At 49.4% G+C, this 288,358-nt stretch overlaps 1 protein-coding gene and 1 long non-coding RNA gene across 2 annotated transcripts; one reads left to right on the top strand and one right to left on the bottom strand.

Annotated features, from left to right (window-relative positions):
* Nucleotides 1-706: 706 nt before the first annotated feature.
* On the bottom strand, nt 707-139,350 carry Klhl29 (kelch like family member 29). Its single transcript, XM_059248497.1, has 12 exons — nt 139,025-139,350; nt 66,991-67,132; nt 63,475-63,987; nt 25,590-25,728; nt 17,860-18,062; nt 16,287-16,546; nt 13,849-14,047; nt 13,520-13,702; nt 13,129-13,309; nt 5,921-6,114; nt 5,463-5,607; nt 707-2,964 (listed from the first exon to the last, which is right to left on the bottom strand). The coding sequence occupies exons 1-12, from the start codon at nt 139,307-139,309 to the stop codon at nt 2,781-2,783; spliced, it is 2,628 nt and encodes an 875-aa protein (XP_059104480.1). The 5' UTR covers nt 139,310-139,350; the 3' UTR covers nt 707-2,780.
* Nucleotides 110,562-111,262, top strand: LOC131897567 (uncharacterized). The gene is made up of 2 exons (XR_009375729.1): nt 110,562-110,792; nt 110,944-111,262. It is a non-coding gene; the product is annotated as an uncharacterized LOC131897567 (long non-coding RNA).
* Nucleotides 139,351-288,358: the final 149,008 nt, after the last annotated feature.

The raw sequence follows: 288,358 nt of genomic DNA on the forward strand, positions 1-288,358 counted from the left end.
CTTATTAGGGTTTTCCTTTCAAGGAAACACTAGATCTTGGTAAGATTTAGGGATTAAGGGGCATGGAGGCTTCATGTGGGTGACTATGCTGGAAAAATCTACCCTCTCTTTGTGAACGTCCTTCCTGACAGAGGCATTCCACATTTCCTGCTAAATAAACCCTGCCTAGGTGTCCTGGGTATAGCCAAGTGTGTTGTGTCTGTGTGGCAGACCAGAGAACCCTTCAGGCGTAAAGGAGGAAGCAGAAGACCACCTTACCTGGGTCTTAGCATGGAAATTGTATTTCTTCCTAGAGGAAGTGTCTTGTATCTCCTGCTAGGCTGATGAACTGAGAACATAAAAAAGTGACTCCCGTGCAGGAGTGAAGGAGTGTGAAGGGACCGGGGGGGGGGGGGGGAGTGGGGGGAAGCAAGCTATGGAGCTTTCGGATACATGGCTGTGATAAGAAGATCATAGGGAAGAGTCTAGCTCAAGTCTATTGCGCCTGTGAGTCCTTTCAACTTTGACCTTCTGCTGTCTTTCACGGGTTATGTGCATCGGCCTCTGTCCTCTTGCAAAGGGTCCTCCCCAGTCACCCAAACCTACGTGGACGTCTGTAAGAGGACACATACTCTCGGTAACCAAGAGGAGTAACAGGCTTGCACAGGGCTGTGGCGATACTGAGGCGAACACCATGGCACACAAAGACATTGCATCGGCTTCCGAGTCTAGATCTATAAATATATTTATTATAATATAACAACTTAACAATAAACATATACTATATACAATACCATTACAGAGAACCCTGTTTTATATCATTCACAGAAATAGCCAGTTTTGCTCCAGTGTGATAGATGAGGAGAGAAACAGAATTTCAGTGTCATCTGTGGAGTCCTGTTGACCACTAACACCTCCCTTGGAGGCAGACGCACACCAATGCTCACATTCGCCCTGCCCCAGGCAGTTAGAAATTTGTGCTCCAGTCCTTGGGTTCATACTTGCACCCTGTTTGACATAAATACTTTTTAAATGACATACAAGGTATGTAGTTTTGTGCTTATTACTTTTTTTTTAAATAATAAATAATATTAAAAACTGCATAACGAAGCTCGGTATCTTTGTCAAGTGGGAGCCACACTTGGGATGCTGGACGGAGACGCCCGTCGTGAGGACTGGGATTTTTATGTCGTCCAATACTGAATGATGGAAAGTGTGTCCTGTCTCTTTCTCTCTGCCAAACGGTTCTTATCGTGAAGTGACGGCGGCGAGCTGACTTCCCAGGTAGAAAAAATGGTGTGTATTTGGTACTAACTTCAACTAAACAGCATGGTGGCGGTGGCGGTGGCGGTGGTGGCTGCGGCGGCGCGGCCTTCTTCCTGCCCTGGAATGGAAACTGATGACCGGGTGAGGTTTGAAGGTCTAAGGACTAATGGGAAGGCCATTCTCTTTTGAGCCTCGTCGGGATCTCTTTCCTGGCTTCCCTTTTCTCGGGTTTTACTGTTAAAACAGGGCAACAAGCAGAACGGTTCTACTTGTGCCCCTCAGGCCGTGGCTGTCATGGCTCATCTTAGAAGGCTGTCCCCATCCTGAGAGCTCTTGTGGCAGGTGCCTTGAATATATAGCTATAAATATCAAAAATAGTCTCCTGTGCTTTGTAGACATTTCTTCTCCCTCCCGCCCTCCCTCCCTCAGTCCCTTTCCTGGGCCTGGGTCCTCAGCTTTACCTCATGGAGGGAGAGCTGGACTGGTGTCAGAAGCCAGAACTGTATTCTTCTAGGATAGACCCTTGCCCCCCTGACAATGCCTCTGTGAGGCATGGTCTTCCAGGGCTGTCTGGGAGTTAACTTTTTCCAAAAATAAAGTGGGGGCATGGCCCATCTCAGGAGAGATCCTCTATTCTGCACACATAGAAAAATGAGAGCGAGTGCCCCCCGTGGCTCTGGCACTACCTACAAAGAGCTTTGGGAAGTCCCTGTGTTATCCCTCTTGTGGCCTCCCCCTCTCGGTACTTAAAAATAGCCTTTTGAGTATCAAGAAAATGCCTTGGAAATCTAAATAATTCATACTGGCTAAGAGAAAGCTAGCACGTCCACCATGTCCTTTTGCAGCGAAAACATGGTTAGAAAAACCCGTGAAGGACAGGCGGCTCTTCCCAGCGATCCCTGTGGCTGCCAGCCCTGGCTGGGTACACGCAGCTGGCCCTCTCTCCTGTCTGGTGGGCCACCAACCCCCTCGTAGGCCTTGGTGCTGCACGGTCCCGTCCTTCCGTTTTTTTTTTTTTTTCTCTCCGCCACTTGAACGTGTAGATTGGTTAAAAACAAAACAAAACAAAAAGTAGGAATCAAAGTGATAAGGACACTTTGACCTTATTCCCAAAGAGCCTGGTGCCCAATATTGTCACAGGATAACTGATCGATGGTGGTTTAGGGATTGAGCTTGCTCTGCAAGAAGGAAAAAAAAAAAAAACCAGCTTCTCTCCCAGTTGAAAAATATGTGAAACTATTGCACCGGGCAGAGCGAGCGCCCCCTGCTGAGAGCAAGCGCCTTGGCTGGCCAGCGAAGCGATCCCTGGCTCCGCGTGTTCCAGGTTCCTGCTGCCCGGAGCACTGTGCCCCACTTCACCCAAAAGGCGAGGATGATTTTCTACATTCAATGTAGAGAATATTCGAAATGTTCGCGCAGTGAGTTTCTTGATTGTGTTTTGTGGGCCTCTCATTGGTGTCGAAAGATAACCATGGTGTGTGGCATGTGCCTCACCAGACTTGTCCCATAGGCTTGTCCTGGGCTCTCCGCTGATGTCAGCCGCTTTGAATGTATTTCTTTATCACGACACAGCCGTGTCTGAACACAGGACAGGGCATGTGGGGTAGGAGGGTCCATGTGTTGGTTGTGGGCTCATAGGCTTCCATGTTGCCCAGGGCTGGTCCCTCGCTGCTCACGATGCCTCCGGTTGCATAAATTTTACCATCGAGCACCACAGCGCTACGAGAGGAGAAAGTGGGGAAGAGAGTTAGGTCTTGAATTTCCATAGGGGTTCTGGAGACAGAATCCCAACACTGTCCTGGTTACGGGGGCCCTTAGACCCTCTTGCACAGGCGGTGTGGGATCTCCTCGCTCTTCTTTGCCACCTAACCTGGGCTAATAAACAAAACAACAAGGACATTTTTCTACAGGAACACTTGGGGTGTCTGAGGTACTGTTCTGAGGGGAGACAGGCTCATTTTCTTTTTTTTTTTTTTTTTTTTTTTTTTTTTTTTTTTGGTTTTTCGAGACAGGGTTTCTCTGTGTAGCTTTGCGCCTTTCCTGGGACTCACTTGGTAGTCCAGGCTGGCCTCGAACTCACAGAGATCCGCCTGGCTCTGCCTCCCGAGTGCTGGGATTAAAGGCGTGCGCCACCACCGCCCGGCCAAGGCTCATTTTCATTAGCTGCCTCCTCCCAGCTCCACTGAGAGACTATGGATGGCCGCAAAGGGGGGTCACTTCTTACACAGATGCCTGCCCATCTCTGGGTCTTTACTGACCTACGGACAGCTGCAAAGGGGGAGGGGGTCGCTTCTTACACAGATACCTGCCCATCTCTGGGCCTTTACTGAGCCTCTTCTTACTATGCATACAGAGCCTTCTGAATGTTCACACCGAGTTGGGGATGTGACTCAAAATGCCAAGAGACAGAACAATGGGTCAGATCTAACAGAGTAGCAGCCCTGTGATGGGGAGCCCTGCTCCTCTGCCCAGGGACCTAACAGTGCCACTTTCTTCCTGTTTTCTCAACACATGTGACCGGGGTCGCTACCACCTGCAACTCAAGGGCCAAGCATGCTCTGAGGGTGACCAATAGCTCTGCCTGGACCTGTTTCCTGAGTGACACTCGCTGACTGGGACCTGTTATTCCAGACAGCTCTTCCAAAAGCCCAGTATCCTGCTTTTTCTGCATTTCTTTAAAAGTACCTTATTAAGTTTATTCATTGCATTTTATGTGTTTTGCTTGCACGTATGTATGTGCACAGCATGCATGCCTGGTGTCTGCAGAGGTCATCGGCTACTCTGGAAGTGGAATTACAGGTATTTGTGAACCTCCATGTGGATGCTGGGAATCTAGCCCGGGTCCTCTGTAAGAGCAACAAGTGCTCTTATCCACTAAGCCATCTCTCCAGGCCTGCACTCACTTCTTAATGCTTTTCAGCTGCTGCTTCTAGCCATGTTTCTAGCCCCGACTTCTCCTTCATCACTCCATCAAATGGCCAATTCTTCTTGACTATTTCTTGAAAATGGACCCAGAAGTTTTCCAGGACTCGACTCACATTTGCAAGGTCTTGATCGGAACACATCTCGACTCTAGATTCCTTATCCGACACTGCGGCTTCCCGAGTGCTCCTTTCTAGTTCCTCGCTACTCTGGGCTTTCATGTCCTGTTTGTATCGCCGACCATCTCCCTGTCTCTCTCACAAAGGCCCCCTTCCACCCAACCCCTGGTACTCAGTGTTTCCTGGTACTCATCATCTCAGGTGAAACACGGGCCCCTTCCTCACTGACTCAGTAGTCCAGACGTCACTGTCAGCGACAGGAAAGTCAGACCGTGACTGCCGTTGTGGTACTGAGGGATGGATAGTTCAAAACCCAAGGAACCAGAACTCTGCCAGGAGCCTCGCAGTTCAGTTCTCTGGTCTGAACACCAGAGCCGATAGAATTTTCTAGGGCGGGGAGCGACGTATCCAAGTTGTAGCAACATGTTGAGAGTTAGAGTTATCTTCTGTGGTAGCTACGCAAACAACAGGTGCTCAATAAACGCCTCTTGTTCCCATTACTGAAAACTTAATCATTGCCTCGGCATAGTCAACAGGGAACCTTCGAAAGAACCTGCTATGGCATTGCCAAGAGTGGAGTGTTTGGCCCTGCCTCCCCGTTTTCCTGTTCCTCTTAGAATGGTAAAGGAGGCAGCCAGAAGAGCTGGTGTCTCACGGATCTGGGGTTGGGGTGCTTGGCGCCGATCTGCATTCTACCTCTTCTTCCTCCATGTGCTTGCAAGTCAGTAGCTTTTGAGTGTCTTGTGCTTTTGCCTGGGCCAGCATAGGGCTCACACATGTGAGCATCCCCCTCATGACGAGGGCCAGTTGTCCCTACCTGCCTCTGGAAGACACCCTGGGAGACAGAGAGCTGGCCTTGCTTCTCACTGAAGGGAGGGTGGCATTGATGTCTCTTCCAGTGTGAGATGAGGTCCTCTGAGGCACGGTTTGGGGGTCCTGGGCCAGTTGCTATCACAGGGTCCGATCACAGCTGCTCTGAGGGGTGCCATACTGTACTCTAGCCCTGACATCCATTTCTGTGGCAGGGGTGGGGCGAGGGAGGCCACCACTCCAGGTTTGCAATTGTTTTGGTGTGGGGAGGTGGCGAGTCCTTGGAATCCCACTTCTGGTGGGTTCACCCACGCACCCTTCCCCTGTCCCCACTCCTCCACAACCCCAGCTCAGGTACCCCCTCACCTGCAGAACTGGCGAGAGTGGTTCATGTTCGGGCCTGCCTTGATGTTGCCTTTTTCTGGGTCGTAGATGGTGGTGGCTCGGGCATAAGATCCTCCCAGGATGAACACAAAGCCGTTGAGGGTGACAGCAGGGGCATACTTGTTGTCTGTGAGGATGGCGGAACCAGGTGGTCAAGGCAGGTGATCATAGCCTCCCTCCTGTTGTTCCCAGCGGTGTTCCCAACATCAGTATGGCACTGATCGCCCTGAGGACAAGCTTGGGGACAGGAGCAGCCCGAATCTTGACTGGCTTGCCCTTTTCTAGGTTCTGGCATCCTGGCTGCACCTGGGCTTTGGGCTACCTACTACCCACCGCTAGACCTGAGTCTGCAGACTCTCTGGGCTTAGCCTGATTCTATCTGGGATGTGGGACAGCGGGGTGCCCCACTGGGCTGGACTGAGGAGATGCCAGATTCTTACCGATCATTGGGGACTCAATGAAGCTCCACGTGTTGGTCTGTGGCACATAGGACTGAAGGACGCCTGCGGCTCGGCCTGCCTCATTGACCCCACCAAACACGTAGACCTTGCCACCACACACAGTGGCCGCAGCTGAGTGCACTGCCTTGGGCAGAGGGGCTACCGTCTCCCATTGGTTAGTGATGGTGTCGTACCTTTGAAGAGGAGAAAGAGAGAGTCCTTGTGCAATGCAGGCCACAGTCCAGGGAAGCAGCACCTAGGTGGAATTCAGCATCTGCTTTCTGCCTTCAGCATCGCTGGCACAGGGAACCCAGGCCTTGCTCCAAACTGGTTCTAAAGGCCTCCTTTTGAGCTGCAGTGGGGCCTTTTTGCTGCCTGGCCAGCCTCTGTATAGATCCTGCCCTTGCTTACATAATGAACATCCCTGTGGTGATGGTGTACCCGGAATCTGCTGGGGGAGACTATTTCTGCCTTCAAGAAGCTGCCGGCCCAGTGGGGAGGACAGCCACATCAAACATGCAAAATCCAACGATCATGAAGGATGGTGTGGCGTGATGAGTGAGGGGGCCAACATGCACACGGCAGTGCCCCCCCTTTCTCTCATAGGTGAGGTTAAGCCTCTCTGGAGAGTGGCCCAGGGCTGGGTCTGGAGGGGTGAATGGGCTATTAATATCAGGCAGAGGTTGGACAGACGCAAATGGGTTCAGGAAAGCATGGTATTTTGAAAAAAAAATGGCCCCAAAGGAAGAGGCACTATTAGGAGGTGTGGCTTTGTTGGAGTAGGCGTGGCCTTGGAGGAAGTGCATCACTGTAGAGGTGGGCTTTGAGGTCTTATATATGCTCAAGCCACAGCCATTGTCTTAGACGACTTCCTGTTGCCTTCGGGTCGGGGTGTAAGAATTCTCAGCTCCTCCCCCAGCACCATGTCTGCCTGCATGCTGCCGTGCTTCTTGCCATTACGATCATGGACTAAACCTATGAACTGTACGTGAGAAACCTCACGTGAAAGGTTTTCTGTTATATGAGGTGCTGAGGTCATGGTGTCTCTTCACAGCAATAGGAAGCCTGACTCAGATAGGAAGCTAATTGAAGGTGAAGGGATAAATGTGGGCACAAGGGTATTTGAGGGACATCTGGAGTAGTTCAGAATGGCTGGAGGTAGGGTAGATTAGAAGGCCTTTGGTGTGCCAGGCTTAGGGACTTGGTGTAGGGAGCAGTGGGGAAGCCCTGCAGGTTTAAGGCGGGAAATAACACAATCAAAAGAGATGAGAGACCACTGTGGCTGCAGGGTGGGGAAGGTACTTCTGGGAGGAAGTATCACCCACAGGAAGCTTGATGAGAAGCAGGTGATGGATGGGTCGAAGGATGAGGAGTGTGAGGGACTGGGCATGGGAAGGGTGAGGAGAGGGATGTTGGCTGTGGGGATGTTGTAGCTGAGAGGGACAGGGCTACATGGAGTGCCTTGGGGGGGTGTCCCTGTATTGGAAGAACTGGGGAGGTGGCTAGAGAGGGAAGAGTCCAGTGGTAATCGGTGTCTGTGGGTACATGCCAGCGCTGTGCAGTGGACAGCTGGGCATGGATATCTGGATTGAATAGTTCGCTTTGGGGGTCACCAGCACAAGATGGACATGAGAGCTGAGGAATGTCTTGGGGAGTCCAGGTGGTCCTGAGGCTGAGGACATGCTGCAGGGGGGTCGGGAGGAGGTTGGCTGTGAGGGGTAGAGAAGCGCTCTCTTGGAGGGCAGTCAATGTCAGGTCATCAGTCAGCAACTATGCCTTGAAGACAGAGGACCTCACGTGTAGACGGGGCAGGGGGGGGGTTGGGGTTAAGGCATGAAGTCTTGAGCAGGTCATGGTGTTCTTGACGCCACTGGCACTACAGGTGAAAAGAGATGCACACAAGGCATTGTGTGTCGGAGTGACAGAGGGCAGTGCATTGGAGACAGTGGCAGCAGACGCAGACTTCTCTCTGAGGAACCTGAGCCACCAAGAGGGCAGAGATGGGGGTTCTCAGAAAGGAACATGGAATCCGGGGACGGCGGGTACGGGTGCATGTGCGTGTTAAGTAGAATGCTCACCAGTGTTTACCAGCCACCTCTCTGAGGAAAACATCCTCGAAACACCTGCTGGTTTCTGTGATGTAAGCCCTTCCACCTGCCTGACCCTATCAGCAGGATGTGGGAGTCCAGGAGAAGATCCTCTGTGCTGTGGTCACGGCTGTCTAGACTCTCTCTCCCACATGCAGCTCCAACAGTCATGTAAAACCCCAAATAGAGAGCAGGAAAATACCGTGGCTAGCCAGGAAGTGATGACTTGTGAGGAGTGGATTATCTGTGTGTTAAGATAGAATTCTAATTTTTAATAATAACTGGGTTGCACAGTTCTCCAAATGTTATCAGCCGCTTCTCCTGAGCCCATTGAAATGAACTCTGGCACAACACTGATTTTGTTTTAATGGCAGCGGGGGTGGGGGGGGGTGTTAAGTACATTTTGTGTGTGTGTGTGTAGATAGGATGAAGCCCAAGGGAATGAGCAAAAAGTTAAACGGCGCGACTCCAAATCTGTGCATTCTGCGTCCATAGATGCAGTCCGTTGTACATAGGAAACAGCTAAAAAACTGTATCTGTATCGAACACGTACAGATTTTCCATTATTTCCAAAAGCAATACAGGATAACGGCTCTTTACATAGCACTTGCATTGTGTGAGGTATTGTAAGTGGTGTGTGAAACGATGTAAAGTACCTCGAGTCTGCAGCAGGCTGTGCACAGGTATTTCTATATAGACACCATACCGTTTTATATGAGGACTAAAGCGCTCGCAAACGTGGGTCTACAGGCATCCTGAAACGAGTCCCCTGTGGGAACCAGGGGGATTTCACAGTATAAGCAAGAGAGGATGGCGCACAACTGAGTCCCAGCACTCGGATGTTGACCCCGGAGTTTAAGTCTAGCCTGGGTAACAGATCCTACTGAGAGATGGGGGAGGGAGGGAGAGAGACAGAGAGGAAGGCGAGAACACACAGCTGGGGGTCACAGGGAACCCCGAAGAGCCCTGAGCCCTCCCTTGTAGTGGGTAGCTGTTCCAGCTTTGACCTGGAAGTACTACCCCCACTGAGGCGTCCGGTAACTGTCACGCCTACAAGGCGGGGCCGAGAGAGGAGCCCTTAAGACCTGAGATCCAGATGTGCCAGCTCTTGTGGTTCCTGGATCCTGGATGCTGGAGGTAGACCGAGCAGAGTTCTCCAGAGAACACCGCTGGACTGCGCTACACCTTTCCCGGACCTTATAACCTATCCCTTTACTTGTAAGTTACCCCACAAAACAAACCTCCCTTTTAACTACGTAGAGTGGCCTTAATACTACAACCAATACTCCCTCACCCCATGGTTTGTCGCATTCTACAAGGCAAATAACAGATCCAAAGAACTGAAGGCTCCTGGGTCCTGTAAGGCTTCTGGCAGGTAGAGCAGATGCTAATTAAAAGGAGTTGTGTGCAGGGGCACAGGAGAAAGGAAAATGGAAGTCGAGGATGTCACGGCTGCAGGCGCACTGCTGGAGTTATCCGAGAGACATGAACGGTGTTTGGTGTTTTTGTTGAGAGGGGGATCTGTGAACCCCAGGCTGATCTGGTACGTCCTAAGTAAGTAGCCAAGGATGAGTGTCACCTCTGAGATCTCCCTGGTGCTGCACTTACAAATGTGGACGGCCATCCCTACTTTATGTAGTGGTGGGAATCAAACCCAGGGCTGCCCGCCACTCTAAGCAAATATTGTACCCCCAGAACATTTGAGTTCTCAATCCGGGGCCCCATTTACTCTGGCAAGCAGGAGGTGGGATGGCCAAAAGTAGTCAGGGAGCTTGTGTATGGAATCTGGGCTCTGAGGAGAGAGGAGAGCCCTAGCTTTTGAGAGGAAATGGCTGATAAGGCAGACCCTAAGAGTGCCTTGCCGCATGTCGGGCTGGCTGGAGGCTTGAGTCTCCAGTGTGTAGCAGGACCACGGTACGATGCTAGGATTTTCCTTTCCAGCCCCAGGGAGATGGGGAGGAGAAGGCAAAGAATAGGGCTGGACAGATCTGCTTCACATACAGTGCAGGATGATGAAGCAGCAAAGTGAGAGGATGGAGAGCGGTCTAGACACGTGGAGGAAAAGGAGGCAGGAACCAGCTGCTGGGATGAGCAGAACCTGAACTAAGCAGGCTGGCCAAGGGGTTGCTGTCCCTGTGGTTTGCTTTTAGAGGACAAGCTCCATCAACCTACTCACCAGCATTTGTGTTCAGTGTTCCAAGGACCTAGCTGCCCTCAATGCTCCTGCTTGACTGTAGCTGCCCCAACATTTACTGTAGACCTACCAGCGGGGTACATCTGTGGCTCCCCACTCCATATGTGTCTGCACCCAAAGCATGGGCCCGAGTTTGCTCACTGTGACAACAGAGATTTTGGTTAGCACATGGCTATGACCAGCACATGGCTCTCATGCTCCCCCTATGAGCCTCCTTTGGACAAGAGCCATCATTAGCTCAGAGCTGGGCGCTCTGGGAAGAGGGTCTTTATGTGGACCGTGTTTCTGGTTCTTGAGTGTGTGGGGAAGGGACATTCTGCCAAGTGATATCTACTTCTGGACTTGGATATGCCGAAGTCTCTATGGGGCAGCAAGGACGGATGCTATTCAGTCGTAGATGGATGATATATAGCTAATACGTAATGGAGTGTCTTTTTGGGGTAGAGTCAGAGTTCAGATACCTGTTTTTTTTTTTTTTAAGCCAATATGGCAGCAAGCCAAAGAGCTCCCACAGAAAGAGCTGGGGGATGAGAAAGATTATGTGGTTGTTAGCCCTCAGTCTTTCGGTATAATGACACATTCCGCCAAACACAAATTTCCTGAGAGTTTGTTATTCCAGGTGGCTGATTGCCAAGCCATGAGCCCTCCCGTCAGCTCAATCTGTCAGCTTCCTGCGTAAGAAGGATATGCTAATGACATGCAAATGACCTAGCCGAGTGAGGCGTTCCACTATCATTTATGCGGTAACCACAGCTCCTGCAATATATTGCTGTAAAATATTAGACCCAGTTATTTATATAATGATATAATACAGGTTTGTCTATGGCGCTGTTGTTTTAATCTATAATTATGTAATCTTGCTCTATTCCTGTAACACAGTAATGTAATATAATTATAATACACCGTATATCTCATTCATTATCAATATAATAGCAATTTGTACCATTAGTGCTTGCTGTGGAACAAAGCACCCTCATGTCTGTCCCCATTACACTGACCTTCCTGTCACCCTGACTTGTTATCACCGCTGCCGTGTGGCACAGAGACTGACTCACCCAAAGGGGTCTGCTCCTTGGGTAGCTACTGGGTGCCTCTTCCGCTACATGCTCTACCCCCTTGCATGGGTACCACCTAGGGGTCTTCTAGTCTTTATCCTAGCTTACAAGCACAGATGATGGGCTGAGGGAGCACTCAGGGTCCCTCAGCTTCTCTGTGCTCCCCAGCTGCTCTTCCATCCAGTGGGCCACCGGGGTTGGGGGTGGGGGTGGACTTAAGTCTCAGGTGCCTGGCGCCGACATTTATTTTCCAGTTATCTGGAAGGCTGAGCTCCTTAGGGAAGGGCCAGTATGGGCAGCAGCCCCCTGGGGCCTTGGAGAACTGCTTCAGGGCCCAAGAAAAGAGGATGTGAGCTTCTCTCTCTCTCCATCAGTGCGTTTGATCTTTCAACAAATCCCTGTATTTATCAACAAGTAGAACTTTGCAAAACGAGTAATCAGCATTTTAGGAGATTAAAAATAGCTGACGGAAGCAAAGCAGGATGACATCCAGTGCGGCGGACTCCTACATGGAAAAATGTCGCCTTGCTCATGTGTTTATTATTGGTTGACAAATGACTGGAAGCCGATGCTTCTAGGGGAGCGTAGGGGTCCACCTGGACGTGCAGCAGGTCATGCTGAAGACCCCCCGGTGTTAGGGCTAGTCTGAGTCCAAGCACAGTATTAATATGCTCATAATCACCTGGGGATTTCCCATTATCGTCAAATCAATATGACAATTAAATGTTGTTACCAAGCCATCTCTGGCTCCACTTGGGGGACTTAAAAGCCCACAGTGAACATTCAGAACCTGTCTCCCTCGGAAACCCATCCTTGCTGGAACGTTCATCAAGTGTCCAATTAGCCACCCAGGGGGAAGAAAAAATTCAAATTGAGGGGTATGTGTGGCTTCACCGGCAGAAGGATGTCACATTGCAAAGTCTGCTTTCTGGTGGCAGCTAACAGTGTGAGCCATGGTAGGGGAAAGAGTGAGTTATGATTTACTGATCGTAAGTGGGGCTGTTACCTGAGGCTGGGGGTCAGCTTCGTGTATCATTCTCTGGGGCACCAGTTTCTCCTGAAGCAAGACTGAAGTGGTCTTGTGCTAACTAACGGTCCTCTCAAACAGGTCCCAAGCATCTTTTTCTAGGTGATCTGCCCATTCTCTTAGGAGAGCAGTCTCCCTGGCTCAGAGCAGGAAAGGATCTTGGCATTTTCCTCTAGGGCAGTACCCCCTCCAGCCTCTGGCCCTCAGGCCTATGCCTGACTTACACCACATCCTCAACAGCCTGGCTGGGGTCGGGGTGGGGAGACAGCCTGGGACTTGTAACAAAGGGCAGGCTAACCTCGGATCTGGAGCTCACTGGCTCCTAGTTTTCCTCGGGAGAACTCTAGAGGGCTAGCCAGACTGTGCCCTTACATTGCTTAGTTGGTGGGTGGTGTCTCTTCCCTGTGCTCCTACCAATTTCCCTGGCATGTGTGGGATGCAGGAAGGGTGCATGCACCCCTTGCTTGGCAGGAACAAAGTGGTACAACCACTGGCATGGCCCATACTTGGGACATGGATTCCAGCTTCTCTTCTGATTTCTGAGATGTCTCTGGGCTGGTACTTGCAGTCTACTGTGTCCCGCTAGCTAAGCTCACTCATGTCCTTCCATGATTGGACCTTGGGCTATACCTGTTATACCTGAATGGATGTTGACAAGAATGTCCTCTCTCGTGACTCACGAGCTCACCTCTTGTGTTCCCTTCCTTTTATTACGCATGATGAGCTTGGAATGGGCCCGTCTGTAGGCCGTTGGCGTCAGGTAGGTGTTGGAGGGGGAGGCGTGATGTGATGTTAGGGTTAAGTGACTTCGAGAGATGCCAGCTCAGGGACTGTGGCTGCCTTACCTCTCCACGTGGTCCACATTGCCTGCCACTCCAAGTCCCCCGAGAGTGTAAATCTTCCCATCATAGACAAGACTGTTGTGGCGACAGCGAGGGACAGTCATTCTGGAGACCAGGTTCCAGTTATCCAACAGGGACATGTAGCACCAGACATCCGCCAGCGTCACCCCTGATTCCATACCACCTGTGGACAGTATGGGGGGGTACAAAGAGCAGGCGGGGGGCTTAAGAAGGGCTTGAGGGCAGGATGCCCAGCTCCACAGACAGAGGCAGGAGGCTTCCTCTGCAAACCAGATAGACACTCTGGGCCCTTGGCCTTCCTCAGCCCGGTGTGTGGGCAGGGGTCCCTTTGGGAAACCCATCCCAGGTCCTGCCCAGCCCTTGGGAGCCTCACCTGAGAGGTAGATGTTGTCCCCAGCACTCACTACACTGAAGAACTCTCGGTCATAGAAAGGCAGCGAGGCCAAGGGGTACCACTTGTTGTTCTGTGGATTCCAGCAGGTGACAGCCACCAGTGAGCGCTGGGTCATCCCCACCATCTGCCGGCCCCCAACCAAAACGATGACCTCGGCCACACCTGTGGGGACAACGGATGGGCATCCTTGGGACACGCCCTCACTTCGTCAGCATCTATGCCTGGCTCCTGTCTGGGGGTGGGGGACCACCTGGAGCCAGCCGATGCCATGCAATTGGGGGAGGGGATTTGGGCATGTCCCATGATACCTGCAGAGAGGCGGGGCCGGGTGCGGGGTGTCTGCATCTCCTGCCGGGCATGGGGCAGCATGTGGTAGCGTTTAGCCTCATTGACCAGGTCCCGGCATGCCTCCGATGATTTGATGAGTTCTTCGTTGTCCACCACGTTGAGCAGATAGCTGGGGTGGATGAATGGGAGGCGGACAGCCGCGAGAAGCTCTGCTGCATACTGTGGGACAGAAGGGGCCGGATTCTGCTTAGAGGAAGCCACCGCTTAGGAGCTGACTGGAGAAGGGCTTCCTACATCTGGGGTGTGTCTTCGAAGTGCAGACACTCCAGCCCGTTATACTAGATGATGGGAGGCAGGGCAGGCTGACTGGAGGCGTGGTGGTGGCCACAGCTGGCCCCAGACTAGCCTCTCCCTCCATCCCTCCAGCCTCTCGTCTCCACCCCCCATCTATGTCGTGGATCCTGACTGCACATCATACTGCCGGGCGATTGACACCCGGAGAGCGGGCGTCTTGCGTCTCGAAGAGGTGGGAGTGTGACAGGAACCAGGTGGGAGGGCCCAGAAGAACTTAAATGAGAAGATGACTGTCAGGTGACGGGGACACCTGTGTGTCCTTAGTACTTGCAGCTCCTCCATAGCGTCACCTTGTCTCATCTTGGCTTCTGGACCCTCTTATCCTTCACTCAAGCCTTTTCCTGAATTGATGGGAACTTCCCCTGCGACGGGCAAACCGCTCACCACTCCACCCACTTGGGTTTCGTCTGGAGAATGACTGGCAGGAGTAATTGGGAGCCAATAGATACCACATGTTAAGCTTGTTACTGCAGCCGCGGAGGCTGATGAGACCCTACTTCCGACCGGGGTTTAGCCAGGGCTGTGGATGTGACGGTGTCGCTGGGGAGATGATGTTGGCGGTGGGAGAGTTGCGGGCTGGGAGGTGGGGGAGGACATCGGGAGGCATGGGAGAGTGGAAAGGGATGTGACGTTTGAAGAGTGACATGGGGCTTATTCTTGGGTGCAAAGGGTCTTTTTGGAGGGATGCAGCAGTTAGCAGACAGGAAGCAGGGAGACCAGGGTCTCTGGGCAAGCCTGACTGAGCCCATACCACACTCTGGGCTGTGGATGTAGACGTGAGGTTCATAGAGAACTATGGATGGCAGTTACTGTCCTTAGCTACACAACTCCAATTCCTTTCTCTGTTTAAAAAAAAAAAAAATGCTTCCTGCCAACCTGATCAAATGCGGAACCCACTTCTCATGGACCCTAAGGACCCAGTGGTGGGTTGAGGTGGGGCAGGGAGATATCCATATCTCTCTCATCCTTGTCTCCAATCTTCCCCTCCCCTCCCCTGTCTCCTACCTCCCCTTCCTTCCCTTGCGTCAGAGTTTCTTACAGCCCAGGCTGAAGCGCTTACTATGCAGTCAAGTCTGGCCTTGAATATCCCTAGTCTTCCTGCTTCTACTTCCAAGAGCTGGAATAAGAGGCGTGTGTTACCGTACTTGGCCGTGATCTTTTTATGCCCGATGAAACGTGAGCGCCTTTTGGACCCATCACTGGATGGCTTCGGCGTGTTCTGGGGTCTGGTTTCCCTGACTCTGTCCTAGCCGGGTAGGCTCGTACTTCCACCATTGTCCCCATTTGCTGTTTTCTATGCTGGCCCTCCTGAGGGTTTCCTGCAGCTGCCCCGACTCCTTCCTACAACAGCCAGTGGCAATTCCCTTCTGTGCAGGGCCTCCCGTTGGGGCCTTCTGGGTATGAACGGGCCTATCAGCTCCCCGAGACTCAGGTGACTATCTGGGGATACTGCTGCATTTTCTTTTCTCCTGTGAATGAACACTCTGGTTTTTCTGTCTCCTCTGGGAACCCCACGTTCTCTCCTGTCGTACACTCAGTTGTTCCCCCACTTCCAGAACGGTCTCTGTTTGCTCTCCACCCACTTGACAGCCAGAGTATGTGCTCTGACCTCCAGGGGTCCCATATACCCTGCTCAGGCACCCACTTTCCTGCCAAGAACCCCGGTACCTCCCACCCACACCCTGTGTTGCCTTGGCAAACCTGGAGACTCTTGGTGGAGTGGAGGTCGTTAAGAGCGGAGGTGTAAGCCGGGTGGTCGTGGCGCACGCCTTTAATTCCAGCACTTGGGAGGCAGAGCCAGGCGGATCTTTGTGAGTTCGAGGCCAGCCTGGGCTACAGAGCGAGATCCAGGACAGGCACTAAAACTACACAGAGAAACCCTGTCTCGAAAAACAAAACAAAAAAAAAAGTGGAGGGATGTGTGTGTGTGTGTGTGTGTGTGTGTGTGTGTGTACGTGTACGTGTACACTAGACTCCCTCTCATTATTTCCGACTCCTATACAATCCTCGCTGTTGAGACATGCAGCCCTTCCCCCTTCCCCCTCCTCCACCCTTTGCAGCAGACCCCACCCCTGCAGGGACTAGGTGCAGCAGGCCTACCTACCTGCGCCCGTGCTGCTGGGTCTTTCTTGATCCACCTGATGACAGTTTCATAGACCAGCTCCTCGGCCTTGGTGTTGAGACTGTCATTGGAGACGTAGGCGATGAAGTCATCCTTCGAGATGCTGAGGATCTCCTCCTGGGCCGCCACCTCGGGGAAGATCTGCAGCGCGAAGGCCTTGGCCATGTGGTAGAGCTCGCTACACTGCATGGCCTCAGCCATGGCCAGCACACCCAGGCAGTTGCTGGCGGTCAGCTGCTTCTCTGGGGGGGGGAGCGGGGGGGGGGGGAGAGCGAATGGTCACTGATCCGGGATGGCCTGAAAGGATCACCTCTTGTTCCCATCATCATCCCTGGATCTTCCTCTGAACCCAATCCATTTCCTGGTGACCTCCCTCTAGCATCCATGGTCATCCGCCTACCTCCCGTGACTCGGAGCCTCAGATCCGTTCCCCGGGTTTCCCTCTGCCCTGACTCCTGTGGGCCCCCCAGGGCCTAGTTCTACCCCTGCAGACCATAGCAGAAAACCACAGCTGTGAGGGATGGCATCAGCTGCCTGCCTTCCTGACCGTGGAGGGGGGGGGGAGGCGGCTGGGGCCTCGGGATTTGGGCCTGGGCTGTGAGTAGCAGCCGCTTTGAAACTTAAGGTGTCTTCCATCATGACAGGCATGACTGAGGTCACAGACACCTTTTTTTAAATCTTGTAACACAGTAGCCCTCACATGTCAATCCACTGTCTCCCATGGCCCTTAGATTCCTTTAGTCTACCATCTAGAACCTGGGGTCTGGTAGCTGGCTCTTTCGGTCTAGAACTGGGCGTGTGCCCCATCCTGCCGCTATGGTGCCTGACCCCCCTGGATTAATTAGCTCCTTCAGCAGCCCTCACTGATCTGCTCCCAAACTCTAGCTTTCCTTTCTGTATACCATACCCAGGCCCTGTATTTGTGTGTGTGTGTGTGTGTGTGTGTGTGTGTGTGTGTGTGTGTGTGTGTGTGTATATATATATATATATATATATATATATATATATATAAAATATGTTATGGTGTGTGTGAGGCTGTCCTTGACCCCCCCCCCCCCTTTACTCCACAACTCCCAGCAGAGCTGAGCAGCACCAAACTGTAAAGCAAGCACGCTCTAGGCAGGAAGTCTGGAAGGTGAGCCCATCACCAATATCCACGTCTTGCAGAAAACCAGCTCTGGGATCCCAAGGGTTAGATCAGATGCACTGGCTTGTCCATGCATCTGTGTGGCCTGGGAACCGATATGTTGAAGGGGAACAGATGGCATGGTTGATTCATTCAGGGCTTAGAGGCCAGGGCATAGTGGTCAGGTTCCCTGCCTGCACAGGCTGTTTACATATCCTAATGGCCACTCGTTCTGGCAAGGCCACAGTGGCCCCTTCAGTACATGCCATTCCATCAAGCCACCCATATGCTCAGGTGAAATCTGGATATCCCAGCACACTCTGGGGGACACACAAAGTCCTCCTCACTCAGTTCTTCCTGGCTGGGAATTGTTCATGCATCTGCACCATGGTCTCCGCGTGATGTAGAGGCCCCCCCTGGCGAGCTCACCGAGAAAGGACACGCAGACTTTGCAGAAGGTATGGAACTGGAACTTGCTGGCCGCCTCGAGCAGGGTCTTGGCATTGGCGGAGTCGATGACCAGCGAGCCGGTGTAGACGAATTCCAGCAGTAACTCGAGGACATCAGCCTGCAGATTCGAGAGCACCAGTTCCAGCTTCTCCCGGCCGCCCTGGCTGCCGTCCTGCACTGACCTAAAGCACAGAGACCAGGGGTGTCCTCACCTGCCACCCCTGCGGCCACTGCCGCTTCCTCACAGGGCCAGAGCTCCCTGCACACCTCAAGTCACGCCCTTCGTCTTAGGACTCAAAGGACACAGCAATGACACACCTGAACCTAATGGCCTGACACAGGATCTGGAAGAGAAGGTCTGACCAGAGGCGCCCCAGAGAACAGAAAACCCTGCTTATCACTACTCGGCATGTCCATGCAAAAAAAGATGCAAATCAAAAAGCATGAGCCGTGGATGGGGACAAGGACCAGGACTGGCCGCAAAGGGAAACAATACGGTTCATCTACCTGCTGGACCTGGTGTCTACACCAAAGGGTACCAGCATGCCCTAGCAAGCAGGACCTCCGGCCTCAAGTGGCAGAATCTCTCTTCCCAGCTGAGGCTCAAAGGCTCCTGATTGGCTGCCATCCTAGCCAATCAGGAGGCGTCCTTTTGAGCCTGTCTCAAACACCCAGGGCCTTGGAAGGCTGCCCTGGAAGTCCCCCCCAACCCCAACCTCTCCAAAAAACAACAACAACAAAAAAAACCATATTGTTTCCTTTTAGGCATGGAAGGGAAGCCCTTCATGACATTGCTTTGAAACTGAAGACAAGACAAGATAGACGGACAGAATGGTTAGAGCTGGGAAGGGGAGAGGGTAACAACCAAGGACTTCCGCCACAGACAGCCAGCAGCCATGACCTGGGGCCTGGCCCGGGGCGGGGGGGTGCCCTCCTGCCACATGGAACACGGGGTCAGAGGTCAGAGTGGCCTGCGTGTAGAGTGTGCATCGGGCTTGTGAACTAGGGTGGGGAGCAGGGGAGGGACACAAATATTATCAGTATGTTTATATCTGGTGTCTACAGAAATACAAAACCATTGCAAAGGCTCCTAAGGCCTGGCAGCCGCTCCCTACAGCTGGACCTGGAAGGAAACAGATAAGATGAGGCAGAACACACCGATACAGGAGGCCGGGAGAAAAAATTAAAAAAAAAAACAAAACACCCAGAGCGTTAAGTCAGGAGGCAGGTTTCTCAGAGGCCATTGAGCTGACCACCCTAATTGGTCTCCTCTCATCAGACCCAGCTTCCCTCACTGAGGCTGGCCTGACCAGGGCTGTGACAGGGCAGTGAGCTCCATTGCCTACCCACTGACTTCTGTAAACGCCGGGGGCCAAGACTCTTGAGACTGGTCTCTTAGGTGCACCCGGGGCAGGCAGGAGAGGTGTACCAGTGCCTGGTAGGGCAGTAGGTTGGCCAAAGAGGCCGGAAATAGCTGCTGGGTGAGTGGACAGAGCGCTAGTAGGGAGCAAAGGGACCTGGGTACCCTGCTTTGCCACTGACAGGCAGATATCCTGAGCCTCTCAGGCACATGCTCACTCAGTGCTTAAGTGACTTCACACTCCTGCGTTTTGCTGCTGAGATGGAGTCCCAGGCTTGGATGCCTTTGTTAGGTGTAAAAATTTGTTAGCTCTCAAGCGCCCCCTAGAGACTCCATAAATTCCGATTATTCCCAGGTCTCAGGAGCTATCTGGTCAACTTTCTTGCTCCAAGTCTTTGCTGCCTATGTGTTCATCCTAACGGACTGGCCTTTCCTTGGTACTTCCTTAGGCTCTGTAGAAGTCATGCTGGGCCACAGTGTGGTAGGGCTGATGGAGTCCACAGGGGCTGCTCACCTTTCCTCAAGTTTCCTTTTACTGCTGCCACCAACAATGGCCCTCTCCGTGTGTCCGAGTCCTCAGACAGAGGCCCTCAACCCAGTGAAGAGCTGAGGTAGGTCTTCAGGGTATAGACACACATGACCCTGGCTGACCCCGTGCTGGAATTATAGCTATAAAATAGGGCCAGTCTTGCCACACTGCTGGCGACTGCCTGTGGCTCCTCAAAGCTGAACCTGGGAGAGTGTTTTGGGGATAGAGCTGCCTACACTGTGAAGTGTACCAGGAAGGAGGGGTAAGCATTGGAGAGCGTTGGTGATGACGTTAAATCGAGGGGACCTTGGCCATAGACTGCATGGCTGTGGCTGTCTCCATTGGGAAAATGATGTGCAAGAGGAGGGTGCTGGAGGATCTTGGGACTGGAAAAGCTAGTCCCTTCTACTTGGCTACACAGGTCGGTCTTAGTAGCCTAGTTTAAAGGTCTAGAGGTGGCTTGGGAGTCTGGATACCCTACCTTGGCACACAGGTGGTATTAACTGCACGGTTGATGTGTAGTTCAGAGAACTGCAAGGGCCCCAAAAGGCTGGTAATGAGTGTTTCCAATCATCAGATGAATGTAGGCATCTACCTAGCACTCCTTATGTCTCTTCACTCTGAGCAGAGGTCCCCTAGGGATGGGTAACTCCGATCATGGCTATAACACTGCATCTGTCACGGGTGTGACGAATATCCTGTCCTAAGCTGGTTCTTGAGGGGGCAGCTGGCCCCTGAGGGTCATGACAACAATGGTACAAGGATGTACAGAACCACAGAAATAGACTATAGTAACACTGCGATTCTCAATCTTGGGGGCATGGCAGAAGTGTGGTGCCCCAGCACACTCTGTCTGAGGGTTCCAGCAGGAGACTAGCACTGCATGAAGTTACTTTCTTCCAAGCGGGGCTGCCCAGGAGAGTTCAGGTTCCTAGGTACAGTTCCTAGGTACAGCAAGGCTGGGTCTATGGATGTGTCAGAGATGCCTATCTTCGACTAGTCGGATCTTGGAGAACACACTTTGAGCAGAGAACTCCTCTGGGATAAGTCGGCCCCGTCCTCATCTGCCTCTGTGGCCAGGTGTTTGCACAATGCACACTGGAATTGGGTACTGTCTGGAAGTGTAGGGCAATGGTGAACGGAAGGGCTAGGCCGGTGATTGGCACTCTGCTCCATCCTTCTGACGGGATTCCTCCCCTGCCCCATGTCATTAGCTTCAGAGCACTGGGTTTGTGTATACCCAGGCCTCACTGGGTCCTGTGGACTTTGGCAGGCCTTGGACCACTCTTTGAGAAGAGGCAAGGCAATGATGGAGCTGGTCTCCATCATGCTGCTGACCCCCTAAGAGGCGTCAATCCCTCTTCTTGTTGCCTTGTTTTCAAGGCGCACCTGTGTGTTCTAGATGAGAAAGGGGACAGGCACCTGGGGAAAGAGGTACAGGGGGTGTACCTGCACTGGTACATGAAAAGCTCCATGTCAGTTGGTGAGGTGGGCCACTGAGTCAGTATCCGCTCTAGCCTCCCACATCACGGCTGAAGAAGGAAGGAGAAGCCCAGAGCTTAGCATTAAGCTTTGTGAAAGTCAGGTTAGGAAAAAAAAATCAGTGAATCGTTTTCATCCAAATGTGAAAGAGAATAGAATTCACATATCATACATGGTCCAATAGGCTCTGTTGTGAGGTGAGGCCTTCAGCTATCACGCTCAGGTCTATGTCCTCTTTGGTATGATGAGGGACAGGTTTTCTTAGGTGCTGGGCATTTTTCCCCCCACACCTTGACTTAGAGACATGCTGGGAAGTGCCAGGGATGGTAGGAGCCATCACTGCTATCTTTTAAGAAAGAAGGTCACATCCTCCCTAATGGGGGCTCTAGCCTAGGCATTAAGTGGAAGTGACTGGCCGTGATTAATATTTCTACGGCATCTGTGCATCCTGAGAGACTCTCTGTGCCCAAAGGGTCAATGAAGGGACTTTGCCATGGGCCAAAGAAGAAAAGCCAGGGCAGATAATGCAGGCAAAGGGGTGAGATGCAGCCCCAGGCCTGGGAGTCTGACCCTAAGGGCTACTGCTGGATTCCCTCCAAGTATGTGAGCAGATAAAGGAAGGAGGAATACCCCAATAATCATCCCAAGGTTGTACCTCAATATTTTTGTCTCTGCTATTCTCTTAAAGGCAGTGCCTCAACCCTCTGTCCCCCCACCTCATTGTCCAAAGGTAGGGTCCCCAGCCCCTGCCTCTCAGTTTCCCCGCTGATCACCCTATGGACTCAGGTTGGCTAACCAAAGGTCAGGCTGAGCAGGCCTGTGGGTTCTGTTTGGCCCTTGGCTTGTTGCTGGCCTCCCATCCAAGGGCTCCTTGGCCTCCAGGCCTCATCTAAAGGGCCCAGTCCCCTTGCAAGTCTGCACACAAGTGCCTGTCTTAAAGGAGAATTCTGTCCTCCTTGGCAGGCTTTGTGGCCAGGGTCCCTAACATCACATGTACACTGCACGCACCCCACTACTTGTACACGGCGTCAGCCTTGAGACTTCCTGTTTCTCCCTCATAGACTTTGCCTAAAAACAGAAAGCACAGTTTGGTTTTCTAGGTTACAGAATGGATGGTCAGAGGGGCTTCTGCGTCCGACAATATCTGTATGTCAGTTAAGTGCCTGAGGCTTCAGGATCCTCCTCTGTGAAATGGGGATTCTAACCATACAAGCTAACATAGCTCTTCAAGCTAACGTATCTAGAAAACTTCTTGTCACCAGATGGCAATCTTGTCAAAAGAGGGAGTGGTGAAGGATGGCTTAGAGATGCTAGCTCATCAATGGAAGCCTGTGAGGAAAGAGCCTGGGTAAGGTAGGGCCCCTGGGACTGCCAGGCAGCTGAGGTCCTGGAAAAGACTGCTGTCTGGGAGGCCACACTGGGCAGACCCAGCTTTTCTGCTCAGTCTCACATTGATACCGTGTGTGTGTGTCTGTCTGTGTCTGTCTGTCTGTCTAGGCTTAATGCAAAGCTTATGACGTGGTTCCTCTCAGTCTGTTTCATGCTTCCCTTTTCTGATTCATGTGCTATCTATTGCTGAGGACTTTGGGTAAGCTTTGGCCGATGCTGAGGACTTTGGATGGAGCGGCTTTGGCCCAGGAGAGACCCTGCCTGTTTGCAGAGAGGAATGAGATCTCCTATATGTCCCTTCCATGGCTCCAGGAAAGGTGGTCACACTGAGAATGGGGATGGAGCCGTGGACACATGACCTGGGTTGGTGGTGGAAAGGAACCCTGCTTGAATTTCCAAGTCTGAGGTGTACAGCAAGGGGGCAGGGGTGGGTGTCCCCTGCTCTGACAGAGCTCAGCCGGGGCAGATCAGTATTGACCCATAAAAGCTCCGAGACACAGATTGTCCCTACTTCCTCACCTCTTAAGACGACAGCCCCTGAAAAGGAGCCCCTCGCTCACTTTATCCTGCCTGTTCCAACCACTGTATGTTAAGGCTTCAGGGTCACTGATGTGAAGGGGACTAAAACATGGTGACATTAGCTGCTCTCTGACCATGAAGAATTTGGGGGGCCATGTGGCTCACAAAGGTAACATCTTCCTGGGAAGATCTTGCCTCCCTCCTTCAAAAGCATTATTTTTGGAAGCCATCAGCATGAATGGCAACATGGACCCTGTGTGGCCGGGACAGAGAAAGGAGATTCAAAATGGCTGCAGACAGACACGGCTTCAACTTCTCTTTCGCTTCCTGAAGTTACTTCATGCCTGACTACCTCCCACTAAGGGACTTGGGTGCCCTTTAGGCTCGAAAAGCACAGCGTGCCGTGTGCTGCTCTCCTGGCCATTTTCCCCAGCTCCCCTCTGACACTAGACTGTTGACCTCCGCTCTTCCCTTAGGACCCTGACACCTCCTCCTCTCATGTCCTGGCATTCAAACTTGTAAAGAAGCCTCACCAGGCTGGTCCTGTCCATCCACTGACTGTCACCTTCAACATGATTTGTGACCAACTTCTGGTTTTACAGGTGATAAAGCCTGAGGCCTGAGAGCAAGGATGTAGCCAGACCCGAGTCATAGGATGAGTGTCAGAGTCAAGTGTGGGACCCAGGTCTCCTGACTCCCTCTTTCTCCCAGCAACTCCTTTCCCATCAGAGCTACTGATGTCATTGGGCATCTCCTCCTCACCTCATAGCAAGCCTGGGAGGTCAGTGGGAAGGCAGGGCCTGCTCACATCTGCCTCTGGGGAGGCCACCTGTTCCTGTCCTTGGTTCGTATCTGTTTTCGTCCCTGCCCTCCTTGTCTGGAAGGGCCTTCCTCCTCCTCCTCCTCCTCCTCCTCCTCCTCCTCCTCCTCCTCCTCCTCCTCCTCGTCTGTCCAAGAAGGTTCCTACCTATTGGAGTCTTCCTCCCTGTTGTGAGGGGGCGTTTGGCTTTAATGTCTCTTCAAAGGCACTTAAAGGCTTCCTTTCCCCACATGGTTCTAGTCCAGGGCTGGACCACTGCTCTACTTTTACTTCATTATTCTGTATCCCATTTGGATCAGGGCCCAAGGTCCCAGATTATTTAGCTATGTTCCTGCAGCCAGGTGCTAGCCACTGTTCCCAAAGTGCCCCTGGACTGGAGAAGTCACTGGACACCTCTTCCCCAGACGTGTCTCTCTAATCCCTCAGATACACAGAACCTAAGCACAGGGGGCAGGAGATGGAGTTGTCCAGGAAATGGAAATGTCACAAGGAGCCTGCCCCTCCCGTGTGGCACAGGGCCAGTGAGGCTGAGTGGGACCTCACACACCCGGCGGCCTGGCCCTATGCCAAAGGACACAAGGGACAGGAAAAGAGATGCCATCCTGAAACAAAACACAGTCGCTCTGGGGTTAGTTGGCAAGTCCAAACACAGCATTGGAAAGCAAGCAGAGGTCCTGTCCTCCCACTCTGAGCTCTGTCCAGGCTCAGCGTCCGCCCCGGAGAGGCTGCAAGGCAAAATGAGCAGCGGCATTAATCTGCTGATGGGTGAGAGAAACGTGAGAGTTACCCTGGGCTGGCCCCTCGGCTGCTCTCCCTCACTAAGGAGCTAGGAGGTGGCCCTGACATCTTTGCAAGGGTATGAAACAGCAAAAAAAAACAAAAAACAAAAAAAACAAAAACAATTATTCATTTTTAAAATCAACAAAATGGAAAAACAAAGATATTCAGGCACCGATCACATCGATCCAGGTAGAAATGAAAAATGGCCAGATGGGGCCAGGGTGGGCTGAGGGAAGGTGAAGGCTGAGAGACCGTGTTTAGGACACACCTGGTCTGCACTTGGTGCCCAGGGTTCGAGCATGAGGCTTGGCCTACACACTCTTCTCCCTGACTCAGGCTGGGGAGGAGCTGTTCCTGGGGTGCCTGGTGTCCGTCTGTGGGGATGGCCTGCTCAATAATAGGCTTTCCTGGTACTGGGTCCACACCATCCACAGTGGTGGTGATGGATCTGGGGACCCTGAGGGATGGAGCAGTGTGAAATGGTCCCTTCGAATGGAGTCTATAGTTCTCTTAGTCTCAGGAAGGGCTTGTGCTCTGCTAAGAACATGGGGCTTGGGGTATGTGTGTGGCCTACGGTGGGCTAGCTCCTGGTGGCCAGTGAGGCCGTGTGTGGGGGCAAGGGCAGCGGCTGCTCTGTGTGTGTGTGTGTGTATGTGCGCGCGTGTGCGCGTGCGCGTGTGTGGGCACTGGGGAGGGGGAGGAGAGATGGCTACTGGCTCTGTGACAGGGAGTCACGCTTCAGGAACCTGTAAGAGAGGGGAGAGGAGAAAAGCCACACAAAAGCGTCCTACGAAGGAACAGACCCGAGCACAGCTGGAAGGAAGGCAAACCTTTGAATCAGGTCCTTGAAATACAAGCTGCAGGAAGCTAGAACATTTTGGTGGACTTCAAACTCTCTGCCTTCTACAATAATTTTCAGGTCTGTAAACGCTTTTGCTCGTCGCTGCTGGTTCAATTCCTTCAACATTTCTGCAGAGTAGAGAAGACAGACAGGGCCAGGTTCCCATTAAGAGTTTTTTTTTTATTATTTATTTATTTATTTTTATTTTTAATTAAATTTTTTTCCCCAAGAAGTAGAGAAATAGAAATAACTTGATAGCGTTTCTTGGCAAGGCTGGCTGAACACCGACAGTCAAGAGAGATCACAAACAATGCGTGCGTGAACAAGCAGCCACTGGGAGGGGCTACATTAACCAAGGGACTAACAACTTAGAAAAGCAAAAACAAAACAAAACAAAAATACCCGAATATGATTAAAAAAAAAAAATCAAACCCAGATATTGAAAGATCAGGGAGCAGAGCAGGGAAAGATTCCCCTACTGACCATTGCAAACAGAAAATACCACAAACAGCTTAGGAAAACAAAAACAAAAACAAAAACAATCTATCCTAAAACCATGGAATAAGGTCTCCAAATGCCAGTGGTGCCGAGGTATCGAGTAAAGCGTGGCATTGTGATGGAAGACGGGCCGGACGTGGTTCAGAGGAACAAAAGCCCCACCAACCCTGCAATAACAGCATCCCTTCTGTTAGACACTCAAGCCACGGCGTGGAACAAGTTTCCTGGGAAGGGAAGCCGGAGAACAGAAGGGCCCAACGAGGGCTTGGCAAGTGCCTCCTTCCATCTCACACTTTCGGGGGCTTCTGGGGTCAAGCAAGCAAGCGTGGGGTGGGGTGGGGTGGGGTAGGATTGGGTGGGGGGGTGTTTCTCTGCATCAGCCCCATTTTCTAGGCTAGCCTTCCAGGACACCCAGCCTTGCCTGTGCCTTTGACAGTGGGAAGCTGCTTTACAGCCTCTATAGGTCTTAGGAGAAGGGGCTTGGGGGTTATTTTCTGCCCCAGTGTATACCTACCTTTGCCTGGAGTCTTGGCCACCTGGGCTGGCACAGACAGAATTCCAGGCCTGTGGGCTCCAGACCTAGGGATGTCAACATCTTCTCCCAGACCCACCCCAACAGCTAGAAGGGAGGAGGAGAGAAGAGCCCGCCAGCCAGCCTATTTAACTAAGGTGTATTTTTTTCCCCAGGCTGATGTTAGGGCCTCTGGATGACCGTCATTTCTCACTAGCCCCACCACATCTGGCTGCAGTCAGGGCCCCTCATGCTCTGCCATATATTGTGGCTGGACATCAGAAGCCTAGACCCTTGTGTCGGGGTGACTTAGGCTGTCATCAGACATGTAATGACAGGAAAGTCCCCTTACTATCACCACTCGAAGCTTTCTAGAATTACCCTCCGGTGTCCCCTACTTCACGCCTGAACACAGGGTCCGTGCCAGTTGAATGCTGAGATACCTCTTACCCCTATTTCTTATTCTGTCTTCTTCACAAGGGGGTTAGGTGTCCCTGGGTGAGTTACCCCAGCCTGCGGCCGGTCTTCTATCTTATTCTGAGCCTCTCTATCTTTCAACAGAGACCAGTGGGGTCACATGATCTAGTCCAGCTCAGGGATGAGAATAGGATTAGTGGGCCTTGGCAGTCCGGCGGGCCTTCCCTCACAAGGATACACTGGGCTTGGGCTCTGCTGAGGACTGAGGTGGTAGAACAGTCCCCTGAGCCACAGGTCAGGCTAAGCCATGGACCCCTAACCAGGCGGTAAGCTGACTTGGAACTATGGGAGCGTGCTCACAGGTGTGCATGTGGAAGTCTGGCTGGGCCCTCCACCTTCAGCGGGACAGAGGGACAAGGCTGGAGGATGTGGGCATAGGTGAGCCGGAGAGGGGCAGGAATGCCTCAGTTGGCAGGTGAGAACCGTGGCAAGGAGCTTGAGCTTAATTCTGTAGCACGCACGGGCGTGTGCTGCCAGAGATCGTGTGCAGGGAAGTGGAGAGGTTAGCCGCCGCCTCCAGTGATCTGACAGACAGCCAGGATGAGAGTGACTTAGGAAACCCAATGGGAGGCACGAAGACAACCTATATCCAGAGACCTTGAGTTTGGAGACAGAACTGAGGGGGAACCTGAACTCTGCCTTCTGGGAGATACGCAGCCTTGAGAAGGTAAAATAACGGATTCCCAACAGCCCTGCTTGTTGAAAGTTAATGATGTAGCATCTGGTTAGCACCTACTGTGCCCAGTGTCACTGAAGTAGATTCGAACTACCGTTGATGGTGGAGTCCTCCCATGATCTCACAGGAAGATGAAGAGGCCTAATGGACACTGGAGGGCAGAGAAAGCATTCAGGCCTTGGCTGCTATGGGATAGGAGGGGGGCAGAGGGAAAGGACGGGAAGAAGAGTTTGGTTTGGGGTAAGCCTGTCGAGAAAGAGGTGGTAAGGCACAGGTGGTAGTGAGAGGCCTGGGCTGGAGAGGAGCCTATGGGGCTCAGGGAGGAGGACCTGTGGGGCCAGGCAGGGTACCTGTAACTTGTGATGCTGGGATTCTTACAGGGCCTGCAGCTGAGTGAGTCTGGTGGACGATGTCATTTAGGAGTGAAGAGATGGGTGGAGGTAAAGGTAGTGGACAAGTCCAGGGGAGGATCCAAAACACTTAGAGCTTTAAAATATTTTTTTCAAAGTTTAAAAGTGTGTGTGTGTGTGTGTCCGTCCGTCCGTGTCTCCCCACATGAGTGTAGGTACCTGCAGAGACCAGAAGAGGGCATCAGATCCCCAGTAGCTGGAGTTACAGGCAGTTGTGAACCACCTAACATGGTGCTGCCCACTGAACTCTGGTCCTCTGGAAGAGCAATATGCATTCTCAACTGCCTAAACCTTCTCTCTAGCTCCTGGGTCCTCGTTCTTATTCTGGATCTGTCGTGGGGTAGTTAGATGGCCCTGGGTGAGTTACCTCTACCTGGGGGGGGGGGCTCCAATTAGTAGCTCTGTGGCTCCCTGGTCATCATACTGTGTCAGGAAGCAGATTCAGCCCTGTGTGCTTATGAAGTTAGTGAGTGCTGGGGCCAGGCCAACATTCCATTCCTGGACCTGCTGTGTTCTGATGTTTTCAAAGGTTTTCCCTACAGGGCAAGGTTCTAGCCACATCCCTAGTCCCAGCAGCAACATTGGCTGCAACAGGAATCCCAAGTCCAGGTCCAGATCTGGCAGGTGTCTGGGATTCAGGCAGCACCTCTCTCCACACACGTTTTCTGTGCTCTACAGCTCTACCTTTTCAGAAATCTGATTTAATAGGTGGGGACGATTATTCACTTCCCGAAGAATTTTTCAATTTATGAAAGTGCTCACCAGGGGATTCCTTTTCACAGCAGGCCCAGTGCATTCCAAGTATTGATCAGTTGGTATGTGCTTGCCACTGCCTGCAGAGTGCCGGCAGGGAGGGTGGGCATCACAGTCTATCCTTGTCAGAAGCACACCCTGAATCCCCAGGAGGAAGACAGGACCTGCTGGCCTTGGTGAAGACTGCTTGACTTCTTCACCCTTGTCTCACAGCCAAATAACCCTCCTGGATTTTTGAGGTGTCTCTTGGAAACAGTCCAAAAAGCTGGGCCTGGTACAGGAAGGGCTGTGGGATTTGTGTGAAACCCGGATCAAAGGCTGGGTTTTCAGGGCCCTTGGCAGCACCTTGCACCTGTAGGATTCAGGTTGGCTGAAGAGCCTTGGGTTCTCCCCCGTTAAAGACTCAGAGGTACCACATGAGTGAGGGGGGCTGATAGTCTGAGCCCACGTGGAGGGCCATAGCGTTGGCTTCCATCCCTGCTGGCTGGCATTTGGGGGCATTTCCAGGTCGTCTTGGTTTTGAGTGGGATGCCTCACCCCTATGCTTACAGAACTGGCTGCCCTGTACCTTGCTCTCCCCGCCCCATCAAGGGTTCTTTTCCCACTAAGGCTACCTGGCAGAAAGCACATGACCAGAGAGTACTTCCCAGTTTCCAGCCAGCCTCCTTCCAAGCCACCTCTATACTGCGGCTCCACACAGTGGACAGCCACAGGCCTCTGGTTAAATGACCCCTTCAAAAGTGAGCAGAGGGAGTAAAGTGTCATTGAGTCCCAGCTTCTCCAGGTTTCTTTACTTTCTAGAGAAGTCCCCCATACCACAGGCAGCACCTGGTTTCCAAATGTGGTCCTCTCTGCCCAAGTCCTCCTTCCTCATTCTTCATCTGGCTGATCGCCATTGGCTTTCCATGCCAGTTCTGATAGCGTCTGGTCCCAGACCTCCTTGCCTCCTCTTCCTATAGCTCTTGCCCTCTGCCACCTCATGCATGCTTTCCCAACATTCCAAGCAGCTATCTATCTATCTATCTATCTATCTATCTATCTATCTATCTATCTATCTATCTTTACACTATGCCTTGTAATTATTTACACATCTGCCTCTTGCATGAGACATTGTGTATGTGTATTTTTTAACCTGCAACACTCAGCTCAGGGTCTGACATGTGTGCAACCCACATAGTAAGTTGCAAAAATTCTCTGCTATCAAGACGCAGAGGTCATTTCCCACCCTTTGAATCATGGCTGGTCTTATGATTTGCTTTGGACAATAGAGTGAAGTAGAAAGGACCTTATATGGGTGTTAACAACAGCCTCAAGGGGACCCGCTTGCTTTTGCTACCTCTGGAGATCCCTGCCATCAAGGCACACAAACAGACTGGGGATAGCCTGTTGGAGGATGAGAGACGACATGGGATGGAGACGAGACATCTCAGAGTGTCATGTAGACTGGCCAGCCTCTGCCATAGCAGCCTGACCTAACCCTCAAATTGCCTAACCAGAACCACAATCTAAATAAGCAAGTTTGCTTTTTAAGCCAAGGTGTTTGAGGATTGCTGGTTACCTGGCAAGAGACACTTGATCCGGAAGGCAGGAATAAATGGACTCATGAGCTCAGAACTGGCCTGTGTCAGTTTTCCCTGTTAGTTTGGTGTGAGGTTAATTAAAAAAAAATTGTGTAGACATTCCATCGTGCCCAGCTCTTATGTATGCAGTTTAGTAGTGATGAGTATACATACACTGTTTTACAACTAATTTCTAGAAACCCTTTCCAAATTGGAACTGTATATCCACGAAACCATAACCCCCCTTAGCCGCCTTCTCCCGGTCCCAGCCTACTTTCTGTCTCTGTGACTGACTTCCCTGGAGACGTCCTATAAGTGAAAACATACACATTTACCCCACCTGGAATTGGTTTATTTCACTTGAGCGTCTTCAAGGTCTGTCCACACTGTGCCTTGTGTCAGAATTTCCCCCTAACTTCCATCCTATGGTAAGCACATACCGTTTAAAAACCCATTCATCTCTGAGGAGATGCTTTTCAGCCACTGTGACTGATCCTGCTTCTTCCATACAGTTACAGGTACCTCAAGCCACCCCAGTCTTCAGCTCCGTTATAACTGGTTGAGATGCAACAACCCCATAGACCCAGCTTCGCAGGGCATGAGAGGGACTGGGGGATGCCAAGAGGGGTCTGCCTGGAGCCGCGTGCTTGTTTAGAGGAGAATGAGACCACAGAACCAAGACGGGCGAGGATGCTGTAGCCAAACCTCTGCATATTTTTCACCAAATGACACAAGTTATTTGTCAGAGACTAATGGGCTCGTTCCAGCTGCTCTAGAAGGGCTGTCCAAGGCGGTAATAAAGAGAAAGGGGTGTCAGATATTAAAAGGCAAAGAATTCCAGTGGCTTTGCAGCAGAGAAGTCCATTTAAATCAGAGCCCCGAGAAAGGTGGTACAACCGAATAATTTTTTTTTTCCAGAGCTCAAGCAGGAACCCAGCTAGGTGATAAATGCTCCTGGTTCCATTGGTATTTATGGCACATATATGATAAAGGACCCGAAAACATTATAAACTCAGAGCAGTTGGGAAATACACCGGGAAAGCCCAGTGAAGACTGTCATGCACGTCCAGAGGGTAATTCATCTGGGAGCGCGGAAGCTGGATGTGAGCTGACACACTGGGGACAAATGAGGACTTTGCACACACAGCCCCCTCAGTGGATGCTTCGTATAGCCATGCCATCCACGAAGTACTTGGAGCCAGCTCTCCTTATGGCTGCTTTGAAGTCTTCACAAAATGAGTAGATGCTGTGGGATGTTCTGTATGGCAAATGTGTTGCTGATTAATCAATAAATAAAACACTGATTGGCCATTGGCTAGGCAGGAAGTGTAGGCGGGGCAAGGAGGAGAATAAAGCTGGGAAGTGGAAGGCTGAGTCAGAGAGACACTGCCATCCGCCACGATGACAAGCAGCATGTGAAGATGCCGGTAAGCCACAAGCCATGTGGCAAGGTATAGATTTATAGAAATGGATTAATTTAAGCTATAAGAACAGTTAGCAAGAAGCCTGCCACGGCCACACAGTTTGTAACTAATATAAGTCTCTGTGTTTACTTGGTTGGGTCTGAGTGGCTGTGGGACTGGCAGGTGAGAAAGATTTGCCCTGACCGTGGGCCTGGCAGGAAAACTCTAGCTACAAGTAGAAGCATCCCCCATCTTCCCCTGGACCGGTGTTCTTATCCCAAGGCCCAGGGATCGCCCAGGATTTGCCAATTTGTGCCTGGGGAAAACGTGATTTCATCACTGAGGCACCACAGTCCGCTACCAGAAGGGCCCTTTCCTCCTCTGCGGGAGGCCCTTACTGTTAACTCCGCTCTGTGGACTCACAGAGCCTTCCAGGGTCTGTTCTTTTATTTACAGCTTTATCATCTGTCCCCACCCTCTGTGTGTATGCCCAGCACTTCCTGCTCTTTTGACCAAGTCGTCTCTTAAAGTGCCTTAAGCCTCAGCTTTATGCAGCATCCTCTAAGGATTCTCCTCGAGTTCCCTCAGTCACATCATGCTTTGCCCTCTCCTGTGATCCCAAGAGACTTTGCTGTTACCTCGGTATCGGGTAGAGATCTTTGGTTGCCTCATTCCAGAGGACTCTCTTGTCTACCCATCTCCTCCTCAGGCTGCAATTTGAATGGCTAGTCTCTTTGACCCTGGAATACATGGGATCATGTTGTGTGCGCACGCATGTGTGCACACACCCACACCCACACACCCCTACCTTCTTTTGTGATCTGAATTCAAGTGGGCTACAGACCACACAGGGAGGTGTGGGAAGTGGTCAGAACATCCTGAAACACAATTCAACTGAACTAGTCAAAAGATCTAGCTGTGTAGAAGCAGATGGACCCATTGTAGAAGTCAAGCCCTCTCTAAGCCTAGGAGATATCAATGCTAATAACAGTGGCAAATCTACAATTTGTAGGGTGATCTGTCATTGCTGAAGCCCAGCCCCATTCAGGATTTAGATCTCTGGGAAGAGACTGAATTACTCCGTTGAGCTCCAGTTGTCTAGAAGAACCTTAAATGACCAACTAACTTGGCTAACACTGAGCAGCAGCTGTGACCGTGACACACAGTGGCTAGAGAAAAGTGGTCCTTTTAATACTCTAGGTTCTAGCCACCAGGATGGTAAGGTTTACCCAAATGTAATCCAAAATAACCAGTTGCATGAATCAACAGATCATGCCTGAGGGGATCATTTGGGAAGGAATTGGGGGAGGGAAGGGTAGAGTGTTGTAGAGTCAAACTAAAAGCTTTTCAGAGGGGTTATAATCCATCATGGTGGACTAGTATGGCAGTAGGAATGTGGGGTCAAGATGGCCGTCAGGAAGCAGACTGGAGCAGAGAGCGAGAGGGAACAGGAAGTGTGGCCAGGCTATAAAACCTTAAAGAGCACCTCCAGTGACAAACTTCCACCAGCAAATTTCTACCTCCCCAGATTTCCATAATGTTCTCAACAGCACCACGAACTGGGGGAGCACATGTTCAAACACACGAGCCAACAGAAGACATTTCTCATTCACACTACCACAAACGTCATGACCCAGATCCAGCCCAAGGAACCTGGACAGATGGTGGTTTCCACCGCAGGGTGGTGGGGTAACCTCTGGCTAAGCAAGGAAGGATACTGGGCTATCCTTGGGGCTACAATCAGAGAAGTGCCTGGCTAGGTCAACATTAGCAGTGGTTAGACCTTATCGCCTTCACTAAAGACCCTCTCTCCCTCTCGTTTTTTTTTGAGATAGCCAAGGCTACTCAGAGAAACCCTGTCCTGCACTTCACTCTGAGACCAGGCTGGCCTTGAACTCAGAGATCTGCCTACCTCTGCCTCCTGAGTGCTAGGATTAAAGGTGTGTGCCACCACCTGGCTAAAGACGCTTTTATTTGGTTCCTTTTTCTTCTGGAAGGTGGATGAGCCAAAGCAGGACATTGGGAGGCTATGGGGCCATTCCAGCATGGAGGGTGTGGACGGGGCGAGTGGCAGCCAGTGACATTTAGGGAGAAAGGAGTCCCTATAATCTTTATATGATCTAAGAATACAACATGGCAGCAAGGGAAGGTGGTGTCTTGAATGACAGGTTGTAATGACAAGGGGTGAGACTCATATGGTCCCAGGGATTAATTTGAGTGGGGACCTCACTCTTGTGTTCTCATAAATGCTCTTGTCTTTATGAAACTTTTAGACCTACAGTGTATTTATCAGAGGTTCTGTTTCTTTCCCACAATGGGGCTAGGCTTTTGGGACGTGGGGGAAAGTTCTTCACTGGGGGGAGGGGTGGACTGGAGTTACGAAGTCATGATAGTTACTTGGGGCCAAGAGAAAGAGCCAAGTTCAGAACCTTGGAGAGTTACACATACCCGGTAGCCCAGATAGAGAGCTAGCTAATGTGGTTAGGGAGCGGCCTGGAACAACCTAACACACCCAGGGCTGGAGATGAGACTGGGGGTTAGGACTTCAGAGGCTGACTGACTCCCTGAGTTCCAGGAACTGGGAGTGGTACCCATACCCACTGGTGTATTCATGAAACGTGTCTTCTGTGTGCTGGATGCTGCGGGTCCTGGGGGCCTGCCAGGGACATGTATGAATGCACATACATGCAGCCCAGGGGCAGGGCAAGGTTTACTGGGAGACACACTGATACAGCTATGCCAATGGGGACAAGAAGTGAGCAGAGAAAGGAATGCCCGGTTCTGCCTGGGGAACCCAAGAGGCACCGAAGCAGGGTGCTTGTCTAAGAAAGACTCACAGGGATTGCCCCAGGTGGGCTGGAGTGCAAGTTGAGAAGGCCCCAAGGTTTGAAAGAGCCCATGCTATCCTGTGACACACCAAGGTCACTGGTGCCTTCTATGTGCAGGTGACAGGGTGACAATGTAGCTCAGTCTTTGACAAAAGCTACAGCCTTTGCCTAGAATACATACAGCCCTGGGATGATGCATTGCTCTGAACTGACTCACTGTGGCCTGAGGTGCATTCACGGGGCCAGCTCTGGGCCAGGCCCTGGAGGAAAAGAAATCTACTTTCCATGATGAGAATGCCCAGAGTCCCCAAAGGACTGGAACTGTGGTTGATCTGGCTCTGTGGCCTCTATTCTTGCCCTAACCAATCTCCAGCCCAGCTCCTGGGCTCCAGCCAATACCTTCCCTGTGATTTTGTTAGAGATGGATTCCATGGCTGTTATCCTAGGCTCCTGAATGCACACATGCCAGTCATTACTGCTACTTATTGCAGGGTCTATGGGTGCTGGAAGAGCACAGGTATGCACATGGATGTGCACAGTCACAGGGAATGGGAGGCTTAGATTGGCCTTCAGAGGGGAACTTATTACAGGCAGAAGAGAGGGGAGGTGCTAAGCAACCTACACGCGCAAAAGCTCGGGGCCTTGCATTACTATATTCCAAGTATGGACCACTGGGGAAGGAGATGGTAAGAAATGAAGCTACTTGTACAGATTGACGTCACCAGGAAAGGTTAAATAAGCTACGGTAAGTAACCTATAAATCTTTAAATGTGTGTGTGTGTATACGCTCATGAGCGCAGGTGTCTAATGAGGCCAGGAGACTTTGTCAGATCTTCTGGCTCTGGAGGTACAGGTGGTTGTGAACTAACCAACTTTGGGTGCTGTGAGCTGAACTCGGGTCCTCTGCAAGAGCAGCAACCACGGAGCCATCTTTCCAGTCCCCAGAAACCCATAGATCTTAAGTCTAGAGATGGAATTAAGAAAAGTTACGTAGATGACCTTGGGCACAGAGAGTCGGGGGTCTGAAAGCTATCCGTCTGGAGAGATGGAGCATCTTCCAGCAAGACTAGTGAACTGTGAGGGAGAGGCCTGGACTGGACTCTGGAGGCTATAGAAGGGGACTCTCGGGGAAGCCGTCAGAGGACTTCCGGATTCTGTGTGGAGCTTGGTTTCAGGGGGTTGAGGAGACCCTGACTACTGCCTCCTCCTCCTCCTCCTCTGGCACGTATAAACTTGAAATGTCTTCTCCCAAAGCACAGTGGAGAGCTGGTGCAGCCACCACATCCTCCAGTACAGCACAGCCCTTGTGTGGACAAAGCAGGCCTTTATGTTTCCTCTGTCTGGGACATAGTGGCTGGCCAGCAACCCTGGGGAGGGGAGGCCAGTGAGAGCCCTGCTTCCCTTTCATGATCTTGCATTCCCAGAGGGGCTGGGCTCCTCAGTCCCCTCACCTGCCTGTCTCCTAGATTCCGACATGAGCTGGATGTGGGGTATTGAGAGGGGTGTGTGAAGGTCTCCAGGGGTCTGTTCCCAATGCAGACCTCAAGAGTAGGTTGGAAATTGAAGAATGACAATGACCTGGATGAGGAAGTGGTGTCCTCACATAAGGGACAAATAGTCTTAGCAGTCAGGGACCCAGCCTCGGAGTTTAAATTCGCAAGCTACGGCCCACAAAACTTCATTTTGTTAGCTACTTCTTGGGGATCTAGTTCCTCAAGCATCTGGTCTGTCGGGTTTTGGAAAGCCAGTCACCCATTCCAGTAAGAGGGCAGCTGGCTCAGGAATGAGGGGAGATGGGAGGAAAAGGGAGATCCTTCCACGGGTCTCTTCCATCTGCTTTAGTGTGTGTCCTCATTTCCAAAGCGTCCCGACAGTCACCATCCCAGCAATTAGATCAATAGTTTTAAAGGATTTGCGAGAATTAGTGGACCAGAGCTGGGAGTACAATCAGTTCAAGGACCCAAATAAAGAGGGGAATGAAACAGAAACCGCGAATGCCGGGGCCAACGGCAACTCCAGATGCTACGGAGCTGGGACTCATGGCAGCCTATCAAACTGGGGGACTCGGGGGTGGGAGGGGAGAGTGAGTGTTCACTTGTGTGGGGCCGAGGCACAAAGAACCTCTCCTGCCCACCTGTGTCCTCCACAGTCTCCTAGGAGACCGTCTATCCCGGGTTCTTCATCTGTGTCCACTTCCTGTCTGTGGGCAGGTCCGGTCTGGGAACCATATAAACCTCCCGCCCTTCCGGGGGTGATGAAAACCCCAGGGTCTTTTCTGGTCGTTCACAAAGCTAATGGTCTTTGATATCATACAAGTCATGTCCGTTGTCATTCCAGGAAAATTAGGGGACCCTAATAAGGACAAAGCTGTGCCTCCAGTGAGTGGGTCAGGCCCTGTAGAGAGTGGAGGCCAGGCATGCTAGCCAATGGGACAACACAGAGGGAGGTGAGGAGCCAGTGCCTCATAGGACTGGGGATGGATCAACTCAGAGCCCGAGAGCCAGCTCCCCACCCCACCCATCATACTGGCTACAGTCCATAGTGTTTTTAATCATGTGATGTGGTACCTGAGGCAGGAAAGAATCAGCAGGGGGGCAGTACGGGGACACCATCACTCTCTTGTCTTTGGTGTGTCTCTGATCCCGTGTCTACATCAACTCCTTCTTCTATCCAATTCTATCTTTGGGGCAAGTGCTGGTGGGTAGAAATGCTGATTTTCACCATGTATCTGAAGTCACTGGTCCCCAAAGCCATTCTGGACACAGCCACAGAGGCTGTGCTCCAGGTGGACAACTTACTGTTGGAGACCCCAGGCACAAGCAGGGAGGCCTGTTTGGGTACACAGTCTGGGCTCTAGGGCCCTCTGGATCAATTTTGCGAGCCTGGTACTGTTTCCAGTCCTGGATTTAATCCCAGCTCTTTTTGTCCAGGTCATTTCCCTGCGGGCCTCTAGCTTGGCGATCAGCTTTTCCTGGGAAATGGACTTGCCAAACTCTATGCTAAATTCACAGACCGACCTTTCACAAACTCATGGGGTATAGTCACTCAGTAGTTGCCATCCTGGGTCAGTGGGCCCAGGCTTATACACATGCCTATGAGCGTGACTCTGAGGGCCTATGCTTAGGGTGGGCTAGATGCCTAGTAGCCACACTGGACCCTGGCCATTGTGCCTCAGCTAGCTGGAGAGGTGTGCTGAGTGGGCACACAGTAGAGGGCACCACCCCTGCTCAGATCCAAAGGCTGAAAGATGAGCCAGGCTGTGTTCAGTAACAAGGTCACCCAGTGCTTATAGAGCATTGCTGTGAGCCGGGGCCTGTGTCAGGGGAGAGACGCAGAAGTGGCCCATGGCATGGGAAGTGAAGGGGAGGGAAGCAGTATTGTCAGAGGCACGGCACACGATGGGCCTGAGCAGAAGATTCACCTGGAAACTTAAAAAAAATGACTTATGTGCTGGGTGTGGCGGCACAGGCCTTTTAATCCCAGAACCTGGGAGGCAGAGGCAAGAGGATCTCATTGAGTTTGAGCCAGCCTGGTCTACAAAGCGAGTTCCAGGACAGTCAGGACTGTGACACAGAGAAACCCTGTCTTGAAAAAAACAAAACAAAAATAAAATAAAATAAAAATAAATAAAAATAAAAAGCCTAGGCTCCACCCCCAGAGTTTTTGAGTCAACAGTATATGGAAGGTGAACTCAGGCACTAGGATTTCTTTAGAATACATGTGTGTTCATGTGTGTGTGTGTGAGTGCATGTGTAAAGGCCCAAAGTTGATGTCCAGTGTCTTCCTTGCTTTCTCTCTATGGTATATATTGAGAGAGCGCCTTCCTCTGAATGTAGAGTTCAGTATTAGGCCAGCTGGACTCTTCTGAGTCCTGGGGATTTGAACTCTGATCTTCAGGCTTGCACAACAAGTGTTTTACCCCTGAGCCATCTCCCTAGCCCTGGCACATGCTGTCTAAGAGCCCCTCAGGAGAATCTAACGTACAACCAAGTCCGAGAACCTCGGGTTTCATGGCCACGAACTGCTGTTGGCTTTGCCTCTTTATTTTCACTCAAGTGTCCAGATCTGCTCTCAGAGTGCAAAGACATTTACTGAAAAAAAATAAAATTAAGGAACGACAGCTCCAAGAGCCAGCAATTCATGCAAATTAATGCAAATAAATACACACTTTCATACATATGTTTATGCAAATACTCGTGTGGTCCTGCAAATCACTCACTTGCCTGCAAGCAGCCACCTACAATTTCTTGGTGAGAACCCCAGGCAGGGTGCCTGGGTTAATGACAAGTGGTATCATGACCTCCCAGGATGACATGTCTATTAGCCAACTCATCTCAGAAGTCCTACAGAACCTTCCTGAACTGAGCTCTGTCTACCTCAGATTCTTCCCCCCAGGAACCCAGGCCCCACTGCTCACCCAAGGCCACTGGTGAGGGCAGGATCATGAACAGCTACCCAACGCACACACCAAGGCTACCAGACCTGTGGTCAGAGAAAGCAGCTATGGCAGCTGATTGGACGAGGACTGGTTGGCTTTAGCTCAGTGCCAATTTAGATGGGCTGGCATGTAGCTAGGCACTTGCCCCATTTAGACAACGTGGCCCACTCACAGTGCCTGCCTGGTCATACCCTCCAGCTCATTTGTCTCATCAGGGGACACATGTCAGAAGAGAACACCATCCAGTCAAGATCATAGACTGGTGCTCCCCTGCACATCTACTTTTCCATCAAGCTTACTGAGGTGGCATGTCCCTGAACATACCCTAGTGCTGCCTAAGTAGGGAGGGGAGATTAGCAAGTGGGGAGAGTTATAAGGTGAATCTGAGGCCACCTCTGAGTACGGTGTCTTGGCCTATCAGCCTGCTTTGCACAGCCCTGCGATGTTGACACACAATTTCTTATTTCTTCAGACGCCGCCTCTGGGAGGTAGACGGCACAAACATTTGGAAGGCCTCAGGACATGGAAAGGTAAGGTTCCCAAAGGCAAGAGTCTGGCTTGTCATACAGTAGGTGCTTAACACATTCCTGTTGACTGACAGAGTTTACTTCATCTCTCTGGGCCTTACTATCTTAACTCTCCTGTGACTACACATATTACCTGGGGAGGGCAAGACGTGGCCTCCCTCCATTCTGGCATTCATCATCAGGAAGGAGAGGACAGACAGGCCACAGTGCTCGCAGTGGGGAGAGGCCGAGCACGCTCAACTCATTCAGGCCTGGATAGGACCTCTGTAACTAATGTCTCGGTAGAAACCAGAACTTGGGGCTGGAGAGATGGCTCAGAGGTTAAGAGCACTGGCTACGCTCCCAGAGGTCCTGAGTTCAATTCCCAGCAACCACATGGAGGCTCACAACCATCTATAATGGGATCTGGTGCCCTCTTCTGGTGTGTGTGTGTACATAATCAATCAATCAATCAATCAATCAATCAATCAATCAATCTTAAAAAAAAAGAAAGAAAAAGAAACCAGAACTCAGTTCAGAATTCAAGTATGAGTCAAGCAAAGGCCTGTTCTAGCAACACTTTGGGACCCCAGTGACACCTACTCACCCAAGCCCTTGCACATCCCATAATTTTAAAGCAGAAGCAAGTTCCACTGTGTTGGCTTGGGAGACAAGCTCAGCCTTGCTGACATCACGGGTCATTCATTCTCTGTTCTTGTTGGCTCAACATTTTTCCATGGAGAAAGCAGCTTTTACATGCCGGAAATTACTTCCCAGAGAGGACCAGTTGGATCCAGCTCTACCACCAATCAGTGCCCAGGCCCTGGGAAGTACCTGTCTCTCTCCTCATCACTTTCTCAGGCTGGCTTAAATCAAGTCTTAAAGGTCAATTCTATTCATTCCTTATTTCAGGCTGACCCTTCACCTCTTCAGCTTTGCTGGGCTGCTGAGGAGATTGGCTGTCTCCAGGTACACAGCTGCTAAGTGGTAAGGGACAAAGGAGATAAGGTGTCTTCACCCCGCCCCCGCCCCCGCGAGAAGGGGAGTGTTCAAGAGACTAGAGGCTGGTTGACTGGGGGCCCCCTCCCAATGGGTCTGGGGTATGACTTAACCTCATCCTCATATTAACATATTAACCAAAGGCTTCTGAGTTGCCCCATGTCAACTTTTGTATTTAACAGCAGTCACCAAGCTGGTAACAAACTAATAAGACAGTCTCTGAGCAGTGAGGCCATTTTATTTAGGACCTCAGAACCCCTAGGCAGGTCACTGGGGGACTATTTTGAGAGTTCAGACCAGCCCAAACCTAAAAAACCTTAAGAACAGAACATGAGTAGAATTTACATCTTAGGGCCTAGAACTTAAAATTCAAAGCTCCATGCCCACTACGGAGAGCCCAGGGCTTGACACAGCCTAACCCTGGGGGCTGGAGGCCTGATTTATAAAACCTGGAGCTCAGACATCAGGCAGCACTCTGGAGAATCCTCTCAGCTCCACGGTGCTATGAAGTTCTCTTCTTTGCCTCCAGCTCTCTGACTGGCACCTGACAGTGTGCAGGGTATTAATTATGGTCAGAGCTTTTCAACATGCAATAAAAAGCCTTTTAAAACGCTCCGATGGGAGGTGATTAACTCTATTAAGTGGCATTATGGATCTTCCTATCTGTTGCTTTCATAAACATAGTTGTAGGCGGGATGTTTTATTATGGGCATAAAAATGTCCTGCATTACAATGCATAAGCACATATTGATGTTGTATTTCTTTACTGCGCTACCGCCCCAATCCCCAGCCACTCCGAAAAGAAACTACACGTCTTAATAATTTATACTCCAAGTTTTAACCAGGATTATCAATGGCAGGTTTTGAGCTTTCTCTTTTGGCAACACAATAGATCATAGTAAAAACGCACCGACAAGCGATGTGTCCGTTTGATTTTTTCCACCTGAATCAGCAGCCCAAATTCCAGACACAGCAGTTTAGGGCAAGCCGCACGCTGAAGAATTTAAGTCTAAGCATTTAATCTGTTCTTTCCATAAATTTCTGCTGCTTGTGCTTTATAATGATTCTACCAGAGGAAGTTTATTTATATCGCAGATTCCCAGCATCAGCATATTGAGAACACAACGCAATCGCTCAGTCAATAGCTTACAGCCATGTATAATATCACTCCGGAAATCAAAAGCCCATTTGAAGAAGAGAAGGCTCAGATTAAAGTCACTTTAAGACATCAATAACTTGGACTGGCTGAGGAGAAGATATAAATATCCGGCGTGTGCATATGCAAATAGGAACTCGCAGACGCGCTACCTCCGCTAGCGCGCGGGAACCTCCCGGTGGGGACTGGCCACACGTGACGGCGGCGCCGGGGGCGGGGTGGGCGGTGCCTCACCGTCACCAGGAGGGGCTACAGCACGTCTGTCCTGCCAAGTGCGCCTGCGCGACCTGCGGGTGCCAGCTTGGGCTGGGGCTTGAGGCTGGCAGAGGGCTGGGCTCCCCGTGAAAAGCCCCAATGAAGGAAAGGGGCCACCTAGAGTGACACCCCGCGTCATGCAACCGGGGCGTTCACCTGTGTCCTGCACCTAGAAGAGCCTGCCTCAGGAGGCATGTTTTCTTCCTGCATCTCCGTGTGAGCCTAGCCATTACCTTATCTCCTTTATCTCTCTGGAGTAACCTTTAAGTCTGCAGGAAAATGAAGCCCCCAGAGAAAAGAACTTGTCCAAGACCTCGCAGCTTGTGAGCCTCAGAACCAGGATCAAGCTGGGTTAAAAACTGAGCTTTTTAAACGACCGTCTTTTGCTGTTTCCTGCTGACCCTGGACACTCTCCTTATGGCAAGGCAGGTGTAGCAGCCCAGAAAAGTTTAGGGTTCACTTGGGAATAAGAAGCCTGGGGTCTGAGGCGCACAGAAGAGGCTGTCATGGGTCAGGGTCAGGTTGGGTCTAGACACTTGCAGGCATGAGAAAAAGCTGGCTGGTAGGGCCCGCTGGGGGTCTGGGGAGAAATCAATCCCCGAGAAGAGTCAAGGTAAGCCCTAAGAGGGGTCTGGAGCCAGCCAGGGTGAGCTAGATTCTACCCCTGAGTTGCGGAGGAGACATTAGGTCGTAGGTAGGAAGGGAAGGTACTATTGCTTTACTGAGCGGGGCTTGTGGAACCCGGGACAACTGATAAACGCATTGCCCAGTGGCCACAAGCACCCAAGGCCTTAGTGGCCCAGGGCTTGTCTACAGCCTCGACTACTGCAGCAAACCCCCTCAGGAGAAGGAAGAACATTTAAACTTTGTTGTGTGCCGTGGTGTGGCTCTGCACAGGGCAGGAAAAGAATGAAAACAAAAATGGCCAAGCGAGAAAGCCAGGGCAGAACATTTGAATGAAGTCACGAAAACCTACAGAAAACTCAGGATTGCAAAGCAGACTTCTTGAGCGTGACCACTGGCCCAGATGCCTTTGGCTAGTAGCTACCTCTGCTTCTGCAGGTAGCCCCGATCGCATCTCTCCAGCCATACACTCATGGGTTCATGCACTCACGTATTCAGCAAGGGTTTACTGAGCACGGCTGTGTGCCCACAGATGGGAAGTCTGCTTTCTCACTCCAGGGGATCTGGTGACCCCCAAATGAGCCCTTCTTCTCTAGGGCAGGGCAGCTCCGGAGGGCTGGGTAGCGATACAGGAGTGGGAACGGATGGTCTCTTCACACAGGCATGGCTACATCTAGACCCTGAGCTCTGGGCGGATGGTTGACAAGAACCTTGGGGCTCAGTGACTTACCAGAGCTCCCCTCTCCTCCCACCAGCCAAAGTTCCTCATAGAACTAGAGTTGGTGGGGACACCTGTCCTTTCTGCCGGGCAAGACCATGCTCTTCCGTTGAAATGACCTCCTCTTGTCCTTTCCTCCAGTGCTCTAAGCCATGTCCCAGCTGGACCATGCAGAGCCAGGCTTGGTTAGTAAGGCAGGCCACGGAGACTCTGCACTATGTGCAGGTTCTTGAGGGGCTCTCTGGGCATCTAGAACCTTCTATCAGAACTTCCCTGACTGCACTGGGATGGTAAGCGATGTTTGCCTGGCACCCCTGATTGGTCCCCATCAATAGGGGCTTCAGCTGCCACCTGCCTCAGGATACAAGTTGGGTTCACGGAGTTCTGGTGGGTCCTGTGTTGAGCACCGGGGTGTGATTCTCTGGCCTTCTCTCCACTCCTGCCTATGAGAACCAGCTCTTGCTGGCTCCACTCAGAAACCCTCCTGACTTCTCAGGCTTCTCTGAAAAGCATGGATGCATGCTTTCTAGAGCTTCCTATAGAGATTTCTGGAGGAAGCTGCAGGGGTTCTGAAATAATAGTTGGAGAACTCTGAGGATACCCTTTCTAATTCCCCGTGGAGGGTAGGCAGCTGCCACTGGACTGTGGGTGAACATCTGTGTCAATCAGCAGGGAGGTGGGAAGCGGGAGCCAGGTGGGGCTGGGCAGAGTGATCTCTCTGGTAGCTTGGGTGTGATCTCCCATGCTCCCAACTGGGGTGCTCACTGCTGAGACACCACCTCCTGGGCTCTCTCTCCAGGAGTCCCTGTTGGGAGAGAATGGGTGGCAGAGGATGCAGGCCCGCCTTAGGCTGGCATTTGGCCTGGGCATTCTGTGTGGGGTTCAAGGAGGCTTCTGGAGGAAGGACTGGCTAAAGCTGGTATAGTGGGGAATGCCATCTTGTGGAAGAGCAGTGACTGTCCCACAGAGGTCCCAAGGAGCTGAATGGTGGAGAGGGCAATCAGAAGCCTTGGGTGGCTTGCCAAGAGGACGTCTGGAGGATTTGAGTGGAGGAGGGACCTGATCAGACTCTCTAAGGAAAGACTCCTGTGTGCATCGTGAAGAGTGGCCAGGAAGCAGCAGGTGAGGCAGCCTCGCAGGGAAGAAGCCGAGACCATGGAGGAGCTGACTAGGGTGGGAGGGAGGGCGTGGTGGGTACAGGAGGCTGGTCAGTGAGCTGAGTTGAAGGCCCTGATGTACAAGAGGTAATGGGCTAGATGTCCTTCCTCATTGGGGGGTAGGAGTGGGGAGTTGGGGCTCTTCAGGGCTAGGTGGGCACTCTGGGCTTCTTCTATGAGATTACCTATTAATTTAAAGCCTACTTCTCAAGAATAAAGTCATGCCCCTTTGTGGTATCTCATGGGAGAAAGACATGGAACACCCCTCCCCCCCATAGCCATCCTGGAACCAGACACTAAGGATGTAAGGTGAAAACAGGCTAAAGTCTAGGCTCTGACATACAGGATGCCTCGTGTCCATTCCTACTCTGTCCCCGCCCAGTTGGATAAACATAGGAAGATAATGTCATGTTTCCGAGCCACAGCCTCATCTGTAGATGGGGGTCACAGTGGCCCCTATTTCATAGATACAAAGATTAAATGGGTCAATATGCATAATGAGCTCAGAAGAGCATTTTTGGAGGGAAACAGCCTCTATAGTGCCGTGGGGCTGCAACTGACAGGTCAGTCAAGTCACACACTGTACAACCGCAGGGGGGTATCATTCACCTCAGAGTCCTCACAGGTTTCTTGAGTTACTTTCCCAGTTTTCTGGTAGGTGGCAGGCAAGGGTCTTTGAGAAAAGGGTACCTTTTTACATATCACATAAAGTTGCTAAATTGGCCAGGGGCGGGGGTGTTCTAAAGTCATTCATGGTTGGGAGGGGGAGACAGACATGAAAATAGACTGTCAAGATGCTCTGGTGAGGAGGAAGGGTGGAGTCTGCACGTGTCCCCCGAGGGTTGAGCTGAGGAGAGGGCTCACTCTCCCCGTGCTGAGCCGGCTGCCTCCATATTTCCACTAGGAAACAATGTTAAACCCCCAACTCGTTGTCTCTCACGAGGGAAACCTTGCTCTTGGACACCCCACCCCCCACCCCCCACCCCCAATAGTCCCCAGTCAGAGGCTGCAGCCCGGAGAAGTCCAAGAGTCTTTGCTTAGGTTATCAGTGTGAGGTCCTTCTCTGTGCGTTCTGTCCCTTATGGAAAGGGCAGGCTCTGAATACAAAATAAACACCCAGACCTCCGTGTGCCACACTCCCAGCCTGAGCTGTGACTCCTGACCGGCCCCTAATCCACCTCATGTGCTGTGCTGGCTCTCAGGAAGCCCCCCAGCTCCCGAGGCAGCCCTCATGCTGGGGGAGGTGAGAGGACAGTGTACCTAAAGGGGACATAAAAACCCGTGCTGGGCATGTGCTGGGGGATGGAGACTTCTGTGAACATCACAGGGGACCCCAGAGTTGGACTGCTCCCTCATCAGCAGTCAGCCTGGAGGCCAGATCCTGTCACTCCAGACTCAGCTGCCTGTACTGATGAGACACCTTCCCCACGTTAGTTCGTGTTCTGGGGTTAAAGGTGTTTCTGAAAAGGGAGGGGCCTTCCTCACAATCGGCAGGGGGAGCCCTGGAAGACAAGATGGCTAGGTTTGGTTGGGAACACAGAGGCTCTCAGTGAGAGTAAGCCTGGCAGAGGCGGCTAATAGGGGAAGGGGGGTGAAGGCCAGGCAGGAAGAGTTGTGGAGAGGAGGAAGGGTGAGGGGGTAAGAGGTCAGGGAAAGAGGATGTGCTGGGTTCAGATGGTGTGGAGACTCTTGGCTTGAGGCTCGCCATCGGCTAGCTCCAGACTCCTCAGGGATTGTGTACTTCAGAGGCCTGGACCATTCCAGAGGCATCTGTCAGGCCACTGAAAGGTGAGGGGGAAAAATACATCCTTTGCTGGGTGGTGGTGGCACACGCCTTTAATCCCAGCATTAGAGAGGCAGAGGTGGGCGGATCTGAGTTCAAGGCCAGCCTGGTCTACAGAGCGAGTTCCAGGACAGCTGGGACTAGACAGAGAAACCTTATCTTGAAAACAAAACAAAATCCTCACCTGTCCGTGAGTCCCTTTCTGGAGCCCGGAAAGGTCAGGAAATGGATGCTGGGTGGCCAATTATCCTCCTCAGGTAACAGTGACCCAATGGGAGGACGCATTAGCCCCCCTGAGGGGCACCTGCCTAGGGGAGGAGACACTGTCCAGGCCTCCAAGGCTGCACCATGTTCCCGTGGAAGAAGTCTCAAACCTCCCTCCCAAGGAGGGCCGAGGGATTTTTTCTCCTCTGCTGAGCTCCGGCAAAGATATCAGCACATGGTTAATCTTCCTTTCGCTCAGAAATGTAGAGTAATTTGCCCGAATGGGGATTTCTGCATATTTATACTAATGTCTGTGTTTAAAGCTTATGAGACAGGGAATTGCTGAGAGATGTCCATTAGCAATATATACAGACTGCAATTATTCCTTTATGGTGTGTGGTTCGACTGCAGAATATTTTATTTCTATGGAAGTAGTGGGCTTTGCCTACTGTGTTTTCTGATGTGCCGGAAGAAATCAATAAGCACAGAAAAGAACTGAAAAGAGGCAAGAATAAAAGGAATGTGACCTTTTAGGATTCTGAGAGCCTTGAATACACTATGCCAGGAACTGCCTCTGTCCTCAGAATCTAAATGCGAGGAAGCGCCCAAATGGGGGAGAATCTGGACCGTTTAAGGATGTGGACAAAAACTTATGCACCTTCCCTAGGACAAGACAAAGGTGTTAAGTCACTGAGACCAGGAGGAGCCAACCGGGGTGTCCTGTCAGAGACTAACAGGGCAAGAAAACAAGGGGTGTCTATAGAGAATCCCATTTCTGGCCTCCATTTTCCTCCCTCCCTCCCCGATTTCTACCCACATCAGAAGTAGGTTTTCATCGGAAATAAAGGAAACCCCAGATCTAGGTCCACAGACCAAAGTGTCTTAGAATCCGCAGGTTACGGCAGAAAACACAGAGCTGGAGGTCCAGGGGATTGCATGGATGTCTAGAATCCATGAGCAGGAACACCCAGGGTAGGGATGGGGCCCAGGGGGCTCCTCTTCATAAAGGTTCTGGCCAGGAATCTTCTGTGAGATTCTCTCTCTCAGAAGTTCATGTTCTCCTTCCATAAGGTCCATCTGTATTACCAGCGTTACCACCCCCTGCCCCTGCCCCTGCCCTGTACCTCAATGCTTACCTAGCCTTTGCTGCATTTAATAGAGCTTTTTCATTTTTTTTTTTCTGTCTTTTGTTAGACAGGTCTGTTTATGCCATCCAGAATGGTCTGGAACTCACGATTCTCCTGCCTCCATCTCTAAAGTGCTAGGATTACTGGTATGTACTACTGTGTCTGGCTTTATAGGGCCTTTTTGTCTCTTCTGCTGGGGTGGGGGCATAGAACAGACAAACTCCAAGCAGGCCTGGCATACCTTTGGGCCACTTCTGTACCCTGGAGGTCTCCAGCATTAAGCCACTGGGAGATCACTCAGCCTGAGATGCTCCCAAGGCCCAGAACTCCATACTGGGTGGAGGGATGCAGATGGCAGGGCATCTGACTGTGTACAACAGCAAATTGCGAAGGACATTGCTTCTGTCTCCCCCTGGGCCTGCCACACCTCGCAGCCCTTCCCTTTCACCTTCCCTCACACCTCACGGCTCTCCCGATATGTCATTTGCTCCGGAGCCTCTGCGATGTTGGAACATGTGGGAATCTCCCCTGGACCCCAGGTGGCCTCCTCCTGATCAGCATCTGCCACCACACATTCCCTTGCAAGCTGGCCTTCTTCGTGTGTGGGCCCCCATTCCCTCGGCAGGAAAGCACTATTCTTTTCTGGCCCTAAAATAGTTTCTTGAAGTTGACGCTGACTTCTCACTTGCCTTCTTGTACAGCGATCTCTTCCAAGAGGCGCTGGGGTCCAGAAGCGGGACAGATGGTCCCCGTCTTTTTATAACACGGCCAGTCTTTTGAAGTGAAGAGCTATAAACACAAGTTTGTCTTCAGCAGATGTTCTGTGGGCACAACAAGTGCCACTTTTGTGCTCTTAAGCAACTGAATGGTGGTAACTGGGGAGGGGCCGGAAATGGGGCTTTGGTGCATATTCAGGGGTGCCTAAGGGGCCCACAGTGTGCTGTTTTCCCATGCAGGCTGCAGCTAAAGGCTCAAGTCTCTGTTCAGCCAGTTCTTTATACGTCTTGTACAGCCCAGGGACCCCTCATAGCGGTTCCACTGTGTGGTGGTCATTTCTGCACCCTTCGGCATCATTCAGCTAATCCCGAGACCCCGTCTGAAGGCCAAGGCCCAGATGGATTCTTCTCAAGCAATCGGTGGATCAGCTACATCCCTCCCTCCCCTTGGCTATTCATCATGGAGCCGTCCAACTGCTATGGCTGTAAAGGGCTGAATGGAAGACTCTGCTGAAGATGTGAATGGCTGGCCAGACATGGCATCTGTCGAGCCTCCCAGAAGCTGAAGGCTGTGCTACATGTCGGCAGGAAGCCAGTTCCTACAGCTCTGCGCTGGTGGCTCCTCACCCACTGGTGACAGAGACACGAGGCGTCAATAACGACTTCTAAATGGATGTGCTGCTGTTCAGGAGACTTCAAGACTTTCATTCATTTAAAAGGGCATAAGCTCAATTAATAGACCTCATTAACTTCAAAGATGTATCATCTTTGCTCAGAATTGGCTCCTTCATAGGAAGACTGGCTCCATTAACTTTATTGCATTGGCAATACTTGGAGTAAGGCGTGGGAGATGTAGCAACAGGAAAGAATTCCCAGGGCCGCCTGCCTCCCAAGCTCCAGTGGCTTCTGTGGCCAGTGCTCTGTCTGCAGCATCCTCAAATAGCCGAGTGTCCCCTATGGACTGACTCTGGGAATTTCATCCATCTATCTTATCCGTCTATCCATCCATGAACAAAGAACCCCAAGAGTCATCAATTTGTATATAGAAATATCAGTCACCTGGTGCTAGGATATATCAAATGGCCATCATGGGACTTATCTTTAGCCCTAGTGACAGTAGAACAGAGACCTACAGGTGTGATGTGGTAGAAAAGACACCGTCACTGGAGATCTACTCTCATTATGCCACCAACCCCTGTGGAGCTGCCTTATCTGAGCCTTCATTTTTCATCTAGGAATCTGCCCCCAGACGAAAGACTGCAAGGAACGCACAAATACAGAGTGGGTAAGTAATAAACATACCAAGATAGGTAAATGCACAACTACTGTCCCTGTTACACACCCTTCTGGAAGACAAGGCCATACTTTCCAGCTCAACCTACATCTTGTTTGGAATGGTCTTCCCTGACCATAGTTTGAGACAACTCCACAAGGTCAGCTTCATTTCCTTGAATAGGGATCATTACTAGAAAGACCTAGGCGGGAGATCACATGTCTACTGAACTGCTTTGTGGGACCCGTGACACTACCCAGGGAAACTTGGAGGTAATGGATATCCACATGTAGAACAGAGACCTGGACCTGGACACACAGATCAGCAGTTAAGAGCTCTTGCATTCCAGTCCAAGCATGGGGACTGGAATTCAGAGTCCAGTGTCCACAGAATGGGCAGGGTGTGGGCTTGAGCACACCCGTTAAGTCTAGCAGAGAGAAGGTAAGACAGGATGATTTCTGTGCTTGCTGGCCATCAGCCTAGCCAAATAAACTCAAGCTCCAGGTTCAACAAGAGACCCTGCCTTAAAGACAGGGTGGAGAATGATGGAGGAGCATCCTCTGGCCTCCACATCCATGTACAAGTGTATGTACCACCATGTACACACACATTACACACACATAACCATAGTCACACATTCTCTGTCTGTCTGTCTGTCTGTCTGTCTGTCTCTCTCTCTCTCTCTCTCTCTCTCTCTCTCTCTCTCTCTCACACACACACACACACACACACACACACACACACGTACACACAAAATACAAAAATACAGGAATTATTTCTCGATCAATAATGATTTCCAAAACCTGCCAACCTTCCTGTTCACATGGCTAGGGAGATGAGAAGCCTTTAGAATTACCATGAGATGAACCCTTGAATCCAGGGGTTTCTAAGGTTCTGGGGTACAGATCTGAATAGAGAGCAAGGCATCTTAGGCCCCTGAGATTGGCCCCTGGAGGCACTCTGGGTGATAATGGATGATCATGGTTGACCATTCACTTAATATTCCTGGGAAATCAAATTCACTAAGCAGTCATTTCCAAAAAAGGCATCAACTGTGAGACTTGATAGGGTGAGAGTCCCTGTTTCCCATGTCTGTCATCTTTCTGTCTTCCTTTGGAACAAGTTTCTCCCTAGTGCTGTGGGATGTCTTTCTGTATGCTGTGAATATGTGTTGCTCCCATTGGCTAATAAGTAAAGCAGCTTTGGTCCATGGCAAGGCAGCTTAGAGGCAGGCAGGAAATCAAAGCAGAGATAAAAGGAGAAGGGCGGAGTTGGGGAGATGCTAATCCACCATCCAAGGAGCAACATGTAATGGGACACAGGTAAAGCCATGGAACACATGGCAATACATAGATTACTAGTAATGGGTTGAATTAAGTTATATGAGCTAGCCAGCAAGAAGAAGCCATAGGCCATACAGTTTGTAATTAATATTAAGCCTCTGAGTGATTATTTTTTAAGCAGCTGCAGGACTGCGGGGCTGGGTAGGACTGGAGAAACTTCTGTCTACATTTGGCCTCCCAACGTGGGGCAAGAGTTTCCACCTAAAACCTGACAGAACTTAAAAAGAGATTCTAGAACTGAGCTAAGAACGGCTTCCTAGTTCGTATGTCTCATGCGGGCCATGGTACAGAGATGCCGCAGCATTTGAGCTTGAGCACAGCATGGCATATTCTAGCCGAGGTACACAGAGGCGTCTCCAAGCCTCGCAGCATGCTGCGTGGCAGATTTAGCTTTTGCTATAAGGTTTCTGGGCTGCACACTGCTTGGTGGGGGCATAAACACACTGCTTCCCAGAGTCAGGGGTGAGCATGGCTCCCAGAGCTGGTGATAAACATACCTCCGCCAGGTTGGGAAGCCAAGGTGGGTGGAGTCAGCAGCCAGGGCTGCTGCTTTCTTCCTAGCCACACAGCTTAACAGTTTAAAAAATCTCTCCAGGTCAGAAAAGGATTACAGATACACAATAGGACACATTCAGATGGAAAAAAACTTCTAAACTGTTTACAGTATGTGTAAAAATGTACGTAGGCTCAGAAGAGAGAGGAAAAGGAGTATAGACAGCTATATAAAGAAATAGTTTTTACAAATAAAGTCTTTAAAGAGACAGTAAAAGTAATATAAAAGTTAAGCCATGTGAAGATGAAAGTTACACAAAGAATCTAGATACTACGTATTATTGTCGGGGTTTTTAACTGCAGAGAGACATTTTATTGTAGGGGCTACTAAGTTAAACCAATATGTATATTTTAAAGGTATCTTGACTTCCAAATTTGTGTCTAAGGATACATTGCTTTGGAAAAGAGGTTCTGCTTTTGTTTCCACTGAAGATGAGAACCTGTGGATTATTTCCAGGCTAATATGGTTTGATCAGCCAAGACCCCCTGAAAGGTCTTCCATAACAGCCATGGCCCAGATGATCCAACCTCCAGAACAGCTTCAAGGCAATTGGCTGAGATGATCCAGCCTCACAGACTACAGGACAGATTAGCAGTGCCCCCAGTCAGCAGGAAGTAGCCTAGAACACTATGCCCACAGTCCCAAAAAATGGATTATGGATGTTTGTCATTGTTTAGGGGTTGGTTACAAATTGTTATTGGTCATAGTCAATCTCTTTCTAAAAGATAAAAGGGGGATATAATATAGAAATATATATTATAGATATGATAGGATGAAAGGGTAGATTATTGAATCTACTTTTAAAGAGCAACAACTTTTTTGAAATGTTTTACATTGCTATAGATTTTAGTTTACTGATACAAATTTTGTTATACTGGAGATATTTCTACTCTTGTTTAAGGTATGTTTATGAAACTCATTTAAAATTGTAATGTATAATTAAATACAGATTTATAATTAGTCATCTATGATAACCAAACTTATAGTCACATTAGTTAAGTTTTCTAGGTATACACAGATATATTTCAATTAGGTAGAACTACAGAATATGGCATTTAAAATGTTGTAAGAGCTTAGACTTTCCTGGGCATTGAGACATGTCTGCTCCTGGCAGTACCAATTACTTCAGAGAAGATGACAGGCATCTAAGAAACTCCATATGGAGTTTGCTTTCTTTATGGCAAAAGTTAGCCATTTGGGCAAGAAACTGTTCTTGCCTGGACTGCTTGACAATATGCTGTATAAACTGGACATGCAGGACCCACAAGAAGTTGACCACTGAACTTTGCAAGGCAAGATGGTCCTTCAGGTTTCTGCTTTACAGAAGAAACTTCCAGACGTGTTCTACAGGACATAGGGAGAAGTAACTGATGAACTCTGCCAGAATGGGTGGAACAGTTCTTAAAAATTTCCTGCTTCATTGAAAGTTATGCCAGGGACTTTAAACATGTTGGCTGAATATGGATGCCCCAGCATTACAGTTACAGAGGAACTTTGGATGACTGTCCAGGCAGCCAGATGTCTCTGTCATTTCTAGAATTTTGGAAGTCGCTTACAATTTACTTCCTGCTTACTTAGGTAATATCATATCCTTCTGGGGTCTTTGATGGAGTTGAAGACTAGATAGTTATAGTTTTCCTTAGTCATGATAAAAGGTAAATTAGTTATAAAACTTTAGACTCACAAAAATAGAATAGTGTGTTTTCTTTAATTTTGTCAAATACAAAATAGACTAGATATTGAATTCTTACTTGATAACTGTTTTGTTATATATAATTTTACTATGTTAATGTTAAAACCTTCCTTTTTGATTAGATAGAAAAGAGGAAGTGATGTGGAATATATTTCTGTATGCTGTGAATATGTGTTGCTCCCATCGGCTAATAAATAAAGCAGTTTTGGCCTATGGCAAGGCAGCTTAGAGGCAGGCAGGAAATCAAAGCTAGTTAGCAAGAAGCAAGAAGCCATAGGCCATACAGTTTGTGATTATTTTATAAGCAGCTGTGGGACTGTGGAGCCAGGTGGGACCGGAGAAACTTCTGTCTACACCCTAGTGCTATGTTCAAGGGCTATTACTGCTCTAGCCCATGTGGCACCACATAGGACGTGGCCTTGGGTGAGAGTGTGGACCTGCCTTTGAGAACACACAGCTCTTATGGGATGCATGACTCTGTCCCAGCGGCAGGTCACAGGCATAAAGACACTGGGTTTGTCTCTGTGCTTCCATTGGTAGGAGGAGAGAAGCCTTCTAGGATGGAGGATTCCCAGCAGCAGGAGAAGTGATTGCCCAGGACACCTAGGCAATGGGGGCAGTGTCCCTGGGAATTTTCTAGTGCATTGCTAGGAATAATGTGATACTTTGGAGATGCCGCTAACTTCATCCACTGCCACCCCCCCCCGGGGGGGGGGAGGGGGAATGAAACACTTCTGTTAAATTACGGCTCGGGTAATACCTTCCCCTACTATCCACTATGGTGGTCATGGGGGAGAGGGTTACAAAGGATGAATGGCTTGTTGCCCGAAGAAGATTCTTTTGGAGAAGGAGGTGGGCAGCTGTTCAGAGCGCACAGGTGGGACAGGGTTGAAGGGGGGGGAGCAGGTTTCACTGAGACACACCTAGCCCCAGTGATTTAAAGAAAAACAATTTTAGAATCTCAGTGGAAAGATTAACTTGACCCTGATTTGCAGAGGTGAAAAAATGATAAGTACATGGCAAGTGTGCTGTGGGGAGGCGCCACTCTTTCCACTTGCCAATGAGATGGATTTAAAGACTATTACAGCCAGGCATGGTGGCGCATCCCTTTAGTCTCAGCACTTGGGAGGCAGAGGTAGGAGGATCTTTATGAATTCTAGGCCAGCCTGGTCTACATAGTGAGTTCCAGGACAGCCAGGGCTACATCTTATTTAAAAATAAAACATCACCGCTCACCCCAAACAAAGACCATTACAGACTGAACTGAATACCTTTGAACTCATGTTAAAGCCCTACCCCCCCCCCCCCCAAGGGGATGGCATTTGAATATGGTCCTTTAAGGAAGTTGTAAGGGTAATCCAATAGGGGTAGTACCCCTTTAAGAAGAAGACACAACACATATACAGCTCCATCGAACAAAGACAATGTCAGGACTCAGCATCAAGGAGAGCGGCACCAGGAGAGAGCATCCCTGCTTACACTTTGACTTGGATTCCCAGCTTCTGCAGCTGTGAGGAAACATTCAGTTGATGAAGGCACCCCTTCACAGCATCTCGGGATGACAGCTGTCCCAGGAGGGCTGACTGTCAGGACACGGACCCTGCAGAAGCTGGTGAGAAACAGGGGTGCCCTGGCCTCGTCTGGAGACTGCCTCTGAGGCACGGGGCAATGACAAGTGGGGAGTCATTTGGAAAAGAGGAGCCAGTAGGCAGGTCACGGGGCTCTGCCTGGTTGTCCACCAGGCTGCTGGGAGACCAGGAGAGCAAAGAAAAGCTGCTCCGTGAGGCACTGAAACTCTTGAGCTTCTGAGGTAGGTGTAACACACACACACACACACACACACACACACACACACACACACACACACACACACACTTTTTTCTTTTAAAGAAGTTCACCAAGAAAACAGGCAATGACAGCCATTTCAATAGATGGCAACCTTTTGGCCATTTTTTTTCTTCAAGCAGTTTACACGATATTTTGTGTTCCTAAAATACTAACATGTGTATTAATTTTACCTTTTACATTTCTAGAATAGCGCGCGCGTGGCTCCTGAGTGGAATGTAATTTCAACCAAATCGCTTCTCATTGAACTGGTTTTGTGCCATGTTTTCTCCAGTTCTGCTTCACGATGTGGCATACCTGTCATCTGGCCCCTCCCCATCACGCAGGGGCAAGCAGCGGGCATCCCACATGCTCTATCTGAACATCACCCTCAGAACTGACCCCAGGCCTCTGGAGAGGAAAATTCTGGAAACAACCCGACTCTTCATGCCTTTACTGGTAACAATGGCAGAGGAAGGCTGTTTAGATAATGGTTAGGCACCAGGAACTTGGTTATTAAAGCTCTGTCGCACCAGGAGAGAGAAAGGTACACAGTGAACTTTTGGAATTTGGGTGTTTCTGATATCCCCTTTAGGGATTAACGGTGGTCGGGTGTCTCACACCTATGATATTCAAAGAGACTTTCACCTTCTAAGACCACGAAGACCTGGAGATGGATGGACATTTAGCCAAGACCACAGAACACAGGTTTTTTTTTTTTTTTTTTTTTTTTTTTTAACCTACCAAACATCATCTGCCTGAGGTAGGGAGGTGAGTGAGCTGGTAAGTAGCCTATGTATATATTCAGGCTTTGAGTGCCTGATACCCGAGAAACGATATCCTGAAAATCTCTAGACAACCCACCAGTCTCAAATCAGGATGGCTTTCTTTGTGGACCAGAAGAGTGAGTGTGTGTGTGTGTGTGTGTGTGTGTGTGTGTGTGTGTACGTGTGTGTCTACATCTCTGGTACCCTTTCACTTCCTAGCCTCGATGGTTCTTATTGCCACTACCTTTTGTGTTCCCCCTCCCCCAGTCCAGTGCAGCCTCTCCTAAGGCCAACCCCTTTCTCCTAAGGCCTGCTCCCCCATGTCTGGAACACTTCGAGTCACCCAGGGCTTCTTGCTTGATAGAAGCAGAAGTTGTGTAGGGGCACACAGCTAGCCTGCTGGCTGTGACTTTTGTTTGGCTTATGAGACAAGCCAACATACAGGCTCTGAGTTGGTGTCTCAGAACACATAGGAGTTGCTCCATAAATACCCAGTGGGGCATCAGGGAGGGAGGTGACATGACTCCAGCTTTCTCTCGGCCTCTGAGTCACAGACCTTGTGTGTAGCTAGTCATCTTGCTATTATCTGCTTCAGTTTGCTGCTCCTGAGCGATGGCTGGGCTTACTTGGGTCAGGGCAGCTGGTGTCTGCACTGTGGGTCAGTATTTTGGAAAGGCCTGGAAACGTCTCCTCCTTTTGTTCCCTCTCACTCTTAGGAACGTTTTGACGCCTCTATCGGTGCCCTGCAGGTGGGCAGGGCAGGATCTCTGACTCTGAGGATGCTAGGCATACATTAGTGGCTGAAAGTCAGTGTGTTTTCCCAGCAGCATGAGAAAGCCCAGAGTCCTCCACCTGCCTGTGCCCCATTGAGCAGGTGGGTGCGTGGCTGGGTCACCTCCTGCTATGAGGATGACATTGTCTCGGGTTGGTCCGGCTGCCTTGACTGCAAGATGCTGCTTGCCTAGTTCACTCACGGCCAAATAATCTCTTAACCAAACTGTTAAGCCCCGGACAACTCTCCAATTAAAGAAAAACAAAGCCCTGAGGATAGAGCCCTGGGAAGGGAAGGAGGGCTTCCCATGGGGCCGGGCGGGTTCTGTTCCAGTGAATGGGAAATACCTTGTTGGTGTGGACAAAACAAAACACACAGGCTGTGCCACCCCTGCTTCGGCAGGGGTGTGTGGGCAGGATGTGGGGGCCTTACTAGAGGAAGTGAGGGTACCGAGATTTGTTCCTGAGTCCAAAGCAGTGGCAACCAACCACCTTCCTTCCTTCCTTAGCTGGGCGGTGGTAGCGCACGCCTTTAATCCCAGCACTCAGGAGGCAGAGGCAGGCGGATCTTTGTGAGTTCGAGGCCAGTCTGCTCTACAGAGCGAGATCCAGGAAAGGCGCAAAACTACACAGAGAAACCTTGTCTCAAAAAGAAAAAAAACCAAAAAAAAAAAAAAAAAGATTTATAGTAGCCAGAGTGTGTAACAATGTTGTGAATCCACTATGCATCAGGCTTTGACTTCATGTTACCTAATTCTCAAAGCTGGTCTGGGCTACAGAATTGAAAAGTGAGGTAGAGCCCTGGTTACCAGCACAAGTTTGCCGGGTTCATGTGTGGAGGGATCAGGAAGTCTCCCCCAGCAGTTGATGTGGGCTCCCGACCACCTTTGTTCCTGCCAGCCACACACTCCTGATCGATCACCCTGCCTTGGCCAGTTGAGCCATAGGACTCAGATGATGCTAGCTTTCCAACCTGTAGCCATGGAGGTGTACCTAATCCTGCCTGTGTGTCCGTGGCTCCCTGATATCAAGATCAAGGTCACAGGATGTTGACACCTCCCCCCGCCCCGCCTCCCCACCAGGGTACACACGAGGACCAGCCCCACAAAGATGAACAGTTCTTGGACTCAGGGGGGAAGGTACCAGCAACAGGCTGGTTCCTTCTGGTTGTTATGGTGATGGCAGAGGATTGTGAAATGTTACAATGAGAGAAAGCAATTTTCTGCCATTCAAAGGGGGACCCCTGGGAGCCAGGCCTTCAGACATCATGATGTTAACATGCTCTCCTAAGACTCCGGAAGGCAAACCGGCCTTTGATTCATCGCATTAACCCGAACTCCTAAAAGGCCGTGGATGCTGAGAGGTGGTCCTGGTCCTGATGGTGCAAAGAGAGATCGCCCAACGCACTTTCACAGCGATTATCCTAGGCCTGTACCGAGGGCTGCGTGTAAAATGAGTCAAACCTTCACAGCAGCTCTAAGAAGCGCCTCTGCCGTTATTAAAGATGAGGAACGGGGGGGGGGGGGCAGAATTTCAGGTCCCATCATGCACTGGGGGCAGGAATTGTATGGAGGTACCCGGGTATAGGAAGAAGTCTCAATTTAGTCTCTTTTAGTGTGGGACAGGTATGGGGACTTGGGGACTGCAGAATGACTCCCTGAGAGATTTTTGCCTACCTGGATGCCTGAGATTACTGATTGCTTTTGCAAAACAAACAAACAAAAAAACCCAAACAAACAAAAAAACAAACCCAAATCTCAGACAGCCCCAGCTTTGTGCTCTCATCCTTCACCTGCTCTGCATAACTCTTGACGTGGAGGACCATTTTGGCTCTTGGGCTAGCATAGGGTTCCAATGAAGTCCTTACCCGCCCCGCCTTGGAGGCTCACAGTCTGAGGAGGGAAAAAGAATTATGCAAAGCATGGGGCATGGCCTCAGACAGACGGAACCCGAGAACTCAGGATGTAGCGGGGCCACAAGGCAGCCCGTGCACAGAGTCGCAAAGGATGAAGCGCAAGGCAAGTGGGTGTCAGACACCGAGGGACCACATCAGGGGTGACTGTGGGACACCAGAGTAACTGGGACCTTTGGAGACAATTGAATGGGGGTGTGGCAGGTCAAAGTCTGCATTATGAAAAGACCACTCTGGCCTCATTTTGGAGCCTGTGCTCAAAGGACACACTTTGGGCCAGCAAAGGACAAAGGGTGCCTCTGGGTTTGAACCCTGGATGGACTCAGGGTGACATTTCTGGGATACTGCCACAGGAAGGGCTGGCCTGCGTGAGGGCTGTTGTAGCATGGGCCGCGTGTGGGCAAACAGCTTTGGCATGCACTTCAGCTCCTTCCAGGGTATGGATGAGGTTGCAGAGAGAACAGTGTGCCCTGGACTTGTCTCGGTGTGGGGGACGAGGAAGGATGAGCTTTGCCTTAGCCTCATGTCTGGGAGAATAGTCTCCCATCCTCTGCCAGAAAGTAAACCATGCCATCTGGAAGAAAGTGGCCTGACCACAGGGCTGTGGGCCTTGTGAACACTGGATGGGCTTGCTCAGCTGCTAAACTCCCTGGACAAAGTGCTGGGCTAGACATCAGTGGTAGTGAGCAGGCAAGGGGTGAGAGATGATCACAGTTCCCATTTGGCCCTCCCCTGGACACCAGGAGGGTAGTAGTATAAACATTCCCATGTTACATATTATATATACACCTTATGTATATTTATGTTTGATTTTACGAGGCAGGCGCTCACTCTGCAGCCCAGGCTGAGCTAGATGGAATTCACAGTGTAGCTCAGTTCGGCCTCAAACTCATGGCAGTCCTCCTGCCTCGGTCACCCTGAGCGCTGGGATGACTGGCAAGAACCACTACACTCAGATACCATTTCTAAGAGAAGGTGGAGGAAGGAAGCTCAGAGAGGTCAGGAGGCTGACTCTGGCCACACAGCGATTCCACACACCTCAGCATCTCCTAAGATACCGTCTTTGCGGCTGCTAGAGTTGGAATAGCTGTGGTTCATGCAGGATGCAAGTGCAAGGATGGACAGAGTTCCAGAGGTCTACAGTTAGGGAGAGAGGAGAGAAACTAACCACGGAAGGGGTGGAACAATCCATGCATCATGTAGCTCCTTGGTCCTGGGGCAGAGAAGCCAAACTCTGCAGATGGCTCATCATGGCCCCTACATTGTGCCTATGACAGGGTCTATACCAGAACAGACATGTCCCCGCCGCCATCTCCGGAAGAAAGGAAGCAGGTGCCATTAGCTTTTTTTCTCCCCAGACACTCAAGTAGAAAACAAGACAGCCTCTGGGCCCAGGGGTCTGGGAATTTTAGAGGCTCCCAGCCATGACTAAAGCCACCAACCATCCCTGATGAAAGATGGCAGAAATACTTCACCCAGCCTGCACCTCGGCTTGACCTCCCAGGGATCTCTAGGAGCAGGGTCATTAGACCTCGGTTTCCGCATAGGCCTGAGTTTGGCTGTTCCTCTCCCAGAGGATCAGCCCGGGGGGCCTGTGCCCATCTAATGCCAAGACCAGCACACCAGGTCTTTTATAAAGATTCAGATGGAACTAATTCCGTTTTCCTCCCTTATCGCTTTGCACACATGAAATCTATTTTTAATTACCTTTCAATATATAATCTAAAAAAAAAAAATTCCACAGCTTGCTCCTACCCTCAAATTGTTCTTAGAGAAAGAAAGATTTATCTTGTAAGTTTCTTAAGAAAATCTATATGTGCTCAATGCATTTAAATAACACTCATTAAAGCAAACCACAGGCATGCTGGTTTCTCTAGCCACAGATGAGAGACAATCGCTTGACCTACAGCAAATCAAAAGGCATTTTGCACACCACCTTTCTTTTTCAATTGGTTAAGTTTTAAATTAAAGTCCCAAAGCCCTTTTTTTTGGGAAAGGCGGACTAATAGAGCCTCGGCTGAAAATTTCGTTCAGTCGATCGGAAGATAATTACAAGAAACAAAATGTGAAATTTTAAATCAGGGCACTAATGAAGTCTAAAAATACCAGTGGCCTATCCCTCTGGCTGGCAAGACCTGTTCTTCATGGAGGGGGCTCTCTCTGCATAATTACTCAGCCCCACGAGAGGCCAGGTTGTCTCATCAAACAATAGTAAAGGCAAAAATCACAGGATTGTAATGAGCTAGATTGTGCATGGTGGATCTTATTATAATGTTGGGCAAGGTTTCAAACAGACACTAGGAGAAAAAGAAAATTTTTCTTTTTCTTCTTTCCTTTTTTTTTTTAAAAGTGGAGTTCTGATTTGTGTTGATAACATCATGTGGTGCCTCCTGTTCCTGCCTGGGGCCAGCTGTCTGTCATTTAGGAGTGTGAAATCAATTGAGTTTCAGGGATGTAAAAATCCCTATGGGCAAAATTAAAAGTGACCCAAATCCAAACCCACGTGGTGCTGTCGGGATTATGACTCTCCCATGGCAAGTTGCAAAGATTTGATTTCAAAATTTGGGTTTCTTATTTTTTTTTCCCCCAAATGTAGTTGTTTGACATTAGATCTGACAGATAAATTATAGCTTCAGCAAGAAAGGCTTTTAAGATTAGAAATGAAAGGAGAACTTACTTAAAAAAATAAAAACCCACCCAGGCTCGAGTGTTGAGCATTGTACGTGTAGATTCCCTTGTCTTCCTTCACAAATACAAGGCAGATCTACCAGCCAGCAAGGGCCATAAACAGACCTGTGAATTAACGTGATCTCTGGGCAAACAGCTGGTCCGGTGGACAACAATGGAAAGTGGGGTGCTGGACAGGTCACCCACAATCACTGGCCTGAGCTGGAAGACTTCAAAGGCTCCCCAGAAGATGGAGCAGGAGATACTTTCTGAGTTTTGCTTCCTGCCTCTCACCCAGACCCAATCTACCCTATGGGGCTTGGTATAGCGAACGGCATGGGGCCACATAACCCTGTATGGCTTGGGGCCGCAGAGGTCAGGCTGCACTCTTTGGCCTTCCACAGTTGTCCCAGGAGCAGCTCTTCATGGTCTAGTAGGCTCAGCAGCCCGACCTTAGCAACCTGTGTCACCCCATCTCAAGGGTAAGGATGTTCAGGGGCAACCTTCTTCTAGCAATGTTCAGAGAGAGAGATTCCAGCTCAGTGTCCAGCCCTAGACCAGGGAATTCTAGGGTCAGCTAAGCTGGTTCCCTTCTGTACAGAACAGTTTTCTCTAGATACATGTCTGGAACCTAGAAAACCAGCAAGACCTTTCAAAGGCCTCTCCCTGTGGGGACACTAATGTTGTCTAATGCTTCTAGCTTTAGGATAGTCCTTGGACAGCTGGGACCCCACAGCCTCTTGTGTCAGAGTTGGTGGCTCATGAAGTGGGAGTGTGTGTGTGTGTGTGTGTGTGTGTGTGTGTGTGTGAGCGCTTTTGTTCTTTTGGGGCGGTCTCTTTTTTTTAAAGAGAGGGGTTGCTAAACAAAAACAGTTCAAAGAAGAAATCAATTTAGTCTCTCTCTCTCTCTCTATATATATATATAAAATAAATTTTAAACAAAGCAAGGGTTTACCAGATTTCAGATGTAATTTTCTATAATTTCTGTCACTTAAAACTAGTACTGATTTCCCACACAAAGGCAGTCAGAGCTCACACAGGTTCAGAGTGAAACCCCACAGGGAGCTAGGCACTGGCTTTGTGGTTGGGGTTGCTCAGAAAGACTGGAGAACGGTTCAGAAGGACAGTGACAAATGTCTGGAGAACAGCGGGCAGAGAGTGACTAACGGCAAGATTGCTCTGCTAAGAGGCAGGGACCCCTGAGCCGGACTTTCAGGAGATCTGAGGAAAAGCCATGGCTAGTTTGTGTCCACTATGTAGCACCACCTACTGGTCCTTTTGGAGGAGACATGGGTACTCTAGCAGGCTAGAGTGCTAGGCAGCTAGGCGGAGACCCTCTGGCCTCCTCCTGCCCCTGGCGCTGCCTAGCCGGGTGGAACCCTCATAACCATCCCTCTGCATATTGCAGGATCAGGACCTGAGCTGTCTGGCCATGTCCCTGCATCTAGGAAAGGCAAATCTAAGACAGGCGACCTCAAAGCCTCCCCTCCCAGCCCTGGCCCTGGCCCTGCTGTCCCGCTCAGTCAGATCCTGAGACTAGAACCCACCTCTAATGTCCTGTGCCCTGATGCTGAGGCTGCGGCCCAGGCTGAGAACCATGCTGTCCGTGTGCTCCCTTCCCCAACCGCAGGAACTACCTCTGAGCTCTTGGTAAGGAAACTCCCCTCCGGGGCTGGGAGCTGGGGTCTGGGGTCCCCTGAAGGCCAGCCTGGAGCTGTTCTTCCCAGGGACTCACAGAGACCCCTTCAGTCCTTCAAAACCAAAACCTTAAGTGGCTCAGGGTGGTAGGAGTGTGCCCGGGCCCTGGTCCGGCTCTTATCAATGGCTTGGTGGAGAAGGCTTGTCCTGACCGGCACAGGCAGATGGTGTTTTGAATGTCTTTATGGATGCAAAGTGGTAAAGGCCGCCATGGACTGTTCTGGTGACCCTTAGGAGGAATGGGTAGCTCTTGCTCAACCTAGCCTTGGTCTAGCCTGGGGTGAGCATGCCCTGGGCGTTGGACTTTCAGGCTCCCTCTTCCTTCTTCCCATTTTTTTTCTTTCTTGCTCTGTGAATCCTGCTCTTGCTTGTCTCAATCTCCATACTGTCTCTCTGCCTGGATTACCTCCCCCGCCCCTCCCCCCCCCCCCCAATAAGGAGTTTCTGCCACAGCTTCTGGTTAGATGAAGTCAATGAGAGAGCTACCATAAACACATTTCTGTCTTCCCTGTGTTCGAGTGACCAGGCAGGGAGGTACAGACCAGGCACACAGTGGAGTGTGTGACAGGACTTACCTTTAGGGTGCCCTGGGTCGGTGAATTCATACTTCCCCACTCCAATGGTCCGTAGCATTTGTAGCCCATGGGCCGAGTCTGTGGTGGGGGGCCCATTGGTGGCAGGGACGTTACTGGGGAGAGCAGCGGACGGCTGGGCTGGCGGAGGTGGAGGCAGCAGAGGCCCTGCCATGTGGCCGTTGCCCACAGCAGTGGGTCCCGGGCGGGCTACCTGCCCCACTCCAGGCAAAGTGGATACTGCCAGGGGCTGAGGGCTGGCATACAGGGCCTGGGCAGGCATGTTCACCACCACACTGCTCAGTGGTTGGGAGGGCGGCTGTGGGAGTGAGTAGTGGCCCGGCAACAGCGGGAGCTGGGGCCCCACATGGGGAGGCAGTGAGGGAGTCACCCCGATGACCGGGGCCTGGACGTTCACAGCCGGGCTGAAGGTGGGAGGCTGGGTCACTCCATAGGAGTGTGCAATCAGGGAAGGCTGGTTTCCGGCGGCCACCGTGGTCACCCATGGCCCTGTGCCTGTAAGGGAGATGGAAGACATGTTATTCGGCCAGTTACATATTCGCTCAACAAACATCAACTGTCCCAGGCCTTGGGCTGGGACCTGGAGTAACAACAGTGGCTAAGACATTTGTGTCCAAGCACTCAGCAGTTTAAGAATGTGATAAAGCAGCTGGGCGGTGGTGGCGCACGCCTTTAATCCCAGCACTCGGGGAGGCAGAGCCAGGCGGATCTCTGTAAGTTCGAGGCCAGCCTGGTCTACAAAGCGAGTTCCAGGACAGGCTCCAAAGCTACACAGAGAAACCCTGTCTCGAAAAACAAAAGCAAAAACAACAACAACAACAACAAAAATGTGATAAAGCAGGGGTGTACACCTTTAATCCCAGCACTCTGGAGGGAGGCAGAGGCAAGCGGATCTCCATGAGTTTGAGGTTAGTCTGGTTTACATAGGGAGTTCCAGGCCAACCAAGGCTACATAGCAAGACTTTGTCTCAAAAAAAAAAAAAAGTGTGCAGTGACAAATGACAAATGACTATGGGGGTCCAGAAAATAAAGAAAGATCTGTTTGGGAGAAATGAAACACAACAAAGCCGAGAGAAAATAATCAGAGGCCCTCAGAGAGACCTATGCTCACTTCAGCTCTCCTACCTAGGAGCCACGAGCCCTGGCAAGTTGCTTCAATTCTCTGAGCCTCATGCTTTTTTAATCTGTTAATCTGGACTGAGAACGGAAGGCGGAAAGCATCTTTGTGAGAACACAAAGTAACGCCAACGGTGTGGCAGACACGTGGCAGACGTTGCCTATGGGTGGTGGTGTATGTACGTCTTTGCTGGAGAATCGTGGTGGGTGGGCGGGAGGTATAGAGGAGGCTGGCCGTGGACAGCGTTTACAGGGGGCTCAGGTGAGCGCAGTGGGCCTTGAAGATGACAAGGTCTTTCCTAGGCACCTGGAAAGAGGTGGATGGAGTCTGGGAAATCCTGGAAAAGATCTGAGGGGACTCCAGGTCTTGTCTCACACACCCTCCCTCCACACAGCTGGCGCTGTTGGAAACCGGAGGAACCCGAGGTAATTTTAGGAGAACAAGGAAGGCCAGCCACACCTCTCAGAATGCGATAAAAGAGGAAAGGCCAGCGGTGCCCAAGTCAGGCAGAGCAAGGCCTGGGTCTACCTGGAGCTTAATGGACATGGAGGTGACCCAGACGGCTTGTGCGGAAGCTGGGAGATACGGATGACAGGGAATTCTAGTCCGGCCACCTCCGACTGAATGAGTCTTGGCTGGGGCCTCCATTATTCAGATTCAACCTTGGTTTTCAAGATTCCTCTGGGGTTCGGGTGTAGACTGAGAATGGGGAGACTGAGGCACGAGATGGGGAGCTCTGGAGGCTAGAAGGAGTAGGAGTTCCCTTTCAGACCTGAGATGAGGAGGGAGGGCAGGAGCCCAGAGGGCACAGTTACACTCAAACCAGGAGGGGGCATCGAGTGAGGACGAGGTATCGGAACGGACCAGCTCTGAGTCCTGGTTCTGGTTCCGGGATAAGTGACATGCATGCCTTTCCCGTGTTAATTTCCTCATCTGCAGCAGGCACAGTAGTACCAGCGTCTAGGACCGCTGCAAGCCTTGAGATCACACACAGAACAAGGCACACAATACTGTGCAAGAAATATTTACCATTTGTGTGACGAGAGGGGGAGACTGCAAGCCAGGAACATTGGCAATGTATTGCTGGCTAGACTCTAGAATAGGCTGCGGGGGGCGGGGGGTGGGGCACCATGTCCCAGCTGAACAGAGGAGGTGATATCAATGTGATCCAGTATGGCTGGATGTCTCAAGGCCAAGGACTGTCACCTCAAACTCAGTGCTCCCCAGGACTAGCCAGGGAAGCTGGGAACACGCATCAAAATGTCAGAGCCTGGCTGACAAGGCCACAGACAGCTCTGAAATGCTATGCCATGGGGAGGATTCTTTTTTTTTTCTTTTTAAATGAGATGACTGCCTGAAAGCGGCTGGAGACCTACAGAGAGGCCTCTAGTCACTTACAGCAAGCCCTGATCACTGTTTTTACTCCATGACTTGGAAGCTGTTAGGACGGGCTATGAAGGACACAATTCTAGAAAAACTGGGAACAGAACACAGAAAAAACAAAACATGCAAAAAAAAAAAAAAATAGCACTTGGGGCTGGGCGGCAGTGGCACACTCCTTTAATCCCAGCACTCGGGAGGCAAAGCCAGGCGGATCTCTGTGAGTTCGAGGCCAGCCTGGTCTACAGAGTGAGATCCAGGACAGGCACTAAAGCTACACAGAAAAACCCTGTCTTGAAAAAACAAAAAACACTGGAGATCACAGTGGCCCCATTCAGGAGAGAGTGGAGAGATCTGCTCTTGTGTCCCCAGACACAGCTGCTTAAACCCAATTATGAAGAGGTGGCCTTGTGGCAAACTTGAGTTTGACTGCCAGGACAGGACATGCTGTGTGTGGGCTGAACAGCTGTGCTCTGGGGTTGTAATGACCAACGTGGGGTGCTGAAGGGAGAGCGCTGGAGGGGTGCTAAATGGGTTGTTAGCACTGGGTTGTGGCTTTGCACCTTAGAGGGACAGAATAGTTGGAAAGTGAAGGGACTGGAACTTGTGAGCTTTAGGGTGGAGTGACTGATGGGTCTGCGGTGTTTATCTGGCATGGAGCTGGGGGTATCTCTAGGTAGCTGTACCAAAGCGGGGATGGGGTGGGGTGGGGAGGTGGGGAGATCCAGGAACAGTGGGAGGTCCTTTGTTCTGGTCAGAGCTGTCAGCGGGAGGACCTAGATGCTATGGAAGGAGGAAATCCTAGACCTGGGGTCAGAGCATGCTCATGTAACCATGGGCAAGGCAAAAAAAAATCTCCCTGAAAGTGTGACTTGAGAAACTTGGGGTCCCACACATCCCAAGCCTGATATCTGGGCTTCTGCAGACTCATGGATCAGGATCTTTGGAGAAGAACAGAGCACCCGGCAAGTAGGTGTCTCTGTCAGCTGATGGACACGCACCTGGATTTTCGCTCTCCCTCATCTGTTTGGAGGGCGGCTCATCGGTGTCCCAGGGTGTGGACTGATTGATGGGCGTCTGGCCCCATCGAATGCTGGTCGTGAGTCCCTGGGACTGATTGTCGGCTTTGGAGATGCCCGGAGCCTGTGAGAAGTAGGATGAGAATGGTGAGCACAGACTGTCCCAGGACCCTGTCTGGAACCTGTTCCCTCAGCAGTATCCTTGAAACCTGAGTTTCGTCTGTGGTTCATGGGCAGAGAGAGAAAGAGATAGCCTGCATCCAGTCCCACTAATGCTGGGACCTCTGCCTCCTTCCCAGCAAGGATCATGGGATATCAGGACAAAATACACCTACAGGTTTGGCCTCTGATGAGCTTCTGGCCTCTCCAACTCCAAGTCAGTGCCTTACTGGGCATCTCTACTGCTGCTGCCTATCCCAGGGGAAGTACTGCAATTGATGGGAGCATTCTCTGGTGTGGGGACACCTCAGCCCTCAGACTGTCGGTAACCCACCGTAACCCAAATGCTACCCACTTATCCAGGGTATGGGCTGAGCACCGACTGAACCCACTCAAGTCTCAGTCCACCAGGTGCCCAGGACTTTCACTTGTGGCTGCTGACTGAGAATTCCTAACGAGATGGCAAAAGGTTTGCTCCGCAGAACACCGTCATCAGCCGGCAAATGAGGGCTACAGCATATTCTCCACCCTACTCCTACACATGCTGTTGAGACCCAGTCAACCCACGGAGGAAGGGCGGGGGTTATGGAAGCCAGTAGGACAGGTCAGGTCATGGCCCCCGGGTAGGAAGAACCGATGGCCTCTCAGAGCAGTAAGGGGGCTTGCTTGCTATGTGAGCTCGCCTTCTGATTTAGCTGTTTAGATGGACAAGAAAAGGACTCTCAGAATGAAAGCACATGTCCGGTGACAGTAGCCCCCAAGGCTACAGTCCTGATAGAACGCGGGCCCCTAGGAAGCATGCTTTCTCGAAATGCATAATGAGAAGGCAAAATGTTCCTGCTGTGATATTGATGAGAAAAGCAGGCCACAAGATTACGCCCGTGGGACCTCCCGATGCAAACCGTCCTGCTGTTGAACAACATGTGTGGGAGGGGAGTGACCCAAATGTCAGCACGATGTTAGCCTTGGGTGAGAGGATTATGGGTAACTTCCTGTCGACCTTCGTTTGCGTTTATCAAAATAATATGGTTCAGGGGATCGAACTCAGGATGTTGGACGTGTTTTGCAAGTGTTCTACCACTGACCCACATCCCCAGATCTTTTTATTTTTTTTTAAAGGGTTTGTATTCCAGGCTACCTTTGAACCTGTGACCTTCCTATCTCTCACTTCAAAGTGCTAGGATTTCAGTTGTGTATCACCATACCTAAATACCAAATTTTCTACTACGGCCATTACTTACAAATAATTAAAATAAATCCTAAACATATCGTAGATGCTGGGATAAGGAAACTGGGGTGCCAAGGGGCAAGGACCTCAGTGGAGGTGGCTTTGAGAAGAGTGGGCACAGCTCTTAGGAACCCAGCTTGGCCTAGGGAAGCATGTGAGCCGAGATGAGGGACATAAGTTCTTCTCCAGGGACACTCACAGAAGCAGCACGTTCAGGTGAAAGCCGCAACGTCTATCTGTAGCATCTTCTGATAGAGCCTGGCCCAAGGATAAAGCTGGAGGCAGAGCTCCCTGGGGGACCCTGGGGCAGGGTGATTCTCCTGGGTCCTAGGCAAGGCACATAGCAGGGGGTGTGGGCCATAGGCTGGGCAGGGCTTTTGGAGTCTTTGCTGTATCACACTTTGGCACACAGAGCCTGCAGCGGGGCCTGCTGGGAGAGCAGCGGCCAGGCAGCATTGAGACCCGGGGCAGTGCAGAGGTAATTGCATTAGGGTGCACTTTGCTTCTGGCCTATGCTTCAGATGCTCCACTTCCAGGAACAGGACATGGAGAGGAGGACGAAAAGAAAAAAAAAAAAAAAAAAAGAACAAAGAAAAAGAACAATTCCTTGGACAAGTGTTCTGATCGGGGGCCCCACCCCTGCTTGTGGCATGGATGAGATTGAAGTGGGAGTGAGATACAAAAGGAGGGGGGGGTCTGGGGCATAGCCATAATGGTAGCGAGACATAGGAAACACCGTGGAGGCTTTCCTCCGGTTCTCTGAAGAGGTAACGTTCAATATATGCCCCGTCTAGAGGCAGAAGCCATCTAGTCATCTGCAGCCCTTTATTTCCAGGCTCCAGGCTCATGGTGGGGTTAGAGGCACAGAAATTGCTCCTGAAACCAGAGGCACCTGAGGGGGAAAGGAGTCTGTGCTCTGCCCTATTCAAGAGCCTTGTTTAGAGGCGTGTGTGAACGCGCCAGCAAGGCTCTTCCCTGACAATGTGGAAACCTCTTCCGCCAGGAGGGGGCGCTGCAGCCCCTCTCTGCTGCCCATGTCCCAGAGGCTTCCCAGATACGAAACAACAGCTTTGCTTAAGATCTCAAGAGTCCTCTCCCTCTCTCCCTGTCACCATTTCTGCACTGCTGGGTCCGCAGGTCCACAAGGCAACTTAACCAGGGAGGGAAGCCTTCTGGAAACAACCCTGAGCCCGCCACTTCTGCCAGAAGCTCTGATTGTTTTTTTTTTTTTGTTTGTTTGTTTTTTCCCTTGAGTTTGGGTCATCGGGTTCTATGGTATAAAACTCTGAGAATTCTAATGTTTGCCCCGAAATTAGGGGGAGTTTCTGGACTTGAAAAATTGCATATTTTTTCCCCCCGACACATTGCTCAAGCTTATGCAGTGTGTCACTCATTTATGCCTTGGTCTATTCTTTAGTGAATAACTATTGGGCTGGTGCTCTGTACTGGCCAGGGCAATGGTGATGCGGGCCATTTGGACCCAGGTGATTCCCTTTGAAGGCTCACGAAGCAGAGCATGCTGGTGTACAATGTCAACGCTGGTGTACCCCAAATAGAAGCTGGGTGCTCTCTCTGGGTGTGCACAGGCTGATTCGGAGCCACAGGGAGATTCCCCGGCTGCCAGGCCTCCTGCTTGACTCTGTCTTTCTTGCATGATCAGTACAAGCAGTTTCTTAGATTGAAGAAAACATCTCTGAAGTCCACCCTGCCCCCGCCCCCCTCCCACCACACCCCCCCCCCTTTAGGAATGATAAATAAAACCACTCACATTCTATTCTGCGCTAGCAACATCTTAAGCTGCAAGCAATTTGCAGCTCAGGAATTTTATTTTATTAAAGCAATCAAGTGAATATTCCTTTCTTGATTCTGTCAACAAACAACTTGGATGTTAGGAGTGGTGTGCCCTTTCCTGAGAGGTCCAGGGCTTCCAGGTGAGTCATAAATGGATTGACCACAAGCAACTTAAATGTAGGAGTGTGCCCTTTGTTGAGATTTCCAGGGCTTTCAGGTGCCATATATGGACTGACCAGTATAGTATGTGAGGCAGGAAGCCTGACTAAAGGGCCTTTCCTCCTGCCAAGGGCTCCAGGCCCCATATAATCACATGCAGATGGCAGATTCTGGAGGTTCCTGGGACCCTGTATGGGTCTGTGACTGTAGCTTTGAACTTCCCTCTCACGGTTTTGAATTCCTACACATCTGGAATCCTTAGGAGCAATCCAGGCTGTTCCCAGCTTGAGTGAGGGCTTGTCTTAGGGAAGGAGAGCAGGGGTGGGGTGGGGTGGGGTGGGGTGGGGTGGGGATGGGGGTAGAGAGTGGGCTGCCAGTACAAGAAAGACCAGCATCTCAGCCAATAGGGCAGAAGTGGGCTCAACAGGGTCTCTCTCACTTCTCACTTCCTCCCACTGCCATTCTCTGGGACACCTGGGAAGGCACCCAGACTGAGACCTTCTGCCTCTCCCTGGCCCTGGCTTCTGCTGCAGTAACATGGAGGTACTCATCAGGAGAGACTCACCAGCATAGCCTTCCCCTACCAGCTCTGCAGAGTGGCCCTATCTGCCCATCACTGGGCTTGAGCCGGGCGTCTCTCGGCTTCCCTTTAATGAGATGCTAATGGGATGCATCATTAACACAGCAGCTTTTTAAACCCCGGCTCTTGTAAATTTTCAAAGGTCACATTTTCACGGTGCCTGACAGCATCCTGCTCCTTTCAGAGACTGGAGAACACTAAAGACTCAGGTCCTTTATGGCTGAAGCTCCGTGAGGCACGGGGCGGCAGCACAGGCTGAAGGCGCCTGCTGACCATGGGCTGTCCACTCCCCCCACCCCACCCCCACCCCCTCCACCCCACCCCCGCGCCCCCAGCAGCTTCACAGGGCATGAGGGTTACCCTCTTCCAGCCTGGGGAGACCAGGTACACAGTGTCACATGGTCCACAGTGTTGCTCTCAGAAGACAAAGATCCTTGGCAGAGGGGTCAAGGGAGATGCTACCCAGCTGGGGAGGCAGGAGGCACCGGAGGTCCTTCTGCTTAAGTTGTTCAGGAGCCAGAGAGCCTGTGTTCTGCTGGTCAGTCCAACCAGAGAGAGAGAGAGAGAGAGAGAGGGAGAGAGAGACAGAGAGAGACAGAGACACAGAGACAGAGAGACAGAGACGGAGAGAGACAGAGAGAGAGAGCGCGAGCGAGAGAGAGAGAGAGAGAGAGAGAGCAAGAGAGAGACAGAGAGCGAGAGAGAGCGAGAGAGCGAGAGAGCGAGAGAGAGCGAGAGAGAGAGCGAGAGAGAGACAGAGAGAGACAGAGAGAGAGACAGAGATGGAGAGACAGAGAAAGAGAGAGAAGAGATCTCCCTACTCTGCACAAAAACACCACAGACATTTGCAGCAGCCGAGTGGGCAGGGAGGTCTGAATGATGATGGGGACTTAGACTCCCTGGGGGCTGTCTCAGCCTCTGTACACTCACAGGGCTCGGAGCACTGCCCCGAAAGGTCCTGTTGACCCTGTCCTGGCAGGCAAACTCCAGGAAGATAGATGCTCGGTGCCATGCCTGGCCCAGCAGGTGCTTTGCTTGGCATAGCTCTCCCCAGGATGAAAGCAGGGTTCGGGAGCCAGAGCATGGGCCAAGAGGAACAGTGACATCAAGACACTGGTTCAAGGAATGAATGAACTGGCAGGGCATGCTTCAGGAAGAGTGGACCGTGCAGGTCATGGAGCAGAGCCATAGGATGGTCTGGTTCGCCTCTCTAGGGACCACCAAATGACTCCACAGCCATGGAGACTACTGAAGGTTCCTCAGAGGCTTGGCTAACATAATCCACTAACAAGGGCCAGAAACTATTGGTCCTCCCTGAGTGTGCCTGGGTGTGGTAGAGGTGCAAGGATGCTGAGGGTGACCCTTGCTACGGACATGGATGTCCCCTGGGAAATCCCAAATACTGCACCATCCACTCTTTTCCCAAGGGCATCAAAAGAACCAGGAAATCCTCAAGAGCTGCCAGAAGAGATGGGATGGCAGTGGGTCACAGAAGTTCAGCAAGGATTGAGTAACACCAATGGATTGGGGCTAAGATCACCATCCAGGCACCCTGTATCAGCTGGTACATTTTGAGCTTTGACACAGGATGGAGCCTAGTTCATCCCCTCACATGACCCGTTTCTACAGTCATGTGGCTGAAGATGGCACCTAGGGCCCACACACCTGCTTCCAGACTGGAACCTGCAGTCCTAGACGCCTTGCCACTGGTGGAGCATACAGCTGGTGTGGCGGTACCTATCTGAGTGCCACTGAGCGTGGTACACCCCGTGCCAGCGCGCTCTCTCTCAGCTATGAGAACCTTTCCTACCGGAGCGTCTGGAGCCTTGCCACCCATGTCTCAGTCTGCTTCTGTTCTTACACGGGTCCAGAAGCTCTGCTGGGGACCCGGGTCCAGCAATGGTCAAGGTCCTTTCCTGGAGAGATGTACAAACGCTGCCGCCATGGGGCCAGCTGGCTCAGGGGTTGGTGGCGATGACTCAGACTTGGAGAGAGACTGCAGGGAGCAGAGTCACAGGATGCCTCACTTCTCCTACGCTTGTTAATGGCAGCACCCATGCCACAGATATGAAGAGAGACAATAGCCAGGCATGGTAGTTTATACTTGTGATCCTAGCAGTCAGGAGTCTAAAGTAAGAGGACCGGTGTGTGTGTGTGTGTGTGTGTGTGTGTGTGTGTGTGTGTGTGTGTGTGCACCAAGCCAGTCTGGATCACACAGTGAATTGCACGTTAGTCAGAGTTACATAGCAAGACTCGTCTGTCCTGGAGGCCAGGCACCGCTTCAGTGGATACTACCTGGTGACTGGCGTCCACAAAGACACTGCAGAATTGTCCCAACCAGCCTTCCCTGCATCCCCCACCCCCACAAATTGGTTAGATATTAGAAAATACTGTCAAGTCACTAACAGACAAAAAGAAAGGGGAAAAAAAAATGAGATACACGCTCTACTGTGTATAGTGTAAAAGCCAAGAACTCCAAAGTCACTTGTGGGTTGCTCTCGTCAAACGGGCCCTGCGTTATCATCTGCATCCCCTAGCATTTCGCAGAGGACTGGGGAGCAGCATAAACACAGAAGGGGGCTGGTACCGTGTAAATACTAAAACGGGTACACGCAGCCTCCCTTGGAGCGGCGGCCCCAGGTGGCCGGTGGGAGGAAAGTAGCCTTGGTTAAAAAGCTGAGAACCCACAGGGAGGGAAATGCCGGCCATGGCCGTGGCCCTTGCATCTCTGACCTTGACCCACAACCATGCTTTCCTTCTGCACCTTAGGCCTCCCTGCAGTACCCACCCAAGCTGGAGAAGACGTGTTTGCCGGGGCCCACTGCTGCAGCTCCTAGCTCTGGATTACTGAAGTCAGGGATGGATACTCAACTGGCTGGGGCTCTGTCGTCATCGTGGACAGAGCCATGTTTGCTGACCTCCCCGCGCGCACGTGAAGCACTCCCTCTGAAAGCCTTGCTTGGTAGCTTCCCTAACCACCAGGACAGCAATCATTTGATCTGCCTTGCCAAGAGAGTGTGGTCTGGAAGTTGGAGCCACCTAGGGAGGCAGGCAAGCACAGCTCTGAGTCCACACACGGCAGAGGTAGGCGGCAGAGACCCATGAATTGGGAGTAGCGAATGCTGTCACCTCCTTTGTCTTTTTACCTGGAGGTTTTCACTCTCATAGCTTTTCTGCGACCAGCGGGAGCTGGTGCCTGCCCATGGCAGAAGTGGGTAGGACTCAGGCCACCAGCCCTTGGGTGGGTTGCTCTGGGGAATCGATCGTACGACCTCGCTGTCAGCTCAGCCTAGATGGACGGCCTTCCTTTGCAAATGGTACACTTCCCCTTTCCTTCCAGCAGACCTCTCCTTGCAAGACTCTTCTTAGGGCTTTCCTGATGGCCAGGCCTGCCTGTGGGGAGTGGTGGAGGCCAGTGTTTAGTAAAGGGCACTCCTGCTGGGGACTGAGTGTACCTACTTCCCAGGGGTGCTCACACACAGCAGTGTACCCTGGAGAAGGCAAGGCTTATTTATAGCAACCGTGTGCTAATGGTGGAATTCATGCATGGGTGGGAGAGCTTTTGGTGTCTGGGTGGTTTTAGATTAAGCCCATGAGTACGTTCCTAGACTGGCAGGCTTTCTCATTCTAGAACATGGCGGGGACAACTGTCTAGCCGCCGCCGCCACCACCACAGACGCCATCTCCAACATGAGGCATGTGAGATACATCTGGAAGGATTGCTAGAAATGGACTCTAGTCCTGGGAGTCCCGATTCTGGAGCTCTGGAGCAGCAGGGCACCCCTGGAGTGTGCCACTTTAATAAGCCTACATCGCTGCTGATTCAGGGAGTTCTTGGGCCCACCCTGGGGAGCAAGGGCAGTCTTTACGCCTATGTCTCCAGGCCTGTACCGGAGTCTGAGGTCTAGGGGCTATAGCTGCTTGTTGGGTCCTGGCTGGGACAGATTTAGGGACCTTGCTCATGGGGTTCATGGGAGCCAGCTTCTTGGGGAGGCCACTGTCAAGGACTCCTGCTGTGGGCCTAGGTTTCCAGGGATCAGGGGATTTGTTGACCCACAAGGCTGTGGGAGGAGCTGACGGCACCTAAGGGCGTCTCAGTTCTAATTTCTGACTGCTATTGAGCTACAAACAAGAAAAGCCCAGTTAAAGTCCCACTTGGCACGGGGGGTGGAGTCTCCAGTGATCCTCCTAGACTCTCGAACCGGGGTGCCCTCTCTTGGCCCCAGGCTTCCCCTTCCGAGCCCCACCAGAATGCACTGCAGAGCCTGAAGAAATATCTAATAATACTAACCAATGATGTGTTAAATTGAGACACTTCTGGCTCGGCTGCCGGAAACCACACAATGGTTTAAAGGACCGGTGCTTACCTTTCTCTATCAATTTGCTGCTAAATTACTGCTTTCAGAGAAACTTATAGAAAAGTAATTCTTTATTTAAATTTTAATTTCCATCTTGTCATTTTAAATATATATTCAGATTCCAATCATATTACAGAATATGATGATGTCTCTGGCGGGTAAATGACCCTGCTAGAAGCCTGGGTGGGTATGGAGGATACATACAAGTGGGTGGCGGCGGGGCGAGACTTCGAGAGAAGGGAGAGACCTCAGCACAGCTGAGGCAGGACTCCAGAGGCCTCTCTTGGTTGGAACCCTGCTCTGTGACCCCCGACTTTGTGTGCAGTCCTGAGGGCCACCTGCAAACGCTTTAAGTTGGAACCACGCGCTATTTGCCATGCTTGGATCGCTGTGTGAACTGAGCCGTAAGTGAACGCCAGATGAAATGGGGCTGCGGGGCCAGTCACCACCCTAACAGCTCATATTTAACCACCTCCCACACGCCAACGGTGGGCACAGCTCATTTCCCTTCAGGAAGAATTCTGTATTCTTCCCACCATCTTATGGATGACCCTTATACGATCCAGCCAAGTTCAATAACACTTGAGGGGGAAACTTTGGGCTCTCACTGAAACCTGTCTTAATCCATTTTGGGTTGTGATAAAAAAACAAAACAAACAAACAACAACAAAAACCATCTGAGGGACATCGATATGGCTCGGTGGGTGAGGCCGTGTGCTGCCAAGTCTGATGACCTGAGTTCTATGTCGTGGATCCAAATGGTGGAAGGGGAGTTCTGAATTCTGAAAGTTGTCCCCTGACGTCCACATGCGTGCAGTAGAATGCATCCCCACCCGATGAATGAATGAATGAATAAATAAATGTAATAACTACCTGAGACTGGGTACACATTCTAAAGAAAGGAAGTGAGTGAGGGTCACTCTTCTGGAGACTCAAGGGCATGGGTGCCGGTAATCTGCAGAATTCTGGTGATGTCCCCATGGTGGGAAGGGATTACAAAGGCCGGGTATGTGCAGAAAATGTCCTAGGTTTGCACAAGAAGCTAGAGCCTAGGGGGGAGGCCACACTCACTCTTTTTTTTTTGTTGTTGTTGTTTTTTTTTTGTTTTTCAAGACAGGGTTTCTCTGTGTAGCTTTGCGCCTTTCCTGGAACTCGCTTGGTAGCCCAGGCTGGCCTCGAACTCACAGAGATCCGCCTGCCTCTGCCTCCCAAGTGCTGGGATTAAAGGCGTGCGCCACCACCGCCTGGCCACACTCACTCTTTTGATAGCAGACCACTCTGGAGGAGACTAATGTATTCACACCATCGACCTACTCCCTGTTGAGGGTGGAGTCCCTACGACCTAGTTATTTTCTACTGGGTCCCACTGTCTTAGAAGCACAGTGTTGTCTGAAGACCATCACAATGTCTTGGGACAGTCAGAATGTTCCCAGGTCACCTCTTTTGGGGTTGACACCCTTATCAGTGGACTTAACCATGTCGAGTGCACCCACACATACTACACTGTTGGGTAACACTTTGATCCCTCTCTAAGAACCTGCAGGGTGCTGGCCACAGTCTATCTTTTCTCTGCTGTGTCCATCAACGGTGCCTCCTGCTCCGACTCTGGTAATATACTGGCGCCAGGGGGCTGGACACTTTGGCTTCCTTCATTTCTCTTCCTCCCTCAAACCTCAGGCCCTTAGCCACCACCGACGTTCCCCTTAGCCTCTTCCAGTGTGATGTGGGTCTTCCCGGCGGGGGGTTGCACATCTGGACACACCTGCCTCCTTCTCCGCTGGCACCACAAAGCACATCCTCTCTCTTCATATTCCCCCATCTCCCCCCCCCACGCCCCCCCCCCCCCACTTATAGCTTTGGCTTCTCAACATTAGGCTGAAAAAAAAAAATCTGGCCCTTTTTTCTTCTGTTTCATCTTCCATGGGCCTCCTGACCTGTGGTTACCCTGTCCCCGGGGCTAGGAACACCGGGCATTCATCTCTGCTGGGTGCTCAGCATCCACACCCATCTCTTCAACAACTTGAGTGAACCCACCCTGTCTCCATGACAATCAACCCCTCACTGCCCATCCCTACAGCATTGCTGGTCCTCTCCCCCTGAGCCCTAATACCAGGTTCCCCTTTCCTTGAAATTCTCTTCCCTCCTCTGTCTTCCACACTTTCCTTCGCTTTGATTTCACCCACACCCCTTCTCTGTTTCTTCTTGTTCCTTCTGACCTCATTTCCTGGCCCCGGGTCATGCCTCGTGTCTACACTAGCCTCCAGGCCGGACCCGTCTCATCCAGGTCATGTTTGGGCCCCCTCTTCTCTGACGGTTCTTTCCCTAATAGGAAACACTCGTACGGTAGCCCTCGGCTTTGCCAGAACCCAGCTTTCTGTAGTATCTGGGAACTACATTTGCTTTTCCTTTTCCAACATCAAAGTCTAAATCCTTGGAGATGTGTATGCTCAAAGTTCAGTGAAGACAGCTTCCTTCGCGGACGTCAAGAAGCCGTGAACAGGGTTGGCTTCTGCACCCTGTTCTTGCACATGCCCTGTCCAGATCTCCCTGGGCCCCTAGCTCTAAACTCCATCCCACGATGGGTCTCGTGGACAAAAGAAACGATAAATCTGGCAGAACCCTTACAACTCCACGCTTTCAACTTTCCTCCGACAACTTTCAACCGAAAACTTCTTAGCCCTATTTCCAAGTAACTTTTCATCCATTACAAAACCCACAAATTTTTCAAAGGGGCTTTGAAATAAGATCACCTAGGAAAGAGAGAGAGAAAAAAAAAAAAAAGCCTATCACAAATGAAAGTCTTTGAAAAGAAAGAGGCCCTTTCCTGTGCTCCAGCTCCCCCTCTGATACCATTCCCTTTCATTTTACAGGAGGTGCAGGGCAGGCCTGGCCCTCAGCGGATGCCTGTGATGTGAGGGAGCCAGTGGCCCAGACCGACACACAGACGAGAGGGGGAGCAAGGGGCAGCTGCTGTGGAGCTGGGCTGGGCCTTTCATCCCCCCCCCCCATTCAATCAGCCCTCACAGCGCCCCCAACAGCTGCTCCTTGTAACCCGCCTGCCTGTCTCTCTCAGAGGCTTCCTGTCACCCTGCAGGCTTCCCATTCACCTGGGCAATGCAGCTAGCTGCTTTTCCAGCACACACTGGAGACTCTCCATTCTTATCACCAGAGTGGGCGGGCAGGGAGGCGGCTAGAGAAGCCCCGACTCTGGCCTTTGATGGGGCATTTCCCAACTGCCAACCCTGCAGGCAGTAAACGTGGGGCCTCTTCTTGCCCTCCCCAGGGTCAGCTTCTGACGGGCAGACACACACACCCAACAACACCCACTTCCGTAAAAGGAGCCTTTGTTAAACTTCAGATTTAACATCTTGGCGAATTTGGTGAAGGAAAGTCTTCCGTCCTGGATGACTGTGCCAAACCTGGTTCTGGAGAGGCACACAGGCTCCCTAACTGGACCACCTGTTAACTGGGGCTGGCCCTCCTATGCCTAGATTCCATGTGCTCAATACGAATTCTGCACCAGGCTTCTGGGCCTCCCAGCCACTCTGGGGAGATGATAGATTCTTTAGAATGGTTTGGCCATGGGCTGGCCTGGTCTGTTGCCCACCAAGGCCTCTCAGTCCCTTCCCAAAGGACATTCTAGAACTGACCAAGACCTCCACATTGGCATGGTCCATTCTAGTCACGAAGGACCCCTAAACTGAGTCCCAGTCCCTTCTCGTAGAACCTTCTAACACATCTACCCGACCTTCTGAATCATTCCCAGTTTTCTCGTTGTAGCTGCAACAGATCATTATCACTTTTTTTTTTTCATTTATAAAGGCTTCCTGGGCAGAGAGAAACATTGCTAGCTCCCAAACCCTCTGCACGAGAGTGCGTCATCAACCAAGGGCAAGACTCAACGCCAGGCGACACAATCCTGACACAGACATCTTCAGCGACCTCATTAGAGGCCGAACAAGAGAGAGGAGGACTGTGTCAGAGTCAGACGGAGGGGCACGCAGGGCAAAGACACAACACAGCACAAATATCCTTGTCAGGTGGCTCCTCCGGCCTTGAGTACCGGTGGAGGGAGTGGAAACAGTCTTTCTTAGTAGAGGGACTTCGGGACTCTCAGAACCCAAGCTCACAATCAGCCACAGCATGGGACTCCAAATTCAGTGGGGGGTCCCCCAGTGTGGACACTCTAGAAGCATGCGATGCAGGACTCAGGTTACATTTCCTAGGTGCCTGGTGTTCTCTCGTTGAGTTTCTGCCTGCCTAGTCTCTGTAATGATAGTAACAGGTGGCCAGGCACACTTAGGAGGTGAGGGACTCCCTCTGCCTCAGTCTAGCTCAGCTGCATAATGGAAGCAGCTGAAGTGATTTTTATTTATTTATTTATTTAGGAAAATTGTCTTTCAGCATTGATCCATCATCTCTATAGGCTATGGTTGTCTTGCTGGGCACATTGACTATCCATGCTCAGGAGGTATGGGGCAGAGTGTGACACTGGTAAAGCCTTAAGAGGAGATGGAAGGGGGGCCGGGCGCAGTGGTGGCGCACGCCCTTAATCCCAGCACTCGGGAGGCAGAGCCAGGTGGATCTCTGTGAATTCGAGGCCAGCCTGGTCTACAGAGCGAGATCCAGGACAGAGAAACTCTGTCTTGCAAAAAAACAAAAACAAACAACAATAACAACAACAACAAAGAGGTGATGGAAGGGTATGACACGCAATTCTGCCCTGGTATAGATGGGGGGGGGGACTTCCTTTCCTCAGGACTGACACTAAGGAGAGGTGGGGTGAGTAAATAACCATGTGTAACACTTCTTCCATTCAACACCTACACACCCACTCACTCACTCACTCACTCACTCATCCACCCACCCATCCACCTACCTACTTACTTAACCACCTATTCATCCACCAATCCACCTACTTGTACACCCATCCACTCATCCATCAATCCACCAGCCCATCTTTCTATCCACCCATCTATCCACCCATCTGTCCATCCACCCATCCATCCATCCACCAACCAACCAACCAACCATTTCATTCTTATCAAGAAACTAACCTATGCTGGAGACATAGCCTTGAGTAGTCTCTGGCGTCAGGGAGCACAACCCAATCACAACCCTAACATCTGTATCCCCTGGACCTGTGAATATAGGCTAGTTTTCAAGCTCTCAAGGCCTGAGCATTCTCTGAGGCCACTATCTGGTTGTCCTGTTCTGTTCCACACTGTCTCAGCTCAGGACACCGTAACAGTATATTACACACCTAGTATGTGACCGTGAAGCACTAACAGCAGACATTTCTTCCCCTCACAGTTCTAGAGGCTGGACTACCCGAGATCAGGGTGCCACCATGGTCTGTTTGGGTCAGATTCCTCCTCCTGGCTTACAGATACCCAACTGCCTTTATGACTGTGTACTGACATGAAGGGAGACAGGGGATTCTGGCATCTTTTTCTCATCATAGGAGACGAAGGCCATTACATACTAGGAGGGCCTTGCCCTCATGGCCTGATCTAAACCAGACTACCTCCCAAAGTTCTGCATTCTAAACACCATCACAGTGAGGGCAAAGGCGTCAACCTATGGATTTTGCGGGGAGAGAATCCAATCCACAGCACCCACCCAGCATGCACACAGTGGGTGTTCAGAACCAGGGTCTGTATCAATCTATCTGTCTGTTGTCTCTCTGGTTCCACTTTGCCCACCAGACCCTGGGGGTGTGTTTAATGGAGAGAGTTACTCTCAGACCTGACTAGCATGTCAATCAGCACCCCACCCCACCAGCCGGAGCTCTAATTTTTAGATAGCTTTCCCCCTCAGTGCCCCCCCTTCCCCAACAACATAATCTCCACGATCTCGAGTCTTTCCCGAACCCTGTTGAAAGGGTTGTTGTATTTATCTCTGTAGAATCCGCTGTCCCCCCATGCAATTTTCCATTGTCATGGTTCATTTTAATTTCCTCTAAGGCTGTTGGCCACTCTCGTGTTCAGAAATAGCTTGTTCCACTTAATAAAAGTGCTTAAATATGCAGACATGGGAAGTTTCCTTTGCTTGTGCCTAAGCGCCGCCCTGCGTGAAATGAGTTCCGCATCCATCACGCCTCCTGCGGTCGGGCCCAGCACAGGTTCTGCGGCTCCCTGGAGAGGAACTCTGAAGGAAAGGTTCAAGGGCACAAGCAGGATCCAGGAAGGTCGGGGTGAGAACTTTCCCAGCCTGGCTCAGGGCACCATGGGCCTTCTGAGTCAACCTCCACCCCCCCCCCCCCCCCCGTCACTTTCACAGTGCCCAGAAGTCCCTACAAGTCATTTTACCTCTCTGAGTTCCCGATTCCCTAGTAACTCTGAAATGTCTCCTCCAAAGCCCATGTGTTAAAAGCTTGCTTCCCCGGCTTGGCATGGGGGACCTAGTGAGAGGTTTTAGGTAGTTATGGAGAGAACAGTTTCTTTGGCGGCTTTGTTCCTGGCTGCCAGAAGGTGAGTGGGCTTGCTTCATCCCCGGCTCCCACCAGGATGCACTGTGCAAGTCCAAAGCACCAGGGCTGGCGGATGGTGAATGGAAACTTTGAAAATCGTGAGCCAAGGTAACGTCTTCATAGGTTGGTTGCTGTTACCAGTTGAAAGCTGGTAACACTGATCTATAAACTAGTCATGAGAATTTCTTTCCCCCAAGACAGGTTTCAGTGAAAAATGGCCACCCCCTCACACCAGGGACAGGTGGTGGTGGTGGTGGTGGTGGTGGTGGTGGCGATGTCACCAAGTGGCAGCAGTTGATGGGGCGATCAGGGGCCTCAAGAACATGTAAATGTTAAGGGCCTTTTCCAAGAAGGAAGACCTTCCAAACACTGGTCTCTCCTCTGAGTCAGTTTTTTTTTTCTGGATTGCTGAGGCCCGAGAATTCCCTTCAGGCTGTGGCTCATCAGGAAAGGACGAAGGAGTGGAAAACAGACTAACTCTACATTCAGGATCTCTGGAGAGCCAAGCCTTTGGGGGGGGTACCAGGTCACAGCCAGGGCACGGTAATCTCTGCGGCTAAGCTAAATTACAGGGAAAATATTAGCCATGCGTTGGACTTGGAGACCCAGTGACCAGGAGCAACATCATGCAGGTCACCTTTCTTTTGCTTAAATAACCAAAGAGTCCGGGTGACTAGGAGACACAGGCATGGGATGGGGGGAAGAGTGGTTCCACCACAGCTCCAGTCTTGTCTTGCTCTATGTTTGGTCCTCCAAGGACAGGAAAGGCCAGACAATGTCGGCCTAAGAACTTTGGTCCTCAGTGCCCTAGAGATGCACTCTGTAGGCAGTCATTATCAGAGCGCAGAACTTGGGGTCACATGCGATATAAATGGCTTCTTACTAGAAGTTGGGGGATCATCTCAATGCCATCACCCCTGGAAAGTGGGATTTGAGTGTTTGGAATAAGCCTAGCCTTACTCATCTCCACCGGGCTTTAGTATTGACGCCAAGACTTTCTATTACTCTTAGAAAGATAACCTAGAGATCTACTGATGGCTATCCATATGTTAAAGACAGAAATGGAGGCTGGGACTGTAGGCCCAGTCAGCCTGTAGCCACTGAATCAGCAAGCCACAGCCCAGCCCTAGAATGACACACACCTAGAGGGGTGCATACACACACACACACACACACACACACCCCCTACCTCTAGCCTACTTGGGCTGCCAGGGGCCCTGTAGCCCCACAGTGCAGGAGCAGCTGGCAGACACTCCGCCTGCCCCCAGAAACTTTCCTTCCTCAATGGCTCCAAAGCACAGAGTCTCCCATGGCCACTTGGAGCTTCCCTCCCAGCTACTCTTTCCTAAATCAGCTTCCAATCTGACTCATTTCAGTTTTAAAACAAGAAAACATCAACAAACACTATGCAGGGAAACAGATGGTAACAATTACAGGAGGGAGAAAACAGAGCCCGCTCCCTCTACCAGGGGCATGAGAACATATTGTCCCCCAGACAGCGGTTGTCTTCCAGCTCTTCTCCTGTGGAAACGTGGGCCTGGGGCTCTCTCAGGGGCCACCCCTACATCAAGGAACAGGCCAGCCCTGGAGGGGTCACAAGGGTTATAGAGCATCTTGAAGCAAGTCCACTGGGAGCTGAGACCTGGTGCTTCCCCAGGGAGGGAAGAAAAACCATTCCTGAACATTCTAGGACACCTTAAATGAACCTGGCACCCCATCATCAGAAGCCTGAGAGCAGGGGGCACTGGCCTCATCCCCTGCACACTACCCATGGCCGGCCCTTTCCATGTCCTTGTGTTACTATGTCACACACCAGGCCACAAGTTCCCGAGGGCACGGGTTATTCTCTCAGTTGGGGTGGCCGTTAAGAACTGCGCTCTGGATGCCGGCTGCTGGTTCAAGCCCAAGTGCTGCTACCATTTAGGAGTGGGGAGAACCGGGGTGAACCAAGAAAACTGCCGGTGCCGTCCGTCCCTGCCTCACCCCTAAGAGGCAGCTATTTCAAGTACCCCCCTCCTATGACTGAGAATTAATGTGTGCAGAAGCCCCAACGCGCCACCCAGAGCACGGTGGGAGCTGTGTGCTGAAGCTCCGGCGGCAGTTTATCCCCCATGCAGATGGCCAGCTTCGTGTCTGGTGCTCAGTAAACAGCCCTAAAAGCTTGCCAAGTGGAAGGCTGAGGAGGCAGCCTCCAGCTGGTCATGAAGGCAGGGGCGACACACGCCGAATCCAAGCTGTGAGGATGTAAGCCCTGTTGGTGGAGTTGGGGGCTGGAGGGCTGGGTCTGAGAGGTGATGGCCAGTGGCCAGGGTCCCGAGTGAGATTTGGCTCCGTCCGCCTCGATGTGCCAAGTGTCCATCCTTTGTGGTGGAGGTTGAGTAAGGGCTTTGCTCTCCAGGATATCAAAGGGGCAGAGAATCAGCCAAGAAAACAAAGGCAAACAGGGCTATGATTGGTCCCTGTCCGGCAGGCAGGGGTAGGGGTGGGGTTTTTGTCAGGAATGAGGGTGTGGACACAAGATGACGTGCCTGTCCTTCAGGCATGGATGCATAGTGCTTTTTTTTTGGTTGTTGTTGTTGGGGGGATCAAAAAATAGGGTACAGTAATGAGGGGCTTGCCTCACTCCTTCATTACACAAGTCTCTGTTTTCCTCATCGGTAGGAGTTACAGTCTCCGAGTCCCAGGCCTGGTGAGATTCTGAAGGTTGGATCCATCAGTTCCTAGGACCACCCAGGGCTCACTGCGGGCTGCTGCTGTATGCCTGCCTTTTGGACCGGCCTCTTCCGAACATTGTTACGTTCCTTGACATAGTCTCACCTAACCCTCGTGCAGCAGAAACGGCCCCCAACATGCCAGTGACCACAGATGTGCTCTCCCAGGTGTCCTGCACATGTTCACACACGTAGGTTGTCACACACGTGTCTCCCCGTGTACCTTGGCACGTGACATCTGCTTCTGGCTTTCACCCTAGGTGGGCCTTCGGCCAAGCTCCCAGACTCGGGGTATGCTGTGTCTGTCCCAGAGGAATATCATTCCAGGCTGATTGGGAGTGTCAGACAGAAGCAAGATGGGGCAGCTCCAGGATGAAGGACTCTCTCTCTCTTCCTCACCCTATCTAGCGCTGCCCCACACCAGCACGCTCTCTCTGCTCTCTCCACTCCTTTCTCCCTCTCTTTCTCTCTTTTTCAACCTATCTCTTCCTCGCCTTCCCCTTCTCCCAGGTGTTCCAGACAGCCGCAGTTGGCAGCCTTCCGTCTTTGCCAAACCCACTGCCAAGCTCCCCGGAAGGCAGCACAGAGGGAGTGTAGAGACCCAGGCTAGCCCCACAGGGAGCATAGCTTACTCCTGTGGGGTCTTATTGGAAACAATGGCAGCTGGGAGGCAGCAGCGTGCCTTGGCATGGATGGGATCTCCATGCCAAGGGCTCCCCAAAAGCACCTCCTTCAGGGAGGTCAAGTGGGGCTGAAGACAATCGGGTAGATTCCCCAGGCCTGGGGTGAGAACTAAGAACACAGATTTGAGGCTTTGCGAGGCCAGTCCCTTCACGTGCACACGCCGTGAACCAGGGGGCCAGGGTTTGGAGCACTTAGCTCCATCAAGATTGTTCCTGCTATGGGCTTGGGCATTTAGCTGCCAACCTGGGTACCGCACTCATCACCTCACCGGATCCCTGGACGTGGGTTTCCCGAGCTGGGAATCAGGCTTTGCTTGTTCTGGTGGAGGGCACTTATCAGGATGGCAGTAGAGCCCAGGCTAGCTGTCTCAGTGGTGTGGCCTTTAAAGGATGGTGTTTCTCAAGGTTCTGTGAGCCCTGCCATCCTCTCTGACTCTGTGGTTGGGACCCTGCTTATGCAGCTGGACTTATGGCCCTATTAGCTTGGTCACCTTTATATTGTAGACCTCATGTATCTAAAGGCCTATTCCCCATCTCCCCGTTGGTATTCTGTCTGCACCACTGGCCCAACTTGTTCCCAGGTGGGTTTCTCCATCTCCCTCTGAGCCCAGGCCTGCTCTTTCTGCTATGATATGCCCCAGAACTATCCCTGCTCCCTATCCCCAGAGCAGGAACCTAGAACCCAGCTTTCACGGCCTCCATCTTGCACTAATCTCCTGCAGATGCCTCCGTAGTTTATTCCAGGAGTCTGACCACCCAGCCCCCACCCTGTACCTGTCTTGTACCTCTGCCCTTTCCTGGCTTCCCATGATGGTCACCTGGGGTGTCCCTGTTCTCTGTTCTGCAAAGTAGTGACTTCTCTAAAACATAAACCGGCCATATCATTGTCCTCCCCAGCCCTTCTTTCTTAGCCTGCAACCTAAGGGGCAAGCCTGGGCTCTCCTCCACCCATGATCTGCTGGCCCCTGGTACCACCTCTGGCTCCAAGCCTGGGACTTCATTTCCACCAGCCTGCACATGCAGTCTGTAGGTCTTGCAAGACCTTGTCTGCTGTGTGTCTTTCTGCTGGAGTCCCCTCCAGCAGGCCTCACTCCCCTTCCCTGATCCAGCTTAGAGCATCTCTTCTACAGTGGGGGATCTCTTGAGCTCAGATGTGCCACTAGACCTGAATTTCTATATGTTCACTATCTTTTTCTCCAAGACACGACGAATTCTTCAAAGTAGAGACTGTCCCGTGTCTCCAGGATGGGGGCCAAGCTATCGTTAGTGTTGAGTAAGACGGAGCACCTAACTGGGAGTCCTCCACGGTGCTCTGAAGCGGGGAGGGGGCGGGCAGGTCCAGGTTCTTGTAGCTGGCAGCTCCACCAGGAACTCAGCCACACCTCCACATCCCTGCTTGGTGCCGTTCCAGGGCAAGCGAAGTTTTGAGTCCTTTCTAATCAAGCTGTCAGTATGGGAGTCCTGACAGCGGACATTGATTTTTCGATGAGGGGAGGCTTCTCTTGTGTTCTTCACCAGGACAGTCACTTCCTACTTCTAGACCTCAATCGCTTCCGCCACCACAGACCCCTATTCGCTTCCGTCCCACTGGGACCTGGCCTACAGTCAGTACCAATGTTTCACTCTGGGTCTCAGACTGGAAAGGAGCCACAGCCAAGACCTATGTGAGTTGACCTTTCATCTGTCCCCTCACCCCCCATTTAGTCATTGTGAGGGCCCAGGCTCCTCTGGGAACACCCAGCCCCACCGGCCCAGGTCTGAGGCAGGCCCAGGCATGGCAAAGGATACTACAAAGGGAGCAAGCTCTCAGATCATCCCAGCAGATGTCCCCCAGGTGGGGTGGACAAGCTAGGTTCACAGCCTTCTCCCGTAAACTGCCACACACTTGCTATTAAACACCCTCATCCAGGGGCTGGGGAGGTGGCTCAGTGGGTAAAAGCACCTGCTGAGGAGACGTGAGGGACTGAGTTCGGATCCCCAGTACCCATGCAGAAAACAGGATGCGGTAGCTCGGGGGTCTGTAATCCTAGCATTCTTGCAGGGAGATAGGAAGAAGATCGGGGGAATCCCGGAAGCAAGCTTGGAGGCCAGCTAGCCTGGTGTATGCTGTGGAAAAACAACCAAGAGACCCTGTCTCAAGGCAGACATGAGGACTGACACCTGAGGGTGCCTTCTGACCTTCACCCATTCACTGTGGCATGTGTGCATCCACATTTACACACATAAATGTGCACATATACATCCATGTACCAATAGGTAACTAAGCTTCATCCCCATTTTCCCTTGCTTTCTAGCAGGGAGGGATCAGAGGGGTGGTCATGAAGCTTAGGCATCAGGGATGAGATCTAGAACATTCCTCCACCAACAGACACGCTGCCCTCCCTGGCTGAGGAGTCTGCGGCTGCTGGGCTTATAACAGGCTACCTCAGAGGAGAGATCCCAGTGTGCACAGTACTGGCCCCCTGGGAGGGGAAGGAGCGGTCCTTGTCTATGAAGACAGCGCTCTAACAAGCATCCTCATCGCTACTCACACCATTCAAGACTTCTGTTACTCTCAGAGGAGGGGGAAACTGAAACACGTTCTGCAGATTACCAGCCCCACGCTGAATCCTCTAGGGCTTGGTGAGTCACTCCTCTCCCAAGGCCAGACCACGGGCTCAGGAAAGCCCTCAATATTTCAGTCCCTGCCATAATCATTGCCATCTATACATCTCTGGTGTATTATAAGGAACTGGAGACCAGGAAGTCCTGAGCTCCGCAGTTGGCATACTGTAGGCCCAGGATGGTTGATGGCATGGTTCTTGTCTAAGTCCAAGGGTCTGAGACCTAGGAGAGCCTAAGGTATAAACTCTAGTCTGGAAGCTAGCAGGCTGGAAACCCAAGAGGAGATGGAGTTTCAGTTCAGTTGAAGGCAAAATAAATAAATTGAGAGAGAGAGAGAGAGAGAGAGAGAGAGAGAGAGAGAGAGAGAGAAGAAGAAGAAGAAGAAGAAGAAGAAGAAGAAGAAGAAAGAAAGAAAGAAAGAAAGAAAGAAAGAAAGAAAGAAAGAAAGAAAGAAAGAAAGAAAGAAAGAAAAAGAAACCAGTGTCTCAGTTCTAGAGTTAGGTAGAAGCGCCCCTTGGTCAAGGTGGGGCCAGCTTGATGCTCCACTTAGGCCTTGTGGTGACCAGTCTGAGGGGACATTGGGACCAGCCACCTGCTTTCTCCTGATTACTGATTACAGATTCAGTGTTAATCTCCTCTCCAGACATTGCTGCTGACATCATCAGAATAACGTTGGGCCAAATATCTGGGAGGCCCGTCAAGGTTGACATATAAAATTAGCCATCATATCATCTCCTACAACCCCCACAATTATATTGCCTTTGGTTGAATTTTTATTTCAATCTGTGCTCTGGGTAAGAAGGGTCCAGGATTGGGGGGCAGGGAGTGGCGGGGAGAGGCAAACAATAAGAATATTAAGCAGGGCTAGAGAATTCCTTCCATGAGGATGGAACTTTTCCTTTGACTCTCCCCAGTAAATCCTGCCCACGCTCCCCCCCCTCCCCCAATCCCAGGAGACACTGTGTGTGACTCTTCCCCACCCCCGGCAAAGGAAAGAAATAATACAGTTCCCTGGCACATCTGCTCCCACACCTCGGCATATGCTCCGCCTAGCTAGCTTCCTAGCTGCTAAAACTACAATGGGCAGGCAGTGTCTTCCAGTCCAGATCCCTGGGGTAGCTCAGGGGGCCCAGCCTTCCCACGCTGAAGCTTGAAGCATTACTACAACATCAAAAATGTTCCACTGGCCGTTTCAAGATTCCTAAAAAATAGATTCAAAACATCTTTAATACTCTCTGAAGAAGCGATATATCACAGGAAAAGCTGTAACCTTTAGTATTGCTGATATTATCCAGGCTGCAGGCTGGCTGGGAAGGTAACCACAGCCAGTTCTTATTCCTAGTGGCTGTGGCTGCCGCCCCAGGTCCAGGACCCTTCCACCCACCATTGGTGGAAGCGGCTGCCTATCTGAGCATTTGCCTAATGTGTTTTTACAGAGTCTAAAGAGTCGCGGGACTCAAAGGCAATGATTTCCAAGAAACAGCCTTTCCCTTTTAACACGATATCCCTGAAAATAATACCGCCTGTCTCAAGCAATACCATGCCCTGTATGGAATGCATTTCCCTGCTTTCCAGCCTCAACACGGAGCTGTGAGCAAGGACCTGGGGCTGAGCCTCTGAAAGAGCCAGCCAGACATAGGGAGAGCTCAATGGATTAAGTATGAGCGTGGTGATGACCAGACACCAGCATGCCTTGGGGTGTAAGAGGGTGCAGAGACCTCTCTGCAGGTGACTCCCTCAGAGTCTGTGGCAGGTGCCACATCTGGCCAGAGGAGCCCAAAAAAGCAGCAGATGAGACGCTGGGATGTGCCGTATTCTTTACCCTCATTTCTTTCTGAAGGTTAGTATTATGGGTAATCAACACAAGCAGAGAGGCGATAAAAGCCTGAAAACAGAGCACTGAGACATTTCCTTTACCTCTGATAAGTGGATGGTGTTCCTCTGCCGGCAGGTACTCCTTTTTCTCCATCTTACACTTTAAACCTGGCTAAGCAAATAGGCTGAGATACGGCCACTGCTCTGATACGGAGAGAAAGCCTAGGCACAGGGAGCAGGAACACCACGCAGGCTCCCCCTTAGCTTTGGAAGCCAGATGTTTCTATGTGATTTTCTTGCTGCCTGCCCAGCTCTGAACGGGCCCCGCGGTGAACGAGCAGAGACGCTGATAGGATGGAAACCTCAAAGCCACAGTTCAGGTGCTCTGTGTCCTTGGGTGGACCGCTGGACTTCTCTGAACCCATTTGCTTATCTTTTCTGGGAAGGATAAGAATGACAGATGAGCCGGGGAAATGCAGAGCAGAGCTACATTGAGATTCTGTCTCACCACAGTCAGGATGGCTCACATCAAGAAAATAAACAAGAGATGGCGGTGAGGATGGGTGGAGGAGGGGACCCTCCCACAGTGCTGGTGAGAGTGTAGCCACTGTGGCAATCAGTATGGAAGGTCCTCAGATAGGTAAGTTTGTACATAATCCAGCTATATCACTCCTGGGTATATACGGGAGGAATCTAAGTCATGCTACCATCCAGATACCCGCACATTCATGCCCACTAGTCACAAGAGCTAAGTGATGGAATCAGACTAGGTCTCCTCCAATGGGTGAACGGTTGAAGACACCGTGGCATGTATACACAGCTGAGTATTATCCAGCCATAAAGACCATCCTGTCACCTACCCCAAAGAAGATAAAACTGGAGAACTCAAACCCAGAAAGACAAATACCACATTTCCCATCACACGTGGAGTCTAGATTTTAGCCACAACAAAAAAGACAGGAAAAAAGAGGCAGGGCACCACCTGTGGGGAGGAAGGATGAGACCTTCATGTGGGATGAACGTGACCAAATGACATTATGCACATGTATGAACATTTTCTAATGGGACCCATTACTTTTGTAATTAATATACACTAATAAAATTGACACAAATGTGCGCACGCACACACACACACACACACACACACACACACACACCCATTGCACACACAGAAAAACAAATGCCAGAGCCACATCCGAGGTCTGGCACAGGTTCTGTTCCCCCATCTCTCAAATAATAGCTTCTATTATTCTTATCACTCTAGAAAATGTCTTTGTGAATTGTTTGCTTGATGATTGCAACCATGTTTCTTTTTTAATAAAATCTTGATTTAAAAAGGGCCCGAGGGCACGCTACCTCGGGAGTGTGTGGAAGATAATATTTGGAGACTCGCTAAATCTCTCCTGCTAACGTACATTGCCGGGCGCACGTGTGTGTGTGTGTGTGTGTGTGTGTGTGTGTGTGTGTGTGTGTGTGTGTGTGTGTTTTCACCTTTATCTTTCTCTTGCTTCCCTTGCAAGAAAGGCTCCTTGGGAGAAAAAAGAATGCCGGGGCCCTGACAATCTCCTCAGCCTTCCCACCAGAGCACTGAAGAGTCGAATGAGCCCCAGGCTGAGTGTGACCTTCTGTGGGACACCCTAGCAGAACAGAGGACTGACGGGTCCCTGCTACCTAGGCAGGAGGTGACCAGCCACCCCCCTACCCCCACCCAGGGCCGTGACTAGGGAGAAGGCAAGGGTCCTGGGAGTGTGACATTTTGCACAGGGGTAAAAGGTTCATACCACCAACTGGGTCCCATAAGCCTAGTAAGGCCATTCATGCTTAAAGGGACTACTGCTATTTGGGAACCCTTAACAGAGGAAACAGTGAACGCAAGGCCTGCGAGACCTGGAGGCCATGAAAAGCCCGATTCCAAGGGTAGAAACAGAGTCGGGTCCCACCAGACTTAGGACAAGTGATAGACCATCTATTGACGGGGGACCGGAACCAGCCACGGCTTTTTCTGAACAGAGAGGGCAGTGAAGACGCAAGGCCCTAAACAAAGCTGGCACCGCTGAACCGTGCTGATGTGGTCATTTTAATCCGACGTCCTCAGCACAAGCGCTGTCTGCTCAGTGACCCTGACAAGTGCATGGCCACCCAGCTGCAAACGAGGGATGCGTGTGTGTGTGGGGCCTGTGGATGTGAAGCCACCTAGACCGGAATAAAGGGTCAGAGCTGGTGGCAGTCATACAAGCTGCTGCCTCAGCAACCCGGTCCACGCCAAAGGCCCTCCGCAGATGCAACCCCTTCCGCTCCGCGCTAAGGTCCTCAGCAGATGTATCTGCTCCATTAGGCGTCCGTACACCCGCCACCCACTCACTGTAAGAGGACGTCTGGAGCTCCCAGAGCAGAGAACCTCCATAAGCAAATGCATGCTGTTCTCTTGGTCACCCGCAGAGCTGAGCGCAGGAGGGTGTAGGATGTTTACCAGGCCAAGTGCAGAATGAAGGTAGGAAGAGTGAGCAGAGCCCAGTGTCAGGTGCAGAGGGTCTGTGTTCTCAAGGTAGGTTTCCCATCTGTGAAATGGGGGTAGTAGTGCCTATTCCCAGGCCCATGAGGACCCCTTGAAGCACAGGTGAGGTCCGGTCACACTTCAGGCTAGCAGCATAAGACCCTTCGTTAACACTAGGATGTTGCAATTTCCCTGAACAAGCAACAAGGTTTGACAAGACAGAAGGCTGAGCTGTGAGAGGGAGGAAATGGTCTGGGGGCACCTGATGGTCCGAGAAGAATTTTGGAGGGATCCCGTTTGAATGGAGGCCCAGCTGGCTTTGCTCTGCAGGGACCAGTAGGTTCTCACTGTCAGTGTCTGGGTCCAGGCACCTCTTAGCTGTATAGTGTACAGCTGCCGTTTCCTGGTGGGTTCTGGGTACTCCGAGGTTCCTGCCTCCACTCACCGGCCTGCCCCTGCCTCAGCCCTGAGCCTGTAATGTCCTTCCCTCTACTATTGGTGGGAGGTCCTTAGCTCCGATCCAACAGCACTCCAGTGTGGTAGTCTCTTCTTAATGCTATTGTTCGAAATCTTACACCCACGTGCGGTGTGATAGCGCATGCTTATAATTCCAGAATATGGGAGAAAGATCATGAATTCAAGAGCTTTCTAGGTGACTACACAAATCAGTTCTAGGTGACTTGGGCTACGTGAGTCCCTGTCTCAAACATACAAACAGAACAGGGCACCCCCCAACCCCCCACCCAATGGTCCATGCTTATTTTATCCATTTGCACTTATAAATGTGTAATTCCAAAGAATGGGCATTCTCTAGAGACTTTGGATACAATATTCTCTATGTAGCCAAAAGTCATGTTTACTGCATTTTCAAACCCTTGGTGCCTTTACTTATTATTTTTTTGTTTGCTTGTTCTGTTATCTGCAGAGTATATTAAAAACAGCCGAATGACTATGAATTAAACAAAAATTTCCCTCGAATTCCATCAGTTTTCACTTAATGTATTTCAAGGCTGTGTTCTATGGACTTAGAGGCAAGCGATTATAATTTCTAGGTGAACTGAGGTGACTATAGACATCTTTCTAACTTTCTTCTTTCTTTTTTGATCTTGGGAGCTAGAGCTGTTAAACATAACAATGAAATATTCTTTCTAACCCTAGTATTAGGGCCAGCAAGCTAGTTCGGCAGATAAAGGCACTTGCTGAGTCTGGTACCCACATTAGGAAAAGAAAACTGACTCCCAAAAGGTGTTCTGACTTCTGCACACATGCTGTGGTATGCATGTGTGCATGCGCATGTACATGTACACACACACAAATAAAAAAATTGAATGTAAACTTGTCCTACATAACAAACCCTACTTAACAAAAATTCCCAATTTTGCCTGGTGGTGGTGGCACACGCCTTTAATCCCAGCACTCGGGAGGCAGAGCCAGGCGGATCTCTGTGAGTTCGAGGCCAGCCTGGTCTACAGAGCGAGATCCAGGACAGACATCAAAACTATACAGAGAAACCCTGTCTCGAAAAACCAAAAACAAACAAACAAACAAAAAACAACAACAAAAAACCAACCCCCCCAAAAAATCCCAATTTTGATTTAAAATCAAAGAACTATATACACAGAAAAAATATCAAAGATATATATTTACTATGCTACCCTGAATCTTTCCATATCTTTTTTTCTTGAATAGGTTAGCATATGTAAACCTCATATCCTCAGGAGTTTTTTTGTTTTGTTTTTGTTTGTTTTGTTTTGAGATAGGGTTTCTCTGTGTAGCTTTGGAGCCTGTCCTGGATCTCGCTTTGTAGACCAGGCTGGCCTCGAACTCACAGAGATCTGCCTGCCTCTGCCTCCTGAGGGCTGGGATTAAAGGCGTGTGCCACCACCGCCTGGAATATCCTCAGGTTTAAAGTCATCATTTTGCTCACTGTCTCCTGTCTTTCCCTGCTCATAGGTTACATAGTTTGTATTATTTTGTTCTAATTCCTATGGATCTACCAAAGTCTCAAAATACCTAACTTGCTTCCTTGTCAATTCAAAAGCCTCAAGAGTAATTTTACAGATACCCCATTTCTAAGCTTCTTTGCCTCCGTTCTCTGTCTCGAAATACACTGTGCTTCCCCAGAAGAGCATTTTACAGTGCGTACTGTAATATTAACGCAGGCCCGGGCTTACTTTCCTGCTGTTTTTACTGCTCTCCATTCTGTCCTCAGACTCCAAACTTTTTCTCTTGAGTTACTTCTCCTTTGTTGTCAGAACATATTAGCCAATCTTTTGGTGTAGATGGTTGGCTGTTTTATTTATTCGTTACTTTAAAATTTTTACCCATCTTCTTTGTCCTAAGAAAGTTTTCATCGGGCATAAAATTCCGAGCTGTCCGTTTCTTTCAGCGCTTTTAAAGGCGCTATCCTGTTTTCTTTGGTTGTCTGGTGTCTCCGTTGAGAAGTCAGTTATGTGCCTGCTTACTGTACCTTTAAGAGTTAACTGTCTCTCCTATGGGCTATGCAGGTATCAATTTCTCTTGACTGTGCTATTCACAACGTTGGTAAGTCCAGAAATAGGAACCAAAGTGGTGGGAAACTGAAGACTTGCACTTTCACTACGTGGCATACATCAAAGGGCATCGATTCAAGGGCAAACGGCTGAACTCACCACACCTACCTATGCCATCATTCCAGCCCGAGAAGCCGTCCGGTGCCGAGCTCCCTTTAGCCATGGCCAGGCCCGAGAGCCAAGGCGTTTGGATGTCCTACTGTGAGTAAAGGGAGGTTTGAGGAGCTGCTTTTCAGTGGAGCGGGAGACCTGGCGCCAGGAGGCAGTACCGAGGAAGCACTGAGATTGAACAATTGGAGACACACCATTCGGGGAGTTAAATGTAAGTAAACTGTAGAGTCCATATTCTGGTATTGTGATTATATTGTTTTATATTACAAAAGAAAAGAATTTTTTTTAATTTTATTTTTCCCCGTCTTGCAAAGTATAGTGACCCCTGTTTCCATTAAATTTGAATAAAGACTATTTTTGCTTGAAAAAAAAAAAAAAAAAAAAAAAAAAAAAAAAAAAAGAGTTAACTGTCTCTCTGTCCCTGCCTTTTTGATTTTTTATCTCTGTGTTTCATTGGTGACAGTTTGCCCAGGAGTACCTGGATGTGGTGTCTCTTCATTCATCCCCCTTGGAATTTAAAGCTTCTTCAGCAGTTTAGGAATGGTGTCAGCCATTCTCTCCCAGAATACGGCCTCTTCCTCATTTTCTCTCTCCTCCTTAGGGTCCCTGGAGTTATACTGCAATTCGAGTGTCTCTCATCTTCTTTTTCTGTATTTTTTCCTGTGTCTCTCTTATTAATGCTGTATTTTTTTAAAAAAAATCTGATCATTTATTTATTTGTTGATTGATTGATTGATTGAGACAGGGTCCTACTAAGTAGCCCTGGCTAGCCCGGAGCTGGCTATGTAGACCAGGCTAGCCTTGAAGTCACAGAAACCTGACTGCCTCTGCCTTTCAAGTGCTGGGATTAAAATGTGCACCAGTACTCCTGAGCTTTTGATTATTTTTGAAAAGATCAGTCTTTTGGTTGGTCATCCCGTGCAGCCATAACTTCTTCGGGTTGCATCTGTTAAAGTCCAAGGTGTTATGAAGTCACCTGCTATTTGTTTAAGAAAACATACGGCCAGAGGGTGATAGTGCACACCTTTGATCCCAGCACCTGGGAGGCAGAGTGAGTTCGAGGTCGGCATGGTCTACAAAGTGAGTTCCAGGACAGCCAGGGCTGAGTGTTACACAGAGAAACTAAAAACAAAACCAAAAACAAACCCCAAAAAACCCAAACAAAACAAACAAACAAAAAAACCAAGCAACCTCCCCACCCCCCCCAAAAAACCCCCCAAAACAAAAAATTGTTACTCTGTTGCTTGTTCTTAGCAAAAAAACAAAAACAAAAAAATAAAAAACAAAAAACAAAAAAACAAAATCAACATCTCCAAATTTGTCTTTTAATCCTTTGAATATGGCATGGCACTGTTTAACAGTAATCTGGTAATGTCAATGTTTCTGAAGCTCCACTGTCTCTTTTATTTTCTGATGTTTCTAGTCTAGGGACATTTGGTAACATTGTCTCTTTGCATCTGACAATTGTGTTCCAGACTGTCTTTGCATATGCTTTCCTTTTTTTTTTTTTTTTTAAGGTTTATTGATTTATTATGTATACAGTGTTCTGCTTGCATGTGTTCTTGCAGGCCAGAAGAGGGCACCAGATCTAATTGCAAGTGGTTGTGAGCCACCATATGGTTGTTGGGAATTGAACTCAGGACTTCTGGAAGAGCAGTCAGTGCTCTTAACCATTGAGCCATTTCTCCAGCCCGCATATGCTTTCCAAAAGCATACTCTGAGGTCTAGGATGATGCCATATTCTACCTAGTACTGTTTGCTTTTGCTGGGCACCTGGGCACACTAGCCCAGGGATCACCTCAATTCAAGATGATTTAAAGTAAAGAAGCAGCCCTTGAGGGAGTCCAGGTGTGGCCCTCAGAGTCCCACCCAGAGCCAGTTGGAGGGGTTATCACACCCAGGGGCTCTGGGTTCCAATTCTGTCCTCTGCCAGACTATCGTCAAGAGTCCTGCTAAGCTCTTGGGTGCTTGATCAGAACGGACAATCCCCTCTATAGAACTTGGAGAGAACATGCCTCCCTCCCGCTCCCTGCCCCATGGGCCTTATTGCTTCCCCAGACCCTGATCTAACATCGGCTCACCATTTCATTTGCTCTGCAGAGCCTTCAATGCCGTGATTGTTGTCACGTGTTGCTAGCTTTCTTGATGTCTTCAGCAGAAGGCTGGGCCTTTAGGGTGCAGCCAGCCTCTCTTAAGTTCTAAGTTGGTTATATGGTTATAGCAGAAAGCAAGGTAACTAATGTAGTAGGTTCTGCCCGTGGGCTTTGGGGTCAGACAAGGGTCTGAGCAGGAGTCTGACTAATATTTGCCCCATATGTTAGTGGTACACTCCATTAATTTCTGTGTGTTTCAGTTTTCTCAGCTATAAAATACAGATAAGAGACACGACTTCCAGGTTTCATTTACAGACTTCCAAGTGAACAGGCCAAGTGTCTGCTTTAGGTCTTGGCATGCATGACGAATTTGGGAAGCATCTGCCATCGTCGTTATCACTCGTCTTGAATTTCTCAAATCCTCCCATCTCCCTCTTTCCCACTGCTATTACAGATATCTAGGCTACCGCTATTGTGGCTTCCCATTTCCTGTCTCCCTTCCCAACCACCCGGAGAGGAGATCCTGAGATTCCTGTGCTGTTGAAGTCTGTGTGTGACTTTCCATGGCCCTCGGGGGTTCACTTCACGCTGGCTGCTCCTCTGGGTCTGTCACCTTCGCCCAGGAAACGAACGAGCTACTTCTCATTCCTCAAAGGCACCAAGCTTGCTTTTGTCATTGGGCTTCTCCAGGAAATCTCCTGCCTCCACTGGCTCATTTTCACCCAGCTACTTGCAACTACAGGACTCCGCTTGGACGTAACACCCACAGGGACAGTCACTCGCTAGCATGCAGTGCCTTCCATGGTCACTGCGGATCATGGCCCACCTTGCTGTGATAGATACAACCCCTGCCTGTAACTATCTTCAGACCAAGCATATAAGTGAGGGCAGTTCTACTTCACATACTCAGCATCTAGTGCATTGCCCAACATATTTGTGACACCTAACACTGCTGGGGATGCCTTTCTGTATGCTGTGAATGTGTTGCTCTGATTGATTGATAAATAAAATGCTGACTGGCCAGTAGCTAGGCAGGAAGTATAGTATAGGCGGGATAAGCAGAGAGGAGAATTCTGGGAAGTGGAAGGCTGAGTCAAGAGATGCTGCCAGCTGCTGCTGCCACGAGAAGCAAGATGTAAAGTACCAGTAAACCACAAGCCACCTGGCAACTTATAGATGAATAGAAATGGGTTAATTTAAGATATAAGAACTAGATAGCAAGAAGCTTGCCACGGCCATAGAGTTTATAAGCAATATAAGTCTCTTTGTGTTTACTTGGGTCTGAGTGGCTGCAGGCCCCGGCAGGACTGAAGAAATCTCCAGCTACAAAAAAACACATATGTGTCAAATGAACAAATGACTAAAATGATCCATGTGAAAAGGTCAATGGACTCATAGAAAAAGGAGAGCCCCATTCCTGACTGCAACTCCCAGTTGGCGGGATCTTCTGTAACCAGTGTTCCTACTGACTTCCTTTTGTAATTGTTCTGATTCCATTCCCGGCACAGGGCTCTCCAAAAACCTGTAAATATTGTGTTTACTAATTGCTTATCTGCACCTTAATCACACAGTGGTTTTATTATTATTATTATCATCATTACTGTTATTATTGATGACGATAAATAAAACAGCATAAAAGTATTTGCAGGAAAAAAAAACCCAATTGTGTGATTTAGAATTTTTAATTACTATGAGTTGGGGGTTTGTAACAAGTGTTCTGTTTGAGGATGGATTATCCTCCGCGTCACCCCAATGGGTTTGGTATCTAAACGCTCCATATTGTAATTTACACCCTAAGGGGCCCACCGCACTCAGAAAACCATCAAGTCTCCTAGCTATCTGGTTCCTATCGGCATCGCGTTCTCCAAATGAATGCATTTCAATTAAAGGATGAATTTACCAGAGTGAATGTGAGGTGTGTATTTTGTGAATTATGGCTCTAACTTTGAATGAAAACAAAACAACAAACATTTTCTGAGCGCCTACGATATGGCAGGCATTGAAGATAAGACAAAGAGGAAGGGAGACGGGGCCCCACCTCCAAGGAGACCAGTGGCTTGCTGGGGAAGGAGGCGGCGCAAAAGGGAAGTACCGCAACGCGTTCACGCCAACAGTCACAGCTTTACTCCCCTAGAAGGAACACCGGCCACATGGTTCTCCATGACTTGCCTTTTTCTTCTCCATTGTCCCAGGCATAGATATGGTTTTTGCTGCCTTTTGTGTGGATGCCAAAAGGTGACATTTTGGGCCAGTTACTGAAAACCTTTGATTGCCCGTCTCTCCCCCCACCCCCCCTTCCTTTCCTGCCTTGGTCAATTTAAATTACCTGGGAAAAGAGGAGTGCTTGAGAGTCTAAACTGACCGAGGAGATAAATCGGGGGCGTGGCAGGTTCACACGAGGACAGAGCCTTGCTCACTTTAGAAATGAGCCCAGAATCCTCTAATGAGGGAGACACTGTGACTGAGGATGAGGCTCAGCTGGCAAAAGGCTTGGGTGGGGCGCAGGGCAGAGACAGGGCGATTCCTAGGGTTTACTGGCCAGCTAATCTTGCTGAAGTGGTAAGCTCTGGGTTCAGTGAGAGGCTCTTTCAAAAATTAAGGTAGACAGAAATAGAGGAAGACATTTGTTGTCAACCTTAAGCCTTCACACACATATACAGGAGTGCCCACACACATGCATACACATGAACACATACCCGTGTATAACACACACACACACACACACACACACACACACCCCCCACACACACAGACTTATGCATGTGTGTGCGTGCACACACAAGAATGCGATACTGAGTATGTGAATAGGATGAGATTTGATTTCAGATATTCAATTAAAAATGACCTTTCCATTTGGCCCAAGACTGAAATATTGGAACAGATTGTATGTTCTCTTGTACTTCTCAGGAGTTGCTCATACCCCCCCACCCCACCCCTCCTCTTGGCACCCCATAAAGGGCAGAGAGAGGAGAGCTTCTTGTGTAGGGTCAGAGTGACTTTCTTCCAGATCTCTGGTCCATCTCTGACCTCCTGTGTTCTCTGGGCAGTTTGCTGGCCCTCTCTGAGTCATCATCTCCTTATTTGGAGAGGGGCCATGCTCTGCTGTGATACAGAAAACGAATCCCCAGTGTGAAGGAATTAGGAGGTGGGGGGTTTGGTAGGTGAACAGGTCATCAGAACAGAGACTTCAATATGAGATCAGCGTCCTTCCAAGGAGCTCAAAAGTCCCAAAGCCACCACTTCTGCTGAGGACACAGGAAGGCACCGATGTCCAAGAACCAGGAAGAGACCCTCACAGACACTAAGCCTTTTGGCACCTTGACCTTGGGCATTTACGTTGTTTGGGAACTACCTAGTTTATGGAATTTTGAGACAGACCCTAAGGACTTTGGGGCCTTCTAAGACATTAGGACAGAGCTGGCCTTTGGGCTCAGCTCAGCAGGTGACAGGTTCCTTTCTTTGCTGACATGCCTGTAGCTGCCTGCTCTCTACCCACCCGTACCCCTAGAAGTGACTCTCCCCTTCGTCTCACCTCAGTTTAGCTTCGGAAGAAGAACTCTGAGAAAACCCCGCCTCACACCAAGCAAGCCGTGGATGATTTGTTCCCTCTGAAGGTTAAAACTGCTAATTGCGTTTTATAGGAAAAGGAATTTCATAAAGCGAACATCTAATTGTTCAATTGGTCAGGACGAACACAGAGTTTTGGGCATCTCCCTCAAGAGATGCTTGCAGGCAGTGCCCTACTGCCAGGTCTCAGATCTACTGGCTATAGGGAATTGAGACTCAGCTGGCAGAAAAGGCAGCGGCAGAGGCGGCCGCAGGAAGGGTACTCACAATCCCACAAGAGACCTTTTCAAATGACATCAAGAGGCCTCTTCACCTCCATCAGGCTGGCCAGGGACTCCCAGCCTCCCTGGACACTTGCTCTGTGAAAGGTCCATTTCTGTACAAGGGAGGACAGGCCCTGCTTGAAGCACCTATGTGGCTAAGGACTATTTGGGGCCTGGGAATGTAGCTCAGTGGTAGAATTTGCCTGCTTAGCAGATGTGAAGCCTTGGGTTCAATCTCCAGCCAAACAATAACAACAACAACAACACAAAAAAGAGGGAGTGGCTAGGGTGATAGCTCAATCTACAGAGTAATTGCTTTATAAGCATAAGGTCTCCAGTTCAATCCCTGGAACCCAAATAAAAGTCGGAGCCCTGGGCACAGGTTTGCTATCCCAGTGTTGGGGAGTTAGAGGCAGGTGGGTCCCTGGGGCTTGATGGCTGCGCAGCTTAGCTTACCCTGGCAAGCTTCAGATCAGTGAGAGACCTTGTTTCCCAACAAAGTGATTGTACCTAAGGCATAGCGCTTGAGGTTGAGTGCCGACCTCTACATGCACACACACGTGCACTTACACTGTCACGAATACGCACACCCACACCCACCTAAGACACAAAAGGGAACATTTTAGAATCAGTCATTCCCGCCCTCTCTTCTCACCCCTTCACAGGTTGGCAATCACTCCCCTGTGCTCAAAATGTTTCTTTTATGAAAGATTTGCAGCTTGCCGAAGTCAGGAAAGGTTCTGCAATGCTACAGTACCAAGCAGACAGAAGATATAACTCCCGCTTCCATTATAATCCTCTTTCTTCGGGCCCAGAGGCTAGGATATGTGTCAATTTTCATGGGCAGTTTAATCAGTAAGGATTTACATGTTCTGCAAATGGGACCAAGTCTATTCCTTACCTCAACAGAAAAACTGGAGGAGGAAGGAACAGGATCCCTTTGTCCTGTCCCTCATAACACAGTCCCCGACAGGGATCCAGGGCCCCTCCCTGTTTGGTGCAGGTCTGGCCTGGGTCCTCTGGGGACCGCCTACAGCAATGATAACAAGCCTCAAGGAGAAGTCAGGCAATGGGGAGCAGAATTATGCTGCTGTTCACGTGCTTGGAGACTGACTCCAGGGTCTTACGGAGCGGCAGTCCAAGAGGCCAAGTCAGGCCTCGTTTGAGAAAACAGGGCCCAGTGAGTCAACCAGGGTGCTTGACTGACCAACCCACAGGGTCTTCTTGTATCTCCATCCAAGGGGCCTGTCTGTTGTCCTGTCATGGCTAAGAGGATGCTTGCTCACTAGGCCCTGACTGCAGCCTGGGCGAGGACAGAGGGCACACGTGAGTCATGGCAGCCAGCCCTGGAGTAGAGAGAAGGTTGCCTGGGAGAGAAGAGCGGTGCCCCCGCTGGGGTATCAGAGGGCTGGAGTAGAATTTATACCTAGTTCTGGGCCTTCTTGTATGTTCCCATTTCTGCTTCTTGCTCACTATGAACACGAGCCAAAATGCCCCAAAGTGACTCCAGCTTTCTATTTGGAGAATGGACATCAGTGCTCCCAGGGCCTGAGACCTCAGGGTACATTCAGTGTCAGAACCAGAAGGAACAGGTCCCAGTGTCCACCTCCAGGGCTCCTGCCGATGCCTGGAAGGGATGCTGTCTCCCGTGAAATCTGCCACTTTTATCACATCAATTCTTTTCTCCGGTGACACTCGTGTCCCAGTGGGACCACTTATCAGCCAGCCCTGTTACCAGCAGCACCTGCCTCAGTCTTGAGAGCAGGAATTATCTTCTAGCTGTCCAGGCATCCTTGGTACAGGCACTTCACGTTAGATAGCAACCGATTCCCCTCTGGGGCTACGCTGGCCCTTGGGTACTAAGGACCAGGCCACATTAGGACTATCCTTCACATGCCCAGGCCTGAGCCTATGGAACTGACTTCATGGTTCAGCAGCTACTTCATCAGAAGTCCCCTGGACACCTCTGGGTACAGTCCTCTTGGAGGGAGGACAGGGGCAATGTTAGGTCGTCAGGGAGACCCCAGAAGCTCTGTGGTAAATCAACCGTGTACATCCTTTCCCTCTGGAATGAGCGTGCAGCCGCATTATAACAAGAGAGGGATGGGCACAATGATGCTTGGCCTGGTAGCGGGTGAGTGGATTTTTTGACTCAGTTTATGGCTTCCGTGGGTGCCAGCACCAGAGCTGGCAGCACCAGAGGGGAGAGTCTCCTCTGCCCTGGCTCCTCTATCCCATTAAAAAAAAAAATCAGCTCTTTCAGAGTTCTTATACTAAATGCCCAGTGCCTTCCGAGAGGCCCTGGCTCAGAGCCCACCTGAGAAGCAAAGCTGGGTAGAGGACCTCAGGGCTCCTGCAGTTCCAGGCTCTAATATTCTTGTCCCTAGACGCAGAGCTCAAAGCCAACCAGAGGTCCCTCAGAACTCAATGGTCCCGAGCCAAACTGTCCTTCAAGGTCCATAACCTTGACTGCTGCTGGACAAACACTCTCTGTCCCAGCTTTCAATATACAGCCCAGAAAGCTCCATGGTGGCTGGTGAGTGGAGGGGGTCTGGCCAATCCCGAGGGGATGAGCAGGATTTCCTGGCCCCATTAGCCATAGAAATAGCTGTAGGCTGGATATAACCCATGCTTCTAGGGTCCTGAGAATTGTGACCAGCTTTCTGTGACCCTGGACCTGCTCTATCAATCCTTAGTTTAAGCCTCGGGGAGGGACTCAGTCACCACCACCTTTTGGGAAGGCTCTGTCTTGATCTGTGTGTGACCTTACCCAATTCCCGATTCCCTACCATCAGGTCAGTCCTAGGGGCAGCTGCCTCCACACTTGGCGACTTCTTTCCAGCTGGGCAGAAGCTGCAATGCTTTCCTGGGAAATCAGAGGGCTCCAGCCACTGCAGAATCGCTGGCGAGCCCAAGCTGATCCAGGCTGGGACGGCATCTCTCAATCACCAGCCTTTCTGAATCAATGGAATACCCCATCCGCCACCCCGAACTGAACCCTGGGAACCCCATGGGATGCAGCCTCATACTCTTCCCTCCAGAAACCAGACCACCAGGAGGAGGAAAGAACCCAGCTGCCCTTTGTTTTTATGCCACAGCACGGGGCTTTCCTACCTTTTGTGGCGGCTTATTCAAGGTATTGCACTGACCTGACATGGGATCCAGGACAGCAGGAGGAGGGGCCTGGGAGGCTGGTGGACTCGCTGACTCAGACACAGCCTTCAGCTGTCCAGGACAGACGGTCTTGAGGAGGCCAGGAGCAGCCACAGCCACTGTTACTAAGAAAAGCCTAAGGCTAAAGACAGCGCATGCCTGCCTCACACAGGCCCTGAGGGGGGAGGGGGTGACACAGGAGATCCTTGAGACGTGTGGACGGTGTCAGGTCTCACTGACCGGGTGCACAGTTGTCCCCTGGTCTGTCAGGATAAAGAGGCCCTTAGCTCTGGTGGCCTTCAATTGTGGGGGCATAGGGTACAGACTGGCAAGCCTCTGGGGACCCCTTGAACAGGGGTCACTTAGCTTGTCCTTGTACAGAGGACCAGGAACACATTTGGGGGCCCTTGCTCTAGACCCTTAATTTTTTTTTTCTGGGATGTCAGACACGGTCACTGGATCCTTCTCCCTCCCATCTAGCCATTTATCCTCCTCTGGCTGGAGGGTCTTGGGAGCTTCCTGCAGTACCTTATATGGAAGCAGTAGCTATTAACTGAGCCCCATATACATCCTAGACTCTGGAGGTCTTGGAGTGCAAGAGGCATGATCCCATAGAAAAGCATCCCTGGGTCTCACCAGGTTAGACCAAATCAGCTAGTGTGGTGGGTACGCATGAGGAGTTAGCCACCAAGCTGCTTTAATGAGGAAGGCACACTCGTGCTTTTTACAGCTTGTCTTAGAGTCCAAAGTATCCCCGCATGGTCTCATCTGTTCTTGTTCCAGAACCAGAGAAAGTGGAGAAAGTAGGTCAGCTTGCACAGGCTCTAGCTGGGTCCTCAGCTCCCACCCTGGGGCTCAAAGTGGTCCCCAAGAGTCTTCTGCATCTTAGGCAGGGATCTGGGGGTCCCTCAACATCACAAACATGGCTTATTAAAACCTGAAATGTGCATGCTTTTCTGTGGCAAACAGAGATTGGGGAGCTGGAATATATACATATATACATACATACACACACATATGTATGTGTGTGTATATCTATATATATATATATCTACATATATGCCATCCCTGGGTGGGACTTTCCTTTCTTATATCACATCAATGACTTCCTCTCTTACAACTATCATTAGCAAGTTATGCATATAAGTTCACACACCCTTAGCACAGTCACTGAATGCAGGCATTCGGCCATCAAGGATGCTTTCCTCCTATCCAAAGCCTATTTCAAATGAACTTTATCAGTCAAACAATTCTTGTATCCCCATTTGCTGAACCCCTCAACAGTCCTAGGTGTTCACATGTGCTTTTGGGCCTGATGATGTTACCTTTCTTGTGTGTGTGTGTGTGTGTGTGTGTGTGTGTGTGTGTAAGTGTTCACACATCACTATAGCTCGATGAGTGGTCAGGGGCTTGCACACTCTCCTGTCTGAACTTGCTGTAGGTTAAGTTCCCTAGGGTTCCATGTTCTCAGCTGTGAAATGATCTACATTAGGGTTGTTGTGGGTTTCAACAAGGCAATGAGAAGCGCTTACAGCAGTTTTGGATCTGCTGTGGGTAGACAGTGATGGTCACCATATAGTCATTAATATTCTTAGTGCAAGTGGTCAGGGGCATCGGTGGCTTCTACTGGTTGACTTAGGGCAAGCTGATCTGAAGGTGTGAAGCGTAAAATCTAATCGATCTTATCAATAAAAATCGGGAGTCAGATATCAGCGTAAGAACCTGAAACATCAGAGAAGCAGGGGAACGGCCACCAGTGACTTGCTACCTCTTCTGTTCCTCCATCCAAAAGGGCCCAGATCTTGTCTCAGCCCCGCCTTACCACTTCCTGTCTCCTCTCTCTATAGTCCTCCAAACCTCTATGGTTAACTAGTGGGTAACTCTACCCTCTGGCTCCAAGCAAGCTTTGTCAAAACACAAACAAAATAGCACACAACAATTTTGAGGGAGGACAGGGGAACCTGTGGTTGATATGTAGAATGAATAGAAAATCTCTTAATAAAAACAAAATAGCATACAGCAAAGGTGGGTGGATTTCATGGGAGTCAGGTCTTTCTCCATCCTCCTTCTATAAGCTTCCTTCTTTCTGGGCATGAGTCTCCTATCCAGAGAACACTTTACTTAAGAAGGGTCCCCTGTGTCTTAACTGGGGGTCTAGAGAGGCTATTTAACTCAAGGGACAAAACTTCACAATAGCCAGGCAGGGGGGATGGAACAGGACCCTCCTCGGTTAGAAGGCCCTGGAGCGTGCCAGCAGGGTGTGGAGGTTCAGCCTTGAAATTTGGCTGACAAAGATGCTCATTAGACCAGAGAACTGAGCCATGAGCTCAGGTTGGAAGATCAAGGCATTTCAGCTCTAGGAGCGGAGTCCCTAAGCCTCCAACGCTCCCCCCCTCTCTCCACCCCATGCTTTCCCAATGATGTTAGTTAATATGGGCCAGTCCGAATAACCTTGTTTCCTCCTTACATCCATGCCTATAAAAGGATGCTATGTTATCCCGATGGCCCATAATTCATCACGCTGAATTCCCCTCCATCTGGAGGCTTATACAACTGTTGAAAAGTTGTCACTATAACCTATTGTCATCGCAACCTTTTATGAACCAGCCTACATTTTTATGTCAAAAATTTATCTTAATGGCCTCACAGCTCTTACCTCCAATTATTCCAGTGCCATCGACCTCCAGCTCAGGCTGCATTCCACCTAAGATGTGAGAACAAATTCCCTCTTCAGCTCTCCCCTAACCCTGCACTTAAAATAGGAGAAAACCTCTGAGTGAGTGCAACGCCTTGCCTGAAGTGGTACATGCATGCAGAATGTAAGGGGGAATGGCACCTTTGGGTGACCCAGAAGGAAGGCCACGGAGGCACCTGGGCTGCTAAGCTAGCAGAACTGTGCTAGGCAGCTGCCACACGGAAGGAAGGATGGAGGAGGGATGCAGAACCTAGGAACCAAACACGGAGGCTAGGCTTCTGTCTCCTTCATTCTAAGATAACAGGAACACACAGACTCCCTAGCACAGGACGGAGAATGCCAGAGGAAAAAAGGATGCTTGCCATTGAGAGGAATTCCAATACTCCTATTTAGAAGCATTTTGCTTTTCCAGAACGCATAGTCTGTGTCCATGGACACACACATGGAGTTAAGGATATAAGTAATCGTAATTATTTGTCATAATGTAGAATCAATGGTGACTCTGAAACATAATGATCATTTATAATATGATGTGTAAATGTTATACTTGATATTTTAAACATGTGAAATATTTGACACACACACACATACACACACACACACACACACACACACTTAAAAGGTATTTTATTGCTTTAGGAGTCCAAGGATCATTGAAAAGGTAGCTAAAGACACAGACACCTCCTCCCATGACTTGTCCTCTGGTTAGGGCTGATGAGGAAGGCCCTGGCTTCTGCATTTGAAGAGCTCCTTGACTTCTTTTTTTTTTTTTTTTTTTTTGCAGCTCTTTGTGAAGTCCATTTTATTTTCTTCACTTAATAGGAAATGAAAAGCGGACAAGAATACACTAAAAGACACACGCAAAGTAAGAGGGGTGGGGGGGGGAGTGAGGGGGGTGGGGGGTGGGCACCTGTGGCCCCGAACCTGCGGCTAGAAGGCCAGGCCGGAGTCCTCGCTGCCAGCCAGCGTCACTGGTCTTTGAAATGGAATGCAGGGTTGTCCACTTCTCTCACCTCCACTTGCTCCGGGGTCTTAGCTTCAGGAACGGGCATTCCCGGAACAGGAAAGAACACTCGGGAGAAGAGCCAAGGTTTCTCAAGACCCTACTCTCAGCAAGCTGGGTGGACGGTGGCAGCTCCTGAGGGGGCGCCATGCCACATTTGGCTTCTCCTTGCCCATGCTCCCTGTCCCCCTTCCTGTCCCGTGATCCACCAGACACGAAACGGCACTTCATAATTCTTGAGCCCAAGTTCAAGATTAGCCATGTTGATCAACCAGGCACTCCCATACCCATACTGGACGAAGGGCAACCCAGGTGTTCAGAATGATGAGAAGCCCCAGTTAATCTGGGCAGGGTCCTGCCAGCCTATTAGGTTAGCACACAGGAGGCTGAGGCAGGAGGATCATGTGATCAAAGACTGCCTGGATTCCATGATGGGACCTGTCTAAAATACCGAAACAGCGAAGCTGAAGACTTCCCACGGATTTGCAAGCCTGTGTTCTGCAAGGGAGGCCTGAGAGTCATCCCTGTCACATGCAGGCCCTGTTATAATCTGACCTCAGTGAGAGACAATAGACTTTTTTTTTTTTCTGTGACTGTGTGGTGATGACGGCTTTCACACAGCCATCCCTGGCTGGCTGCAGAGGTACTGTGCACCATGGGATATGGGTACAAGCAAGAAAGGGCTAACTGTACCTGTGCATGGCGTGTGTGTGTGTGTGTGTGAGTGTGTGTGTGTGTGTGTGTGTGCGCGCGCGCGCGCGCATGCTCTCACAGTACAGTGAAGGACACTTGTATTTTCATTTCTGCTTTTGACAAGCACTTGACTTTGTCTTGGGACAGGCTGAGTTCAAAACCTTGTCAGGCTGCTTACTTTGCAAATGATCTGGGTCCAAAAAAAAAAAAAAAAAAAAAAAAAAAAAGGCCTAAAAACCCCAAACTTTCCTAACTCTCAGTTTTTCATCTTAAAATAGCGAGGATTACAACCTGGCCCTCAGGATTTGCTGCAGATACGTGCAAGGCACTTACTCACACCTGGCAGGGAGTAAAGATTCAACAAATGCTTCCCACCATCACCACTGCTCTTTATTTACAGCCTCGGCTGCACAGCCTCGGCTGCACACCATTGCCGCCCCTGCTCTTTCCAGATCTGTGTCCTTTGGAATGGCCCAGCCTCATTTCTTCCTGACTCCAGACTCCACCTCGGTCTCAGGGACCCAGGGAAGAACTATTCCAGAGAGGGGACAAAGCTCTGAGCTGTATGGCTGGTTGGTGGAAGGGAGCAGGAAGAAGATTCCTACTGGGTGGTGGTGGTATCTCCTGCTCCATATCTATCTATCTATCTATCTATCTATCTATCTATCTATCTATCTATCTATCTCTATCATATCATATCTATCTATCTATCAATCATCCATCTCTCTATATCTCTCTCTCTCTCAATCTCTCTATCTATCATCTATCAATCAATCATCCATCCATCTATCTATCTCAGGTCAGGGCTGGATGAGGGACCTTGCAGACTCTCATTTTAGAAATGGGTAATGGATCATGGTGAGTTAGAGACGTGACCTGGAGGAGGTCCAGGGCTGTGGCTCTCCATGCCTGGCCTTCACCAATGGGGACTTCCTTGTTGGGTTAGGCCTAAATCTCCTCCAGGAGTTCTGAGCCCCAGTCCTTTCTCCAGCACTTCCTTATGTAGTCTCATCCCCTCTCATGGGGCGAGGGGATACCCTCTGCTCCTGCTCACTTGGTGGCTTTCTTTCCAGCCTTCCTGCTGTCCTTCAGTCAATCTGTCTGCCTCCGAGTCCCTGCCTCCCCAGCCTCCTTCAGAATAGTGATGACGTTTGCTGCAGATGTTGGAACAGCTATAGGTAGCCTTAGCTTGCTCCCTGACCTTTCCTGTGTCTTGTCTATCTCCAGGGCAGGATTGCAGGGCCCTTGCAGTGCTAGGCAGAATGGTAAAAATGGTACCTACTTGAGAGTGGAGTAGGTGGTGCTGTCTCTTCCCAGCTAAATGACGTCAGTCCTCTCATCTGATCTCCGGGGAGGATGGCCAACAGATGCCTGATTGCATTTTTTTTTTTTTCTTTTTACAAGAGGTATCTCCTGACTACTTTCAATCTGCGTCTGGGCTTCACAAGGACCCCGTCTCCCCAAAGCAGAATCCCCGTACAATGCGGTGAGCTATCTAACTCTCAAATGTATTTCACTTCCTGTTTCAGCGGGAAGAGACTTTGCCCTTAGCTCTGCCTGTTTCTAAACACAGTCTAGAGACTTCCTGTGTCCCCAGGCTCCTAGATGGCTGATCCAGTCTATGAGTACCTCTTATGTCAGTGCCAAGGTAGGAAGGCAGGAAATCAGAAAAAGGAGTAAAGTGTGCACCTGCAATTTCCTCTTTCTTTACGTCCTTCTGGGGAGCCGGATTCTGAGACAAGTCTCGCTGTTGCGCGTGGGAGACACTTTGCCCCCTATGGACACTTCTCGCCTCCTTCGTTCAGAAGGAGATGCCCGATGGCAGTGTGCTTCCTGAAAGCATCTACTAGCACATCTCATCTTCTCTGAGATGCAGAGGGATGACTCATTGCGAGGAGGCCTGTTTTCTGTTTATATATAAGCTTTACTGTGTTCAAGGACAGTGTGGCATGGCCCTTGATAGGTCCCCAGGAGGCTGCCAGTAATTCTGTCGGCTCCTCTCTGACATGAGCATGCTGATGTTTCAGGCTCCCCATCCTCTCCCTGGGGACACGGCTACTAGGAAACAGGACCTCTGCGTGGAGACCGAGTCTCCCAGGGGCTGACTGGTAAACTGGAGGCTGGAAGACTCAAGAAAACCTCTGCAGAATGAAACTGGCGTCATTTAAATATAATATGCTTTTAATCTGATATTAGCCCTAAGGGATAGCTTCTTGAGTGTGTCCAAGCAGAGGATACCCGCAGTCCGGAGAGTACCTGGTGCCCTGCAACAGGCTTCCTGCCTGGCTGGTGGGTGAGGGCATTCTATTATACACATAGTACAGTTCAAACCACCAATCAGCTCCGCTTCGCCATGGCAACCACAAACAGCCTGACTGTTCCAGAGGTCATGCTGGCAGCAGACATAAACCCAGTGGCATGAAACCATGTCCTCATGACAAACATCTCACTGTTGCTTCCGAGGATGAAGCTACCCCAGAAGAGTCATGTGCAGGCCAGGAAGGAGACTGATGGTCAGGGAATCACCCTATGGTTGGGGCATGATCTTGGCATGATCCAAGAGCTCACAACTTACTGATAGGACAGCTTTCTCAACAGAGGTGAGATGGGAGGGCGAAGTGGGGGAGGGATGGAGAAGCCACAGCAGAGGGGAGTCCATAATGTAAGCACTCGGGAGGCTGAATGGCTTCAGCGTATCTGAACGCATCACCTGCCTTGGGTGACTTTGGCCTGCTTCTTTTTTTTTTCTAGGCATTCGCCCGCAAGCCAAAGTTAGGAGAAGTGATGGCCAGAGGAAGCTGACAGAGGAAGTCCACCAGGACACACCAAACACTCATCTCTGTTGTGGTAAACGATGACTTTAATTTACAAGGCAGATGAATACTAAATCTTCATGAAATTAAAAACTATATTATTTATGTGAGCGGAAACGGAAAATGTTCTGTAGCTAGCAGCAATCCTGCTTTGTAGGAGGGACACTAAAATAATTAAAACCACTCGTGCTTCAGTAATAAATAATGATAATAAATAAATGTCCTGACCTTAAGCGAAAATATAAAATTAAAACCCATTTGGTATGTAAATTCATTCAGGACGCTAGCGAGGCTCCCAGCCCAAGACGGTGTGGAATGGCGGGAGTGTTCACTACATGAATTTTGAAAGGAAAATCAAAGAACAACAGCATTGTGTGTGTATCGACTCATTATTCTACTTTAATTCCGTCTAATGCTGTGTGGAGCCTGGAGGCTGGGACATTAATTTCCTGCATTTTCTGTTCCACCAATTCCTCATGGAGAGCAGCAGGAAAAACTTCACTCCTGGAGGCTGAAATCGGGGGAGGCCAGAACATGGCAGGAGAGGCAGGCAGAGAACGGAAGATTGGAAGGCAATTTTGACATGTTTACAGAGACAAGAGGAAAAGACATCGGCATAGCCTGCCAGGGTGCTGGCTGCTGTGAACTCTGGAGGGCTTGGAATACCAACCATCCTGGCAGAATGAATGTCCCTGGTCTTGGGTCCAGGGCAGGAAGTGTGAGGACAGTCTTGATTTCGGGAGAATGGGAATCAGTTCCAGATGGCGATGCCCTCACCACTGACAGCACAGTGCTGCATGTTCCAAGACGCCTGCTGCTAGAGCCCCACCCACTTCAGGTCAGGCTCGTCTAGTAAGTTACAGGGTAGAGTGCCTGGTGGAAAGCTCAGACCGTGAGGTAGGGCAGAGATGGTTATTCTTTTCTGACAGCCAGGGAAACTGAGGCACGGAGCCTACAGTTGAGGCAGGGGCAGAGGAGGCATTGGAGTCTTGTGCTAGGCTAGAGCTCCCCACAGTCAGAGACTTCTAAAGTGAGGATTGGGGAAGGGGGGCCCTGCAAGGAAGGCTTGTGGGCAGAACGCACCTAAGTGATGTGTATGTCTCAGTGATGTGCGGCCTGGTTCTTCTGTCCCTTATATCTAAACCGAGGGTCCTTTCCTAGAATTCAGTGTTTCTAAGCTAAGTAGAAAAAAAAAAAATAGCCCATAGAACTCTTTGCAATTGTGTTTCTGAGTTTTGTGTGTTGCTGCAGACAGCAGTCTCCCTGGACCACCTTGGTCCTGGCTTCATGTCCCTTGAGAGGTCTAGGGCCCACCCATCACCTCTCCCTCTCACCAATGCTACAAACGAGTAGTGGGGCATACCACCCCACAGGAAGTAGAGACCCCAAACTCTGCTCTTCCAGGGGACTCAGGATCACCAGCATGCTGGCAGAGACAGGGCCTCAGGGAGAGGAAAGGGTCCACACAACCACTCAATAAGGGACATGATGTGACACTTCAGACTTCCTTCAGGAGAAAAAGAATGGAAGAAATCTAACGGGAGCTTCCCAGTGTCTGAATAACTCCCATACACGCTGGGGGCAGGGCATATGACTGATTTTCTGTATATTTGAATCTGAGATCGGGAACCACTGACCAGTCCAAAATCGTCCATCTGAGGCTCTCTGGGGACTGGAATGTTCTTCGTCCAGTCAAGGACTTCTGGAAATCCCCTTCCACCAGAAGTCTGAAGTAACCTCCAATTCTTTAGGGGTGTTAAGTGTCCTCACCTGCTTCTACCCTGTCATTTTTGTGTGACTCCATGATGGATACCAAGGCCAAGACAGCCATAGTTCTTGCTTTAGGAACAATAACGTTACTGAGGAGTCCAGAGGACCTTAGAAACCTACAATACCAAAATGGTTAAAAACTCACGTAAGCCGGGTGGTGGTGGCGCACGCCTTTAATCCCAGCACTCGGGAGGCAGAGCCAGGCGGATCTCTGTGAGTTTGAGGCCAGCCTGGGCTACCAAGTGAGTTCCAGGAAAGGCGCAAAGCTACACAGAGAAACCCTGTCTCGAAAAACCAAAAAAAAAAAAAAAACCTCACGTAAAAGGCAAAATTTTGGGTGTGGGTGAGAAGATGGCTTAGTCCATAAAGCATTTCTGAGTTTGAGCCACAGAACCAATGTAAAAAAATAAGCCAGGTGTGGTGGCCCATGCTTTTTAATCCTAGTGCTCGGGAGGTAGAGAGAGGCACATCCCTGGGGCATGTTGTCAGTCAGCATATCCTACTTGGCAAGTTTCAGGCCAGTGAGAGACCCTGCCTTCAAAAAGCTTGGTGCCTGAGGAATGACACATGAGAGGTTGACCTCTGGTCTACACAAGCATGGCTATGTACACTTGAGTGTGCATGTGTGTGTGCATGCACACACACACACACACACACACACACACACACACAGACATGCAAACACACACAAAGACAGAGACAGACAGACAGGTATCTTCTGGGTCAAGAGCCAAATTCTCAGAGGAAGCTGTGAGCAGAGAGGACGTCTACATCCCTGCAGGAGGGGTAGGAAAAGGGAGCCAGAAGCAATGTCTTGGTGAGGAGTGGGAAACAGTAGCAGGACCTTCAAGAGGAGGAGGCTGGGATGTGAAAGGTCATGTCATGTGGGAGAAGAAGTAAGACAAACGCTCTTGAAGCCCATGCCTGACCCAGAAAGCAGAGTCTGGATCCCAGAGAAGGCTGGGATGAAGGCGGGGCACGATGCAAACCCCAGGAATCGAGTTCCAGCTTTGTCCCTGCATCCTGCCACAGACGACTCAGCATAGCCTACAAGGTTCTCACTGGGGATGTGTTCTGAATGTTTCTCCTCAAGATTTACCCTTTAAAAACCTACCCAAAGGGCTGGGGAGTTGGCTCGGTGGTTAAGAGCACTTGTTCTTGTGAAGGACCTGGGTTCAATCCCCAGCACCCACCCACATGGAGGCTCACCATTTCCTTAGGCACCAGGCATGCATGTGGTGGACAGACCTAAGTGCAGGCAAAGCACTCATATGACTAAAATAAATCTAAATAAATAAATAAAAGAAAGACCTACCCTAAAGTGACAGTATTTGAAGGTGGGACTTTTGGAGGTGAGTGTGTCAGGAGTATGCAGCCCTCCTGAAGAGCATCAGGACCCTATTGCCAGCTTTAGCTGTACCCAAGAGGCACCATATTAGAAGGAGAGGGCTTTTCTCAGACATGAACTGTGCTAATGTCTTGGACTCTCCAGTTTCTAGAACTGTGAGTAATAAATGTAAGTAGTTTACAAACGATCCAACCTAAGGTATTGTGCCATAGCACCAGGAAGAGGCCGACACACCCAGCTATCTGGATAGCTGGGCTATTTGTTATATCCCAACCTGACTTCCTACCTTAGCATCTCTAAGCATTTTCCTGGGTTGATTTCTCATCTTCCTGACAGTTCTTATATTTTTAAGGTTTATTTTTATTTAAAAACTGTATGTATATGTGTGTATGTGCACATGTGAGTACAAGTACCCTCAGAGTCCAGAAGAGGGCGCTGGGTCCTCCAGAACTGGAGTTACAGGTAGCTATGAATCACTTAATGTCGGTGCTGGGGTCTGAACTTGGGTCCTTTGCAAGAGCAAATATACTTTTAACCAGACCTCACATTTTTTAAAATCATAACTGTCTCAGCTTACTTTCAAGAAAACTCTATACAAAGGCAGAGGCTCAGTTCCATTCCAGCTCTCCAGAACACAGGAGGCACTAAAGGAACACTTATGTAGGGTCTGAATGAACAAATCAACGTCCTCTTATAGATCCATCCCACCTTCCTTGAATAAAGAACACTTCCGTTTGCTGCTCACTCATGGCGCACCCTGCTAGCCTAGCTCTGGGCACGGGCCACTGAAGACATGAGGACTCAGAAGGGCACTGGGCTGCTGGAGGGCTAACAGCAGACACTACCCCTGAAGCCCAGGCCCAGAGGGACGGTTTAGCCTCTCTGTGGGTGGGGAATCTCAGCTCATGCTTGGCCACCTTCAGACCCTCTAATAGGTCTGGAGAGGAATGTGGAGCCTGGGCAACATGCCTGGAGGGTGGATGGAATTTATTGCGCCAAAGGCTTCCTGAGTTTTAAGGTCTCGAATAGCAACTCACATACTTTTGTGGGGGTAGATAGTAAAAAAAACAAAAAACAAAAAACACCCCAATTAAAACCTCCAGGAAGCAACTTGGGGAGAGCTGGATCACAAAATGCACAAAAACACATGGGCCAGAGCCTGAACAAACAGAGCAGGGAGAAGGGGCCAAGGCAACCTCGGGCCTTCTAGAGAAACCAGAGTTTAGACCACTGCACTGTAACTTCAGAATGTGAGCTTCCTCACGGGAACCAGGGCAGGTAACATGTCAGAGAAATATTGAACAGAAAAGGTGGTCGGGTTCAGGCACCCAGACAGGCCTGCAGTAGATGCTTAAGTGAGTTCCTGCTCGCGCTATAGCAGTGGTCCTCAACCTGTGGGTCGCGACCCCACATCTGAGATATCCGGAATATCAGATATTTCCATTAGCATTCCTAACAGTAGCCAAATCACAGCTATGACGTAGCAACTGAAATAATTTATGGTTGGGGGTTGCCACAACAATAACTATATATTGAAGGGTGGTCGCCGCATTAGGAAGGTTGAGAACCACTGCTCTAGGGGCTTGTGCTCTTTTAAGGGGAGGGGTTTAAATAGGGGGCCTCCCTTCAGCCGAGCTGGCTGGGCTCCCCCACAATGTTAGCCGTGTGTCTCTGCAAGCTGTCATAATTCGGCAGAGCCTAGAATGGACGCCGATAGCTGTTAACCGTACCGCGTATGCAGCCGTACCCAATAGCCTCTTTTGTCCGGTACTTCGATATCATCCGCACCCCCTTCAAAGATCGTTCAGTCCGAAATTGGGGAAAGCTCTTCAGAGAAGTATTCTGGGTAGCGGAGGAAACTTGGGCACGGTGCCACATTCAGCTAGCTCTTGGAGTTGACCCATCTCGGCTCAACTCAGAATTTCCCCTCCGAGGCAGAGTGAAAAAGCCTGCCACCCAACCCCCAAACCCCTCCAGATCCCAAACGTGCCTTCTTCTTCTTCTGCCCACCGACCCTTCTACTATGGTCAACAGGTGGCAGGAACTCTTGTCTGGGGTCCTTCGGGCCGAGGCTGCTTACCTCCGACCCCCCCCACGAAAGCCACTCTTGTCAGAGAAGTTAACCACTTTCTGTAGAGTGCAGCAGAACTGAGCTGGGCCGTGAGAGAGGGCAGGGCCCAAGATCAACTCTGGCCTCCCAAGCCACACTCTAGGGGCATCACACAGAGGCAGGCTCTTCTAGGCCCTGCAGTGCTTGGACAACCCTATTAATAGCTCCGCTACAAGCCCTGCCTTCTTGAGTTTCCATTTCACTTGTACCAGATCTGGCTGTCCCTGTAGGGACAGCTTCCTTGCAAAACAAACAGCAGAATCAATATTTCTTTCACCAGGGGAGGTGTAGGGTCTGCTGACTAGAGTCCAGGCCCGTTTTTACTTTTTCCTGGCCCGGGGGCCTGAGCCTGGGAAGGGAAAAAGACCACCAGGGCACTTCCTGCCTCAACCCAGCAATTTGATTACATTAAATTTAGCACACATTAACCACTAATCTTCAACGTGCTTCAAAGCCAGCAAGGCCAGGAAGAGACAAGGATGAGTAAGATGTAGCCTGGGTCTGAGAGCATACATGATTGTAAGCAGGAGATGGACACCAGGAGACAGGTACATAAGCCAACGTCTACGGTGTACCATGGATGTGGGCATTTAGGATGTGGCTGGAGACCTAGAGCCAGAAGTACCTGGTTGTCTAGGCACAGCCATCCCCTCCCTTTCTGCCAAACCAGAGCATTCCCAGTGAGTCGGCTTCCCTGGGGGGTGGGGGTGGGGAGTGATGTGTGTTCCACGCTGTGTATGTATGTGTTGGGAGGTGGGGCGTGGATTACAATCTCTCTCTGCCTCTGCCCTGGTCTCCACACCATCTGCCAGTGGGGCCCGGACAAGCCCTGAATACAAACCTCAGTGCATAAAAGGTCCTGGGGGAGCTGTTTAAAGATACAAATCTTGGCCGCAGCCCAGGAGACGCAGAATCAATAAACACTGGTATGTCTGAGGGTCTGCCTATGAGATGAACCCTCAGGGGCCTGGGAGTCCTTGGATCACAGGCTGAGGAGAGGCACCATCCTGGACTAGGACTTCTGGGGCAGAAGCTAAGAGAACCACTATGTCTGTGTGCAGAGAAAAACCACACAAAGGACATCAGGCTGACCCGTGGGTGTAGCACATACCTCTAAGGCCCAGATGCCCCAGAGGACGCCTGCAAGACCCCCAGTGGAGCAGAGGGGGGCCAGTAGAGGCTGGATGGTACACAGGCCTACTTCCAACTGTGCCAGGGTCTCCTTCAACAGGGGAGAGACAGGATGCTCTCTCTTAACCATTACCAACTGGTAATGTGCCTGACTAGTGTGAGGATTCATCTAGGAGGATGAGGACATTCTGCACCATAGGCCTGAGTGCAGGGGTCAGAGCACTCTTAGGGACGGTGGCCGCATTGTTAGAGGTCACTGTGATACTGACAAGCTGGATGGGCTACCACAGGATATGTAGGACAGGCATGGGGGTTGGGGGCGTGGGTTCAGAGGGCAGGTTAGGAGCCATTCTAGAAAAAGTATCCAGGAAAAACCTGCTAGAAGCCAAGTGAGAAAAGAAAAAAAAAAAAATCCTCTGTGTGTGTGTGTGTGTGTGTGTGTGTGTGTGTGTGTGTGTGTGTGTGATACAGGCTGTTCCATCCTGAGCCCCTAAAGTACCCGTCAATAGAAACCAAACCGCTTTCCCTGCCCCTGCGCGTCAGGATTCAACGGGGAGCAGTGATGAGGAGGACCACACAGACTTTCAGACCCCGGACACGGAACAGCTTAGCCGGCATGTTTTAGGATAATAAAGGAATCTAATGGAGAATGCTTCCTTCCCCCAGAGCTCCGATTAAACTCCGGAATATGGGTGACACGTAGGCTGCCGAGGACTCGGCGGCGGCGGCCGCGGTTAGAATTCCGCCAGCAAACATTCTAAAATATTCATGAAACACGGGACCAGGCCTGACTGTTAACACTGCGACCGGTTCCCTCCAACGGAGTGACAAATGGGCACCGAGCACTGTCATCTGTCCCTTTGATCTCTCTAGGTCCCACCAGGGAGCAGAGGGTGGATGGGGGTGGGGGGGCGGGGAGGCTAGCGGGGGAAGGAGAGGTCCTCCTGCTTCTGGTGGCTTCCAGGGCTCCCTCGTAAGAGAGTAAGAGAACGGGAGATTTCTTCGGACTATGGGGTTGAGTCGTGGATCCTTCCCCTCTCTCTCCGTCAGTGAGAAGAGAGAGTGGGGACCTCCCACACCGCACACTAACCTTTGTGAGCACAGCATTGTTATATACACAAATCTCTTGCCACGGCAGGGCAGAAAAAGGAAAATGTCTTAGGAAAAAAAAAAAAAAAAGCAGCAGCAAATTGGCCTTTGAGAGAGAATAGGGGAGAAAACTAGGCGAGGAGATCCCGACTGCTTGGGTGAGGCGCCTCACTGGAGTGTCTCGCCGTGCTGAGAGGGGAAGCACCATGCAAAATTGCCGCAATTTAACAGGGCAGCTAATTAAAAGGAGCGACATGAAAGGCCTTTTCCTTTCTAGTCTGAGTTCTACATCTTTCTGTGCGGAGAATCAAAAGTATGACAACATGGGGGGGGGTGTGATAAAGAGTTATGTCCCCCCCCCCCCAACAATGAGATGTGGCAGCACAAGCCACCAAATGGGTGGTCTGGTAGCCTTCCGGTGTTGGTGGCTTTAGAGGCGGGGGTCACAGGGAGGAATGAGACACAGCAGTACCTACCGGAGCATGAAGAGTGGGGTCTAGGCTAAATGGAGTACCATGTGCTAAGAGAGAGATGTTTCTTGTGGCCAAGGGGCTGCAGGATACCGAGAAGAGCAGATACCCCAAGCACAGGATACTATCCCCCCCTCCCCACCCCGCATCACATTGGCTAAGTGACTGTTTCCTGAGGTCATCCCATGATCTGTTGTGTGTGTGGGTGTTTATGCATGTGTATGTGGAATGTGTGTGTAGAGGCTGGAAGTCAACCGTTGTGGGGTTTTCTCAGAACAGGCTGTTTTTCGAGACAGGTTCTGAGGTTGGCCAATTAGACTAGGCTAGCCAGCCAGGTAGCCCCAGGGTAGCCTTGTCTCTATCACTGGTAGTTCAGGCAGATGAATCACCATGAATTCTGGGGTTCAAACTCAGGTCCTCATGCTTGTGGGGTAACCACTTTTTCCACTGAGCGGTCCCCCAAGACCGCATTATGTGTTTTGACAGCCGAAAATCTTTGGAATGAGGTAGGGGCTGGAGAACAGCTGCACCCTGGATATAGAATTTCCTTTTGTGGGGGAGGGAGGATAAAGGTCTTTGGGAACCTAGACAGCAGTAATGGTGACCTAGTCTCCTGAAAGTTCTAAACATGCTGAATTAGATACTTTCATTTTATGTGGAGTTTAGCATAATCGAAAACACACCCAAGGTTTTCTGAGGTCACTGTCCATGCCTGAGTTCTACTTAACAGTGTATTCGAGAGCTCCCCCAGCAATTCCCAAGCCTGGGTGGTGTGTGTGTGTGTGTGTGTGTGTGTGTGTGTGTGTGTGTGTGTGTGTGTGTGTGTTTGTTCCTAGAAAGGTCAGTTGTCCCCATCCTGTCCCACACAGTCAGCCTTGGCTGGCCAAAAGGTTGAAGAAGCCTATGGGGTCACACGGCAGCCACCACCTCCAAAGGCCACCAGGCATATCCTCCTGAGCTCTACTTGGTCTAATTTTAAACTCTTTCCCATGGCAAAGCCACTCCTGCTCCTCAGAGGGGGATGCAATTGCTTAGAAGTTCATTTCTGGGAGGGTGGCTGGTGGCTTGGCATTGTCTTCTTCCTGTTACCCCTGGAAGCCTCCCAAAGCCCCCACCCCTGCTCCCAGTTATATATCGGCCCCTCCCCTTGGTGAGCAAGGTCCCTAACCCCAAAAATCGGGGCAGGCTGGCAGGGGTGGGGGGAGGGGTGGGGAGCAGGGGAGGAGAAAGAGAGGGGTGTGATAGATAGCTTTGGCAGAGACGGAGCCCAGACCCTTCCCTTGGGTTCGAACGGAGCCATCCCCCTGGCCTTGGACCCCTTTGGGCCGCCCCCTTCCTGTGGCTGTGCAAATGTTTAGCTTCACCTCCATGCAGCCAACAGCCAGCAGCCGCCAGTCCATCTGTTAACACGCTGGCCAGACCGGGGCCTGGTGGCATCGAAGTGACCCAGAAGTAGGTCTAATCCTCTCTTCTAAATGTGCTTAATACCATTGATAATCTTGTCACATAAATCTCCGGGTTGGTGGTGAGCTGCGGCTATCACCACCACACTCCAAGAATCTTTCAGGAAGGGATTCTGCCTCCTGCCATCTATCTCCTTTCTTATACCCATCTCAGCTGCCATGTTGCCGAGCGCTTGGGAGAACCGCCCTGACCTTTCCGGGCTCACCTCCCAGAGCAGCTGCTTGCTTGCCCATTAGGCCAACTAAGCCCGGTTATTCCCTCATTCCTGAGCTTTGCCGGGGGCCTGCTAGGCATCTGTGGCACTGTGGACTCCTCTCGTGGCTCTGTCTTTTGTGGAGTCTGGTACCATGGTTAATTCCATTGTTTCAAAGGCTGGGAGTAACTTTTTTGGTGATGGTGGTATTGGGGTGTGTGTGTGTGTGTGTGTGTGTGTGTGTGTGCATGCAGGGGCACATATATGTGTAAGTATGTGTGTATAGATCAGAGTATAACCTCAGATATTTTTCCTCAAGCATTGTCTACCTTGATTTTTTGAGGCAGGGTATCATTGGCTTGGAACTTGTCAGGTAGGTGAGGGTAGCTGGTCACTGAGCCCCATGGATTTATTCTTCCTGGTTCTCATCTCCAGTGCCAGGATCACAGGTATGTGCCACCATATCGTCTTTTTCTTTTTTCTTTTTCCTCTTTTTTTCTTAATGTGGGTTCTGGGGACCTAATTCAGGTTCACATCCTTGCAAAGCAAACACTTTACTAACTGAACCATTCCCCCAGTCTACTTTCTAGACAAAACACTGTTCCTCTCTCACGTTCCCTGTCCTCTAACCCTAGTGAGTCCTCATGGTACATCAAAAGCTTGGCTTCAGTCTGGCCAGTTTGGAGTGACCAATGTCATTAAAGACTTGGACCGAGCTCACTGTCCATATCTCCCTCCAAAGACACTAATGTTATAACATCACTTCCAAGACTTAAATTATTAGTGTGAACACTAGGTAACAACAATGCTCTCTAAATGCAGGCCACTCCACAACCAGGGTGCCTGCGCTCTAACCCCCAGTGGGCAAACCCAGGTGTGTGTGTGTGTGTGTGTGTGTGTGTGTGTGTGTGTGTGTGTGTGATGCCTTTAGGGCATAATGCACAGCTGTGCTGGCCAGCCTTCAGTGACTAGAGAACAAATACCCTGTGCGCAGCAATAATGCCTGCCCTACTATGGCACTGGGTTCAGCAACAGCTGGGTAAACAAGTGAACTGTAGTCTAATTCCATGCCCAGACTCCAGGAGCACTGGGCAAAGACAGACCACAGATGCTAGAAGCCGACCGGAGTCTGCGTGGCATCCCATATCTTCTGCAATAGGCCCTGAAGGCCTGGCTGACATTTGGGTCCAGTTTCCTCTAGGCAGGTGTGTGGGCATGCCAAGGCTTTCTGCACCACAGAGGACCCATCCTGGATCATGGAAAGGCTTCCTCTGGTAGCTGGGCAGTGAGCAGCTGGAAAGATCCCACTCAGGGACAAATTGTAATGGAAGGAGTGTCACGTCCACAGACTCACCACATTTCTTTTTTCCTTTTCATTCCAGTGTGACAGAGGGGCACAGATGGTAGCAAAGAGAATTTTATTGTGAATGACCACAGTGAAAGAGAGGAGAGTGGCCAGCGTTTGGAGGTTTGGCTTGACCTGTGTGGTGTTTTGATTTCAAGAACTTCCTTGGTGGCTCTTCCAATTTGACTGGACATCAGAGACTATCCATGTCCATTTTCTTTCTCTGACACAGCAAGAAATCCCACCGAGGGCTTGCTGTAAATGGAGGCCACGTGGAAGTCTCACCCCCCACTCCCTGCTCTGTTCCCTTTAGCAGACTCTGGATACAGAGGTGACGCACGAGCCCTTGGCATTTCCTGAGGGACGCTGCTGTGGGTAGTGAGGGGTATCTGCTAGTGGTGCAGTTTTCTGTTTTAATTGCCCTTTGGAAGGCTGCCAAATTGGAGTCCATATGTTCGAGGAAGCAGGCACACAGTCTGTAGGAAGCCAGTGAAAACATTCCACGTGGAGGGAAAGGTTGAAGGTGTTTCATTTCCACACAGCGGTGGGCAGGCCTGCGGGTCATCTGCTCTGGGCTTGAACTCACAGCCCCCTGCTCAGGAGCCCCGCTTGGGCACGATCATCTCCTAAGGCTGCAGTAATGAAGGACCACAGACTGGGTCCCTCAAAAAGCAGAGCTCTGTTCTCTTATGGTTCTGGGGGGGGGGGGCAGAAGCCCAAAGTCTAGGAGTTGGCTAGGCTAGATTCCTTCCCAGAACTCCAGAGAAGAATCTTTCCTGCCCTTGGCTTTTGTACCTCTGTTACTTCCTGGACTCTAGTCTCTGCCTCTGGCTTCACACGGCATTCTTCCCTCAGCTACTACGCCACCAACCCACTTGTACTTTCTTACAAAGCCTAGCCTTGCATCAGGACCGATCCAGTTAAAGGGGATACCCTCACCTTAATTAGACCTGTCAAAGCACCACCTTTATAGCAGAAATATCTGAAGGTGACCTTTTGACAGGTGATGAGCAGAGCTGAGGACAGTGAGGAGGAGAGCCACTCTGGTTTTCACAGCTAAGAGGAAGATGGGCCTGACCCCTGAGCCAGGTGAGCAGGGGTGGGGTGGGGGTGCCCCGAGGTCATAGCTAAAGAACCCAGGTGGATGGGTATTGAGAGGGCACTGTTTAATCTACTACAATGTAGCAGGTTACCACATGGAGAGTATTTTAACACCCACACTCTGATTTGTCATGCATTTGAGTATTACAAAGAGGAGTCAAATTTCTTTGGAATGGGTCCATCCTAAAATACAGCTCTGTTCTCCGAGTGGGACCGGACGCTGGAAAACCTCAGCACACCCCTCAGCACACTCATGGGTGAGACAAAGGGCAGGTGTAACAGGGAGTGTAGAGCTCCCTCCACGCATTCAGAGAAGGTCCCCAGTGGTGAAAAACCACCCAGGCCGCTGGCAAAGCTGTTACCAGTCCACCAAACCTCTCACCCCATTCCCTTGAGCTACTGGGACTTTGGGCCCTCTCACCTACTCCTAGCTGAGTGTTGGGGCTTAGAAATGTTAAATAACAATAATAATAATAACGCATCTGAGTGTGACGCTTTAATAGCCCATCTATCATTTTCCTACTTTATTTCGGAGACTTTAAGAACGGTGCCCTTCCTGCACAAAACATCAGGGTGCATTTATATTAAAAAATGAAACTAATTAAAATGTTTGAAAACCATAAACCACCCCACCATAAAACAGCAGCAGCCCTATTTTTCCAGTCTAAAAAGATTTTTCTTCCTCATTTTGTGGTCTGCTCGGATGAGCAAACTCCTGGAGTGGGAAGGCTGGAAGAAGAGAGGGAAGCAGAGCTGCTCCCGTGCGAGGCCTCTGGTGAATGCTGGCACCAAGGAACAGCTCCATGCTTTGTTGGTACCACAGGGGTGTGTGTGTGTGTGTGTGTGTGTGTGTGTGTGTGTGTGTCCACTGTATGAAGTGTCTCTATGCTACAAGTGAGGTCATTCTCTAACATGGAAGTTGGCTTCATACAAGTCCCACCCAAACAGGCCAGCTGTGAGCACCTGCTAAGTGAGGTAACTATGAAGGCTAGCTGAAAACGTGAAGGAAGAAGGATCCAAGATGGTGGGAGGGAAGACAGGCTGAGCTGGGAGATGAAGACCAGGATGAAGACCAGCCAGAAACGAAGAAGGATGAAAGCCGGGCCAGGTACAAGAGATAGCTGATGCTGTCCCGAGAACCTGAGAAAAGTCACCAGGTCATTGAGGTTAATGTGGATGGCTTCCATGTTCTCAGATGCCAGTCTGTTATTTAAAAGGAATGTATCCACAAGGTAAGATCTGTGTTTCATTTACGGTCACTACCATCACCAGCACATATTGTCTACTTACCATTGGCCCAGCAACAGGCTAGACTTTCTGCCTGGCGTTTCTTAAACATCTTGAGAGGTAGTGTTTTTGCTGTTCTCAGTTTAGAGACAAGCAAGATGAAGCCACAGGATGATGCAGTAACTAACCAATGGCGGGTCCCCCAGGCTTCCTGACCCAACAATCTATGTCCTCCATGGCACTGCCTCACATCTTTCTTTTAGACACACACCTGCTCCAGATGACTTGTGCAAGAGCTGGTGTGCGCAGCTGATGTGTGTGTGTGTGTGTGTGTATGTGTATGTGTGTGTGCATATGCACAAGCGCGTGTGCAGGCAGAGGTAAGAGACAAGGCAGTACAAATCTATTCATTGGGATATAAAAGGCTGATGAAAGCCAAGAAGGAAGCCGGGAGACTCTCTGTCCCTTTGGTGAGATACAGTGGGGGCCTGAACTATGTGGCGGGGGAGGAACTAAATGGATGATGGAATGCAGAGATAGTGGAAGGGGGCCTTTTGAGAGTTGATGGACAGGAAGTGAGGACAGTAAGGGAGAGGGAAGAGTCCAAGTGAGATGCCTCCTGAATTATACAGCCAGCTGGGTGGTGGGCCTGGCCCCTGAGCCAGGCACATAGTGGGAAACCTAGGGTGAGATGCAGAGCTTGGTTCTCGGCGTTTGATATTGGAGGCCTCAGGTAAACACCAGGGAAAAGAATCAGAAACTAGAGGAATGGGCTTTGAGGGGATGAGTCTGAGTTCCAACCTCATTTCCCACATTTTATAAGCTACGACACTGAGCAAGTTCCCAGGCTTTCTGAGACTCAGTTTCCCAGTGTTAATGGGGCATTTACCACAGAGAATTGAAGATCTCAGATAAAATGGGTAAAGCTCTTGACCACAGTACCTGGCTCCGAAAATGGTTTTAAATAACAAGATAGAAGAAAACAACCACAGACAACTATAATCACAACCACTAACACAGAACATGGGTCGGAAGCCGGGACTCCCGAGGATGCGGGTTCTGGATTTGAGATGAGAGAGAGAAGGGATGACCTCTCATTTCATGGAAGTATAGCAATTGCTTTGCAAAATGCCTTAGCTTGGGATTCCTTTAATCATGGAGGTGTTATGTGCCTTTCAATACAAATCTGACTTGTCTGTAGGCAACTGGTCGCTCCCACCATGATGTCACAGAGAGAACAAGAGGCAGAAACGAGACCACCACCCAGGAAAGGCTGAACGCGATTTCAGAAGTGCACAGCTATTTTTTTTTTTTTAAGCAAGGCGAGTGGATTTCCATGACTACACCTTCTTCCCACAATTCAATGTGATCATTCAACACATATTTCCTGAGCACATAGCAGGCAAGTACGAGGCACGAGCAATTCAAAAACCCAGGGAGACAAGGTCTTTTGTCTCAAGGACCTACATTCTGGAGGGAGACAGATGAGCAGAGAGGAGAAGGTCACACAGTGAAGGCCATGGTCAAAATAACAGACGACAGTCTACATCTTAGACATCATTGTCGGAGCTTTAAATTATTTAAGCACCCCCGCAGCAACTCCGTGAAATCGACAGTACCGCGATTTCATTTTACAGAAGAGGAAACCAAGCCGGCGAGGGAGCAAATCAACAGGCTGCAGCCACACAGCGAGGATGCAGAGGGAGCGAGGATTCAGACTGGGGTCACCTGACTGGTCTGGGCTGCTACCCCATCACTGTGCAGACAGAGCTGTGCTAATTACTTACACAACTGGTGTGCAATTGGCATCCCCACTGGGACTGGCTAATGTGATGGGCTAACCAACTGATCCTTTCATGGTGTGTGTGTGTGTGTGTGTGTGTGTGTGTGTGTGTGTGTGTATGGAAACTTGTTGGGACCTGACTGCCTTGCAGGCATCGGCCACCTCCTACGTCTCCTTTTGTAGCCCGCAGGCATGCCATCAGACAGGAGTCAAAGGGGAAACTAAAATACACAACACGACAAGGTGGAAACATGCCATTTACCGAGGCCCCGCTGTTTCAGAGTGGACCCAGGTGTATCTCTTCAGCTCTTGGAGCCCTGGGATGGGAATATCAGACACAGAGTATTCTGAACAGCCAATGCCAAAGACTGTGGTGGGCATATACCTGGAACTCCCTCCACTATTCCCCTCTCAGCTTGTCCACGCGACACCTCTGCTCCAAACCAAGCTCTTGGATTGGCTAGTGAAAGATGGAGCCTGGCCCCATCCAAGGGGAGCTATGCTGATCTTTTACGGAGCCACGTGGTGACATCACGGCCTGAGCTGAAGTTGAGGATCCCGGTGGAGCATCCTGAGACATTCCAGGCTGCTATGCAGGCAGAGCCCGTGGGATCCAGCACACAGAGGACAGGTGGCCTAGCCCTCAGGCTGGGATGGCAGGGCTGAGGAGTGCACCTGAAAACGGGTGTTAGCCAGCCAGAGCCCATCCGCCAGGGATGCTGATGCTGGTGTATGATTGATGGCTGGCTTTGCTGGAGCTCCTCTTTGTCACTCAGGGGGCCAGAGGTGGGCACGCGGTGGGAAGGCAGCTGTTGACTCCGGGGATGGTCTCAGAGCCCACCTCGTTGCCAAACTGGGAAGCTAATGTTGTTCCGGGGATGGGAGACAAGGGACGTGGAGTATCTGGACTTCCCAAGATTTGGCAGGAGAAACACACAGGGTTTAGTGTTCGGTGTGGCAGTTACTAATTTCTGCCGGGAGGAAGCAAACGTTCATTTTGCAGGGCCTGCAGACCTGCCAGGTGCACACCTTCCCTGTGGTCCTGTCAGACCAACAGGCTCCATCAGCCTGGTGGGGGAAACTGCTGGGGCCTCAAAAATGGATCATCCCAAATTTCGAGCACCACTTTTCTTCCTCAATTATTTACAAAGGAACACAGTTGCGCTGTAATGGAGTCTAATTCATGATGCGTTTTAATGCTTTTTATAATACAATATTCTCAACATTCTCCCCTAATCTTAGCAGATGACAAGTTGCCACTATTGAATTCCCATTAATATGAATTACGGGCACAATATATTTTGCCCAATATAATTTCCTCAGCCTAATATTTTGAGGGAATGGAAATCACACCCTCAGCATATTTCTGATGGAGGAGGTGATGGCGGGGACGGAAGTTGGTTCCTTTGCCAGGGTGGATGTTAGAGAGGTGTGCTGGGTAGAAGGCAAGAGTCCAGCATCCTGCAGAGTGAATCAACCTTTCCTCTCCCATTGCTTTCTTCTCAGAGTCAGACGCATCATCACGACTGGGGAAGATCCCACCCTAGGCGGAGAAGTCCCACATCTCTCGACCTCAGACGCAGGACTCAGATGTGGGGGGTCTTAGGGCCAGGTCCACAGCTAGGTGGGCCCTTGACGGCCACGTAACCCGGGGTATCAGGCGAGTTCTCAGTGATTCTGTGAGAACAATTCCGACACTGACCTCCTACAGCTGTGAGGACACAGTGTTAAGAGGGAAACCAAGAACTGCGGCTAGTTCACAGCAAACACTCAGTGCACGCCCACCAGGGACAGGGAAGATAACGTCGGGCCAACCCATAGGCACATCTGGGGTCTTGGCTGCTTGGCTGACACTCTTAATTACCTCCTGAGACGGCTTGTAAGAGCTTGGGGTCAACACGCTCACTGCCGGGGAGCCTCACGCACAGTACAGCGGAGGCTCTTGGTGGTGCTAGCGGTACTGACCCCCCGAACATAGTCCATCAATGACATCGGCACTCTCCCGATCATTCCTGCTTCGGGGCCCGATTTCCTACTGTGCGTGGGAGCCAAGGGCCTCTTGAGCAGCTGTGGTTGGGGAAGAGAAGATGGGGGAGCTGAGAACTTTTCTCCTCTGGCCCATGACCTACTGAGTCAGGGAGTTTCCTTGGGGGAGGATATCAATCTCACAATTGCCCGGGAAGCTTCCTCAGGGCTGGGCCATGTAGCCCGCTCCTCAGGAGAACTTCTAGCTAGCTCATGATGGAACCAAGCTACCAAAACATCTAGTCATCTAGCCCTGAATGACATCTTAGAGCCAAATATATATTTAGAGAAACACACACACACATACACACACGAGCTGGGCATCCTGTACCTGATCAAGCGTCTATGATGCTGCATGTGAGGTGCATATAAGGAAAAGGTGTAGCCTGATCAGACAAGCTGAAGGGAACCACAGCTCGTATTCAGGAGGTGTGGGGCTGGACCACAGAATCTCATCCATATTTTGGTCCTTTCATGCAGCCTTATTTCAGATCACCGAATAACAAAACTGCTAGGATGAGCTTGAAGCTGGGCCTGTAGGTGATGTCTCTAGCCTTGGAGGAAGATTGCTAACCAATCTTTATTCATTTAGTTGCTCATCCAGCATTTTCCTGTGCGGTGCATTGGGCTCAGTCTCAGCTCCAGGGCAAGGCTGCCCAGGGGTGTGTCTGCTCTCTTGGGTGATTGTGGGCAAGAAACATAGTTTGTCTCCTCTCTCAAGTGACGGCAGTGACAATTCTTAGAGGAGTGGGGACTAAAGGAGATGGTGTTGGCAGAGTACTAGAGGTGCTTGGAACAAAGCAATGTTTTCACGAGCGCTTTAATAAGACCGGGTCACGTAAAAAGCTGCGCTGGAGGCGGGGAAGGGGGTAGAGAACTTGCTCTGCAGAAGTGAAGGCCCGAGTTTGGGATCCCCAGAACGCATGGAAAGCTGGACACCATAGCAACAGGCCTGTAACCTTAGCACTCTCCTGTGGTGAGACGGCACAGTCCCTGGATGCTCGCAGGCCAGATAGCCTGGTACACTGAGAACAACAGGAGACCCTGGCTTAAGGTGGAAGGTAAGGACTGACACCCCAAATTGTCCTCTGACCTCTATATGGCATGTATGCACCCATATGCACACAGGAATGTGCATTTACACACACACACACACACACACACACACACACATATATAGATAGATAGAGATGAGAGAGAAACAGCTGCAGTGAACTGTGAGCAAGTAGGAAAACCATCTGAAGAAAATGTAAATGTTTAAGGAAAAGGTTGTAATGCTTTGGGAGAGATGGAGGACCTAAGGAAAAGAGATGCTTCAAAGGTATAAAATCCCTATTGCCAACATCACCTCACCATTTGACTGTGGGTACCAACACTGGGCCAAGAAGCTCACCGTGTGGTCCTGCCTTCTTTATCCTCATCATGGGCAGCCCCAGAAACTATTCTCTGTTGGGTAAATGACTGCTCCACCACAGTCTTTTGATTAACAGAGAGGTAAAGATATAAAAAGCATTCATCTCCAATGGTAGAGGCATATGAATGAATAAATGCACATATAAGTTCATTAAGTTCATTCATTCTGTTCTCAACCAGGTATTGAGAACCTTTCTATGCTGAGCCTCACTTGGAGGAGCTTATGTTTAGCAAGGAGACAAATGAATATGGATTATATAGATATTCTAACAGGGCCATAGCAGTACTGTTATGGGAATGAGAGAAATCATAGCAATTTTCTTCACTATGGATGTGGTCACACTTAGGCTGGCAGTTCTTGGGAAGAATAGAAAATCTGGGCAGACAAGTAAAGGAATTAAGATTCTAGGAAGAAGTGGTATTATGTGTAAAGTCCCTGGGGATGTAGAATGAAAGTAGAATTGTAGTCTGGCGTGCGTGCGTGCGTGCGTGCGTGCGTGCGTGTATGTGTGTGTTTTGTGAGTTGGGAGATTGTCCTCAGACAGCCGATTCCCCCTAAGAAAACAGCAGCAAAACCATGTTATGGCGCTGGCATCATGGGAAGCATCTGGAAGCAAATTTCCTGTATGTAGCAGTAAGTACTCATGGGTGGATGACAGGGAGCGAGGACTCACAGCAGCTACTGAAGCTGTTTTAGTGGTCCTTGTTTTAGGTGAAGTCTAGGAGATGGAGGGATGCGCTGCAGGCTGTTCCTCATGAGTTGCCCTTCCCACAGAGGTGGTTTTCCCTCATTTATTTCTTAACCTTTGTACACGAGAGTCTCTGAGGCTGCACCGTGGCTCTAGTGTCAGGTTTCTGGAATGTTCCTGCTGCTTTCCATTCCTGTGTGTTGGCTCCATCCTCAGGCTCACAGTATGATGGCAGCTGCATGTCAAGGTATCACATCCAGAAATGACATGATCCAGAGGAAAGAGTATTTTTTCTTGGGACTCTTCCTTAGAGGCAAGAAAAGCTCTCCCAGAAGCCCTCAGGCTAAACTGGCCAGAACTGGGTCACATGACCCTTGCAGAACTCAATAAATGGGCAGGAACACTATAGGACCACATACCTACTTCAGAATCATTGCAATCCCAGCTGTGACTGGGATCTGTTGACCTCAGACCCCGGCATTAGATGCTGAACCAGAAAGAAGAGTTCCATTAAAAAGGCGGATGGAGAGAGAACAGATGCTGAGCAGATGCCATAGACAAAGACCAGGCCTTTTCAGGCCTGGAATATTTCCTAGCTGCCTGTCACCATTCTACCCCTAGGTCCCATCTCTTCCACCTGCCAGAGGGCCACTTCTGACCTGAAGCCAGGATTCTTTAAGCAGTAGGTCAAGAACGGCGATCACGCTCTGCGCTAGTCTGTTCTCTAGTCAGGGGAACCTCGTTTAGATGCTTTTCCAGACTACATAGACATCAGTGTCACATGTGGCCCAGGGCTAGACACACTGGGAGCACTGGTTATACCCTCTTGTTCAAGACGTTCCCCTTCAATATGGAAGGCATTGTGGCCTATCTTTCACAGGCAATGGTAAACACGGCCAACCTGTGCCCTCCTCCCCAGGACTAAAAACGACAAGAGTAGGAGGGGGTGATTGAGTAACCCAACACTTGGAGCCTCAGGAGCAGGTGTGGGCGGACAACAGGGGCAGCTTCCCAGAGGTGGGCGGCAGCTAGCAGCTAATAGTTCGAGTCAGGGTGGAGGGGCAGACTGGCTTCTGCCTCCTACACAGGCATCTAGCTCCAGCCCCGGCTCCATGGCTTCCTCCTCATGGTGCCACGGGGTACGTAGTATTCATCTACTTTCTCCAGGAAGCAGAGCAGGGCTGTGCGGCACATCCTGATGCCCCACCCACATGCTTTGACTGGTTCTCAGGGCTCCTTATTGACCAGAGGAAAATGAAGCTCTGGCCCATGCAGTCCAGAGCGGTGAATTCACAACGCAAATCAACACGCCATGTTTCCTTCACTGAAATGGAGGGGACTCTGGGGGGGCCGGGGGGAGTAGAAAAGCCACTGAGGTGTCAGGAGCCACCCTGGTATGTTCCCCTGGGTTATTTTTGGCCCTGCAGACAGCTCCCTGTAACAAAGGGGCTGGGCTTCTGAAAGTTCATTTGTGACTTGGCTGTTTAGATTTTGCAACATAGTTTCCCTATGAAAAAACTCAATGTGACAAATGGTGATGAGCCTTCCAAGCTCGTTCTCCAAAGCCTATTTAACCCATAATGTAGCTAAAACACTGTCCTCGTGCAGTGAGGAAAAAAAATGTTTAATTGCAACATGAGTAATGAAATGAAACAGAAAACTGTTATAACAACTGTATAAGCAGCAGATTTGCATTGATCTTGAAGGATGCTGTTCCCAGAATCCTTCTGGAAGGAGGGGCCCTTCGGAGGGTTTGGGTGGGGACTATGTCAGGTTTATTCTATTAGGGGAAAGAGGCATCAGACTGTCTGAATCCGGGGCTGCCGAACATTTGTGTCACGCTGTTGGCTCTCTTTCCTGATTTCACTCCCCTCCCAAAGCCTTCCCCAAAGAATGTTACCCTAATGTGGGTTTTCATGGGGACAAGCCCGTGAAGGGCATCTCCCTGGGAGTGGTTTTTATTTTAATTTAAAACCAGCAGGCCAGGAATGGCAGTGCATGCCTGTAATTCACAGAACGTGGGTGGCTGGGGTAGGAGAATAGGAGAACTATCGTGAGCTTGAGGACAGTCTGAACCACGCAGTGAAATTCAGGCTAGCCTGGGTTTCAGAGGAGGCCTTATCTCAAAACAAAACAAAACAAACAAACAAACAAAAAAACCAACCAAAACAAAAACCAACCAAACAGAAAACAACAATCCCAAATTGGTACGTTAGCATCTATCTTTGGGCATGTCCTGGTGACAGTAGTGCCCTTGTCTCTCTAACTCTGGGGGTAGTGACAGGGTCAAATACAGCCTTCAGAATAAAGGGCAAAGTCTCGGCCCAGCTATAGGCTCTTGAGGTAAATGTACATTTGAGGTCTGGTCCCCTAGGAGCCAAGGGGCCAGCCTGCTTAGCAGAATAGTTCTGTGGGTCTGCAACCTCTCCGGGATTGTTCTGTGTACACAGGATGTAACGTTGGAATGTCTACATTGCGAGTATCTCAACCTGATACCCTGTCTGAGGATGGGTGGATAGAGTAGTAGGTGGATCCTGTGCTTTCGGCCTGGGGCATACAAGCTTTAACTAGCAGCCGGAGGACAGATAACCATGCCTAAATAAACGCACTGGGGACCTGCGGGTTATTTCGTGAAAAGTGATCACAAGTCTACTCATCCGTGCATGATGCCTGCCTCTAGCGATGTGGTGTTTCAGTATCTCTCCCTCTCTCCTGGAATCTGGCTTGGGGATGCCACTTGCCTTGACCTACGACAATGATGATGATGATGACTGGGCGTTAGCTTCATGCTAAGGTGAGGAGAAAAGCACCTGCTCACCGGCCCTGTCTCCTTGCTGCTTTTGAAACCCCAAACCACCATGTGAATGAGGCTGAGCCAGCCAGCCGGAAGTCATGCCGAGAACTGAGGTCCCTGGCCTGAGTGTCCACTAGCCACAGATGTGGGGACTGAGATAACCTCCTCCGCATTGTCCAACTTGTATACCCTGCTGACTCCGGCCCATGGCGTCTTCCTGTGTCTTTACTTTGTAATTCCTCACTGCCTTTTGTCTTGGCTTACGGTTTATCTCTTAGAAATGTGCGAAAACACACATTCTTCTCCCTCTTTAGTCAAAAACTGAAGTTCAGACCACTCAGGTTTGCCCCCCCCCCCCCAAAAAAAAGGCAGCCTTGAAATGGCTGTTTTGGAGAGGTGGCATTTCTCATTTCTACACACACCTTGTGACTGACAGATGGGTTTTAAGTCGATGAAGATACAATCCACACTGTAATCGTGACTTAAGGTGCAGGCGAAAGCCATTAGCTCAGTACTAACATGCGCAAGCTGTCTCCCAACGCTTTATCTGACCTGATAATTTATCACAAGGGAAATCAAGAATACTTGTTGGTGGATCAAGCCACGGCCTTCGGGCTGAAAATCACCCACCGTCGGGAAATGTGCAACGGAAAGGGTTGGCGTCACTTCCAAGCACATCACTCCGCAGCCTTGATGTCTAACACAAGTACAAGAGACAGGAGAGCTGAGAAAGCTTCATCATCATCAGTCACAGATCCCAGAACCACAGGATAGCAGGGGGTTGCACATTAGGCTTGATGGTTGTTCCCAAGATGCCCACGGGGACCCCAGGTCATCCTCCTAAGAGGAGCATTCCCTGGGAAGCTGAGGTGCACCTCTGGGCAGATACATTCTTTATGATGAGTAGTTTCCAGCCTCCAGTGCTCATAAATGTCACCCCCCCAGGTGCTGGGTACTCTGAGCACCAATTTCCCAGCCCCTCTAAGCTTTCCTTGGGCTTCTAACACAGGCTCCGCTGCTGCTGCTTAGCCAGATTTATGTTCAAAGGCTGAGCTCCAAGGGGTGATGGGAAGGTCTCAGACTGAACGCCCCTGACCACAAGGAAAAAGAGGCCTCCCACATTTATTTTGCAGGCGTCTGTGAGGATCCTCCAGTCTATTCTTTTCAGTAACAGAATTGCATTTTATGAAGCTGTCCCCTTTCTGTTTCATCTGTCAAGCAGGTTTGCTGAGAATAATTTAAATTTCATGCAGCAGCAACTGCGGGGCATTGGTGCCTCCTTTCCGTTCTCACAAACAGGCCTGGCATGGAGCCATGCTTTCGCCTCAGCCGTGATTTCCCCCCCAGTGCCCAGACAGCCAGTGGGAGGAGGAATGTGGTGACGGCCCAGTTCCTCAGTTTCACCTCCTACCGTGTCAGAGGGGGACAGGAAAGTTCCGTGAACCTCCGAGCAGCAACCAGCAGGCTGATTTCCCCCAGAGGAAGAGCTTCACAGATGGACCCAGTTGCTAATTGTGTGTGTGTGTGTGTGTGTGTGTGTGTGTGTGTGTGTGTGTGTGTGTAAGTTGTGAGTATACATGCACGTGTGTGCAGAAACATGAGGAGATCAGAGGTTGACATCAGAGGTCAGAGGCTGGCATAGGAGGTCTGAGGTTAACATCAGGGGTCTTCCTCAACCATACCTCATCTTAGGTTTTGGGACAGATTTTTCTCACTGGACCTGGAGCTCGCTGATTTGGCTAGACTGGCTGGTCAGTAAGCCCCAGGGATCCACCTGTCCTTGTCCACCTAGCACTGGGATTAGAGGCATGTGCTGCCATGCCTGTCTTTTTATATGGCTGCTGGGGACCCAAACTCAGGACCACAGTAGGCGTTTTATCCACTGAACCGTCTTCCCAGCCTTAAAATGAACTTGGATGGGATGGTTACTCAGTGGCACATATTCTCTTAGCGTTTTCTGCACATATTAATTTACATAATCCTTACGTTAAACATACTATTATCATTTCCATTTTGTAGACACAGAAACCAAAGCCTTGCTTGCCAATGGCAGGATTCAGTTCCAGGCTGTCTGATCCAGAAGCTCCCAGCAGCTGCACAGTGAGAGTCCACGAACCCTCTGCCTTACATTTTCCCTTCTATGACATGAGAAGCAAACCTGTCCATTTTTCTGGCCTGAAATCCAGAGTTTACGGTCCCTAGGTGGACCAGTGATGGCAAAAGCTGCTGTCACCCTCTTGCCATCATGGTTTCCATGGTGAATGGATGCTGCTAACTAAGCAGCCTGGGATGGAGAGAACCGGCCCGGGCTGGTTCCGTCTTGGGAAGTAGTTAGGTTTTCTCCGAGCGTCACTGTTCCGAGCTGCAAAAATGGGGCTGGGTGGGTGGTCTCCAAGAAAGCTTGCCGTGGGCTCTGGCAAGTCATATTCTGGAGGTTGGAGAGCAATGGCTGTGTGTTGGGGAGTGGGAAGGTATAGCCTTCTATACCCTCCTGGTATCTCAACCTCCCAGGAGTCCATGCTTACCCAACTGGCCTTTCATCAAAACACACAGGAATTCTTTGGGCCGTGGATAACTGAAGACACAGAAAAATCAAATCGGGCCTGGAGGCGGCCATGACAAAAACAATTGCCATCATCTCGCTACCCCGGTCTCTGGGAGCATGAACGCCTTCCCAGACAATAGCCCATACCCTCAGTCCTGGCAGAGCCAGGGCCGACCCTAGCACTGGAACTTTGGCATGGAGAGTGGGCAGGGATGCCCTGAGTACCAGAGCATGGGATGTTCAACCTGTTGTCCTGACAACAAAGGGATGTCCCCAAAGGCCTGAGAGCTGCCCCTTGTCTTGGAATCAATATGCTTGGGTCCCTAGAGGTGGTCCTTCTGACCACACCATCACGCCTTCCTTTCCTCGCCTGCTGAGATGGTGGGGTCTATATTTTCCTTTAAGGAAAGAGCCTCCTGGGCCGATGAAAAGCTTTCAGATCCCCTGCCTTGGTCATTCAGCTTGAGTTTGGATCCCAGAAGCCACCCTCTTCCATCACCTCTTCCCTCTCTCCTCCCCTCCTAGCTCCGGTCTTCCTTCCAAGTCATCTTGAATCCCAACCACTCAAACAGTTCCCCACCTGCTCAGGGCTCCAGCTTTGGTGCTCCCTCTGGAGAACTCCCTCTCTCCCCCCCCACCCCCGGGTGATGGTAGAAGGGAACCCATCTCCTCACAGTAGGACAGTCTTGTTCTTCCAGGGTCAATGCCTACTGACAGCAGTGAAGGGGTGACCTCATTGCTTAGCAGATGAACCGCCAGCCAGTGCCTGTTCTGTTTCAAGCACTTTACATGGAATTCCATACATGCAATCTTCATGGTAAATCTAGTCATCAGGGACTACCACCCAATCCTAGAACTGAGGTCCACAGGGCCAGACGTTTTGTTCAGTATCACTCAGCCAGAGGGTGATTGGAATTAAAATTTAGACAGTCTTCAAAGCCTAGCTTTATCTACTCCATTGAATCACCTCTACCAATAACGTCAACAGGGGAGATACTGGCTCATCTTGCCGCACATTCATTTATACACGGACCCACGATTTCCCCAATAGCTAGAGCCAGCTCTTCAGTGGCTGCTTGGTAAAGACCTGGTTGATCAGGGAAACTGCTGATCGATACCTGAATTTGGCCTGGGTGTCCACTGATGGGATCTGGGCATGGGGGTAGACACACAGGCTGGAGGACAGACATCTGGGCCAGCAGCAGCAAGTCCAGAGTGACAGGAGGCACCATTGCCTACATCAGCGGTCCTCAACCTTCCTAATGCATGGTCTTCTAATATAGTTCCTCATGGACCATCAACCATGAAATTATTTCTGTTGCTACTTCATAACTGTAATTTTTCTACGGTTACGAATCGTAATGAAAGCATCTGATATGCAGGAGATCTGATATGCGACCCCCTGTGAAAGGGTCAGGGGTCGTGGCCCACAGGTTGAGAACAGCTGGCCTACATCTAAAGACCAGTGCCCTCGATCGAAACCACCCTGGGCAGCTAGCTACCTGTCTTGCTACTCTCCCATCCTGTCCCTGCATACAGTTCTCTAGCAATCCAGAGAACTCAGACCCTAGCCAGATCCAAAGCAAACCCTGCAGGCATGGAACTGGGCTGAGATGCTGGAACCATAGAGATGGCACCTTGTCTCTGTGCTGCCACAGGCCATGACGCTGACCTCCCTAGCAGGCCTGAACGTTTGCCCTTTCTCCCACTCTGGGTTGGCTATTGGCTCAGTCCTTGTTCCAGCTGTTGTTTTCTGTCTGCGGCTTGTTCTTTCCGCCCATGTGGTTGTGGTTTGGGGTCTGGCTTAGGGAGGAGGGCTAGTGAATACCGAGCTATTTTGGAGCCAATCAGGTGCCATGTGTCCAGGGCAGGGGCGGGGCAGCCCTTCAGAGAGCCATGGGCACTGCCTTTCACCTGGCAGAACCCTAAGTGACATACCCAGGAGCACTCAACACTGGCTCTAGGGCACTTATCCTGAAGGGATGGAAGCCATCAAGTGTTGTCCGTGGGTCCAGCTTCTCTTGCACCTGGAGCCCTGGCTGCCGGCTCCAGAGGCCACCGTTCTCCAGATGGTGAACAGCTGGCCTCGAAGACTGCCTGCCAGATGTGGCCAGCAGGGCTGGCAGCAGGCTATCCTGGGCAGAGGTCACCAATTCAGAGTGGCCAGGGCCTGGTGCCCAGGACAGGAATGTGTTTGGCTGGCCTTGGGGGAAGTGTGCCCAAATAATCTTCCATCTCTGCTCCTCTCTGGTATTACTTCCCTCCCTGCCTTGGTGGGGTGGTGTTTTCATAACAGGAAAATAAAATCAATAAGACACTGCAGCAAGATGTCAGCATGCTGCAAGCTGCCCTCCAATAGCTCCATTGTCTCGGGTCTCCGCCGGGCTCAGCAGTGCCGTTATTAATGGGAAGCAGGGCTGAAAGGGAGTTTTGAAAATCGTAGAGACAAAGGCACAGAGCACCCGGAGAGCATCGTCCACCACCACAGCTACCTCACAATGGCCAGCCTGGGGGCTTCCCGCCTTTAATTTCTCCTGCAACCTTTATGAAAGCAGGAAAAGAAAAGCGTGCGCGCGCGCGCGCGCACACACACATGCAGCACACACATACACACCCCCACACAGGCACACACGCAGGCCCCGAGAGGGCTCCTGGGAAGGGATTCTGAATGGCTGGCAGAGGCAAAGACGGCCTGCGGAGCCTCTGCTTGGCCAGGGGGGATGATGGGATGAATGTGTTCCTTGCCTTGGCCACCAGCCATCCCTCTGAGGCTCGGTCTGCCTGAAGGGCTCTGCACAGCATGCAAGAAGGGGCTTCAGAGCCCCTCCGTTCATCCCAAAGCCAGTTAAGAGCCTTGGCGACATTAATTTCCACATTCCGTTTTATACACACTGGCTTTTGCCATCATTCCTGAGGTTTCTGGAACCGCCTCTTGCAAAAAAAAAAAAAAAAAAAAAAAAGGCAGAGTGATCAGGAGCTAATATCTTGCAGTCAACTGCTGGTAGGAGTTCTGAGTCCTTACAGTAACTACTATAACTAGTATGTCTGGGGACCCTCAGCAATCAGGCAGGCATGTGTACACACTGACCTTACAGGATTGTTGTGAGGCTCATAGGGACTATAGACATGAGAATAACCTCCCGTGGTGATGAATCTGTAATGGGCTCTTCACCCTGGGTGCCTAGTACAGCTGCAAAACCCCGGCCACTGATGACCCCCAGGGGGACTTATTTGTGCTTAGTTCCCCTATTTAGGGAAATACTTGGCAATACTCTTATATCACTCATTCGGTGGCGTTCAATCAGCGCGTGTGTGGCGTCCGCACCCGCTGGTCTTCCGACAAGTTAGTTACATATAGAGACAGTCTGGCAAACGAGGCCATTTTAACCTTCAGAAACAGCTGCAATGCACTCCCCACGGAGGCCGTGACTCTGGTGACATGGACCAGGGAGGAAGGCCTCTGTGCCGGCCTGGGCTTGGGTGGTTGCCTGGCTCCTCCCCAGGAAGGATCCCAGGTCTTACCTTGGTGGTGACTGCGGAGGCCGAGCTAGCCACAAGACTGGTGATGGCTTCATTACTGCCTGTCGTGCAGGGAGCAGGAGCGGTGGCAGGTGTGGGCAGCCGGGAGGGCACCACGGGCAGTGGTAGGAGGCCCGGGCGCGCACTGAGACTGCTGGCTGTGCCTCCACCAGCACCGGAGGTGACGCTGCAGACGCTGGTGGCCCCGTGGGTCCCATTGACACTCCACTCGCGGCGGTCCCAGCCTACGCGGTAATCTCTTTCGAAGCGGCTATGGTGCCTGGACATCTCGGTGGGCCGTGGCAGCTTCTCACAGGGAACCAGAGCCCGGACCTGTCAGCACAGAACACAGGAGGGTGGTTGAAGCGAAGAGTTAGCTCTGCCTGGCCACCGGGAGGCGGCCAGCAGCAGCAGCAGCAGCAGCAGCAGCAGCAGCAGCAGCAGCAGTGTGTGTTCAGCCCCTGCTCTGGGTTCACCAACTGATTTTCAAATATTAGCCGGTCTCAGAGTTTCAGCAAGTTGGTAAATCCTCGATCATTTGTCAGCCCCGCTCCTCAGACGCTGAAGAATTGATCGCTCAGGAGCACACGGCAGAATGTAATGAGCAGGATTTGAACCTGGTTACCGTCAAGTCGTAAAAATTTAGTTCTGCCTCGTCACTGTGCCCTGAACAACATGAAGTGCACATCTTAATTACGGCAGGGGCAGCATTGCCTCCTATCCCCACTGTGATAGAAGACCTCTGACCGCACACTCTCCAAGCACAGGTCACATGACCCCCATGTGTACTCTCTTTAGAGTGGTCACAGCCTTGACTGAAAAATCTCATTTGTTCCGTATAGTCCCTGTGAGGTGGCAATGCACGGTCGGTCCCCAATTTACAGACGAGGAGACTCACAGAGAACAAGCGATTTCCCCTCGATGGCAGGGGACTAAGAGGTGAAAAAGGTCACTGTGTCTCCGAAAGATGTTAGCTTCTAGGGGTCAAGTCCTCCCTCAAAATCCCAACCCTACAATTCAGTGCTACACTTCTGGGACCTGGGTACTCTGGCCTCCACTCCCTGCATCTCCCACGCGGCTTCCTGAGTATATGAACAGAAGGCCTTTCAGGGTTGTCATGGAGACTAGACGCACCATGGTATGGGAAGGGCCCTCTGAGTCATCAAGGACTGTATTTTGCTCAGCATCAATATGATAGTGCTGGCCCCTACCCAGGCGGGGACCAGTTACTCCAGTCAGGGAAGAGACAGGGCTGTAGGGGGTAGGGGAGAGATAAACGGGAGAAGGCATGGTAATGCCAGGGTAGAGACAAGTGGCTGACGGTGAGGTCTCACCCTGTGCTTCATACCCACAGTGCCTAAGGGCTCAGTGCGCTTTGGTCCTGTTCCATTTTCCATCTATTTCCAGTCTAGGCTACGAGCCCCTGTCTCCCATCCTGCCAGCCCAGCTCTGAAGTCGCTGGCTACTAGACAAGGCCACTTATTTTTAAAATGTCTATAAAACCTGAGCTTCCTCTGGTCTTCGCATATCTGCCTCCACTGCCCAGGACTTGTGCATGGGAGCCAGAGCCTGGACAACCAGTCTAGGAAACCTGCTACCATGCTCTGCTGATGTGGTGGGTGGCTCAGCTCTGGGTGCCGTTCTGTAAGGTGCACAGAGCAGACGAAAGGCAGCCTGGGCGGAAGCTGCCCCCACCTGTGGCAGAGCCGATGGGTACCATTGGAAGATGGATGCTGGCTGCCTGTTGAGTTCATCATCATTGTGCATCCAGATCTGTACAATGTCACAAAAATTCGTTTAAAATATTGACTTAGTATTCCACAGTGAAAAGGAAAAAAACAAAAACATGCAAACAAACAAACAAAAAAAAACCAACAAAACCAAAAACAATTGGCTCCCTGCCCCCCTTTGGCCATCCCTCACATTTTTCCAATGAATGCTTATGGGAGAGTGGTCTAAACTCAGTTCTACTTTTTTGATTCCTGTTTGCTCCAGAACCTGCTCCCCATGGGGCCCTTGGTGTGCCCAGCCCAGAGGAACTTGCTCTTGTGGAGGTCACAGATGACCTATTTAAATCCGATGTACAGTCATTGCCATTATGCCCTTGGAATATGAGGAAACATAGTATTTCCTCCTCATTATTATTCGTTCATAGGAAGCACCTGCCTTTCTCTTTCTGGGTTCACCCCCTGCTCCCCAGCTGTTGAATCTGGCTCTCCTTGGATGATCTCACTCAACCCCCGCGCCCTTATCCAAGCCACTCAAAGCTAAATTCCCAGCGGTGTCTCTCCTGAAAATTTCCCCATTTTCCTTGAGACTGCCCTATGCCACCTGGCTGTACTCCATGTTCCTAAATGGCTCAAGGTCCCCAAATAAGCTTATTATTCTTTAGCCTAGATGCTCATTCTCAGAATGCCCTGCCTCAGAGACAGCCACCATCCCAGTGGTGGGGAGGAGGGTGTGTGTTTGAGATCCTATGACCCCACAGGCTGTCAAATCTGCCCCTCCCCATCTGCTGGTCCCTCTCTCTATGTAATCTTTCCATGTCAACTAAACCAACTTGGCTTCCTGCTCCCAATCCTGCCTTCTGACCCACTGTGTTATTTTGAGACAAGGGTCTCCCTATGCTGCCCGGGCAAGCCTAGAACCCTCTGTAGCTCAGGCTGGCCTAGAATTCTATGTAGCTTAGGCTGATCTCAAACTTGTGATCCTAGTGCCTGCTCTTTTCCACCCAACTGTTTTAAGAGCACACATCCGGTCGTGGGTCTTTACTTTTCCAGGCACAGAGCCCATCCTTGAGAATAAGGTCCCAACTCTCCCCAATGTCCCAGAAGACACTGGAGAGTTTGGACTGGCCCATTGTTCTAGTGTCCTTTCTTACTCCGAATGCACAGGCAATGTCTACTCATCCAACACACAGTGCCTGCCTTGAAACCACACCTGGCATTCACTATTTTGTAACTGGACATTTCCACCATAGGACAGATACATCTGTGTGGGAGGGGAGACCTCAGACATTAATCCTCGACTCTCCTGGCTGGCAATTTGGAGGCACTCAATTAAAACAATGACCTACCTTTCTAGCAAGTAGGACTTGAGCCTCCAAGAGCAGTTCTGGAAGATGACTCTGCATTTTGAGGGTATACTGGACCTCAAAGCTTGGGCTCTTGTCTCTCCATTTGTGCCCACCAAGGCAGAGCTCTATCAGTGGCCACAGTCTCGGCGTAGTGCTTCCCTAGGCTGGGTCCTAAGTGGGCAGAGACTATGCTATGTACCCATCACACAATGTCCTCTGTTCTCATTCTAAGCACCCAGGAAGATCTCTCCCAGATACCTTGATAGTTGTGTTAGGACCATTCATCTGGCTCTGGTTGACAAAAAGAGTGCGTAGGCAATGAGGATGCTTTCCAGACTCTGTCCTATAAAAATATATCTCCTTTTGGACTAGTAAGATGGCTCCTTGGGTAAAGGAACTTGCTGCCAAGCCTGATGACCTGGACTCAGTCTCTGGATCTCACTTGGTGGAAGGAGAGAAATGACTCCTGAAAGTCACATGTGCCATAGCATGTGTGAGCACGCATGTGAGCTTGTGCACACATACACAAATAAGTGTACTATAAAATTAATATATCTTCTTTTTAAAATGCAAGTACGTACACGCTCATGTGGGTGAGTGGACGCATGCGTGAGAACTCATGCAAGTGTGTGTACATGCATATGGCAGGTAAAGGATGAGCTCACATCTCATCTTCAGGAATGCCATGCACCTCTTTTGAGACAGGGTCTCTCACTAGGCTGAAGCCCACCACTCCAGATAGATTGGCTGGGCAACAAGCGAACATCTGTCTCCCCTACAACGGTATTCCAAAGGAGCACCATCACAGTCAGCAGGATTGACTTTAGGTCTTCTGCTGCAAAGTGAGTGCTTTACCAACTGAGATATCTCCTTAGCTCCCACCCCCAAATATTGTCTATGACTCCACAGTTCCCTCTGTCACCTGGCAACCTTAGAAGTCACACCTTCAAGATAGTGCAGCTGTTCCCTGGCAGAGGCTGCCCCAGGCTTCACACGATCGGGACATAAATCTGTATCACGTTCAGATACTGAGAGTGGCAGTATCTACTTGTTACTTCAGCAGAACCTCATCTAGCCTAACGATTACAATCAACCTCCTGCATTTCCATATAACCACGTAGCCTCATGTATCACAGAGAAGTCATTTCCTCTCAGGGGGCATGGAGGCTCAGGGAAGTCAGGACCCCTGTACCGGAGATGTGTCTCAAAGCAGCTGAGAACTTGGGATTGGGTCCGAGGGATCTTCTTTGGACGTCCCGCTGCTTACCTTGGGGACCATGTGCTCAGCCCCACAGTTCCAGTGTGTAAGAGACAAGACCCACAATGCTCATCTCCTACCATCCTCTCAGCCTCGTGCCACCTCTTCCAGTCTCCTTTCAAATGCCAGAGAGGAGGTGGAGACGCAGGCAGCTGGAGGCCACACAATCTGGTTTGGGTCTCATTAAGTGTATTCAAAACAAAGGTCAACTATTTGCATGCAAGCGCTTGGGTCAGACCTCATTCCTCAGTTTAATTTCCCCTTTCAAACGAATGAAAGAAACGCCTTGCAGCTCACTCCGAGCCAGTGGGCTGACTGCCAGCTCCAGAGGTGGCAACAGAAGTATTTCCTGCTGGGCACAGAGCCAGCATGTCACAGAGGTCTCATGTGCACATACACGTGTACCTGAATGGTACTGCAGGAGGCACAGGAAGTGCCCGTGTGGAGGAAGGAGGCCCCCAAATGGACACGGTGCCTGAGACCAGACTGGTTAAGCAATTCCAGACAAAACACAGAAAAATGCTTCCTTGTTGAGGGAGTGCCCTTTCCTGGCAGGCTGCCTGGGCACTAGTGGAGGCTGGCACGAGGCCCTGCACCAAGAAGGGAGGCTATGAGCAGCCACCGCCTTGCTTTTGGTGTGGAGAGGACAGTTTCTGGAGAATTCAGGCCGTGTATCTGGGTGAGGGAGTACCTTGCCAGAACCTGTTTGTGTGTGTGTGTGACACACACGTGTGAGGAAAATTCTCTGAGGCCGAGAGTGGTAGTTTCACACCTCTAATCCTAGCAGTGGAGAGGCTGAGGCGGGATTGCTAGAGGTTTGAGTCCAGCCTGGGCTACATGAGGAATTACAGGCCAGCCAGGGCTACAGACTGAGAGCGTGTCTTGAAAGGAAAGAACAGAAAAGCGGGAAAGAGCTGGAGAGGATAGGGAATCTTCCATCAGTCAGTGGAAGAAGGTCAGGTAGGTCCAGGTCAGGGACCAGGATTTGTTCACGCCCCAGGTTAATTCTGAAAGCTCAGTGGCAAACATTTGACATACACAACTTGGCTCTGGATCTTGTTTGCAGCACAAAACCCTATCTCCACTGAAATGCTGTCTTTGAATTATCCCAGGGATGCTGAGCCAGGAGAGGAGGTAAGAAGGCCAGAATCTTTCTGGGGTGAGGCAGAGAGGGGACCCCTTCTTCCATTTTACTTCAGCTCCACGTTTGTGGAGTCTGCTTCTCCAGAGCAAACATGTGCCTTCATGATTTCACCTGCGTATCTTCATGGCAGCCCCCCTATGTGGACGCCCACTGGCTGCTTCTCAGGACCAGTTCTGGTTCAGGACTCAGAATCCAGGCTCTGCACACAGCTCAGGAAGCTGGGTCAGACCTTCAGTTTTCCCACTCTCTTCTTGTTTTGTTTTTGTTTTTCGAGACAGGGTTTCTCTGTGTAGCTTTGCACCTTTCCTGGATCTTGCTCTGTAGACCAGGCTGGCCTCGAACTCACAAAGATCCGCCTGGCTCTGCCTCCCGAGTGCTGGGATTAAAGGCGTGCCGCCACCACCGCCCGGCCTCCACTCTCTTCTTTTTAATACCCCTCTCCTTCCCCAGGGAAGAGGACTCTGATAGCATCCCAGTAAACAGGAAGAAGTGCTGCCCTGAGAATTTAGTCACTGCTAGCAACCCAACCTCTAGTCTATCACAACCCCTGTTTACTGTGTCTCACACACAGGAACACACCAAATGCCAGGGCTAAGTCTCTTGAGAATGTCCCAAAGGCAGCCACATCACACTGACCAGTTCTCAGGACAACCAGAATGAAAATGCAGATACCCACCCCTCCCCCATGCCCCTCTCCCCCATGAGTCAGGCAATCCCTGAGACGTACAAAGGCCACGTCTTGGGTATCATTAGCAGAACGTCTCCCATGGAAAGGGCCTTTTCTCTTCCATTGATCCTTCCTTGGAGAGGGGCAAAGGGCTGTTCTGCTTCTTTGGGTATGTGTGCTACCTGACTTGGTGGCTCCATGAATCTACGTCCTTCCAGGCTCCCCATTCGCTGGGAGTGATGGAAACCAGTGCTTCGCTTCCTGTGGACAGGTAGAACTAAGTCTTCACTGTGACCAATACTACCAGAAGCTGAAGCGCCTGAAACATACAGGAACGGAGGAGGAGCGGCCCATCTCCAGAGGTTTTGTGCCTTTCCTCTGCAGCAGACAGCTGGTATCATTAAGGATCAAATTGAGGAAACTAAGTAATCTCAGGCCCCGATGTCCATCCACCCTCCCTAAATCTTCACCTATCACCTATCACCTGGGACCCTCACATCCCCGCGGCTCTCCATCAGAAAAATGGGTCCTTTCCCTGGACTATTGCGAGGATGGAGGCATGCATCCCGTGAACCTCAGCACAGGTAGGGGAGCCCATCATTGAGAGATGGTCATAGCCACAGTTCAGGTACAGGAGGATACGTCTGCAGCCTCCAGGGCAGCAGGAACCGGCAGATTCCTGTAAGAGTTCACAGGAAACTGTCGATCTAGAGGCTGAGTGTAAGTCCGCTGTAGGCCAATGCACACAGCTACTGAGACCTCCTGTGCTGGGCAACTGGGACTCCTTACGGTAGCTTCACCCAGGGCCACAGGGAGGCAACAGATTGCTAATGTCCGTGATGTGGGGGACAGTGTCATCAGTCCCAGGGCCTGCCTTGATGGATGCACTTCTCCCTGCAGCTCAGGGAGAACCACACCAGTTCTGAGAAGGCCTGGGAGTCTGAGAATGGACACCAGAGGGTGATCAGCTGACGTCCATACTCAGCCCTGTTACCCAGCCATGCCCCTGATCTCTTAGCAGCTGCTGGCTGGGCTCCGCCTCCTGGACACTTGTTAGACACTTGCTACATACCAGAGCAGCAGCTCTGCTACGCAGATTTGCCTGGAAAGACTTTATCATGAATAATTCATCAGTAAATAATTAAGGATTGCCATGTGTCATAATGTGCGTGTGTACGTGTGTGTGTGTGTGTGTGTGTGTGTGTGTGTGTGTGTGTGTGCACGTTTGTTGTCCATGTAGGGCTGGAGCTCAGAGAGTAGTATCTCTTGAGTTCTGGGCACTGGCCCCTGAAAATCCTGTTCAGGACCAGCATACTGTATCTACTTGAATACACAAACAGGATAGCTGTGGTCTGTGTCCAGTGGCTGCATTTTCTGGATGCCGGGGCTGGCCCTCACATATTAACATTCGTGGTGTGTACACACTGCACACAGGATCACAGGTGGCTAATGACCCTTTCCTCATTCTTATCATTAAGACACGCCGAAGGAGTGGGCTGCCGGCTGCGAGAGCCCTGAAGGCGTGATTAATCCACAGAAGGCAGGGGAGCCCTTGCTGCCTCCAGACTCGGGGAGCCGAGGTGGCTGGCTGAGGAATGAGCCATAGACGTCCGGCCCGATTGGAAAATGGATGATTGCCTCATTTGGGGAAGACGTGCTGCCAAGTCAGTTGGAACAGCCTGTGCCCATCTTTATTATTTTCATTTTCCTCTCTGCATCTTTTAGCTTTTCTTCTGGAACAAAACATCATATAGCAGCCAGAACACCATCTTGGCGAATGCAACACAAAGGAATTCTCCGGGTGTCCTGTGAGGAGCCAGCTTGGCCATTGCCTTGGTGTGGATGTTGGTAGGAGCTGAGGATGCCCCCTGGAAAATGCCCCTGTATTTCCTACAAGTACAGGCGATACAACCAGGGCAGAGACCCTCATGCCTACTAGTCACCCCCAGTAACTAAAAGGTTCACTTCTGCTCGGGGCTGGGGTAGGCCTCACATCACCCCCTCCTGCTTCCTCTGGCCAGCCCTCTGCTCACAGAGCCAGAGACCAGACTACCAGGCATATGCGTCAGGGATGGTCTGGCATACCCTCCTCTCCACGTGGGTTCTGGTCCCACGCCAGAGGTCAGGGCTGTCTGGATCCTTCTGCTTCCTTTGCTGTCTCTGACAGTTCACATGGCTGGGCATCCCAGGGCAGGGAATCAGAGATTCCAGACTAAAATGACAACTGTTCTTCAGCATGGAGCATTAGGGAGGCCAGGGATGGGGTTTAGGGATGAGGGAGGCATCTGGTGCCAAGATTTGAATATGCCTTGCTCTTGGTGGGCAGAGCCTGGACACAGGCAACCCCAGACTCTGTCTCATGTGCAAGGCCCCAGTCTGGGCCTTGCACTCCACACCAAGGTTGATGTGATCCCCAGGGGAGAACAGCTGTCAGAGCCTCTACATGGACATGACTCATGGGGGTCGTGTGTAGATGCCTGCCTGGGACAGCAGGTGCCGTTTTCAAATCCTCTCTATGAACAGAAGCCAACCAAGAAGACAACCCGCAGTCCCCAGCCTCCCTCACCCCTCTGAGGGGTGAGGAACCCGAAGGGTAGTGGCCTCTTGAGGTCTTTTACTGAAAATAGCAAAGCGCCAGGTAAACCAAGTATGGTATTGCTGTCCTGTGTCACCTCTGTTCTGAGAGAGATCTTTTATTTCACCATGCCTTGTTCAACTAAGAGGGACCAGTATGACACACACCCCACTTCCCAACCCCGTCAGGCCTCACCCACTAAAAGCCTATGTGGAGATTGATTAGCTGGGCACCAGGGTGGAATAGCTCAGCCTTTCCCTGCAGCTTAGTATCCAGAAGGTTCTGGAAGACCACAGGGTCTGGACTTAGCTAAGCAGCCTCCCTTAGACCCCCCGAGGCTGAGGGTGTGTGTGTGTGTGTGTGTGTGTGTGTGTGTGTGTGTGTGTGTGTGTGTGTGTGTGTGTTGGGGGTGGGGGCTGGGGCAAGGGAAGCCAGGGATACCAATTAGAAACCAGAGCCATGACCTGTGACCTCTGTGTTCACTCCTGGACCCCAGGTGACAAGAATCTCTGTAATAGAGAGCTTCAGAGTGTTGTCTTTGTTATTTAAAGGCAGCCAGAGCCTGAGTTCTCCAAGGCCAGCTAATCCTACAGCATCTCCTTGACCCCCAGCCCTTCTGGTGAACTGAGAGCTCTCTTATCAGCAGGTGGCAGGAGAGACAGGCTCCAGAGAGGACGAATGGAACCCTGCGTTCAGTGTCCAAAGGGTTACGACAATAGGTCCAAAGGGCCTAGCCTTATGGGACCACATCTCTGATCCTTTTAAAAAAGGGTGTTACTCTTTTAAACTGCTCTATGGAGTTATGGCTGACATACAAGGAGATACAGATACTTAACGTATACAACTCGATGTGATTGGAGATAAATGTGAACTCTAGAAATCATCAAGATGTCACAGTGACCCTGACCATCACCTTCCAAAGCCCACTCACTCTGTCTGCTCCCCTTCTCTTCCTTGGGTGCTAAGGGCATGTAAATCCAGAGGGGCTGGTCACAGGCTACAAAGATCTCAAGTATGCAGAAGGATGAGATGTGGTGATCCCCTGGGGCCTATAACCTGTGACAGAGCACAGGACATTTGCACTGTCTTCTGTGGGTGCTTGGAGGGGACTTATTCTAAGACGCCTCCACTCCCCCCATACAAGCTCCAGAGCTGCCATTACTTTCTTCACAGGCTTCTGAAGGTGGAGGTAGGGGGTTAGCACTCACCTTGGAATTTTCTAAGTCTATGTCTAGAGACAGGGCCCTCAGTCTCCCTTCTTCAAAGGGTCTGTTAGTGAGCCAGGGGCCTTCATCCTTGGGGTGCTTGTTAGAAACCCAGACTCTCCAACCTCACCCCAGCAGTGCTGATCAGAATTGCATTCTTTTTAAAAACGGGTTGTAGGTAGAACGCGCCCATCTACAAACCATTTGGGTTAGCCAGCCAGGATTCAGCCCTAGGGCCAGGCTTTCAATACTCAGGATGGCCTTGTGGTATTGGGGGGTGGGGGAAGAGCAGAGGTACTGTTGGGGAAAAACCCACATTCCATAATTATGGGACTTAATATATGACCTAAAATGACAAGTGTTCAAAATGCTTTTCTGATGATAGGTTTGAGGTAAAATGCCACAGATTCCTTTTCGGGGCCCAATTTCTCATACCAAAAAAAAAAAAAAAAAAAAAAAGCAGCAGCAATCTCCCTGCATGGGAGAGGCTTCAGATGAGAGAGATTCTGGCTGTAGGTTGTAGTCATGATTTTTTTTTTTAAAGCATACATGATTCAGAGACCGTTCTCATGGGACTAATTGACTAGGCATTTGTGCTATCGCTTCTGGTGTAAATCATTATAATGATGATAATGAAAAATAAAAAAGATATTGGAAATGACAGTTAGCAACATAATATCAGCACAGACTGAGGAAAGAGGAGAGGCACGTATAAATTAGGAGCTTGTAAACACCGGGATCGATGAGGGAGCTATGGCGGGTCTGGGAGGATTAACTGGTGTTCTCATTATGAACAAACCATCTTTGCTCCTTGTTCTGTGTTCCTGTGGCTCTACAGAGGACAGAAGCCCTGAAAGCGGAACCCCGTTTTTCCCCACAGCCTTGCAAAGCCCCGATAGAGGTCTTTGGAGCAGAAATTCTGCAGCGGCTTCCCTCCTCCGAGTGGGCCTCCCACTCACTCGCTCGCTCGCTCCTGGCTGCCTCTCAGACAAGCCTGATTATTCGGAATCTTGGAGAATTGACTAATTCAACACGCTCGCGTTCCACAGGAAATGGTGTCCATCAGTGACCCAGGCTGATGAATGGATCCTACTCGGTGCCTGGAACCAGACCCAGCAGCCGGTTGCATAGAAAAAAAAAAAAAAGACGGATGTGTGTGCTCTATTTGGCTGCCAAAAATGCTCTTGCAATTTGCTTTCTTCTAGACAAGAGTCTATTCAAAAGTCTATTTGGAAACATTAGGGAACGGCCGTCACACGGCCGGCAGATCATGTTGTCTATGACAGGAGATTATCTTCCTTGGGAGAGACTCGACTGCTCTTTTATTTCACCAAGTAACTAGTGTCTGGGCTCATGGCTGCAGAATTGCTCCGAGGGCTGGGGGGACATTAAAATCCCCGTCCAGAGCGAATGTGGAACCGACAGCTCCTTCAGCATGCAGGATTTGTGGGTCTTTCACTAGAGTTAAGTGCAAGGACCTGATTTCCAAGGCTGCTTAGGTGGGACCCGGGGTGGAGGTCCTGCTAACACAAATCCTTCCTGGTGAATGTGTTTTTTTTCCTTCTGTGAGTTATGATCTTACACCCTTTCCCTCCCACTCAAATCCCGCCGCGTGCTCTGGGTGAATGTACGCACTGTCCTTTGCTCACCAAATCCCAAGGAGACACTACCCACCTTCTCTCCCATCACATCACTGAGGGGCAGGTTAAGAGCAGAGTCCCACCCGGTCCTGCCTGCAGGGCTAAGTGATGCTTAGAAGCACAGTGCAGATGGAGAGAGAAAATCTTCAGGGGAGGGAGCAGCCAGCCTCAGCCACACCAAGGCAGTGTACTTGAGCTCTGTTCACTCCAGAGGAGACCATGTCTTAGGACATGTCGGCCGCATGTGAGTGAGTACAGACAGCGAGGCTGGGGACAGGAGGCCCGGCTTCGCCTGTCAGTCACCTTTCCCCTGGACAGAGAACGACCCCTCCACTCAAAGTCTATCACTGTGGCTTTAGAAACCCAAGGCCCACGCTTCTTCAGAATCTACAATGAGTCTGGGGGGGGGGGGAAACAGTTTAGGGCCACATGGGAGAGATTTATGTCTTTTGTCCTGGCCACTGACCACATGTTTTCTCCGCCCTGCCACTGATGATGTCCTTGCCAATGCCAAGCTTGTCTCAGACCACCGAGTGGTCTTTTGTCTTTGCTTAGAAGCCACCACTCTGGTATAGACTTGCTCACGGTTTTTCCTTGTCCTGATTCTATGTCCATGTTTTTAATTAAATTAAAAAAAAAAAAAAAAAAAAAAAAAAAGACAGCGGCCGAGAGCAGAGGGTAGCCTGGTGCGAGGTTGAGTTTTATCACCACCCAAGCATGCAAACGAGGCGGCCTCCGTTGACAAGTTCACTTCTCCAGTGCAGAGCTGGCTGTTTGAACAGCTTGTGTGCAGTAATTGAAACATAGATTTTTTTGTTGCCTTTCTGTTTATTTTTAGATTAACCAAGCAGGGATACTTGGCTTCTAGGCTGCCATTTGGACCCTATCGGGCAGCCCGGGATTGCTGGCCTCATGTACAGCAGCATCACGTTTCCTCAGGGTCTCCCTTATGGATTTCCCTGAGTTTGACTCTGGGGAGAAGTAGCCTTTACTGTGATCACCCTCCTGACTGAGGGCTCCAGACAGGGAAACCGAGGAATGAGGGCTGTCCCCCACTTTCCAGGATTCTGAAGATAGCTTCTCCCCACCTTGTGAGAGGCAAACCTATCAGAGACCAGTGATCTACACTCCCACCCTGGTGGTACCCATGGATAGACCAGAAGCATCCATGCCTGGGACAAGGGGATTAAAATAAAGCCAGAGCCAAAGCTCAGAGAGAAGATTCAAACAGGGCCAACTTTGGCCATTTTTAAAGGTCTAATTTTTAAATTTATCACCTTAAAAAAATAATATATAGCCAAGGCCGGCCTTAGCTCCAGCATCAACTTGCTCCAGCTTCCTGCATGTATTCCACCAAAGCCACAATGGTTCTATCAACCATGATAAGACTATAATGAATATTCAGTAGTGAACATTTTAGCAGGTCAGCAGGGGGCCTGCTTAAGGACAACCTCTGTCCAGGACCACAGCTGGCAGAGTGCCACCCGGATACTGCTGCCACTGTGGCAAAGGGAAAGATGGGTTGGCCATTTACTTACTGGCTCTTAAAAATTTTTACTGCTTTCCTGTCATTGGCCAAAGCAAATCACATGGCCATGCCTAATTTGAAATTGAGTAGGGAAACACAACCCTACCCAGTTGGTTTTCTGGAACCTTTGTCTTTAGCCCAATAGGGCTGGCATCTCCTTGAGGGCAGGACCTCTCATCTCATCGTCCTCAGGGCCCTGCCCTGGCACACTGCAGAGGCTCCACTGAGCTGACCTGGCCTGTGGGAGAGGATGTGAATGAGAGGGACCTCTGATACAACCGCTGCACTGCCCAGGCCTTACTCTGGTGTCTCTCTTCCTGGAAGCCCTCCTCAACCACCAGCCTGCGAGGACAGACAGGGGAGCCGGGACTCCCTAGCTCCCTACCTCAGCCCCACTCTCAGTGAGGACTCCATGACACAATGGTTGTGTCACCAGTTTTTTTAGACAGCTAGACTCAGTGGGCCGTCAGAGGCTGTCATTTTTTTTTTTCTTTCTCCCATTATTTCCATCTCAAGTTACCCCGTCGGACCCAAACCACTCTTGGGGTGACCTTGGGGTACCCCAGTTATGACTGGTGCTGCTGTAACTCTATCTGTCCCAGAAAGCCCACGTTCACTGAACTGAAAGTAAGCGGTAGTAGGCACTGAACCGTGGGCCCAATACACATCAGCTCCTTCACCCTCCGAGCAAACCCCCGAGGAGCACTTTTATTAAACTGAGGCATGGGAAGGCTTATGTACTTAAAGGCTTAAGGGACCAAGTGCTATGATGAGGAGGTGCCAGGCAGGAGCACCCCCACCCCCTACTAGGGAAGGGCGCGGTCTTATATTTCCTCCCAGCTCTGTTCTCAACTTGCAGTTTAAGAATTTCCTTCTCTTTCTCCTTTTATTCCTCTTCCTACTTTTTTTTTGGGGGGGGGGCTATGTAGCCCAGGTTGGCTTCAAAGTTACCACTTAGCTCAGGCTGGCCTGGAGCTTATGATCCTTTTGCCTTGGCCTCTGGAACGCTGGGATTATAGGCATACCTCACCATGCATGATCAACCTTTGGGGGTTGCTCTGAGGGGCCCTAAAGTTGACAATCCCCTCTTTTTGATGGGGGCTCTTACAGACTTCATGTTCAACCTGGTTTAGCAGAGACTTCTGCATAGAGGAGGGCCTCAATGAGCACCCTGCTACAACCAAGTCTCCCCACCCCCCTTCCATTTATCATCTCCTCTAAGGGGCCTGGTGATTCCAGGCTGCTCTGCACCTCCATTCTTTGTCCCCTAACCTTGCCAGCCCTTACTCTACAGGGTCCTGTGTGCCTTATCACATATCATGCTCTGAAGTCACATAACCTTGCTAATTCTGTCGGTTTGCTAAGTAGAAGTCCTGGGTGCAGCCCCACTCACATTTCTGCCCAGAGCTACTTATGTGCAGATCCAGAGTCTCCCGAGTGCAAGAGACCCAGGCCCCAGGGAGGACTGGGAAAGTAGGGGCAGGGCCCCTGAGTGGATTCTGAGGAGTTGTGTACAAGCCAGAGCTCAACTGCAGGAGCCCCTGGAATGAGTGACCATCTGTTCTTGGCTTAGTCTGGCTCCATCTGCACACACAGCAGTCCATTTACAGCCAGGAGCCACGGCACACAGAGCAGGGCTAGTCCAGGTGTCTAAGGAGTTCAACAAAGGTGCTTCGGATGTTGGGGTTTGCGTGGGCGGGTGTCCACGTAAAGCTGTAGTCCCTGATGAGCCAGGCACCACCAGGAGGATGGCCTAGGAGTTCAGTGACCTTTTCCCTAAGAAGGTGCTGGGACTAGCATCCCGTTCCCAGACACCCAGGAAGCGACTGTCTACTCATTGGAGAAGCATGCTGGGGTCTACCCACTCAGATGTCCCATGGTCCTGACCTAGAGAGGGGAAATTTCTTGATGATACCAGAGAGGAAGGCACCTCCCTTTCTTCTTGCCGTCCTTCCCCAGACCCCTGACCTTTGCTGGCGTCTGTCTCCCGACCTGGGGCTGTGGTCTGCTGTGTACTTCATACCAGAGCAAGCTGGCAAAGCGGGCACAGGGAAGAAGAAGCATTTACAGGACAGGGCTACATGCCACCAGTCTAGAAATCACTTACGTTGCCGTGTGCATGACAGCACCGGTTCCATTTTATGGAGGGGCAAACTAAGGCTCAGAGAGGAGAGGCCTGGTCCCCGGCCATGAAGGAGCCATGAAGGGGGTCCCAGGAAGAAAGCTCAGCTCCACACTGGGGCTCGTTCTACACCCTCTTGGGGCCTCATCCTGGAGCTGCAGCTTCCTACTGGCCTGGCTTGAAGACCCGCAGTCAGTCCTCTGAAAAACACGTTCTTTACGCACCAAGCCCATGGCCAACAGCGGTGGGCGACCTTGAGACTCCAATCACGTTTCTCACTGACCTCCATCACTTGGCCGCCCTCTTCTGAGCCTCTTAACCCTCTTACCTGGATTCCTGCCAGTCTCCTAGCCCGTCTCCCTCCATCCCGTCTGTGCAGTCTCCACAACAACATAGCCAAGCAAGCCTAGGAAAACGCAAGTCAGACCGTCTCACGTCGGCTATGGTTTCCAAATCACCAGAGGAGAAGTCAAACCCTTAATGCTTCAAAAGTCCGTGGTGCCCATTTTCTCATCTTGACCCTGCTGTCCCCTCAGCATCTCTGCCCCAGCAGACTGGCCTGTAGCATATCTCTCTCTCTCTCTCTCTCTCTCTCTCTCTCTCTCTCTCTCTCTCTCTCTCTCTCTCTCCCCCTTCTCCCTCTTCCTTCAGCTATCTCAGGCCCTATGTAGAAATAGAGGCCCCACTAGGCTTTTTCTTTTTGGCCATCAACCAGCTCCCAAATCATGACACAGAGACTCATTATTAAGTTTTGAATGCTCGGCCTTGCTTAGGCTCATTTCTGGCTAGCTCTTTCAACTTAAACCAACCTGTTTCTCTTTGTCTACCTTTTTAACTTTTCTTTCTGTATAACTTATTTTCACTGCTTCTTGTGTCTGCTGGCTGGTCACTGCCTGCCTGGCCCTGGGCATCTCCCTCTTTCCTCCTCCTCTTGTTCTTTTTTCTCTTCCCTCCTGTTTATTCTCTCTGCCCACCAGCTCCACCTATCCTTTCTGCTGCCTAACTATTGGCTGGTCAGCTCTTTATTCAACCAATCAGGTGCCTTAGGCAGGCAAGGTGAAACAGATGCAACACATCTTTACATAATTAAACACACATCCTTACATCCTTTAACAAATGCAGCATAAACAAAAGTAACACACCCTTACCCAGTTAAAGTGATATTCTGCAGCATCAACGAATGTAACACATCTTTGCCTAGTTAAAATAATATTCTGCCGGGGACCAGCCTCAGCAGTTCCAGGGGTCTGAAGGACGGGCTACCTGGAAGGCGTAGTAACAACTCAGAGATAGTGCTTGTGCAAGCTGACAGGTCACTTTGGCCTTCTGCAGTTGCTAAGTAGCTTCTGCTACAGATTCTGCTTCTGCCTTGGTAACCTCAGTCTTTTATTTTCATGAGCAAGGGGAAACAGAAAGGAAAGGGGAAATCACCCAAATACGGAGTATTCTCATAATTCCAAAGGCTACTCTTAGAAAATCACCAATATGTTCTTCATCATCTTTGATTAAACACAAAACCTATCCCAGGCTCAACGCCAGAGCAAGCACAATCTATTTTTATTCTTTAATGATTATACAATCTCCTAATCATTTGACCCAGGGGCTAGCAATATGCGATTTCACAAAAAAAAGGTAAAAATAAGAACAGTGGTTAATGTACCAGTCAGTCATTTCCTTCTCACACAGCCTGCTCTGACCTCAAGACCCCTGCGGCCACCTAAGTTCCTCCTCAGCCCTCTGCAAACACCAAGCCCCGTGACTGGTGGGCCACAACGACTTCAGACAAGAGATTTGCCCCTGTAGGTCAGCGGCTTTGTCCTTCGTATCCCAACACTTCCAAGGAAGACCTGAGCCAATTTTCAGAGCTTCCATGAAAGGAAGCTCACCTTTCCTGGCAGCTCTTTTCAATCTAGGAACCCAATAAAACTTGCGGTAATCACTCCAACCACTGCCGCATGTCTCCATACTCCTCCAGGAGGAATCAAACTATCTAGATTAAAGTTGCCATCTCCCTTTCTTGGTGGAGGCCACCATTTTCCTCCAATCCTAGGTTCCCACACTTTTAGTTTGTTATCCCATCTATATGTTACTCCATCCACAGTCTTCAGCCAATAACCCCTTAGGGTCTCAATTTTTACACAATGCCCTTGGAATATCCTCAGAAACTAAATTATTCATCATGGCGAAACTGAGTCCAGTATGCGGATACCCATCATACCATGTGCTATAGTTGACCACACATTTGGTACAGTTTATCCAAGCCTGAAAAGCTTCCCCATGCTGCAGGTTCTTTCCCATGACCCGCATAACTGCCTTGACCCCAGCCTGGGTGATCATCTCTGTATAATTTCCCGTGGTATTTGTTTCATTCCCATCCCATTTCACAGAAAGTACCATTGGTCTAGGAACACAGAACATGAAGATCAGATAGAAGAAAATGATTAGCATCACAAGAAGTAATTATATGGAGAAGGGCATGACATGTGCACGCCATAAAGTATGACCTCGGGACTCGTAGGCATTTCTGCCTTGGCCCTCTGGAGGCATGCAAAGCAGAAGGTCTGGAGGGGAATGCGTGGAGGGTTGTTGTTCCACAATCTCGGGTCCCTCATTTCCAGTTTCTGCTGGCAGCATGCCAGGCATCTTGTATACCATCCCCAGCAATATTCCACAACACTGGCCCCCTCCAGGTCTTTCAGCACAGGACCCCTCTTACCTTAAGACCTCACACAACATACTAATGCTCTGCCAGCTAGCCATGTGGTTAGCACGTTCATTTCCTCCAGGCCTCTTTCTCAGATCAGTGAGGCCTTTTCTGGCCACCCTATTTATTTTGTTTCATTTATGAGATGATCAGATCTCAATATCATATAGTTTAGGCTGGTCTTAAAACTGTACATCTGAGGCCGACCTTGAACTCTTGGTCCTCCTGGCTCTGAGCGGACAGGCATGCACCACCGTCTCCGACTTGACCATCCTATTTTTAGAAGGGCAACTTCTACCCCTGCCTTATTTTTGGATGGCTCTTTGACTCTCTTCCAGGATATATAATTTACTTAGAGGTCTGTCCCACACTGGGATGTCAGGCCTTCTAGGCAACGTTTTATAAATACCGACCCATTTGATCTACATCAGAGCTCCACGAGGCAGCTCTTAGGGTGGCTACCCCCATGTGGAAACTGAGGCACAGGAAGATCAAGCAACTTGCCCAAAGTCACCCAGCTAGAAAGCGGCAGAGGCAGGACCTGCACCCGGGCAATGAAACCCTTGAGTTCTCTTAGTGTGATCCCTAACTGTGGACTCTACTTACTGAGTGTCAGGGCTCAGTAAAAATGGATGAATGAATGCTGTAACTCTACTCCTGCATGGTCCCCTGCCCGTCTTCTCTCCTGACACAGGACTGGCTCGATTTTCTGCTGTCTTTCCTCTCTCCTCTTAGTCACCAGGCTGCCTACCTTTGATGGCGGCAATCATAGTCAAGGAGTATGACAAGAATGAACCCCGCCCCCCCCTCCACAATCTCAGAGTGGCTCCTTTTGACCTTGGCCATGAGGCAGAGTCTGAGTTGGATAGAACATGTCCTTTTGAGCTGGGGGCCAGGGCTCACGCAAGTACGTTCATGTTCTCACTCGACTCTTCCTGTGCTGTGTCCCATTGAGCGCCGGAAAGTATGAGCCCCAGGACCTGAGTGCTAATGCCACCAGCGCCCCAAGCATCCCATCCCTGATGTACAGGTACCAAAGACACTTGGAGTAAGCATCCTGCTCGCCCCAGGGGCACGCGTATCCATGGTGCAATTCTTTCTAGGGAAATGACGCAGGCCGCCATTTATTAAAACACCACTACCCCTACCAAGTCGCTCTGAAGCTCCAGCCATTCCCGAGACCGATGAAGCAGCTTGTAGGTGCTATCTGATTTTTAATCAGCATGTTCTCTCCCCATCTGGAAGGTCTAATGAAATGTTACACTGTGAGGAACACGGAAATAAGGAACTTCAGAGGTGAGGGACGTGGATTTAATTTCTTGCTTTGGTCTGTTATTTGCGTATACCTCGAGGGAATAACCAGTAGGAGAGAGAGAAGAAAAAAAAAATAACAAAATCTGCCTGTCTACTGGGGCCCGGGCATCCCACTTGAAGAATGACTATGTTTTACATTTCAGTCTTGCAAGCAGCAGATACGCGTGGACACACATGTACACACACACACACACACACACACACACACACACACACGTACACTCTGTTTTGCTGTGTCACCATCTCTGAGACTGAGGCCACCAGAGCTCTGGGTTCCCGCCCTCTTCTATCTCGGGGACTGCAGCTGGATTCCATGCCCTAGCCCGGGTTTGGCTCTGTCTGGGGCTGTGCTCATGTGTGTGTAGGTCACGTGGGTCCCTCCAGGCTTGGTTGGTTAGAGGCAAGGACATCGTCCTTCCTCCCTTCCTTTCCCTGCTCACTGCAGAGGAGAATGACGTAGGAACGGCAGGAAGACACCACAGCAGAAGCCTTGGTCTCTGTTGCGTTCACAGAGCAGCACCTCCTATTAGTGCCCCCGCCGCCCCAACCCCGACCCCAAATTGTGAGCTGGGAAAGAAATAAGTTCCCGCTGGGAGGAGGCCACGACAGCTCTGGGGTTGGCGCTCTAGCGGCTAACCTGTACCAACTCCGACTAGCTCAATTTCTCAGGTGAAAAACCAAAGATCCAGAGTTGGAAGTCACTTGGCTGAGGTCACAAAAATCCCCAAAATCCTCTAAAAAAAATGCTGTGTTAACTAGACCTGGTTCCACCTGAAGGGTCCCAGATACAAGGTCCCGTCAAGCTGTTTTTAGTCAATTTTCCAAGTTCAACTCCTGAGGCCCGAAAAACTTATAGGTGGGAAGCCTGAAGATGCAGCTAGGAATGTCCCTGAAAGACCTGTCCTTTCTGTGACTCCACTCTGGGGAGAAAAGCAGGAAGGACAGAGGCTGGATGCTGGCTCCCTGGGGACAGGCTCCTTCCAAATGCTGACAAGCCGCAAGGACAGCACGTGCTCCGTCTCAAAGGTCAAGACCAGAAAGCAGGAGGTTCAGCAGTTCCCCAAATAGCCTGACCCTGAGAAGGCCACCCCCAGTAGCATGCACATACCCCACAGGGACTGACCAAGAGCTTAGCCTGGAGAGGCAGAGAGCCTAAGGAGGGCCAGCCACCCCCATCAGACCCAGGGACAGCCCACGGGCTAATCCCAACACAGACCGTGCCCTCTCTCATCGGCAGAAGCTGCCCTGGGCATCCAATCTTCCAGTCGGGCAGGTCTAATGAGACCGAAATAAGTCCTCTAAATGCCTAGCTCATTTCTGTTCCTTAATAAACACATGCACAGAGAAAGATGCAATTAACACAGGGATGGAAAGAGGGACTAACTAGGGAAGAGACACCATTGCCAAATTCTGAGAGGTTATTTTAGACAAGAGATTACGGGGATGGAAATTGAAACAAAACAAAAGGAAACGCCACCAACCCAGGTGCCCGCCTGAGCCCTTCAGGCGCCTGGATGTTGTCTCCCAAGGCCACCAGTGGGACCACAATGACATAACAACAGGCAGTCCACAGCCCACCCCTCCCAGGAGGGCTAATTACCTCCCAGGATTAATTCTGCAGCTTACTAGACAGTTCCAGCAGCACAGCCCCTGCCAGAAACAAGGACTCCTGGAAGGAAGACACACCTACTGTTTCCCAGGATCTGGACCCGGGGCCAGAATCCACAAATCCTCTTGCACACGAAGGCTCTAGCCTTGCTGCTTCCGCTGGGAGCACCAATTATGTGGTTTCTTTGGCTACAACCCCTTTCTTTCTCTTTTTCTTCTCTCTCTCTCTCTCTCTCTCTCTCTCTCTCTCTCTCTCTCTCTCTCAGAACATGTTTTTAATTGCGAGGGGCTTGAGCAAGCATGGTAAATGTGCATTTGAGAACAGGAGTCCTGGGAGCGTGGCTGCCTCAGACAGCCGGAATCAGGAATCACCCTCCTCTGCTGGCTGGCCAGCTCCTACTGTCCAGCTAACACAAAGAGATACACGGAGCTTTGGCCAGACTTTCCAGTCCTCTAGCCAGGCTTAGCTGGGTCCTCGGCTTTGTGTTGGGGGCAGTGAGGGGCAGCAGAGGTAAGCTGGCTAAGGGCTGTTCTATCTGGCAGGGCTGGACCATTCTTTAGGGTAGCAGTTCTCAACCTCTGGGTTGAAACCCCTGCGGGGGCTCACACATCAGATATCCTGCATATCAGATATTTACATTATGATTCATAACAGTAGCAAAATTACACTTATGAAATAGCAACAAAAATAATTTCCTGGTTGGGGGGCGGGGGAGTCGCCACAACATGAGGAATTGTATAAAAGGGTCACGGCATTAGGAAGGCTGAGAACCAAGGCTCTCGGGGAAACTCTGGGTCACAAGAATAGCATCTTCTGCTAGGCACTGGTATGACGCCATTGAAGTTTGCCTCCTCTTGCCTTCCATACAGGAAGGTAGGCAGATAACTACCCAGTCTTCGATGTAGCCATTCACTATTCTATCCATCTACTCAACACCATCCATCCACCCACTCACCCTCCTCTCCATTCTATCTATCAATTCATCCACGCATCTACTGCATCCATTCATCCATCCACCCATCTATTTACTCACCCACTCCCTACCTACCTATCAGTTCACTTCTCACCTATTAGCACACCAGACACGGGGCATCTGGTTAGATGCTTTTCAGACATATAGATTACTTTCAGATGAGGAAGGCGGTGGTAGAATTTGTGTTCTCTATCTGACACCCCCATGTGGAACCTGTGGGATATGGTTTGGCTGTCCTAAGCCACCATCAGGGTACATCTGTGACCAGGCCAGGCTTATCCATGTGTTTTATCTTCTGGCTATAATCAGAGATTTGAGGCGCGTTCCTCAAATGGATTCAAACCCCTGAATCTGATGGATGCACTTTGAACAATGCTTCAAAAATCAAGGATGCTGAAGACTGGCCCACTCTCAGCTACCTCTCCTTGTCAATGGGGGAGGAAGCGACCTGCCAGGCGGAGAGTGAAGCCAGCCCGGAAGAGAAGCAGATGAGAGGCTAGCAGTCTTGCGGCCATATGAACTACCGGATCTAGCTGTGCAACGGCGTCTACCGAAACTGTTAGTGACAAGAGCCAACACATCTTTTTTTTTTTTTTTTTTTTTTTGCTTCAGTCAGCACGAGCTGGCTTTCCATCTGTATGCTGTGCCACCAAAGCATTCAAGGTTCTAATATACCCTCAGAGACATTATCAAGTCCTGTGCTGCTCGAGATGAGGTCCGGGATGTAAGGATGCGTCTTTGTGACTCTGGAAAAGAGGGAGGCTACAGAGAGAAGCAGCACAGGGACAGAGGGATGCTGAAGATGAAAGAAGAGTGGACGGCCACGGCCTGGTATAACTTCCTGTGATGCTCAGGTACGCTGTAATGAGTGGTACCCAATTGGCGGCCGTGAACCACATGTGGCTAAGTGGGCACTTCAGAACTGACTCAAGGGCTGAGGGAGTGGCTGGACGGTGGAGCCCTGCCCTCCACCCCAGCACCCACAGGACAGGACAAAACAACAGAGAACTGACTTGTGGGACTGAGGAAGTGAATTCTGAAGTGGATTTATTTTTAAGTAAGTTCAATAGAACACCTGGCTGGAGGCTACTGTATTGAGCGGCCAGTGCACAGAGATGACCCTCCCAGAAGCTGGGGCAGGTTTGCCGGAGCCTCTTGGCAGGATGGAGAGCTGGAGACTGAGGGACATTTGAACAGGAATGAAAGCGACCCAGGGGGAAAGTCAAGGAGAGTCCATGTTGTGGTGGGGACAGGAGGAGCTAGAAGAAAGACGCCAGCCGAGTTAACACATAGGTCCACGGCTGGTGACCCATCCACGGCAATCAGGGATGAGCAAAGGTTGCAGGTTTGAGAAAGACGTGTGTGTGTGTGTGTGTGTGTGTGTGTGTGTGTGTGTGTGTGTGTGCGCGCGCACGCGCGTGTGTGTAGGGCTCTGCTTTTGAACAAGGGTTGAGTGGGAGGACATCAAGACAGGTAGCTGAAGCCTGGAGACACACATTTTTGGAGCCACTGGGGGTTTAGTTTGGGTCACCCTAAAGTGAGGCAAAATACAGCAAAGCCTAGAATTGGGGAGAGCACTATAAAGGGGTTGGCAGGGGCATGGCTTGTGTGAAGGACTCAGGAGATTGAACAAGGAAGGGGCAACCTCATTAGGGCTGGTGGCGGCTTTCTCATGTGCTGATATATATATGACAAAGTTTCTGTGTAGTTTTGGTGCCTGTCCTGGATTTCCCTCTGTAGATCAGGCTAGTCTCAAACTCACAGAGATCCGCCTGGCTCTGCCTTCCGAGTGCTGGGATTAAAGGCCTGTGCCACCACCGCCCAGCCTGACATGTTTTTGAGATCCCTGAAATTTACTTCTTTCAATGTCTGATCATAAGGACGAAGTGTTTGGGTCCTTTAAAAGACACCTTTTTCTGTGTGCTTCCCGATATGTGGATGAGAACTGAGCGTAACAGAGAAACTGGTGTGTGTGTGTGTGTGTGTGTGTGTGTGTGTGTGTGTGTGTGTGTGTTTGTGATTGAGTCCATGTCCCCTATGCTAATCAGCCTCGGGTGGCACTGTGTTCTTTCGAGTGTGTGTATGGGGTTTTCACCTTTGTAGGAGCTTGACCTCTGGTTAGCTTTGCTGTGGTGTGACTGTGGTTGCCTGTGTCATGCTGGAGTTGAATTTTTATGTCCTGGGAAGGGGGGCTTTGAAAGGGTGATTATGTCCCTCAGAAGATCACTTTTCCTGTGGGACAGGGTTTGGTACTGTGAGGGCTGTTGAAAAGCCAAGTCTGACCCTTGTTGAGTCTCTCTTCTGCATGGGCCCCGGGGCCCTTCTGCTCCTTGTCATGTTATAACTTGACGAGTGGGCTCTCTCATCAGAAGCCAAGGATCCGGAACCGTGTTCTTGCGCTCCTCAGACATCAGAATCAGGAGATCATGAGCTAAAGTAAACTTCTTTTCTTTATCAATCATCCAGCCTGTGGTATTTGGTTACAGCAAGAAGCGGAGCAGGGCCAGCTTAGACAAGTTTCTTGTTTTTATTCTCTTTTCCCAATCCCCTCTTCCCTCCTCCTCTTTGCCATGTCAGGAATTTGCAAAATTTGTTTTGTATCTATAATCCAGATCACCAGTCTTACAGTCAATTGGTCTTTTAAGAACAATTCTGAATTAAAGGCTGAGGGAGGGATGATGAGGAACGAACAGGGCTTTGGGTGAACACACGTGATTTCCTACGTGTGCGGACAACCTCTCAGAGGCACCATCTGCTCTTTCTCAACCTGGACTCCAACGCTCTGGGAGAGGATTCCAGACCAGCCAGACCTGGTGGAGAAGACAGGGCCTCTGGCACCCTTACCACAGAGGAGCTCTTATTTAGAAAGAGATCAGCGGTACAAATTGTCACACATGGGAAGGGCAGACTCATGTCCAGACAACTGATACAGTGACATGCTTTACAACACGTTCCCCGCCACAAATAAAGATCATTCCTCATGCTCACTTCCATAGAACCACAAGCAAATTCCTCCAGGGACGGGGACCACACGGTAGAGTCATGAATCTTGCTTCCTGCACATCAGAGAGCGGGTGGGGTCCGGGCAGCAAGGAGGTGACAAAGGGAGGGACAGTCTCCTCACTGAGGGTCTGGGCTAAGTGCTTTTGGATCAGCATAGCGGAACGGGACACCTGGGTACCATGGAGAAGTGGGGAATTCCAGGCTCGCAGGAAGGATGCCAGCCTCCCTGTGTTACGCTTCATGTCATGCATCTTTGTCTTCTCAAACTGTGGTCCTTTGCTTGGGAGCTGGTTAGAAATATAGGACCCACCATGCAGGGGCTCTGTCTCACTTGTTCACCGGTGGTACGCACATGGAAATGTTCTTTCTCATTTCTGGCTCCTATCTTTTCCAGTGTTAATTGGGGCCCAGCGCAATCAGCTCAAGGATCCACCCACATCCTCACCCTTGACACACTGTCCCCAGGCACCATTCTCTCCAGAGTAACATTCCTTTGCAGGCCAGTTTCTTTCCTTCGATATGGGAAATTTGTAGCACACCAGAGAGGTTCAAGGATGAATTCTTCTTCTTCTTCTTTTTTTTTTTCCGAGACAGGGTTTCTCTGTAGAGTTTTGGTGCCTGTCCTGGAACTCGCTCTGCAGATCAGGCTGGCCTCGAACTCACAGAGATCCGCCTGGCTCTGCCTCCCGAGTGCTGGGATTAAAGGCGTGTGCCAACACTGCCTGGCTCCAGGATGAATTCTAACAGTGTCTACACACTTTCCAAAGCCTCCAGCACCCAGTAATATCAAACCAAGATGCACACTGCAAGTCATGAGAGGCCAAGCCTGTTCTCCTTACCAGGTCTACAAGGCCAGCTCCTTTCTGTCCTGCCTCTTTTGCAGTCCTTTAACACAAAGCTGCTTTGAGCGGGCCCACCTCTGAACGCCCCGAAGCTCAGCAAGGAGCCCACAGACTATCCTGCACCAAGTACTCAGCCGAGACCTCCTGCTTCCTCTAGCCTCGCCCTTCTGTGCTCCAGATTTGGCCAGTGGCTGGCTCCTGGCACATCCTAGGGGTCCCACTAGGCCTTCTAAGCACTAAACTAATGCAGCACCACCATGTGGGGAGCAGGTGATTACACAAGATGCTCCTGCAGGTGTGCAGGGGACACCTTCCTCTCCCTTACCTCTCTTCCACAGAAAGGGCCATGGAGCTCGTGTTTTCTGCCCACCCTACAGCTCTAACCCAGTTGAGAGCTCGTTGCCCTGGTTAAAGGCCTTCATTATTTATTTATTTTTCACAGCATCTTCAAAACTACCACATAGAAATAATAGGCTTCATTATGACACTTGCATGTACTTTGCTCAGTCATCTCTGGCAGTGACCCTGAAGGCTTTTTAAATGGCCTTTCTTTCACAGTGGTGTAAGGAAAAGGGGACAGACCCCCTCCTTTGAGGTCACAGGGTGTCTAGGAAGCCGAAGCAGGTTTGCTCTGATTCTATGACTGCGGTAGGAATCACCAACCGAACCCGAGGGCTGCCAATGGACTCCGGAAGGAATTCAGAGCCAAAGCGGATATGGAAGCCACATTGCGAGAGAGTGGCATCCAGAGATGGGCTGGCATGGGGTGAGAACAACGTTTATGTGCTAAACCTTTTCAGAGAAGAGGGGAAAGGTGGACAGAAGGGGAATACCACTCAGGTATGTAGTCTGAAAGGGAGGTTGTGCATGAGTGTGTGTATGAGTGTGTACATGAGTGTGTGTGGGTGTGTGTGTATATACATGTGTGTTTTCACTCTTTCATTGGGAGAGAGGATAAACTAGAGATCATCTCAGAATATACTGCTCTTTATAGCATGCGTGTACCATGTGCTTATGTATGTCAACTCTAGGGTAAGGAGTGTGCAGTCTCCTGGAGAACGAGCCTGGGAATTTTCCACAGATCCTCTTTGTTCTATAAAGGTCCAGATGCAACAACCCATTTACGGGGCGATCCTGGGACCGAGAATTCCTGTTTTGTTTTGCAAACACAAAGGTCAGCAACCCCCTCCTGTGAGTATGCAAAGTGCAGCTGCAGAGAGGGGTGAGGAGGGGGCGCAGGTTATGCATGCCAAGACCATGTCAAACACTAGCCCATGCAAAGGTGGGAGAGTGGTCTTCTTCAAACCCTCCACCCCTGCTGGAAGAGTGCCCAGCAGGACACCGACAGTACCAGCACCAGACTCCCTGCTGTGACAAGTGCTTCTGTGTCACTCTACATTACGGGGCACCAACCAACCCGCCCTGACAGCCAGGCTGCCCTTCTATAGAACGTGCTCTAATTTTTTTTTTTTAACCAGCTTAGAGCCCCTTGGGTCTCAAGCATGGGGGTCACCCCAATTATGATGCTGTGAGTCGCCAGAGTGATAAAGTATAATCCACCCCTTGGTTGTCAAGTTGAGGCCTCACACACTGCCTGAGCTAGTCAACACGGGGAAATCAAGTTAGCTGGGGGTGTGACAGTGTGCCTTTGTCTTGACAAAAGGGCCCTGGGTGTTCCGGAAGGACTCCTGTCAGGCCCAAAGGGGAGTCATTCTGATTTGAAGAACGGCATTGGCAGTCACAGTTTCCTACCCTGTGGTTTTCAGCACTGGAAACAGAAATCTCTAGTCAAGCAGTGGCTCTGACCTGTGGGACATCAGAATTTAAGGCAGTAGGAAGGCAGGCTCAGACCTTGGATTTTTGTTTTTTAATTGTGGAGATATACAATAATAAAAAGTTACATTCCAGGTCATTTTAAATGTTCAGGGACATTAAATGTATTCTCAGTATTGTGTGTACACTGCTATCCATTTCCACAACATATTATCTTGCCGTTGAAACTTGTTCATTAAACAGTACCCTAGAAATCTTCTGTGTGTGGGCATACTGTGTGTGTGTGTGTGTGTGTGTGTGTGTGTGTGTGTGTGACTATGTGTGTGTGACTGTATGTGTGTGTGACTGTATGTGTATGTGTGTGTGTTGACGTTGGGTATCTTCCTTGATCTTTCTCTACTTTACTTCCTGAAGTGGGATCTCTGTCTGAATCTAGCGGTCACAGATTTGGATAGTCTAGCTAGCCAGCTTGCCCCAGGGGTCCCCTGTTTCCACCTTCTGGAACCGGAGTTACAGGTGAGTTGCCATGCCCAGCTAGTTTTTATGTGGGTGTTGATGATCTGAATTCCAGTTTCCATGCTTGCACAGCTCACATTTTATCCACAGAACCATTTTTCCCAACCAGAAGTATCTTTCCTTATTACATCTATATAATACCCCAGGGTATGTGTTAATCACATTCAATTTATGCACTCATCTATGGATGGATATCCTGGGTTGTTTTTGTTGTTGTTGATTCTTTACCTTTTTTAACCTGTTGACTATTGTGAGTACTGCTTCTAGGAGCATGGTATCCCATCTCTGTTAAGGGTCCTTCGGGTTTTACATGAATTCAAAGCTGCCCCACGCTGGGGCAGGTACACCCTGCTTAAAGCTGTCTGAGGTTCGGCTCTGCCTACTCCAGGGGCAGGCGAGGACAAGGTCTCCAGAGAGGATAGGGAGGTGCCTATGCATGGAGCCCCAGCTCATGACTTAAAGGATTACAGTTCCACTAACAGGGAAGCTGTTCTGTCCTTTCCCTCCAGAGCAATCCTGTGACACGCTAGTGTTAGCCACACTTCTGAGTGCCACCTCTCCCACGGCAGAGGCAGGATCACAGAAGGCAGACCAGATAGAGGCCCCTGTCTACCCGCCCTATCTAGTCTAGCCACATTTTTTTTTTAATTAGCTGATTTTACGGAGGGATAATTTCCATAAAGTAACTATTCGCATCTGAAGTGTATAATTCAATGAGTTCTGACAAATGTATGCATTTGTCCAACCGCCACCCCGGTTGGAAGACCGGCCATTTCCATTAGCCTAGAAGGTGTCTTTTGCCAGGCTGTGTACTTCCACAGCCTCGCTCAGAGCCAAAGATTCACTGCAGCTGCAATGGGCAGAGGGGCTGGCGAAGCCTGGCGGGAGTTCTAGCTAGAACATGGACGATGCCTTCAGCACCGAGTTACCACAAATGGCACTTTTCAGTTTTAATTCAGCAACTGATTAGCCACCTGCGGTTGCCTGGCAAGGGACTTTTTGAAGCCCTTAAGCCCCAAATAGACGGAGTTCCCTACTTCACACTCAACAATTCCGAATACATCCACTCTCCAAGTCTGCCTTCGGCACACCCTGTCGGGACATGGGGCTGGGCATTGCTGTGGTGGGAAAGGGGTATGTGAGGCAAGAAGCTGAGTGCAATTGGGGAGACACAGCCACAGCAGAAGACCATCTGGGCTGAAACACAAGCTGGAATCTTGCAACGCTTTAAAGGCTAAGGCAAATATTGAAGGCTTTTCAGAGATTGGGGGTGGGAGGGTATTCAAAGCAGCTCTTTTTAAAAAGAATGTTTAAGATTTCAATCCAAGCAGGGAGGGGCACATTGTAAGAACAATCATTGAATGCACGCCTGTGAAGGAGCAGGCATGGGATAAGGGGTTGAATGCATGTAATGTTTTTTTAAACAAAAGTAAGACAGTTATGGTCTGGAGTATCCGAGGAGGCAAATCGCGTTAGTGCATTTCAGCCGGTGACTCCCTGGGTTCACAAAACATCACAGCTAGGTTCGGAAGAGGTCAGGGTGGATTTGAAGCCCCATGTAGTTCTGTTCTCTGCATTGTGGGCATCAGATGCTTGTAGTGGTAATGTGGGGAAGTAGCAAAGGACCTCTTGTCTTCCGTGAATGGTGTCCTGAAAACTGGGGAGTTTCGGGACAGAGGATGTGGCTCAATTGGTAGAGCACCTGCACAGTATGCCTGAAGTCCTGGGTTTGAGCCCCAACACTGTACAAACCAAGGATAGTGGGACACACCTGTCATCCCAGTATTCCAAAGGTGGAGGCAAGAAGGTCAGAAGTTCAAGGTCATCCTCGGCTACCTAGTAAGTTCAGTGCCAGCCTCGGATGCACGAGATTCTGTCCAAAACAAAAACAAAATAAAACAAAACCCACAAAACCCAAACCAACCAACCAACCAAATCAAATAAAGACTTATAACTCTGATTCCTCAACTGGGCTCAAATCGCAATTAAAACTGGTAGAAGTAATGTTAGATGCACAAAAAGAGTTGTGTAAGCCTTACATTGTATGCACATATACTTCTTTTTTAAGCTCCATGGGGGAAAACTCACGTATTTAAGATAAAGTTAATTAGTAAAATTGTTTTTGTGCTAAGAGCAGTCTTATTTATGCAAAAACAGCCCCAGAAAGGTTCACAGAGGTCGCAGGCAGAGCTAGTTTGTAATTAGCACTTTCAATGTCCGAGGGTATGGACAGTGGGTAACCACAAAGAGATCTTGTTCCCTTTCACTCCTGGAAAAACCTTCCAATTACTACTAATACTGCTCATCTCCTGTGAGGGGGGGCTCCTCAAACTATTACATCATTTCTCTCCCGTAGTGGGTAGCCATTCCAGCTTTGATCTGGAAGTTCCAACCCCCATTGAGGCTTCAGTAACTGTCACGCCTACAAGGCGGGGCCAAGAGAGGACCCTGAAGACCCGAGACCCGGATGCACCGGCTCTCTTGGTTCCTGGACCCTGGACGCTGGAGGTAGAGCGAGCAGAGTTCTCCAGAGAACACTGTCGGACTGTGCTACACCTTTCCCAGACCCTGTAAACTATCCCTTCACTTATAAGTGACCCCACAAAATAAACCTCCCTTTTAACTACATGGAGTGGCCCTAATAATCTGACCAATACTCTCCCCACCCTAAATGTCCCATTCAGACAGAGCTCCTAGGTCTATCTGGCTGCTACCTGTTGCCAAGGTTCCAGAGAGCCTATGAGAGATGGTAACCTTGACTCAGAGCTTCTTGGGTTGCATCAGCTGCCTGACTCCTGAGAGAGATGCTTTTATATATATATTTACATGTAAGTATTCTCTGATGTCACACGATACAGTCCTTCTGGGATGGGAGCCTTGAGTCTTCTTGGTACCCTGACCCAGTACATCATCATAGCCTTAAAACAGGAAGAACACCAACCCTGAAGGACCCCCTTAAATGAGTTATTTCTCTACTGCTTGGAAAGACACTGACAAAGTCAGACAGTTCCTAGATCCAAGAGTCCATGCTAACTGATGGCTCCAGGAATAGGCAAAGAGGGGCCACAGTCTGCTCATATCCATGCACGTATCTGTGAGCCCTCCCCCCCTCAACATACATTCTCATGTACACACGGCCTCTCAGCCGCCATTGGAGATCCAGCCTTATATACATGCATCTCCTCCCCACATATCTCCCTGCCATACTACTTGCATGAGAAGGACTGGGCAGCCCCCCTACTCGTAGGGAGCAAGTCTTCTGAGTGTCCCAAAAGTCAGCCATGCAGACTCCCTTACTCTACAGCTCAGAGGTTGCTGAGCTACAGACACGTACAGACGGTTCTCCCCTCTTTCCCCAAGCCTTCGAGACGCCAGCTGAGCCCCTTTTCTCAGCCCACGTGCCCACACAGCTGCAGGACCGTCTCCCTTTCCCAACAAAAGTCCCTCGCTCGGCAGTTGGTGGCCCGGAGCTGAGCCGATACTTTTCATTCCCTAAATGTTCTTCAGTTTGCAGAGGTCCTGCCCTGGCCCTTCTTCCCAAGTGTGGGTGGAGTGGGTGACCCGGCCTTGTTCAGCCTGCCACTCATGTGCCAACCCACAAACCACAGGCTGCTAGTGTCTCCAGCCTCTGCCCGCGCCCCAGCCTCTTCAAATTAGCAAATCCTATCTTGTCACTCTTGTGGTTTCTTCTCACTGTCTCAGCACTGGGGATTGAGTCTTTGACCTCCCAAATGCTAGGCAAGCCCTCCACCACTAGGCTATAGCCTTTGTCTGCTTTTACTTTTCATTTTTGAGATACGGTCTTACTCATACGCCCAGGCTGACCTTGAACTCACACTGTAGCCCAGGCAAGCCTTGATTTTTGCATCCCTCCTGACTCAACCTGCCAAGCAGTTGGCTGGCCCGGCTTCTGTGGTTCATTTTTTTGTTTGTTTTTCGAGACTGGGTTTCTCTGTGTAGTTTTGGTGCCTGTCCTGGATTTCGCTCTGTAGACCAGGCTGGCTTTGAACTCAGAGATCCACCTGGCTCTGCCTCCCAAGTGCTGGGATTAAAGGTGTGCGCCACCATTGCCCGGCTTGTGGTTCCTTTTTGAAGGAAGTGTTTCAACCTCAAAAGGAAACCAATTTAGATTTGTATACCAGAGTAAGCCCAAGTCTGCTCTTGGTGACAAGCATCCCATCCATGCCTGTCGGTCCTGCCTCAGATATGGTGACAGGGAAAGGTGCAGAAGGGGTATGGCTTGCCACCAGCTGCTGCCCCTGCCCCCTCGACCTCTACTCTGCAAAGCCAAGCACCCTGCAGAGTGGGATGTTTCCTATCCCCATCAGTGAGCCACACTGCCTTTGTGCTCCAGGGGAACCAATATAGGACATTGAGTTTTAGATTTGTTTTTAAACTTTATAATGCAATTAATCAAATTCAGAGTCTAAACACAGCTCTCGTGTTCAGGCCAGACAGCATATGTCACGTTGGTCTTGGCAGCCCCCACCTCTATTTATTTAGGAAAGGTTAGCTTTTCTGGGGAATTTCTAGGCTTGGCCCTACACATGACTGGTTCTCATCTGTGGGATTCTACTGGGATAGGTCCAATGGAAAAGCAGATGGCATAGCTAAGATGCACCTTCCATGGACAAGGGCAGTAGGGCCTTGTTGGCTTTGCTGAGGTGCCCTGGTTAAAAGTCACCTGGGAGTCATGGTGACATGGTTATTTTAGACCACATCTTCTATAAGGCATGGGAAAATACCTCGACACAGACATGAAACTAGATGGTGTAGCCTATAGATGAGGGACAAAGAAGAGCGTGTTCCTGGGATTTTTTTTTTTTTTTTTTTTTTTTAGAAACCCCAGAAGGATTTCCTTTAGAGACGTGTGCAGAAGAACCTAAGACTATTACTGTAACATGGGATCAGCTGCCGCTAAACTGGAAGTGAGATTTATGGACCCATAGCTGTGTGACGAACCTTTCATGTATCCAACCTACAGCAGACCGTCTCCACTGCCAGTCGCAGCCGATCTTGCCTTTTATTAAGGTTTATTGAGTGACTTTGGTTTGGGAGAAAGTTCCAGAACAGTTATTGCTACTGAGTGAGATCTTATTGGTCCTAGAGCAAGTTGCATTAGAATGGCTCCTTCCAGGAAACTCTGGTAGCAGGGCCTTCAATTCCTGGAAGCCATGGAATTCCAGGAGGGGTGACGAGTACCCTTGCCCAGCACTGTCTGACGGCGGGGGAGTGAGTCTAACAGAGCATCTTCACCAGCTCCTTCATCACATACGAAGCAGTGACATGGACCAGTAGCACGAGACAGGCCTGAGTTCGGCACTGGTCCACTTTTGAAGCATCCAACATGACAAAACTCTAGCATGTATGTTTTCAGTTCACAGGGTAGCCGTACCCTGGCCCCAGCTGTCTGGCTTCTATATGGCCATGGTTTTTGTTCCCCACGGCTTTGAAGTTTGTCTACATTGGTGTCAAGGAAGAGAAGGCTTCCAGCCAGTCTTCTGCCGGGCTAATAACAGTTTCAGTTCCCTCTAAGTCTCACTTAGCATCCTGATGTCAACCTGTGCATTTCACTGTGTGTGTGTGTGTGTGTGTGTGTGTGTGCGCGTGCGTGTGTGTGTGTGTGGTGGGGGCACATGTACATGTCCGTGCAGAGGCCCAAAGTCAACCGTAAGTGTTTCCCTCACCCTCCACTTTATTTATTGAACAGGGTTCACTGATTTTGCCCAGTCTAGAGAGCCAGCTTGCCCTGGGAATCCCCCGGCACTTCCTCTCCAGTATTGGGATTACAGGCAGTTACCATGCCTGCCTAGCTTTTATGTAGGTTCTAGGATTTGAACTCCAGTCCTCACACTTGTATGCAAGTCCTTGATTCACTGGGCCACCTCTGCAGCCTGCTTGGCACTCCTGACAGTGAGCAGACCCCATACGGAAATGGGGTCTCAAGCTACAACAGCCAGTAAAACATCTTTCCCGCCTTTTTTGGCTCTGGCAGAGGGACCCTTGACCAAGGCCTGTGCCCTTCCAGATGGAGGACGGGGGTGGGGGTGGGTTCCAACTCTACACAGCTGCAGGCCTCCTGCTCCTGATTTCCTGAGAGTAGGAAAGCAGAGATGGGTAGGGCGAGAACCTTCTGTGGCCTCTGCTCCCAGAACATATTCTGAAACAGGTGCTTCGAATTGAGTCCAGGTGGGGTGTAGAGCTGGGCGAAGCAGGCAGGCAGGCAGGGCTGGGTTTGAAGGAAGGGCATCTTAAGGTAATGGGAAATCTTTTTTTGCATTCTAGGGCTTGCCAGCTTCCAACTTGCTGTTTACTGCACTGAAAAATATTCCGCACGATGGAAGAACTATTTTCCAAAACAAAATGCTAGTATTCATCAGGAGGCGCGGGCTGTGCAGTGTGAACAATTCACTTTCGTTAAGTACCATATGGCCGCTGGTAGGAAAACGCTAACATGTTTCAACAGTACAGCTGGGGTAGGGCTCCTTTATTCACCGTGCAGATGGCTCTAATTGACATCTCTCCTAAAACAGGTCTCCAGCATTTCTGCAGGATCATTAGAGTAATTAGTTATTAAATACCATCACCACTTTTAGAGAGGGGGTCTGATCCTTGGCAATACTCCACTGCGAGGGAACTGACAGGCTGGCTGGGAGACCTCGCTGGGGGAAGTTCTCGTGGTTAGGGCATGCTAGCCTTTCTTCTGGAAGTCTGGGCCAGAAGAGGACAAAGGCCAAACCAATTCAAGGCTAGCCCTTCAGAGAACCAGGGCAACCAAATAACTAAGTCCCTGATCACCCAGCCTTAATTTACCCTATGAACTGGGGGGAGCAATCGCCCCCAGTGGTCTGCAGGGCTGAGGCTGTGAAGTCAAGAGCGAATGAAAAGAACCAGAAGGACTAACGTGCTGTGGTTGGGCTGGTCTTGATGCTTGGTCAGGGCTCAGAGAGACCCTTCCTCGCTACTTTGGGGCTCTCAGGACACAAACACCCGAGATGCAGATCTTCACACCATGACAGGTGTCACTGGTAGTGTACAAGCGATGGCCACTCAGGTTGTCTGTGTCCTGACTGAAAGGGAATTGGCTCAAGGGTGGGGCCTGGCCCAATCTCATTGAGCCCCAGACGCAGACTCAAGAGGGGGAGGCCGGTCCAAACTGAGTCTGGAGGGTTTGGACCAGACGTATGCTGTTTCCCAAGTTAGGTCTCAGTAGTGAGCCACGAATATCAGGAAGAAGCCGCAGCATCCTCCACTGTTCTCAAGGGCTTATTTCTCTCCATTGGTCCAGGTAAACCCAGGGTAGGTAGACAGGTGAGGGAGACGGGGAGGAACATGTAGAGGACTGAACACTGCCACATCCTGAAAGGGTCCTCCAGAAAACACCGCCATGGCCCAATCCCCCGATTCATGCAGAACCCTGTGTACTGACTGGGTCTATGCCCTGCATAACAGGTGACCAAATGCTACTGTTTGAAGGTGCTTCCTGAAGTTTGGATGTTAGAAATTTATGCCCCAACCTCCAAGTGTTGGGAGGTGGGAAGTATTTGGGTCATGAGTGCTTCCCTCTTAGGAGGGGATTAATGACGTCATTGCTGCCGTGGGTTAATCATTATGAGATAAAATGACGAGTTTGTGCTCACCCCTTCTCCCTTATGCAGGCTCTGTTGACCTTCTATCTTGCGCTACAGGATGATACAGCATGAATCAAAGTCTTTACCTGACCCCTGGTACCTCAATACTGGATTTCCCAGGCTCCAGAACAGTAGAAAATACATATTTGCCATAGCGACACAAAACAGATGCAGACACTTGGTATTAGCCTCAAGGGCAGGTCTCTAGGGACAAGGGGCAGTCAAGGTTGGGGAGGGGCCTGTGGGGATCACTCCCACAGCAGACAGTTTAAAAAGAGTCCCTGGTCATTCCAAGGCCTAAGCTGCATGGATGCAGCCAGCCTTCAGACTTGTGTCTCCCTGTCTTGACCCCTACGTGACACATGAAGACAGCCTCACCAGGGTGGCCAGAGATAGCACGGTGAACCACGTAGCTTTTGAAGAATGGAAAGGCAGTCAATGTGTGTATGCACCTTGGAGTTTCTTCGAAAAAAAAAAAAAGCCACATATATGTATCTAGAGGGTGATATGGATCCAGGAAATAGCCTTCCCTTTGAGCTCATTCCCCATTGATTGAAGGTTAATAGCGAGGCATTATTAGTTTAATTTCACAGTCTAATCAGTTTCCTGCTTTATCGATCGAAAGACTTTGAGCAATTGTAATTGTGTGAGGCCGAAAGGTAAGACTCCGGGCCGAAGGAGTAGAGCCAGTGGCTCTCTGGGCTCAGACGCATGCCCAGGAAGCTCCCGGCTTTTCCTGCACGAAGCTCACCTGACATGGGCCGTGCCACCCAGACACCACCTCCCCGCAGACACAACTCTTGTCCTGGCGAACCACAGAAACGTGAGGCATCTCTAATACCCCACAGGAATGACCACAACCCTGAAAGCAGCCCCTTGCCCAGGACCACACCAAGCCTGACGTCCCCTTGAATGCCATTCCGAGCCCCACCCTGGCCCAGGGCCTCCTCGCTAAACCCTCTGTCAGCAGGGCTCCATCTGTGCGATAGAAATTTTTTTTTGTCACTTTTTCAAATCAGAATAGAAACAATTTTTAGTCTATAATTATCATTTCTTTTCTCAACAGACAAATGTTTCCTTTTAAATTGCAGGGCGGAAAAAGCAAAGGACAACATTTTAAACCAAAAAGAAAGACTAAAATTAATTCCTTCTTTATAGAAAAATAAAATACAACAGCTCCAAGAAAGCCAGGTTTTCTTTTTCTTTTTCCTTTCTCCAAAAGAGCAACAGAACGCAACAGCGGATTCGTTGCTGCTGGTTAACGTCCAGTTTTGAGAAGCAAGTCCCACCGGGACAGGGCTGGCACTGTCTGCAGACCTCTTCTGGTGTCTGGTGTCTGGGTTTATCTGGACCAATCACATAAAGCCCTCATCGGTGTAGGGCACCAATTTAGGATTTGGGATCCCAGGAGTCAAGTCAAGTCTGGGGTCTACCTAATTCTCTCATACAGTCTCGGGATGAGCGCTTACCACTCGGGCCTTCAGGTTCCTTATCTTTCCAGTGGGGGCCCTACTCAGCTTACAAGGCTACTGAGGGTTGTTTCGGAGTTTAAAAGCCCAGAGCAAACCCTGCCTCCTTCACCTGGCAATCAGCAGCAGCTAGACTCACGACTGAAACACCACTTCTAAATGCCTAAGTCCGGCAGCCTCCAAGACCTGCTGACCCTCTCTCTCTAAGCCAGCAGATTCCTTCGCTCTGCAGGTATGCAAGCGGGGAGCTACTGAAAGACATGCAGGGGTCTGGACAGCCCCCAGTTCTTGTCCCCGGATGCAGGGAACTTGTGTTAAAGGCCACCCTGTCACACAGCAGGTCACATTTAAGGAGCCGAAAGAATCTGAATGGGACTGGGGCTGAGTCTGCTCAGATAAAGCAGTACAAGTCAAGGCAAGGACTACAGTCAGTCTGTCTGTCCATCTGTCTGTCCGTCTCTGTCTCTGTGTGTGTGTGTGTGTCTAGTGTCTATGGTCTGTGTCTTGGAGTCCATGTTAAGAAATTTGGCTTCAGAATAATGGGTCAACAAATGACCAATGATCCAACCCTACACCCTCCCTCGAGACTCATCAACAGGAAGCCAACTCTTACACATCTCCACAGACCCACTATACCAGTGCCGATGGTTGCAGCTGATCCAACCAGGGGAGCCCTCAGTATCAAGCCCCCATAGGCTCCCCATTCCCAGAGCTGTGCTGGTAAACATTTAACACCCAGCTGTGTTGGCGACAGGAACAAAGACAGAGAAAACCCACTCCGCCCCTGATTAGTAGCGTTCACTAGCCTGGGGCTGCACAAATACTCCCACTGTGGCCATGTTACACTACCAACGTGATGGTTCTGAACATGAAGCTGGGCAAAGACATTGACAATGGGCTCAGGGGAGCCAGTCAGGCCAACTCTACCCCCAAATGCTAGCTCATTACACTTGAGAGATTCACCTGTGACCTGGGTTCAGGGCTGAAGGTACTAAGTCTGCTGCTGCAACCAAGAGAATCTCAGGAAATTCTGGAGGGTAAGGAGTAGACCAGTCACCAGGCCACCACGCCCCTTGTGTCTCTGCATTGACCTACAGGCATTTCCTGCAGCTGAACAAGCTTCCCTAGAATTCCTGGATTTTCACACTTGTTACTCTCAGCTTACCTGCTTAGGTCTCCGAAGAGCTCACTGCTGCCCCAGCACCTTGCATCTCCTCCAAGTTCCTGGTCACAATTTTCCTAGCCAGGAGCGCAGCTTTTACAACCCCTCTGCTGCCGTGTGGGCCCTTCTGCAGTCCCTGCCACAGCCCAATCTCCTTCGAGGGCACACAGTGTCCCTCCTCTATAAATGCCTAAATACCCACAATACCCCCTGTTTGTAGGTAATGAACCCCATGGTGATCGTGGGCATGCCTCAGCTTCCCTGTATATGCCACGCAGCGTCTTGATATAAAAGAAAGACTCTGGAACCTTCTGCTTCGTGACTCAAACACTCCTTATGGTAGACTTCTAATTCAAGAGTCTTCTGGAAATGTCTTTACCTCCTGGCCTTTCCCTGCCTATCACACCAAAGGAAGCTGGCATCGGTGTCAATATCTATGCTTAAGGACAAAATGTCCATTTTCCCAAGGACCTTGGTGGCGTCACTTGCATGGCCAGGCGGGGCCAGAGAGATGGCAAGTTACACTGAGAGGGACCTCACGCTGGCCTAGGCTGCAGCTGAACTCTCCTGCAAAAACTGGCAGGGACCGGAACACAGACACTGGGGTACTGTAACGAGCCCAACAGGTGGAAAAGACAACTGGGTACTGTGTACCTGATCACTTTCTAAAAATAGCCAGGTGTCCGGCTCCACAGGCTCCCTCTGAGCAGGGGCAGGGCCCCAGGGCCACTTACTCACTACATTTTAGAGGAGGGAGCAAGTCTGTTCCTGTACTGTCCCCTTTCCGGGCAAAGCAGATGCTGCCCCTCAGCCAGCATAAAATATCTAGACTGGGGTTTTGGGGGGGCCTGGCTCTGAATCTCCTCCCCTTCAGCTCCGTCCCACTGCTTGGCCAGAAGGAACTGTCCCTTGGCTGCTGGGTCATGTGGGAGAGGGAAGGAGACAGGGCATGAACAGATGCCAGTGAGCTCTGGGCAGCACTTCTTGGCCAAGGGATCTGGGAACACAGACATTCTCCTCAGACCAAGGCACTGACAGCATCCAATAGAAATGCCATGCTCTGTGGTCACGTGGTACAGCAGAAAAGAAAGGAGTCCTCAGGACTAAACCCCAACCTCTCCACTGCCCCCCCCCCCCCGGCTCAGGAAAAAAACAGTGGGCAACAGAATAAAGCGGGGGAGTTCTCTCCCAGGCCCAGGTCTGCCTCTAGCTCAAAGCCTCGGAGCCCAGGTTTCCTCTGGCCCTTTCCTCCCTCCTACGTGTCTAGACAGGAATACTTAGCTCTCAGCACCTAGAGTCAGTCATGTGTTTGGCCTGAGTGCCAGCACTGTGGCTGTACCTGGACCACTTGGCCTGCTCAGGGAAGTATTACACAAACAGAGCAGGCTCTTGAAGTCAGGGTATAGTCACCAAGCTGAGAATCCATAATCTGAGTTTGGATGAAAATCACGGGGGGAGAGCTTACTTTTCAGCTGCAACTGAGGCAAATCTATGTAGCCTCCCTTGCTCCCCGACCCCATGGAGCATGCCTCCTGGCTCTGCTTAGAAGCCAGGGAATAAAGAGGCTCTGTCTTCTTGTTATATTTCCAAACCACACGTGCCCCTTGTACTGTGAAGTCCCTCAGAGACTTTGGACTTTTAAAGTCCCTCAGCCTTATTGGGACACAGGAATGCTTGCCCTCAAGAGCTGGTGTGCTACCAGCTAGCAGCAGTGAGATCCCTCCACCTGCTCTAGCCCCTCTCCGAGTTGAAGGCCACAAACACCCGACCTCACGTTCCTCCTCTCACGGACTATACTGAGATCATATTGCCGAAATGGGACACCCGCCCTCTCCTGCCAGCCCTGGGCCACCCTGGCACCAGCGTGCTCACGGTCACCCACCCATGAGCCGTGAACATCCATCACCGTGATTCACAGCTGCTTTTCCCCTTGGCACCTCTTGATCCCGGGCAGGTCGGCACATCACTTCAGGGGCTGACACCTCCCATCTCTCCCGGCGGCGGCGGCGGCGGCGGCGGCGGCGGCGGCGGCGGCGCTCAGAGCTGGTGAAGCAAGCAAGCTCTCAGCCCTGCATCTCTTCAACCCTCCTGCCAGCTCTGGGTTTGGTGTAGTGGAAAGAGATGCAGATAAAAAGCCGGGCACTCCAGTTTGGGCGGGTTCTGCTACACCCTCACACCACAACAGACAACCGCCTCCCTGGCCTGGCGAAGGGTTTCCTTTACTTGCCTCAGGGAGGTGAGGAGGAGAGGGAAATAAATAAATAAGCAAATAAATAAATAAATAAATAAATAAATAAATAAATAAATAAAAAGCCAGCCCTGAGTGAGGAAGGGCTTCTTCAGAGTAAAGCTTTGACTGAGGAAATCCATTATCATTGCGGTGCAGCTCCGAAGGTGGCCAGGCAGACTCCCCAACAAGAGGCACAGTTCTGCCTTCACCAGCCCTCTCTTGGCGAGATAAGTACTTACTTCAAGGTTCCCGTTTTTTCTCTCTTTGGTCAAAGGAATTGCAGAAGCATGCCAAGCCCCAAGCAGCACAAACAGCGAATAATCGCTTGGAAGGGAAGCTTGTTGAAATGAGTCTTCGCTGGGGACAAGGTCGGCTGGCAGGCTTGGCCTATAAATCACCGTGCCCTCCTCGGCTTACTGGCTCACACCGAGGGAATGAACTCGGCTGGACTCTGACATTTCCTAGCTTCGAAGACTCTGCCCTGCACACAGTAGGTGTCTGTTCATTGTTTACGGAACTGAATAACCGTCAAGGTAGCCGAAGGGGGGCAAAGCCATGTCCACTCAAACTAGACAGTCACTATTCGAAGCCTAGGCGAGGGGCAGAATCCAAATCAGACTCGGTTCCTGTCTGCAGCCAGTGGGCGGCTCATTCTTGCCAGCCTTAGCCGAAAGGGATTCTGGGGAGAGCCCAGGGAGGTTAGAATGAACGTACTTATTGTATTATGTTGATTAGTGATAAGACTAAAATTTTGGGATTTTAAAAATGAGACTCCTGTGTTCTCTGTTTTTTTCTCATTAGTGCTGGCAAGGGCCTGGTTTAGTTAGCACTTATGTCCTTTGCTTTGGAATGGAGGAAGGATCATAGACCATTTGGAAATGTACTCTTCAGATACTGTGTTCCCTTTCTGTTCTCCCTGTGGGACGTGGGTCTCCTGCTCATGGATGTGCTACGCTGCTATGGGCTGGCAACCAGGTGCCAAGTGTTCTGAGCTGGGGGTTTTCTGAACAAAATGGAAACCGATACTGGTAAAGGAGTCAATGGGAGTCAGAATGCCAGGCAGTTCAGAGTGCCTGTGTTATTCCCAACTCTCTGGTTCTGGCATACCCCTTTCCTTCTAGTGCCCATAAACACCAGAGGGCAGGCACGAAGTTCTCACACTCTTCTCTGGGGACAGCTCCAATACTTCTACATGTAGTTAGTGATACCGGAATGGTAATCCACACAATGACCAGTCGAGCCCACACATCCACATGCAGCTTGTCCCCTCTGCAGGACTGTGTGCAAACCTTGGGGGCTGCTCTGGGAAGTGTGACCACTTGACAGTGGATGGGACCATGTGTGAGCTTTGAATCTGAGACAGCAGAGAGCTTTGGTCTATCCAGAGAGAGCTGACTCTATCATCAAGAGTAAGAACCATGTAATAACATCAAGGCTTGAGTCGAAAGAGGTGATGCTCCCTCCCCAGAGGCTGGCCATTGAGCTCTAGAAGGAAGGATAATCAAACTCCTATGACCAGACTCATATTATTTTCTTATTAAGCTTTTAAAAAGCAACACGTATCTAATATGTTCAAAATGAAAAATAGCCATCCTTGGATGTAGATACAGCTTAATGGTAGAATGCTTGCCTAACACATGTGAGGTCCTGAGTTGGATACCCAGAACTAGGGGGGGAAAAGCCTCTTTTATTTATTCTAAACATACCCAAAAGTCCAGAAGCCATCAGCCAATGCACCAGAGTTATCACATCACAGTGCGGAAGCTCAATGTCCATAGGAAAGCCTCGGTCTAATTACTTATGGTCTGGGAGGCATGGTCTAGACTTATGGTCTAGCAAGCAGGTCTGGAGAAACTTTGAGAAGCCGTTGATTGAGATAAGAACAATGACCACGGCAAGTTTAAAGGATGAGGAAAAAAGATGCATAAAGTCCGTGAAGAGCAGGCGTACGGTTCAGCAAGCAAACCCAGCCTTGGCCATTTTGGTTCAGGGGCCAATGGTCTAACTATCTCTCCAGGCTCCAGAGAATCCACATCAGTGTCTAACAAATGCTTCTAGTAAGGCAATGGGCCAGTTACGAGTGTGGGCTTTGGGCTTCCGAATAGCCTTTATGTCCAGCCTCTGTTATTTATCATCCGTGTGTCCCTGAGCAATTTGCTAAAACTATTTGAGCTTGTTTCTTCTCAAGAAATGGGGAAATAAGTGATCCTTCTCCTAGTTTGGTCAGTAGGGTACCATGGGATGCTTAGCAAGCATCTGGATCCTACAGAAGACATACCCTAATCACAATATACTGAGGACGAGAGGAGTAGTCCCTTCCTAAAAGTGGTCCTTTTCCCAAAAGATTTCCCCACATGGTTAAAATAAAAGTTTAAGACTTTTTTTTTTTTGGTTTTTTGAGACCGGGTTTCTCTGTGTAGCTTTGCGCCTTTTCCTGGAACTCACTTGGTAGCCCAGGCTGGCCTCGAACTCACAGAGATCCGCCTGGTTCTGCCTCCCGAGTGCTGGGATTAAAGGCGTGCGCCACCACCGCCTGGCTAAAAGTTTAAGACTTTAATGGGAGTAAAAAGGACCAAGTAAGGAGAAGCCAGAAGAGGCAAGAGCATGGGTGAGGAACCAAGGTGGACACACCCCTGTTTCCAGAAGACACATCTCGGATTCCCAGCACTCAGTGAGGGCCTTGGCACATTCAATCTAACTTCGTCCACCCTCCCAGCTCAGCTGCAGCTATGCAAACTATTGACCGGTGATGGATCTCGCGCAGGAGTGATGGATCTCGCACGGGCGTGAAGGTGGTCTTCCAAGGCTTTTCACACAGGAGTGAAGGTGGTCTCCCAAGGCTACATAGCTCAGAACCAGGATTCAGGCATGAAATGATCTACCCTAAAGCCAGACCAGCAGCAAGAAGAGCAGCCTGGCCTGAGCAGGCTTGGGAAGGATGCCTGCTCAGCTGGCTCTAATGTCAGCAAGGGAGGCTAAGGGGCAGGCCACATCTGCAGCTTCAGTGTACCAGGGAGCAAGGCCAGACTCAGATTCCTTGGGGGGAAATCGGAGCATTGGCCTTAGAGAATTTTGACATGATTGAGGAAGAATCTGGAAACTTCAGTGCATGAAACCTATCTCCAAGAATAGGGCAAACCTCATCTCCTTTTCCTACATGGAGTCTAGCCAGGAAGGATTGGGCCCATAGCCTTCTCTGAGGGTCCTTCTGGATTGCCAGAGGAGGGCCACCTAAGGGAACCCCATGCCATTTAATCTGCACATGACTCATCACAGGCTCTTGTCCCACGTTCCAGGCAGAAGGGAACAGAAGAAACACACAGGACAGCACCATATATGTTTCCTCTTCCAGCCATCCCTGCTGACTCTAAGTTAGGGGCAGCTAGGAAAATGTCTATGAAGATGGAGACATCTGAGTGAGGGAGACAGGGATGTGGCAGAATTTGTATGTGGAGACAAAGGACCATTGTTGAAGCCCTCTATGACACCTCAGCTTTGGTGGATGATAATGCAACATTTTTAGCAGCCATAATATTCAGAGAGGGAAAATATGAAAATGAACTGAACTTTATTGGGAGGGGGGTCAATCTTAATACTGTGTGGCTAAAGTTCCTTTTGCTAAAACACAGAGGTATTTATGATGGGAATTTGTCATATTAAGAAGTATATGAAGAAGTGGACTTAAACAACTTGCATACAGTCACGACCGACACAGCTTAAGGTTGGGGTATGTAACATGTTTCCTGAAGGAAAAGATGCCTGGCATTAATCACTAGCACTTGCTCTTCCCAGAATGTTCTGTTGATACCACAGTCTCAGGACCCAGGAAACAGAGGTCAGGGCAGTGGCCTGACCTTGGCCTCTCACCAGAGGGGGGAATTCCAAGAATTCACTCGTAGAGTCCAGCACAATATGCTCTGTTCTCAATGCCTTCCTCCATCCAGCAGAGGCCATGCTTCTGTTGACAGTAGTCCATGTACCCAGAAGGCCAGATGGAAAACCCCCAGCCCCCAGCATGAATCCTAATTCAACTCCTCTCCCTGCAGCATTCCCATGCCAGACAGAGACCAGGCAACTTCAAGTACTTACTCCAGGTCCCTTGAAAATGAGGAGGCCAAAGTGGGCAAAAGGGACACATTCTACAGGGAACTCCATTTAGAATCTAAATGGAGTTTAGTGGTTCTCAACCTGTGTGTCGTGACCCCTTGGCGTCATATATAAGATACCCTGCATATCGGCTATTAACATTACAATTCGTTACAGTAGCAAAACTATAGTTAATGAAGGAGCAATGAAATAATTTTATGGTTGGGGGGGTCACCACAACATGAGGTACTGTATTAAAGGGTTACAGCTTTAGGAAGGTTGAGAACCACTGGCTTTTTCCTTCCTGGGTTGTTCACCTTCAGTGGGACTGAGAGGTCTTCAGTCCCATCCTGCTCTCTGTTACTTCCTTGCTTGGCTTTTCTCCTGGGTTGGGTGAGTGACATCTCCAAACGATTAATACTGATAACCTCTCTGATGACAGATCCCAGATGGGGTGATACCAGGGCTGGGTTCATGCCTGGCATTTTTGGGTAGGCCTGGACTAATAGTGCCATATCAGTTGCCTGGAGGCGCTTCTGCCTGGCCAGCAGGAGTTATCAAATACCACAGAGATTGGTTGTGTGGGACTGAGCTTGCAAGGGACAGAATCCTGAAGGAGGACCAAATGAGGGGCTGTGGCAGGGACCCTGGCGGGCCTCTGAGCTGATAAGAAGGAGCTGGACTTAGCTGTGAAAGGGCCCTGGGTGGGAGGGTGGGGGCTGTATGGGTCTAGGCCTGAGTAGAACCCTGAGATTGATAGTGGACTTTAGGTCACAGTTGGAGGCAGGATCCCAGAGCTGGTTCTCTGGAACTGGCTGACTGTTACTGTCTTAGTTAGGGTTACTACTGTTGTGAGGAGACACCATGATCATGGCAACTCTTATAAAGAAAACATTTAATTGAGGGGGCTTGCTTACAGTTCAGAGATTCAGTCCATCATGGTGGGGAGCGTGACGGCATGTAGGCAGGCATGGTGCTGAGAAAAAGCTGAGTGTCCCACATCTTGCAGGCAACCGGAAGTTGACTGTCACACCGAGTGAAGCTTAAGACCTCAAAGCTCACCCCGACAATGACACACTTCCTCCAACAAGGCCACACCTCCTAATAGTGCCACTCCCTTTGGGGGCCATTTTTTTTTTCAAACTACCATAGCAATGGAGAAGCCTTTGTTTGCCTGGAATGAGGACTGCCTGTAGGAAGTCACTATCACAGAGTGTTTTTTCAAAGACTCCACGGAGACGCCACTTGCTCCTGATGCCTGGGGCTAGACACCCTCAACCACACTCTGAGATGGTCACCTGATTCATCAGAAGGAATAGAGCTTGGATGACTATGGTGGTCAGGGGCTGCATGTAACCAAGGACCAAAGACATGTGTCAGATGCAGAGCTGTGGAGTGTGCCTAGTGAGGATCACAGCTGAGCACAGACGGGGCACCATGGAGGGCTGAGGGATGTTTTAGGCTTCAACGCAGACCAGACAGTGTTGAGGTGCTGGGCATGGCACACCAGGAGTGGTTTCACTGGAGACTGGGCTGCAGGGAGCTTACTCCAGGATAGAGGAAATGTGTAGCATCCCTGAAAGAGATGGTAGGGCCCAAGCCTTGGCAGGATGTCAGTCCAGGCTGTCTTTCCGGGCCAATGAAAGACCAGAAGCATAGGCCTGAGTAAGACAGTGCAGTGTGGCAGAGAGATGTAGCCATGCCTGAGTGTACCCCAACCTTTGCAGAAGACAGTCCCCCACTTTACAGCCTCTTTCATCCTCCCTAAGCCCTGTGGCCCAGACACTGACCCTCCCAGAGAACCACTGTGTTCTGATACCAGCCAGCTGTGAGGCGTGGCGGGCACAGCTTGTCTTTCTTTCCAAGTAAGAAAAATAAAAATGGAAAATGTTTCCACAGGCTCCCTCCCACAAAGAATGTTATACAACTCCTCAAGGGTCAGTGCTATGTGAAAAAGAGGAGTCACGGGCCACCTCTAATGCCTTCTCCATCGCTTGAGATCAACACACACAATGGCTGAGGCAAAGTTTCCAGCCTAAGGCTAGGGTCCATAACAGCTTAGTGTGTGTTCCTGAAGGTTATAGGTGCGAGGCGAGGTAGGCCCTCACTTTATAAAACTGCTTTTCCATACTACTACAGCTACTAAAACTAACTACAATTAGTACTTCTAAACTAACCCGTTTTGAACATTTATCATGTGACATATGGTATCATTTAATCCTGGGATTAAATACTCTGGGATAGGTATTCCCAGTACCCCCATTTTGTAGATAAGAAAACTGAGCCAGAGGCACAAATGACTTTTTCATGAAGTAGCCAAGGGGGTCAAGTTTTGAGCCTACACAACATGAGGGAAAGAAATGTGTGCCAACCTCACTCTTCTGTGTAGTTAGTGTATAAACTGATGACATGGCCATTCCATGGTATGGTCAAGGGGAAGGCTTTTATTGGAGAAATGAGGGAGAATAGCCAGAGGCATCTGTAGAAGTCCAGAGGAGAGAGAAAAAGTGGTAGACTAAATGTGGCTAGGAGAGGGAGGGAGAGAGAGAGAGAGAGAGAGAGAGAGAGAGAGAGAGAGAGAGAGAGCACAAGAGAGCAGAGAGAAGGGGAAGAGGGAGACAGAGACAGACATACAGACAGAGAGGAGGGAGATACGAAGACATAGAGAATAGAATCGCAGAAATAGCAGGGTTATAAGGAGAAGGGGTAGCTGGGAGGATGGAAAACCATGGGCTGGAGGAGTTTAGGGTAGGGAGGAGGTGAGCAGGGCTGGGATGTCAGCACAGACTCTGCAATGTGTAACAGGTACTTGTGACACTGAGGGAGCCTGGAGGCCAGCATGCGGGGTTGGTATGCTAACAGACACCACAGATAGCCATCTGTCTGTCCCTTCTGCCTTTTGGAATTTGGAGAAATGGAGTTTCCTTTGGACCTGACAATTAGCTACATAAGGCTCGAAGACTGGAACACCAGAGCATTTTTTGGGAGAAAGATATTGTAATAATGTGCTTTTCAAGTGGTGGGGGTGAGGCCAGACATCTTTTCCACAAAGAGCTGGAGCATAAGCTAGAAATGACGGCTCCTTAAGGGCCATCTAGTCACCTGTTACAGGTTCTGATGTCACAGGAAGCACCGACATGGAGTCCCATCAGGAGGAAAAACCAAAACTACACAACACCCCAATATCTGCTCCGTTGGAAAGATGGGCAAAGAGCCTGGAAAGGCCAACGGCTTCTAAGTTCATATTAATTAGGTTCTTCTAAAAATCTGTCAAATGGCTTATGTTTCTAAGATTCAAGGAAAAGGAATGTCAGCAGATGGCAGGCCCTGGGCTAGAGGAGTGTCACTGAGACACGGATGCCATCCTGCTCAACGCTGCCATAGTAGCCCGGGAAGAACACGGTTTTCTGGACAAGGCTTCTCTGTTGACTGTGAGCACTTTGTGCTGTAAGCAGCTGACCAAAGGTCCGTGTCATAGGAAGGCTGGATGGAGAGGTTCCGGCTCCCAGGGTATCTTTTTTCCAGCCAGACTGAACCTCCTCTGCCTCCGCTTCCCTAGAGCCAGCCTTGGAGTCATGCTGTGGATGCTGCAAATGAGGCTTGATGCTGCATCCACAGCCTAAGAGGTCCTTCCATCCCTGTGCCACCCCTAAGCAGACTAACAGCACATGACAAGCTGGGGTCTGTCCACTAATTCCTCCATAGTCTCCCTAGAGCCTAGACCAGGCCAGGACTAGAACGGCAGAGGATTTACTGGTTGCCCAACTGGCCTAAGGGTCCACTTCCCCAGCCCTTGCTCATAAACAGCACGCATTCTAAAATGCCTGCCAGGCAGCCAGCTGTCTGTGACTCAGATGATACTTTCCTGTGGAAACAAAGCGGACTGCGGTCATGAAGTATCTGAATGGACCGAGGCGGCAGAGATAGCCACAATCTAGCTCGCTGACCCATGATGCAAAAAAGTGTCTGCAGTGTAGTAGGAAGAGGAGGAGAAAGGGGGTCAATGGCTCAGTTAATTTGACCCCTAGAACCAATGTTAAAGGCGGGAAGAGAGAACTGACTCCACAACGTTGTGTAACTTCCACATGAGTGGTGTGGTATGTCCCGCCTCCCCATCATATACACATATAATAATAAATGATGATGATGTTGATGGAGGATGATAAAGGATCATGTCTACTTGTTGTCAACAGCAGATGGAGGGAGGGAGAGAGGGAGGGAGGCGAGATAAGAGTTAGTCAGGTAAATAATGACATGGGACTTGAGAAGTGGAACTGTTGAGCTGGCCTGTGCAGGGTCCTGGCTGACTGACCCTGCCAGTAAGCCTCAGTGGCCCCAGAAATGAGGGTCTCTTGTGTCAGGTCCAAAGGAAACTCGGGACAAATGGCTATCTGGGGTGCCTATCAGTACACCAAAGTGCATGCTGGCCTCCAGGCTCTCAGCATCAAAAATACCTGTTTCAGAAGACATGCTGGCATGCTGGATCTTCTCGGCTTGTCCCCCCGCTCCCCCAGCTTCTCATTCCCATATAACCCTGCTGTTTTGGCCAGGTGCTCTCTTGGCCCTCCCTTTTGCCTTCCTTCTTGGCCCCCTTCCTCCTCTGTCTTCCTCTCTTCTTCCTCCTCTTTTGTTCTACACCGCCCGCCCCCTCCCCATGGCCCAGTCCAATCTGCTGGCCATGTTTAACCTACTACTTTTTCCTCTCTGCTCTGGATGCTTCCAGATGCCTCTGGCTGTCCCTTCCCTCATAGCTACAATCAAAACCTTTCCCTCAATCATACCTTGGAGCGGTCATGTCCCCACTTTATACATCCTGGAAGTGGAATCCTGTCTTGGTTTCCTGCTACATGTCCCCCATGTCCCTGCTCAGCTATACAGACTAAGTTTGGTGGCGGCGGCGGCGGTAATGACATATCACCATTCCATATGTCATCCTGAAGCTCAAATTCGGGAGCCCCAGAGAACCCTTCTCAGCACCAAGGTGGGATAAGGGACACTGCTATCCAGTTCAGAGTCTAACTGATTGGACTAGAACCCACAGCTTCTGAGTCACAGCTTATTTAATAAAGCACGCCTGTCTGGTTCCAGGCTTTGTTGGGGATTCCTGTTAATCAGTGTATCAGACCCACTTACCCATGGAGCCACTAAAGAAAATGAGCTCTGGGTTAGACGCTGCTCGGGGCTGTGATTTCTCAGCCAACACTTCTTCCTTGTTCTAGAGGAGAGCTGAGGTCCTTGGGGGAAGACAGGCTGGGGAACTGAGGCCGCCGATGGGCGATGTGAGACACTGTTCCCTTTATGGAGTGGGCCTGTTCTGTTGGGTAGCTGCCTATGAACTTGTTCTAAGCCAACACACAATGGCAAACACTGCCACGTTGAGATGAACCCTGCCCTTTGCATGCTGTCTGAACACCGCTGTCAGTTCTATTTACGACTTCATCCACGGGAGACCATCTTCCATCCAGGCATTGTGCTGGGTCCTGGGCTGTCAAGATGGGGCGGACAACATGGTATTCAGACCTTTACAGGGGCTATTAGGGGACTGTTGCAATTGTGATAAGAATAATTACAGAGCAACACGGGTGTGGTAGCACACGGACAAGCTCCCTCCCTGCCCCCCCCCACCCCCCGAAGGCCTATAGCCGTAGATGGGAACAAGAGGAGGTGGAACCTGAGATCAGGACTGGAAGAGGGGCATTCCGGTGAGGAGGGGGAAGGGTGTCCAGAGCAGAGAAGACATCCTTAGTGATGTAAACAGAGGCAGGAGTGGTATGCTTGGGATCTGGGAAGGGTTAAGTAAATGAACCAAAAAGACAGGCTGGGGGCAGGTGGAGGTGGTGGAGGGCAGGCAGAGACCATGATACACCCCAAATGACACATGCTTAGAGAGCTAGGGGAGATGGGAGGGCATTGATGAGTATCTCAGAATACTGAGAACCAGTAAGAACCCTCCCTAGGGCCAGGATCGGCAGAATGGGAAGACCAAAATTTTGGAGAAATAGCCAGAAGTGATTCTGGCGAGTCCTGGCAGTTGACTGGCCCTCAAGTTCATCGATTGATTCATCAACCAGTTCTCAAGGGCCTATGCCTGGCAGGCTGGTGCATGGATAGAAGGGAGGGACCAACCAAAGATGAAGCCTAGCTTGTAGGTTTGAAAGACCAGAGAGCTGAGGTTGAAATGCTGCAGAGATCGAGGCTAGCAGAGGAGGAACTTCAGGGAAGTCTTCAATGGATGTACAGGAGCTTGAAGGGTGGGCAGGTTTTATACAGAGGAAGTAGACCGGAGAGAACATTTCATGTTGGGGAACCCAGTAAGGAAAAGCACCAAGGACAGAGGCTCATGGTCTATGCTAATGAGAAAGAGTAGATCCTATTTTTAGGGTCTAGGGGCTTTGAGTTATGGCAAGCACAGACCACAACCCCAAGCACTGCCCCCTCTCCCCATTTCATAGCACCTGAAAGAAATTCGGTGACATCTATCCCCTAACCAATGATGTCTGTGCATCTTGTGTGGTCAAGTAGCTTCTCAAAGTTTACAGAGAGAGAGAGGCTAAATTTCTGCCATCAGCTATTCTTGGGTCCTTGCTGTCAGCCCTCACCTAGAAGCCCAATGGGTACCTGTCAGAATAGGCCAAAATGGAGGAAGACACATGCAGGGTGTTGGAAGCAACTTCCAAGGAAAACCGTCATCCTGGCTTCCTGCTTGCCGATGTCACGCTCTGCTTCCCGAGTCTACCCAAGGCTTTCTCGGATCGGGACTTCCCAGCTCTAAGACTCCCTTTTTCTTGTTGTCTCTTGCCCAGGTCTCTTGGGGGGTGCCTGGAGGGTTTCACGAATGGGGAAAGTGGAGAGAACCTAATGGGAAGTTCCTCAGACGGAAAACAGGCAATTGCATTTCATGTTCCTTGGAGGCTCCCCAGCCCCACTTCCCTGGTACCATAATTACAGATGTCTCCCTCCTTACAAACTCTTCCTCTGCTCTGCATAAAGGAATACAATTCCTGGCTGTCCAAATTACAACAGACCATAATGCACAAAAGCAATAAACACAGGTTCTAACAGCAATCAGATACACTTATCGTAAACAATGGTGGATGTGTGTGTGTGTGTTTGTGTGTATGTGTGATTTATTGCATTTGAAGCAGGTTTAGCATTACTCCTTAAAAGATTTGGTTATTCTTATTTTCAAGCCAGAGTTGCTGGCAGCCGGCTGACGTCAGACAAAATTGCTCAGACGCAGCAGATTTTAAAAATAGGGCCAATGTGGTGTTAAGACAATAATAATAGAAAATTTGGGGTAGCTGTAGGCTGATGTGAAACTCCAAAAATAGGGCCTTTGGTGGGGAGGGTTGTAAGCTCCCCCAACCATGCCTCATGCATCCTAAGTGAGTCCCCACTTCCTAATACCCAGCACTTCTGATTCCTCTCGCTGTCCTCCTTAGTGATATGGGATGGAGGAGGAGATTGCTAATTGGAATGGGCTGAGTGACAGTCTGGCCTATCACGTCAAGCTATACAATGTACCCATTCTGGAGCCAGATGCTGGCAGAGTCAAAAAGTCAAGCTGACACAGCACAATTGAGCTGCGAGGTCTGCAGCGGCCGTTCACAACAAAGCTTGCTTTCTATGGCATAGGTGTCCCCTGACTCCTGCACTCTGTCCACTGCTCAAGGCCCAGAGGCCCAGCAGCAGGGCATGGGATAGGAAGCAAGGGTGATCCCCAGATCACAACAGATATTTTCAAACTGGATTCAGAGAAATCTAAGGATCGTATATAGGCATTTCAGCGACTCCTGAAAGGGCCACACCTGCTTCATGGAGGGAATTATTTTTATTTATTGCCACTAGTAGGTTTGGGAAATGTTAGATCAGAGAATTAATCTTCCAGTAAGAGTCAGGAAATTCTGCTTGTGATCGCCCCCCAGCCCCCACCAACTCCTCCACTGAATTCAACATCTCTCCCTGACTTCAACAGCACAGGGATAAGGACCAGCACATTCCAGGACAGTACTCCAGCAAGACCCCAAAGAACAGACACTCTAGGATGCTGTTGACCCCACCCTCTTGGAAATCATCATTTGAGGTCCTATAAGGGTGACAGAGGCTAGCCTGCTCCAAGGTACCCTGGCCATAACTCTGGGACTTGATTTGAAGGGAAACAGAGGAAGAGTGTATCTGTGGGCCGGCCCCTATGAAGCAGAGCTCCCACCGTGTAGAAAGAAAAGCACAGTGCATGGGTAGTGAAGCCGCCCCTCCTGGAATCTCTGGGGACTGTAAAGAGACCCCCTTTTAACCAATACCAGTGCCCTGGGCCCTGGGGATTGAGAGGAAGGCACATAGCTCTGTACCAGCTGACATGCCATCTCAGGCTGGGAGGCGAAGCTCTGTTCTTAGCTTGGAGCAGAGAGCAGAAAGATCACTGAGCTATACAGATCCTGATAAGAAAAATGGATTTGTTAGTGACTGCCCAGTCCTCCGAGAACAGCCATGATATCTTGCTTGGAGTAAATTCTCTGAACACTACTTGTCTGGGTGGAAAAAGAAAATGCATTGATTGTTCATGTTTACTGAGGAAGTATATTCTGGGTACTATGTTAAGCTCCTTTCACAAACAACCTGTTTAACCCCCCCCCCCCACCAACTCAATTCTGGGTGATGGCTGCTCTTATGTTAGGTGAATATCTATATTATAGACGGGGAAACTGAGTCACAGAGAATTTAGTTTGTGTGCTGAAGTCTATGGAACTCAACCTAGTTTCTACCTGTCCACACACATTCCTTTGCATTGCGAGCCCTGCCCATCTTTTCTCTATGAGGTCTCCTTCTCTCATGTCTGTGGTGGCTGGATCAATACATGGATATGAAGACAGGATGAATGCCACTTAAAACAACAGCACTGACATTCATCCGCTAGAGTCACAAGTCATTGTCAACATTCAAACCCTGCCTGAATACCACTCACTGGTCTTCCTCCCAGCCATTGCTCTCCCCTTGAGATACAGTCTGGCCGGCTTCTGAGTCACGCAGAACATCTAAAACCTTCAAGGTGGCAGGTTCCTGTCAGGTGCTAATGTGTTGGGCTCTGATAGCACGTCCCCAGACAGCAAACAGCAATTTCAGAAAACACACAATTTGCTTTTTTTGATAAAGACAACAGTGAATCGTGCCTCAAAGACATCCCCAGTTTTATGACGTTTTAATGAAGACCCTCGCATCTCAACATCCCTGCCCACCAATGTGTCTAACCCTCAGACTTGAATCCTTTCTATGTGGATGCTCAGGCGCATGGCTTTCCTAACCCTCCTGGCTCCACTGGTGACCTTCTTCTCTATCTCCAAGGCTTTGTGTCTCTGCCATGCATCAGGTGGTCACCCCAGCAAGGATCAACCACGTCTTATGTTTCCTTTACATGAGGGCTTGTTTCCTTATCCAGGCAGCAGAACCCCTCTGGGCACCAATTTCCCAGGGAGCTCGGTGTTCATTTAAATGTTAAGTCCTGCTCTACACTCTTAGGAGTCTTTTTCTTCTTCTCCATTCATGTCTGTGCTGTATTATGTGTGTGGTGTTTGAGTATGCTTGTGTGTATGTCCATGCACACTTGCGTGCAAGCCGGAGGAAGATGTTGGATGTCCTGCTATCAGTCTACCTCAATTCCTTTGAGACAGAATCTCTCCACGAACCCAAGGCTAGGCTTGCAGTCAGCAATCTCTGGTGATTCTCCTGTCTGTCTCCTATAGTATTGGGTTACAAGTACGAGCATGGCAATGCCCAACTTTTCACATGAGTGCCAGGGATTTAAACTCAGGCTGCCATGTCTGTGCAACAAGATGTCTCTTACCCTTGAGACATCTCTACAATCACTCTTAGAGATACTTTTTTTTTTTAAAAAAAAATATTTTTGGTTGTGAGCCTTTAACGGCTGAACTGTCTCTCCAGCCCAGGACTCTTTATTTGGAGTGTGTGTCTCTAGAACTCACATCTACGTATACTGTGAGCTCTAGAAGCTTCTGATATTGGCATTGTGACAGCCTTCAGAAGGAACTAGCCATGCTGCCATCTCGATCTTGGGTATCTACCCTCCAGGATCATGGGACAACACCTTTTTGCTGAGTAGGGCCATCTAGCCCAGACTTCTTGGTTGTGGCAACTCCAGTCAACGAACCAACGGCAGATACACACGTTTCCTTTTTGGTTCCCGACTTAGCCTTGGCAAGCTATTTAACCGCCCCGCCTCCTTCACTGAAGTTTTCCGACTGCCTTGCTCAGTAGCCTACCTCTGTGGCAGCCTGGCGTTGGGGCAGAAGACGGCTTGACAGGCATCTCTCATCAGCTCCACACCTGCCTACCTTGGGAACTGAGCCACTGACTGCTCCCTGAGGGTGGAAACCATTCTCCCTGTAGAGCGCCAACCTTTTGACACTCACCAGACACTTACTACACCTGCTGTTCATGCCAGCTCTCACCACCTCCGCGGACAGGGTGTGGCTCCCCTTCCTGCTTGCTTAAGCCCGGCATTATCGCCTGTAAGGCTAGGCTGGTGGCCAACGGGGCCCTGAGGGGAGACTTTCAGGAAGGTGACACCTTTGCTTGTCTCTGCTTGTGTCTGGGAGGTGGTCAGATGCACAGCCAAGCTGCTCAGAGTGACAGCCCAATAGTGACCCAAACATTGTCCGGGGTGGCCTTACAGGCAGGCTTTCTACAGCATAGGTGCTCGGAACCAGGCTCAGTCCAGCAAGAGGTCCTTGGAACCATACTTCAAACTCTGTGTACCAAACAAAAAAGGAGACTCAGCATCAACGTATAGCAGCCACAGAAGCCATTGGTCACTGGCTACTGGTTTCTTGGTCAAGACTTCTCCATCTCCTGGATAATTCTGGGCACTCCTCAATTCATCCTCAGGCACAAGGACTAGACTTAAGCTTCTGGGAAGGCAAGAGTTAACTGAGCTCTCTTGTTAACCATCATGTGGCCTCATGCTACACAAAGGTCTTTAGGATGCTCTCTGAGCTCTTCCTCTTTCTCAGTTCCGCCTCCCCTTGATCCTGTTTTTTCCCTGGGGTATGGGTGGTTGTGTAGCCAGTATGATTAACTTCACCAGGACTATAATCTCAGGAAGAAATGGAATGGAAATCATTTTTGGAATATAAATCAAGTAAGAGTTCCAGTTGAAGTTATTTAAAAGAAATTAATTGACTTGTACTCGCCACAATACACTGATAAGAGTTCATTTCCAAGTCCGTCAGGAGTAATGAAAAAAAAAAAACAGTTAATAAAATTCAACTGTCAAATGCAGCTTTCAGTGACTCTGGCAATGTCCCATGGTCCCTGGGTCACAGGGGCTGGGGTGCTCAGGTCTGCAGAAGCCAAGCTCAGACTCAACTGTATTTTTCTCTTGTGTGGGATTACTTGAGTTCTAATACTATAAGATTCTTAGGGCTGAGACTTTTTCCCAAGCTGCTTTGTATTTCTGTATAGCACTATGCACATATTAAATCGTAGCCGAAGGAAGGATGCTGGTTAGATAAGGGTGTTTTTGCATTCAGTGGTTCATTTTCCTTTTCATTTGAAAGGCCTTCTAAAGAGATATTTCTCCTCCCCCTTATCGACTGTAATGACCTTAAGGAGGAGGGAGTGGCAGAATTTAATTAAAGACATCATTGGCTCCTCTCCTACACTATTTCAAATCCACGGATGAGGATAGGTTGTGAACTTACACACACACACACACACACACACACACACACACACACACACAATAAGGGGGAAGAAAAAGTCTCTATCTTGCAATCCAGTGCAACCTTGAATTTGGCAGTCAGTCTCCTCACACACCTCCCCTGGACCACAAACACAGACACTATTGCACATCATGGCTCTTGTGGGAGTGATTCACTGTTCTCATTAAAGATGAATCCTTGCAACATAGATCCAGAAATGACCTATGTCCCCAGTACCCCACCAGCCCATGGACACTGCAGCACCTGCTTCCTTCCCTGGATCTTGAACAAACACCCCGAGCACTCACTAGCACACAGTCTAGGCCCGAAGAAGTAACAGACCCCTTATTTGTGTAACAGGGATCACATGCGACATACTATTTTAGACACATCCCAAAGCTCATTTGATTCTCTCGGTGAGGTATTCTTCTCATTATTTATATTCTTTAGACAAGGGATCAGAGGCAAGGGGAGTTTTAGTAACTTGTTCAGTAGGGAGGGAGCAGAGCCAAGACTGGAACCAGTAATTCAGTTTGAGATGTAAGAAAACAAAAGATAGTAACCAAGACATGTTCGCTGAATGGCTCAAATTGAATCCAGGGACTATAGGAACCCACATAGGAATCCCAAAGTGGTCACACTCAAGGGATCTACACAGGAAGACTCAAAAGGCTCCTCATCAAGGCTTTGGGCTTCATCTGCAAGATGGACCTGCAGCAGAGGTACCGTGGCAGGCTGTAACCTAAGGTTATTCTACAACCTTGCCATAGCCCCATGGCCAGCAAGGTCTACTTCCTTTTCTTGAATCTAGGTGGGCTGTTGATTTGTGTATAAGCATAAGTGACAGGGCTTGATTCTGAAGTCATCCTGTACAATGTGGCACAGTTCTGACCTGTCATCTGGGGTCTTCCACCCAGGCTCTGAGCTCCTCTTCAGTAGATAGTGGATGGCACCGACGGAGACTCAGTTCAGCCACACTCACGAGGGCGTCTCTGTGTGTCAATTACTTTGGTGTTGTGGTAACAAAAACACCTGACAGAAACAGCGGAAGTATTTATTCTGGCTCATGGTTTCGGTCCATGGTTGCTTGTCCCATCTGCTTAGGGACAACACCATGAGCAGTGGGAGCCTGTGGTGGGGGAGAGCTGTTCCTCTCATGCCAGATAGAATGTAGAAAGATGGGGATAGCAAACGGACCAGGGATGGTACCTCCAAGAAGTCACCCTACCCTCCATGACCTACTTTCTCCAGGTAGATCCTTTTAAAGTGTATACTGTCTCTCCAAAGTAGCACTTCCAACTAGGCATCAAGTCCCCAATGTGGGGTCATTTGGGGGAGATGCTTCATATTCAAGCTAGAACCTTCTGGGTGGTCCCTGGTCCTTGCAAGTGAAGTATTCATCCTCCAAGCATTCCCAGCTGAGGTTCCACATGGAGCTCTGTGCTGCTCAAGTCCTGACCCACAAAGTCTGTGAGTAACAGAATGGCTTCTCATACCCCCAGGTTTGGGGTAGTTTGTTGTATATCAACAGGAACTAGAACGGATGCCAAGTTACACACAGTATCCGTGCCTGGCACTGGTACTTCTTCACAGTCTAGAGAGGAACTGATGGGCACTTGGACCAGACCTTTACTGGGAAACGAAGGGAGGAGAGGAGCCCAACAGATAGAAAGATGGAAGGATCCTGCTTGGGATGGTTTCCAAAGACCAGGCTTAACGGAGGCTGACCCCTCAACACTGTCCACAGATGTACATCCCGAGTCCTCAGTCTGGGCTAAATTACGGGTGAGGTTACACTCAAAGCAGACTTAGAGGACGACAGCCAGGGAACCTGGGTCCCTAGTGCTATGGAACCCTTCAAAGCAAATCACTTTTGAGAACAGCATAGGAGGAAGTCACAGGAGAGCCCGGAAGACATCTGCCCCACTGCTCTGAGCCTGGGGCTGGCACACAGCTTGTCTGAGGTGGGGCTGGAGATGGACAAACCAAAGATGGACCCTATTCTCCTGGGGTTTGTTTGTTCCTCACCTAGACCATTCGGAGGGCATAGGGGTGTGTGTGTGTGTGTGTGTGTGTGTGTGTGTGTGTGTGTGTGTGTGGTGTGGGGGTGGCTTCTTTGCCACTTTCTTGGTCCTTATAGCAAGGGACCCTGATGCTCATGGGACCTCTCAGGAACAGTCCCTACACCAAGGAAACTGTGACTGTATGTATGGCAGCAGGAACACAGGGGCCTCATGATTTTGCTCAGAACCCCCAGTTGCGCCCTGCCCCCCATGCTGGCTTTAGTCATAGATTCTCTCCACATTCTGCGAAAATAATACCGAAGGACGTGAGTGCCTAGGTTCTCTAGCCTAAGCCTGGAACTCTCTCAACCCAGACTCTGCTCAGATCTGTCGCAGTAGGAGGGAGAGCTGCTCATCCTCTAGGGCTCGAGGGGTGAAGGGCCCGGTCTGGTTTTTTAAGGCTTTCTGCCCCTCTTCTGTTCTTGTGGGTATTTTGAAAAACTAGGTGGTTCAGGTGTGTGCTTAGGGCATGATGATGGTGCCCGATCCACGCCAGGACCCCAGGAAGCAGGAGCTGGCTGTTCTTAGAGGAATCAGGAATCCAGCTGTGAGAGATTCTGTGTTTAGTTTCCTGCTGCCCTCTGTGGCCTTTGAGGCTGCCCCTTTGAACCTCTTATCCTATCAGCAGCTACCGAGAAGGATCTAGCATCCAGTTACCCCCATGTAGACCAGGCTATTAAAAAGGACAGCCTAGAATCCTTGGCAGAAAAATGGAGTGGCATACATCGCTAAGTGATAACCATGGGAGTAGCAGCTCTCGGTGATAAGGGTCAGGGTGAAAGCTCTTGGAACCATCCTCCATGTAGGGATTCCCTTCGTGACCAACTGGAGGTGGAGGACCTTTTTTCACTAAGGATCACAGCAGGTGTGAGGCAGAGATGTCATGGTAAGAGGCCTGCCTGCATGGTCGAAGGGTCAGGATGCGAGGCTTCCGGTCCCTTCAGCACCCCTAAGAAATGCTGATTCATCACATCCAATAATGGAAGACCCGTAACCAAATTCTGACTGCCAGGAATAGAGCTGGACCCGCCCACCCCTCCTGGAAAAGCTGGCCTGTTTTCTCATTGATTTCTTGAAAGGCGAAAGGATTCCATGGATTCTCTGTGGTGGTATATCGTGTACCCTAATAAAATGTGCTTGAAGATCAGAGGATAGAACAGAACAAGCCACTAGATCAAACATAGATTTCAGGCAGTGGCGGCACACACCTTTAATCCTAGTGCTCGGGAGGCAGAGATGTATCTGGATCTCTGTGAGTTCAAAGCCACCCTGGACTACATGAGCTTGACTCAGTCTAGGAGAGAAAGAGTCAGGCAGTGGCGGCACACGCCTTTAATCCCAGCACTTGAGATCTCACGCCTTTGCTTGGGAAGCACACACGCCTTTAACCCCAGCACTAGAGAGGTTGAGACAGAAAGTGATATGGCTGGGTGGAGAAAGGTATATAAGGCGCGAGGAGACAGGAACTAGAAGGCTTTTCAGGATGACGAGTCCTAGAGGTTAAGACGTGGCAGTGGCTTGTTCCTTTGTCTCTCTGATCTTCAGGCAAATTTTAGCAGGGTACCCTGTTGCTGGGAGAACTGGTGTGGAGCTGTGTCATGAAGCCGAAGTCGTTTCTTTTCTCTGGAGACTGGTCCTGTGGTCAGCCACAGGCTGCACAAGGAGAGAGAAGCTGACCTAATTAGCTATGCCTAGAGCTGCCTGGTGACTGTGGTGACAGAAGGAATATCCTTTCAGAGACCTCCAGGCCTGGGGCGTGGCTTTCTGAACTGGACCAGGCATCTTGTGAACCCCAGGCACTCGTAGAGCACAGCTAGATCCAAAGTCCCCACCCCTCTCGGGTCTGTCCTCTGAGCCACACAGAGCACCCGTCTGTTGTAGGGAAGCTTGGGCACTGCTCCGGCCCGAGGGACCAACGCTTCATCTAGGTTGTGCAGAGTGGGAACTTCTGTTTCCCTCTGGAACGCTCTACAGGCTGCTCTGTGCAAGTGTTTAGGGTGATTTGGATAACAGGGTTTTGAGAGTCCATTGGAGATGCAGCAATGGGGCTACCCAGCGTGCTTGCTGTACCGAACGCTGCCCAGGCAATGTGACTAAAATGTCTCCTTCCAGGGCAGAGGGATGGCACCAGGTATGGGCCGAAGGGGAGTGGAATGGTGGCGGGAGTATCACTCCCAGCATCATATTCAAGAAGAGGGAACTTCTAAGCACAATTCGTGGGACACCTCCTGGAGGTAGGAGAAGCAGTCCCTGGGGCTGGGGACCACTCTGGGGCCAGTGTTTATGAACCTCGTGAATATTAGGGTCTCAACTATCTCCTCAGTATCCTGGACGGCCTTAGATTCCGTACTTGGGAAGGCTCATGCCAGCCACAGAATGAAAGGAAGACTGGTAAACACTTCATCTGGAAAGGTAAGAAATGTTCAACCGCAAGGCCTAGAAGTCTATAACAAGAGAAGAGAAGGGCTTTCAGGAGAGGCAGGGAGGAGGAGAATGGGATTGTCTGTTCCTAGGCAAGATGGAAGACAAACCAATGTCCTGGGATGGTGCGGGGTAGCCCATCAAAGATGCACAGGGCTAGCCCTGAGGAGGTTTGACGGCTTGGGAGGAGAACAGATGAGACTGTCCATCAGTAGAGGCCCCCAATCACTGGCTAGCTCAAAGACAGCCGTCCTCCGGAATGTCAGAACTTGGGAGTTTAATCTGGTACTGGATAGGTGGAACCCTTAACCAACCTTAACCAGACCCACTAGCACCTCTCTCTCTAGCTCCAACTGCCAACAGGAGCCACGATCCATTTTGAGAGAAGGCTGGGCCTCTGCCCCTAGACCCAGCCCATCACCTCCTGACCTCCACATCCTCCCTGGACATAAACATTCTGACCGTAACCATGGAAACTAGAGGGTGGCCATGGAGCAGTTAGAGGGCTGGTGAAGATACCTACATAATCACTTTCCCAGCAATGGCTCCTGTGCTTTGGGATCTGCTCTAGCAGACTATGGCTGATGGCCCATCAGAACATCTACCTCCGCTCCAGTTTTGTGCAAATGAGCGGATTTATAGGTCCTTGACATCTTTCTCTTTAAGAGCGGAATATTAGCCGGGCGGTGGTGGCACACGCCTTTAATCCCAGCACTTGGGAGGTGAAGGCAGAGGCAGAGGCAGAGGCAGGCGGATCTCTGTGAATAAGTTCCAGGGTAGCCAGGGTTACACAGAGAAACCTTGTCTTGAAAAACCAAAACCAAACCAAACTAAAACACCAACTAACAACAACCCCCCCCCCCCCCAAAACTGGACACTAAGTTTTCAAAACATTTTAATAATTTTTGAATGAAAAACACTTGTGAAATGTGTCCGACTCTGCCTGGCCCCTGAACAGACCTGGAATTGCCCTGCGTGACCTCAGCTTGTTCTAAAGAACACTTTCCTGCCCCTAGATACTCAAACTTGGGCAGCCCTAGACTAGGTTCCCAGGAATCACCATGAAGGCTGAATGGCTTCTGCTCCAGGGTCTTTGGTTAGCTCCAAGATTGATTTTCAGTGGCCTTCACAAGGAGTAGGCTAGAACAAGAAGGTCCCTGAGAAGAGGGGGAGTTGGTAGGGAGAGCCTGGCAGTCTGTAATTCATATAGTCCAGCCCCTTCCAATATAAACCAAGGTAGCAATGTGGTCAGGATCTGGAGCTATTGGGGACTCAGGTCTGGGAGCTAGGCTCAAAGATCTATCTTTTTCTTTCCTCCTAACTGGTAGCAGCTTCGGCCTTAATCTCTCAGAAGCTTGATGGGATCCAGGGCGCAAGCAAGGATGGCCCCTACCCAAGTGAAGGGGCCGTGAGTCCACAGTGCTACATTCTGCACGACAGGACTCTGGCAGCCTTGGTCTGGCTCCCATTGGCTGTGACAGTGACATGATGAATGGGCATGAATCACCCACCGCCGACACAAAGGGAACATCTATGGCCAGTCTGAGTATCTAAAACCTAAGCATTTCCAGTCTAATTGGCAGTGATCACAGCCAACAGTTGCTGAAGGGACAAGTATCCTTAGCGACCTTTAGTCCATTGTGTGCATTCAGAGAGGGTGACTGAGGCCCAGGCAATGCAACGATTTGTCAAAGGTCAGAGCCACACCAGAGCCCTAGCAAGAGAGTAAGTGTGGGTCTGGGCCTTCTGTATCCCCCCAACCCAGGGTCCAGGCCCCTTGGGTCCTCCAGGCAGGCGGCAGCTTCTGAGTTGCTTTCTCCTGCTGCTGTCCTGTGCATTTTAATTGCTTACACTTTCCCTTCTCATACCCTGGGGTAATTTTACAAAGGGCACAACTCTGACATTCAAACAAAGCACATACATTCTCAGGTCCTTTAAATCCCTTTGATTAGAGAGGGAAATAACAATTGCAAGAGAGGCGCACACACCAGGCATAAAATTCATCTCGGCCATTCCAAACAGCCCCTGAGTTCCAAGGGGATCTTATCCATTTGAACCAGACCAAAAGAATCACCCTGCAGAGGGTCGCATGCGGGCCTGAGATCACACAGCCGTCTGGCTGGTCTTTCTAGCTGTCTTGACAGTCAGTAGTCTGGCTGCTTCTATCTGGAAGTGTTCACAGCACCCAGTACAGTGTAGCTGAGGATTTTCTGAATATGAGAGAGAGAGAGAGAGAGAGAGAGAGAGAGAGAGAGAGAGAGAGAGAGAGAGAGAGAGAGCGAGCGCAAACAAGGGATTATGGGTGCAGTCAGGGACACAGTCCTTGTAAGCACGTGGAGTGGCCATGGTGATGTGAATAAAAGGCAAGGAAAAGGGTCATAAGGTGATCAGGACACTGACCACCTAGTGACCTGAGCAGGAAAGGCTAACAGACAGGCGTCAGACAGGTGGTTTTACGGGACCTTGTTTTCTTGGGTAGTGGGTGTGGAGAGTCAAGAGATGAAGGGTCACAAAGGCCAGAACCACCTCTGCCCTCTTCCATGCCACATGTGAATGACCACCTCTCAGGAGCCAGAAGGTCTGGAGCCAACAAAAAGGGAAGTGGTAGATGTGAGGGATGCTGAAAAACCCGATTCCCTCCCAGGAGAACCGCCCACCAGCAAGCCTCGGCATGCACAGCAGAGTCTCGGGAACACACTGTTCTCTTTGTTGGAGCAGAAATCTGTTCGGTGCTGATTATGCAGGCCGATGAGTGGGCCTCTCTCGTTTTTCTCTCTAATCTGGAGTCCTACTCAGCAGGCACAATCGCGGGCAAGCGATCCTGGAAACAGAAGAAGCTTTCTTGCCATCCATTGTTCTGGAGGCATTTAGTGCCTGCAATTCCAGGTATAGAGGTATGCCACTGACTACATACTTCAGGGCCTCTGAGTCTCAGCCGGGGGACCTCACAACATGGGAAGAAGAACGTCCCTCTGACCTGCCTACAACAATGGAACCTGGATGCCCAGGAGCCTGCAGCAAAGGAAGACATTTGGTTTTAAGCATGCAGGTGATGTTTTCAAAGCTCTCACCACGCTACAAGGCATGTTCAAAACAAATCAGTCACTGCTTCTGGTTTGGGGTGCTGGCTTCGAAGGCAGTTGATGGAAATATTCTTTTCCCCGATAGGGATGTACGCAACAGAGGTCAGCACAGGTCTATGCAAGACTGATTGAATAATATCCTTCAGATTTGGACATTTCTTTCCTTTGTATAAAAGTTATAAAAAGAACACTATTTAGAGGAGTTTCAGGCCATCTGCCATGGTGAGGTAAGAGATGCCGTGTCAGAGAACTTTCTGGATAAGAAGAGTAACATTTTTAAAGATTTAACCAATAGTCTTACTAGCTGGAGAAGATAAGGCAAAAGTTTAGTAAATGAAAAAAAAAGATCTGATTATTTAAACTCTTTTTTGACCCATGCCTTCAACCTGAACATCAGCGACAGCACTGAGCAATGAATGGAGGAAATGTGTTTGATGCACAGAGGTGCCCTGGATGCTCACACTGCAGGACCATTTCCACGCTGTCAGTCCTCACCTTACTGAGTCTGCCTGTGCTGGGACAGCCTCATCCCCAGAACCAGCAGTCCCCACGGTACCTCTCAGTTGGGTTCCCTTCAACCTGCGTGAGTCCCAACTACAGCCCCGGAGAAGCACACAGCCCATCGAGAAACAGAACCCAAGCTCACCAGCTAGCCTGCAGATGAAAGCTGGCTCACGTGACCATGCGGGCAGGCTCCAGGGACTTGTGGAATGAGTCTGAACTAACAGCCTCTCTGAGACTCAGAGTGACTCCTGCGTTCCAGATCCCCAAGCTGACCCAGTTCATCCTAATGCTGCCGCCCCCCCAACCCCCCAAACTAGTGCAGGAAGCAATTTGAGCTCATCAAGATGCTCATCAGCTCCAGGCTGGGCCACCTCTGTTTCAGACAGCACGCCCAGACCGGGAGATGCTGTGTAGCAGACAGATGCTATTTCCACTTCTGTTCTCAGGGAAAAAGTGGCATAATCATGATTTATCAAAATATTCCAATCTCGAAAAGCATGTCAGAGTGCAACCTCATGCGATGAACTTGAAAAGGATTTTTACTCCAGCGTGATTTAAGATCTGGATTATTCCCCCCTTTCCAAATTGGTTTGAGGAGATAAGGCATTGGAGAAATTAAGTTTTTAAAAAATTATACTTCCAAACTTAAAATTGTCCGGTTTTTAGAGCAAAAAATAAACCTAGACAACAACTTCCAAAATACCAAGTAGGTTTTTAAATCAGAAAAACTATGTTAAAGCGGTTGGTTCCCGAGTCACAGCTGTTGTCTAACACATAAACATCATGTCATCACTGCTGGACATCTCTTCATCTTTCACTGGCGTGGAGTGTCAGGGAGGGAGAAGGACCAGGGGTCATAATTAGTGGTGTCTCTAAGCAGTGAAGACTTAGCTTTCCTGACGCTGATCCAAGTTGTCAGAAACACAAAGCTAGGATGTAATACAATGCAACCAGGTGGAAGTGTAAATTCATAAGGCATAACACGTAGGATGCACCAAAATAAGTAGAAACCACAGTAGAAAAATGTTCTTCATACTTTCCATATCTTAACCTGCCTCCCATTCTCTCCACTAGTTAAGAGTCCTTTAGATTTCCTCTAGACTACAAAAGTCTGCTGCTTACCCCAAGTTTCTCTCTCTTCCATGAAGACCTTCTGGACTCCTGTCTCTGGGCATCTTTATCTACCATGAATGTACCCTCCCTGTGTCCTTCCTTGCTCGTGTATTTTCAAGTACCATCTCTTTCCTTTCTCCCTCCCTGGCCATGCTAGGAAACGCTAGAAAGGGAAATGCTCACTCACTGATAACTGTTTGGTGGAAAGCTCATGGCCTACTATTCAAGTGGTCAGCAACAAGGATTCACAGGTACAAGATCATATAAAGCAAGACTCTTACAGGGCTGAGTCCAGAACAATGCATTGGACCAATCAGTAGGCTAGCTTCCCTACCCAAAGCCAACGTATGCTACTCATGTGTTCTCTGAACCTCAGTCACGCAGAAGCAGCACATGGGAAAATGCGTCATAGCCACAGCAAGGTTGCTACACTGTTTTTAGTACCCCTCTAGGAAATGGTCAGGGTTCTGTAGAGCCAGGATCTCAGAGCCACCTTGGACTTTCATGGGGTTGGGCATATACAAGTATTTTTCTGAGTCCTCACGGCCTGAAGATCTGTATCTTGCTGGATATGGTGACTCACACATAACCCCAGGATCTGGGAGTCTGAACAGCAAGCATGAGACGTCCACAAGTCTGAAACCTGCTTGGCCTATACAGTGAGACCCTGCCCAGTTCCAAGAAGGTGGGGTGTGTGTGTGTGCGTGTGCGTGTGTCACACAGAACAACATGTGTGTTCAGAAGACAACCTCAGGTGCTCATCCTTGGCTTCTATCTTGTTCGACACAGGGCCTCTTATTTCAGCATAGAAACAGGCTAGCAGACCCTTGAGCTTCTACGGAGTCTCACATCTTTACTTCTCATCCCCTTGTCAGAGTTCTGGGATTATAGACAGGTGCTACTGTGCCCAGCTTTATGTGGATTCTGGGGACCATATCTTAGGTCCTCATGCTTGTGCTGCAAGATCCTTACCCACGGAACCATGTCTTAGCCCTTTCAAGGAGTTGGGTTGCTCACATTGGATAATTCTGATTACCCCCGAGCCCCGGGCACATCACCAGACCATCCAGCTACAGCTGTTTGACAACTCTGGAGTAAGAAAATCAACACTCAGCCTAGAAGTCTCAATTTACACTGGAAGAGACAGGGCCATGAGCGGAATGCTTGTCAAATGACTCCATTTTGCAAACTCATGAGTGATGGCCATGGGCCCTCTAAGTCCTTCCTAGTTACCCAGGAAAGGGACGAGTGGGAGGGGGCAACATTAAACATACCACTGCCTAGCGAGCTGGGCCGTGAGAGATCCTGCCACCTACTGCCTGAACAAACCGTGAGCAGCCAGGAACCGGATGGTAAGCTGGTGCACAGGCACGGCATCGGCACATGTACCACAAAAGGCATGAACGATAAAGCCTTGCCAACGGCTTTCCTTGGGCAGCTGCAGTAGAGGAAACAGTATGAGGCAGGAGAGAAGGGTTTTCGGGAAAACCTGGCATGACCTCCTCAACTCGGCCACTGTACGCTGTGTATGCTCTGTATGCTGCATCACTTTGAGTAACACAGAGTGACAAACCAAAAGATCTTCTGTCTATAGTCTTTAGCCTCACTCGGGCCCTGCCTTGGGTCTTCTAAGGTGATTGTGCCTAATAAAGCAGTCATGAGCCAATGGGACTATTTCTTCTAAAATTAATTTAACTTAAGTGGTATTAGAAGTTCTGCTCCCTAGTCATATGAGCCGCATCCAGAGTTTTCGGTAGCATTTAGCAGCGTGGTGTAGGACAGCTCCATTACTGCCAAAGGTTCTGGGCTGTGGAGAGGTAGGTTCCAGAATGGTCCCGATTTTCCTAGCTTTGCCAAAAGCATGAAGAAATCTACGTGCTGGCTACCACAGCATCAAGTTCTCTTTCCAGTTTCCTCCACAACCTTGTAGTTCTTTCTGCACCCCAGTGGAGGGGCTTCCCTTGGCCCCAAAAGCCTGAGGTAAACGTAGAGGTGGACAAAGGGAATCCGAGATCTCTGAGAAAGAGCTGCTTCTGCCCAAACTTCAGACTCTCTGATGTTCATTAAAATCCTTGCTAGATGCCTTAGTCGCTGTTCTATGGCTGTGAAGAGACACCACGACCAAGGCAACTCTTATGAAAGAAAGCATTTAACTGGGGGGCTTGCTCACAGTTTCGGAGGGTTGGTTCATTATCATCATGGCAGAGAGCATGGGAGCATGTAGACAAGCACCTGAGCAGAGCTACATATATATACATACATATATACATATATATACACATATGTATATATACATATATATACGTATATGTATATACACACATGTATATATACACACATATATACATATATGTATATATACATACACATATACATACACATATATACATACACATATATACACACACACAAACACACACACACACACACACACACACACACACACACACACACACACATATATATGGAGAGAGAGAGAGAGAGAGAGAGAGAACACCTGGGCTTGGCATGGGCTTTTAAAACCTCAAAGCGTGTGACACACTTCCTCCAACAAGGCCACATCTTCCTCCAACAAGGCCATACCTCCTAATCCTAAACCTTTCACACAGTGCCAGTCCCTGACACTATTCAAATAATTAAGCATTCAAATAATGAGCCTATGGGGCCCATTCTTATTCACATCACCACTCTAGATTTCTTAGCAATGACTTTTATATCCAGAATGCCAATTAACCCCTTCCTTAGTATTTGAGGTTGAGAATTCATAGGCTCTTACTCCATGCTACCATGTAACTACTATATTGTGTACTGTGAATCTGCAAAGGACGTAGATTTTTTTCAGTTCGTATCAGATACACAAAAGGGTACCTATGCATCATCCCATATCTGTCATCCATTAATTTGCTTGACTACAATAACCATCTCACTATGCACAAGTATATAAAAACATATTGTATATTTTACACTGGAAAGAAAAAGCCTAAGATTCTAGCCTGAAATCTTAAGTTGGCCTTCCCTAGACCAAGCGGTCCCTAACACTCCTCAGTCGATGTTCCATCCTTGGGCAACTTTATGGTGGCGTAGGTTCCTACCCTCGACCACTTTGCACTCCCAGCTCAGATGAACCTCATGTTCTGCACACACGACAGCTTTGGCCCAGCCACTCTTTTGGGATAGCTGAAAATTTCCTTCTTTCCCATGGGGCTCAAGGTTGCCTACCTTCAGGACCCAGCGGAAGACACTCCAGGGTGCAGGGACCTCCCCAGACACCCCAATCCTCCGTGCTGGTCCCTCCTTGAAGTGTCTGCAGCACCTGCAGACCCTGGCAGAGATGGGGGGTAAGTTCCCTATTTTGTGAACTGCACCTATAGAAAGCTGATCTTGTGGGGGAGCCTCCTATACGCCTATATACACAAATTCTTTCAGGCCCATTCAAGCCCACGTGCACAGGCAACTGCCCAGTCCTAGGAAACCCTGGATGCCTGTCCTGGCCCTGAAGTGGAGATTCTGTACTGAGTAAAGGGAAGAGGAATGCAGGGAGGGGTGGACCAAAGGGACAGTGTGCCGGAGAGGCAAAACATGGACAGACTGCCAGGGAGAAAAAAAGAGTGAGTCTCTTTCATCCTGTGTTCAAGCGATCACCGCTGCCAGGAAAGAAATCAGCTCAGCCGAGATACCCAAGGCCTGAAGGGAGCCAGGATTTCCTACCAAGAGAAATAGTACTGGGCAGGAGTGACTATGATTGGACATTAAGTCATTTGAAAGGGCTTGTGGTTTAATTTTTCCCCCCTCTACCATATGAGAAACCCGTGACTCTTATATGGTTACAGAATAAATATAAATGTGACTTCCTCTTCCCAATTTACAAGGCTGATTTCACGTGCTTTCTCGACAGGAATGTGCCATTTCTGACAATCAACGATTCTCCCCAACACAATGCTGGAGTGTGGGGAGGGTCAAAGCCTCATCTGCCACACCCCCTGATTTGTCTGTAGGGCTTGGTGGGTATTAGAGACACTCTTAGAGAAGCCTAACAGTGCAAGGAGTGGGTGCAGGAGCAACCGCCCACTTGTCTGTGTGCAGTAAATACTGCCAGGGAGGCCAGGCACGAGGGAACGCTGTGAGAGGCATTAGCACAGAGAGCTCCCTGGCCTGACTCCCTACAGCAGCACGGCTCCCCCTTCCGCTTTGGAGACCCTCTGAGGCCTCACATCTTAAAAGTATGCGAGGAGGTCATTGCCATACTCTGGGAAGGGTGCATGGCCTCCTCATGGGTAGAGAGCCGGGCAGTTTCTGCGTGCCTCTTTCTAAATTTGAGAGGACTTGCAGGGAACAGAGGGAGGAAAACAGGTAATTTTTAACAATCTGGTGATGTTCTGGGTCTTCAATTCAGAGGTAGGATGGGATCATGCCTGTGCATATCATTGTTACTTTAGAAAACGTATCTAAATGTTACACATATTATTTCAAATATATCTTGTCTTGTAAAAATTGTCTGTGGTATGCAAGGAAGCAAAAAAAAAAAAATCACCAATTTAAGGTTGTTCTCACTTAGCTATGCGGCTCAGCATAGAGTGAAAGCCGACATCCTCTTTACAATCAGTGTGCCCCTCTCACACCCCAAGACCTGGCAGGCGCAGTGGAGGCATCCAGGTGGAAAGATCACTCAGCCGAGTCCACGCCATAGGTGACTGGCTGTACTTGGGCACGGGGATCAGGCAGCGGCTCCAGGATTTGGTTTATAAGTAAAAACAAGCACTGGGGGAAGAACAGCTGGTGTTGAGTCTGGTGCTAGGATTAGTCTGCAACGCTAATCACAAGAAGTGGAAAAAATTAGGAGGTCCTGCCTGCCAAGGAGGTTTTCAAACACATGCGAGTGCGGCAGGCATGGTGGGATTAGATTCTCTCAGCGCCAATGAAGTAGGTGTCCGCGAGTTAGAGCCTGCTGCTGAGCGTCACACCCCAGAGCTCCGGTTCTGACACAGGGGGAAAAGAGCTACCACCCGGCTGGAGGGGTGGGAACAGTCGGAGGGGTACACAGTGTGAATTTCCAGTGCCTCTCTCTGATGCCCTGTGAGACGCTGAAGCCAACGGAGAATGGGGGAAAAAGAAGGTCCCCGGTCTTGGGAGACACAGCCGGATGTTATTACACCAGCTGCAGATGGCTACTCAGGGCAGAGGACGATGAACACTGTTTAGTTAGGGTTTCTATTGTTGTGATGAAACACCATGACCAAAACCCAAGCTGGGGAGGACAGGGTTTATTTGGCTTAGCACTGCCATAGCACTGTTCATCATCATCAAAGGAGAGGTCAGGACAGGAACTATAAACAGGACAGAAACCCGGAGGCAGGAGCTGATGCAGAGGCCATGGAGGAGTGCTGCTTACTGGCTTGCTCAACCTGCTTTCTTTAAGAACTCAGGACCACCAGCCCATGGGTGGCACCACCCACCGTGGGCTGGGCCCTTACCCATCAATCACTAATTAAGAAAATGCCCTACAGCTGGATCTTATGGGGGGCATTTTCTCCATTGAGGGTCCCTCCTTTCAGGTAACTCTTGTTTGTGTATCAAGCTGACATAAGACTAGCCAGGGCAAGCACTGTACAGCTTTCCATGAGATGCCATTCAGGACGTTCGCAACAGCAAACAGGGAAAGTCCAGCAGCCAACAGAAGACAACACCATAGCTCAGCAGCAGCACTGTCACCTGCCGTGGGACCAGTGACAACAACGGCCTGGACCCCCCTCAGTAACAGCACGGCAAGGTGTGACTGGGGATTCCTATGACCTCCTGTGACCACCCTTAAGGGACAACTTCCAACGAGTTTCCCTCCACCAGTGGACCCAAGGCAGCATTAGTCACTGGAACCTCAGGTTAGGGTTCTGTGGGGAAGGAGGTCGGAGCCCCAGGGGATGAAACAGGTATTCCCACATCCCCAGAGCCAGGATGAAGATGGGCCAGGAGACAGACATGAAAGACTCCATGACTGTAGTTGGGTATGGGGAGAAGACCAAGACATGGAGAATAAAAACGGTGACAGGTCTTCAGATACTAATGTCTAGATGGAGTTGAGGGAATCTAGAATGTTAGCCCCTCCTCCCTCCATAGTTACCACTAGCCGAAACTCACCGTATTACTGCACCACCAGGGTACCACTAAAGGTCATTCACTCTATCACTAGGCCATGATGAGGGGTCATCCACACTACTGTCAAGCCTTAAGGAAGAAGGAAGCACTGTTCTCTAGAGAGAGCTCAGCAGTCCCCGGGAAGGTCCCTGCAGTCCAATCTCTTGGAAAAATGCCCGAGGGGTATTCATTACAAGTCACATGCTTCATGGCAGCCTGGGCTGGTCTTGGTTCAATTGGTCTGCACAGATCTGAAAAAGATGCTTGGCCATGACGGGCCTGTTCCCACCCAGCATCTCCTTAGGGTCACAAGAAGACGTTTCCTCGGAGGAACAGCTGGGACAGATGTTCCCAGCATCCTTTCCTGCCCATCCCAGCTCCCCCAAACCCTCATTTGGGTGTTGCTATTTGCTTCTACAAAATGTAGAGCTTTTCAAAAGACATCCAATTTCCTTTGTTGCTATTCAGTTGCCATAGTCAATTAAAATCTATCAATGCCCCTGAATAAATTTGTGCTAGGTGAAGAAAGAGTCCCGGCACAATCTCGCGACATGATCTCTATTACCTTATGTTACTTTAATAGCTAGAGTAATAGTTTGTTATTAATGGAATTAAGCAATTTAGCTCAAGCTTCCCAGAGGTCTTTTAAGACAACTATTATAATTTGTATTCTCGGATTTTCCATTGAGTAGACGCCATGTGTTTTACATTACTTGCTAATGTTTCAAGAGATAGCAGTAGTATATTTAATATCTGGCTTTGTTTAATGATTCTAACCCTCTTTCAATGTTGGTAAGTGCTGCTGGAATTTGGAGCAGTTGAAAAGTCTACACTGTACAAATAATTATCCCGAATATTATTCAATCCAATTTCAATTGGTACCTGCACTTTGCCATCTATCTGTCCTTAAGATTAGACCCAAAAATGTGTGTGTGGTGTGTGTGTTTAAGTTTTCTCAACAGAAAACAATCTCCTGTCCCCAGCGAGAAGGCCAGAAGACAAAGCATTTGCTTCTAGTATCCACACAGACGCATACATGGGCGCGCATGCACCCGCACGCATCCACGGCTCACACTAATTTAGCATATTTGAATAGAGTCGTATTTAAACAAGGATTTCAAAAATGTTTTTTTGATGGTTGCAAAACCTGTTTTTAGAAGAAATAAATGTATTCACTGCATTATGAAACAGCTTGAGAAAACAAGATCTTACAATGTACACCATCTCTGTATTTAAATAGTTTCATTTCTATTCATGAGCTCCTTGATTAGATACATGGAAAATATCATCAGTAAAATATGAATAATTCTGACAAATTAATAGCCGATTTTTTTTTAAAATGAAAATATGTGTAAGCATCTCATTCTCATTAGATAAAGCTGCCATCGGGGGTATATGAAAATTGTGGTCTGCCTGGCTGTGGTACAGCAAGCAGCAGAGACAGCAAAGCCCCTGGCCTGGGACCTCCTGGGAGCTTTGCTGGCTGTAAAGGGAGAGTGCTGTTGGCAGACCAGGTTGGGGCAAGCTTAGCTCCACGCCTGTGTAGCACTTCCTGCCGTGATGGGAAGGAGGCAGGGCAAGATGGCTGAGCTATGAGATGCTGGAGCAGAAAAGGCAGCTTGGAGATCATCTTGTCCGATGGCCCATTATGTCTTGGCCTGTTTCCATCGTAGCAGAGGAAAGAGAGGTGGAAGTAACTCCCTTTTCAAGGTTACACAATACATCCGAGAGAGGCTGGATTTGAAGTTTGGTTTGTGGGCTCCGGATCCAATGCTGTTTCTATGCACTGCCAAAGTCCCATCAGGTGTATGAGTGGCTGCATTTTGCCAATGACCGTGGTGGTCACAGGGGGCAGGCACATTGACTAAAGGTCAGTGCCTTTGAGAAGAGGGAACGGCATGGGAGCTGGGAAGGGCTGAAGAAAGAGCACTTGCTTCAAACCAAAGACCGGTGTGCACTTGGCTTCAGCACTGACTCTGTGCCCTTGAACATGTCATCTAGTATTTTTGAACTTCTACTGACTCATCTATGAAAATGGGAACAATTCCTCCTTGGTGAGGTTACTGCAGGGCACTCAAAAGGTTACATGAGGACTCAAAAGGTTACTCCCAACACCCAAGAAGCAAAGGCAGGTGAGTCTCTACGAGGTTGAGGCCAGCCTGGTCTACATAGTGAGTTCCAGGCCAGCCAGAGTTACATAGTGAGACCCTGTCACAAACAAAACAACACAACACAAAATACAATGGGTTTCACCACAGAGAACACTTCACACCGGCTCTTATTAAAGGAGGGTACTACTGTAAGGCCATGGAAAGACCACAGAGAAGTTGGCAGAGTTCAACTCGCTCAACACACCTCTTCCTTTGGGATGTCAGTTTCCCTGCCAATCAGCCTTTGAGTTGCAAACGTGCTATTCACAGAACTCCAGAATATCCCTTGGAGTCTTGTGTACGCATGTCCATGGAGAGCCCCAGGGGACCTCTCTGGTCCTCTTAGTTCCCCAATTCCCATTTCAGAGGTGAGAAAACCGTTAAAGCTCATTTCCTAAAACCAGAACCTCATGTGTTGCTGGCGGTCAATGGCATCCTTTAACTCAGGTATCAGGCCCAGTCTGCTGAGACCTTACGACCTGCTGCCAAACAGCTGGTACTGGGTGGGCACAGATGTTTTATGGGGTGGGGTGGGCAAGGCTGGGGGCCCTGGTCATGTGCAATGGAGGAAGCTATCCAAGGTTTCTTTTCTCTTCTGGACCTAGACGTGAGGCCAGCAGAGAGGCAATAGTTGGTTTTGTCTTGGGCCTGTCCAGCGAGGATGGCGGGAAACAAAGTTCTGAGTGGAGAAAACAGCGTATGATAGGCATGGTGGTAGGGAGCACCAGGTATGAGCTCTTGTGTGTTTTCAGCATCAGAAAAGCAAGTGTCTGTATTTGCCTTGGCCGACAAGGAACGCTGGAATCTAATAGTGTGATGGGGGTCAGTGAACAGGATGAACTCGGAGAGACAGGAGAACTCAGTGGTCACTTGGGTTAGAGCTCTTGAAGGCCCATGGAGAAAGCCAAGAGCGATGGCGAGTGGAGAGGAAGGATACACAGGGGACAGGTAGGAGAGAGCCAAGAGTCTGGTGTACGGCACAGAGAGGCAGAGAGAGAAAACTGGAGTATGCCTCGGTGACTTAGGTCTGAGGAGGTGATGCTGCCGTTCTTAGGAGTTGGGGGCACAGTTGAAGACAGGACTTCAGGACAGAGATGAGTCCAGGCAGGTCTAGGGTACCCGAGGTGCACTTTGGTTGAGGGGAGGGTGGACGGACACGTGGGACAGGAGCTTAGGGACAGATCTGGAAGCTGCCAGTTCATAGGTGAGGGACAGAAGATCAATAGTACTTGGAAGGCTGGAAGCGAGTGATAAGGGATTCAGACCACTCTGCAGGGATGAAAGAGACCACCAAAAGTAAGAGGATTAGGAACCGTGGGCCGGCACACTGGAGAACCGTACACCTCTGCACGCTACCAGCACCGAGTCTTAGACTCTGGGGCTCAAACTCAATGCACCGAAACCCTCAGCCCCATCACTACCAAGGGGCTGGCCTGTACTCCTTTCTTGGAGGGAGGAGGAAGATTGGCTAGAGAAACTTGCTCTGGGTCCCTGGGCAGCACTTAAGCTCCCAGGTTCTAGAAGGTACAGCTCAGGAAATGCTATTACCCAAGGACCCACCTGTCACAGGGCTTGAGGCATCTGTACAATGAGGGGCCTTGTTTAAAAAAAAAAAAAAAGTAAAGAAAAAGTTCTATGCCACTAGGGTCCCTTTGCCCTATTAGTAACAATAGGTTTCCATACAACAGGGATGGACGCCGTTCTCCCTGGAAACAGAGAGTTTCGCTCTCAGGTCTGATATAAGGAAGGAGAGAGGGGTAGAACTCAGCCTGTCTCCTGGATTAGCCTAGGCAGCCTTCCAGAGCCTGCAGGGACCCTCATGACCCAGCTGCTGGCATAGGGGAGGTTAGGCTGGGAGCCCATCCTTTTAACCAGCCCTGAGGGGGGGAGCTGGTGCATAAACCAGCCTTCATATTGAACGACTGCCACTCTGTTTACTTTCATAAGCCCCAACTTCCCATAAATCCAAGTCAGAATCAATCATCTTTTATGGGAGATATTAATGGCAATTCCATTATTTAAATCCAATCAATGCAGACTGCATCCCCCCTCCTCTATTGTACCGAAGCCAAGTAGTGGGGGGGGGGGCACTTTTGGCCAAGCAATGGGGAAAAAAAAAAGATCCAATGACCTTGCTCACATCTCAGTACTGCAGAAAGATAACCGTGTAGGAAAAAGGATTCAATTTCTCTCCGTTTCTCCCGTAGAGGAGGGAGGTTTTAATTCCACCCGGCCTAGGAAAAATAAAAATTCTTCTCTTGCATTTATTATGAGCTGTCCAAATGCTCTCAGGGCTACTCATCATCACTGCTTTTTAGACAGAGCTTCTCTGTGTGATCTACTGCTGCCCAATCAGAGAAAAGAAACAAAGGTACTATGAACCCGGCTCTTCCAGGAACTGGCTTCAGTGGCCTACAAAATAGCTAATCTGTAGCCCAAAGAAGTGGAGGTCTGCCTTTACTCCCAGAAGTAAAAAAGAAAGACGGATAGAAAGACAGACACAAAAATCCAAGAAAGAAACTGAGTGGTCCAGGCGGCCAGCAGAAACCTCTAGAGAAAACACGCACCTGAGTGCTCTCCTGGCCAGAGGCACCCGTTTTCCACAGACTTCGACAAGGGAATGCATGAGTGACCTGTGAGAGGCAGAGCTGGAAGCTTGAATCGGCTGTGGAGAGCTGGGAGAGCCCACCTAAGCATTAGGGCCCGGGAGCTGCAACCAAGAGTGTTTTCTCAAACCTAAGCCCGTAACCTGGTAGTTGACCAAATTCTCTTGGCATTACTTAAAAGGCACGCCACTCCTCTTTGTGACTCCCGGCGTCCTCGAGAACTTGGCATCCCCTCCACAGGACTTCACCCCTCCTGAAGAATACCTGACTGCTTAGTCGGAGGGACTTTTCAACGATGCTGCTCTGGTCACACGCCTGTCTTCCCGGCTCCACGGGAGCCACACCCTTGCTTGTGGGTCCCTCATCAGTTGCTACACTCACCCCTATACTCCCTGCACCCCACCAAGATGAGAGCCTTGTCATTAATGCGAACGCTCTTCTCTCTGGAGGCTGCCTCGGGGACCGATCCAACAGGACAGGATTCTGAACGTACTTCAGTGTGGCAGGAGATGGAGGACTTCTGATTCACCCTGCCTTCAGAGGCATCTGGGGACTAGCTCTTCTCTCTTTCCACTCAAAACAAAACAAGGGAAAAAATGGGCTTAAATTGCAGCAAGAGAGATTTAGGTCAGATAGACGAAAAGCCTGCAGGAGCCACCGGAACGGGACTTGGGGAGCTGATGGAATTTCCTTCCCTGGAGATCTCTGGGCAGAGGCTTTAGTGTCAGAGACAACCCATCCTCAGGGCTTATTTGAGATGGAGGAAGATGGCCAGCTAACAAGTCTGCCTCTGAGCAGGCTTCTCCTCCAGGAACACCACTTAGCAGCCCAGAGAACCCCTCACCGAAAACCACAGACATGGTGGATGTGAACGCATCTGTTACTGAGCATCCGTCCCTGGAGCTCTTCGGTTATTCTCTCTGCCATCTCCCTCAGAAATGCCATGCTCTCTGCCTTGTGACAAAAGCCAGTTTCTCTCATGCCTGCTACTGGGGCTGAACAGCGTCCTTGTCCCTGTCTGCAATAGAGTCTCCTTCCCCATCCATCTAGCCACAGCCAAGGCACACCGAGTTCTGTCCCAGTGGGCTGGAGCGACAATTCCCCAGCCTCCACAGGACCGGCTAAGCTTGAGCAGGAGAGGAAGTGCTAGCCTGGAGCAAGCCTCTGAGCACACATTTCTGGAGATACACTCTCTTCTGTATGGCAAGAAACAGGTAGTTGGTTTCACATTGGCCACCAGAATCCCAGGCGATTCCAAAGGAAGCCTGGAGGCAGGTTTGTGGCAGCCTGTGGCCCACGTGTGGGATTTTTTAGATGTGGTTTCATGTAGGTGACACGCTCCGCTCCATTTCCTCTCCTACACTTGTTCTCACTCCTATTTTGATTTATGATGTCTTAATGGGTCCCTCTGTGTGTCCCCTGAATTCTCTTCTAGAACCAAGAAAAGATGGTGGGGTGGGGGTGGGGGTGGATGTTGGTGTTTCATGCTCTTTCCTGGCTAGGGGCTGCGTCTAGCCTTTCCAGGTATGAAAGTGGCAGCTTCCTTTCTAGGACACTCATGGTGGGAAATGACAGGCAGTTGGAATTGGTCATGAGAGAGGCAGAAGCTGTCCAGGGTAGAACATACCCGCATCCTGGAAATAAAGGGATCAGCAGTAGGCAGGGTATGTCACTGTGGTAGCCTGCCCATCAAGTCAGGGCCGGCGCCTCCTGAGAGGCAACACAGTTCAAAGGTGGCTGTGAGGGGATGAGAGTAGGAGTGAGGGGCGCCAGCTGCTTTAGGCACTTCTAGGAAGAAGCATGTATTTGCCTGCCCTCACACTGGCCAGTCCTGACTACCCTGCTGGCACAGCAGGAGAAGTTAAAGAGCCAGGAGGGACCTCACCCTGGGGCTGGTTAGCTCAGCTATTGAGAAATAAGCAAGTCTAAAAAAACCACTGTGGCCACCTTTACCACACAGCCTGGCCACCGAGGTCCGTGCAGCATTCCAGATGTGTGACAATTACATATCCGCCACCCCACCCTGATCCTTGGAACCAACAGCTCAAGACTCCGGCTGCCCGAGAAGCCTGGCGAGAACGTTACGTAAGTCCAGGCCTTGGGAAGGATCCTGTCCACTGCGCCATCATTCAGGAGAAGGAAGAATGAGGTCTGTTAGTAATGAGGTTGGAACCCTGAGGGCCTAAAGTGGCCCTGAAGACACAGGGTGGAGCCAGCTCTGTGGGTAGGATGATGGATCAGGCAGGGGAGGGGCATTTTTCATAGAGCTAACTGGTCCCAATTACCAAGCACAGCCAGAACTAAGGTATATGGTACAGTGTATCTGTATCTCTCTCTCCCCTTTCCTCTCTTTCCCCCACCTCCCTTGAGCACAGCCAGAGGCTGCAATCTCAGCCCAGCAGACAGAAACCAGTATGTCTGTTAGAAGATGGACAGTCAGGTCTAGTGTCCTGAAGAAAATCCCCTCCTGCCTCCTCCATAGTACCCCTGGTTTGGCCTCCAAATACCACTAAGATGCATAACTACGTAACTACCCAACCAGGCAGGTCAATCTATACAGGTACCTCTTGGAACCCAACCCAGTCAGGGGCCCGGAGGAGGAGATGGGCCTCCCAGTACTCACTGATTCACTGGGGAGTCACAGGTCACATAGACACAGAGGGCGTGAGACACTGGCTAATTGTGATAGCCCTCATGTCATATGGACCTGGATTCCAGACGCAAGGTTCTGATAAAATGACTGTGGCAAGGTACTTAACACCCCCCCCCCCCATCTAAGCTGATTGCTCTGTAAAGAGCATGGCAATACTGACATGTATAGGGCTGGGGTGATGTGGGGTGGGGTGGGGTAGGGTGGGATGGGACCCAGGGGCAAATACAGCACTTTGTCTATAGCCCCCTTTCACCAGAGAGACTTTCACCTGCCTGATCTCAGGGGCAGGTAACCACTGCTTTGGGTGGGTTACCCAAAGAGGACGACAGGCCTGAGCAGGACTCTTAGGGACAGGCAAACAACACTGGAGGTGAGCAGGGGACTGCCCTTCAGGAGAGAACCTCCTCATGGCCACACCCTCACCCCTGCCAAGCCTCATTTAAATGGATTATTGTTTATTGGCAGCTTATTCCATCTCTCGGGTTATGAATTATTTACCAGATAATGACTTCATAATTGTTAATGAGAGATGCCCCCAAGGACATGCTGACATCTCTTCTAAAGCCACAGTGCTAATTGTGGTGGAGTCCCAGCAGCTCTCATGGGGCCATATCCAGTGTCACTCCCAGGGACAGAGCCTGACAAGCCCTTGGGGATCCAGTGCATCCAACCACTCATGATACGGGTCAAGAGAATGGGTTCCAATCAGTGGGAAGGGATGTGCTTCCATGGGGAACAGAAAATGGATGCATCTTGGTGGCTGTTTGGGATCCTTGTGTGTGGAGGAGGGCCACCCCAACCTCCTAGGCACAGAGGTCACCAGCTGACAGGTGTTCAGCCAGCCAGGGCAACAGGATGCCTGACTGTAGAGGGATATGGATAAACACACCCAGGATAACTTCTTTGAAGGCACTCTTGGTCCTCAAGAGAGCAGGAGTTGGGTCCCCATGCTCTGCCCTTGCTCCTTGGACTAACCACAAGTCTCTATATAGTGCCATCCTTTAGGCGCTAGTCCAGATAGTACTTTACGATGTCATCTCATTTAGGGCTTACGCATACCCCGTGAAGTAAACACTTTCAGAACCCCTATTCACAGCTGAAGCAACTGAGGCTTGGGAGTTATACACTGTGCTGGGAAGAAGGGGAGACAATGCTGGTATTTGAATCCAGGCAGTCTGGTACCGACAACCATGCTCCCAACTTCCGCAGCTCCCTAGAAATGTATCTTTCAAGAAAGAAAGATTGGACGAATGCATGACTACAGAATATACTTGTCTCCATGTGGCTGGAATGTGAGGCTTTATATGGAGGGCTTGGGTTACAAGCAAAGTTTAGGGAGATCTTCCTGACTCCTGCACCATGAATCATATTTCCAAGTCACCTTCTTGGTGCCACACCTCTGACAGTGTCCTAGAGATGGAGTTCCAGCCACTGTCCTCTGGAGGGTTCTGCGACAAGACGGGCCCGGAACCCACTACGGGCGAGCATGTCAATCAGCAGTTCCTGGTGCATTGGTTCTGGCTCAGCTCTGCAGGGTGGCCCTCACATGCCCAGAGCAGGCCAGCAAGTAGATGAGGAGCCAGATACACAGGAAACGGTGGGAGGCCCCCGGCAGAGAGGGGCCCAGGGCTGAATGGGTGCTGGGAATGCTCCAACATCAGGTCCTCATTCGAGGAAAGATGTTCTCACAAGAAGCGCTGTTCTAGGAAAGATGAGACACTTAGGTTTAAGAGAGCAAAGTGCTCCAAGGAGTACATTAGCCCAGGAGTCAGGACTGGAGCAAAGTCCATCAGTCACCGGCTGGCACAAGGGGGAGCTTTCTCATTGGATCCAAATGTGTCAGTAACGGCACCTAAGCGCGTGCCTGTGGAAGATGGCAGAGCATTCCAAATGCATGTTAGAAAGCCTCAGAACCGGTGTTAAATAAATAATCACACTCTTTATTCTGGGATGGAGAGGCAGGGTACCACTCTATGTGCTAATGGGAGGGTGGAGCTCCGGGGCTGGCCGGGATCCCTGCACATGCACGCACATCCCGGAGCGCTGAGCTCCAGGAGAGCCCTTCTGAAGAATTTCTCTGTGTTCTAATTTTATTTCCCACGGTCAGCATCTGCCTGGGTACCCGGGGAAGGGGCGGGAGTTGGGTTAATTGTTACCTCTGTGCTGTTATTAGTTTACTTTGTAAAAGCAGAAATAGGCTTTTAATGATTTCTTTTTTTGTTGTTGTTGTTGTTGCTACCTTACAAACCAGATGCTTTTATCTAAATGAGTTGCTACAAATCAAAGGAAGGGCCCAGGAGAGTTGCTAGGCTGCTTCTGTCTTACATGGGTGGGGAGGCGAGCTTATGCTCTGTGAATGAGGCTTAAGCATCTCCATCCTCTCCACAGCCAGCTTACTTATAAGCAAGAGTAAAAATACCAATTGGCAGCTGTAACGGATGAGCTTCTGAGTGGCCTAGATCGGAGGATACAGAAGCAAGCATCATGGTCTCCAGGATGTGATGGGACTTCTGTTTCCAATATAAGCTTTGGGTTGGGGATTCTTCTCCCACGGTTCCTGAAGTACTCCCCGTGCTTAGCATGGTACCCAGCATTATAGAGACTGCTTTAGAAACATTTGTGAAGTATGCTCTCCCATAGCACTTTGGGTAAATTCCTGTTGCATCCTTCCCATGTTCTAACAGAATGTTTAGTTGCTGGTCTCCCCACAGGAAAGCTCATTAAGGATAGAGCATTGGTTGAAGCTCTCTGGCTAGCAGATGTGGAATAATACCCAGTGTGGCTGCCCGGAGGTGCTTCACGGAACGAAGGAATGAGTACCGTGGCGACCCTTTGCTTCGCCGTGTACCGGGTGTGCATCCTGCAGCCTCCACAGCTTCTGGCACTGTCTGTTCCAGGAAGAGGTCATGGCGGGGAGAGTGGAGAGAAATTCGGGGCAATAAGAGAAAAGTTTAAAAGAATATCTTATTTGTTTTAAGGAGACAGTCTCTCAATATGCAGCCCAGGCTGACTTGCAACTCCAGATCCTCTGCCTCCTTGGTACTGGGCTTATAGGCATATACCACCAAAATGGATTAAAAATCACTTTTGCCGGGCGGTGGTGGCGCACGCCTTTAATCCCAGCACTCGGGAGGCAGAGCCAGGTGGATCTCTGTGAGTTCGAGGCCAGCCTGGGCTACCAAGTGAGTTCCAGGAGAGGCGCAAAGCTACACAGAGAAACCCTGTCTCAAAAAACCAAAAAAAAAAAAAAAAAAAAAAAAAAAAAAAAAAAAAATCACTTTTGAGTAGTTTTTAATTATGGGCAAGGTCACCTATAATGGATGAAGATCCACACATTTAAGAGTATGGCCACTCAAAAATACACACCTGGTCCTTTACTAGAGCAAGGCTGGCAAGGCCACTATGAGCCTAGTCCTTTTTTTTTTTTTTTCAAATTTGAAAAAAAAAAAAAAAGTATTCCATCCTAGGCATCTCACAGAGTCCAGGCTGGGGTTAACCTCCATGCCTCGTCTTCAGCTGACTTCACAAAGCGGACAAATTCCCAACTGTTCCCAGCAGTCCTGCAGGCAAGGGTGCTTACAAGCTATGGAAGGGCACTTAGAAAAAGTCAAACTTGGACACAGAAACACGCCCCGAGGTTCTCAGAGACGCTCCTTCCAGCCTAGGTGACGCACAAGGTTCTGCAGACAGACGGAACTGGGATGTGCACCTTCGCCCCACCTGTCACCGGGTAAGTGGGATTCCTATGCACGTACAGGCTCTGTGCCCCCTGGGACCCTCCAGGGTCTCTTCTGCCTTCTGGTGGCCCAGGTAACAGGTGACAGTTTGAATCGGGAACAGCAATTCAAGCTAGATACCCTTCTAGTGAGAACAACTCAATTAGAACTCCTGGTGGACAGACCCGGGCCTCTAGGATTGGTAAAGCTGCCTGGGTCGGGATGCTGTGCCCTGAAGCTGGGCCTTGTGGGTCAGGTGGAATGGCTGACCCCTTCCCTCAGTGTGCCTACATAGTCTGTCCTCAGTTTCTTCTCATTGTCCCGTATGGTTTCTCCCTCGGTGTCTCCTCAGTCTTCTGACAGGAGAGGTCAGGGTTAGGCTCACTCTGTAGATACTCTCACAGTTCCCGGGAGATTGGACTTGAAGCTGGTGGGCTGTCTCCGACTCCAGGGTCCTCTCCATCACACTGCCTGTGAGGAGATGGTCTGTGGTTTTGCAGAATGTGACCTTCTACAACCATGGACTGACCGGGCCCTGTGCTGGGCCTGTGGAGAAAAGGATAGACCCTGTCCTCTAGAATGAGGAAAGAAGGAGGATGAAACCCTCGTGCAGAGGATACAGACGCAGTCAGGGGATTCAGAGTGCTGGGGAGTCCCTGGAAAGCCCACAAGAGACACCAACAAAGGGACTTCATTTTAGACAAGCTTAATTCAAGAAGGACTCTGAAAAATACCTGATAAGCAGAGATAGAGAGCCCAGCTGGGTGTCAAATCCAGGGCACAGCTGAGGTAGAAGGAACAGAAGAAACTAGAAAGATAGAAAACTGGGGGGCAGAAACCTTAGGGCAGTGGTTCTCAACCTGTGGGTCGCAACCCCTTTGGAGGTTGCATATCAGATATCCTGCATATCAGATATTTACATTACGATTTGTAACAGTAGCAAAATGACAGTTATGAAGTAGCAACGAAATAATTTTATGGTTGGAGGGGGTCACCACAATGTGAGGAACTGCATTAAAGGGGTCACAGCATCAGGAAGGTTGAGAGGCCACTGTCTTAGGGAATGGGAAGAGGAGCCAGAAGAGATCTGCAGCTCCCACAGCCAGGGAGAGCATGGCTGTTATGACCAATAAAGAGAGCAGAGAAGCCACTGAGGTCTTGGGGAAACTTTTGATGGAAAGGCATAGAGGGCCCTAGAGAGAGCGTGTGCAAGAATATGCCAGCCAGAGTCAAGGCCCAGCTAAGGCCACGGTGGCCTTAGAGTGTCCAGATGGTGGCCATAGGCACATTGCTTTCTCAAGGGCTCAGAGGTCTAGTGAGGAGGTGGTTGTGGAGGTCCCTGGGGTGGGCCAGGAAAGGCAACAAGATTATGAGGGAATGGGCAGAGTAGCACGGAGATGTCTTCATGGCTCATCCTCAGGGTAGGGACCACAGAGATCTAACGTAGATGGACAGGAGCCAGCACAGGAGAAGAGGAACCGGATATCTTAGGGAAATGAGGCTCCCCTAAGTGGGTAGAGGAAGCTGGCAGAGGACAGAGTGTGGTGGAAGGGTGTCTCTACAACCAATTTAGGGGCAGTGACGCTGTAGTGAGTGCAGACGCTCAGGGCCTGAACATGAACGGCTCCCATTCACTCTGGAGGCACGTGTTATGATTTTGGGGATACAGGACATGTAGGACATTTTGCTTGCTGGGGCGGGGGGTGGGGTTGAGGTGGAAAGACTTGGAAAGACTATAAGAGATGGTTCCACAGTCCCAGGAACGGAGGCAAGGGATGCGGTGCAGGCCTGTTCTCAGTGCCAAGGAAAACTGGCACCTGTTCCAGAGCTCGGAAGTCTGTTCCTACCATCTCTAACCAAATCTTCAGTTCTGCACAGACTTGAGTCTCCAGCTCGCCACCCCCGGGAGCACAAACATCAGATTTCTCTCCCACTGCTTCTGGGACCCTTCTTGTTCCTTGGGTGTTTTCCATCCTACTTCAGAGAGCAGGCAAGCAGCTCTCTACCCACTGTTTCTGAATTGGCCTGTTTTGTAACAGGACCCAGTGGACTAGTCCAGGAGGGTTTCTACTGGTCAATGGGTGCCATAGTGGGCTTCTAGCATCTTCTCTTATCCTCTGGGGGTATTAGTGGGTATCCCGACCAGACATAAGGAGTATATCTGGTACTGGGCCCATATATGATGGGAACTCACAGATTCAGTCCTGGCTGGGTCCAGAGTTGGTGTTGGTGGCATGTAGACAGACATAATTCAGAGTTGCATTAGATACAGTTTCTACTCTTCAGGAAGTGACTAATGGTAGGCCGGACAAAGATCCACTATAGGGACACCAGTCTGGGGGCATGCAGATACTAAATCCCTCAAAAGGTGCACTCCATCTGGTATGCCTAGTGAGAACTGTCAGACCAATCTCCTCCCCCATCCTGAATCTACACATGCTTACTCCATGTTGGGACACATCTGAGTTCCATGCCAAACCTTCAATGGCATCAGGGAATAAGAAGAACCAAACTAAGGGTAGCCATTTAAGGAAGCAAAATCACTCCTTCAGGGCCTCCCCAACCTCTTCCTTCCCGGCACACAGCCAGTGCAGAATAACCCAAAGAAAGCTGTCTTACAGTGAAGTACACCTCCAAATTTCTTCTTTACACCCTCTGTTTGCTATGAAGGAGACGGCTCCCAAGCATCAGTCACAGAAGCCAAGCATCCCCCAAGGCCTACGACAATGGACAAGACAGTCCCTCCACCCCAACTCCCAGTCAGAGGTGCTATTAGGTTCATGCCAACAGCCCACCAGCTCTCCGGGTCAGGAGCCTGTCAGTCAGTCTTCCTCTGTGCTCTGCCTTCTGCTTTATCGCTGGGAAGACGCTGCTGAGGCATAGTTGGGTGGTGGGTGCCTTCATGGCGGCATCTGATCCAGGCCCAGCCTCTAGCCTCCTCTGACTTCCCGATGTCAGTCTCTGCTGTCTATAACCTGGGTTCCTAGAGGCACAGTTTTTTTTTCTTCCCTCTGTGTCTGTGAAGAATCTTGGAATAATATGCTACCTTCCATGACACCGTCACTGAGTCCAAAGACAAGGCTCTCTCCTGACATGGAAGGAGCCCTGGTTGGCCTGACGCTCTAAGCTAAGTGGCAAGCATCTGCTGGTCCCAGGTATAAGCCTCCTGGCCGGGGGTTCTCAAGAACATGGGCCTAGGCCAGTTGAGCCTTAGCTATCCCGAAACCCCGCCCCCACCCCATAGCCTCAGCTGCTTCATGAGTGGTAGTAATGTTATGAATGTTGGTGAGTCCAGTTGCGGGATCATCCCTGTGGCAGGCATGTGATGCCTGCAGGGCTTGCCGGCAGGTAACAGAACAATGCTGCAGCTGCTTTTCCTCAGATTTATGCTCTCACCAGGTAGGCCACAACTCACCCCTGCACCCCCACCCACCCCCGCTGCCACTCCTCACCCCACTTGCTCCTGGATTGACAGTCCTGAGTCTAAACGTTAGGCCAGATCTCTCTGAATTTAACACCAGGAAATAAATGGCTATGCAAAGTACATTCTCAGAAATGTATTGTGTGGTACTGCTACAGTAGATGATTCAAAAAATCCTAAAAGTCCATCTTTAGGGCATTAAGTAGATTATGTATTGTGTGTGTGTGTGTGTGTGTGTGTGTGTGTGTGTGTGTGTATAATTATTATATACCTAAAATAGGAAGCTTTGACAAATGATGATACAGATTTCTAATTACTGAGATAAAATGCTGCCCTAACATACTGTTGAGTCAAAATAGCATTTATCCTTGGTAGTAGTGGGTACAGTGTGATCACAGATGCATAGACCTATGTACACATTTTATGTATGCACAGAATTTTTTTATCTCTATGGGATATAATTATATCATTTATAGGATTTTAGGTTTCTTTCTATATGTATATGCACATATATACACATGTGGGTGTTTTTTTTTTTTTTTGTTGTTTTTTTGTGTTTTTTTTTTGGTGTTTGAGGTTGAATCCGGGGCCTTGTATATGCTAAGTAGTCCTTCTACTACTGAGTGATACCCTCAGCTTTTAGAGGTGACCTTTTAAAACATGTAACATTTTTTTTCTGATAATACATTTTAGTAACAAAAAAGCTGAACTGTAAGATTTGAACTTTTTAAACTCCAAAAACAACAGATTTTAAGATACTTCAAGGTCATGTAGGCTAGCCCCAGATCTAACTCCCTACAGACACTCAAGATGGAGGTCAGGATGGCTTATGGGCAGCCCTATGGCTCACACACCTGTGGTAAAACTCTCCTTAACCACTGAGTAAGGGACCAGTACCATTTCCCTCTTGCCTAGCCCCTCAAAAGGAGAAGACAGCCAGCTTTGCCCAGGCAGGATGCCTCCCCCATTCCAGGCTTGTTAAGTAGAGGCCTACCTTGCGCCGTCCGTCTCTGGTGAGCTCAGGATTCGTCCCCAGGATGCAAAAACTTCGATGGCCACAGCAGCACTTAGCAAAGCATGGGCATAACGAGGAAGCCAGACAGTCTGGAGAGAGAAAGAGGAGGGAGAAGAATGGGGTTCACGTGTGGAACAACCATTTTTGTGAACTCTCGATTCTTGAGTTCCAGTATCTTAGATGACCACCACCCTTAATGGTTGGTTGTCTCCGCCTCGTGTTCTTCCCTGATGCTGATCTTCCTCCACATGGACTCTCTCAAACAAGGGTACCAAACTCTGCCAGAGTACACCCAGATGATGGAGTACAGTGAGTAGTCTCCTCCCCACCCCTCCACACAAGCTATCCCTAATCCCCATCACGGAGCCATTAACATGGAATTAGAGTAAGAAGGATGGCATTGTTTCCCACCTAATCCACCCAGAGCAGTTCTAGATGGAAAATCCCCTAAGAAATTCGGTCTTTAATACTGAAAAGGCCATAAACTCCAGAATTACAATAACAAATCATTACTTCTTTTAGACAATGGGGAAGAAGACCTTGAGGAGGTGAAGAATGGAATCCTTGGAGAGAAATGTTTTAAATATAGATTTAATACCTACTAGGAAGAGGCTATCTATTATGGGGAGGCAGGGTGATTCCTTGTTCACTCTTTCAAACATAATATATGAGAAAGCCATCGCCATGATGGGAAATGGCACCCTCCCTGCAAAAGCACAGGACTGTCATTACCTGGGAATCAATGTATTTTTTTAATGGAATATATCATTATCAATTGATTTTCCTTTTTCCTCTTAGCACTCCAGGGTCCTGGCTAGCAGGAGAAAGCTTTAATGTGGGATGAAGGATTTGGACAGGTAAATAAGTTATTGTAAACAAATCCCACCTCATGGCCAGCTTCTGACGACACGACAGGCCATTTGCTGATCCTCTCTACCTAAGCTTTTGCAGCTGCCTCTGGCAGGGACACCCGTGAGCCATATCAAACAGCCATTTGAAAGCCGAAGGTGGCAGAAATATTGCTTTTCCCAAGGACAGAGCGTTCCCTTTACGATTAAGAAATAACCTCTGTGGGGAGGCAAAATGAGCCAAGGTCACCATTTAATTTTGACACAGAGCCAAAGTCGTGAATACATTTCCTCCACCAAGCCAGTGTGACGCATGCGGAGACATCGATCACTTCAGCCACAATGTATTGGCAGCAATGGCGATCAGAAGATCAATGAATTTCTGGGAAAGATCCTGAGCAGATAGGTGTTGGTGAAGAGAGAGGTCTAGAAGACAGTGGTCACACTGATTTTAGGTTCTCAAAAATCTCATCCATCCATCCATCCATCCATCCATCCATCCATCCATCCACCCACTCATTTCTCATTCATTAACTATTGAGTACCTGAAGCCTAATAAAGCCATTTTCTAGGCAATGGAAATGTATGAATGAACAAAAATATCACTCCCCTCATGGAGTCCATAGTCTAGTAGGTAAAAACAGACAAACAATGAACTTGATAGGTGAAAACTGTATTAGAAGAGAGTGAGTGGCTGGAGTAGAGGATGCTATCTGGGGACTGCTGTACAATTTTAACAGAGTGCGTGAGGTCAGCATCATAGGGGTGACATTTGTGTACATACTGGAAGGGAATGGGGAATGGGTGACGCAGGAGTCTAGGACAGAGGGAAGAGGAAGTGCAAAGTGCCTTGGGGATTGGGACACCGTTTTAAGATCACTGAGAAAGTCTCTGTGGCTGGACCTGGGACATGCCAGTAGAAGACGGAGCTCCAGTGGTGGGTGCTCAGAGTGTGGAGGGACTTGTAGGCCACTGTAAAGGCTGTCAGTCAAAAGCATGGGGATCCTTGCTACCAGGCAGCTGAGAAAGATCTTTTCAGAAGTGCAAGTCAGATTATCTGCTTTTCTTCTCCTCCACCTACATGGTTCAAGTCTCTCCGGCCAGAGGACGCCATGACCCAGGTTGGACCCAACTGAATACAGCATAGGCAGACGGGAGGTTCAAGGGACAGTAGTGGGAAGAGAATACAGAACAGTCTATGACCTACAACAAAGGCCTTGTGTTCCTACTCTTTCGTGCTAGACACCACTTCTAGAGGAGGTCACTGTGAGAGTTCTGAAGGGAATAAAGCCACATGCAAAGCCAGGTTCTTCTGATAGGAAAATGACCCATTAGCTAGTGTGCTGGAAATATTCCATTCATCCGGGTCAGCTTCTTACCCTACTGCCTGCTCTGTGTCCTTTGAGGCACACCTGATCTATCTGGGGCATCACTATGGTTCTGACACCCTCTGACTTCTGGTTAGGTTCAACCTACGTGGGCATCAGTAGGAGCCTGGGTATGGGCTGGGCCCTGTTGCATCATCTTGTGCTGTGTTTCTCAGCTGAAGGTGATAGCGCTCGCGGAAGGAGAGGGCACTCCCCCATTAGGTTCCAGTAATAGCTGCCTCCCCTTGTCCCCTGCAATTTCAAGGCAGTGATTACCTCTATGCTCATTATTAGTGCCAGGATAGCATACTATCGTGGTATCTTTATACTGCACTTAGGCATTTGTGATTTGTTCTTTTGTCCGACTCTTTTCAAAGGATACATTTGAACCTATTTGTTACTTTTGGAAAAGATTAAACACACGACTTTACAAGAGGAATTTTTATATAACCACCTGGTTTTGTGATGCCCGGTAAGTTACTGAGTTCCTAAGAACCCACTTCTCATTTCTCAGACTAGAGGACATGGTTTGTGAGCCCAACCTCATCAGCACTGTGCCCTCTTCAGTTCCACACATCTCAAGAATGCCACCAGTCATTCTGTGTCCCCAGCAAGGAGCTCCCAAGTCACGACGCTCTGGCCCATTCCCACCAGGTGCTTCCCCTTTAAGGGGTCTTTAGCTGTTCTTCGCTCACAACTAGCTTTAGTCTATGTCTTAGTGGTTTTATTTATCTAGTCTTATCTTTCCTTTCTCGCTGCCTTTTGCCCCACCTAACCGATCTCTATTTCTTACAGTCAGATCTGGGGCCAAGAACAGACAGATATTAAAATACTATTATCTTAATACTTGAATCTTGGGTCCATGGTGCCCCACGCCACATCAGTACACAACAGATCACGACTCAAGCCATCTTTTCTTCTTAGATGGTCTACAAATTACACCCACTCCACCCATCCGCATTCCGCCTTAACGAGCTACTTGGCATAGAAAGTGATTTTAAATTATTAGAAACCGAGTTTCAATGATCAGAATGAACCACAAGGCCTAGGAACCACAATTACAGCCAGCGTGGCACAATAGCCCCAAGGGTATGATAGTGGTGTTCATATCTTGGCACTAACCAACAGTGCTTAATGAGAGGGAAATCATGCCTGATAGTAGAAATCCAGCCAACAAACCTGGGCTAGTCAAGTCATGGAGCTTGGAGGAGAACCTACTACTGCATGATTACTTACTCAATGGGCATGATTCCTAACTGCATTCTAAATATTTATCCTTCAACCCACAGGTAAGTACTTCTCATTGCAACAGGTGGAGACAGGATGGGAAACCACAACTGGTTAACAGGCAGAGAACGAGCACAGGGTACCCAGCCCCAACGGACACACCACAGTGCCTCAACCTAAGGTTTGGGCGACTTTACAGAAGAGGAGCCAGGGCCATTATGAAAACCAGGAAGTCTGCTGTAAGATTGCCTCTCCTAGAATTAACAGGGAAGCTTCATTCACGACACCTCAACAATATGGCTGCTTAATGATAGCCATATGGCTGAATGATGAGAATACCAACAGACATGCTACCTTGAGAGGGGGAAATCTCACAGGATGCCACCCACAGACAAGGAACTACAGGCAGCTAAGTAATGCTGAGAGCAGGAGAAAGAGTCTTTTCCAGGGATGAGCCCTCTAATTAATTACCGAATACCAAGCGGTCAGCCCTGAAATCACATATATGTAAGTCACACTAAGTGGACAGAGTAGGTTGCACTTATATATTTAGGCATTTTGTGTGCCTGCGTGTGTGTGCGCGCGCGTGCGTGTGCGTGTGTGTGTGTGTGTGTGTGTGTGTGTGTGTATGTGTATGTATATATTTAAAGAAAGAGTCCTTGATTTTGAGAGGGAGTGAAGAGAGAAAAAGGAAGGAGGAAAATGATGTGTCATATTTTAATTTAAAAAATTCAATAGAATATGAATAACCCTTTTTCTAGGAATATTTTTGATGTTGTTATTTTGAAACAGGGTCTTTCTATACATAGCTTGTCCTGGAGCTCGCTATGCAGATCTGGTTGGCCTCAAACTCAGAGAGATCCTCCTGTCTCTGCTTCCTGAGTGCTGGGTTTAAGGTCGTGCACCACCATCTCTGGCTCTAGTAATAATTTTGATCCCAAGGTAACACTGTAAAACTTTCAGTTTCTGAAGATCATGGCCTGGGAAAACATCTCAGGATGGAACGTAAGAAGTCACAGGGAGTCAGGATTGACTTTTGGACATCCGGTGAGATGGTAACAACACCTTACTTGGAGGCTTGATCTTGGTTACTTCAAGTCAAACTGATCCTTTCTCTTCCATTAATTGACTTACCACAGGACAACTTATCATCTCAAGGACAATGACATTAAAAAGCAAAAGGACATAGGATACTTTATTTTTAAAATCATGCCAGGTAACATTACTGCTTGTAAGTGGGATCTATCATCTTTACCTTCCCAGGGTACTTAGCAGATGAGATTGACTTTGACAAGACAAAGACCATTATGAAAACAAGAACCCAGAATGGGGCTGTTTGGGTTAAATGCTGAGAGATTTCAAAAACCTAACTCAGAGAACCATTTCAACTCAAAATCTGTAGGTACAGATGATTCCTGACATGAGCCAAGCTGATAGCCAAGAGAGTTATAAACAAGGGCCCTAGGAGTCCTTACCGCTCTATAAAAGACACCAGTTTTTTGAAGAGAAACTGCCTGCCGAGAAGAGAAACCAATTAGGCACTCTCCCATTTGATACAGGATCAGAAACCAGCTAACTATGCCTGACTCTTGACCATACACCCCAATTACAGTTCTAGTACTCAGCAGTCCAGCACCCCTCGGCTGGCTAGGCAACCGAGATCCAGTCTTTCTTGGAAAGCAAAGGAAAGGAGCTGGAGGCCATAAGCTGAGAGGAAAAAACTATCCACAATCCCACCTCCTATCAGCCTGGATGCAGGGTTCCGCAGCAGCCTTGCATCGGGCTCAGACATCCACTCCAAACACATCCCACACAGGGAACACTCATTCATACTTGCTTTCTTTCAAGAAGACAGAAAAACAGGCCATCCATTAATAATATCAACCATGGGCTCACCAAAGCCTGCAGGCATCTTGCCAATACGGAAATAAGCACCCGGTTTATCCATTAGGTTCGCAACAGTTCACCAGGCCAAGGGGTCCGGAAGGCTCTGCTTTTAAAATGGAGAGCAAGGCGGCAAAGACAGAGCATGTTCTAAGAGTTCACCCAGCACCACGCAGAGATTTCCCATTTCCATTAAGGTGCAGAGTTGGCCACTGATGAGATCCATTACTCGTTTTCAGCTGTGGGTGAGGCCCTGCCTGGCAAGCTTGATTGTGGACATACATTCGTCAAAGCAAGTTTGTGTCTGGTGAGGCCACGCTACCTGCTTGGAGGAGTAACAGAACTTCCACAGTGCTTGAGGTTTGCAAAAGTCATGCATGTTTTCTCCTTTACCCTTTCTAACGAGTTGACGGACCGATTATTTTTATTAGCTCCCGTTTTACAAATGAGGAAAGGGAGGCTCAAGGCAAATCAGAGTCCTCCTTCAAGTCACACAGAGAAGTCAAGGAGGGAGCCAGGAATGGAGCTCTAGATGTTTATACACCTTTGTTCTGGGTGACCAGGGACCTGTCAATAAGGATATGAGAGCTGTCTCATGCTTGCTGAATGGCGACCACCCTGAACTGAAGAGGAGAGTGAAGGTGTACACTCGCTTCTGTCAGTCCCTGGCGAATCGACATCCCAACTCCACAGCCCCCAAACAGCCTGGAGGGTCAGGGGACCTCGCCCTGCTTCAGAGTTCCCCTCCTCCACCTGCCACGCGCTTGTCAACAGTGAGCAACTCTCTAGTTCCTGGCAGTCAGGAAGATGATTAACCCAGCGTCCCCCCACTTGGTCTCTTCATTATCATTCTCCGCCCCACGAGACAAAAGTTGAGTTAAGTGACATTTAAATTCTAATTCCTAATAAGAGGAATTAAGTTCTGAAGAGTAAGATTTTTTTGTCAGAGAGCTTTGGAGTCACAAGCCATTGATGTATAAGATTTTTTTCACCCTCCCCCAACTCCAGGGACTAATTTTTTACCCCTCCTTGGGTCAACCCTCTGCCTTTCTTTCTCCCATCAAGATGAGAAGGATGATGAGTATGAACTGCCTGTTTTGTATTAAAAAAAAAAAAAACCCACAAAACATTATTCCTAGATCCTTATTTCAGGGCATGACTTTGGCCACCTACCTGTCATGAAAACCCTGATTCCTCTCTCCCTGTCTCCTCTGTGACACACAGAGCACTCACTGTTCAGAATGCTAAGCAGACACATTAGCTATCACCGGCTTATATGACTGACACTTGAGTTAGGCCATTTCCTCTCTCATCTTACTATTCAGACTGATTTGTGTGCTCTCAAACCTTCCTATGTTGAAACCTTAATGCCTCACATGACTATATTTGAAGGTAGGGACTTTACTGCAGTAGTTATAACTGTGGACATAAGGGGTAGAGCCCCCAAGCTGACAAAATGTTTGAATTGGTACCCTCCCCATGAGGACACAGGAAGAGGGTTTCAGCTTGAGGCCAGGAGAGCACCACACTAGAAGGACTATGAGGACTTCCCTGGGACTTTCCAGCTTGTAGAACCATGGAGTCATTTTCAGTGGTGAAGCTACCCTGACTCTGGCATTCTGTGATGCCAGCTTGGGCTAAGTCACACCAGTCCCATGGCAACAGGCTCCTCGGGTGGCCTTGCTGCTGCTACAGGGGTTGTGCTAAACCCTGGAGCTCATCACAGAGCTCCCCACCCAAGAAGCATCACTCTGGTCCTAGAACCCTGAAGAGTCCAGGCAAAGAGTCTCTTCCTAGTGTTCCGATCTCAGACTCCCCAGTTCTTCCCTGCGACTCAACATTCACTAGCCTCTCCCCTGACCCATCTCCTATCTGCTCCTCCTCTAGAAATGCCCCCAGCATTCTCTGGAATACAGATGCTTTGCCAGAGAACACTGGAGAGTGTCACAATAGCATTGCGTGGGTCACCCATGAAGCCTGCCCTTGAGCCTCATTGTCTTGGGGTCCAAGAAAATGTAGAGATAAGGAAAATGGGGTGCTCTTGACTTGAATGGATCCTATTATGCTACCACAAGACTGCCAGGAATCTAGACAGAAGCATTTCAGGAAATCAAGTTTACAGATCATACTCACCCAAACCATTTTTCCCCTGTTAAACAGCAAACCCTTTAGAAATTAATGATCTTGCATACAATCCAGCCATATCACTCAATGACAGCACACATCCTCGGTCCCCACCACATGCTTATACAGATGTTTCTGTCACTGGGGAAGATCTGGGAGGACCTTTGCACTTCCTAAAGGCTCTACACTGAGGGGACACTGAAAGGGCCCATGGGACTTATTACATCCTGACTTGCCCACAGTGGCATCAAAGATGTTAGTGGAGTGGGGCACACCTGGCACATAGTAGATGCTCAGTGAAGCCTATTGAAAGACAGAAAATGCCTCCAAGATGTAACTCATCTTCTACAATTTTCTTTTGAACATCTGGAAGATAGTCACACCATAGTTTTCTGACTGGAATATGAATTAGTTTGTAAAAAAAAAAAAAAAAAAAAAAAAAAACCAAAAAAAAAAAAAAAACAGACATCGCTTCCAGATTCCGCACTTATAAACAGACCCACATCCTCCCTTTAAATTGCAATAATTCCTTCCCAGATGTTGCTTCTCCTTCAGACCCATAAATTTAAGCTTTTCATGATGACGCCTCACATTTGCCTGGCACTGTGGGCCGGTTGGAGCGTTTCTGCATCTCCTCTGCCTCATTAGACCGCCTCAAGTGCCCTGAGAGGCAGGACAGCGCCAACATCCCTAATTCACGGACAGGCAGGCCAGCTGCTGCTCTACCACGCCGACCCGGGTGGGGGTAGGCTCCCTTTTCTTGTGTAGAGAGAGACACGGCACCCCCTTGTCCAGTCCCATCTAGGTAGGTGTACGTGTGGGGTGATCATGCCCACTCCTCTTCCACGCAGCTCCTGGGGATGCTGTCTCTTTAAAGCTTGGACTCAAGTGTGGACAAGTTTCTCCCCTGGATTCCCCCTGACAGCTCCTGGGGCCAGGCTGTAACATTTAATCAAGACTTGCTGAGAGTCTTGGGGAATGAAACCAAACAACAGGCCAGGAGGCGAGGGGGAAGCTACGGGAGGAAAGCAACCCACAGACAGACAAGCTGGCCCCTAGCCTATTTCTCCAGGGGCCCTGGGCTCTGGCTAGGCTCAGCTTAGCTTTGAAGGACAGCCATGCCCCAGCATTAGATGTACCTTAGCACCAGCCAGGACTCAGCATCAGCCCCAGAGGAACTCACACCTAGCCAAATAGCATGCTTTAGGTCTGGGCCTGAGGAGAGCAATGGTTTCCTCTCATCTAAGACCTGCCTCTTCTTGGGGACACTTGCCTGGTTATTTGGGGGTGCCTGTAGTCTACACCCCATGCACTCAAGCAGTCAGTGTGTCAGATTGAGCAGAAGTATATCTGTGTATGTCAGGGGGCTGGAGACAGTATCGGAAACAGTAGGGCTAGGTGATCTTCTAGCCCACTCCCAGGGTCTGGAATGGGTCACCCTGGTTTTGCTGTGCCCGGTACTGTTCAGGGCCCCTCAGCATCCCCTGCCTCTCTGGGCCCTGACTTCTTAACCGTTTTAAAAAGGAGTATTAGCAGGAAGTAGCCTCACAAGGTATTGCCATGTGGGCTTCAGGCTCTGTACATTTCTGCATCCTCAAAGACACACAGAGAGGTCTGAATCCTTCTCTAAGTTTACTAGGGTCTGGAGCTGACTCACAGGCTTCATGGCCTAATTGGAGTTTCATGTCTTAGACACACTGGTGCGTGGCGTTAGCTTAGTTTGTGCTGTGAGCAAGAGTGTGGAAAACTTACCACCTAAAACAGCTGTTCTCAACCTGTGGATCGAGATCACCAGAAGACCATTGGAAAACACAGATATTTATGTTACAGTTCATAGCAGTAGCAATATTACAGTTATGGAGTAGCAATGAAAATAATGTTATGGAGGTCACCACCACATGAAGGACTGTATTAAAGGGTCACAGAGTTAGGAAGGTTGAGAACCACTGACCCAAGACACATGGGTCTAAGTTTCAGCTCTGCTACTGAGCAGCAGGGTGACTCCACACTCCCAACCTCCCTTTCCCACTCACCGCTGTCTTGTCTATCTAACAGGGATGATAGCACTAAATATCAAGGTTATTCTGAGAGTTAATATTCAGTTTGGGCCTCTGGCCCCACCCCATCCCCAGCAACTGGTAAATCAAAAGCCAGGCCCAGAGCCTAAGCCTTTAAAGCTAGCAGCTGAGAACCCCTTTTTTAAGCCTCAAATGGGTCTGGGAGGCATTGCTTTCTCAGCCATTAAAGAGCGATTTTACTTGAATGGATCTGAGGCTGTTCCTATATTCTCAAAGGAAACAAAATTGTGAAAGAAAGTCTATGGAGATTATGAGATTTTTTATCCAGATACGATGAATTATCCATTCAAAAAATAAACCACAGACAGGCATGTTTCTCCATACCCAATCAGAAAGCAGTTATTACCAGGAATTTCTGTAAGTATGCTGTTTTTCTTGGCCAATGTAGAAACTGCCGAGAAAATGAAAATAGAATGAAAAGCTGACTCGGTTTTCCTGATCTCTACCGACGTGTGCAGGTAAGTGGCTTGGATGTAGCAGGGTTTCATGGTTCCTCGGAAAACTGTGGGGCTGAGGGTGTAGGCTCAGTGGTTGAGGGCTTGCTTAGCATGCACAATGCCCTGGGTTTGATCTTGGTACCACATATGTGCACATGTATGTGTGTGTGTATACACACACACACACACACACACACACACACACACACACACACACCACTACGGCTCACCAACCTCACTGCTCTTGTGCAAACAAAAGCAATATCTATGGAGTCAGGCCAAGCCCAGGACAGCCTGCAGGAATGCATCCAGTCTCAAGACCATAGACTGCCCTGGATGGCATCCTGATGCAGGCAGGCAAGAAAAACAACTGCAAGAAAAGTGTCCAGGCCAGACTCAAGGTCACACACAGCTAGCCAGGGAAAAAAGCTGAGATGAGAACCCAGGTCTCCTGCGAGCTGACTCCTGTGTTTTCTTTTACCTGATAAGTTTTCCCACACTCGGACTACCACCCAAGAGCTAGTAAGAAAGTCCCCAGAAAAGGTGAGATAACATCACAGCCTTCCTGCAGAAAGCCCCTTCTCCACTCTCCAGTGAGCATTAAATCAAATATTCCTTGCTGCATTACTTTTCAAGCTTGATGTTTCTAAATTCAAAGACATCTATAAATAATACATACTCATTTATATGTACATTTAAAGGATAACAAAATAACAAAGACACCTGTAGATTCTTATGAATACTAATAGTCTACTCCCAATACAGTGGAAAGCAAATGGCTAATGAGTGAGTTTTCCTCTACTCCACCTCGGCCCCTCCCCAGCAAGGAGGGGCTCTCTATTCTCTGCCTCTTCCCACGGTCACATTTAGCCATCTGCTTCTTCTTTTATATGTGGGACTGTGTATTTTTTTCCTCTTCAGTTTCATATGAAACATTTAGCAATGAAATAGCAAATAAAAATACTACATATCATCTAGAATTCATATAAAAACCGAACTTGGCTTTAACGCATCTAAAGGTTGATAAAACGAGACACACAGATGCTTCTGAAAGGCCTATTTATATTTTTATTACACATTACACACATCGTACTCCATTGAGAAAATTTAGAAGTTGATGTGGCTCTGTCACAAGGAGGCCTGTCGAAGATGACCACATCCAGAGAACATCTTCCCTCTGGAACACTGGCCACTCCTGGCAGTCACCACAACGGACAGAAATGGCTCAAATGATTAGTCAGCACTCCCATTAGTCTTTGGAAGGAGGCGAACATCTCTCCCTCTAGAGTACTCTTGACATTACCTACCTTCCATTTCGGATCTTCATTCCGAATTGATGACCTGGACAGAGAACCCTCACCTGAGTCAAACACTCATGTCAGCTGGAAGCTGGTCCAGTTGGCCTCTGTCCTATTTTATGACCCCGCCTCCATTCAATTTGCTGGTCAGACTGACTGTGGTTGGTGCTGGGAGAGCATTGAGCTAGAAGGACCAGGAAGGCATTATGTTGATCCAATCTGGGCAACGGGGGGGGGGGGGGGGGGGGGGGAATCAGAAAGCCCAGAAGACCAATAAGAAGTTACTCAGAGGGACATATGTCCCCAAACAAGGATTTAGATAGAAATAGTCTCTTTGGAAATTAAATTCAGGAAGCATCCTAAGAGAACAGGGATCTGAGAAAGGACAAGAGAAAGTAACGGTGAGTATGTTAGTAAGCTGGTTACCCCTTTGGGCAAGCTGGACTTAGTCTGGCAGGTGACCTTCTAAAGGGCTGTGGGGAGCACCTCAGACCTGTCCACCAAGATATGAGGAAGCCAGGGTACTTCTCACTGTGTTCCATCTGTTACCAGTGCAGAGTGCTCCACCCCACACCCCTAGCCTGCCTGGAGGATGAGCTAAACACCCTCACACAGAGACAGGCAGGAAGTAGGAATTGCTAGCAGGCGAGTTGATCCCTCGGTTCTAGTGGCAGACTTCGGCTCTCATCAGCATGGATGCACTGGTAGTGACTAGGGCCTTGGTGTCTATCCTCAGACTATTATATGTGGGGGTGGGGGTGGGGGGAGGCGCACTGCTTGCCACAGTAGCAGACCTTGAGTATGCCCATCCCCTCAGCAGAGGCCATGTCAAATGTGTTTATAATGGGATCATCTGGTATCTGTCGGCCGGGCAGCAACCATGTATGAAAAATAACATTGAGTGAGCAAATTAAGTGGTCTGTCTGCAAGCAGCCTGTTTAGATGAGGAAGGGCCGCTGTTGACAAATCTATTAAAATTATACATAAATTATCTAAGAGTACATAGATACATGTTCAGAACGAGGGCATTGATCTTGGGCATTTTACATATGGCTTAGATGAATTCATCTCGCCTCACTTGAATGGACTAGTGATGTTTAAGGAAAGAGGTGGGGAAAAATAAATTATGCCTGCCGCCTTCCAGACTCAAACTTTGTGAGTTTCCATTTCTCAAGATGATGACTTAAACCACCAAGCCTTCCTGGGTATTGCCAAGGTCCTCCACAAATAGGGGTGTGTGTGTGTGTGTGTGTGTGTGTGTGTGTGTGTGTGTGTGTGTGTGAGAGAGAGAGAGAGAGAGAGAGAGAGAGAGAGAGAGAGAGAGAGAGAGAGAGAGAGAGAGAACATAATACTCTAGATGCCTCCAGAGAGAGGGGAGAGTGGGGAGGTCAGGTGGAATCTCTTGTCAGGCAGAACTGGGAAAAGGATGTGAGATAAGCACCTTATTCGGAGAGTTATCTTAGATGCTCCAGAAGGGCCATTAGGGATATAAAATTAAAAAAGGGAAGGGAGCCAATGGGAATTGCCCTCGCTGAGCACCTTATAGTGTGGGCAAGTGAAGCTAGTCCCGCAGGGAGCTTCGGAGAGCAATGGAAGAGTGCATCTTCCTGTTGTCTCATCACAGAGGCCAGGAAGTTGGAACCTTTTGTTCATCTTCCTTTTGTCCTTGGCTGAGGGTTACTGGCAGGGAATGAACTCGTTGGCACTCCATGTCTGCCTCCAATGGTCAGCAAAGGGTTCAATGACTCTGGGGACAGAGCCTCCTTCCAACAAGTACAGACGTCCTGTGCTGGGGATTCATAACCTCTGGTTGCTTGGATGGGATTCAATTTGCTACTTTCAAAAGTCTAACAAAAACAGACTACCCCCCCACTCCCATGTAATCATGGAATATTATAATCATTTTGTACGAAAACTGCATTATTTCCCTGACGGAAGCACCGGCTTTGAACCTCTCAGGGCTTCACCTGAGCTATACCGCTTTTCAAAGTCTGAGGTAGCAGGCTCCAATTATCTGAGAAAAAAAAACATTTAAAACAGTAAATGGCACAATACATAGTGTGATCCAGATGGAGAGAATGCACATTTTCCAGGACAGGCACCCTGATTAGTGACTGTGATTGTTAAACACATTTCAGGTAATATAGTGATAATGGACATTAATAGTAGCAATAGTGCTGAAGTGCTGAAATATAATCATTTCTGATTATATTACTATTTCCTTTTGTGGAGCACAGTGCATATTTCCAAATGACTCTGAGCTCATTAACTGACACAAAAGCCCAGTGGTGGGTCCACAGAAAGGGGGTCACAAGAGGCTTACAGTTCTTGGTATTTGGAATGGAGGAAAGATGGACTGGAGTTCTTAGGGGGCCCAGGCGAACCAGCCTGGTCTCTGTCCTTTGGCTTCCTTGGAGACGTATTTCGCAGGCATCAGTGACCAAGGGGCCAATAAGAAATGCATCAGTGTGCCATATAACAAGCTAATGTGCTTTAAGTGAGAATTCTGCATACTAACGTTTTTGTCTATGTCCATATACATAGTCATCTTTCTCCCATCCTTTATTATCCCTCAAAAAAGTATGATGCCTTTTATTTAATATGGCTAATTATATCAATTAATGGAATGTATAAAAGTAAAAAGGACCCATTAATTATTTGACATAGCCATAGTAATTAGTCTTATAACTATGACTTCGCCATTTTAGTTCAGCTATACACACTTATATTTATTTATTACATTGTAGTGGGTTACACAAGATCATTTTCATGCAAGTGTATAATCTACTTTGTATTAAAAAACTTTTTGAGATTTTATTTTTATTTATGTGTGTATGTCTGTATGCGTGTATGCACATGTGTGTGTGCCAACATAGACCACAAGATGCTGGATCCGACAGAGCTGGAGTCACAGGAGGGGGTAGCCACCCAACCTGGGTGCTCGAAACTGAACTCCAAGCCTCTGCAAGAGCGGCAGGCATGCTGAGCCATCTCTCCACTCCCATAAACAAACCTTTAAAGATCATTGGAAGAGCACCAGCCCAACCAGGGGTCATTTGCTGCAAGAGATTGCAAATATTCATCGATAAGGCACCTCCCCCACAAAAAACCAAACCAAACCAAAACATACACTTCTGGGAACTGGGACCTGTGGTTTGGAGTAAAAATTTCAAGGTCGGTCTAATTCTCAGATTCAAAAAATGCTGCCTCTTCCTTCCTTCGACAGTAGGGAAGCTGTGGGGGATTGCCAGAGGAATCCGGAAGCTGCTCAATGTACACAGAGCCACACGCACCAGAGGTGAGGTTGTGAAGGGCATGTGTGACTAATGACTCGTGAAGTGTAAGTGGTAAAGGGAGTGTTTATCAGTTAACAGTTTACATAGTTCGCAGCTTTAAACATATGTAACACAAGGAATTAAATAGTACAAATAAACAAAAATTTAAAATTCCATCTACATTCCAAAAAAAAATATAATCCATATATTTGGGCTACCAAACATTTTTTTGAGACCTTTTCTTTGGGTAAGCGGGAGAGCTGGGCATAAAATTAATTTTCTTAGCACTGCAGGTGGGTAACTAAACACCTTAGCCAAGTTGGAATTTAATAGACAGGTCAAAGCCACCAGAAACACCAAAAGTTCTTTAGTTTGACAATCCCTTTGTTTTGCATATGGGAAAACTGAAACCCAGAGACATTTGTATCCTTATGATGAGATCAGTACAGGAAGATGGCGGAAGAAATCGTTGGCACTCAGAGCTAGCTTCTCCCACGGACCTTCTCCTGTGATCCAGTGCCCAGCCTATGGCTTTTCTGCATTTCCCAGATAGAATTCTGGGCTGTGGACTCACAGGTGATCAGCCAATTTCAAAGACTCCATCTGCAGGGAACTCTGCTAACCCTTGGGGTGCCTGTATTCTCTTAGTCATTCCTTCCCCATCACAGAGCGCGTAACATTTACCCAGCCCTAGCCAAACCCCGCTCTTCCTTATGCAAAGAATTAAGATACATTTATTAAACAAGAAAATTTCTCTCTGTTTTTTTTTTTTCCCCCAAATGGGAGGTTTACCAATGCAATTTGCCAGGTGGGACAGCCTCATCCTTGGCTTCCCTGAGCAATGGAGATTTAAGTAAAAACTTGTATCCCTTTTGGCCCCACTGGTCCCTTCCACCTGCAAGCCTTGGTCTCTCCCAGTTGGTCCTGGGCAGAGAAAGACCATCAAATATAGCCAAGGCCTCTTAACAGGAAGGGCAGCTTGAAAGTGTGACTTGTGCTGGATATAGATTTGAGAGTCGAGGCTCCCTTTAAATTTCACTTACTGCCCCAAACCATCTTTCTCCCTGAGAGGCTGAAGGGATGCACTGGACGGTGGGGTGGGATGTCCTCCTCCTGGAGAAGGCAGAACATGAAGCACTCAGGACAGAGGTCACAGGAGGGCACTCGGTTCACACACAGATCAAGGCAGTCCTGAGCATGATTCCCCATAAGAACACTTCCCTGAAGTGCTCCTCTGAGCAAGGGCCACTGCAGCTAAAGTGACCAAAAATTAACCGCTACACTGAGAACTCCCAACCAGGAGGAATTAAAGTGGCTGCCTGGAGGCCATTCCTCTGAAATCTGGAGGTGTAGAATCTTTGGCGCATCCACAGGAAGTTCTGGTACCTCAGAATTATAAACTGAGGTCTTGCGGATGCTGACAGCTGGTCCTGAAGCCAATATCCAAAGGGGAAGCAGAAAACCACAGGCTAGATCGGGTTTCTCTATAAACGTCATCTTAACTCAAGACTTGGCTCCTTCAGTTACTAGCAAGCAAAATATGCACACACATAATATAAAATAAACAATTATTTTAAAAATGTTCTTCTTAAGATCTACATCTGATTTCTCTCATGTGGAATTCTGTAGTGGTTCCCCACTTGACAGACAAAAATCTGAAACATTGAACATGGTTTCTAGGGCTCCATACTGACTTCCGCCCTCACCAACCATGTTGCCTCCATTCTGAATACCTGGAGGCTCCTGGGCTTGTGCCCTATACTCTGCCACATCTGTCCATACCTGTGTCCTTCTCTTGCCCATCAGCTCATCTTCAGTTTATCTATCCATGTTCAAATGCCTACCCTCTGAGCCCCCGTAGATACTATACACACATTTTGTATTCTTGGTCATGGGGGCTCCCCACTCCAGGTTCTAGAAGATGTAAATCAACATTTCTGGACTTTACCCACTAGGTGCCAGTAGTACGTCTTCCCCTCTGAGTCAGAGAAATCAAAAACATCTTCTGACTTTGCTCAATGCCTCTAAGAGTGAAGAGGAGGAGGAGGAAGAAGAGGATGGGAAGGAGGAAGAGGAGGAGGAAGAAGAGGATGGGGAGGAGGAAGAGGAGGAGGAAGAAAGAAGGAGGAGAAGAAGAAAGAGAAGAAGGAGAAGAAGGAGAAGGAGAAGAAGAAGAAGGAGAAGAGGGAGGAGAAGAGGAGGAGGATGAGGATGAGGAGAGAGGAGGGAGGGAGGAGGAAGGAAGGAAGGAAGGAAGGACGAGGAGGAGGAGGAGGAGACAACAACCATCTTTGGCAGAGAACCAGTGAAGTAAACTAAACAACCTCAAGTCTCACAAACCTTCAGGCTATACCCAATTCATGTCTCAGTTTCTGGGACCTTGTCTCATGGTCGGTATAAAGTAAATACTCAAGAAATGCCTGTTCATAAGGAAAGAAAGGAAGGAAATAAAACTGAGTTTAGTGCTCATAGTAAACACACTACTCAAAAGTGAGATAGGTTGGTTGGATCAAATAATAATTAATGAGATACAGAGTTTGCAAAATGAGTAAATGTACAAGTGTTTTGAACAAACAAATACCTGCCAGGATTCCATCATCTTAAAATGAAATTCTAATCCCACGGCCTCCTCCAATTCCCCCTCTATCTGTCCTATGTAGCTCTTCCACATCACAATGAACAAAACTTCCGGCAGTACTGTCTGGGCTTCCTGTCTGCTTCCTTGCCTCCCATCATTCTCTTGCTGAGGTCTACATTAATCTCTGTGTTGTTAAGTCAATGGACAGTTTCTGCTCTTCAGCTTGTCTGCTATCCCAAGAAGCCTCCGGCACTGGTGGCCATCTTTAAAAGCAGGGAGGATAACTGTGATATCTAATGCAATAGCCAGGGCATTAATACGGGGTAACCCTGGCCAGGGAGAAAGGTTCCTGGGAATTCCTAACTCCCCCACTGCGCCTGCAGTCTCCATCACCATTGTTACTTCCTGGTCTACTAGAACATATCTTCCTTCCCCATTATTAAGTAACAGGACTCTGCAGGATGCTTTCTCATTCCCTCTCCTCTTTTAAAACCCCGTTCTCTTCCTCAGGATCTAATTTCTGCTCAGAGTTCAATAACCGCCCTCCATAGACTGATGACCTACCAAATGTATTATCTCCAGCTCCACCTCCAAGTGCCACAGCTGCCCCTCTGACCTGCTTACGAGATATCTCTAATGTCTCAAAGGTGATGGAAGCCCATCGTGGCCTTCTCTGGTCCAGACAACTCAAAGAAGCAGAGCTGGGCTCAGTCAGTAAAGGCGCTTGCCGTACAAGCAAGAGGACCCAAGTTCTAATCCCCTGCGCCCATGTGAGAAGAAAAAAAAAAAAAAAGAAGTTGAGTGTGATTGTACCTATAATCCTAGTGTAGGGAGAGAGAGATAGAAGGATCTCTGACTTACTGGCCAAGTAGTCTAGCTTTATTGGTGAACTTCAGGTTCAGTGAGAGACTGTCTCAAAAAAGGGAGGTAGAGAGTGATATAAGACACACACGTGCAGTACAAATGTGTGCACTCCTGCGCACACACATATGAACACATACACATGCATATACCATACCACGTGCATACTCATGAATGTGTATATATACACCACATACGCACACATGCGCGTGCTCACACACACACACATACACCTCAAAATAGCAGGTTGGAGAGATGGCTAAGTGGATTAATCACTTGCCTCCATGTATAAACCAAGCAGCTATGGTGGCCGCCTGTAACCCCAGCATCAGGGAGGCAGAAACAAAGGATCCCTCCAGGGCAAGTTGACTAGCTAGACTAGGCAGGAATGGTGAGCCCCAGGCTCAGCGAAATCCCCTAGATCAAGTAATAAAGTGGAGAATGATCTAGAAAGACACCTGACATCAACGTTGGGCCTCCACACACATACACACATGTGCACATGTACCTGGAGACACCTGTGAGCCATCCCCACAAACATGCATATATGTGTATATGTATCCTGCCTGCTTTTGCAGCAGCTTGTGTAGGGTGGAAGAATCCTGGCCTCTGCCTTCATCTATTTGAGTTTGCCCCAGAGTCCTTCAGCACATCTGGAGCAGGGTGGGGATCTCAAGGAAAGCCTCCTACGTGGCCTGCCCTGTGGCCGATTGGCATCTGATGGGGCAACGTTTCAGACGCCATCCTGGGAAACTTTCCAAACTGAGACGCAGCCTCCTCTCTTGTCTTTCACAGTAGGGGCAGACCCCCACATCTGAACACACTCGTTACGTTGTCCAAGAGCCTCATAGCAGTGGCAAAGCCGCACGAGGCGGAAGCGTTCAGTGTGGCGGGGATGGAGAAACGCAACTCGAGCACAAATCGCCAGAAACCTGCCCAACTGGCAGAGGAATGTTTCCGTTCCTCACTCGTGGGTGCTAGACGCACATCGTGCAGCAGCTTTCCTAGAGAGAGTCTCAGAATTAGTTCTCAGATGTTAGAGGATCTACAGAGGAGAGAAAGAGTCCGCTAGAACAAAGGCTGGCTTCCTGCTCCCAGGACCCCTGAACAAGTGCTTCTTCCGCTTGCTTCTTCCCAGGACACTGACACAGCTTCATAAGCACTCTGCCTGTGGGACCGAGCTGGGCTTCTGTAGAAATGGCTCCTGGTCAGCCTGTGGCTGCCACTACGTCACTGTGCCAAGGGCTCTGGCCCTGGGCATCTTCTCAGCCTTGGCTTCTTCAGCTATGAAGAAGGAAGGATGCTGGTCCCTGTTACTACACAGGAAACTGCTAGGAAGGGGGATCCTTTAAGATGGGCACGCCGGCCTCAAGAGTTCTCTAGGACCGCCATAACAAAATACCACAGGCTCGGTAGTGTAAGCAGCAGAAATTGGTTTTCTCATAGTTGTTGAGTCCAAGGTCAGCGTCAGCAGGTTGGCTTTCTCCCGAATGCCTTCTCCACAGCTTGAGGGTTGTTACCTTCTCCTGGTATTTTCATTTAATCTTCTGTCTGATGTCCCTTAGGGTCTTCCTTCCATATTGTCATTAGTTAGATGGACTGGGGTTGTCCTTCATGACCCATTTAACCTTCCTCACATCTCCAAAGGCCTCTTGTCCAAATACAGCCACAACCTGAGGCTTCAGAGTATGAGTCTAGGGGAAGAGGATATGTCTTGTAACCACTGTTGAGTCAGAAGAGCCTGGGCATGCTTGCCCATGCCATGGCAACATTAATGGGCTTGGGAACTCAGTTTCTGCCTACGCTCTTCGCTATACAATGGCAAACTTCTGCCTGTCTTCAGGAAGCTCCTCGGCAGAGGGCTGGACTAAATTCCAAGTTTTAAATATCTTAAATTCATGCATTTGCATTCCTCTTTTTTTTTCCCCACACAGGCCTTCATGAAAACCAGACAAATCAAAGTTGATGGTAGTGCTAATTGTGTTCACACCAATAGTAAGCAGCAACCAATCCAATTGAGCAAAACCACAGTTTTCAAGTCGCTTAAGTTTGAAAAACATTAGACTCAAAATGAGACTCTGAATCACAATGTATAACATTTGTTGTTTTTTTTTTTTTTTAAATCAGGAGTTAGACAGCTCAGTAGTTTAGAATTTTTGCTGCTCCAAAAGACAATTGGAGTTTATTTCCCAGGACCCACATTAGGCAGCTCACAGCAGCTCATAATTCTAGCTCCTGGGAAGGGTGGTCCATTGCCCTCTTCTGGCCTGTAAGAGCACCTGCACTCATGTGTATAAACACACACACACACACACACACACACACACACACACACACACACAATTAAACATTAAAAATATATTTTCAGTTGACTTTTTTTTAACAGAGCTTTCATAAATCGGTCTCAAGAGGTCATGGACCCAGTGGTCCAATTTCATGAGCCAACTACAACTCTGCTACTATTTACATAAGAGACTCAGAGCCACCAGGTGGGACAGGAGGGGCCAGGCTTGGGAAGAACGCTTATCCAAGGAGTGAAGGGTAGTCTTTAATTCACTACCAATTTATCTTTAAAGGCTACAAACTCATTGCATGAAGGTTTCATACAAAAGAAGAAACCAGTGTGCTCCCCGGCTCCAGCTCCTGTTGCTACAAGTTGTCAAATGTGATACAAAGCTCTCCACTCTCTCTAACCGAGAGGCAGTCGGGTGCCAAGTGCCAAGGGTGGGTGGTGCGGTTTTTTGATCTGCACATGACAAGGCACAGGTCAGGTGAGCCGGAGGCATCAAGAAGTATCTTTTGTTTTTTTTAAAAAATGATCATAAAAGAGATCTGGGCTAGGGAGAGGTTAGAAAAAAAATGCAAGAACAGAGAATTTGCAGAAATGATGGAGAACCTAGGAGCGGGTCTTCTAGCAGGCATGAGAGATGGCAAATGAAATAAAGGAATCATTATTCTGTTTTCGGATATGATTATAGGAAGAATCAGAAAGAGCTGACTAAATAACTGCTTTAAAATGTATAATCTGCATCTTTTTAAAAATAAAACCAGGATTTTGTAAAGAACGTATATCAAGGTTCCACAAACACATCAAGACTATACATTTTCTAGACAAATTTAAATGGAGTCTGCCTGGAGGTTTAAGTAAAATCCATTCCACTAAGCACAAAAATAGGATTCTTAAAAAAAAAAAAAAACAATTACTATATGAAATAAAGAATAAACACGCCGGCTTAATCTTTTCCTGAGCTCATCCTACAACATAACGCACTGAGGCTCCCTACTTTGGGGACAGGGTTGGAGGGGGAGAGGGAGGCAGAGCTAGGAGACTAGTAAGAAAGGCAGGCACCAGAGCTTCCAGGGCCTGATGTAATGTCAAGGATCCTGGACTTCATCCTTGGGCAAAGGGGATCCAACAGAAGTCTCAAAAGGAGAGCTGATTCAATCACATCTGTATTTCCAAAGATGACTCACAGGTTAAAAGGCCCTAATAAAACAGAAGCCATCCCCAAACAAATACAGAACAACTAAGCAGGGAGTGGGCTCTTTAAAAGCAGGCCTGGCCTCCTCCCTCACTCTTCCGTGGCCCACCAGCCGTTAAGGAACAGGGGTCCCAAGTATTGAGCTCTCTGCCCTGGGTCCCAACACTGTCAAATCTTTCCACATAGAAGTTCTCTTCAAACGCAGTTCCCAAACAACTTCCTTCCAATATTTCAGAATTGAAATAAGGAGTCTTAGAGTTACCAGGGAGCCTGAATTTTCCTCCTCACAGGGCAAAACAAAAACAAACAAAAAGCACTCAAAACACCCCAACAAGCAAAATACCAAGTTCTTATTTTATGGCCCTGCTCTTTCTAAATATTTATATACGCAGACTTTTTTTTAAAGTCACCACCTGTGACAGAAAACACGCTGGTCATAAATCCCGTCTCTCTAGTTTAATTGAAACAGAGCCCGTGCCTATCAGGTATGCTTGCTGGCTTCCATTTCTCAGAGTGTTCAGAGAGGGAAGGGCTCACAGGCATCATGGAGGAAGGCTCCCCACTCCGGGCAAGGATGGCTCCACTCAGTGGGTTCTTTCTCCAGAATCCCCCCATGGCGGGGAGACGTTCTGGGTGATGCTCCAAACCGTATTTCTAAAGTTTCACTGTGAGAGCCACACCCTCAGCAAAGCCTGGGATCTTCAGAGAGACCTTGCTCCTTGGCCCTAAAATACATGGACAGGTTTTCTGTCACATCGCACAGGTGTGGCAAGTCCCAGGGAGCAGGAATAGCCACAAAAACACTGCCTTGGTTACAGCTGAATTTCCTTAGGATTATGTCAACTAGCTGCTAAGCTGTGGGCCACAGGCATTTGCCAGACAACTTCCAGAGACAATGTCTGTACCCACAAGTCAATAAAAGAACAGTGTGGGCATACAGATTTAATTTTTTTTTTTTACTCGTTTCTGACAAAACACACACTCCTATAAAAAGACACAGCACAGTTCTTGGTCTGCACCAGTTTACAATCAGTTTCTCAAGGGAGACAAACCCAGACGTGGAAAAAGACATAAAAACTCACAAAGAAACCACAGGCAGCTGGTGTGTAAGCCCAGTCAGTGGTTTCCTCGGCAGCTCGGAGCGAGGTCTCCGACTCTCCCCTCTGAGGGCCCCGGCGGAGCCCACTGATGGTCACAAAGCTCTACCAGGCTACCCATCAGAAGGATGCTCAAAAGGGAGGGCACCCAGTGGGCTGGGGTCGAAGGGAGTATTTCCCTCTGTTCCGTCCTCTGACCTCCCTAAGTGTGTGGTGTCACTTTTATAGTTGATGCTAATAGTCGGTGCGGCGCTGTGGGTCACCAGCCACTTAGTGAGACACTGCCAGGGGGAAGGACACTAATAATGGCTCCTTTCGGCATGACTGCAGTGGCACGGACCCTGTCCTCAGCCTCGAGGACCACAGCCAGTGCTCAACAGCCTAAAGTGGCTCAAGGCCCTTTCCAGCCCATATTCCTCAACTATTTGAGGATCAGCGGTTGTTTTTTCCCAACTTCCCACCTACCAGCAGCCTGCAGAACAAGAAGCAGGTTTTCCAACTTGAAGACATCCCTTCTACTCTTCCTGCAGACCCAAGAACACGGACAGAAAAGACCAGCGCCAAACCCCAAACTCGCCCCTCCTCTCCTCTCCTCCTCCTCCTCGAGGCCACGTACAGGGCATCAGTTGCCACCAGGCCTTGGGAACATGGAAAAAAAAAATGTTCATACTTCCTCAACAGCAGCAGAACCCCAGAGGCAAAAAGGGTCCATGAGATCGCCCGGAGAAATGGGGTATGTGTGCAGAAGACTGTAGCAAGTGAGTGAGACCTTGCAAGGTAGGCACAAGGCTCCTTTGTGTCTAGGCCACTGTGTGGTCCATATGAGAAAATCAGTGTAAACTGCTGGAAATGTTTGCTTGGAAAGATGAAAACACAGAAAGAGAGTTACAAAGGGAAGGAAGAGGGGAAGGGGTAGAGGAGAGACAGGGGAGGGGGAGGGGGAGGGGGAGGGGGAGGAGGAGGGGGAGGAGGAGGGAGGAGTGTGTGTGAAAGTGAGCTCCAGAAAAAGCTACTGTTAGAAAAACAGGTAATTGTACTTCCTAGGCCCTTCCCATGTCCCAGGTGCAGCCTGAAGCCCCAAGAGCCCCATAGGAACGAACATTATTATGATGAAAATAAAAAAAGGCACAGCGAAGATACAAGTCATTTGCTTATAGCCACATAGCCAATTGGTTGCAAGGCCAGGATTCATAGCAAAATATCCACTTTTAAAAAATGTTACTTAGGGGGCCAGGGAGACAGGCTAGCATGTAACGCACTTGCCACACAAGTGTGAGGACGGGAGTTGAGGTCCCCAACACCCACATAAATGCTGGGCAGGCATGACAGCCAATCTGTGATCCAAGTAGCTGGGAAGAAAAGGCTGAAGATCCCTGGAGCAAGCTGGCTAGCCAGTCAGGCAGAATCTCCGAGTTCTTGGTTTGAGTGAGAGACTATGCCTCCTTATAAAGGGTGATAAGTACTAAAGGAAGTTATGTGACAACATACACACACACCCCTCTGCACACATGTAAACCCACGTACTTTCAAGCACCCACACATACCATATATACACGCTGATAAAATTCTAAAATGCTGCTTAGTTTATGGTAGATGAAAGAACGCAGTCAACAAAAGATCCCATGCCATACAAGTCCTTTCACATCAGTGATCCACAATAGGAGAATCACAGAGATGGGAGTAGATTAGTGGTTGCCAGGGAAATGGGGGATGACTCGTAACGGGGACGAGGTTGTTTTTTTTTTGAGGAGATGAGAATATTCTGAGGCGGGCCGTGTCCACGATGTTGCACGCATCTGTGATTATACTAAAAGGCACTGGATTGTAAACTTCCAATGGGGGAACTGTACAGCGTGCAAACTGCATCTCAGTGGAACAGTTCTCCTCCTCCTCCTCCTCCTCCTCAAATCTGAGAGGACTGAACCATGTAGGGTTAAGGGTAGACAAGTTTGTTTCAAGGGAAATGGTTGCAAAAGAAAAACAAGAGAATCTTCATATTCTTCCAGTATCAGAGCTGCTCATTGCCACCCGCCCCCACAAGTCCTGGAGCCTCCAGGCAGCCCTCCAGTCTCTGCAGAGGCCCCGAAAGAGATCTGGCTTCATGCAGGTCATGGTCCTCTGCTTTTTCAGAAGATAGTGCCTGTCTCAGAGTTATTACGCATGAAGCAGGAAACCATCGGATGGGTGGGGCCACAATCCAAGCTACAGAACAACAACCCTGACCCCTCATACCATCCCGAGAGGCCAGGGCAAGCTATCTGCAATTGGCAGCAGCCCGTCTTACCCAGCTGGAGCGAGTCAACCCTGGAAATCCTGTGAGTGTCATGTTCTGTCTCGCAGAGGGGCAGACGAGAGCGACAGTACAAGGCCAGCAGCGGAGTCGCGATGAACTCGCTTCATGTTCTCCTGATTGTGTTCTGAATCGTAGAATTGTTTTCCCTGGTATTTGTCACATTGAGGACACGAGCCTTTTAATTGGCAATTGAGTGGGCCGCCTGAGATGTCAAATGACTGTTGAGGAGCAGCTCCGTTAAGCAGAGGCCCCGCCAGTTAACGGCTGTGTCCCTGAGTCGAGGGGGGTTGGAGAAGCCCCGGTGTGAACACAGCTCAGAGCCAGAAGGAATAGGACTATACAGAGCCTGGCTGAATAGTGTTTGTGTGTGTGTGTGTGTACACACAGCCTTGCCCCCTGGGTGCATTAGATTTTACCTGTGTGCTTCCAAAGCACAGGGCCTTCCCTGCCTTCTAGTCAAGCTACGTTTTCTGAGATGCTCAGGTACACAGAGTCATTTGAGAAGTTGACTATTGTGCCTAACATCCTCCAATAAAGCAAAATGCTTACACTGATGGTCCCACGAGACGACTCCCCGTTTCTCACCCTTTACATTGGGAGTTTGTAGGCTCCTCCCCGCTTGAACTTGAGCATGGCCGTGAACTTGCCTTGGGAAAAATGCGTGGGGACTTCTACTTCCTCTTCTGCCTCCCAGGCCAGACTGGCTTATTACCCAGTCTAAGATATGTCAGCTCCAAGTATTCGAGAGACCCCAGATAAGAGAAACCAGACTACCCAACTGACCCATAGCTGGCCACATATGCATGCGTGAAACCAGGCAAGGACAAAAGACCTGGCTAGCTCATCTACAAAGCAAAAGACAATTCTGTTGTTTACGTCAGTGAGTTTAGGGATAGCTTAATACATAACACAGCACCGTTATACCAGTAAGCAATAACTTTGCCAGTTGATGTTAGGTAGACAGCATCCATCCCAGCCCTACACAGGATTCAGAGGCTAGCCCCAGGCTCACAGACAGACAGTCTACAAGGACCAACTGCAGGCCCGATGAAGGAGGAACTGGGAAATCACACACACCATAGTCAGCCAGTAGTCCTGAGCATATGAGAAGGGAAAGGCAGAACAGGTTGCCAAGCTCAGACTCTGGCTTCGAATCCGGCCACAACACTGTTAGTGTAACCATTGGGAGGGAGGGTGTACTTAACACGTGGTTCTGCAGACGGACTCACTCAACAGCTATTACACCGTCTTCCCAGTGTGCCTTCCTGTGTTGCAGAGCTGAGAAGGCAACAGTAACCTACTCCCTTGCACCGCCAGATTCTAGACGGGATTTCAGATCCACTTGGCAGATGCACTTATGTCGATCCGAGGGTCTAGGGCATGAGGGGAAGGAACCACATGGCTGCAGATTATTCAGTTCTCTGGCCAGCAGAGGCAAGGAGACCAGTCTCATCGAGTTCTATGGGTGTGCTGAAAAGCACTACAGACCCTGCATACGTAATAGATATATACAGACACAGTCACTGCAGTCCCTCCAGGACCCTAGATGGTGGCTGAGGCCAATGTATCTGCTGTTCATAGTTCCCAGAGTGCAATTTTGACCCCTGAAATTCCCAGTGTGGAAGCAGAGCATTCCTGTGATGTAGTTCTGCACCATCATCTAATCATTTGGGAAATTAACAGTCCCTCCATTAATCTCTGCTTACGTCATTACCCTGTTGTACCAGGCTTTTTCTTTGGGGCCACCAAGCAGTTCCCAAATCATGATACAGAGACTTATTAGTTTTGAATGCTTGGCCTAGCTTAGGCTTGCTTCTGGCTAGCTCTTTTAATTTAAATTAACCTGTTTCTTTGTATCTGCCAATTGGCTCGAGGCTTATTACCTTTCTTACTTCTTTATATCTTACCTTCACTGCTGGCTGGCATCTGGCTGGCGTCTTGTCCCAGGCATGTCCCTCATTTTTCCCTTCTTCTCTCGTTCTTCCTTTTTCTCCATGAGCCTAGATTTCTCCTCCTATTTATTCTCTCTGCCTGCCAGCCCCGCCTATCCTTCCTCTGCCCACCTATTGGCCGTTCAGCTCCTTATTAGACCAATCAGGTGCCTTAGGCAGGCAAGGTGAAACAGATGCAACACATCTCTACATCATTAAACACACATCCTTACATCATTAAACAAATGCAGCCTAAACAAAAGTAACACACCTTTACACAGTTAAAGTAATACTCCACAGCATAAACAAATGTAACACACCTTTGCCCAGTTAAAATAATATTCTACAATACCTTGTAGTTTCTGTTTCCTGGTGAACTGTAATGGATTCCCTTCCCCTCCACACACTTCTGTTTCCTTATCTGTAAAGGGACACAGAGGTCAACTGTTCCAAGGAACCATTGCCTGAAGATTTGATTAGGTTATCCACATTAAATATTTGCAGCAATGTTTGACATGCAGGAGATGCCCAAGATCTTACTGTTTAACTTTGTAAATCTGGACAACAGCTGGTGTGAGGGCACTCTGAGATTAAAAAGAACTCTGGGGACCAAAGAACATCCATTCTGAGTTTCAGCCCCTTTTCCTAGGCTTCATGCCTGTCCTGGATCTTCTAGAAATGTGAAGTCCTCCTATGCTAATAAGGCCTGGGTATTTTCAGTCTTAGGCATCGCATGCTTCCCACAACAGGGACCAGTTCTACGAAGGAGCCAATGTTCACGGTCTCACTAAATCAACTGACAGGTATCTTCAGCCTCTGGTTTCCTCCAGAATCACAGTCCAGAGCTTGAGACCAGATTTGCTTTAGAATTCCGATGACAAATGCCATTTGGTGGCCCAGCACCACAGCAATACCTCTATAACCAATGCCAAGGCCTTTGCCTCCACTGTGGTCAACATTTGCTTAGGGCAGTTAGGGCCATGTTTCCTGCTTCCAGACTTTATTTCAGAGTTTGGGCTCTGCAAGACATAGGCCCTTTAGCTAAGGACCAAGAACATGGCAGTGTAATTGCTGAGATGGAGAGAATCATGGTCAGCTATGAAGGGGTCTCCCGGGCTCCAAACAAAGCCATTGTCAGTGTTAGGGACATGTTCAGGCTGATTTAGAGGAGGGTTGTCTTTTTATATCTGCAAGGATGCTTGCTCAAATGTGACAGTGCAGGAACTCCCAAATAAGGGCATAGAGAGAGAAATTTAGTCACCTTAGACACAAGCAGGGCCCAGGGCTGTAAGACTAAAGCAAAGGGAAATTTAAGGGGCAAAGGCAAGCAAAGCTTTCTCCTAAGGTCCATATACAGGTCAGGAAGGCGGCTGGGTCATCACAATGCCATGAGGAGAGGGAGACACATATCCTTCACAAAACCAGGAGGCTAGAAAGGGTACGGTAAGGCCCAGCAGAAAGATCATCTGATCCCACAGCAAAGATGCAGCGTTCACTCCAGCACACCTACATGCTGCCAGAGACAAGCCAAGATGCAGATGTGGTCAACAAAATCAAAGCCAATGCCTCAAGCTGACTTTGGTCACTAAAGTACCCATTTGTACCTGTGTAGACTTTAAACACCCTTCTGCACTTATTCCTCCCCAGTGTGAAACGGTAAGATTTAAAAGACGAAACCCCACTTGACCTGAAAGCCAAGGTATTTTTCTGCATGAACTAAACCTGTCCCACAGTAGTTTCTTTGAAGAGCGCAGTAAATCTAGCCTGAAACCAAGGCCTGTGCATTGCTCAAATATTTCAGCGGCACGAAGCCATCAGTCTTGTGTGATTCCCTTGCTTCCTCTCCTCCTCCCACCAGAAGACATTCCCGTACTCCAAAACAGCTTGCAAAGATGTATATAAATAAGAAAGGGAAAGTAATGTAAGGAAATCAGGATAAATATAGAAGAAATAAGATAAAGCCAGGAGCCGGAGAATGATCTAATGAATTCCCAACACTCTTGAGTTTCACAGCGTTTTTTCTTAGCACATCTCTCAATATAGAACCCTGACCTGTCACTACAGTGTTGCTCATCAAAAGCAATTCCATAGGGAGCCAGAGAGTGTAGACTAGCTCATGGTACCCAGAGAGCCCAGCATGATTCAGGAAGAGCTCTGAGAGCATCTACCTCTGAGTAAGGGATGTGCCAGCTGTCCCCAGGTCCCTTCTGAAGATACTGCTGCCTTTGATGAATGTGTTTGTAGATGTGGATTGCAGAGTCTGATATGATGTCAATTACAGGTTTAATAGTATGGACCACAGCTACTCTGCAAGACAGGGTAAGTACTCCATTACTGGCTTTCACCATCTGGAGCTAGGCTGGCTCCAGGCTGTGGGAAAGCATGGCAGGGTATTCTCCCCTTCTACCTACAGGTATACTAAGGCAATCTTAAAAATTCTCAGGTCTGATGGCTCAGTGGACATAAGAGGAAGTTGGCAAACACATAGAAATTTGGTATCTAATTTTTTTTTTTCTGAGGGTGTTTGGGAGGATGGGTTGTCCATCTTTCAGAATAGCATCAGATCCAATCCTGCTATCATGCGAATCACAGAAAAAACCCTTCAAATGTACTGGGCATTTAAGTAGACAATGAAATTAAACATGCATTAAACAGGTGAATTCTTCAATAATACATGAGTGAAAATAAGACCTTGAAACTACGATTTGCTATGCAAGATTGATAAATTTGTTCCCAAGGCTGATAAATTTATCTATATAAAAGTAAAATAAGAAGAATGCATCGCAAAATAAAAAAGAAGACATTTAAGAAAAGCCAAAAGACAAATGGCCAAACTAAGATAGGAAATCTTTTGCAATTTATGTCAGACACAAGAGTTTAATCTCACTAATATTAGAAAAAGCTCTTATAATGGAGAATAAAAAAGGCAAAAGCATAACACAAAAATAAATAAAAGATGTGTATCATTTACTGGAAAAGGAAGGAAATGCCCCCCCTGCACTTAAGACAAACTATACAAATTTTCTGATAACAGAATAAACATGAAACTAAATTGAAATATTACTTCTCACTTATCACATTAAGAAAGAGCCAAAGTTCTGAAAAGCATATTGTCTGTGGAGACACAGATGTTCCCACAAATTCTCAAGGGTGGGAAACCCTTGGGTGGAGAACTGAGTCACACTGAACAACAACAACAACAACAAAAAAGACAAACCAATTTTCATTTTTTCAACTATGCTTCGCATACACCACACACCGTCACAGGTTCAAAAACAATATGGCTCTGGAGATGACTCCTTGCAACACTGTCTGTCAAATAAGAGATAGGAAATAACCCAAGAGTCCACCGATAGAAGGCTGGCTGAATCCACTCACGTTCACCCACCCAGTGAACCATTACACGAAGAAGAGGAAGAAGACAGCCTTCATGGCAGCTCAGGAGCGATTTCCAGTTTGCACTGAAAAGCAGACAGTACAAGATGAAGAAGGCACACAGGACAGACTTGTCCTGTCTAAGAGAGAAGGGACATGAGCATGGATAGGAAACGTGTTTATTTTACAAGAGTATGCAAAGACTAATAAAAGAGAAACAGCACTCACCCATGCAGGGGAGGGCGTGGAAAGGGCACGTGGATGCAGAGTCTTAGGAAGTCCTTATACCATGTAGTTAAGTCATGTAAATATTTTACATTGTTCTAAAGAACAAAATTAATTTGGGAAAAGGGGCCTAACAATTCCAAGTGGATACTAAAAAAACATAAACTCACAAACACACACACACACACACACACACACACACACACACACACACAAACATCTAGGGCTGGAGCAATGGGCTCAGCAGGCAAGAGCACCCATTGCCCTTTCGAAGGACCTGAGTTTGGTTCCCAGCACCCAAGTGATCTCAACAACCTCTAACTCCTGCTCCAGGAGACCTGACGCCCCTTTGTTACACTCACGTGCATATTCCCACACACAGACACACATGCGTACACACAATTAAAAAATAAAATAGATCTTCAAAAGAACCTGTTTATCAGATTGATAGAATCAACACAGAGAGAAATGAATGAAGGCATGGATTTCAAGCCCGGGGCTCTGGGTCTGTAATGGGATATGTCATAAAGACAGACACACAAACACAAACGACAATGAAAAAACTCCACTTGGTCATTTTCTTGTTGGTAATAATGAGTATCTGTTTGAAGCTATTTTATGCACATATATTTATGTAAGTATATTCACATACAAGAATCAAAATTTCAGTTGGAGAAGATACAACACAAAAATACAGGAAACACTTGATGTGATAAATTTGGACTTGGGTGTGGTTAAAAACATAAACATGTTTCTTAGCTTTATCTGGTAAGGGGTTCTAGATCTCTAAGAAGGGTTAGAGCTTGATTTTAAGTTCCTTGCTAAAAAGAAACAAGGTTTCTCAGAAAAAAAAGGACCCAGGTTTGAAACAGTGGATCTATAAAGTCTGTGTATAAAACTAAGGACGCTCGAGGATAACAAATTCCAGCTAATAAACATAGAGAGAATAACAATTTTAAGAAACCATCATTCCTCTCTTCCAGATTATCAGAGTACAACAGCCATCTAGAGGAAAGAGGCCATGATCTAGCCTACTTGTCCCACATCAAACGATAACCCTTCAGTTCCCTGCTAGTTTCAGAAAAACAAACAAAAAGTTCTCTGTGGTGCGACTCATGATCCCCACTTTAACCCAGGGTGAAACCACTTCACCTGCAAGTGACACCTGACATGGAGCCCCTAAATGTGGTGCCACACGGGGCACTGTACATGCAAATTTCGTGCTCAGTGTACACACCCTCATCCTATGTAGCCTTTAAGCACAAACTTCCAACTTACAGGGGATGTGGCAATGGAGGACAAGTGAGATGAATGAGAACAACCGGGCAAATGTAGGATATGGGACAGCTGGACCGATACCCAGGGAAGTCAACGCCATGCAAAGAAAAAAAGCAAAGAAGGGCAAGAACAAGAGAGAGAATCAGAGGGATGATAACAGGCCAGTGCTACAGATGAACTGATAAAAAGTCTGAAAGTAGACCTTCTGTGAAATGAATTACTAATTTTCTTAGCTGTGATGTGGCAGTGTGGCAATACAGCGGTGCATCCCTCTAGTTGCGAGGCGTGATGAGGAACTTAGCAGAAAAGGGGATTGGCACTTGATCCTTCGAACAGTTCAGCAATCCACACACAGAGCGAGCCATACTCCCTTCATTTGCGTGTGTGTGTGCATGCACATAAAAATGAATCCAATATGGCAAATATTAACAGCCACTGAATCTAGGCGGCAGGAGTCTAGAACTTGATTGTATTATTCTTTATTTTTATTTTTCTTCTTTAAATTTGCAGTTCTGGGATCACATACCAGTCAAACATTCCATCCCGAGCTCTGACTCTAGCCTTGTACTAGTCTGAAGGTTTTCTTAATATTTGGGTTTTTTTTTTTCCTTTGAGACAGGGTCTTACTATGTAACCCAGGCTGCCCTCAAACTTTTGATCCCCCTGCCTCTGCCTCCACAGTAATGGAACTATAAATATGAACCATACCTTGTTAATTTTTTTTCCTAACAAAAACTTAGGAAAAGAATCAGGTGTGTTGGTACATGCCCGTAATTCCAGCACTTGGGAGGATGAGGCAGATTTTTTTTTTTTTTTTAGGCTCGCTTATGTTACACAGTAAGCCCATCTCAAGTTTTAAAAAAGGGAGGGCAGGTCTTAGAATGGTCCCAGTCCAAGGGCTAAAGTGGTGTCACATTCCACAGGTTGGGACAAATGTCAGCTTGGAATTACTACAGAGAATAGGTAATTACTTATCTACTAGAAAAATTCCTACAAGACACCCATAAAATACTTAAATTTGTGCAAAATTACTTTCCCTGAAGATGATATTCCAATTTTGGTGGAAACTATGACTTTAGTGACCTCCGAATGAGACAAGGCCCCCATGCTAGGGCCTCTGTGTGACAGTCCCCTTCCATAGTGTACATGGGGATGGCTATGTACTTGAGTTTCCTATTGCTGCCATAATGAATTGTCGCAGTGATTTTCCATGTTATCAAATTATTACCTTATGCTTTCGGAAGTGGGGAGTCTGAAATGAACCCTCTGAACATAACTCAAAATGCCAGCAGTGAGGTTCCTTCCAGTGAGTCTTAGTTAAGGTTTCTATTGCTGTGAAGAGACATGACCATGGCAACTCTTATCAGGAAAACATTTAATTGGGGTGGCTCGCTTACAGTTTCAGAGGTTCAGTCCATTATCATCATGACTGGGAGCGTGGCGGCATGCAGGCAGACGTGGTGCCCGCTACATCTTGACCAGAAGGCAGCAGGAAGTCAACTGAGACATTGAGCAGAATCCTGAGCATAGGAAACCTCACGGCCCACCCCCACAGTGACATACTTCCACCAAGACCATACCTAGTCCAATAAAGCCACATCTCCTAATAGTGCCACACCCTATGAGATTATGGGGGCCAGTTCCATTCAAACTACCACACAGAGTCTCTGGGGGAAAGCCCACTTTCAGGCCTTTCTTAGCCTTGAAACATTGTCCGTTTTCTTTTGCTTATGGTCCTGTCTTCCATCTTCAAAACCAAATGCTAGTGCTACTACATATTTTTCTCTGACCCCAATTCTCCTGTTTCTGAAATACAGGGACCCATGTAATGACATCAGCCTACCAAAGTTAACTTTCCTATCTCAAGATTCTCAATCCGATGAAAACTGCAACATCTCCACCCCTCTGAAAGGTAACATAGTCAGGATTAGGATGTGGACATCTTTGGGGTCCACTGTGGTACTTACTAGGACAGATGACCACGGTGGTCAATGAGATACAAACAGAGGCTTGATAAGTGCTTACACAGTGGGATTTTTCTCTTCAGCTTCTTTTTTTTTTCTTTTTTTTAAATTTTAGGATCCTTTCTCTTAGAACCCAGCTATGATGCAGTGAAGAACCCAATTCAGGCAGAGGGGAGACCACATGAAGACAAACAAAGACTCTGGGCAATAACCCCTGTTGAGTACTTGCCAGGATGTGAGTGAGCATGCAAGCTGTCTTGGAAACACAACTTCTGCTCCTGGTCCCGTCTGTGCAGATGACCCAGGAAGAGCAGAGATGATGCACGCTGCCTAGCCCTGCCCTGCAAATGAATGGCTGGTCTTCTCTTAAGTGACTACATTTTGAGGTAGTACTTTTTTTTTTTAAATGATAACACCCAAATTGAGACAATCACTTGCTTTAAACCCATGAAATGTTGGAGAACGTAGACCAAGCATGCTGACTTTGGCTTTGCATTATTGGCCATTGACCCTTGATTGTGATAATAATTAGACAGGAGAGGCTGTTATCTATTGAACCCTTTCAGGGTTTGTGAAAACAAAGACTAACCATTAGAAGACAGTGCCTTTCTTCCTGTTACTTTAGCAAGAGGGAGGCCTCCAAGTCTTCTAAAAGGGGGATGAAATCAACAATGACCGCATTATAATGACGGAGGACCAGACTACCACAGGACATCACCAGCTCATCTATCAGGAAGCCTGCATCCATTCCCTGCCACTAAATGCAGTTCTGTGAGATAGATGCCTTCTCCCAGGTCAATGAGATGAGCATGATTGTTGATTCCACCCAAGGCTATTGTTTCAAGTGTTTGATTTAGACGTTTAGCTTGGTGGACTTGGCCTGAGTGCAACACTTTGCCTACACATTCTGCTGAACTGGGGCTTCCATCAAGCTACTGGCTCAGCTAACCTATAGCCCAGGGGACTGATTTTCAGCATCTTGATCTTGCCACGAGCTTTTGCTATGCTGCTGGGAGGAAACCAGTTCCTTTCTGGCTGTGAGAATTTGTTTGTGGTTTTATTCTTCTTGGAAAATATGCTTAAAATCATCCATCCCCCATTCCCTCTCTTCTGGGTCTACAGTGCTTCCAGCAGTTGCGGGGGGTAAGGGGGGGGGGATGGATGAAGTTCCTAGTCAGGGAACCAGCACCCAAGTTTAAATCATCTTTTTAATTTAGAGCTCTGGTCATGAAAACAGTGACCTAGCAAGACACGGGCTTACGTGGTGCCCCAATGGCAAACAGCAAAATCATCCTCATTTTCTCCACGGCTGCAGAAGCCTGGCAGCATCTCTAAAGCATTTTCAAGTCCTCACGTAACTATCTTGACCTAGACCCACACAGTCGCCCAGCCATCTCGTCTTGCTCTGCAGCGTCGAGTGCACACAGGTGGCTTTGTACTGCTCACCATAAGAGCGGCCTGACAGATATGCACCTGGGACTCACCTCCAGGGTGCCTAAACCCACAGACAGCAGGGGAAGTCAGAGTTGCTTGGCTCCTGCAGCCCATCATGCAGTGTCTCAGGCTACTGCCCTGCTATTAACCCTACATTTAAGGGAAGGAAAATTTTGCATGTACATGGCTTTGAAATGCCCACTTTCAAGGGGTTAATGGTAGGCTCCTTAGAGGAAGAGAAAAATAAACCTGAGTCCACAGATGTGACTGAGTATGGACAGTGTGCTCAGTTCTAGGCCTTGTGGGTAATGCCATAGAAATGCAGAAACCGCCTCATATTCTCAGAGTCCAGTCTTCTTATAGAGAGCCACGGAAGTGGAAATACTGGTAAGAAACTCCCCAGCTAATGAAGGGAATAAGCCACCGCAATGGCTACGGGCTGTGTTTGAAGAAAAGTTACTGATTTGAAAAGCTTGGGGCAGAAGATTAGAAATAGCAGGAGGGTGGATCTTGGAAAGTCTCGTGCTTGAGAAATGACAGCTGACAGCAAAGGAGGTAAGGGCAGGGAGGCAAGCAATCGTTTTGTTTTCTTAAATAGAAGCCACTGACCCTGCCAGGTACAACAGCCTGGGGCCATGAAATATGGGGCAAAAAGACCCAAACACCTCCACAGGCCTCCAGGCAACTCAATGAGGACAATGGGGACAACTACAACTATTCATAGCCATGCCCCATCATGCTGTGGTCCCACATGCTCTCCATCCATTGTTTAACCAGGCCGAGGACGGTGGCCAGTGGTCACTATTTAGAAAACTTGCCATCCAAAAAGAGTGCATTTAAGTCCGGGCACTTAAATGCATAAACTTAGTGGAGTAGAAAATTGATTTACGTGCAACAGCAGCTCATTTCCCAAACTTGGGGTTTGAACTTGACTTCTCCTTCACCATGTCACCCAAACGAATCCTCAAGGCCTGGGGATCCTTTGTTCTCGTCGCTGGGACAATCATGTCTCCTGGACACCGTGGCCTCCGGCAGCCTAGTCCAGTCTAGCTTGGTCTTTTTTGCAACAGGATTGTTTTTCAGGGTGTACCTGTGGCCCAGTGCTGGTACACAGCTGGTTCCCAGGGGGCTCCCTGTACCCTAAAGAAGACGCATTTCAGAACAGCCACTGGGTCCTTTAAAATCTGGCTTTTCTGGTTCGTCTAATACATCCCCCACAACACAGCTCAACACAGCTGCTGATTCTGAGGGTCACTTCTGCTTTCTCCGTGTGTGTGTGTGTGTGTGTGTGTGTGTGTGTGTGTGTGTGTGTGTGAGTGATGGTGGTGGTAGAGGAGAGGATGCATTTATCATGGCACCAGTCTGGAGGTCAAAAGATAACCTACTGTGTTGGCCCTCACCTTCTTCCTTATTAGGGACAAAGCCTCTTTGCTGTTGAGAGCGGTGTATGCCAGGTTGGTTTACAAGCTTCCCGGGAGTCCCATCTTTATGTCTCATCAGCCTGTGGGAACCTTGGGATGACAAACATGTGCCACCAGGTCCGGCTTTAAGTGAATTGGGGGAATCCACACACAAGATCTCACACTTGCACAGCCAACACTTTACTGGCTGAGGCATCTCTCCAGCTCAGGATGCTGTTACTTTTTAGGTGTTTTTTTTTTTTGTTTCCTTCCAGGAAATTCTCACCTGCTCTTCACCCCTCCATCACCTAGTCTATGTCTCAACAATCCTGAGTATGCAGAACTGTGAGATGGTGTCCCATTAGTTCTGTCTCTTTCTTTCTTTGTGTGTGTGTGTGTGTGTGTGTGTGTGTGTGTGTGTGTGTGTGTGTGTCGGTGAGTGGGGGTGTCACGTTAATGCTAATGCCACCAGTCTCTTCAACTAGGCCCAGTGGAGGCCTTAGCAGGAGGTAAGACACCCAGTGGTACTGACTGACCCTTCCCAGGCTTTGACAGGCATAGTCTGTCTCAACCGCATGATGCCAAGAAGTGGTGCTCCATTCACAGCTAGACTGACAGCCAACAGGCCCAAGGAAAAGGAGAACTTAATCCCAGCCAAGGATCAGCAAAGCTGGTCTTACCCCACTACGGATAACCATTTACAGCATGTCAAAACCCAGCCCCCTGCAAAGACACTCCATCTGATCCAAATATTTGTCCTTCTGTACAAAATGTGTATATAAACCACCAGTAACGGGCTCACCAGAAACAGCCTCGGGGAAGGGATCTTAATCTTCCCATTTCTTTCTTCCTGTCTAAAAGGCCCGAGCACACAACTGAGGAGAACATCAATCATTGGTCTCTATTCTGGACTGTCCTCTGCTGACCACCCAGAGTTTTAATTCGGGCTACATTCCTTACTGGTATCCTAACTCCAAGGGAAGTCTGGGCAGGAACAGCCTCTCCCCTGCAGAGATGCCCTGCTTTGTCACAACTCAGGCTCCTGTTTATTTTGAGACAGGTCCTTGCTATGTAGCTCAGGCTGGCCTTGAACTTGTGGTCTCCCTACTCTAACCTCTGGAGTGTGGAGATTACAGGCTTACCCCCGAGCATCCTGGCTCAGGCACGGTCCTCTAAATGACCCTGCACACTCCCAAAGACCCATGGCATCCAAAGAGGAAAGGGTTACTTTGAGTGAGCATTGCACTGTTCCCCTGCATCCCTACATGAAGTGCCTCCCCTCAGCAGGCACCTCTTTCTTACCAGGCACCGTTAGGCTGTAATTTTTACCCCCCCAGTTCCCTGTTCAAGGGGTGATGGGTCACCTGAACAGCACTGCCGGGTTGGGTATGTGCCTGGGTCTTTTGTGGCCACTGCTTGCCCTGCTCCCCAACACCAGCATAGAAGAGTCAGAGATACAGTCTCCTCTCACCCTGACAAAGGCCATATCATACTGTGTCTGCAGCCACCATAACGTGGGAGCTCTGATAACCGTGCAAAAGAATGATTTCTCTCTGTTGAGCTTTGCTAACTGCTTTGCTAGGGGTGGAGGATCCAGGTCTGGTCTTTCTGGGGAGGCTCCACAAGGGCAGACTGTGTGCTGAGAGACCCCGAGATCCACAGACAGGCCACTGGCCTGAGGCAGCAGACTACTTCTACAACCACTATGACAACCCAAGCCACAACTCTGGAAACAAGCAAGGGGTCACCCCCTATCCCTTCAGCCACCTTTCCCACATCCAAAATGATCCCCCTCCCCCCAGATCCTTTTCTGTTTCTTCAGCACCCTACCACTGATTGTTCTTGAAGGAAAGGGTTAATCTGTCTTATGCTTCCAGGTCACAGTCTACCACTGAAGGAAGCCAGGGAAGAAACTCCGAGGCAGGAACCGGGAGGCAGGAACTGAAGTAGAGAGCTCTTTACTGGCTGGCTAACACCTCCTGGCTCACTCAACTTGCTTTCTTATACAATCCCGGACCACCTGCTCAGAGGTAGTGGTTGCCCACATTGGGCAGTGTCCTTCCATGTTAACAATTAATCAAGAAAATGCCTCACAGACTTACCTACAGGCAGTCTGATGGGGGCATTTTCTCGGCTGAGGTTCCTTGCTGGGTGACTCTAACTTGTGTCAGAGTGCCAAAAACTTGGCCAGCAGACAACAGTCTGATTTTAGTCAATTGCATCCTCTTAGGCTGAAGGCCCCAGCAGCCCTACCACCCTATACTGCCTTCATTCCTAACCACACCAGCTTCTTCCCCTATGGGTCTCAGCTCAAACATTTTCTTCAGCAAGATTCCCTACATACCTTGCCCACGGCAGAGCCCCCCCCAACCCCTCCTCTAAAGATCCCATCATGCCACCCTGAGGCGTTTTAGTGTGATTCATCCCAATCCAAAATGAGCTTTCAAACTTATGTGGGACTCATGTTGTCCCCTTTCCAGAAGCAGAAGGACATGGCTTTTGTGTGCACTACCATATCTTCCCCCACCCCACCCCACCCCGCTCCCCGCCACCCAGCATGTGTCACCATGGCTGGCACGTAGCAGATGCTCAGTAAATATTTGCTTTCATAAATGAATAAATAAGTCCTGCCATTTGAAAAAGAACCTGGGAAATAACTGGAGGTAACCGGGCAAGGGCACACATGCCAGTATTGTTGGGGGGGGGGGGGGACAGGGAACAAAGATAATAATTTAAATAGCCAACAAAAAAAGGATCGTGTCAATCAGGGCTTCGGCATGATTAATTATTGAATGCTATTTAGCATGGATGAGCTAGTTATTCCAGCACTGGTGTGGAAAGGTGCCCAAGATATTATAACAAAAGCAGGTTACAGTATGCATAGGCATGATTCACTGATGGTTTGAAAAAAAAACTTCTAATATTAATAACACACACATACATACATATATGCACAAAAATCTTACATGAGAGCTAAGAAAATTTGAGAAAGGATGAGCAGGGCTCTAGCCCCCTAGCTTTAAACTGTGTTTACTTCCGAGGCAAGGCGGTATGATGTATTTCCATTGATTTCTTTTGTTCATATTTTCTGATTTTTAAAGAATGAATGCATATTGCTTTCATAATAAGAAAAAGCAAGAAGATAGTAAAAGGTCGGGCACTCTGCTACGTAGATGCAGATCACCTACTGAGGAAACGGTGGAGGGTGGAGAGGTGGAGGAGCTGGGCCCGCAGAGAAACCCTGACGGCAGTCAATCCCTGGACGGAACTGTTGGGAATAATGAGTCTCTTCCTGTTCTGAGCTGACCTCAGAGAAAATATACCTGTGAGATAATAAAAGCAGAAGCCCCCGGGCATATTTCTTCCCATGGAGAGAGGCCAGCTGTGGCTTCCTTCCACGGTATTCTCTGCTGTTATTCTCCACCCCGAGCTCTGAACACAGGGCTCCACACTTAGAAAAGGGTCCATTTGCCAACATTTGCCAACACTGGGCACCCGGACTCTCAGCTCTAATCCTGAGAGGAGCTAATGGGGCCTTGGACACACTGGACACCTCGTAAACATCCAGAATGGGATCCTGCCTAAGACCTTGCCCGTGGCTCGGGGACAGTTTCCAGTCTGCATGCCAGGGAGGGTAGGAAAGTTGCCGCGTCTGGACTCTTATCAAGTCACACTCATCGAATGTTGAGGTATCTGGAAATGAATGAAAACCAACCACAAGGATAAAGACCAAACCTATGGTTATCGTGAATTAATTCAAAATGGACCAGGCTCTGTTTCTTGTTTCTGCACTTCAATTTCATCATCAATCCAGCGAGGCCATTGGAGGCACAGATTTTTCAGGGTTCACAGGCTGTGGCTCCAGGACCCGAGGATTACTCCCTTGAAGAGCCTTTCAGGTGCTAAGTTAGACTGTCTTCTTCCTCGGCACAGACATCGGGACCTCAGCAGAAAACGAGATCCCTGTGGGCTGGTCTGAGCATCGTGGGCTTCCTGAGGGAGGTGACAGCCAAACTATGCTAAGGTGGCTGAGAAAAGTATTGGGCACTGCTGTGTACCTGCCCCCTGTAGCCAGGGGAAGTGTTCAGAGAACCCCCTTTTTCAAGATAAGGTATAACCATGGATGGTTTTCTGGGGCTCCATGTTGAGGGCAGGTTTGTGAGTCCCAAGGCATCAAACTATCAACAGATGTCTTTTGCAGAGCCTGCTCCATATCAGGTAGCTACCAAAAGCAAAGCCTGTGATGCCGGATACCATCATCGGGGACTTCTTTCAGGACAAGCAGGGGTGGGCTGGAGCAGGGGATCGGTTGGGGCTTTGTCTGGATATGGAAACAAGTCCACACAAGGCAGCAGTGTGGGTGAGGTTCCATGTCAGCTGCATGGTATTGCCTGTGAGTTCTCTGTACGTCCACAGTCTCAGACCCAGTCAGATCTACTGAATGAGAAACCCAGCAATAGCTGGATGGTGGTGGTGGTGGTGGTGGTGGCGGCGGCGGCGGCGGCGGCGGCGGTGGTGGCACACGCCTTTAATCCCAGCACTTGGGAGGCAGAGGCAGGTGGATCTCTCCAAGTTTGAGGCCAGCTTGGTTTACAGAGAGAGTTCTGGGACAGCCAGAGAAACCCTGTCTCAAAAATCAAAAACAAAAACAAACAAAAGAAAAGAAAAGAAAGAAAGAAACCCAGCAATATGTGACTAACAAGCCTTCCAGGTAACCATAATGACATATTATGACACGGCATTCGTGGAAGCAAAGTGGGCTGTGCAGTCATATGGCATCAGGGGTTCAAATCCCAGTTCCCAGACATACCTGAGACCTCAACATGGAATCGCTTTTCTCGTCTATAAAGTAGGCATCATTCATTCCTATCCAATAGGATTATTGGGGTGACTGACTCCAGTAGCTGACCTATATCATGAGCCTGTGCCAAGCACCCAGGAAGTATTTCTAAACTGGAAAGTCACAAGAAGGAACCTGACACTCAAAAGCAGTAGCTGTAGAAGACACACGGCTGCCGGTTTCTCTCTCCTTCGCCTCAAAGTTCTTAAACTTTTGCAGTCCTGGTACTCTGAAAGCCAAAACGGAGACCATGTGGCGCCACGAATCCCCGCGGCTGAGGCACTTTTCCGGGGCTGTGGCCGGCGTGAGGACGTGCAGCAGGTGCTCTGTCATTAATCCATCAGCAGCGACAGCCTGCACCGCTCTGTCAGGGTGTGACATATTTCAACACCAATCAAGAAATGAGCTTGCGAACATGCCGATGGCTAATCGAGGCTGCAGTCGGGGGACACACTTGGGCACACTTGTTAATGGCATTCTCCATTAAACTAGAGCCGCCCAGGTGTAAAATAGCCACCCTGATAGGGAACTGTGTGAGCACGGGGAGAGGGGCAGACAGACAGCTGACGGGCTTTCCAACCCCGCTTCGCTTAACTACAACACGACAGAATATCCCTCAGAACAGTTTCTGGTGTTTAAAAATATGTCACAAAATTGACATCAAGGACCTCCTCGCTCATACACTGACAGGATTTCACATTTTTGTCTTTAAATATTTCCCAGTAGGTGAATTACCCAAATTAGTCAATAATAGAACCCCGAATGACTATGTTTAGCCAATTGAGTGTGACACCACACTGCCTGACCACATCAGCCACCTCTCTCTCAAAGCCATTTCAACCCGACTGTCTGCAGGCCCTGAAAGGTTGCAATTTTGCTGTGATGATGGAGAGAGCCACAGCAGAGGGTCATAAACTAACAAATATAGTTGCGGACATGCAGAACACTCCCACCCCACACCCTACAGACCTTGTAAAGAATGCAGAGTTACTGTGAACGCCTATACATTTTTAAAACATTATTTCCACCATTGTCAATTTTTCCTCAAGACACATCATTTAAAGCAGGCCTTCTCACCATGGGAATTTTTTTTTTAGCAGGTCAGGTGAAAGCCATTAAGGAGAGGGATTTTTAAAAAATAGATTCATTCATTTCCTGTGGCAACAGTCACATTGTTTTGTTCACCTCCATTTTGGTGCAAATGCAGAATGCTGTAAAAATATCCAGCCTAGAACAGTCCTTCAGAGGTGTCTTTCAGAAGCAGCTCCTGAAGCTTTCCACTGTGTGAGGAGGTGATGCCTTTTGTGACATTTCAGGGGCCCTGGACTCTAAGTAGGTCCTCAGGTTTGGGAAAGAGAGTAGGGATACTCTGTGGTCACCTGACGTACGAAACCTCAGATCAAAAGTCTTGAGTATGATTTTTATAAATAACAACTCGAGTCCATCCCACACTGGAAAAACAAGTAAAACTAATTTCTTTTAGGATCGAAAAAGAAAATGGACTCACAACAGTGTTCTCTCCGAACATCAGATGGAACCCTTGTCAAAGGTAGCGTCTCCAGCCCCTCATGGTACACGTCACCCTCACGTCACCCTTACGGCAAATTGCATTACCTCTGCTAGAACACAGCCTCTAGGAGAGCTGTCAGCTGTACTGAGATCTTGGCAGAGGGACCTGGCAAAGTTGTCCTTTGCTATCCTGGTGGCTGTTCCCAGGCCATGGGCTCTGTGGGATGTCTACAACCTGCGGGGGTGGGATGTCTACAACCTGCGGGCCATTGAGAGACTCGTGACCAGTTAAGAGGACACGGAGACTCGGTGTGAAGAGCAGCAAGGGGAGACACTATTACAGCCTCGGCATTTATTTACAGCGGTGAGGAGGGCACTGTCACTGTCCATACAGGTCTGAAAGGCGATCCTATGTATGGCGGGTGATCCGCGGGGCAGAAAGAATCAGAAGTAGAGAGGACAAGGGAGTGGAGAGACTTCCTCTCCTTCAGACTAGGTCTGCAGGAATGGATGGCCGGGCAGCTTGATCTCGTCCCTGGAGGTGACCAGCAGCGTCGGGGAAGTCACTTGGCAGGAGAGCCTGTAGGGAGCTCGTGAGTCAATGATTCTATAAATAATGGTACCTTGGATTGATACATTTGAGGATGGGCTGTGGCAGGTCAACCAACTGGAATAGATACAAATAAATGTTCCTGCAGGATGGGCCACAAAATACCTACAGAGCCCTGACCACGGTAGTGTCTGCAGCTGCTGAGAAAAACCTCTGTAGTGAGCACAGACTGCTTCTCACTTCCAGGCTGTCTACCAGGGTCTGGGCTGTGCCTCCTAAGAGCCTTTCCCATGACCCTGAGGTCACCTCCCCACACTCAAAGCATTTCCAGGGCACAGGAAGGGCACCATCATCCTTTAGCACTCTTTAAATGGAGGCATTCCTGCCCTAGGCCACTCTTGAAGGTTCCCTGGAAGAAGGCACATTTGGGATGCTATTGGATTTTGTTTAAGGCCCTGGGCAACCTCTTCCCACCTCAAAGCTTTCATTTGTTTCTTATAAAACAGAGAGAACTTGCTTCAGTGACCAGTGTCCTGCGGTCCCTTCCTGCTTGAACAAATGGTGCAGGGGATGAAATCTTGCCCGGATGCTAGTGTCCTGCCAAGTCACGTGACAGCCAGTTCTCAGAAATGACTTCGCCTGCCCTGGGTATTCCCGAACAAATCTAAGGCAGGCTGGCAAAGCAGCTTATCTGGGATCAGTGGGAGAATGCTCCTTCCAGACTGCTGTGTGTGGGGTAGCTTCATCCATCTGTGACTGAAGCTCACTTTCTGCCTTCAGAACAGGGCAGAATGTAGGACCCGGTCCTGTGATATCCCTGGGGTTTGCGTTCTCCTAAGGATGCCTTTTTCATTGCTTTGAGGAAAAGAGGTAAAGCCAACATTATAAATGCCCTCACCTCTACTTAGCTTTTGGCATTAATTGCTTGGTCTGGGTATAGTGGGTAGTGGGTGACCGGCATTTGTCAGACTCCAGAGAGGAAGTCATTCTCTCCATACCATGCATGTATGGTACCTTCTCTGTCCTCACCCATTTTTCCTTATCCTTTCTTCCTACAGAATGTCCCAGGTTTTGTACTTCTAATCCTGTTTTTGACTAATGAGCTCCTTTCAAAGTCATCTATAATTTTATAAACTCCTACAATTAAAAAAATCATTTTCTCATTTTTTCACGGCTTATGTTAAAAAGATTTTAAGTTAAATATTTTATATGAGTATATTACTCAAAGATTATATTAAATGAGCATTAAAAGGCTGTCTTTAATACAGTTCATTACATAGGGGCATATTTCAACATCTTCCATTTAATAAGTTATACACAACATTCTATTTCCTTTAAGCTAGTTGTGCAAGAAAGGATGAATTTGTTGACAATTTTTTTTTAAAATGACACTTTTCAGTCTGGGACCGAGCTATATCTAAAATATAATTAAAACTTAATTAGATGTATCGGCTTTGAGAGTAAATTCATAAACTACTTTTGTGACCTGATCTTTACAATATGTGGGTCCTGTGCTTCAGAAAACTCAACCACGATGTTTTTGGAACATTCATGCCATCTAAATGAAAAGATAGCACTAGATTCAGAGGCAGTCATATATTCTTCTAAATAACACACATCAATCATAGTTTTTATTTAATCAATAAAAAGGCAAATCAAATGATCTATGTATTACCTGTCTGTTCCTTCCCCCACCCTCTGTCTCTTTCTTCATTTGATATACTAAAGACATCTCAATGACCTACATAAGGACTTGGATCAGGTGATCCTAACTTATGGAGCTGGTAAAAATAACCTTGAGGTGAATTTGCAGAATTATCATTCCTCGGCTCCTCATTAACTTGGGGGCGGCTCAACATAAACTCTTCATGTTTCCTGTCTTTGTCACTTTTTATTGCTGAACCGGTCTACTTTGGTGGCAAACAAAATCATATCCAACAAATAATAAAGACAACTTAACAGCATATGGCAGCCATAATGAACCAAAACGATAAACTAATTGGTGGCTGGGTCTGGTTTCCATTAGCTGTGCACTTGCTCACAATGTGTGTGTACACATACATACACACACACACACACACACACACACACACACACACACGCACGCACATATACACACACTCGAATCACTCATGCATACACATACACACAGGTGCACACAGCTGTGCACACAGCCACCCAAGTTTGATTTTTAGGTGTGATTACATCTATCTATTTAGTGGATTTTGATACACACTTTGAATCTAATGCATTTCCCATCTTTATAGAAGGTGAGTCAGGCCTGTGGTGGGTAGGAGGTATGGAGATCCGGGCAAAGGAAAAAAGTGAGAGGGGGTAGAGGCACTGGCATCATTACTATAGACAGATGGCAAGCAGGGTCTAGGAGAGGTCTGCGCTGTGATCTGGTCTAGAAAATGTCCAAGTGGGAAGCGTCAATGGGACTCTGGATGCAGGATGGGAATGTGATAGGTGGAACTGCCGCAGCTCCTTGGAGGAAAGCTCTGCATTCTTCCTCAAAGAGAAACATGTACCGCCATTGTGTCCGACGCATCCCTGCTGGAGCCCGGGTGCTGAAGGGACAGAATTGTGCTGGGGCTACACGGCTAGGGTGCTCCAGGAAAAGGGGCAGGCCCCGATCAGCCAGTCAACTCCCACATGCCCAAGTTAGTAAACGGATGTCCTTGGTATTCCCATCCCTAACTCGGAGGCCAAGCTTCTGTGGCTAACCTAGTCACCATCAACACAGAGCCCCAGCTGTCGGGGGTGGGGGGGAAATCACACACAGAAGAAATTAGGGGCTGTTTCCCTCTGAAGGAAGACACCAGACCAGAATTCTCCAGATCCTCTGAGAATGTGGGAGGAAGCATTCTGTGCTGCAGCGTAGGAAATTCTCCAGGAGGATGTGAATGTGAGCACCCGAGTAGGTCAGGATAGAAGCTGGCCTGGCCCTGAGGTCATATGTCTAGGGTGAGCTGTGGCATCTGACAGTCACCTCTGTTGTCTCCAGTGGAGGTCTGCTCACCCCAGCCCAGCATAGCAGCCTCTGGCATTCCAGTGGGAAAAGGGAGAGTATGCAGGTGAGTGAGAACGTCAAAACAGCTTCTCTGGGGACCACAGTTAAATGCACAACCCAGTTGAGGCCTGTGGCTCCAGGACAGGCTGTGAGCTCCGTTCTGTTTGCCCATGCCTTCTCCCTCACCTAGGTCGCCTAGGAGGTCACCACTTGGGCAGTGTTATGATGGGATCAGAGTCTTCAGATAAGCCCCTCCCTCACAGTCACCCCCAAACACATCATCATCCTTTGGGATTCAGTGTGGGTTCCCTCTACCCAGAGACCTGAGCTCCACACACCTCAAAGGCTCAGCCTCACCCACTTTTCCCAGGTCCTCCCATCCTTTGGCATAGCCAAGCACAAGCTAAATCTCCTGGCTCATCTACATGCCCTCAGCCCCCAGCATACTCTGCTTATCCCCCGCCGTTGTGGCCTGGGGCCTAGCTGAGTCTCCTTTCTCAGACTTTGGCCCCCAAGGTCCTGAAAAGCAGTCAGTAGGGCCCATTTACAGGCTGCCTTTGTTGAATGACTGGAGTTTTTCATTTTCTAAGAAACTGGAACATAAATGGCTTGGTTGGCATTTTACAGACAGAGGTGTGGGCGAGTGACTGTATCCCTCACAGGCCCAGCACAGTACAAACAGAAAATTAGAGGCTCCCGAGGGGGCAAGACGTCATCAGCCGGGTTTAGGAACCAGGCCCTGCCTGCCTGCCTGTCTGCTCATACATTTGCACAGGCACACTCAAACAGACATACAGACACTCGTGTAACACACAGACATACATAGACAGACACACTCATATACATGAACACACTCATAGACACAGACATACTCACCCACATAGAAAGAAACATAGACACTGATACATATAGATAGTCATACATAGACACAGACACTCATATACATGAATACATATGTACACAGATACACTCATTCATACACAGAAGCACATAGGACACATGAGCATATTTATAAATACACAGAGAGACACAGTAGTGGTCACACAGACACACAAACACACTCAGAGAGACACACCTACAAAAACACCCATACAACTTGGTTTATGTCCTGTGCTGGCTAATCTTACGTCAACTTGATACAATCTAGAGTTATCTGCAGGGAGGGACCCTCAATTGAGAAAAAGCCTCCATAAGATCCCCCTGTAAGGCACTTTTCTTAATTAGTGATTAATGGGGGAGGGTCCAGCCCACAGTGGGTGGTGCCATCCCTAGGCTGCTGGTTCTGGGTTCTATAAGGAAGCAGGCTGAGCAAGCCATGGGAAGCAAGCCAGTAAGCTGCACCCCTCCATGGCTTCTGCATCAGCTCCTGCCTCCAGGTTCCTGCTCTGAGTTCCTGTCCTGACTTCCTTCAGTGATGGACTATAATGTGGAAGTGTAAACCCAATAAACCCTTTCCTCCCCAACTTGTTTTTTGGTCATGGTGTTTTTTGTCACAGCAACAGAAACTCTAAGACATGTACTTACACACACACACACACACACACACACACACACACACACACACACACCATCATCAAATGAAGCTTTATTTCCAACACTCAGGACAAGCAGAACACACTTAGGAGCAGACATTTCCTCTTCCTTTGAGGAGTTAGCAAGCAGGCAGAGGAGGAGAGAGCCAGGAGTGCCTCGAACCTGACCCCATTAACCTCCCAGCGGTGGATAAACCGCAGACCCCTAAGACCCAGGCATCCAGGAGACACCACAAGATGGGTTACAGCATCCTTGATTTCACAGAGCAGAATGGTCCAAAGGACCCGACACAGGATTGAAGGAGCATGGCATAGAGTCTCAAGGAATACACCCAGCCTGGATCTGGCCCACCTTCTATGGCCTCTGTCAAAGGTGACGGCCAAACTGGACAGATCATTGTGGGTCCAGAATTCTTTCATGCTGCAATTCCCTCACCAATCAGGTGGGACCTAAAGAAAGGGATGACTAGAGAATGGATGCTGCACACAGGAATCATGGTGCCTGCCATAAGTAGAGGCCCCATTGAGCAAGAGGGTTCAGCAGTACCTTACTGGAACAAAAGGTAGACAAGGAGGGACCACGTTGGGTGCAAACTGTCTTGGCAATCAGTCCGCTGCCCTACAGGCACTACAGGAGAGGCCTCTGCATAATGGACTCCACCCTGAGGAGCTGTGGTAGTTAACTAAATACATCAACTGGGAACAGGAACAATACAGGCAAGAGATGACATGAAGGGCTGGGGTGGAGAGTGTTGATGCCCGTAAACAGAGCACACAGGAATGTCTATCAGCAGGGCAGCGAAGGGGACCAGCAACAGGATCTGGTCCTTGGAGGGATCAGATTCTAGTCCCTGCCAAAACCTGGCAGCCCACAGAACAAGCTCTTTTCTCCCTGTAACCCATATACATCTTGGCTCATTTGTCAACTGGGACCCCCCCTTATGGTGAGAATTACAGGTAAGAGGGAGCAGGGATGTGGTGAGTTTGGAAGAAGGCAAGGGACCAGAGTACTTGGGGTTGGTGGGATGTCAAACGGAGAGCTGAGTGAATTCCTGCAGTGGACACCTATGACCTGACTTTACATGATGGATCACGGGGGAGTCAGTGTGGGTCAGTGGGCAGAACCGGCCAGGAGAGCACATGGACTGAGCAGGTGGGGTTCTTCAAGAGCACGTGATCCAGAGAGTCCCACAGTGGTGGAAACCCTGGGGAACTAGGTGCTGACATCATCAACTCAGTGCCTGGGCAGACAGATAATCCAAGCTGGCCACACGAGGAACCGGATCCCAGGGTATGGGAAAACATTCTGCATTCAAGGAGAAAAACAAACAAACAAACAAACAAACAAACAAACAAATGAACAAACACACATCCTAACCTCCATGGGTAATGCCCATGAGGTCTCTGAGGCTGAGAGAGATGTGAAAAGTCACCCAGCCACACGACGACAACCGAGCTTGCCCAGGTATTCCAACTCTAAACAAAGGAATTGGCTGCAAATCTTTTTCTCTCAATGAAGTAACCACAAGCTAGTCACAGAATCCTTGGAACTGAGGCAATGGTGGCTGACAGGAAAAAAAAAAATAAAAAAACCCGGCCACTCCTCAAAGTGCACCCTGCCAGAAGCTTTTCAGCAGGGCTGGAAGGCGCTAAACTGAGCCCTGGGCTCCTCATTAAGGTTACTGTTATCCTGAAGAGTCACTTTGCTCAACATTTTTCAGGGAAAGGGCAATTAAAAATCTATTCTGAATGCAGTAAAGACATACTTTTAGAAAGGAATTGAGCAGACATCCTGAAAATAACATAAAACACCCAAGCCCCAGAGTGATTAAAGGAAGATAAATCAAGCATGATACGACATGGCCAGGACAGCGGGGGTCTTGCGGCCTCATGCAGTCAACCTATCCCAGGTGAGGCCCCAGAAGACGGGTGGACGAGCAGTTAACATTGTGGTTGTCTGTACCCTACCTAGGACCCTCCAGCCATGGGGGTGCCGCTAGGGACATGGCGCCCTCACCTTGACTCCACTTTCACTGGCTCTCGATGAGACAAGAAGGATGCAGAGAATAAGAAAAAACAACAAACCAACAAACCAACAACCAACCAACCAGGGGAAATCTATGAGATGGCTCTGAGCCGGGAGGAAGGTGGAGCTGGTATCCACAGAGAGGAATTTCAAGCCACAAACTGGAATCCTGGAAGCACTCTGTTGGGGGTGAGTCACACCAGCCTGGGAATTTAGAACCCTGGCTCGATGACTGAATTCACCTTTAATTTAGTTGGTAAGACAGTTGACCAGTATCTAAAAGTATAGACCAGGGCTGGAGCGATGGCTCAGAGGTTAAGAGCACTGACTGCTCTTCCAGAGGTCCTGAGTTCAGTTCCCAGCAAGCACATGGTTGCTCACAACCATCTGTAATGAGATCTGGTACCCTCTTCCACTGAGCAAGGATACATGTAGACAGAACACTGTGTACATAATACATAAATAAATCTTTAAAAAAACGTAGAGAAAAAAATAAAAGTATAGGCCAAAAAAATACAATACAAAACAAACAAACAAACAAAAAAACGGATGGTGAGTGGGACAGGAGACAGTGGTCCTGATGCTGGGGGAGAGGGAAAATCCCTTTACAAACAGTAGATTGTCTCACTCATCGGGCTCTGCTATGGTTTGGATCTGAAATGTGCCCCGAAGACCCTGTGAAGGCTTTGTCTCCAGCTAAGTTACTACTAGCAGGTGATGGGAGCTTTAGGAGGTGGAGCGTAGCAGGTGGTCTCTGGAGACATGCTGTTGGAGGGGACTGTGAGGTCCCAGACTCTCAGCCTCCTCTCCATTTTTTTCTTCCCAGTTATTAGGGAAGTTCTCTTGTACTGTGTGTTCCCATCGTGATGTAATACTTACTCAGGCTCAAATGCAAGGGGACCAACTTAAAATCTCTGGGCCCCTGAGTCAATACACCGTTTCCCTTTCTAACTTGATTATCTCAGGCACGTGTTCAGGGACAGAAAGCTGGCTTACACAACCCCTTTGTGGAGCTAATGTTCCAGTAAGTCAGACCTAACACGACCATCAAAGGTCAGGGGAAGGGGGTCTAGTTTTAAGAATGTCTATGATGCAAGCTTTGAGTTTTTCTTTCTCTTTTAATCTTCCTAATACCCCTACGGTGGAAGCTGTGACTGTCCCTGTCTCACAGACGAAATAGCTGTGACTCGGAGTTAAGCTTCGAACAAAGTTAGCAGGGGCAGTGGCGGCATCCCCGTTCTGTTCTGCACTTTGCTGCATTGCTGGAGTCTGCGCTACCCCACGTTGGTTACTGTTGAACACGGGCTGAAAATCTAATCAACAAAGAAAGTCCCTGTGTCAGCAACAGTCCGTGGAGGAGAAAGCGAGCATTAACAAATGCCTGATTACTGTAAACTAGCCCAGAAATGCCAGGCTACTAAATCATGCCGAGGCCTAACATTGCCAAAGCAAAGCACTCGGTCTGCTGGCTCCTGGCAGCTTCCCATGAGGCCCTTCCATAGGCCACAGGTTGATGCTTGGGGGTAGGGGAGACAAAAAATAGGGAGGCAGAAGGTTGGAAGGGATTAACTCACAGACCCAGTTGAAGACTGCCAACTATGGGATATTCCTTTCCAAAGTGGTTGGACCCAACCTTTGCCCAATCCATCTTATATAGGGATCAGGCCCTAGTCTATTGAAAGACACAGGGGGGATGGGAAGGGAGCTCGGATGAGAGGGTGGGCTGGAAGGGCAACCTTTCTTCAGTTTTGAAAACCCACTGCTACCGTAAGCAGGCAGGATCATGCTGTGGAGTGTATGGATTATTCTCCTCTTCAGTGGGCTCTCTTGGTGTGCCCACATTGTGCAAGGATTGTGCCGGGGTTGGGTATCGGAGAATGGAACAGAGCAGATCTTGTCCTCTATGAACTCACAGTCCCCAAGACAGGAGGATGCCCTGATTGTTCTCACAGGAAGGTGATGCCATTGGCTTGCTTTCCAAATGGCATCTCAAAGCTACGGCTGGTGCAGAGAGACATAAATCGGTTCTAATGTCCCGGATGGATGATATTGGCCACAGGTGAACGAGAAGGGACAAGTTCAAAGGTGGGGTTGTTCCAAAGCCAAGGAAAGAAGATGGAGTCTGAACCCACGCAGGAATCAGAGGAGGAGGGCTGCAGCGACATGCATGGTCTGAAGGGGGCTGGATGTGGGAATCAAACGGAGGAAGGTTCCAGAGTTTTCTGACAGGCTATGGGATAGGAACATAGAAAGAGAGACTGGACATGAGGCTAGGGAGAGAGGTTGAGACGTGTCACAGAGTTGAAAGGGACATACTTCTGGGATCTTCTGGGGAGACGACCCTTCCAGGTGAGTGTGGCAAATCTCAGAGTCAACAGTGGGGACTGTGCTGAAGAGGAAGACTTGGGTAACAACTCTCGGGAGCATGGGCAGGGCTCAAGGATGATAAACAGAGCAAAAGAAGAAAGATGGAGTCCCAGACAGGCAAGAAAAGTGAGCCTGGCCAGGAGGGTGTGAACCTTGAAGCTAGCAACCTATCTAGATATTTACCACCCTAGATGAGTAGCAGAGTATCAGAGAAGGGATTTTCATACATGCTTAGGCAGTGGATCTACTGACAGAAGATGGGGAGCATCTTTAATGATACAACATGAACCGCACAGGTCAAAGGAGCCCGGAGCCCTCCAGCCAGGACTAAAGTTATACAGTATCTCTTACGTTTGTATGAATAGAGCTCGGACTTGAGGATGGACTCTGCCATCGACTCACCCGCTGGGAGACCCTCTGTCTCTATGGATTAAGGTTTCTGAACCTGGGAGGAGCTATAGTATCTGGGAAGAAAATAGCTTCCTTCCAGCTTAGAGGTGGAAACAGAGAAGAAATAAGTATGCTCCCTTGGGGACTCTGGACGTCCCCAGGAGACCAATAACTATAGTGGCACACCTCTAACAGGCACAAGAGCTGGTTCTCGGGTGTTCTGCATGATTTGGGGTCTGTGTCCAGAGAGTTGGCTTAATCAGTTTCAATCTTCACTTCCTGGGTGCTGGTTAAACATTTTCTTCACGCTTTCTTATTCACGGCTCACTGTCGACCCTGAACAGTGAGTATTATTTGCATATCAGAAATAGGATTGGAGAATGCCTCATCACTCATAGAAGTCTGTTCTCATAAGTGGTTGTCTTGGAATTTAGACCCAGGTAGTCTGGCCCCCAGATGCCCCGTCTTCTGGGTCTCGTGAACTAGCAGACTTTTAAAGCACCTGGGGATGAATAGCAGGTTTTCAACGTCGAGTTTTGCAAAGTAACAATCCTGTGTTAAACATCAGACCACTACTCATCTTACTAGAAGAAAGAACACTTTCGACACTCACACGTACACACTCAAACTCACACGTGCAAACACCAAGCCTGCTTGCTTCCTCTGTTCCACCAGTTTGACACACAGACATGCTTTCGATCAGATGCCAGTGATGCAAAGGAGTGTGGACTGTGTGGCATGATTGTGGTAGCGGCACCCCCAATCACGGGACTTAGTGTGCTGGTGGCACATGCTGGTAGTCTTGGGGTGGGGATGGGGCAGCAAAGGGGACTCTTTCACCGGGTGTCAGTCATTCTTGGCCACATGGTCAATGAGCCTGGTTGTTTTACCTCCCTCAAGACCCTGGACTGCCTAATATTCTTTGGGTTCCTCTTTCTGCTTCAGTTAGCTAGAGTCCATTTCTGTGGCTTGCAACAGAGAGCCCTGAGTGACGGAACAGTCAGGAGAAAGGCCAGCACTTCAGATGGAGTGCATTTAGTTTTACGGAAACTGTGGCGTCTGCATTTTTCTCCCTTGGCTGCAGCCCCATCTGAGCCAGGCCAGGTTCTACAGACCAGAGTTTGGGGCAGTCCTAATCTCCCTCTCCAAAAGGAGCCAGAACCAAGGGCTTGATAACGGGTAAAGCATGACCAGGGCTTGCCATGCCTATGGTAGAGGCTTTGGCTGGCCTCTCTAGCCCTATGTACCTGGCCTCCTCTCCCTCCTCCTGCTCTGTCCTTTATCTGAGAGGGAGTTTCCACTGTTTGTAGGACAGTCAGCCAAAGCCACTTTTCACCAGTCCTAAACAGTATCTATCCACACCCACTTCCTCAGCTCCCGCTGCTCTCTCAAGCTCCTGAGTTATTCCAGCTCCGCTCTCTGTACGAATTCCCTGCTTTAAATTGTTTTCATTCCTGTAAAATTCCCCCTCAGAACCAGCCTCCTTGTCTGTCCAGTCTTCCCAAGCCCTCCATGAAAGAGGCTTTGCCCATCCATTTGAGATCCACTTTGTTTTCTGTCTTGGCGAGATGGAGAACAACCCATCTCGGTCCTCTGCAGGAGGATCCTTCAAAGACAATTAAGTCCCTCCTCAGCCTCTTTCTTGCGAAATGAAATTATCCCTCATCCTTTATCCTGTCTTCAAAGAGTTCTATTTTCCAGTCCTTGTATGGAGTGGACTCCGTCCGGGGAACAGGATGGCGAAGAGGGCCGAGGAGCACAGGTGTGGGGTTTACAGGCATCTTCACGAACAGTAGGTTCCTCTCAGACCATTTGCCAAGTGGAATGACCTTGCTTTTGAGCAAAAACAGTCTCAGTTCACCATCTCCTAAACTGATGCTATCCCGCCCCACGGCAGAGCACCAGGTCTTGAGGAACCCAAGAAGGAGCAGGGTCAGCTCCAGGGGAGAAGGTATATAGCCAGGAACAAAACAAAAGACCTCCAATGCCAAGCTCAACACTGCATTTTGTGGGAATAGAGGCAAGATCTAAACAGGGAGTTGACGGGGGAAAGGAACAGATGTTTTGGGATGCTACCTAGTCATGAGCCAGGGTTTTTATCATTATGTCACTTGCTTCTTAAAAAGTGGGGAGCCCTGTCATTCTTCTCCTGTCTCCTCTTGTACCTGGATTTAGAGAAGGGATAAGAAGAGGGAACCTTAATAAGGAAGTGGATAATTACATATATATGTGTAGAGGTCAAGAGATAACCTTAGCCGGGCGGTGGTGGCGCACGCCTTTAATCCCAGCACTCGGGAGGCAGAGCCAGGCGGATCTCTGTGAGTTCGAGGCCAGCCTGGGCTACCAAGTGAGTTCCAGGAAAGGCGCAAAGCTACACAGAGAAACCCTGTCTTGAAAAACCAAAAAAAAAAAAAAAAAAAAAAAAAAAAGAGATAACCTTAAGCGTTGGTCCTTGCCATGTACCTTGTTTGAGACGGGGTCTCCTTGCTGATTACAGCTGCATACACCAGGCTAGCTGGCCTATGAGCTTCCACGGATTCTCCCGTGGCCTTCTACCCAGCTGTTGTGGAAGTACCATAATTATACATATGTGCTATCAAGAGAGCCCAGATTCTGAGTGAGTTCTGGAGACTCAAACTCAGGCACTCAGGCTTGTGTGGTAAGTGCTGTAGCCACTGATCCATTCTCCCTCTGGCTATGAGTCTTCATTAACATCTCCCCGGTTCAGTGTAGTGGAAATGATAATATCATGGCTACCACGTCCATAGGTCTGGAGTGACAAGCTTTTGTGAGCCACAGAGAAATCACAGCATTGGGGCATTGTTAGAGCAGGAAGAGTAGGCCTGGTGTTCAGCCCTTTAGCTGATGCTTCTTCATCCATGGACCAGTCCCCATGGTTGTTAGCATCTTCAGAAAGATGGGCCTTATCTGGCCAGCTCAATGTCGGTGCGACTCTGCAGATGAATTAGCTCTACTTAAAAATGATCCCTAACCTGACATCAAGAAGCGACTACAATCTTTTTATTAGAAAAAAAAAAAAACAAACAAACTTACACCTTACCTAGAGCCGACAAGTCACTGGTCCTGACCCCTTCAGAGTTCTACCAGTTTCTTAAATGCATTCTGGGCCTCACCTTTCCCCTAAATGAATAGAGAACTACAGGCGTTTTCCTGAAGGCAAACAAGAAAATTGCCCAAAGAACCAAGTAATCTTCAAATGTCAAAAACATCTCGTGTGTGAATCACTTTTAAGTAAGAGCATGGGAATTTGGCAAGGTGACAAGCAGTGGTTTATAACATTAAAGGTGACTTAGAAACAGCCAACCAGTCGGAAGCAGAGGGAGAAGGGTGCCTGGGCCAGCCCAAACCTGCCATCTTCCATGACAGGCCCAACACCGGCCATTTTCCCATTTGTGAATGGATACCTGGGTTGCGAGCTACCTGAAGAGGAGACAAGTGACTCTCAGAACCACATACGGATCCCCTCGGGCCAGCCTTGCCAGTCTGGAAGAGAAGTCCTGCAGCACTGCCCTTTGACCTCCGGCATTAGCTTGAGGCTGGCACTCACTTCCTCTTTTGCCATCTGATGAATATAGGATGATTCGCTTTAAAGGAAACCGTGAAATGCTTTTTGTCCAGACCCAGGTGTTTGGGAAACTTTCCAAGATGCATCTGGTCCACAATGATGTTCGGTGTCCCCCGATTCTCATAGCTCTACCCTAGCTCTGAGAGTTCTGGGCCTTTCTTTGAAGACTGTAATCCTCTTGTCTCTCCCCAGCTTTGGAGACTGACCCATGCAGCACCCATGACCCACCTATTGGTAGACTCCTATGCTTGCCCTTCTCCGTGGTCCAAGACGCATCCACCCTGTTGGGACATGGGATTCAGATCAACAACATGGACTTGTTTGCATTAACTCTGAAATTCCTCCACCAATGACCTGGTCCCTCAAACACCCTTCAGCATGCCAGGCCCTGGCATCACTCAGAGTGCTGGAGGCAGGCCAGCTCCAGCTGTCCTAAGTCAGAGCCCTCTGACATTTCCTAAGGAACTAAAGGTCGTGCCAATGTCAACGTGAGTCGGAAAATATCCATGACTAAAATTTTGGCTCCTCCAGAGGTTGTTAGTTAAGAGCCCGGGCCTGTGCACTGGCTTAAGTGACTCAGATTAGAATCTATCTTCACATTGCCAAAAGAGCCTGAGGAGACCCTCAGAATCAATCACTCAACACCGCTGACACTTGGGAGCTGCCATTTTCACATCTGGGGACAGTGACATCAGATGTTATCGGTACCTATTAAAATCCCAGCCCAAGCCTTCATGCCCCAGTGCAAGGAGAATGAGGATATTTTTGTCTCCTTTCATCTCCTGACAGCAGGAAGGGATGAGACTGAGAAAACTGTTCCGGCGTATGTCGCAGAAGGAAATCGGCTGACCTCATGGCACTCTTCTCGAGGTCTGGCTTTAAGTGGGTACTGCTCACCTCGGCTGCTTAGACGTCATATCCCAGGTCCCTGTACCCTTCACCATGACCAGTCACCTGGCCCCTTGCTTCTCCTCACACACCTCTTTCCAAGAGGCGTGATGTACCCCAGCCACAGACACCACTCCACATTCCCTAAGTACCTCCTGCTTCTTCCCTAAGTACCTCACACGCCCCCACTTCTCATCCCTGGACCCTTGTTAATCACACACATCCTTAGCTACCTCCTGCTCAGCTGGATGGTTACTTCCTCACGAGAAATACTGGATACTCTTCCATTTCAATATTTGTCACATTAATATTCTAATGCCATCACTTTTGCCTCTTATCTCCTGCCCTGTACTAGATTGTGTGTGTGTGGGTGGGGGGGTGGTATGTGGTGTGTGGTATGTGGTGTGTATGTGTGTGGTGTGTGGTATGTGGTGTGTGGTGTGTGTGTGTGTGTGTGTGTGTGTGTGTGGTATGTGGTGTGTGTGTGTGTGTGGTGTGTGGTATGTGGTGTGTATGTGTGGTGTGTGGTATGTGGTGTGTGTGTGTGTGTGAGTGTGGTGTGGTATGTGGTGTGTGTGTGTGTGGTGTGGTATGTGGTGTGTGTGTGTGTGTGGTGTGTGGTATGTTGTGTGTGTGTGTGGTGTGTGTGTGTGGTGTGTGTGGTGTGTGTGTGTGGTGTGTGTGGTATGTGGTGTGTGTGTGTGTGTGTGTGTGTGTGTGTGTGTGTGTGTTCACCATTTTTTAGCCATGCTGTTATGCCTGGACCATGGCCGGAGTTTAATGAGTACTTATTAAAGGCCCAATGCATAAGTGATCTCAAATTTAAGAAAACTACATTTATTCCTTGGCCTAGATAAAAGATATATTTTAAATATATTTTGAAGTGCACGGCTCTGGACTGGACAGGGGAGAAGTGTGAGCTTGGGGTAGAGGAGGGGAAGGGAAAGGGAGAGTCTCTGGTTTGGCTCTCTGAACCCAGGAGCATCTCTCCACAGGGGATTTGGGAGTTTGGAGGCAGGATTCTTCAGCTAAGAGGTTTGTATGTTTATGTCCATTTTATGACATTTAGCCTTGTCACAGCAGCATATGGCAGAAGGTACACAGGAAATGCCCTCTTCCACACCCAGGAATGCATCACCTCCGGGAACTAAGAGAGGGGACAGTCCTTGGAGGTCAACTGGGGGTCAACAGCATGTCCTTGAGCACTTAGGTTCCTCCCCCCAAACTACCAGGGATGATCTGTCCAAATGGATGTCTCTGCCCTCCTCACTCGTGAGTGACAGCCAGATTCATACATCCGACATGCATCTTAAGGGCTCTCAACCCCATCCTAAATAAACCCTGTTTCTCTCCTTGCACCATCTGAGACTCAGAGACGGAACTCAGGTGGCCACGTCTGTTTGAGACAGGTGGGACTTTACCACCAAGCCGTCTCACCTGCCCAAAGTGACATCTTCTCAAAAGCCAGCAAAAATCAGTCCACACTCTTACAAAAACCGACAGATCTTTTTTTAGGTGGCCGGCAAGATTCTGCATGGCACCTCCCTGCCCGACTCTCCCTGTCAAATTAATTCTTGGCTTTCTCAGCTCAGCCTCTGCGGCCTCCTCTCCTTTGCCAAAGTGCCGATAGTCTCTCCCATACACGGGTCCCTTCTGCTTAGCCCACCGTCCTTACCCAGCCTCCAGCACAGCAGTTCTTAACCTGTGGAATGCAACCCTTCTGGGGGTCGAACAACCCCTGGGACAGGGGTCACACAACAGATACCACGCTCTAGCACACCCGCCCTTTAAACCTCAGCTGGGACAGTTAAATCAAGGTCAGCAGTTCCTTGAAGTCTCAGCTCGGTCTCCACCCACTCTGAGCCGGAGGCAAGGCAAGGCTCCGCGTTACAGCACCGTGTCCCTTCCTTCCTGGTGTCAGCGCTGCGTGAGGCGCTCGATGAACGTGGGTTTCCTCCAGCAGTCTGTAAGCTCCTAGACCAGTGGTCCTCAACCTTCCTGATGCTGCGACCCTTTCCTATCCTCCCTTGTGCTGTGGTGACCCCCGAGCCATACAATTATTTTCATTGCTCCTTCATAACTGTAATTTTGCGACCGCTTTGAATTGCAAATATCTGCGTTCTCCAACGGTTTTAGGTGACCCCCGTGAGAGGACCATTTAATCCCCCCAAAAGGGGTCGAGACGGACAGGTTGAGAACCGGTGTCCTTGAGGGCAAGAACCGGCTCCTCTTTTGTTCTTTGTCCGGTTCTCGTATCGCACCCCATGCTGGGCACCCAGAAGGCACTCGGGTATTTGTTGAAGAACGCAAGAATGGGTTTGGGTTGTTACTGAGGGACGGCATGCTGCCTTGCAGTCTGGATTCACAGGAGACAGTTACAACACAAGAGGAGGCATTGCTGATGGCAACATACTCCTTCCGAGGAAGATTTTCAAGTGGGAGAAAAAACAACCGCCCCACACTGGCATAGAAAGCAAAGAGTGAAGGAGAAGCTGTTCGTCCAACAGAGGAAATGCACACGATCGGAACACTCGTAAGCCTTCTGTGTGGAACGCGGAGAGATTCCACCCCCCACCCCAAGCCATATGCCAGGGAGAACCGGGCTAGGAGAAAGTCTTTCTTTCTCCACTCCTGAGGGGAGGCCTTCGTGTAGAGAAGGAGATGGTATTAAGTAAACCCAGAGAAGGGCTTTGATAGCACAGTCACATTCCCTGCCTTCCCTTCTCTCTGTTTCTCCCTTCGAGGGGCTGGTTCCCTTTGTGCTGTGAATGGCAGCTTTGAATATCCTCCAGGGATCAACTCTAGGATCGAGGATGTCTGCCTTCATACTCAAGTTGGTCTGGCTGTGAGCACACATCTGGGTGAAATAAAACCTGATGCTAACATCAGCAGGCTCTCTCGACTCATCCTGGGACGTCCCAGAGCCAGCTTCCGGATGATTCTTTATGGTCCGTTCTTCCCACTCTTCCATAAGGCAGAGCTGTGAACCCCAAACACCCATCTGAAGATTTTTCCCTCTCAGCCCATCAGAGTCACCATGGCTATCTGCCATTCCAGGGGAGGCCTAAAAGCAAGTGTTTGTGAGGAGATGGTATGTCTCAAGGAAACCCATTTCCAGGGCTTGGGCCTAGAGTCAGAAAGAAACTGCACTGAAATGTTTACAAGACATAATGAGAGGCCATTTGCCTCCAAAGAAATAGATTGTTAAAAACTATAAGTACAGCTTTCTTAGATATTATGGATTGAATATACAGTAATATTATCAGCATCTTTCCAGAGCTTTAAAAAAGTCTACTCATCTACTGGGTGGTGGCGGCACATGCCTTTAAACCCAGCATTTGGGAGGCAGAGGCAGGCAGATCTCTGTGAGTTCAAGGAGACAGCCTGGTCCACAGAGAGAGTTGTGGGACAGCCAGGGCTACACAGAGAAACCCTGTCGTGAAAAACAAAAACAAAACAAAAAACCCAACAAACAAACAAACCAAATGAAAAGCCTATCCAAAAGAAACTTCAGTCACAAAAGAAATAGACTAACAGCTTTCCTATTTGTCAGTAATGAATCATTAGGAAACATGATGGGACAGAGAGCTCTCTCACTCAACACAACACCCGAGGATAAGGTTTTTAAGGAATAGTGCAGAGCTCATATGAGGAGACGCACAGATGTTTACAGAGCATATGAAAGCAGATTCAAATAAACAGAGCGAGTAAATGGAAGAGCACATTCCTGAAGGGGAAGACTCAATATTGTCGGTAGGATGTCAATTCTTTATAAATCAATTTATAGCTACCGTCTAATTCAGGCAGACATCGTGAACACTAACTCAACAAGCTGGTTTCTTTTTTCTTTTTAGTTTGGGGGAAAAAAAATGGGTCTAAAGTTCAACTGGTCTGCTAGTTGTATCAGATACAGCAGCCAAACATTATTTCTGGAAAAATAATACTGACAGAGATAGTCTGCACTACCAGATTTTAATACACAAATAAAAAGCCTGTAATTAAAACAATGTGGTTTAGTACTAGGTCAGACTGGAAGCGAATAAATGTGCTAAAAATACATGCTCCTTTGCCTACAAGAATTCAGTGTAAGAGAGGAAGTGATTTAAGTCGGTGGGGCAAAAAAAAAAAAATCTTTTCCTAATCAGAACAGCAAGAGTTAGCTATTAAGAAAAAGTTATATTTCTCTTATGTCTCAGAACAAAATGAGAAACCAGGACAAAAAGTTGAATGTGCAAAACGAATCCCCAAACAAGTAGAAGAAAATGCAAATGAACAGATAGCTAAAGCCAGGAATGGGGAGGATCTTGGTAGCATAAAAACAAGAGAAGCAAGCCCACTGAGCCGAGGAACAGGACAGAGCAAATCAGGCCTTCAACGCACCCGAGAAGCCATAAATGAATTTAAAAGACAAATGACGAACCAGAGAAATATTCCAGCGTTACACCAAAAGGTTAATCTCCTCGTATGCATAAAGAGTTCTTATAAATCAATAGGAAAAAAAAAGATAAATATAAATAGAAGAAAAGCAAAGGACAGGAATGTCAATAAATGCTAAAACAAATGTTCTAGCCCACTGGTAATTAAGGAAGTACAAAGTGAGACCGCAGATGCCATTACTCACCTACCTAACAGGCTCCAATTTAAAAATTACAAAAGGCAGAAGTGGAGCACACTGCGTGTTCACAAGGCTACGGGAGGGCCAAGGAGCCTAGTCCGTCTGGGGCAATGTGGCCACACAGATCTTCATTGTATGCCTGCCTCTGTGGTGGTGACCGCTATGTCCAAGAATGAATCCTAAATAAATACTCCAAAGTGTCCACAGATATTGGTTAGGCACCATCGTATGGCAGTCTATTTTATAGTAAATTTTTATAGCATTAAATAACCACATTATCTGAATATCCAACAATAGGAAATTAAAACGTGGCATATTAGCATAATGACATATAAAGGCAATCCAGTCTTCTAAAGATAAGGTTTCTGAATGAGTAATAACAAGGCAAAATCAATACAAGATATAGAGGGGGTAAAGGCAGGACATAAAATGATACACAGTTTCACCCCC

Source organism: Peromyscus eremicus, chromosome 22 (assembly GCF_949786415.1).
Source record: "Peromyscus eremicus chromosome 22, PerEre_H2_v1, whole genome shotgun sequence".
Taxonomy (NCBI): Eukaryota; Metazoa; Chordata; class Mammalia; order Rodentia; family Cricetidae; genus Peromyscus; species Peromyscus eremicus.

Coding starts and splice junctions, on each gene's coding strand:
- Klhl29 (XM_059248497.1), bottom strand. CDS start 139,309: ATGTCCAGGCACCATAGCCGCTTCGAAAGAGATTACCGCGTAGGCTGG. Junction 63,988..66,990: donor GAGGGAGAGCGAAAATCCAG/GTGCGTGTCCAT, acceptor TCTCCCTTACAG/GCACAGGGCCATGGGTGACC. Junction 25,729..63,474: donor CGACCCAGGGCACCCTAAAG/GTAAGTCCTGTC, acceptor TCTACTCTGCAG/AAATGTTGAAGGAATTGAAC.